General features: G+C 40.3%; 1 protein-coding gene and 1 long non-coding RNA gene across 7 annotated transcripts; one reads left to right on the plus strand and one right to left on the minus strand.

Annotated features, from left to right (window-relative positions):
• Positions 1-5,953: 5,953 nt before the first annotated feature.
• Positions 5,954-235,896, minus strand: thsd7ba (thrombospondin, type I, domain containing 7Ba). Of its 2 annotated transcripts, XM_054786288.1 has the most exons (29): positions 235,660-235,894; positions 186,087-186,421; positions 179,815-179,991; positions 134,039-134,879; positions 129,677-129,925; positions 127,604-127,773; positions 119,349-119,507; positions 111,461-111,661; positions 104,058-104,249; positions 102,730-102,961; positions 93,421-93,536; positions 88,760-88,892; positions 88,283-88,386; positions 73,210-73,401; positions 68,764-69,030; positions 66,048-66,226; positions 41,963-42,096; positions 40,288-40,441; positions 34,567-34,711; positions 33,317-33,432; positions 31,186-31,303; positions 29,612-29,757; positions 28,171-28,339; positions 24,867-25,040; positions 21,101-21,196; positions 16,991-17,073; positions 14,183-14,372; positions 12,242-12,329; positions 5,954-11,916 (listed from the first exon to the last, which is right to left on the minus strand). In XM_054786288.1, exons 3-29 carry the CDS (start codon positions 179,972-179,974, stop codon positions 11,835-11,837), a joined length of 4,890 nt encoding a protein of 1,629 aa, XP_054642263.1. In that variant the 5' UTR covers positions 179,975-179,991; positions 186,087-186,421; positions 235,660-235,894; the 3' UTR covers positions 5,954-11,834. The 2 variants fall into 2 exon arrangements, 1 of the variants encoding a protein (XP_054642263.1); XR_008572372.1 differs by lacking the exons at positions 5,954-11,916; positions 12,242-12,329; positions 14,183-14,372; ... (1 more) ...; positions 21,101-21,196; positions 29,612-29,757 and having other exon boundaries at positions 24,893-25,040; positions 235,660-235,896.
• On the plus strand, positions 122,089-136,385 carry LOC129187261 (uncharacterized). Of its 5 annotated transcripts, none has more exons than XR_008572376.1 (6): positions 122,089-122,374; positions 127,127-127,229; positions 127,306-127,446; positions 127,563-127,804; positions 134,075-134,947; positions 135,033-136,385. It is a non-coding gene; the product is annotated as an uncharacterized LOC129187261 (long non-coding RNA). The 5 variants fall into 5 exon arrangements; XR_008572377.1 differs by having other exon boundaries at positions 134,075-134,709; positions 134,777-136,385; XR_008572373.1 differs by having other exon boundaries at positions 134,075-136,385.
• Positions 235,897-288,358: the final 52,462 nt, after the last annotated feature.

The raw sequence follows: 288,358 nt of genomic DNA on the forward strand, positions 1-288,358 counted from the left end.
AGAGAGCAAACGAGAGCAGGAAACAGGCGTACATGAGAAGACAATCTGGCAACAGGTAGCTAGCAAGGCAGGTTCTAAATAGTCCACGAGGTAATTGCAACCAGGTGTGCATGAGCTCCTCCCACGGGTCGGCGGGTGTGCTGCAACAAATGAACGTTAGAAGGCAGCAGAGCAGCACCATACAGTAGCTCATGAAGTCCAGGTCTTCAAATTTAAAACGAGATAAAAGCAGGCTGGCTTCTAAAAACTTAATAAATATAAAAACCAGGCAGTTTTTTGAACGGCTCTTTGAAAGGAATGGCTCGTCAAAATCCAGCTCCCTTCAAAGAGCCATAAATTTCATCTCGAACTCTCACAGCGACAGGAAAGACCCACACGGCAGCCATGCTTCTTTTGGCTGTCCATCCATCCATCCATTTTCTATGCCGCTTCTCCTCATTAGGGTCACGGGAGTATGCTGGAGCCTATCCCAGCTGACTTTGGGCGACAGGCGGGGTACACCCTGGACTGGTCGCCAGTTCTTTTGGCTGTCTGAAGGGAAAATGGGCGGGAGACGGTCGCTATAGGCTGGATGCTGCATTGGGAGGTGGAGCTGATGGGCGTTGTAAAGCAAGTACCGGCATATGCCGATACCATGCTTTTTCACGGAAATCGGCCCATACTGATCGGAGCCCGATCGATCGGAGCACCCCGATTTATAACCTTTATTTAATTTATTAAAACATCCTATTTAAGATCATTTTTAAAACAAGTAAGCTTGGAGATTAACTGGCTAAAAATACAAAATCCCATGTTTAATATTTCCATCCGCTCTTATCAAATAGACACAGTAGGAGTGTGTGAGACTGAAACATCAGTAGGTGATTACTAAAGCGAACCTTGACGAGAAGAAAAGGAGGCGCCCCTGTTAGGATATGCATAGCTCCCACAATTCCCGCTTGCTATCCTCTAATGCCAGGCAGGAATTAGGCCAAGAGCCCCAAAATAGATTGTAATTAGGTCACCAAGTCCATCTGATAGGAATTTCCTTCGTAGTATGAATTCTGCAAGGAAGGTTACATCTGATCCACAAGGACTGACCCCATTTGACTTTGGCTAAAGACTGCAGTCGCTGTAGGAAGTCAGACTGTGTCAAATGTCCGATTAATGACCACGGCCAACGTCCCTCGATGTCTAACATCCTGCTTTTTGCCTCTTTTTCCACATTGCAGAACGATGAAACCTTAAACTATGACAAGAAAACAGAACCACATTGCATCACTTTTCTTCACTTTATTTGTTCCAACTTCAGCCCAGTCTGAATTTCAAAGTCCTTTTTATTAATTACGGGCGCTTGCGCCATCTTGTCTGTCATTCCTCATTATTGCCTAAAAGTTTGCTACCATTTGCTGATTAGCAGAACTAACTAATACAAGTTCATAGAGGACAGGACCATGATTTACTGACGCACCCTTCTCAAACGTCAAAAAAACATAATCTCGTTATCTATATATTTAAATATATATTGGTTTATTAGGCAATACAGTCATCCCTCACTTATCGTGGTTAATTAGTTCTGGACAAGACCGAGATTTGTAAATTACCGTGAAGTAGGATTTCTTATTTATAAATGGAATAATTTCATAGCTAGAGCAAACCTATTTATGACCTTCTAAATTAGTTTTTTTTAAAACATCATTAGAGCCCTCTAGACATGAAATAACACCCCTATCATCACCTTACACTCGTATTACCCAATATAGTGGACATAATAAGAGAAAATAAGACATTTAGGACATAAATAAGACTTGTGCTGGTGTGTGTTGCTGTAAATGTCTTCCCGTACGACGGGAACTGAGTGGGTGGGTGGACAGGAAGTGACGTCGGGGGCTGAGAGTTGGCGTGGGTTACGGCCGCAACGATAGCCTTGTTAACAATAGTGCCTGTTGTGAGATCATTCAAATCTACAATAAAATAAATCTGTTCCGGCAATCAAGTCTGGTGCTTGTGTGTCTCACCAAACATTACAGTAACATTAGTGACACCTAGTGACCAGTTTACAATACTACATATCATCATTCGGTCTTCGAATGCGTCTTCTGAACACCTTATATTTGTATTTTAGTTCATTTAGCAATTTTTATTCTTGAAAATGCTTAATTTAGGAAAAAAAAAGATGCAAAATATGCATATTTTGGGTTCAGCCACAAAACAGCATGATTTATTCATGAATATACTTATTTTCGAAAAGCAGCGATAGAATCAAGCCGCATCAAAACATCAAAACTAGTTATTGCGACTATCAAAATGGAAACTCTCACATTGATTCAAATGGAAAGCAATGCTAAATTACTACAAATTATAGTATCAAATAAGCCTGTCTTTCATATAGTTGTATATAGGTATTTTATAAAGCTTTTAGTTATTTTATTTCGTTTTTTTGGATGTAATTATTGGTTGGTGTAAATGCAGCTTAAGGAGTTATTGTGTGCAAACTGTGTGATTATTTAAATTGTTTGCGTTTCGACTTCATTATACAGTAATTCATTGGCTTATTTACAGTATTTATATCGTATTTCAGATTTTTTATTTTTTTGTATTTATTTGTAAATTGTACATTTGAGCGAGGGAGGACCGCTGGCATGCCGGCATGCAGCGTGTGAATGCGCAAGTTAACACTGATTATTCTAAAAAGTACACCCTACTGGTGTTTTCATTTATCGACGCTCAGCATTGCACAACGTCGACGTATTAACACTTCATTTAAAAAAGAAATACATTGGAGCAACAACTTTCCCTTTTGAAGTTGTAAATTGATGAAATATTTTAATCTGCCGTATCTCCTTGTGACCACTAGATGGCAGTGTGTGACGTGTTTTGTGGCCTTTTTAATTTTTTTTCCCGTTTAATAATAAAACAAGTGTTTTAATGCAGTTGACTGATGCCTCCGAGTGTGTATTCCTCAAATATTGTTATACAAGAAGACTAAGAGGGTCAGCACTCACACAAGGACTCCTATGACATTTACATCTGCTAACATTAATTATGAATATTACGTGTTGCCTTTTATTCCTCGCGATCGCGTGAGCATATCTGGCGTATTCCCTCAGCTGAAAATCTATCTCAGCTCTCAGAATACTCGCTTCGCAGAATACCCCCGTTATCTTGGAAATAAATTCAGTTCAATTGATGGGGTGCCATATCAAATCTTGCCATGTACCACAGTGAGCAGGGCCGGCTCTGGTCCATTTACATACATACATGCATATTATGTGTACAACCTTCCTGTAATTTTAAGTGTCAGCCTCTGGCTCTTTTTATCTTTTCGTTTCTCGCTAATCCCTCAGCCCTTTATTCTCCTCATTTGTTACTAAAATGTAATCTGTCTCGTCACCTTCGCACGGCCCCGTCATGGGATGGGATTCTGGGTTGCTGGAGAGTTTGAACAGTGCTTGCTGAAATGACACCTTTTGATAATTGGTCGCACCATTCAATGGCTACAACACGACATGGGAAAAAAAAAATGATGCTGGCTGGTATAGAAGCGGGTAATCCAGTCTTTTTTTAAGTTCAATATAAAGGAGCTCAAATAGACAGCCTATCAGGGACACGGGCGAAATTGAGAGGAATACCATTATATTCAGTTTTTGACCACAACAGAGATGGCCAAGAGGAACAGTGTGACGACAACCTTGGAACCAGAAATGAAACTCGCAACGTGAGAAAGCATCTGGCTGCTCGGTATTATGTGAGCCGTACTAATGATAAATATCAGCTAGAAACATTTCCACAGACATTTTGAATGGGCCTGCCTGTTGTTGCTTATCTCTGGCCTGGCGTTGTCGTATCCTTGTCAGGTTGCTAGCATGTAATATGCGCGCTGTGACCTGAAGGGGTGGCTTCCTAATACAGTGGCCTTTTTCAAGTTATTATACAGTAATTAACCACTTAAAGGAAAACTGTGCTTTTTTTGGAATTTTGCTCACAATCCTTACATGAAACATGAACACATTTGTTTCAGTGTGAGTCAGTGAGTCAGTGTCAGCCAGCTAGCAATGCACATCATGGAAGGTACCTATTTTGACTTACAAAAAACCCACAAAAAACCGCCAACAGTGTTCCATTTCCGTAACTGACCTGTATATTAACCAAGCTACAGCGATATTGTTATTGTCGCAGCTAACACGAAAAACTATATTTATCTGGAGGAGTAAGACAACGCCTCGCTAGCCATTAGCCTCAGCGTCCCTCACAAGGCCTCAAGCCACTGCAATGGGACAGATGGAAGACTGGATACTGCTGGTTCCCAATTTCGCTACGGAGACTCAACAAGATGCTCGTTTGCTGTCAGCATTTGTTACCTGAGGACTGGGGCACAAGTCTTGTGCTGGAAGACACAGGCATCCGGACGAGGGCGGACATTGTAAGTGTCATCGCTGTTTCTATGCTGCTGTTGTCACGTTAGCTCCTTTGGGCTATGTCATATCAATGCGCCTAGGGAAGACGTTTCGGTAATGTTTTAAATCATCAAAACACAGCAAATATTACATGTTATCATCAATGTACTTGTTAATGCATGATCACTGCATGTATATAAAATGACAAAACGTTGTTAGACGTTTTTTGAGAGGGCTCCATAGTCAAAATAGTTACCTCCCATGACGTGTAATGTTAGCTTTGCAGTTTTCCTTTAAAGGCCGTGTCACACCTTGACGATTTAGCCAGCGCATGCCCGACGTGATCATTTTGATGGCATACGTTGCACTGTCGACATTTTTTTCCATTTTGGGCGTATTCATAACGAGTTCGACATATACATGACGTATTAGTAACTTATATAGAACGTTTCTATAACTTATAGACAACTTATACCAACGAATGCGTAGCGTGTTGTTGGCGTTCACAACTTACGCCCAACGCCAGTCTAACTTATGCAAACCGCACGGCAGCGTATGGCCGACGATCACGTACCGTAGCCTATAAAAAGGCTGCCACTTGATGACTCAAATCATAACCTCACTAGACATCGCAGTGTCAACAGAACCATCATGCCGAAGAAAATTTCGAAGACCGCTGCCAAGAAGTATCAGGGCAGTGACGGAGGGATCCATCACCACCCACAGCCTCCCCCTCCCACTCTCACTCTGATGGAGATGACGCAGGTTCTAATGCCTCTCAGGCATCGTCAATGGTATCAGAAGATGCTTCCCCAGTGGCCTCCATCTCCTCTCAGCCAACCCTTGTCAAGAAGAGAGCCAAGAAGACACAGTTTTCTCTCAAGGTATGTTGACGTATTACGACTTGTGCGTAACTTACAAATAACGTGTGTGAACGGGCGTCAACGATTGCATAACTTATTGCCCGCGTATGCGGGACGTATGAATCATACGTTGACATACGTCGAAAACTTTGTGCATGCACAAAATTTTTGGACGTCTTGGACGTACTACGACGTATGCCGGCATGCTTCAGCGTGCTCTTAACTTATCCAAAACTTACCCATAACTTATTCGACGTACGCCAGCGTATTGGCCAAATTTTTCATATGTTTGCGCACGCTGGCTAAATCGTCAAGGTGTGACAGGGCCTTAAGTAACTATTAAATGGGAGACTTTAATGGCTACTGTAAATGTGAAACTGTACATATTTTACATTACTTAGTATGACATTTTGTCTAATAAGAACATTTGAGTGGAAAATATTACATGCCTATAGATTAGCTGTTGCAGACTAAAAACAAAAAAAAAGAAATCAAAAACCAACATATGATTTTCACCTGTGCAAAGCCTTTTGCCAATAAAATCTTGTCTTTATACTTGTACGGCGGCAAAGTACTGTTTCATGACGGCAAGAGTTTGAGTTTGGAACCAATTAATGCGTTTTATCACGGGCCTGCCAGCAAAGTGAAGGCCATCCTATTATTGAGTTTCTTTTGGAGATGAATGAAGTATCCATCTATGCCTCATACTTATTTTTTTTCTAACATGTTATTCTGCTGCAACTAATGCAGGACAAATCGTGTGAAGAACCCCCACACGTTATATCACTAGATGGGTCTCAATAGGGGGTAGAGCCCTACTTATGTTTGGTGACATTCTGTGTAACCGTGGCGACGTAACTGATGACCAAACGGCCACTTTTTTCGGGTCAGAGATAAGCAACAGGCAAGCCCATTAAAAACTTCAGAAGTCACAGATCAGATAGGGTTTCACCAGAAAAATAAAGTCACTAACGACTATAATGTTCATTTTCCAGCACTTACAGGGTGTTTATTGTTTTGTCACATCCTAAATCTTGGTCAAATGATCCAGCTGGTTTAATAAATGAATCCTGATTAGAATGAGATACCGCCATTGTCAAACGGTTCACGTATCATCACCAAGACCAGCAAATATGCCCGGAGAGCTTCTGAAATGAAATTAATTGAACTTGACAAGATCAGCCTACAGCTTCGCCTCATATCAGATGGCCATGACATAAGCATTTGAATTAAACCTTTGCTTAAACAAAAGCGACAGTCTGAAATAAATCAATTAGAACAGACCAAAGATAGACTTCCCCTCACATCCGGCAAGATCCTGTGACAATTGTGGGAAAATATTCCGCATTTCTAATTTATTCCCCACACGCTCTCAAAAACAATGAATGAGCTTCTTTTGTTTCACAGGATTCCACAATTTATTTGCATCATTGTCCAGCTGTCCAATTACACACAATAGTAACACAAGTAACATGGTACTGTAAACAATGCGGGACTACTAAGTTTTCTGGGACACAAGGCAATCTATTATATCTAATCTTTTCAACAAAGAAAAAAAATTCTAAATGGAATGTTAACACAAACGTGATACAGGTGGTCCTCGGGTTCCGTACGAGTTACGTTCCCAGACTGTGACTTGCGGCGTTACCGTCGCTTTCATAGGATCGGCGAGCTGGCAGTTACGGGTACTGTAGTGTAAAAGACTTTTGTGATTTTCGACTGTTTGTGAATGTGGCATGTCCTGACTGTGTGTGTGGCTGCGTGCAGACAAGATTGTTAATCAACCACCTCCTTGTCATCCTTACAATGTACGGGTAGACGTTAAATTCCCATCTGCATCTTTAATCATTGTCGCGACCGTCAAACAAAGTGTTTACGGGCCAAAATGAAGTTTTTATTAATTTATGGGCGTACGTAGCCACGAAACGCCGTAAACCCGATGACCACCTGTACGTTGTTCATTGGTTTGGTCATGTTCCTTAGAAATGATCCATGTTTCACAGTTTGATATCATTTATGACTGCATCTTTTGAAGTGGTTCCACAACTAGTAAAACAGAGCATTTTCAAGGCCACTTTGAGCACTTTTGTCCAAAAAAGATCAAGCTTACCTGCACACAATCAGCTGCTGAAAATACAATTACTACAAGTAACAACCATTCGTAGGTGATAGTTATCGGAAATACATTCAAAAGGAGGTCAGATAACACCAGAGCAAATATTCAGACTGTGGAGGCAGTGGGGGGGCGAAAAAATGATAGCGTACGCTGTTGTCAGCTGCCTACTCTTACTGAATACTCCACTCTGTCAAATGAATAATGCACTAAGGGTTGCATGTTGAAATGTACGAGTTGATTCTTCTATTCCGGGGTACACTGATACGATGATGCGGTATCAACATTTCTTGCATAAGCAAAGTGCGCGGATATTAGAATAAAAGGGGTTGTGCAGAAAATAAATCACTAAATATGTGCTTTCAGATATTTGGCTTTTATCGTTGTTCATGTTGACCAGTAAGAAAAATCAATGACATCGCCTTGGGTCGGCGCTCTGTCCTCGTGTGTGTGCGTGATGCAGTCGAATGTGCAGAAGATGTATGTCGAGTTTGGTCCAGAAGTATTTGCACAATGATGCCTTTGCCTTTATACTACTGCCATACTGCATTTGAAATCAGTCAGTCAAGATGTTAATGACTGTAGACTGTAGACCTTCAAGAACAGAACGAGGGATGAGACATTGGACCAATGAAACCAAGGTCAACTTGTATCATGATGTGAAGCATGCCTGTCAAAATTTGCATTTGAAAAGAAGGAAAATGTTCCAGAAAAATAAAGGAAATTGAGGTCTTCTACCACAATTTCCAACAATCATGAAAGCAAGGGGTAAAAAAAACACCAAAACCAAAACATCCATCCATCCATCCATCCATCCATCCGTCCATCCGTCCATCCGTCTTCACGGCCTAGTGAAGCTCAAACTTTCCTCTCCCTGGGTGCTTTGTCCAGCTCCTGCAGGCGGATCCTGAGGCGTTCCCAGGCCAGTTAAGAGACATCGTCTCTCCAACGTGTCCTGGGTCTACCCCGAGGCCTCCTACTGGTTGGACTTGCCCTGAACACCTCCCCAGGGAGGCATCCTGGAGGCATCCTGACCAGATGCCCTCATCTGGATTCTCTCATGTGGAGGAAGAGCAGCGGCTCTACTTCGAGTTTCTCCCGGATGAAAGAGTTTCTCACCCCGTCTCTTAGGGTGAGCCCAGTCACCCTACGAAGGAAACCAATTTCGGCCGCAATCTTGTCTTTTCGGTCACTACCCTAAAGCTCATAACCATAGGTGAGGGTAGGGACGTAGATTGGCCGGTAAACTGAGCATTTCGGTCAGCTCCTTCCTTACCACTATGAACTGATGCAGAGTCCGCATCATTATAGACGCCACACCAATACGCCTCGCCTTTCATTCTTCCCTCAGTCATGAACAAGACCACGAGGTACTTAAAACATCCAAATGTCAAATTAAATATCAATTTTCTGCAGACGTTGCAGCTTGCTTCTGTGTCTTGCAGTCTCTGTGATTACCATAATGACCGGAAAAATCACCAGAAAGCATAGAGTCTTTCGCTTCAGAAAACCATTGTTATAATTTCAATAGTTCAGGAGTTCCGGTAATATGAAAATAGAATTGCAAATCCCATTGCTGGCTACAGCTTCCATGTTAGAGGTTTAAAAAAAAAAAAATTGGAAACGTCAGCGGGCTGGATTAATAGGCTTAATGAGCTGCATATGATCTGTGGGTCATACTTTGCGCAGGTCTGGGTCCGAGAGGATGTGTTATGCCGACGTTGCACGAGTGTTGATGAGCAGAACCGGTGAGGATTTTTTTTTGTCATGAAAGTTAAAATGCAGTAAACTATTCAAACAGAAGGTCGCTGCGGAATAAGGGCAAAATACAGTAAAAACGGGAGGATTGACAGGTATGATGTAAAGACAAAAGTAAGGGGAACGAAAGAAAACCACATGATTCATACCACGTTTGTCAAACAAAGTGAAGGTGGTTTTATGACATGTATGGCTGCTACTGGAACAGGCTGAGGGCTGTTTGTGACTGCTGATGGAAGCAATAGGATGAATTGTGAGGTGGAAAGGCCAACACTCACTCAACGATCACATGCAGCCAAATGCGACTAAACGGAGGGGACGTCATGTCACAGTACGGATAGATAAGGACACTAAACATAGTATTAAAGCACTGAATTGAAAATGTACATACTTGAATTTCTAAATGACAAATATCCTAATTTTGCGAAACCTCTTAATTTAACCTGAAGGTCTACATTTCAATTACATCTTGATTGTTTTATTTAATGTATTTATTTCATGGTGTATAACGGCAAATTGGTAAAAACTGTCCAAATACTCCTGGGGCTAGTTGTATTTATGAGGTGTGATCTTTATGGTTGCGGTGTTTATGTTGCATTGAAAGTATGTGTATGTTGCAGTGGCGGGCGGTCTCTGCTGGCCTAAACACTATCAGAATCACTGACCTACATTTCCTTACTTAAACTCCAGTATTTGTTCCATGAAACTGTATGAATTTATTCCCAACAGTCTATTATTTTCATTTCGTAGCATCGTTTGGCTACCGCGCTTCCAGTACGTGAATGTGTAGGTTACAATTCTCTGGTCTCTGATATGTGTTGCCATGTCAATCTAATCTGCCCAGGGCCTTCAGAGTTAGGAGTGCTGGCTCATGTCACTTAAAGACATTAACCAATCCGATTTCCGATTCATTTCACGGGGGCCAGCTAGCAGGCGTACAGTAACGTCAGGTTTTTTCTTCCTCTGATTGGTTGATGTCTAAAAGCCTAACACTCAAGAGTTACACAGTGCACTTGTACACCTCATCACATGAACAGTACAATGCTTAATTGATCCTGTTCCAACACAACGAAAGGTGACAGAAACGGCATTTTTCATTGTTCTGAGTACGTTATACGAACAATTACTGAGTTTATATGTATTTGATATATAAGTCAGCTTGGCAAACGTGTGGGTGGTGAGTGTAATGTATTTTATTTGTTAGCTTTTAAATGTTTCTTTCATGTTATTAGATAAATATTACTTCCGAAGTACTGCAGATGATTTGTCATGTAGAAGTTTGGAGTTGTTTCGAGACACTTAACTGGGTTTCACCCTTTACTAATACAGTAATCCCTCGCCCCTTTTGCACTTCAAATTCTGCGTATTCATCGTTTTTCTAACATACATGAATGAATACATAATTAACTGTTTCGTGGTCAAATTTGGCTTATTATTATTTTAAAAAATATATGCCTATTTAAGAAAATTTCAATCAATCATTTTGATGCACAAAAATGGCTAAATAAACTAAAATACAAATACAAGACATTCAGAAGATGCATTCAAAAACACTGTGATATGTATTCAACACTGTTATATTGATGAGACAATAACCACTGCAGGAAGTACTGTCCGGAACAGGAAGTAAAAGAACAACAAAAAACTGAATCTGTATTATGTCTTATATGTCTTATTTTTTTTTTTTATCATTTCTCCTATATTGGGTAATACATGTGTAAAGGTAACTATAGGGGTGTTATTTTATGTCTAGAGAGCTCTAATAATGTTAAAAACCATATATAAAATGTTGTAAACAGGTTTTCTATGCTCTAACTACAAAAATATTAGATTTATAAATAAGGAGTCCTACTTTGCAGAAATTCACATATCACAGGGACCAATTAACTGCAATAAACGTGGGATTACTGTAATCGTATTAATCCCCAATTCTGTAATGCCACGCGTTGTTATAATGCGTTTTTGTATATTACTGATGGTTTGTGGAACTGTGACGTGACAGTGGTGCTATCAATAGGTGGATTGGGTCCCTTAAGTCCCCACTGAAGGCCCAGGTGCGAAATGCAACGCCCACCACTGGTATGTTTTTTTATTGTACTGCATGTTCTTTTGTCACCCAACCTAACATCATATTTTGACGTGAAATCTGAATGTGGACGACTGCATCGCTGTGTTTACTAAAGAAAGGCAAACCTGCATTCTGTTTCCACATCGACACAACATATGGCATCATCAACAAAATAGAGTCGGACAACTTGCATAACATTTCAAACACTATAAAAGTCATTTCAAAGGAAAAAGAATCGTTTAATCAGCACTAATGTAGTGCATAGAGCTTTTTGTTCATTCTCAGAAACAAAGGCTGTTTGCACAAAAAAGTTGTGACTTTTTTTTTTTTTTTTTTTTTTTTTTACAAATATCCGACGATAATGGGAAAGAAGTGTTCAATGTCCAGCCTTTGTATGTCGTGAATGTCTTCCAACACTAAAATGAGGCAACCGCAGGCCGTTTGGTCCTTTTCATTTTCAACACGCACAAAAATAAAAAAAAAACAAAAAAACTGCTAACTTCTTCGGCATTTGGGCGCACTGCTTTTGTTGCAAACAGGTTCTTGAGAAAACATCTTCCTGGCCTCCTGTGTCCTTCCACAGCAAATGCGTTTATACCGCTGGAAGAGTCAGCCCAAGAGGCAGAGAGCATCCCGACGGAAGAAAACCATCGCGCTTACATGTCGATGTCACCGTCGTACGCCAGGGTCAAAGGCTTCTGTGGCGGAGGAGACGTCTTTGCGGGTTGGGCTGGTTTACTGAAAAAAAAAAAAAAAAAAAGGAACAAGACAGAGAAGAGAAGAAAGCTGACAGCACCGTATGATTTGTTGCCACAAGGCAGCCCGACGTGATATCAGTCTTTACGGAGAATTCCATTATGTGATAGCAGCGGCACACTACAGGAGGGATGTTTTCAGGTATATAAGTCATAATGTGACAGGGCTCCGCTCATTGAAAACAGATGGCTAGGAATTGTCTTGCTTTTTCAGCGTTCGACCTGTTTGCATCTACTATGTAAAGCTTCCTATTCTGCGAGAGTTCTTGGAAGAAATGAATCTCTTGAGCAAGTAATATGGTACATACCACACCAGGAAGGAGAATGCAATAATGAAGAGTATTAAGATGAATCCGACGGCAGTCACAGCGTAAACCCACAGCTTTACTCTCCCATCTGTGCAATGAAAGTCAATCTTCAGATATATTTGTGTTCATCTTTTAGGAGGAAATATTCAAACTTTTCTTCTCATAATAAAGAATTAGGGTGAGCCTTCATTAAAGGGACTGTATGCAATGGGTTCCACGGCTGCCTCGAGGGTAAAGCACATGTGCTTGAATGTTTGCTGTCAGCTAATGATAGCAGTGGCAAGGCTGTCATTGAACGTATGGCCTACCGCAACAACAACAGGAATGCTTTGTGATGCAATGAAAATGCCACGTCCGCTCTGCTGCATGTGACGTAAGCCCTGAGAGGCTGCCGAAAAGACGCAAAAAGCCAAAGAAAAAGCAAACCTTACGTGCAAAGTCAATGCAGAAGCTTGCCAAGATGAAGTCTCGTAATTTTGGGGACGTCCGGCACAACAGTTAAAATTCAAGGGCGCATTTTGCCGGAAAATATTGGTTACATTCCAAAACGTAACAAGCATTTGGTCTCAGGTTGCTGTTTTGTTCTGTTTTTGGTTTTACGTTTTGAACGTTCTCACTTTGGAATTTGTGTCTTTGGTTACAGAGAGTTTTTTGTGATAACACAATTTTATTTCCATGCAGATGAGGCATACTTTAAACGTATTCAAATTATGAGGCATTTTAGAGGAAACTGAGTACAATTTGAGTACAATAATCCCTCGCTGCTTCCAATTCGGCAGCTTCACAGTTTTCACAAATAGATTTATTAATTTTGTGGTTGAATACGGACTATTATTAATTTTAAAAATATGATCCCAACCCCATTAATAAGGCAATGACTTCCACTAATTCCACTAAAAAACTAATTCTCCAACAGATCCTCCAGTTCCGCTCCCACAGTGAATGCTACAGGACTTCATTCATTCCACACGCCATCCAGCTGTACAATACCTCACCTGTCTGTAAAAGGTAATTCACAACATGCGCTGTACTGTCCTGTCCTCCCTTTTATATCGTGTAAATTTGCTTTGTTTTTACTTATATTTTTACTCACTATCTATAAATACGCAAATCTTATATTCTTCCTATTTTATGATATTTTATTCGTATTGCATTGCATTTTATTTCAGAGTGTTTTTATTTTTCTTCTGCAATTGAGCTACTGCAACCAAGCAATTTCCCTGGTGGATCAAAAAAAGTGTGTCTAAGTCCAAATGAAATAAAATAAAGGTTGTAATGATATGTAGTATTATTCACTTGCCACTCGGCGTCAGTAATGTCACACTGATGAAACAACAGCCGCTGCATGAAGTACAGTACAGAACAAGTAAAAAAAGAACAAGGAACTCTACCAATGCTAAGGTTGTGTCTATATTATGCCTTATTTATGTCTAAAATGTCTTATTATGGCTACTATTTTGAGTAATACGAGAGTAAAAGTGACTATAGGGGTGTTAATTCATGTCTAGAGGGCTCTAATAATGTTAAAAACTATATTTAGAAGGTCATAAACAGGTTTTCCATGCTCCATGCTCCATTTATTACTAAGGAATCCTACTTTGAGGAAATTCACTCATCTTGGTCAGGTCTACAAACAATTAACCGCGATAAACGAGGGATAACTCATTTGGGTTGACCGAAAATGTGAACTATACAGTGTGTATATATATATATATATATATATATATATAAAATGTAATATTTTTTTGGTTGAAAAAAATATCTTGAGTTGCATACAGTCCCTTTAAGACTTTTTGATAGCACCTAATGATGAGCCCGGTGAAAACGTGAGTGAATTCCACCGCCCCCGGCTAATTGATTCAAGCTCTATAAAGCCAGTATTCAAAAGTAATGATCTCAGGCACACGGGTCAAGCAGTACACATCATTTCCATATCAGTACCTGGGCCAACGGGTCGTAAGGTCCACTCTGTGTGCCGGTCCCGGGCCCGAGATGGTTTTAATCTTCCAGAGTTGGTTTTCACGTCAGCTTTCTTGTTGGCGTCAACTCCCGGAGTTCTCGTGCAGTAGTCCAAGAAGCCGTGTGTGGTCATTACTTCGGTGTAACCCTTCTCACACCCACACACTCCACTCTGCATGGGGAGGGGAGTACATGATTTACATTGCTTATTTAGTGAGCGCAAGAGAGCTTGTTATTTCTCTGGACTTCTCTAAAACTTTTGTATTTTAGTGCAGTGCAGGTAATATGAGTCTGTTCACACTGACAAAGGTTACGAGATACTATATACAGTATACTGTGTATATATTTACTGTATATATATATATATATATATATATATATATGTATGAAGGGTGAAACAATACATGTACGTATCTGTATTGGTTCAGTACACAGTATGAAACCCAAGTCACAAACATCACCCTGTAGATGTCACATGACATCAGTCAGCTGACATCAAAGCCCCCTCCTGATTCACTGTTGCGTCTACGTGCCAAAGATGAAATCTTTGATGAAGCAATCAGCGGCTCCTGTTGTGGCTGGCGCCATACGGCATCTCATGCAGCATGCTAAACTGCATTTTTCATCGTTATTTCCCAAATTCCTGACAAAATAACTGGGCGGTAAGATGCATATACATACAATAACAGTCACTGTCCTCACTTGTAGCGGAGAGTTCCAGGCAAAACCTGTAACAAGTCAATTGCACCGTGCGTGCCCTGAACTCCATGATGGAACTGGGTTTTTCTGCACGTACTTGTTATTGTTGTTATTTTATGATGACTTGACAAAATCTTCTTATGGCTTCATTTTTTGATGTGTTGCCTTGACTTCAGCTTCAGCGTTGTAATTTCAATAATTGTTTTGGTTTATTTTATAACTGCGGAAAAAATGAACGCTACATAGACTGATTGAAATACTATTATATAACACGACCATTGATGAATTATGTGTAATTATATTTATTGCTATGTTGTATTGAATTGTGAATAATTTACTTTTTATTTACTATTTATGTTAATATTTTTACAAGGCGCTGTTTTTGTTCTCTATGGTATGCACAGCAGAAGACGAGGCAGGTAAAGCTGCACCACATATTTTGAATTTCATTTAAAAACTCTACTTTTGAGTTGAAACAAATATTTAAAATGGGTTGAAATTTTCTCTTTTTTGTATGGAAAAAATTGAACCATGACAGTAAAGCAGGGGTGTCCAAAGTGCGGGGACATTTGCGCCCCGCGGCAGTTATTTTCTTTTTTATTGGCCTGTAGCACATTGTAAAAATAACAACAACAGAAAAAAATGGAAAAATCAGCAGTAATTTCACAAGACTAGAGTCAAAATTTGAGGAGAAAAAATGTGGAATCTAACAAGAAAAAGTTGTAATTTTACAAAAATTATGAGGGAAAATAACATCATATTAATAGCATAAAGTTGAAATATCAAAGAAAAAAAGTTATTTTTTAAACGTCGTAATATTATTAGAAACAAACAAAACAACGAATAAAGTGGTAATTTTTTTGAAAATTAGGTTGGGAAAAAAGTTATAATGTTACAACAATAAAATAAAAAAATATTACGGGAATAAAGCCATAATTACACAAAGAACATTTACAAGAACAATGTCTTAATGGTTGGAAAATTTAAAAAAACAAACAAAAAAAACCAGCAGAAATGGAAAAAAACAGCTGTAATTTTTCAAGACTGAAGTCAAAATATTGAGAGAAAAAAGTTGTATTCTAACAATGAAAGTAGAGAATAAACTATTATGCGAAAAATTAACATCATTTCAGTAGCATAGAGTTGAAATATAAAGAAAAAATACTTTTTTTTTAAAGTCGTAATGTTATGAGAAACAACAAAACAGTTGTAATTTTTAAAAAATTAGGTTGGAGAGAAAGTTATAAAAAAAAAATACTGTGGTCAAAATATTGTGTGAATAAAGCCATAAGTATGAGAAGAAAGTTTCAATAGTTGGGGAAAAAACAGCGGAAATGGAAAAACCCCCCAGCTTTATTCTTGTATAATTTTACAAGAATAAAGTCTAATAAATATTAGAGGAAAAAGGTATAATATTATGGGAATAAAGTCATAATATTACGACAAGAACATTTACAAAGACTCAGAAGAAAGTTGAAATATTTGGAAAAATATTATTGGGGCAAAAAAGAGCCAAGACTGAAGTTCATACGATATGACAAAGTTCAGATGCAGTCTTTTGCAGAAATATATGTGACTTCTCAGCTTATGTACATGTGTTGCTCTACAAAATATTTCATTTGTAACCACGTGGCCCTCGGTGGAAAAAGTTTGGACACCCCTGTATCTGTATTGTTGCACCCCTATGATATACATATGATATATAAGATTTATATTTGATCATTTTCTGGCCCTTGAACAAATACATAAATATCATCCACGTGTTTGATTGTGTTGTAGTTGCATGTAGGCTCCTGTGAGGGGCAGTAAAACTACAAACTTGTCTGCATGTCTCATGCGACCACCTCTCCTTGATTGCTGTTACATTTGGATGCAATTCCTCACCTTTTCAAGGTGTAGTCGCGTCCCGGCGCTGAGCCTGCATTTATTTGGTATATGATACATAAAGTACATGATTATACCTTATAGGCTTTTCCTACAAATTCAAGATGTCATCTATCAAAGGCCTTTTGAAAAATGGAAAAATGGCTACAGAAACTACACGAGCGTCGTCGCAGTTGCTGTCATATGGTGCTGGTCGCGCCAACCTACCGACGTGCAGTGAGAGAAGGGTTTGGTGCACCGAGGATGGCAGTGCCGGATCATGCTGGGTCTTTTCCGCGGGAAACACCCCCCTGAAGGGAAAAAAAGGAAAAAAAAAACACTTTTCACTTCAGTGCCTTGAGTCATCGATCACTAAATGAATGTAGTGTCACCACTGATTAATGGGCTTAGCTGCCTATCAAGGACCATGATCAATCTGTGAACATTTTAATTCCAACATGGAAAATTGCATGTCAAAATATCAAAGTGTGTTGGGCTTCGTCTGGAGAGGGAGGTTATTCCTTGTGGGCTCATATTTGCCAGAAACACTTCCTCTAAAGCGATAAGATCACATTCAGCTTCTATTTACAGCACACGGAGCTCACCCTCGGCTTTCATTCCCACAGCACGGCTACCTTTGTTCCATGTCTCCACGCCTGCTTTTCTTCCCACACATACAAACGTGTGATTATATTTATATGGATTGAAAGCCTCCCAGCTCAGCCTCTGGCTTATTGATTACTTATGCTAAGAGGGAGAGGAGAAATCAATGAAGGCCGCACTGAGAATAGGCGCATCAGATAAGGTGGTAAATTCAACTACAGCGCTGTACTAAAATTCACGCGTGAGATTTGGAAGACGTGTCATGAGCAATTTTGAAAAGGATGTATGGGATTTTGCTGGAGAAGATTAAATATTGCGTCGTGGGGTGATGCCCCGCATATGTTGGAACACAATTCTGGAATGATAACAACAGCGCATCTGTTCCACTTATTCCCGCCCCTCGCTCCCCAAAAGCTTGATTATGCATATTGATGCACTTGTAGCTCAGTGCACAATGCGACAAGGACTCAGTTGTGCTTTGCATTAACGCTAGGGCTGTTTGATATGACATAAAAATGACATATCTGTTCATATCAGTATCGTTTTTTTTAATCATTTGTGATTTCTGAAGAAGACAGCAAGTGAGCAGTCAAAACTGTCAGGTATGAAAAACTAGCTAACTCCGGTGTGTGAAAAAAGAACTGTTTAGAATGTGTTAATGATGGACCAAGTGGACCTCATTGGATTATGTGTTTGCGATATCGGCACATCGCCCCTTCACTTGTCTTGGATTACGGCCACAACAGTCGCCCGTGCTTTTATTAGGGATTATTGTGCTGCTTGTGAGATCATTCAACCCTGCAATAAGGCAAGGCAGGTTTATTTATGGAGCACAATTTATACACAAGGTCATTCAAAGCGCTTTACAGAAAAAAAGGGTAAAATCACTTCATAAAATCATTCCATAAAATTCCGTAAATCATTCCATAAAACAAAAAAAATAAAAAAAATGAAGAGTCCAGATAAAATACTTTCAGTTGTCATATGCACAGTTGAATAGAAGTGTGCAAAGGCAGCGCTCGGAACTTCAAGTGAGACTTTGCCTGCATCTGTGTTTAGACGGATACCATTTGTCACCTTGATCAGAGCTGTCTCAGCGCTGTGGTTCGGCCTAAATCCTGATTGGAAAGTATCAAACACATTGTTGGAGAGGAGAAAGTCACTAAGCTGTCGGTATGCAACCTTTTCTAAGACCTTCCCCAAGATTGGCAGGTTTGATATGGGCTGATAGTTGTTCAGTACTGTGGCATCAAGACTGCTCTTCTTCAGAAGAGGCTTAATGATGGCAGTTTTTAGGGCCTTTGGAAATGTTCCAGTCTGAAGCGAGATGTTAACTAGATTAGTGAGTTGTGGTAACGAACTCCTCAGCACAGACTCTAGTGGGTAACTCATCAAGGCAGCACGCTGATGGACCCAGACAGCAGAGGACTGTTTTGTCAATGGCAGGTGTGTCATGTGACAGCTCCAGGTGTCTAGCTGGCTGCAGAATAGTGATTTGTGCTGTGTTTTATACTTTGAACGTTGTCATGAAAGAATGTTGCAAACTCATTGCACCTAGATGTAGAAATGAGTGGTAAGGGCAGTGAAAGTGGAGGGTTTGTTCATCTGTTAACTGTAGCAAACAGTACACGAGAGCTGTTACTACACTAGGTGATGATTTCAGAGAAATAACTCTCCCTTGTTCTACGCAAGGTTTGGTTGAAAACACATAGCTTTTCTTTGGAAACCTCATATGTTTGTCAGTGCTGCCAGGTCTCACAAGAGCAAGAAGCGACCAACTCTCTTGGGAACTTCGGAATTTGCAAGTGACTTTGCAAAAACAAACAAGCCCAAAGTTGCTTATAATAAGCAGACCTGGCAACACTGATGTGTGTATGCGTGTGTGTAAGTCTACAGTATATTACAGTTTATTCCGTCACTTGTTTGTGACTTTGACTTTTGACCAACAGGTTTTAGTAGTTAGCAAGTCAAACAGCTAGCATGACACACCTATTTTGACTATAAAGCCCTCTAAAAAAACCTCCAAAAACACCAACAATGTTCTTTTTCCATAACGTGACCTGCATATTAACCAAGCTACAGCTTTTCTGGTGTAGTGACACAGCGCTTCGTTCACAGCACCTCACTCACAACATATACAAAGGTTGGTGACCACTGGCTTAGTCTTTCACTATAGCTGGATCTGCCTGGGGCAGTGGTTCTCAACTATTATTATTATTGTCATGCCCCCCACTGGAGGACAGAAATGTTTTCGCGCCCCCCTGATTTGAAATACTATTGAGAAACTGATGTCTGTTTATCTGACTGAACTGGAAACTGACACCAGCGAAATGCAACAAAATGGAGAGCAGTGAAGCATACAAGCGTATCCAAGAGTCAAATTGCATACGAGTACGACAAATTCATACATGTTGGCAGCTTTGCACTAATATTGAAAGTCCTCTCTGCTTCTCACCCCACCAACTGTTTGAGTAGCACTGGCCTGGAGCTTTGAGTAAAAAATAGTCGTCGTTGTCAGCTCTCACAAAGTCTGATTAGTGATATATAGTGATAGTCCATGATTAGTGATACCAAAACACCCTCTCTATGTTGCTGCTGTTGACAGAAGTAGCGTTCATTACTATGGGCTCTGTGAAATCAATGCGCCCGGGAAGGAAGCTCTGCTAATGCTTAAAATGACCAAAATATGGCAGTGTTATTAGATGTTATTACATATTAGCATGAATGTATCTGTTACTACATGTTGACAACATGTATAAAAAAAATGATAAAACATTGTAGGAGGTTTTCGGAGGTGTTTTAATAGAGGGCTGTGTAGGTAGACTCGGTGAATCCCATTACCTGAGTTGTTAGCTGCCTCGTGGTAGCAATTTTTCACTATTTATAATGCACACAAAAGAGAAAGACGTGCGTTCATGTCTCACATAAGGATTGTGGATGATGGGCAAAATTCCAAAAAAGTGCAGTTTTCCTTTAAGTTTAAGAAATATGAGCCTGTAAGTAATTACACAAATGCTGTTTCCTGCCAAGTCTCTTTTGGTAAAATCTCTGTAACAGTTTAAAAACATCGTACACACTATTTGCAGTAGTCTGTCTATGGGTTTTCCCATTATATGTAAAATCGCCTACTTTGTTCTGCATACTGCAGTTGCATTGCTTTTTTTTCCTTTCCCAATATTATACCATGCTATACTGTTAATTGAACATACTTCATGTGTACCTAAATGCTCTTTGACTTTGTGTGCTTCACTTTTACAGGAACTTAATTTGGGCAATCAATAAACAACCTCAACTTGCAAACTTGTCTCTCCAGTGATCGACTGGAGTGAAACTCAACATCAACTTTCACGGAGGGTAGAATATTATGTTTTATTTATGTCTTATATGTCTTATTTTCTCTTACTATGTCTACTATATGGGTTAATAGGAGTGTAAAGGTGACTATAGACGTGTTATATCATGTCTAGAGGGTTCAAATCATTTTAAAAACCGTATTTAGAAGGTTGTAAACAGGTTTTCTATGCTCTAACTATGAAAATATTCCATTACTAACTAAGGAATCCTACTTAATTTATCACAGACGAGTGTGGAACTGATTAACCGTGATAAACAAGGGACGGCTATATATCAGTTATCGGTAAAACGCCGGTATTGAGCATATCCAGTTTATGGGTATCCACATGTACGTGCACATCCGCACTTTCTAGGACAACACGGGTCAGCTGACATGTTCACCTGTGACGATGACGCCATCTGAGCGCTGACACCACACCGCTCTCTCATTATTGCTCCATCCACCTGTCCTCCACTGGTAACTGTGGCATTGGCCTCCTGCAGCACAAGCAGAGAGGCAGATGATGCTCATTAGCAGCTCGTATCGACCATCCAGCCCAATTGTTAGGCTCCAAAGGCTATTTACCAGCCCCGTACTACACATTATAGGCTAAGACATAATATGGTTGTACAAAAGGGGTACGATTTAACACTCTATGAGGATTACAGGAAAGTGGATGGCTGGAATTGTTTGGAACTGTAGGAGAGACTAATTTTTGGAGGACCTTTATGCTGGGGCTGGGCTGAGTTTGCAGTACAAGACTTGAGCACACTAAAACACTGTGATAACTATCATCATCAAGCAAACAACAGAACTAAGATCACATTAAAATGCCAAATTTAGCAAGACTAGAGTGTGGCATTAAATTAAATGCCAAGTACTTGACAAATGGCATTTTGCATGCACGTTTTAAGAGTGGCTAATTAATGAGGAAATAAGAAGCCTGTGGTTTGTTATTCAGAGTATCAAGGTGTGACAAGAGGAAAAGGGCAAGATCATTTGATGAAACAAAGAAACACAAGACTTAGACCTGCATAACCAAAATCAAAAACCATACAGGATGCACGGTTTGTGACGTGTGGGGACTCATCCTCAGTGTTTCATTGACGTGTGATGAAATGGTAATGACCTTTCCACTATTAGAATAGTGACCTTTTAAATAATGACCCGTGACACTGTTTCGATTTGAAATTAATAAAGCAAAACCATTTTTAAAGCTATGAACAACATTGTATATCAGCATTTAACCTTTCACCTCGGTTTAGTGAAAGCCACATAATTACATGAAGCTGCGATCTGTGGCATGTGTGTGGTATGGAGTGTTCAGATGCTCTCTACGTGCTCATCGTCAATTGCAAAGTGTTCACTGACACCCAAATGTGGAAAGCTATTACAATAAGGGATGTCCGATACTGGCTTTTTTATATGCCGATATTGTCCAACTCTCAATTTCCGATTCCGATATCAACCGATACCGATATGTGTATCAATTAATAAATAAAATAAAGTTGCTGTGAAGTAACAATGCTTAAATGAGTACAGTTGTTTTGTTGGCTACTCCCCCCATCTCTGAGCAGATCATTCATGTATTATACATTTTATAGAAGAATACATTTGTGTTTCTTGTGCCTTGATTTATGTTATTTTTGGAAAGATTTAATTTATTTTTAGTTAAAGGGGTATTGCTTAAAATACGTGAATTTGCTCGTTATTATTTTGATTGATAACATTCATGTTCTTATTTTATTGCATTAAAACTACTATATATACATACTGTGGATGGTTTTTCGGCACTACTTTGTGCTCTATAGCTGATGTAATGTGAATTACTACTATATTGGATCAATTAAGTTCTTATCTTAGCCATCTGAGAAGATCAAATACATTGTTTGTGCTGCCTAACTGTTTCCCAAGTATATTAGTGTGTGTGTGAATGTATAAACAAGAGGCATTAACTTAAATTTCTTTGTAGAAAGGCGCTTTATGAAGTACATTTCCTTGTATTCGCTTACAGCGCAGCCTTGCCACATCCAATACGGCGGCGACGCTATGTATGTGGTTTTGACAGCAGAGCTTCCTGTTTCCCAGCGTGCTTTGCTGTGCTGTTGTTGTGAATAGCTGCTAAGTTACATGTTTACAGCTCACATAGTTGTTGGTTATTCTGCATTATTCATTGGTAGTGTCTTGTCTGTTGTTATCTACCTATTACTTTGCTGTGTGCTATTTTTTTAGCTCTTTCTTTAAAAAACACAGTGAGTAAGACTAGTGTGTGGAATGGTAACACACACACCCCGCCCCAATTTCGAAGGGAAGGCGCTGGCAAGTTTATTGTGAGCGTTGTTGTTAGTTTGCATGTTTAAATATATTTACATTATTCTCACAGACTTGTTAGCAGCACAGTATTAACTTAATGATGCAGCAAGTTCAGCAGTGTTGCAAATTTGCGACCTTGGCGTTGAAATCTCTGTATTGGCTTTTATTGTAGGGAAAAAAAAAACGATACCGATGTTGGCCGATATCACGTTTTTACGCCAGTATTGGACATCCCTAATTACAATACTCAGTATAGTGTGCCTTCACATAGTGGCTGTGGGCATTTGTTTACTCCATTGCAGAAAGTATGAGGAGGTTGGTTATAAGGGCTTTCTTTGTACAATTGCGTTTTTCAGGATACAGCGGAACCTTGCTTTTCATACGCCCTGGTTTTTGTACGATTTGGTTTTTGAGAAAAATTTTACCCAAACAAAGCATCCTCACATTGGTGACTCAGTCTCTGAAGGATGGATAGCGGTTCTTTTCGAATCAGGACACTATAGACAAGGGGTTGGCAACCTTTACAATCAAAAGAACCATTTGGGCCCATTCCCACCAAATAAAACCCACTTGCAGCCACAAAATGGCTAATGACTACACAGAAGCATAAACCAGCTGGAGCCACAGCGGGTTGCGACCTCTGCTATAGACAGACTCCGGCCAGGGAACACTTTAATCATCTTTGTGGGCAGTTTATTTTGTTCATAGAACGCCCACAGAACAATGACTAACACTGTACAGGTATCTGTCTCCTTCCTTCCTCCTTTCAAGCACTACACCGTGCGCTGATGAGGCGTTCAAGCGCACTGTGTATTTCTGAGTGTGAGAGGAATCTGTGAAGTGCCAGAACTTTGACAAATAAAGAAGGCAGCATCTGTTACAAACGGACTGTTATGTTAGCATAGGTTGCAGGAGGAGCGGTTTAAGGGAGACCGAAAGTGAGCCAGGCCAGTCTGTGCAATGATGATTGTACCTGCTGCTCCAGTTTACCATAAAGTTAAAGTGAGAAAGTATACATCTCTAACCATCCATCTTTTCAAGTTAAAGCCTGACGTTCTCCGATTTTGGATCAACATTTGCAATAAAAGTGACTGTCGTAATTATTACATTTGATTCATCTCATCATTAGATTCATCTTTCTTCAATTGCCATTGCTCACTTGCGCCAAAGGAAGCTAACGAGTTAAATGCGTAAAAGCACAATCCAGGTTTCAGCCCTGATTGTGCCTCACATACTTTTTGAAGACATTCTAAAGTATAAAATGCATAGCTAAACACGACTAATGAATGATAATGAAAGGTGATCATAGATGAATCTGAGTAGTGGTCGTCATCTAGCCTTGAGTCTCGTCGCTGAAACTTTACATTTCTTCAGCTTGGGAAGGTTTAGTGCCAAAACTGACTGTGATTTGAAACTTTTGACAAGTCCGTCTATCTTGATTTAAGTACTTTTTCTTTTCCAGTTGAATTGGACAAGCTATTATATTATTATTACACAGGTCACATTACGATTTTTGACAGATCTATTCAGATCATAAGCCTGGAATTCGTATGCAACATTCCGTAGCCACGGTATGAGCACTAAAATCTGGTCATAATGCTCAATGCTGCCACTAATGCTGCTCTAGCAGATCAGTGGTAATCAGTGATTTTATGCAAAACTGGGGGTGGTCAATCATAATTTACTGCTGATTGTAAACGCTTTCAACAGCATTGCTCAACTCAATCAAAGAACATAACATGCTGATGTATGTTAGCATACTTGCATGCTTATGTTAGAGTTTGATGTTTCTTGGTTTCATTTAAACTAAAAAACAAAACAAAACAGCATTTTCCAACATTTTCAAATCCGTACCTTTACAAGGTTGCGTTTCAAAGACTTGTTGTGGGCAGGTGTCCTGGTTCTCCACGACTTGAACGATCACAGCTCTGGAGCGAGATTGACGTCCTGTGGTTTCAAAGCTCCGTCCCTCCACACAAGTCAATTGGCATGCGCTCCAAGATGACCACTCAGTCAAATGGCAGTCTCCTGAAGGCAAAAAAAGAGACAGAAACTACATTATTGGAAAGCACACCTTAGTCAATATCACCATCGGATCATTTTCACAACGTACACACACAGTGACTGGCTCAGAGAATATTTTATTGGCCTTTCTCCTGATACATTTAATAGCGAAAACTACTTCAGTATCCATCTGTGGCTGATACGAAAAGCACAAATTACTCACCACCCTGTGAGTATTCAAAGCTAACAGACAAACCGCAGTTATATATTACATTAACTTTTAACTCGCTAGCCAGGATTGGTATGTGTCTCACAAGGGAGCGCCAAATTAATTTGATTTGGGAAACATTTTTATTGCAGAAAGCTGGCTGATACATTTTGTCATGCTACAAAATATTCTGTAACACATGAGCACTTTGCTTCCTGAAGGTCGAGCAAGAAAAAGCCTTGTAATACTTGATGGGGTCATTATGCTGATAAAAAACACAAACGCACGGCTCCTTGCGAGCTTGACTTTCTGATTCTCAGTCCAGTGACTGTCTACGGTTTGAGGTGGGCAATGCTACGAGTTTTGGTACTGACCCAATGCAAATACTTAAAGAACAAAAGTCGCAATTTTATGAGAATAAAGTCGTAATATTGTGAGGAAGAATAACGTCATTTTAGTAGCCTACAGTTGAAATATCACGGAATTTTTAGAATTTTAAGTTGTAATATTGCGAGAAAAAATAATGTTGTATTTCATGGAAATTAGGCTGAGGGAAAAAGTTATAATATTATGGGAATAAAGTAAAAATATTATGGGTTGAAAGTCAGAACAGAACAGAACAGAACCTAATCTAACCTAATCTAATCTAATCTATTCTATTGTAATCTAATGTAATGTAATGTAATATAATTTAAAAAGAAAGAAATATATGGATATAAAAAAATAGCAACAATGGGAAAAAGAGCAATGTTGGAAGTGTTGGAATGGAAGTAGACACTAATAAGCTTTTTCACCTATATCACAAAGCTGAGATGCAGTTTTCTTCTTGAAATACAGTATATAGAACTTCTTAGAATATTGCTTTACAAAATATCAAAGTGGCCCTTGCATCTTTTCATTTTCCACTATGTGGCCCTGGGTGGAAAGCAGCCCTAAATGAAAGAGTAAATGTACAGATGCATGTTTTTTTGTTTTTTTTTAACTTGACTATTAATCAATATTCTGGTAAAGTTAAAAAAGTCAGGTTACTTTTAATGGTTTTCCCACACAGTTGGGCATAGACCGTGTAAATTCATTATTTTGGAGTGGGCAAACTGAAATGTGGGTGTCACTTGTGGAGGAGCGATTGTATTTCACAGAGACGATGCTCTCGCTTTCGGTTAAAGCTGAGCTTGAAGACAATTCCTGCCCTATAATGACTAACGTATAAAGTAAAACAGTGTGGAGACTATGAGTGAAAAGCCCAAGGTTGGATTCCATAGACCAGCTTGGGCATATAAATGAGCAGAGTGAGTAAACAGCATCGGCTTTCATCTTATTTATAGGATACAGTACATACACGCTGCATGAGGAGTTTCCTCATACTGATTTGGTTGCAGGAATGTGCTGTGGGAATATCTGCAGCGTACAGGAGTGCCAGCAGTGACACACTTGCTGCACATACATTTTAACCGCCTTTCCTCTGGCTGCGGCAATTCTAACCAACACACACCGTCACACGAGCACATCAAAAGCTCCCGATCCTGAGCCAAAGCTGGCGGCACCAGTGTGCAGAGTGAGGAATTAAGGCAAACATCAGAGGATTGCTGCAAGATGGTGTGTCTTCATAGCAAACAAGAGGCTCTGGCTCAGCAGCCATCAGTCATAAGATCACCTCGGGATGTTTGTCTATGGCAAAGGGGTCCATAGTAGATACAGTAGATCCCTGCTATGGTGAAAAATCACAAGTAATTGAGGCGGCCATAAAAATGTCTCTAACACAAAGCAACAGGAGCTCATCAAAACAAGCGCCTCCCTCACTCACGGTGCAACCAAAAACAACAGAAGTGTGGAACATGTGGAACACAGAATGTAACTGCGCCACGCTGACTACACAGGTATAGAAATAAACGCTTAAATGCTAATACACATGCAAAACAATACTATTTATACTAATTCAATAAACCGCAAGGTATGCTGGGTAACTTCCGGTTGCGCATATGTTGTTTCTCTCATATTAGAATGAACGATTAAAATTCAAATTCCAATGAAAGTGACAGTGATAACTAAGTAGCTTTGTGGTCTGACTATTGAGATAAAAGCTTGCTAGTGCTGTGGCTTTTATATTTTATTACTTTATTACTGTTTCATTTAATTCTTGGATTTAGTGTTTTATCACTCTATTTTATGTCCTTCATGTGTCCTGTGTTAAGTGTGCGTGACTTTTGGAGTTAATTTAGGCCAGGGTGACCACAATTTGATGACCGAAAACCAGGACAGGTTTAAAGATGCCTTAGAATCTCAACACATTTAAAGTATGTGTCCTCTGTATGGATAGAAAATAAATACAAAATGAAGCAGATAGTTAAAAAAAAACAACATTTTATTTAATTTAATTACATTTATTTTATTAGTTATAAATTGTAAATGAACTGAATTAATATAAATATTAAAATATTAATACAATATAATAAAAAAATATGAGAAGAACCAAAGACAAAAAAAAAGAAATAATATCAGCTAATTTAAAGGCCCAATGAAAAACAATGAAACCAGGACATCCTAATCATTTTGTGAGGGAAAAAAACAGGCGGGCTAAGGTCATGTCCTTGGAAAACAGAACATTTGGTCGCCCTAACTTAGGTATGAGATCGGACTTACACTAGGAAAGGAACCGGTACGTAACCCGAGAACCACCTGTGCATCTATAAGGGTAATTAGTTATTGTATTAGTTAATTGACTGGGTAATAGATGATGTAATGTCAGGGGAGTAATGGGACGTGCTAGATAGATAGAAAATGAATAATGCATTCGAAAACACACATATTGATTATGTGGCATGTGAGACATTCATACAATCTATTAGTAGAACTCACATTTTTGTATAGACTGCAAAAATAAGCTATGGACTATGCTGTTTTATTTGAAGAGCGATACCGATATATATTCTAAAGAAAGGGCTTTACCTTGACAGGGAACGAAGCAGGGCTGCTCCGTCTCCTGCTGGATCACCTTCCTTAGTTTGTCGCCACAAAATTCCTCTGCCACCGGCACAGGAGGGGAATCTGCTCCGTCACCCTTGTGAGTGACACATGATAGGTTTCTTCTCCGAAGGCCCTCGCCACACTCTGCATCCTGCAGAAGCACACACACAGGAATAATGCCATAGTCGACCATCTTAAATGTTTAATATTTTTTTAATTGAGACAAACTTTTCTGGAAAAAAAATTGCCTCAAAAGTCACACGAAAACGTAGATCCAATCATGCGTGTCTGTTTATCTTGTGTGACTTTAAAGCAGGGGTCGGCAACCCCCGGCGGAGCCGCATGCGGCCCTTCAGCCTCTTTGTTGCGGCTCCCTTGGCAATGCTCAAATATGTTTTTAAGACCGGAGTGAGGAAAATGCGCATCTTTGTAATGAGTTCTGACTGGTGATTGGATGAGCGCGAGGAAGGGAGGGGAAGCTGGTGTTGCGGGATACGATGTTGCTTCGAGTCCATTCATTTTCAATGAAAGCCGCGCGACAGGGCGATTATTGCGACTCTCTGTCCAGCCATGTGACATGCGAAATCCGTGCGTGTAAAATGTTATGTTTGTGAACGTCACCGTGGACACGCTGGCTTGCGACGCGATCCCAGAAAGTTGAAAAATTGCTAGGGCGGCATTATGAAATACTGTAAATGAATCTTCGGTTCATGGAGGACTACGAGGAGGAGTAAAACACGACAACAGGAGCAATATGTCTTAACAAGGATACAAAAACGCTACAGCCAAACGGTGCTGGGACGAGGCACGTCAGAGGAGAGAATACAAAATTTGAACATTGAGAGTGTTTAAACAAGAGAGAAATGTGATCAAATGTTCATGCCTGTCTGAGAAAAATGCATAAAGTGTATTGTGAGGGGTTCTACAGCCTTAAAACATACATAATAATGGCAAACAAAGTTGGCTACTTCAAGGGTTTCACTTATTGCGGGCGATTTTGGGAAAACTATCCCCTGCGATAAACGAGGGAATACTGTACTTAAGTTTCTGCTTGGCACCTAGACTTCTGATTTCAATGTACGTTTGTTGGTAAAACAACACAGACAAAATAAACATAATAATCAAATGTATATCTATCATGAGGTGATGTTACATTGGTTTGGTTTCAGAGTTACAGGCGGCCTTCTGAGGGTAAACATAACTGCAATGTGGCCCACAGTGAAAACAAGTCTGATGCCCCCGTGCTAGTAGTATAAAAATAGCTGTAATTGGTCAGTTAGGTCCTAGAGATGTGGTGACCACAGCCGCCCAGGGGCAGCCATGCATGGGAGCCAAGTGCGTGTGCACCCAATTCTATGTCAATCTATGTTGTATATGTGAGCAGTAATAGAAAAGATATTCATTTAAGTAAAGATAGTCATACCTCTATGGTGCAAGGGGACCATTCGCTGAGCAGCCACATGTAGCAAGGCCTGATGGGACACGACCTTGTCTGGATGAGCTGGTTGGGACAAGGCCGTCCTTCCTCGTGCGCCTCCTGCAAGATTCTCCGAGTACGCACAGACTGCCCTGCAGAACACCATGCCGATGTATCCATATATAAATGTTCAAGCAAAATAATAATAATAATAATAAATATGACTAAAATAGGGCACAGCCAGGAGATCGGGAAGATCTGGGTTCGAATCTCCATTGGGCATTTCTGTGTGGAGTTTGCATGTTCTCCCCGTGCGTGCGTGGGTTTTCTCCGGGTACTCCGGTTTCCTCCCACATTCTAAAATCATGCATGTTAGGTTAAATGGCGACTCTAAATTGTCCATAGGTATGAATGTGAGTGTGAATGGTTGTTTGTCTATAAGTGCCCTGCGATTGGCTGGCGACCAGTCCAGGGTGTACCCCGCCTCTCGCCCAAAGTCAGCTGGGATAGGCTCCAGCATACCCGAGTGAGGATACGCAGCATAGACGATGGATAGATGAATAAAATAAATCATAAAATAATATATTTTTTGTCTGGATCTGTTAACAGGACAAGGTAATAATGAGCTAAATAGTCAGATTCATACACTGAAATGAACAATGTTACATATTCAGAAGAAAGAAAGCAGCTGCGCCTACGCTTTTCCCTGCACGAGATATTTTGCTCGAGACAAAGAGGAATTAGTGCAACAGCACTTTTCATCTGTTTCATCATTCATGCTCATGTCTAACACAAGTGCTTTGCGCAAGTGACTCATGAATAATTTGTGTGTGCAAAAGTTTGTCTGAAACGACCGAAGTAGCCACAGTGAGGTTTTGCTCGTTAGAGAAGAGGTCGGTATTTGGGCATGGCCTTCATCAGTGGTCCCATCGAGAAATATTTGCGATTGCTAACTCTTTTCCAAAACCACAAAAGTAACACAAACTCTCCCCTGGTACCCCGCGAGGACAAGATCCTGGCATTGTTTGAAACACGACACAAGTCCCTCATCAGAGACAGGCGTGTTCCGCGCAGCTGTGACTGTGTCCCGGCAACGGCGACAGAGGAGTGGGAGTGAGTTTACAACCTCTCCTAACGGCAATAGAGGCAGCCAATGTCAAATTAAAATTAATGAACTTAGGAAGATACTAGTGAGTCTTTTCAATTAAAAGAATGACAAGCTCTCTCCTGCAGATTGGCTTTAGAAGGCCCTGGCAAATGATGCATGCATCCAGGTTCAAATCATTACCTTTTGTATAATGCATGAGGTTATAACACATATTTTTCAAAACAAGCCACAGGTAGGGGATCACTAATTGCATTTTTAAACCCCCTGCAAGCGTAGGATTATTTTTATTTAATCAACTCTATTAGTTAGGATATTCAGAAAGGTGAGCTGTGTAAAACCGGCATTAAAGTAACGTGCTGTTTTTAAAAAAAAAAAAGTGACTTATGCTATAAAAACAGATGGCATAATGAAGCCTTGCAAATGTGTCTGCCCATTAGGTTTCCATTCGTATTTGTTTGTTCCTTATGTTTACCTTGGCTCCCGCAGGTGTGCGAGCACTGTCCCCATGGCGACCAATCAGAGAGCACGCAGCTGACTGGACAATCCATCACGCAGCTCTCCACCAACTTCCACTCTTTCAGCAAACCAAACTGAACAAAACACGAGCAGAGCAGCCATAGTAATAAGAGTGTGGCCTTTACCCCCCCACCAATTAAACATTGAACCACACTGTAATATGCTATTGTGAAATATAACATTTCTGTGAGGGGGGTATTTAACAAAAACGACCCCTGGCACTGTGACTATCTACAATCTGTTGCTGAATGTATGCGACACGAACGGCACATTTGGGAGCAGGAATCTTTTACAGTTATTTTAAACGCACCATTGAGAAAAGCAGCGGATGCTGCAGCTAATTAGCTTGAAACCAACATACACTGCACTTTACAGTATATGTATTATTGAAAGCCCAAATGCCCTCTTTGTTTGAGACAAAGGGAACAGAGGTACGAGTTTGAGTATGTACCACTGTGGACCACATTTATCTTTGTCCACATAAAAGGAATGCTACTACAGTAATCCCGCGTTTGTGACGGTTAATTGGTTCCGCAATTTTTTAAACATTTTACCTCACCTTTATTTGACCATGTAAGATCAATTGAGAACAGCTTCTCATTTACAATAATGGCCTGGAATGTAGGATTCCTTATTTATAAATGGAATATTTTTGTAGTTAGAGAATAGAAAACCTGCTTACGACCTTCTAAATACGGTTATTGACATTATTAGAGCCCTCGAGATATGAAATAACACCTGTCACCTTTACACTCAACCACACACCCAATATGTAAACCTAATAAGAGAAAATAGGACATAAATAAGACATGATATAGACTTACACATGCTAGCATTGGGAGAGTTCATTGTTATTGTTGTTTCACTTCCTGTTTTGTACAGTACTTCCTGCAGTGGCTTTTGTCTCATCAATGTAACATTACTGGCACCGAGTGACCAGTGTAGAATACTACATATAATCACAATGTCTTTGAATGCATCTTTTGTATGCCTTTTAATTCTATTTTAGTCCATTTAGCCATTTTTATGCTTGAAAATGCTTAATTTAGGCAGAAAACATTTGCTTAAATATTTATTTATTACTTATATTATATATTTTTATTATAATATTTATTATTTGCAAAGTTTGCTTAAATATGCATATATATTTTTAATAATAAGCCCGATTGAACTACGAAACGGCATGTTTTATCAATTAAAAAAAGCGTGGTACAGTGAACCTGTTAAATTGAAAGCGCAAAGTGCTGAGGGATTACGATGCATTCTAGAGTCCCTTTTGTTTATACAGTTTATACAGTTATATAGTAAACATATGCAAACATATGCTACATGCTACAATATAGCACCATAACGTCATCCCTCTCCACTTTGCGCTTTTGAATTTTGCGGTTTTGAATATGGCTTATTATTGGTAAAGATATTAAGTATTTTTTATTTTTTGCCTAAATTACGCATTTTCAAGCATAAAAATGGCTAAATTAACTGAAGCACAAATATAAGGCATTCAAAAGACGCATTCAAAGATGCTGTGAATTGTATGAATGGTATGGTATGTAATATTCCACACTGGTCACTACATGTCAGTAATGTTACGGTAATGTTGGCTGAGACACACAAGCATCAGACAGACACCAGACACATAAATCTTTAATAAAAACACAAGCTACTGTTGCGGCCGTAACCCATGCCAAAACTAAACACTAAAACTCAACTCTGAACTCCCAATGTACTTCCTCTCCGCTCGCTACTCTGCTCTCCTAGCACTGGAACACATTTATGAGTCTTATTTATGTCTTAAATTCCTGTTATGTCTACAAATTTGGGTAATATGTGTGTAAGGTGACTATGGGTGTGTTATTTCATGTCTAGAGGGCTCTAATAATGTTATAAACCGTATTTTGAAAGTCGGAAAACAGATTTTCTATGCTCTAACTATGAAAATATATATAAATAAGGACTCTTGGCTTTGCGGAAATTCACTTACCACAATCAGGTCTGGAACCAATTAACAATGATAAACAAGGGATTACTGTATAGATTTCATTTCTTTCATTAACAAGTCACTGAATTATGACGATATATTATACCTGCTCACACGTTTGCAATGCCACAACCTTGCCATCACTGCGGACACAGTCAAGAAGTCGTTGCCTGGAACCCTGACCGCAGACGGCATTTTCACTCAACTGACACGTACTCCATTCTGCAATAGAAACACACACTTGCAGCAAAAACGCGTACATGAAAGCATTAAGCCCCGGTCACAACCCAACGTGCATGTTTTTTTTAGTCCGTGCGGCAGGGAAGAAGTACGTCAACGCCCGTCAGTTGCACACGTGTAAGTACTTGGCTCGCATGCCACGTCTGGCCATGAGCGGTTGCGTGCAGCGATCGGTGCGCACGTGGTAAGTGAGTTGTACGTGCTTACAACGTGCTTGCAACGTACGATCTCCGTGTGACTGCCACGTTATCGTACGGAAGCTGTACTTATGTGTGCTGCTCACGTACGGTGTCTTCACTCACTCGCACGTTCTAAGTGCGTGCAAGTGTGATGAACGTGAGTTTTTCCGCCCTGATGTCAGGTGAGGGGGTATACATAGGACGACCTTCCGAGGTTCTCCAGAAGTCCCTGCTGCTGCTGCCTCAAGATGCCGCCCATTCCACCGAAGACACTCCGGGTTCTGATGCTGCAAGAGCAGCTTCAAGTGGCTCCTCCTGATCAGACTCTATGGCGCCACCGTCTGACTCTTCTTCGCTCCTCCTGTCCTCTTCCTCTCTGGCCCTCTCATCTTCCACGGCTCGCTTCTGTTGGGCCTCTCTGGCTGATCCGCTGCCTTTCTTCTGTGTCTACGGCATCTTGGAGACGAAAGGTTGGCACTCGCTTGGCTTTACTGCAGGGATCAGTGCGTTGTAAGCGGCGCATGTGCTTACTCGGTACGGCCCACTTGAGTTCCCCATGCTCATTGGACAGTCGAACTAGGGAAGTGCTGAGTGAGCACTGACGGCGCACTTATCACGTGCATGCTCACGGAGTCAGTGCGTTGTGCGCTCATTGGCGCGCACGTCACCTGTACTGGGGGTGAATCCGTAGCCCGAATGCAGCGAAAGTTCGTCCTGCACTAAAAGTGCGTGTCTGCGTGCTTCCAAATCCATACTGAGGCGGTACTCACCACGTACGGATCCCCAAATTTTCCCCATGCTTTTGCTTTTGCAAGTTGGGACCGGGGCTTTACCGCTGCATTAGCGCAATAACCGAACCTCAATTGTGTAGCCTAACAATGCATGCTGGCTTGACAGCAAAATGACCTTTCTTTCTGTGCAAAGGAAACCTTCTTACCTGAGACTTTGTACTGGTAAGTGAAGCAGGTGCTGTTAATGATGCAGCTTTCTGACTGGAACATTTCTGGACAGGTTATGCTTTCCACAGCAGGGAGGCGAAGTATATGTCTGCTCCTGTTTCGCTCTGAGCCTTGGTCGCATTGCTGGTTGTGCACAGATAAGACACACACGGGCAAACAAAAAGAAACATGCCATTGCTAAGACACTTGCCACAAATGTTGTGCTACTTTATTATTTCCACTTTTCAACATCTCAGATGGAAATGTATTTTTTATTTGACTTTTTCTTTTTTTTAAATGTTTTTTGCACGCATCCCACCACTATTAAATAAATGTGCATAAAATATGCCCTCACTAATGCATTATAAATGCAGAAAATGTGTAAATATTAAAAAAATAGCATAATAAAATACAATAATAAATAAATAACTCTTGCTTTCTGTGTGCCATAAAAGTCAGCTTGAACATACACCATCTTTCATGAGCTGAACTTAAAGATTGTAAACTTATTTTAATGTACACAAAAACACACAAAATGCCTTTTTCTCTCAAATCACAAATCAGTCTAAATCTGCGTTATTGAGCTGAGATAATCCATCCACCTCACAGGTGTGGCATATTAAGATGCTGATGAGTCAGCATGATTATTGCACAACTGTGCCTTAAGGCTGGCTACAATAAAAGGCCACTTCAAAATGTGCAGTTTAATCACCTAGCCCGATGCCAGTGTTCAGTTTATATTTGTGTTGAGTGTATACTGGCTTGAAGATGGAAATGTGCCCTCGAGCGAGGCCTGAGTACAGACATTTGTGTACCGCTAATAACGTTGTCTTCGTAAATGTCAATTGAATCATTGGCAAATTCAATAAAACGGTGTAAAAATTGAAGAATTGTTGGTCTTGGAATCTTGGAATCGTCTTCCCAGAGAGAACGCAGTGAGCGAGCATTTCAAAGTAACAGTACAAATCCATCAACCCTACATGAAGTGAGAGCGAAAATGCTGAACATGCCTAACAGCTGAGGTAGGCATGAAGAGAAAAGGGCCTTTGCATAAAGCTCCCTTCGTCCCCTTGGTCCTGATTCATCAGAACGTGCACTTCAATCACTGTCACCTCCTAATGAGGCTCATCACAGGGAGGCTCATTAATCAACAGCACGTTTCACACCAACTGTCACAGAAACGCACAAATCCATTTGTACATGACAACACCGGGTCCTGCAATCTGTCTTTTTTTTCCTTGACAGATTAAGCGCTTTCATAGAATTTCCGTGCTCGTGTAATTTGTATATAATGTTGACTGATTGGTGGAGTGTCATAATGCATAAACAATAGCTTGTTAAAGAATGAAAAGCATTCACTTTCCTCTTGACATTATTTGGTATTTATCAGAACTTTCATGCCGAGACTGTGCTCAAATAAAATAAATGACATTTTGTGTGCATTATGTAAACAATGCCAATTACATTAAAGCAGGGCCGCCCCTGGGCAAACTTCTATTTTAATTCAAATAAAATAAATACATAAATTAAAATAATGTTATCTATACATTTTTTAAATAACAAAATGTCATATTAAGGGGGTTAGGGTTACCCTAACCCTATTAACAAAATTTAACAAATAATTATATAAATAATACAAAATGCAAATGAACAAATTAACAGAATTACAGGGCAGCTGAACTGTTAGCAGTTCCTTAGGGAGTATAGTAATAACAGATTACTCTCCAGCCTCTGGCTGTTTTGGTGCGTTATGCCTGACGACAACAATGTGTTTCCTTTGTGCATTTGCCGAGAATGCGCCCCCTTGTGCAAAACGGGGCCCTACATAGATTGTGGGGCCCTATGCAGAGCGCATGGGCGGCCCTGCATTAAAACTGTCAGCAACACTGCGTCTAAAATACCAAAGCGGTATGTCTCCCGCTGAAAAATAATTCATTCTGCCTTTCACATAACTGAAGTTAGCTTAGCAGTGTTTATAAATGCTTTTCTTGATTTTTCTCAAGCTGTTGCACCTCCCTTCAAGTGTTGTGGCACATCCCAGGGGAGGCCCGTCTCCCGGTTTGTTGATCCCACTGTTTTTGATGAGTTAATGTCTGCAACCTAATACAAACAACAGTGTAGGCGGTACCATGACACTGTACACATGCATTGCTGCACAAACACAAAAAGCAACATTCATGCTTAAAGCCAGACACACTGCATTCATCCACATAGCTTGACGACTAGGTATTACACAATAGATGGCACACAAGTTTGGCTGAAAAGCTTGCACATGATTTGTGGTGACTGAACTGCAACAACCAAAAGTGCACATCTTGCGTTCAGCAATTTACCCTTTGAAATAAATGAATGAAAAGGCAATCTTTCATGTTCCTCCATCTAAGCCAGGCTGTATTTGTATGCAGAGCTGCACATTGCCTACCACGGGATACTTTGTTCCTTTTGCGCCTTTAAATCTAAGATGTCTGCTTATTACGCCATAAGTAGATGCTATCACCAAATAAAGCTTATGTGCAGTGCTAAACATACACCAGGGTCACCAGCGTCTTCGCCTGCCTTCAGGCTGTCCCTTCTTCTCACTTGCATTAAAGCTCTGAGATCTGTGAGTCGTTTGTTTTTTTACTCTGGGGATGCCTAAATTAAAAGAAAAAATATTAAAAAGAAGCTCCATAACCCCCCTTATCTGGCTCTAATGTCTCACAGCAATAGAACAACAATTTCAGCAGAGCAGGTCTGACAAGCAGATGTAGTGACACGCATTCTAACACGGTTATATAACGTGCTGTTGTTGCTCATCAAGAGGAAAGTGTGAAAGACATCTACAGAACGCTCACAGGCATGTCTTTTCATCATTGGCTGTACAGTTGTGGTTTTGGAAGAGCGAAGAGCAGCGACAGGTGGAACCGTGTGCTTATTAATGGCTTCACAAGAACAACAACAACAAAATAACTTATCAGATAACTTTTCATATATTTTTTGGGAAAAAACAAGAAGGGCACTCGTGGCAGGCTTTCACAAGAAGCGGCAATTAAGCAGTACGAACTACAATAAAGTAATCCCTCGTTTAGCATGGTTAATTGGTTCCAGACCTGACTGTGATAAGTGAATTTCCGCAAAGTAGGGTTCTTTATTTATAAATAGAATATATTTGTTCTTAGAGCATAGAAAACCTGTTTACGACCTTCTAAATACTGGTTTTAACATTATTAGAGCCCTCTAGATATGAAATAAGACCCTCATGGTCATCTTGACCATTATATATATACATATATATATTCTCTATGTACGAATATCAAAGAATATCAAATTAAATATCAATATCAAATATCAGAAAAACATTTCACTACACTTTATTTTGAAAAAGGTGCACCGGAATTGCCTGTCTGCCCTGTTGCAAGATGAGTAGAGGATGAAAAGACGAGAAAAAGGTATTTAAAGGTAATTAATGCATTTCTTGTTCAAGCCTGTGATGTTGACAGCATTATTACTGACAGTAAATTTAAATATATATGCAGCCCATCACCACAGCTTCAACAAATCTTAGAGTAAAACCTGTTCGGCATGCCAGTATTTTTCGGCCATGATTGTACATCTGGAAATAGAACACCACTTCGTCAAAATGAACCATAACCAAATACAACGGCAAACACACTTAAGAGTTACAGCTTAATCTTAATTAAGCTTAATTACAGTTTAAAGACATATTTCAAAGTACATAGTGATGTAATATCCTCCACCAGCAAATGTAATGTGTATATTTGCTGGGCAAACCTTAAGTGGAGAATGAAGGCGCATTAGCCCACAATTTAATGTGCGATATCTTCCCCAGATTTAATTTCAGACCACACACCGAATGTCTGAATGATCTAATTCTATAACAAATCACTGCTAACACATGCTTGATGTCTAATTACAAGGTACAGTAGATGTGTTACGATTAAAATCTAAATGCTGTTTGATTAAACATGAGTATGCCATCACCCAAAAAAGATCTGTCGTCTTGTGTAACAAAATCCTGCCCAGGTAGTTGTTTGAACTACATTTACACAACACGGGTCATGTGACAGATGATGTGGAGGCAAACCAGACAGATTTACAGAACGATGGCCTGAACTAAGTATCTAAGGATCCACGTAAGCTAGGATATCCTCAGATCTCAAATGAAAACTTGATCATATGATCAACACAAGGCTGATGTAATCAAAATAAGCTGATGGATGGCGCACACATTTGTATAATCAAACAACACACCCACTCCAAATGACTGCCAACAGACTGCAGTATTCTGGCAAGTAGTCTGATACTTTTCTAGTCTTTCTGGTTTTCCTATTAGATTACATAAAAATGTTTAACTTGTAATACACTTAATTAATTTATTGCATTGGAGTACCCATTGGGGTACCCCGACCACAGTTTGAGAACCCCTACGTTAGCGATACAATGAAGGTGGCATCACAGTCCCTTTTCCACTGTGCCTGGTTCGGTGCTTTTGTTGAGCTGGTTCTCAGAGCTGCTTTTCCATTGCGATGGTTCTGGGCTGGGCCGAATGGGTGAATCGTTTGCATAATGAGGTGGGCGGAGTTATCTTTAAAAAAAGTCTGCAAAGGACCTCCATCTTTATTATATTGTATTTCAAACTTTAACAATCTAACAACACCGTCTCCTGTCCATTTGGACGACTGAAGAAGTGCAGAAGAAATTTGAAACGGCGCCAAGAACCCGGCCAGTAGGTTACTTGAATGCACCACAGGCGAGATGGCCGCTGCGGGTTTTATTCGGTGTTTCAAATAAATAAATCACAAACTTCAGAAATGAAAGAAAGACTACAGAGACCGAAGGAAAGACCTCGACAGGAGTGGCAGTGGTCGGAGGAGAGTAAGGCCTTATTTTGAGGAGCTCGACAAAGTTTTGGGCCACACAGGCGTGCCAGGTTGCTGGTGGGTTAAATAAATGCCACCGAAACCCTGGAGGCCATCACAAAAGAAGACCCAGGCACAAGTCAGACCTGCATGGACTCCTGCACGTTGTACTGTACAGTTTTGGGTGTAAATACTAGCCTGCTGCTAACGCTAGCATGCTAGCTTGCTACTGCCGAATGAATGAAAGCCTCGTCACCCTAATAGTTTCATTGTAAACCTATAGTCATGTAAGTAGTAACATTTATTGTTCAACTGTGTTCTGGTTTAATATCTTTTTCTTTCTTTTAGAAAACAATGGTGAAGAGATGGATCATCCTCCCTTTGCTACGAGCTCCCCACAAACCCGAAGCCTGCACACTTTGTTAAAATGTTTTGCATTTTGCACCTTCATTTTTTTTTACATTTTTGTACCTTTCTATGTATATTTTTACCTGTAAATAGTGTGCAGTATCAAGGACTATAACGACTTGTGTGTTTTGATTAAAAAATGGCCAACACTTGCAATTTCCTGTTATTTCCTGATCGGGGGCGTAACCCCTGTGACGCAATGACACGGCACCCCAGGTCAATGCAAAATGGTTCCACCCTGGCCTCACAGTTAATCCACCACCAACACTATCAAGTTTGCTACAGTGTAAAGGGGATATTTCAGACATCAACTCTTGCCAACATACTCGACAATAAACCCTCACCAAGCTAATGAGCTGTTGCCTTCGAAAAAACCATACTCACACATATCACACGACATAAAAATCTGTTAAATAACTAAAATATATAGTGTAGATATAATTTCTTACTTACCAAGGGGCAGCTGCTCCAAGGTCCCCAGGGCGATACAACACAGTCGTTGTGGCAGGCCAGAAAGCAGACCTGAGCTCTGGGTGGTGTTTCGTCTTGATCACATAGACTGTCCTCCACCGTGCTGACCTCCCCACTCGTTCCTGTCTTCACACACCTGGTGGAACAGCAGATGCAGCTGTATAAATAGTCTCCAGGGTACTCCTAACTAGGTCTTTCTGCAGTTTCAGAATATATCTACAAACTCCTGTCCTTAATATACCGTAGATCCAACTTGGTCCATGTTTATAAGATTCAAAGATTTGCGAGCATTGCTCTACTTTTATTTATGTAAGAAAAAGACTTCAGAAACATAAACAGACTGATGTTGTGTTTACAGACTGTCACTTCATTCTTCCATCCATTTTCTTCCTCTTATCCGGGTCCGGGTCGCGGGGGCAGCAGCCTGAGTAGAGAAGCCCAGAAGCCCTGGGGGAACTCTTCCAGTTCCACCAGGGGGGACATCGAGGCGTTCCAAGAGACATAATCCCTCCAGCGTGTCCTAGGCCTGCCCCAGGGCCTCTCCCTGGCTGGGTGTGGCCGGAACACGTCACCAGGGAGGCGTCCAGGAAGACTGGATGCCCGAGTCACCTCAACTGGCTCCTCTCGATGTGAAGGAGCAGTGGCTCTACTATGAGCTCTTCGTGTCCAACCTCCTCAACCTACCTCCTAGGGCGAGTCCAGCCACTCATTTCAGCCACGTGTATCTGAAATCTTGTTCTTTCTGTCACAAACCAAAGCCCATGACCGCAGGTGAGAGTAGGAACGTACGGAGCCTCCCAGCTCAGCTCTCTCTTCACCACGACAATCCGGTACGGTGACCAAATTACTGCAGACGGTGCATCAATTCACCTGTCGATCTCATCCACCAGCCGTTCCCTCACTCGTGAACAGGATCCTGCGATACTTGAACTCCTCCACCTTGGGCGATACTTGAACTCCTCCACCTCGGGCAAGACCTCACTCCTAACCCGAAGGATGCATTTCACCCTTTTCCAGTTGACAACCATGTTCTCATATTTGAACGTGTTGAGTCCCATCCCAGAAGCATCGTACTCAGCTGCGAACCGCCCCGGTAAACGTTGATGGTCACAGCCTGCTGAGGCCATCAGGACCACATAATCTGCAAATAGCTGAGATGAAATCCTAAAGCCCCTGAAAGTGGACACCGTCAATGTCTTGGGAGCACCTACAAGTACTATCCAGAAAGATTATGAACCGGTAACTGAAGCATGAATGTGCAAAATAATAACCTAAAACAATAGAATCAGCACTTGCGACAGAAGCTGTCGATTTAGTTTCAGGCCCTGTCCACTTGGAAACTTTTCTGGTAAATCCGCAATAGTTTTTTACTGTTTCAGCCTTGCGCCCACACAGAGCTGGCCTTATAGGAGGCAGAATCATTTTGCCTGACTTGTTTTAAATCTATCTTTGCTAATTGTGCATAGTCCAAGAAAAGCATCTGAGCAGATTGTCAGACTGGATTCACACTTCATTGCTTTGGCCATTTTAAGAGCCACTCTTCAGAAAGCAGTAGTTTGGAATGTTTTCTCCTGGCATTGCAAGTATCGGCACCAGGGCCAGGTCAAACCCCCCATGGCGTGTGTTGCCGTGCTTACAGTCTGCCAAGTTCACTGACCTGATCTTGCGGCTCTGGACACCCTCGCCACAGGATGGCGAGTTGCCCACCGTGTTGATGGTGCAAATGGACCAGGGCTCGATTCTCCACTTGTACTGGCTGCATTCACTGTGGCATGGCACTGCTTCATTTACCTGCAAACGCACACAGGGACAAAGACGCATTATACAGTGAATGCCGCAGTGTGGGTGTATGAAAAGATGGACAGGCATATAAAACAGGTGATATAGTCTGAAAAATCGACAGTTCTGGTCAGAAGTTTACATATACTCATCGTAGCACTGAATGCCAATGTCATCAATCTTGGGCCCTTAATGACTTATTCTTTAAGAAGCTTTGTGATTTTTAAGCCTGCCCTCTTGGAACACCAAATTGCATCCAACTTTCAGTTATCTTGCTGCTGATTTGAGGTGAAGCTGAAAAACCTGGTCCTCCTTTTTATTATCCCATCCACTTTTTCCACCACGAGCAGCAAAGCAGTTTCAGAGCATGATGGTGACCACCACCACCACCACCACCACCGTGGCTACAAAAGTAACCTTAAATGTTCACTTATCCCTTTCATTCCTCATTCATATGTATTTATATGCATTTTGAATTATTTTCTGCATATAAAATTGAAGTGTACGACTATAAAAATGTGTTTTTGGCTTTCTGAATGGAATGATTCGATTTACATTATTTCTTGAATTGGTTAGAATATGTTTCGGTCCTTCTGGATGCTAACCAAGGTTTCACTGTGTTGAAATAAATCATTAAAGGCCCAACATGAATAAGATCTTTAAGCAGAAGTATGTCAACTTTTGACCGGAACTGTATGTACACACTCCCACTATACAAAAAGTGTACAAAAAAACAACAAAACAAACATTTTGTTGGCATGAAATCTTGTTTATTCCATCTATTTTAATAGAGAGAATGTGGATGAATGTGTAATGGTACGTGAGCAAACTGTTTCTCCACATCTTACAAGTGTAAGCTTGCTTTGCTCACACGGGAGTAAATTTAGTGCATGGTATGAGAGCTACATGGTGTGTTCAATGGATGATCATGGTATAAGGACCTGCGGGTGAGGGTGAAACTGTCTCAGTGTTACATTTATTCACTTTCAGCACACTGGAACAGCTACTGTGGCATGTTGACGTAACAAACTGAACCACCAGCGCCATGCTCCTGTAAACACGTTTACTCTCTAACCATGTAATAGTCAGCCGCAGTGGAAAGGTAGACTCCAGAGAACAATTTGTGGAAAAGGCTACAACAAGCTGTTGTGTATGTGTGTGTGTGTGTGCAATGTAGAGAGGGATGACTGTTGAGCATTGCCTCCCCTCCAGGCCGCACAGATGCCCATTATACACCCTCATCATCTCCCATCTGTCCCTACAGATGCCCCTGCTGGGTAAACTGGAAAATAGGCTTCTCCTGCTTGCTCCGACACTTTTGTGGCAGCACACAGTGTCAACATGAAAATAAACTACTTCCTGCAATGTGCACACTATGTATCAGGAAGTATTACAGTTTATTCCGTGTAAAATCACGTGACCATCACAGACAGTCTCACAGACATAGGAGAATAATGTAGAATTGGTTGCAGAGCTATAACAATGAAATTATTAATGAAATCATGAATCAATTATCCGAGTAATCAACAACTATTTTGGCATTCCATTAATCGTTTTTTGTTTTAAAAACAAAAAAAATATGTTTTTATTTCCTCAGCCATCCATGAAAGCAGTGCTATTCCATGAAAGCAGTGATCAACATTTTTGCCTCTTTTCTGATGTGTTGCTGTCTGTGTTTGTGTTTGGTTCATATTGATTTGGTCGGTCTAGGGCAGGGGTGCCCAGACTTTTTCCACCAAGGGCCCCATACTGAAAAATCAAAGAATGCAGGGACTGCTGCGATATTTTACATCAGCCTCCACATGAAGCTCTGTGCTATAGGTGACAAGGTGTATTATTATTATTATATGAACATTTTCTCCTTACAGTTTTTTTTTTTTACAAATATTTCAACTATATTCCTGTGAATCTTTTTTGTCATAATATTATGACTTTATCCCAAAATATTTTGATTTCAGTCTTGTAATGTACACATTTTCCAACCTAATATTCCAAAGGGGGCCGTACGGTGGTCTAGTGGTTAGCACGTTGGCCAACACAGAAACAGCTTGGAGATCGGGAAGACATGGGTTCGATTCTCCCCTGGGCATTTCTGTGTGGAGTTTGCATGTTCTCCTCGTGCGTGCGTGGGTTTTCTCCGGGTACTCCGGCTTCCTCCCACATTCCAAAAACATGCAGGTGAGGTTAATTGGCGACTCTAAATTGTCCATAGGTATGAATGTGAGTGTGAATGGTTGTTTGTCTATATGTGCCCTGCGATTGGCTGGCGACCAGTCCGGGGTGTACCCCGCCTGTCGCCCGAAGTCAGCTGGGATAGGCTCCAGCATGCCCCCGCGACCCTAATGAGGAAGAAGCGGTATAGAAAATGGATGGATGGATATTCCAAAGGTTGCATCTTTATTTTATGTTTTGTTTACTCATGGTATTACAAAAACATTTTTTCTTTAACCTTTCACATTTATGCCTCTAAAATCTATATTTTATCTATCTTTGTTGTAAAACTATGACTTTTTCTTGAAAGATTACCACTTGTTTTATGAATGTTATAACTTTATTCTCCTAATAGTTTGACTATTCTCGTAAAATTACTGCTCTTTTCTTCCATTTTTGCTGTTGTTTTTTTTACTTTCCCCGTTTAAATGGTTAGAATGTGCCCGAGGGCCATTAAAAAAACAAATGGCCCCCTGGCCGCACTTTGGGCATCACTGGTCTAAGGCCTAACCAATTATTCAATTAATCAACTAAGAAAATGATTGTTAGTTGCAGCCCCGACAGGCAGGGAGTTGACACAATAAAAAAGATTTGGCACTGCAGAGGGAAAAGAAATAGTCCATCTTCTTGGTTTCATGAAATAAGGACAGTCTCAGTGTACATTTTTTGCTTTACCTTCCTCTGAAATGAAGCATTGGTTTCAGATAAGACATACAAGGATGATATAAAGCGCCTAAGTCACTTGAAGCTCAGGCCAAATCTTTATTGAGTATTCACCACATATCAAAGCTACTAGTATTCCTTAGAAATGTCAGACTGACTCCCTCCAGCAGGAAAGCAGGCAGAGTATAACCCAAATGGACTCCACATAAATCCTTTCTACCCGAGTAGCTGCGCTCTCTGATGAAACTATTGTTCTTTCTCTGAAGCAAAGAGAGCGCAGGGGGCACAGGAGCAAGTGCGAGTTGGACAGATCTCACATGCATTTTGTCTTCATTAGCTAAAGCAGAGCTTAAGTACAGAGTGAGTGGAACTGACCTGAGCCTGCGTGGATGTCCATATTAGCAGTGCATGACAAGCCAGAGGTTGGAAAGGGAAGAAAAGAACAATGATATGACCGTTAGTTTACTTTGCCTGAAGGGACAGAAATGTAGAATTTTGCCTCAAGTCTTCATGGTTAAAATAAAAATATATAGCAGCATAATTTATATGTTTACATACAGTGGAACCTCGGTTTTCATCATTAAGCCGTTCCAAAAGGGCCAGCGAAACCCGAAACGTACGTAAATCCAAATAATTTGTTCCAGACATCCAAAAATATTAACACAAAACATATTTTGCAGAATATAGTTAATACTTTTGCATGCAGAAAATTATGCAAATTAATTATAAATAACAAATGAAATAGATAAATCAACATTTAACTTGGCTTTTACGTTTATTCAAAACTAGCAAACGCGGAGATAAGAGGAGGGGACGGAAGAGCCAGGCAGACGGTGTTTCATTCGAGTCCGTTACGAATCATTACGCACACTGGCTTGGCTCACTTTCTGTTATGTGTCTCCCTGAAACCGTTCCCCCTGCAACCTGTGTTAAAAGTTCCTACCTTTGCATTACAATTCTTTTGTAACAGATGCTACCTTTGTACTTTGCTACACTCATTTTTTTTAAATTCAGTAGTGCCTCCATCAAAGTTCTGCAACTTTTTTGCAGCTGTATTTATTTTTTGTAAAAAAACAACAAAAAAAAAAGGGCAGATCCGTCAGTCACTCAGAAACACGCAGTGCGCTTGAACACCTCATCAGGGCACTGCTTGAAAGGAGGACAAAAGGAGACAGATACACAGTTGTTCATCGTTCTGTGTACGCTCAAATAAACATCCCACACATGCATAACAAAGATGATAAAAGATTCCCTGGCCGAAATCTGTCTCGTGACCCAACTCTAACAGAACCACGATCCATTCTTCACAGAGACTGAGTCACTAATGCTTCGTTTGGGCAGTCAACTTGTTTGTTAGGTTTGTTTGGCCGTATATGATAACTCAAACATACATTTCGCCGTAATATTTTTGAAAGCAGCGTACAAAAACAGAGGTTCCGCTATATTAATATTACATATATATTTTATTTTGCAATGCTAAACTGAGGAAAAAAGTTGTGTGGTCAAGACGAATTCATGTTTATTTTGTTCTCAACTGGCTGTGTTGGAAGACAAAGTAAACCAACTGCTGAACTGCAAGTTTGTGCACTCAGTGAGACCTCTCAGAGCTACAGTAATTGGAAAGTGCTGTAAGTGTGCAGATAAGTGAAGAGAAGAACATGGGGATTTTTGGACATGCACGTACTGCTCATTACGTTGAGTACGTATACTAACTAATGAAATCAAATACAAGTGCCATGATGTTACATAGAAGAGATACTAATGCTTATTGGTGCAATGCAAACTGTAACTAAACTGATCAACATGAAAACACATATTCATCAGAGTGATGCATGAGATCCTTCATGTCATCCTCGTTTTAATATGGATGAAATCAACCAGAAGCACATTCCATATACACCAGCATCATTGGTAAGTGGACATGTTTAAAATAGCAATACATTTTATTGACCTCATCAGACTTTTAGCTAATGCAGTTGCTTTGTCCTTCATTCAAATTTCTTCGCATCTATAACATTGAAAAGGGAAAAAAAAAAAAAAAGCAGATACAGGACCACAGGTCTAAAAATGACCTTGAACAATAGAGCCAATAGAATAATACAGAAATACAACAATGTGAGGGTTCTTCACAGGAACAGAAAAAACACCATGTGTTCATCCAGCAATGCTTTTGAAGACAATGACGCATCAGCAACTAAAGAATCTGAAGTGAAACACTGGTATGTTCAATATGATGCCACTAGGCAGCTAATGAGCCTGCAAACTGTCATTAACAATTCACTTTCCCTCACTCAATATTAGTTTGGTGGCTCTTTGAACAGCTATGTGACAACACATGCTGTGTGTTGATGTCAGTTGCATAAAAAGGAGACAGTGAGTAACAACACTCCAGAATGTAAACTAAACTGCAGTGACTTCTCATCAGGGGTTTTAAACTGTTGGCCCGCATGCCTCAACCTTATTTTGTGGTCCTCTACGTGACATCAAATTCTATGTTTTAATAAAGTTGAGTCCCCCAAGAGACAAACCTAACCCTGACCCAACCGTCAAAGGCACTTTCACTGGGCAAGGCATTGCCAACACTGAACTCACAGTGAGCTTGTCATGAAGTGAAATGAACGTTGCAGTTAGACAGAACACGAACAACAATCACAATGCCAACACAAAAATGACAGCACAGCATGTAGTGGATAAGTAAACACACATAGGACTATGGAGAATAATAAAGTACTATGTTAAGTCAAGACACGCAACTTCAACAACTTTTTACAAAACAAGTATGCTGGGAAGCTGGAAGCACTCCCAGCAAAACTGTGTAAGAGGAAGCACTGCCAGGTCTGCAGAAGAATACTTTAAGAATACTTGATTGAGAGTCTACCTCCCCTCCAGCGGCCCCCAGGTAAGCTGAGTTTGAGACCGGTGTTTTTCAGAGTATATAGAGTATAACGTCGTATTTAATATTTACATTTAAATTTAACATTTATAGATGTAACATTTGTATTTTGAGTCATTTTTAACATTTAGATTTAGATTTCATATTTGCACTTATGCTTAACATTTACATTTATATTTATCATTTAAGATTTAGATTAAGCATTTAGATTTACCATTTAATTTCTACCAAAGAGAAAATTTGTTAAATGTGAAAAAAGCGAGCTAAATATTCAAAATATATCAGCTAAAAAAAGTGTGATTGAAATTTTACATTCGGCACCCCGTAGTATTTGTGTGTGTTTTTACCGAGGATGATGGATAATTACTGGCCAAGTCATGTACTAGGATTCAAGCACTCTTGGCTAATTTGCAAAACAGAAAGAGTCATTCATTGACTTTTAAACTGCTGCAGTTGGTTGCAACAGCTATGAAATGGCCAAGCCTAATGCCAAACTGAGAAATTAATTTGTGTGAAGATGGTGAGGCGAGCCAGAATGCATGAGCATATGTTCCGTGAGTGACTGCGTGCCGTGTATATAAACAAGGTCATTAAAATGAAACTCATTCTGTTGTTACATTGTGTTGGCGACGCTGTTATTAGTTTTAGCCTTATGTTAATGTTCCAATCATGATACATTTGCGATTATGGATGTTCTTTTCTTAAGTCAAAGAATGTTTGGTTGAAGCAAATATCATTCTGAAAGTTAGCCTGCAGCAAGAACCTTCAGTCCGAAAAATCCTCTCATGCAATGCTACCTTTTTCTAGTTAATATTTAATTCATGGCTATACAGTTGAGATATATTGCAAGCTGGTGTTCAGGGATACATAATTCTATATCATTGTTTTAATTATACATTAAGGTGGTTCCAGATATTACAAGTCGAGTGGGCAAAAACTACTATTCAGTACTTCAAACTTTGGTCAAAACTATCAACATGGGACAATTATGTTTACTGTAATTGGAAATAAAAATCCACTTCACAGTACAGTCAAAGGACATGACACTCAACGCTATGACCCACTGCGCCGTTTAACAAAGGTGTATGTTTTTTAGACTTTATTTTTGTTTTTCAGCTGGTTTTTGGATGTATCTAGATGTTGACAGACTTTGAACATTTCCGATCACCAGCTTTGCCTAGCGGTTGCCGGTTCTCATAAGTTACTCCAGTGGAAACTTACCGGTTTGTAGACTTTCATGGCTTAATCCATTCCAGAAGGTCAGACTCTAACCAAAACGTACTCTAACCAAACCAATTTTTCCCATCAGAAATAATGTAAATCCAATTAATCCACTCCAGAAACCCAAAACTGTTAACACAAAACACATGTTTTCTAGTTTTATAATTATAGTTCTACAGTACATACAGAAAACAGGGGTTCAAAATGCATATAAATGACAAGTGAAAGGAATAGATGAACATTTAAGGTTACGTTTACCTTCAGCAAAGACGTGATTGTTGCCAAAAACACAATGTGGCAGTGACATCAACACGGACACCACCTTTGTGTTTTGCCATGAATTGAGTTATTGCTTGAATTCATTAGTGTTCCTCACCTCAAGTGTCTGTTTTTCTGCAAAATAACCCAATATGAAACAAAAAGGAGAAAAAGACTACTGATCTCGCTGCCACATTGTGTCTTTGTCAACAATCACATCTTCAATGAAGGTAAAAGTAACCTTAAATGTTAATTTATCTTTTTTTTCCTCGTTTATATGCATTTCAAATTATTTTCTTCATCTAAAATTCTAATTGTAAAACTATAAGGCACTAAAAAACAAAATTTAGGAAGATTATTTTAGAGGATAGGTGAAATATTTGGAAAAAAATCGCAAAGAGCAAAGTTCGTACTAATAATATATATATATATATATATATATATATATATATATATATATATATATATATATATATATATATATATATATATATATATATATATATATATTTTTTTTTTTACCTATATCACAAAACTGAGACACAGTGTTTTCTTGGAATATATGTATTTTTAATATCTCTACTTGATTGACAAAATATCAAAGTGGTGGCAAAAGTTTGGACACGCCTGGTTTAGAAATTTTTTTTTTCTTTTTAAATATATGTGTACCTGTATACTGTATATGTGTGTAAGTATGTGTTTTTACACACACACACACACACACATATATATATATATATATATGTGTGTGTGTTTATGTGTATGTACAATACGTGTATGTGTATATACAGAATATGTATGTTTGTCTGTATGTACTGTATAACTACTGTATGTATGTACTAGCAATTGATATGACACAAAGAGGGGGTAAGATTAAATAAGATCTGCTTCTTCCTCCTCCTTTTCAGACATGTGGAACTGTGACTTGCAACATGAAGCATTCAATGTATACTGCATGCACGTTCGAAATGAATTAAACCATAACCATACTGTGGGGTTCTGTCTACAGTAGATGCACACCCTGGCAAGAATGGTTTCACCCTTTTGCAGTGCAAAACAACGTTAACGTTAAAACAACCACAATAATTTGAATTACTTATGGTACCACTGTAGTGAATCTGTCTGTCTTTGATCCATTGTTGCTGTTTTTTTTCCTTCTCCATAAAAAACAAAGACATTTACATGTTTGATTCAAATATCACATGCATCCGACCATAACCAAATAATGTCAACATTAGTGTTTATGCAATCACCCTGCTGTTGCCAAAACATTTTAAATCCCCTCATGAATTTATGACTACACACATGAGCGGGATTACACGCTTTGGAATGAAGGGGGTTCTGAAGAGGAATTAGTTAGAGATTACCAAAGACAAAATGCCAGGTATATTAGAAAATGATTGGCACAGTGAAATTGTCTTGCAAAAAACACGGAAGAGAAATCGCTTTCGGGAGCAGTAATGGTAATGACTTCCGTCCTGTATGGATTTAAATTACATGCACAAAGGCAGGCCTGCACGGATATCCATATATATGTACATACACAGTACATAAACACACATCAGCTGAGTCTCCTGACACATTTTATTGTGAGCAGAGAGAACATGGAAGTGAAGGCATTATGCAGGCCCTGTATGTCTCTGTGCCCGTCACCATGTTACTGCACCTAAAGATAGAATGTGCTGTTACTAAGTAATGGCTCCTCTGATTCACCTACTTGGACCTATCCTTATGTGATGCTGACTGATCGCACATACTTAGAAGATGAAAACTTGTTATGCAAACACACAGTATGATCATTCACAGTGAGTGCCAGTCTGAGACAGACTTGGTACAAGCACTGTTTTAAGTAACATTTTAATATTAACTCTCTTACAAGTTAACAGAGACATTAACTGCTGTTAATAGTAAGCCATCAAAACAATGCAACAGCTTGAACCAAATTCAAGCTATTCACACAAATACACACACGAGCATGGAAAATACTTAGCTAATCAACTAAAAATCAATATCTATCTCTATCTCCTCCATTAGAAACTCAGGAGGTCATATCACTCACCTCCCGGAAGAAATTCATTCCGTCTTTAGGAGCTTTTATAAAAATCTATATACACCTCAGATTAAACCATCTCTCCCAGATATCGAAACATTTCTCAACACCATAGAATTACCAAAATTAAATGACGAACAGGTGACAAAACTTAGATGTACCCATTTCATTAATAGAACTCCATAACGCTCTACACCGAGGCTTTAAGTAGAGCTACAATATGCAAAAACAAGAAGGGGGAGTGAGCATTTTAAAAAAGTCATTTATTGACAACAACAATTAAACTGAAACAGGCTGTTTATCAGCTGATCAAAAGTTTAAGACCATCGCTCAAAAAATAACAAAAAACTCTCAAAATTAGAACGAAAAATGTTCTCAGTAGGACTCAGTAATGAGTAGCTCCACCGTTCTTGTTAATCACTTCAAAAATTGGGTTGGGCATAGTGGTCACCCCACTATTTGAGGGGCACTGCCGTAAAGCAAGGGCCATCTGTATTGCTTGTGCTTTGGATGTGAGTTGCTTCACTTTGTGTGCATATAAACTGTTGGAGAATTTGTTGGTGGACTTTATCGTGATATCTCTCTGCAAAGTACTTCAAACTACTTACAAACCCTCATGTGCCCAGTAGAGTTTATACACCTGCCACTTTTCCAAAGAGCACTACACCTCAGACGGTCAACATTTTCTCACTCATATCGGTGACGCAAACATACTGCAGTTAGGTTATCCGGACATTGGTAAGACTGACAAGTGCTCAAATGAGCTGCTGAATTTTTGAGCAGAAATTCTGCGTTCATGAAAACCAATTGTTTCATCACGTCTGCACTTCTCTCAGGTGAAGACAGGCAGTTGTGAAATGGTGTTAGACAATGCTGAATTCGCTCAACTGTGTTCCACAAAAAAAAAAAAAAAATCTTCATGTGGCCTGAGTGCAATTCATGACGTCACACATAGGGATGCGTACCAAAACTCTTTATCATAATGACACAAGTGCCGACATAAATGGTACACAAGTGCCGACGTAAATGGTAGTAACCAGACCAATCGGTACCTAATTTTGGTGCTAAATTAATGCAGCCTTAGCCACCTGCAACAAGTGCTTGAAGGTGATATTGCGCAAGTAACATCCTTAGTAATCCAGCATGCTGAAAGAGGCACACAGAGTCTGAGCGCTCTTTTTAAACTTTATTGCCGACCTTAACACACCAAGAGCAGTGATCAGTTCCAACACTGCACACACATTTTCTCCATTGCCGTAACGCCCCTGTCACCATTCAGACCAACACACAGCACTTCCTTATGATTCACCAATCACGGTCACAGTGATGTGCATTCACAAACAACAGAATTCTGAACATCAACATACGGGGGGGACTGGGACAAACATTTGGCCTTGGACTTTTTGGTCCAGACCGCCCCACTCCATTCCGTGTGCATATGCTGTGCAATTTGGCATCCTTTTGATTAAAGTATCACTTGAGTGCTTCATACAATCAAATCATCAATGAATCAGTATAGCATGCTTATTGCTTTCCAATACTTTAGATAAGTACAGTTCGTTATAACACCACCCCATGCCATGTCGGCAGTAAGATGCAGCAAATAAACAAATAGGCTTGTCATCACCAAATGTCCCCCCAATTGGATGGATTCATTCATTTATTTTCAATGCCACTTTATCCTCACTAGGGTCGGAGGGGTATGCTGAAGCCTATCCCAGCTGACTTTGGGCATTCTTGATGAACATGCAAGATCCCGTTATATGTCTTTGCTCATTGCCTCACAGTTGGATGTCACGTCCAAGACCCGCAGCAATGAAAAGCCCTTGTTGTACAACAACCAACAACATTCTTTGACCATCAATATTTGGCTCTAGTGCGGTAACAGCATAGATTATTTGACCATCAAGTTCAATTTTCGCCTCTGAGATCATCACCGTTTCTCATTTGCTTTGCAACTCATTATTAAGACACAGTTCAACAAGACGGGATTGCATTACCGCGACATTTCACAAGTATTTAACTCCTGCACTAGCTTCCAGTGGTAGCGAGGGGCAGGCAATCTTTTCCACGTCGTTAGAAGTTTGCAATTAGTTTTCTTGTCACAGCGGAGCTGATTCAGTTTCATAGTTGGAATGAATGATTTCTAATTTGATTACTAATCTCTGATTAACACTGCAAAGACAGATTAAAGTCACAGCAGGCACAGGGACACCTGCAAACACTCCTCCAAGCACTTTAATTGTCTTTCTTTTAACTGGTACCATCTGTATAAAGCTCAAACAACAGGAGACAAAATTAAAATTGAAACATGAATGGAAGAAGAACCGTGTGTGTAATTGTGAGCACATTCATTTGTTTGGATCTGATTATGATAAGAAGTGCTCTTACTCTTATGCAACTCCGGCACAATTTCTATGTAAATTACGATACAATAATTATGCATTTTAGTGTGTGTACGAGTCTGCAATTTTGCAGCCCTAAATTAAACATTTAAACAATAAAACATCTGTTGAATTTGACCAGCTCATTTAATTACTCCACATGCAACAGTTCAAGACTGAACATTTACCCGCGATGACTCTCAAACTGGGAAAATTAAGTAACAAAAAAGCTCTGCTGAGTTGGAAATTACCGTAACTTCCGGTGTATAAGACACTACTTTTTTCACAAACTTATACAAACTTAAACGGCTTATACATCGGTGTGGCTAATATGTGGCTAAAAACTACATTTCCCATGATGCTTGGTGTGGTCATGTTCTAATATCGTGACATCTCCTAACTACTACTAATCGTTTAAATATGTATTTCGTAAAACACTTTTAAAACACTATTACTAAGATAGTCCATCACAAGGGCACTGAGTGGAGCCGGTTATGCATGCACACACTTCATTTTATTAATCAAATGTAAACATTGTTGGATTTGGATTATTCAACAAACACCATAAACATACCGCCAACATTGCAAAGCCTGTTATATTGAATGAACACTTATCGGACTTTGTGCAGTGATCGTGTTGACACATACCTGCGTTTGCCGGGGGATCCACGCACTATGATGACTCATAGACTGTACTGTGGTTCTTATCAAGCCTAGAGGATAACTCCAGCAGAAATAATGTGTAATATCCAGCAATTTCATATGTGACCCTACGTAAATCTTACACAATGTACGTAGCACTACAGGCGTCATATCCGCTGACGTATACTATACAACAATAAGTAGAAATACAAATACAATGAGGCATATAAAACAAAACGTCAAATGCTGTGTTGTTCTCTTGCAGCTGAATCTATCCACATAACTCTGACTACCGAAAATAAACGACCGGATGTAGACGTTGCTCTTCTTCTTGTTTACGGCGGGTCGCAATCAATGTTTAGGTCTACTCTAGCGGAATGTAGACATGCTGTGCACATTCGCAGTGACAACCTGGTAGTGACAAGTTTCCATCATAGAACATACACAAAGAACTCATCCGTTCACGGCTATTGTTATCTACTGTAGGTTACATGCACTATTCGCCACTGTTTTTAACTAGCTGTGTACTGTTCTGCACAGTTAATTAGCAGTGTTGCACCACTGTCTGGAACACAGTGTTTGGGATTTTTTTTTTTTTTTTATTAAAAGTTTAAAGACAAATCTTTGTGTAACGTTGTGTAACGTCTTTCTTTGTACTCTTTGTACTGTACTTTGTACTAAATATCCCAGGACCGCCGGATAAAGCACGGCGCAACGCTTGACGAAAAAACAACATGGGGGGGGGGGGGTAAACAGTGGTACATGTATGCTGTACATTGTACCTGTATTATCACAAATTATCTCTTACTGACTTAGGGTGGATGAGATGTGTTTTCTGCCTATTTTCAGAGGAAAAAAAATATAATTTTTTGAAAAAAAGTGCAAATTTGAGGGGTTTGCATGGTGAATTGCAAATGTGTTTTGGATCCACTGTACTTCATAAACCTCAAGTTGTGTAAAGACTACATCTGCATTCTTCTCCTCTTGGCTGAAACGCTTGTATTCCGCCCCAACTTCACCGCCACTGCTCAGAGCTGCACAGAGACACACCCCTCTAAACCGGTTACGTTCTAATGGTTACCAGCAAAGAGTAAAGAAGAATTGGATATTGAATATAATTAGATAACTATTGAAGAATACAGCGTCATTAGGGTGAATGAGATGTATTTAGATGCATAGATGCAAAAAAAATCGCCTATTTTGGGGAAAAACAAATACAAATATTTTTGGGACCAAAAAAACGCAAATGTGAGAGCAGTGGCGGAGCTACATGAATTGTAGCCACGGACACCACTGGTCACTCTCCGGCCGCCTCACTGGCCATCTAGACATTTCAGGTATCAACTTATTGCCACCCCTATGTGAGTAATGGCCACCCCAATGAAAAATTTCTGGCTCTGCCGCTGTTTGGAAGGCTGCGCATGCTGAATCCCAAATGCGCTTGAATCCACTGTATTCCATAAATCTGAAGTTGTGTACAGGGTAAATCAGCATTCTTCTCCTCTTGGCCGAAACGCTTGTATTCCCCTGCAGGCCTCCCCCACCCCCATCTTCCGCCACTGCTCAGAGCTGCATAGACACATGCTTCACTCAACCGCTTGTGTTCTAATGGTTCGAAGCAAACAGTAAAAAAGAATTGGATTTTGGAGATAACTGGATGGATATTGGAGAATGCGTCATTATTAGGGTGAATGAGAAAAAATTTCTAAGAAAAAAACAAAAAAAATGTGTCCGTGCATGATAAATCACAAATGTGAGGAAATCCATTGTACTACATTAATGTCATATACATTGTATATATATTGGGGATGAGGGAGTAGGCCACTATCTGTATCTGTATCTGTTTACCCATCTAAATGATCTGTATCCGTATCTGTACTTGGAGTGGGACATAAACCGGAAGTAGGCATGGTTTAACCAGAAATGGGTGTGACTTAAATTGGCACCATATTTTAAGTCTGAAATTGACATGGATTGATCAGAAGTTGCTATATTTATTGTTTATTATTCAGCTATATGCGTACTGTGTATGTGTGTCATCGGTTAAGACTTTATTATTTAATTTTTTTTAATGATCTGTGTCAAGTTGGTGATTTCTGCAAACATCCAGTGATGGCAAACAGGGAAATAATTTGTCAGCCTTGTTCACTGTATTTTTCTTAAAGGCACCGTGTTCAGTACTACGAGCAAAGTTTACAACTGGCTTTATATTGCCAGCCAAATTAGAAGCAAGCAGACGGAAAAAAAAACAAAAAAACACAAGCCTTTTATTGCTCTGTTTTGTCAAATGCACTGCGTACGTAACAAAACAAATTTCCCAAGTAACTTTATATACGAGCTGAGCTGAGGAAAACCTCTGGAAAAAAATGTCCGGAATGGAGGCAGTGACCAACGTGACATGAGCCGTTTTCAACTCTGTCTTGTCAAATGCCCCACGTACGTAACGAAACAAGTCTACCAACTGTGCTAATGTGCAAATCTGCAAATTTGAGGGGCAGTGAATGCTGAATTGTGAATGTGCTGGGATTCAATGTACACCATAAATCTCCTCTTGGCCGAAATGCTCGGATAGGATGCCGCTCCAGGGCTGCATAGAGACAGGCCCCCTTCAACCGGTTACATGCTAATGGTTATCAACAAACAGTAAAGACTATTGGATATAATTACATGAATACTGGAGAATCTGGCATCGATCGAACTGTGGTTTGTTTAAAAGACAGCTCTCCGTGAAATGACGAGAGCAAAGGAGCAGTGACCGTGAGGTACTGTAGGTCTTTAGCTCCCCCGGAAAACAAAAAAAATCTTTCTATTGCTGCCTCACTCTGGCTTGGATACACAATTCTTACATCAGAAAAAACACTTTCTGTAACGAGTACTAAGCAAACGGTACTGAGCAGCAGTATGTATACATGGACTTCCTAAAGTTGTGACGTTAGTAATTCAAAACAACCCGTGGCAATCTAATGAACTTCTCATACCCGACCGTTCACAAGATTTACGAGTGGCATAAAAATGAAACCTGGGATGACTTAAAAACACACCAACTTTGTGATATAGCCTTTCCAAATCATGTAGAACAAGAGCACAACATACAGTATACGTACTGTAAGTTTAAAAAGAATAAAAGAATACTGCGGTTCTGCGATGCTTTATATATATATATATATATATATATACTGTATATATATATATATATATATTTTGTCCTGTCCAGCCATTAGGCCAGATGGTATTGTTGATCTAAATGGCCTTACGTGCTCAACAGATTTGCTCTGCCAGGGAAAAGTGTGAGATACACTTCCCCTTTTATATAGAATTTATTTAACTTTCATGTTTTGTTGTTATGCAAATTTGGAGCGGCCAGACCGGAGCAGGCGGGGGTAGAGAAGAAGAGGGAAGAAAACAGAGGAGGGAGTGCAGGGACAAGAGGGGGACAATAAAGAGAGAGACAAGGACGACAGCAACAACAATTGCGACAACAATAACAAAACAACAGAAGCAAACAGGATTACATCAGCATATGACTGTGACGGGTATAAAGACCATGACCGAGGGGACAAAATAATATCAACAACTACAATGATAAAACTGCATTGAAACAGTCATACGTATTAGTAGTTAGCAATGTATTAGTAATAGTAGTAATGAAATTATTAAACCAACGACATAATAACACCCTGGTTAAGTGAGTTATGTGGGGAAGTACGTATGTACTGTGAGTGTGTATACAGTATGTATGTGTGTACAGGTATCTCTGTATGCGTGCATGTCTTCATGTATATACAGGTGTGCGAATGTGCAAGCTCTGCCCCACACAGCCAGGCCGAGCCCCCACCACCAGAAAGCCACCGGGCCCACAGGAGCGGGCAGCACCAAGACCAGCCCCCCAAGAGCCAGCCCACAGAGCCCTCCCCCCAGGAAGACCAGCAAGGGGCCGCAGAGAGGCAATCCCAACGACAAACAGGTCCCCAGCAGGCCGGAGGACAGCCAACCCCCGAGACAAGGGCAGACGGGAACCAGCAGGCCCAGAGACACCCTCGCGAACGGAAAGGAACCCGCCGACGGCGGACGCGCCAGCCCCCCACGCCACGCCTTGCCTACAGGGAGCGGAGCATGGCCCGCCCCATGCCCGACCCCCGACACAGGACCACCCCGCCCAGGGACGAAGGAGGCATCACCTCCACCCCACCCGACGGAGGCCCGGGAGGCAGAGATGTAACACCCAGCACCAGCCCCCACGAAGCAAACCCCTGTGTATCCTCATCCCCATCGGTGCTTTAATATTACATTATGGTCAGACTGCTGCTGTGCGTTCTCTAGCTACACACTGCAATAGATAAGCTTACTGAGAACAGAAGTGTGATTTCAATGTAGTTATTAAAAAAAATGTTGCTATTCCATCAGGATATATATTTTGCCAAAAAAAACCCAACTACCTAAACAACAGTCGATTCCATTTTCATATGTTCAGCAGCTAAATTGTGTTTCAGACAACTGCATCAAATTTATTTTAAATGGCCAAGTGTGACCAAAGCAAACTCTCCCATGTGGATGGCGGCATGCACACAATAACCACCATTATTTGACATGTGCCGTGTCGAAAACCTCGTTTACAACATGTTGAATTATCGATTTCCAGCAAAAATAAGACACAACCACTTCAACAACTTCGAATTACTAGCACAAGTGACGACTTAATGTTGATCCCTGCAGTGAATGCCTCATTCATGATGTATGAGCTGTCAAGAACTCAATAGAGAATTGTCAAACAGCTTTGATTTAACGCTGCAAAACAAGGGCTATGATGTGATTGTAAGACAATTTGCAAGCAAAAACATGCTGGCGATTGGTTACTCGCCCATACATTGGATCACAAAAGATGTCACTGTTTATACAGAATTACATCTGCAGGTGAAACAATAAGATGCATGTAATAATTATCTGCACCTGACTGATGTTAATGTTAATGTATATTTTCTCATCATCATTAGCATCCTCATTAGGCTGACATTTGTCAAGGGTCATACATGCATATCGTCACGATGCAGAAATAAATGTGGAAGTGTAGAGTATGTGAATATGTTGGGTAACGCCTACACAAACAATAAATCATGCAAAAAAAAAAAATAGAAGGCAACATTTTTCTGACGTATACTTTATTTTCTTCCTTGCTTAATGAGTGAATTCCGGCATATGCAGGAGGTGAGTGTCAATGAAGGTGTAAAATCTGGTGCTGATCCAAATTAGTGTGCAGCCTTGGTGGAGGTTATTGCTCTACAGAATCTGTTTTTCAAACATCTATTCCGGCAATATTGGTTGTTCAGAACTATGGGAAATATTGAGGAGTTTGACAACAGATTCAACACGCGAAATGCGTACTGCATTTTTAATTCATTGATGTCATGACATGAATTCCCATGTACCTCTGGCAGTGGCTATGTCACCCACCTGGTTCAGCCAGCTCTGCCTTCTGCACTGGGCTTGAACCAATGCCAAAAATGGCACGGTCAAATAATCATATGTCCGGTTGTGACACTGGCTTTCAAGGAAAACTGCAAGTTTTGGGGAATTTTGCCCATCATCCACAATCCAATCCTTCACTTTTCTGTACTTTCTAAAGAGAGAGAAAGAGCTAGCACTTCCAGTAATGCTTAAAATGACAGAAATACAGCAAAGTACTGTAAGTATTACATGTTATCATGAATGTACGTACCTGTTACTACATGGTCACAGCATGTATGTAAAACGATAAAACGTTGTTGGAGGTTTTTGGAGGTGTTTTCATAGAGGTCTCTCTTGGCGGACTAGGTGAATCCCGTTACTTGCATTGTTAGCTGCCTCGTGCAAGCAGTTTTTCTCTATTTAGAGCGCACAGAAAAGAGAGACGTGTGCTCATGTCTCACATAAGGATTGTGAATGATGGTTAAAATAAAAAAAAAAAAAAGTGCAGTTTTCCTTTAAGGTTTGAGGGAGTGAGGTTTATATACTCACAGCTACACTGGCTGGCACCCGTGACACTAACATATAGGTAGGGTAAAGAAACACCTCTCAGCTGACATGCATTTGTTAACACGAATGTTTAAAGAGCCACATACATGTATAGATCTGCTTATCTCATTCACAAGTTCCACTAATAGCTTGGCCATATGTTAACCTTGCCAGGCACATGTTCTGTTGCTGTGTATATAAGTTGTCCCACAAACCAAAATCTCTGTCATTTTGTTGCTGTCAGCTGAACTGACAAAGTGTTTGGTTCTGTCCAATCATTGTGTCCTGTGTCCATATTGGTACATTATCAATTCATGTTCTTTTTTTAAATTTCAAGTTCTGTGTTATGAGCCATGTTATTGACATTGATTGTTCATGCCAGCTGTGAGCATTTTCAAGTTTCTACATGAAGCCATCGAGGTGGTTATGAAGCAGCTAAAACAGCTTTACTTGGACACACGTACAACAAATGCCAAGTTAAGCTGTATGTGAGCTGTCTTCTTCCCTCCCATTGTGGGGCTCATGAATATGAAAATGATGCTCATTCCAAAAGTTCAACAGCTGGACAAACTTTTTCTACTTCTCGGAAAAGTTCATTGTCATTGCTTATGGACTGGAGGCTTTGTGTGCCCACTATGCTCACGCCACGACTGACTCTTAAACTACTCATAATTCTTACTACAGTGTCTCAAGCTTACGTTCTAGGTGAGTACATTAACCATCTAAAGTCAAAATACAGCCGTCCTTGCAATATTGCTGTTTGATAATCGCTCCCTCGCTATATTGTGCTTTTTCAGAAATTAATTAATCAATAAATGATCCCTTTTTCATGGTAGACTATGGTCTATTATTAGTCAAAACATATTGAAATACAAGTGATATGTAGTATCACTTGTAGTGATCTACTTATATGTAGATCACTACGCAGCTGTAATGACACAAAACATTGATGAGACATTACCTTACATTACATTACCGTAACAATGCATGAAGTCAGCATGTCAAACATGATAGAGTAAAAAAAGTCCTCCTCCCATTACGTGTGGAAGTGGTACATTTTTGGCTTCTTAAAAGTTTAGGAAAAATAAATTCAAGGCTAACTGGTTATCTTGCTACTTAGCAGCCGTCTCGAGTGCCTGCTGCCTAGTAGCAGCATAGTTGTGCAATGTGATGTAAACAACGAATAATGGGAGTGTAAAGGTGACTATAGGCGTGTTATTTCATGTCGACAGGGCTCTAATAATGTTAAAAAACGTATTTAGAAAGTCACAAACAGGTTTTCTATGCTCTAACTACAACAATATTCCGTTTATTAACATTGAATCCTATATCGCGGAAATTCATTTAACGCGGTCGGGTCTGGAAGCAATTAAAGGCTATGAACAAGGGCCGACTGTGCATTGTAAAAACTGGACATACCATTTTTGATATACACACCTGGAAAATGACATAAGCTTAATCATTAATAACTGTTTTCTCAGGTATTTATTAAAATGTTGGAAAATCATGAATAAACAGTCATAAAGTCTGACAAGTGTTGGTTCACTATCAAAACAAATTCGAAAAGAGAGAAAGAGTTGTCAGTTTACTCACCCTTAAACTAAAACGTGTTCATCAGCTGATCAAAACTTTAAGACCATATACTTGCGGTATAAATGTCCAAATCTGCACTCAAGGCCTCTTGCATTGTGTGAATGCTGTCAAGATTAGATGCAGTAAGTTTATTTAATTTATTAAACAATACTGAGAGTTATGGGTGAAAAAAGTCAAGTGGTAGACCCCAAAAAAAGATTGACTGACCTGGCGTCCACAGATCCCAACTAAATGAGAGTTGTGTGTTGAGTCGCGCAAGCAAAAGAGCTAAAAGCTGTTGTCAGGGAGTGAAATTTACCAACATCCTGTCGCACAGCCACACCAGCTGACATCTGTTCCAGAAACACCGTATGTTTGTACTGTTTCTTAAACTGGCTGATATTAGTACAATATTTGAGTTCTTTACTCAGTCCATTCCACATTTTAATCACACGTTCTGATCAGTCCTGGTATTGTAAAGCGATACCGACATTCTAAACTCTCAATCAGCCAACAGTATTATTTCCTCCCTGACCTGCACTCGCAACAAACACATCATGACAGTAAATGCAGCCATTGAGGTAACACTTTCTGTCTCTCCCCATTTTTGCTCGGTCAAGCATGAGATAACAGAATGAAATTCTGTGTCTTTCAACTCTGTCCAGCCAGTCACCTCTGGTCTTGATGGATAGAAAATATCTGCTTGTTGGAATTTAGCCACATTCAGGCTAGAGTTAGTTGACATGGTTGGCGGAAAGGAGAGTAGTCATGTACAATTTAAATATACTGTAACTACAGCTACAATAACGAATTGATGATTAATCGATTATCCAATTAATCTACAACTATTTTGGTATTGGATTAATCTTTTGTTATTTAGAATGTAAATATCCTCTGATTTCAGCCTCTCAAATGTGATTTTTTAAATCCCCTTAGCCGTCCATGAAAGCAGACCTATTATCTTTGTCTTTTTATTTATAGAATTTATACCAGATTCCCGTACAAAAAAAAGAGAAACTTCACCTGCACTGTCCAGTATCCAGGTATTTATTACACAGTCAAACTGGCTGAATTTTTGGCAAAAAAGTTACTGAATTGATTTGCAGTTATCATTTCGGATCAGATCGTTCTAAATTAACCAATATCATCCTTGAATCGTACCGGCAACCACCAATCGTGATACGAATCGAATCGTTATTAAAATGAATCGTTACACACCTACTATTTGGTAATACCAAAATGCGCAAACATAAATTGACGGCATGGACATTGACAGGTTAAAAGAAAATACATTTCTGTGCGTCATAATAGATGATAATATCAGCTGGAAATCTCACATAAAAAATATACAACATAGAGTGGCAAATACCTCAATAGTGAATAAAGCAAAATTTGTTCTGGCCCAAAAATCAATCCATATGGTCTACTCTACTCTTCAGTGGAAATATCGGGAAAAATCAGAATGATTCAAATTTGCTGATCTGGTAAACTGAAGAAATATCTTAAGTTAATCATGCATGAACACACAGTGTACCTATGTCATATAATTCATGCATGCCATCCAATCACTAGTTAACAATAACCAAAACCACCACCCTGCAAAATAGAAATGAACAAAATGACTCAAAATAAACCTAAAATCAGGAATGTTGCCATATACACTGTACATATATAGTGGTGTGAAAAAGTGTTTTCCCCCTTCCTGATTTCTTTTCGTTTTTAATGTCTGTCACACTTGTTTCAGATCATCAAACAAATGTAAATATTAGTCAATGACAACACAACTGAAAACAAAAAGGTTTTCAATGAAACGTTTTATTATTAAGGGAAAACCCTCCAATGTGGCTGAACTACAACAATTCTGCAAAGATGAGTGGGCCAAAATTCCTCCACAGCACTGGATTGATTGATTGATTGATTAAAGTTTAACGACACTATCAACACAAAGTGTCATGTAAGTGTCTGGACCTTAATATGTGAAGTTATTAATGACAAAACCTGTTTCTCAGGAGTGTAATCTATCAATTTAATTCGGAAGTAGAGCTTGTAAGATAGAAAATGTGATCTACTTTTCCGGGAAAAATTCCCTACTCTTTTTTTGAACAGAGTAGTAGTTTTTTTTAAAGTGCAAATGGTGTGGCTTCTCTTTATACGGGACAACGGTTTAATGTCTCCTCTGTAAGACTAGATACTGACCCACAGCACTGGAAGTGACTCATTGCAAATGCTTGATTGCAGTTGCTGCTGCTGAGGGTGGCTCAACCAGTTATTAGGTTTTCACACAAGGTAGGTTTGGATTTTTTCTCCCTTAATAATAAAAAGTTTCATTCAATAACTGCATTTTGTGTTCAGTTATGTTGTCATTGACTAGGATTTCAATTTGTTTGATCATCTAAAACAATTAAGTGTGACATGCAAAAAAAATAAATAAGGAAGGGGGCAAACACTTTTTCACACCACTGTACATTCAAACTTAATGTTTTCCAAGAAATATAAAGTCTAAAGTGGAAAAAACATTGCCTCATATACCGTATACACCAATCCAGAGCATCCCAAACATGCTGAATGGGTGGATGTCAGTGAGTGTACTGGTATGCTTTCATCTTCCAAGAGAAGTGTACAGATCATTATGACACGGGGCCGTGCATTATCATGCTGCAACATGAGTTGATGGTCGTGGATGAATGGCACAACAAATAGCCTCAGGATCTCGGCACGCTATCTCTGTGAATTTGAAATGCAATCAATAAAATGCACCTGTGTTCACCATGGGCCACTCAATCCACAACACACGACAGCATACCGTTGAACGTGTTTGTTATGCTCTGGATTGGCGTATACGCTCTTTGAGGCAAATGGTGGTCACATCAGATGCTGACTGTTTTTGGACACCCTATTGCGTTTATATTTTTGTTAAGTGTATTTTCCTTGACACCTGTTGGTTGGTCTACAAATTGTTCTTGTATCAATCCCAGACAGATTCAGCACCATTGCTGTTTTTCTAGTTAATTTAATTACATTTGGCAAAAATAAGCAATGCAAAGGAATCTCACAGATTTACTGAGCCAGAGTTGAGCTTATATTAGCTTTTTAGCCACAACTCTGACAGATGTAGCACACTTTATGAGGACAATTTGGTAACATTAACAGCAAGCCCTGCTCTAACCCTGGGATAAATCTGCAAGGGCCTTGGCAACAACAGGCACCGGTTTAAGTAGCCAGGGTTATTTCATCTCAATACAACCGGGGCCATAAAGACCTTGTTAGTGGGTACTTAACCATCTGTACACAAATCTCGTCTTGTGAGCCATGCCTCATCTCCATACTGACCTCCACAAAATACAGTGTCCTTTCAAACTCGCTGAAGCACAATGATTGCATTCATAAAACACATATATTTTTTAAACCAGGAGCCTTTAAGACACCGACGGTGCTCAGAGCCACTTATGAAATCTGCTTATAGAATGTCGAAAGTGCCACTTTCTTCACTGCTCTGCGTTCCTTTTACTGTTATGTTTACTTCACAACATTCCTGTTTTCATGTTAAGGAGAGACCAGGTTTTTACCAAAAAAAAAAAAGTCACCCGAGTCTCATTTCGCACTGAAACCTTGCAGGTGAAAAGTAAGAAGCATGCATCAACTGCACTTTGTGTTTATGTGACATAATCATGTTAACAACGCCACTAGAGTGAGAGGGAAAAAATACATTCCTAAGGCATCCAGGAGCTGTGTACGGCCTTTATCCTAAATGAGAACATTGTTTACCTCCACATAACATGGTGTTCTGTTGCCGCCATTAGTACAATTTGACATCCAGTTGAGCCTTTCGAATTACATGTGTAATGGTGGTGAACATGAGTGGACTTTTGGTGCAGCTTGAGAGTGAAAAACATTAAGGATGGGTGATGGGTTAACTATTCTTGTTCCATCTCCATAAAAATGTTAATGCATTATCCAACTGTCTGTCTTGTATGTGCTGAACAAGATGATGCAAAATGGTTGGAAATAACACGAGCAGTTATGGAAGCTCATGCTCCATGTGTTACTGATTGTGGCTCACAATGAGTTGTGTTCCTCTTACCTGGTTCTTCAGGTCAAGTTTTGGGCACGGCCGCCCCCCATTAAAAGCCTTCTCCCTCAGCCACTTGGACCTGACCTTCAGCCCACTGCCACAGGATGCGCTGCAGGTGGACCATGCAGACCAGTCACTGAGTTTACAGTCCAGGGGACAAGGGATGTGGCACATCTCCACCATGTAGCCTAAAAAAGAATGTTGGCAGACAGGAGAGGGAGGTCTGACTTGCACTTGGGTGACAGTTTCATTATGGGTCACATGAATAATTTCACACATTGGCCTGTGCTCTGCCACACTTGCTCGCTGTGACCAAAAAGTAATTATCGGACTAATGAGTGTCTTTCTGCCCAAGTGTGCCAGCACAACATCGAGAAACTTCCTCTGGGTTGTGAAACTATACAATGCATTGCTTATTGCTCTGCCACAATCTATATTTTATGTACATTTTGGCCTTTTGTCCACACATGAACACACAATGTTTTAGGTCATTAGAAACTGACACTGTGGAGTACTCTGGACCAGGGGAAATAAATTCGAAAAGTAATTTCAGAAAACTGGCAAACATATACTGTATATTTGTCTCTATATTTGTAATAAAGTGTGATATTTAGTCAGAAATGCAGCTCTCTATCATTTTTTCAGCTGAGCATGTGATGTAGCCGTATTTGTTATGGAATACTTTCTAATATCCCTTGAAGACGATGTGTTTGTGAGTAATGTGCAACTATACTGATATGATACGCTGTGATACCGATGTGCTGTCTTTTAGACAGCAGTGTTGTTTAATTGGGACACTAATTATGTCTAGTTTGGAAATTGTAGCTGCTGTGTCAGTCAGTGACTAACTAAATACACACGTCTGATTTTCAGTCTATTTTAATTCCTTTGTGAATAAAAAAATGAAGTTTGGGTGTTAAAGCACATGTTGCGTACAGGCGTCATGTCTTCTTCGAGAACATCCTGATATTTATTGAACAGGTATGTTCAACATACTTAAAAAATGTGACTTATTTGTAGCTGTAGCTTTAGTTTGTCTCCTTGTTGGTGTAAACATTTCCTCCTCCGTCTGGCTTCATCTTCTTCTCTTGTGAATTTAATGTTGTTAGGAATGGTACCATGACACAAAAAAAAGCTTACTCTGACGATAGCTTGATCATAAGCACCGGTAAATGCGACTTATATGTGTTTTTCCTCTTCCCGATGCATTTTCTGACTGATGTGACTTTTACTCCTAAAAATATGGTGATGTGTTCTGGGCCACTGGTCAGCTTCAAACTGTTGCCATTATACAAGTAATGAACTGCACATACTATGTTTGAAGTAAAAACGAATAAATGGCACAAAATTCTTTTTTTTTTTGCTTTAATACAGTGGAACCTTTGGTTTGGTTTAGTTTTATTTGAACATGCATGAAGGTTACAATGGAATACATCTCATGTTTCCAACCATAAAATAGTGAGAGTAGTCTGCTTTCTTAATACTGTTCCTTATAATACTATTTAAGATACCCCAAGTTGCTCTAATGTTATTTTTATTCTCATCTAGTAAATTACTAAAATATTCCCTTGGCTTTTGTCATTAATTCGTGGGAAAAAAGGTCAGACAAAAACCGAAAAGTACGCAAACCAAGGGAGTGTTTCCCATAAATCCAATTAATTAGTTCCAGACACACAGGAATGTCAACAAAAACTAAGTTTTATATCAAACTACTGGCACTCCCAACTTTATTTGCCCCCATTGCAGGTTATTTAGCAGTTGCACTCAATAGGCGTGAGAGGAAGGGGGGGACTAAACTTATAAAATTTCTTCAAGGTTGACAGGTTTGTTAGTGTCTTTATTCATCCTTGAACAATACTGGTGCCAGCAAAGCATACAGTGGTTTGTACAAATAAATAAATAAACATATAAGGTTCGTAATAGTCAACTAATCTCAATAGTATTTCATATTGAGGGGTGCATGAAAAAATGTCTGTCCCCTAAGGCAGTGGTTCACAACCTTTTTGGCCCGGCTCGTGTTCCCACAAATCTCCGCGGACCGGGGTGGTGGTGGTGGGGGTCGTACAGCGATGTAATTTATCTCATTTAGTATGTATTGTGTAAAGCTAAGACAGGAACAACATCAAATTAAAAGCACAAAGTGAATACAGACCCACCATCCACCACTATAGCTTGGAGTTTGTTTTTCAGAGAGAAGATTATAGCGCCGCTGCTTGATGTGTGTGGTAACAGGCAGTGTGTTAGCGTGAAATAACTTGAAGCTCTGAACAAATATGCAAATTAGCACTCAATAACGTCATCAAACTTTACCTTTATGCATTCCCACAGAGTATCAGCATTTGGGAGCCAATATGAAGCGAAAAAAAAGGTAAAAATACAGTATAGTTGACAAAAAACAACATCAACATGCAAAAACTTCAAACTATATTATTTTTTTAATAAAATAATGGCCTGTATTTCCAAAAATTGCTATGCATTACTTACAACTTTATTTAGTTATTTACAAATGTATTTTTTTTGTGTGTATTTTTTTTATCATTGCGCCTGAAAGGTTTCCTCGGCCCAGTCTGGTGCTGGGGCCCGGCCCGGTGGTTGGGAACCCCTGCCCTACGGGTTGCATGACTTAAGAGCATTTGAATTTAAAGGTTCGACATTTTTTGTAAAACATTAAAATGTTGCTTTCATTTTTGGATGTCATCTGCCATAAATGTGGTTGAAACCTTACCTGTGTCTGTGCACAGTGTGGGCTCCACAAGACGTCCCTGTTGGTCAACACAGGCCACAGCTCTGTAGCTCAGGCCTTGGCCACACTCCTTCACCTCCTGGTAACTCGTCCAACTCTGCAGGGACTCCAGAGTGGAAGGTTCGTGGAGGATGCAATCAGACCAGTTCCCAAAGGGCTGGGACAAATACTCCTCACAGGGACAAGCCTCTTTCTCCTCCAGGGGGTATAATGCCTCATTCAGGCATCGTTCCTTCTTTTTACTACGACCTGAAGGGATGATACACAAATAATTTTTGTCATGAGTAAAAGACAAAAAGTAACTACAACGGCTTGGTGCTAGGTTCCTCATAATCTGGGCAGTAGTTTCAAGTCTTTTGGATACATCCGTTCATCATTTAGCTGACAAGTAGCATTATGGCTCGGGCTAGGCCCCTTAGGAACACACTCTGAAGTCTTACGAGAAAAGTGTCAGATCCTAATTTGTTCTACTTCATTTTAATCCAGATGACGTTGCTGGGAAAACACTACAGGTGTACGTTAAATTTCCACTGTTTCATGCATGCTATTCATGCTTGCTTGATTTAATTTTCTTTACAAATATTAGAACATCAGTTAGTAGGTGTCCTATTATCAATGTCAAGGGATATATTTTTCTTCATAATGCATCCTTTGCAGACATACATGTAATTCAGAAAGAATCCACTTTGAATTAGAATCCTCCGAAGTGAATGGTGGAAACTTTCAACTAAAAGACATCATAAAACATAAAAAAAAACATAAACATAAAACATCATAAAAGTGGGTGGACCTCGCTGACTATTAAAATAGAATATTTAAAGTAACTTCTACGACTGGTGCACTGCACAAAGTGGATGAAGATGGACGACCTCCAAATTCTTCAAATTCATGTAAATCAACAGCTAGAACAGGACAGCGATCACAAACACGCATTAAAACGTTTGGAATGGGCAACATTAAGCCTCTGGAATGGCCTTCCCAAATACCCATACTCATCCCTATAGAACAGTTGTGGACCATGCTTAAAAGCCGAAACCAACAAATTCACCTGTAAATTAACCCGAGGAATCCTGCCAAGAAGAGTGGTCAAATATGCTGCCAGAATTATGCCAGAAGATTGTTAATGGGTACAAAAAGTGTTATATTTGTATTTTAGCTTATTTAGCTATTTCTATGCTTGAAAATGCTTAATTTAGGAAAAAAAAAAATAAAACTTGCTTAAATGTTATTATTTTTTTACTAATAATAGGCCGTATTCAACCAAGGAACCGCATTATTGATTAATATATATATTTTTTTAAATCACGGTAGATTGAAGCCGTAAAATTCAAAGCGCGAAGTGGCGAGAGGTTAGTGTATATCTTACTTTGCAGCAACCAATGCGGGACAAACCATGCAAACAACCCTTCTTGATCAGGTCTTGACCAGAGCTAGTGCGCTAGTTACACTATGTAACATTCTGTGTAACCATGGCAAAGTAATTGGCAAACAAAGTTGAAAATGGACCACTTGATTAGGAACACTCCCTCCAGCCCACACTGTGCGAAGAAGCCGAACACGTTACATCACTGGATAGGTCTCAGTGGGGGGATATTTGGGAACATTCTGTGTAATCATGTCGACGTAATTGACGACCAAAGCTAAAAACAGCCATTTTATTCAGGCCCCACCCTTCTGGCCATACCGTGCATATAACGCCAGGCCGGAGGTGCCATTCTATGTTTAATTCATGGGTTTACAACTTTATTCAAATAACAATGGTCATTATGCCTTACAACTCGCACTGAAAAAATATAAATGTTGCTTTCCAACAGAGCAAGTCTGTCTGCTATAGAATATGATCTAACATACTTAATACAACACAGTGTGTAGTAGTAAAAACAAAAATCTACTCTGAAAGGTAGTAGTAAAAAAAAAAAAATCTACTCTAAAATAGGTGCCTAATCAATTCCATTCTCTCTCCACACTCACACAGTCCCTTATGCAAATGAATTGCATAAAATAGCCTTAACCGAAGCAAAAAAGAAAAACAGCCATGAAATTAGAGCAAATGCATTAAATTCCATGCATAGCAAAATATGATTGATCAGTGTAATGTTATAGAAATGCAATGCTACAGCAAAGCCCCAACAAACACTATCATTTTAAAAGCATTTCCACAATCTCAAATGATTGACTGACATGCAAGGCCTCTTAATGTTGAGGATCAACATTACCTTCCATGCAAGTGGTTTGGGTTTTTTCCACTAAAATAGAAAAACTGATAATGAGTGACAACATAATTACAGGAAGCAACAGGAAGCAGCATCAGTGTAAAGAGAGGCCCTCATTTTCTGCTTTACTAATGTGCGGAAGAGGCTAGCATAATGGTAATTATGGTGTGCCTTAATTGTAGGCATGTCATCATGTATGACTGCGAAGCAATTTAGCGCCAAAAAATATATATTTGGCACTTTTCTTAAGCAAATTTAAAGTAATGGGACATTTGTATGCCACAGATTTATAACTTGCAGGAGATTTTTCAACACGGTGAGTTGTGCATCTTGCCATCAACCATTGGCAGAATGACAGGACAATGGGCCTGAGTGTCTCTTTAAGATATTTCTATGTTCATTTATTCACTTGTCCTCATTCGGGTCATGGGTGAGCCGGAGCCCTGGGCTGGTTGCCAGTCAACTGCAGAGCACACAAACTGTTTACACTCATATTCACACATATATTGACATTTACAGGAATGATTCTCAACTGGTGGGTCGTGACCCAAAATTTTCGGTGAGCAGCTGGTTTTTGCCAGGTAATGTAATGACCCAATCTCTGTAAATGCAGAAAACCTACGCACTCACAGGGAGAAATTGCAAACTCCACACAGAGCTGCTGGAACGGAGATTCAAACTCTCGATCTCCTGACTATGATGCCAACTTGCTAACTGCTAGGCACCATGCAATCCTTCGAGTATTCAGACTTACAGACAGACATACAGATTAAATAGCCACGCTATCTACTGTCGCTACTGTCACAAACTGTAGTTTGATGACTTACTGTCAAGTGTGGCTTCATAAAGCCATAATAATGCACTTCTGACTTATTGATCACTTAGAGTTATTTAGAATGCAAGGAATCAACTCTGCATTCATCATGTTTTAAAGCAATTGAGGCAAAACAGAGGGCAAAATTGGGCTGCAACCAGCAGTGGTGTTATTGATTCAATAATATAAATTTTGTGGCCTGCAGTCTGAAAGCCTAAAGATGAAGTCAGCTATAAGAATTTCAGCTACATCCACACAAGCCTTTCCTGTGGCACAATTCCTCTGGGTACCATTCATTGAAAACAGGAGTTCAGAACATTTATTGCGACACACTAACTGAAAAGAATGGGTTTATCCTGGCATGCAGGTAGCAAAGTCAGTAACACTGCATTCTTTCAACTATGTTTACATTTGCTGGTCTGACTGTGTTTATGTTGACATAGCTGTATTTCTCTTCCAGAACCAGGCTGTCCTGTGTCGGACAGCCAGTCTGATCCTCCTGGCTTTCTTGTGTCTTCGCTTGACTTTTTTGTACCATAACCCTCAGCAGCTTTGAAGAAGTTTAAAATGACTATCTTACTGCATCCGACCTCAACAGCAACAACGTGCTGCAAGAGGCCTTGCTTATGTAGCTCAACAATTCGACCACGTTCAAAGACAGAAAGCTTTTTTTGCCTTTGCCATCAAGAGATCATGACAGTGTGAATACCTGACAGAAAATGACATTTAATCCACATTATTTGCCAAGATTTGGGATTTTAAAGGCTGCAGTCTTAAACTTTTGATCAGCTGATGAACAGCCTACTTCACTTTAATGCTTGTTTGCAAGAAATCACTACTCAATTTTTTTCTGTCTCACTCCCATTTCTTCTTTTTGCATTTTCAAGCTCTGCTTAGAACCTCCTTAAGGTCCAACAGTGCAAAAATGCTAATTACTGAAATTTTTTAACTGGTCTTAAAGTTTTGATCAGGAGTGCATGCCAACTCCTATAATGACCTTTACGCCTCACAATTATAGAATACAGAAATAAGATCAGGCATTTAAGTATATATAATACATCTAAACTGTGGCACATGTACGCATCCCTCAGGGACAACCTACTATCGGCCAGGCTCATTTTATGCGTTGGATTCAAATAGCATTATAGAAAGAGACAGGATGTGTTTACTACAGCCCCCGTGGCACTGGATCAAATATTCATGAAGACAAATAGTACCCAGCCTGCTCTGCAAACACAGCATGCAATTCAGATTTGGCCATCTGTGTTAAAATCAGCAATTACATGCTATGTGAGAGCCAATTTAGACCTGAGATAACAACGGCGACAATAGAAAGTGGAAATCGGCTATGAGGACAGAAGAGTGGTGAGCTGCCAAATCTGTTAGGAGAATTGCTCTTACCTATGAGCGAACGTTTGCGACTTTGGAAGCTGCCACATCCTGCACACTCAGAGAACTTGGACCATGGAGTCAGAGTGCAGTCATCCCTGCAAGCCACTCGGCACTCACTGATCTGAGCGGGCAATGGACCAGCCCAGCGCAGGCACTCTGTCAGGTTGGCCGCCTCATCATTCTCCTCGACACAACTGACTCCTGCGAACAGTGCGGAGGAAAGGAACATACTACCATTATATTTGACACAAGCAAGTTTACTCTCAGTTATGAAAGCCCCCTGAGATATTTCGAATAATGTGCCCCCATTAATAATGGATAATGGAGAATGACTTTTCACCGCCATGCTGGCATTTTTAACATCACACGTACACGATAACGCTTTGTTTTGCAGAACAGCCTCCCACAGTCATGCCAGAGTTCAGGTCAAAGACTACGTTTAGATGGAGTGAACTAATCGGGTAGTAATCATGCAAAACTCTGAAAATCCTGGTGAGGATGCCAGAGAGATAATTCATATTTAATACTTAAGCAAGGCCATTGGATGATTATGGTAAGGCAGAAATAAAGTTACACATTCAAAATATCATATCTCTAGCTAATTTTATTCTGTACAAGTAGAATTTTACTTTGCATGCTATCTTTTGTCAAAATACATCATACCAAAACATGTCATAGATTAGAGTGACTGTATTTTGATTACCGAAAACCAGGACAAGCGGCCCAGCAATGAAATACTCAAATGATTTTTAAGTATGCCTCCTATGTATGGACAGAAAATTGTTATATTACAAAATACTATTGATCATCGAAGACTCAAACTCCAATAGAAGAATGTTCAAAAGCTGGCACAAAAATTCCAAAACCACGACAAGGTCCTATGTTTGCATGTAAGAACCTGATGTCCTCATTGGCACTCAGTTGGAGGTGTTTGTGACAGAAAGAGACAGGAGGACACTGGACAAACTGCTCTCCATCATGAACAACCCCACCCAGCCACTCCATCGGCCAATAGAGGGGCAGTGGAGATCATTCTCCAACAGACTCCTCCAGTTCCGCTCCCACAGTGAACGCTACAGGATTTATCGTAAATTCCCGTGTATAAGCTGCTACTGTTTTTTTAAACTTTGAACCCTGTGGCCTATACAGCGATTTGGCTAATCTATGGCGAAATTCTAATCTCCTTTACTTCCGAAGTACTAATAATTGTTCAAATACTGTGCTGCTCACGAGTCAGTGGGGAGTGAGGAAACAGTAGCTCTTTCTTTCGCAGGAGCCAATCACAAGTTATCAGTAGATTCTAAACAATACAGTGCAGGGCAAATGGACTAGTTTTTTAACATATTTTCCGGACTATAAGTCTATGTTGCATCAAAAAATGCACCATGAAGAAGAAAACAACATAAGTATAAGTCAACAGTATATAAGTCGCACTGGACTATAAGTCACATTTATTTAGACATTTCGCCAAGTAAGATTCAATATTAATAAACAGAATATTTTCATAGTTAGAGCATAGAAAGCCTGTTTATGACTTTCTAAATATGATTTTTACCATTATTAGAGCCTGCAAGACATGAAATAACACACCCTATAGTCACCGTTACACTCATATTACTCAATATAGTAGATATAATTACAGAAAATAAGCCATAAGACATGAATTAGACATAAATAATACTCATGCTCGTGTGTGTTTCAATAAATGTCTTCCGCACATGTGGACAGGAAGTGATGTTGGGGATTCCGAGCTGAGTTTTAGCTGGAGTACGGCCTCAAGCAGTAGCTTGTGTTATTATGATGATGATGATGACTATTATTATGTTTTTGTTTTTTGTTTTTTATCTGCTTGCTTATAATTTGACTTGTGATCTAAAGTTGGAAAACTTTGCTTGTACTACTAAACACTGTGTTGTTGAGAAATATACAGTGAACAGATTACTTCCCTCTTTGCCGTCAGTGGATGTTTGCATGAATCACCAACTTCACACAAAATATAAAAAAATAAAGCATCACAGAACACATACACACATACACAGTACACATATAGCTGAATAATAAACAATAAATATAGCAACTTCTGATCAATCAATTTCAGACTTAAAATAATGTACCAATTTAAGCCTGGATTTAATTTCCGGTTAAGCCACACCCATTTCCTGTTTATGCCCCGCCCACTCCGAGTACAGATACGGATAAGGATAATTTAGATGGGTGAACAGATACAGATACAGATAGTGGTGTACTCGCTCATCCCTAATTATTATTGTGCCTGTTGTGAGATAAATAATTATAAAATAAAAGTCTGTCATTGGCGATCAAGTCTGGTGCGTGCTGCCAGTGACACCTAGTGGCCAGTAGACTACAGTTCATCAATATCTTGTATTGCTTTAGTTCATTTATAACATTTTATGCTTGAAAATGCTTAACTTAAGCCAGGAATACTAACATTTGCTTAAATATGCATTTTTTGATGAATAATAGGCCGTAGTCAACTATGAAAATATTTCTTAATTATAAAAAAAAAAAAAAAATTGTGTAAGATTGAGGGCGTGATGTTCACAGGTGAGGGACGACTGTATTGTACAGAAACCAAGGCAAACATTTTGGGGAAAAGTTTAAATAAAAAACTAATCATGCAAAAACTGGGACGTACAAAAACCGAGGTTTAAGTGTTTATTAGAAACCTAAAAGTTTTAGATGATATACATGCATATTCTGATTAATAAGACAAAAACAGCCCCGCATACAAATGAGCTTTAGGTCAACAGTGGATCAAAAAGCAAATATTCAAAACGCCACACGAGTCCTAAGAGCATACACATAAGGATATTAGAGAAATGACCTCATTAGTATGCAAATATATGCAGCAAGGTGCTCTGCAGTCTAATCATCTATGTAAAGAAAGCCTTCTAATTTCTTACCACATGGTTTGACTGGAGAACAGTTGTCGACGTGACAAGACACACTTCCCAACATCTGGTTGGCGCAGTGAAGGCATCATTTTACACTTCCAATATACATACTTTGTTTAAAATAAAACATTAGCTAACAATGTAACTACAGAAATACTCCTATATATATATATAATATACTGGATAGTGTTCAATTCTTCCCTCAAGCACAGACGAAACAAGATGATGCATTAGCGGAATAGCACGTTTTATGATACAGTGAACATGCAGGAATATATTTACACAAGAGAGATTCTTCTTTCCCTCCCCCAGACATTGTAGGTCTTTGTGGATTCACTGATCTACAAACACGCCCTTCATCCATTTCATTGATTTCTCTTTGACTTTTAAATGTTGCCCTCTGACAAAAAGTGTTTGGTCTCTATTTGTCTGCGGACCAAATGTGGTGTAGTGTATCGCAAGGGAGAAGACTTTTTTTTTTTTTTATATTCATGCAATGTGACCAGACGAATCAGAGAAAGTAATGGCATAATGGAAATGTTCTCAATCCAAGCACTTTCTGAAAACTGCTTCTTTGTGGAAATGCAATTTTCTGGTATGTGTAAACCAGGTTCTGGTTTTGGTGATTTATTATTTTTTTTTATTTGGCAATTGTCTAGGGATGCTTCGATTGATCGATCAACCACCGATCAATATCGGCTAATTTCCGTGAAAAAGCACGTGATCGGCATATGTCGATAAATGCCTTTCAACGCCGATCACCTCTGGTTTGTATTATTGGAGCCTGTAGCGAGCATTCCCTGCCCACTTTCCTTCACACTGCGCAGGCGTGCCAAACTGAAAACAAACATGTCTGCCGTGTGGAACTTACCTGCCGTTTGTGTGACTGATATCAATTTTGCAACCTGCAAAACATGCCACGTAAAATAGCTCATCGGGAGTTGCAGGTTAAAAGGCTTTAATTTAATTCAAGTTTGCCGACTGCTCTCGCTTGGAGCCACGCTGCATGATACCTGGAAGTCCTGGCGTGATGAAGTGATATAAAAGTTCTCTTGAAAAAGTCAAATATGTTTTTGGTTAATTGACGGTGATTTTATGCTTTTTTCATATCATATAGCCAGTAGCAGGGGTGCAACCAGGAATTCTGGATCCCATGAAAAAACAAACATGTTAATAATTACCTATTTTTGGGGCCCCCTGGGGATCTACGAATTGTCCTAACATTTCCCCCTTATACAGCATCACGGGCCAATAGCACTCATCATAAATAAATGTACAAATTTACACTTAATCAATGTGATCGGTATCGTGTTAGCCGATTTCACTGATGGAATCGGCAGCATAAAACCCCGATTGGAGCACCCCAACAATTCTCAGTCGTGAATCTGTTTGTTTACATGCACTCAAATATCATTCCAATTATCATTACTGTGGGACCTTTTGTCGCTGATTCATTTTCAGTGGGTCACAGATCTTTCTTGCTCCTGTATCGCCTCTACTCCATTTTCAATGGAACCTGCGCGATAAGGCGATTATCGCGAGTCACCGTCCAGCCAAGCGACACGCGAAATTCGTGCGTGTGAAAGTTTGTGCTCGTGCATGTCATCATGCACTCGCTGGCTTGCGATGCAATCACAGGAAGTTGAAAAATGTTCAACTTTTCATTGCTGTTGCACAGAAAAGCAGGGGGTTTCACTGATCGACCAATGAGCGCTGCTGCTGTCATAGAAGAAGACCAACCATGTTTGATAGTATGGCAGAATGACTCAGTATTGATTAATAGTGTCTTGCAAACAAGAATGTGCTGTTGATTGGTGAAATGGTACTACTGGGGCTGACAATCAATTAAAATATTTATTCGTGATTAATTGCATTTTGTCTGTAGTTAACTCATAATTAATCGAAGATAGAAAGATGTTTTTATTTAAAATAAGGTAGGATTTAAATCTCTTTGTGGTAAACGCTACCATTAAAAACCGATATATTTTAAACACAACAATTTGATACAGTGGACAAACGATGATAATTGATTTGATATGATTCAACGATTACATTTGTCCATGTAGACGTTAATTTATAAAATAAAGACGACAATTCAATAAAAGTGCCATTCTTACTGTATTTTCAAATGTGTAAAAGAGCACATCATATCCCCAAGGCAGGGGTCCCCAACCGCCGGGCCGCGGGAAACATTCAGGTGCAATGATTAAAACAAAAAAGCATAAAATTTAAGCAGTAGCTACAAATAACTACACCCATTTTTTTCTAAAGAGATATACATTTTGTTTTTGCTTAATTCAAAAAAATAATACATACAGTCATAAGAAAAAATTATTAGACCACCACTGTTTTAATGCCTGATACAACTAATGGTACCTTTGTTTGGACAAATATAACAATGACAACAAAAATAGCTCATAATTTTATTACTGTACAATGCTATAACTATTCATGTAAGAACTTAAGTGATTTTGGTTCTTATCAAGAAAACCATGGAAGTTGCTAGATATCAGCTCTTAAATTCAACTCTTATGAGCTATATTTGTTATCATCATTATATTTGTCCAAACAAATGTACCTTTAGCTGTACCAGGCATTACAATGGATCAATAAACTAAAGAAACAAGGGTGGTCTAATCATTTTTTCCCTGACTAGTTAGAAATCCCACAATTTTTGCATGTTTAATGCGGGCGGCGACTTGTTCCACTTCGTTCGACGGTCGTTGAATGCACCATTTAACTTTGCAATGCATCTTCTCCCACAATGCACAGATAAAACTATACTGTATTTTTCTGGTTTTTATATCACCTCATGTTTGGTCCCGAATGTTGATACTATGTGGGAATGCATGAAGGTAAGTTCTGATGACCTTATTGAGTGCTAATGTGCATATTTGTTGGTGCACCTCTCTGAAAAACCAAGTCCAGGCTCATACTGTCCGATAGTGGTATTCAATTAGTGCTTTTAATTTGACATTCCTCAAAATACATAATAAATAAGATAAATTAGATCACTATAATGTACGGTGTGTTGAAAATATTTCCCGATGACCAGCTAGCGCACTGATAACGCTAGTGAAAACTAAGGCTATTTATTAATTGACACAAGCCCCCAAATAGCGGTCCTTGGCTGTGCCTGCTAGTAACTAGTAACTCCTAGCCCAAATTTTAGCGAGCTGTTCAAGGCAAAAATCTGCTGAGAGATGGCTCGCATCTTAAAAGAGAACACTCGTTAGTTGGGGTACTCGTATGCCACGGTACCACTGTATAAATGACAATTTAAAAAATATCTGCAGTGCACCAGTAACTTTGCTCTTCTTCGCGGTGACGTACTTCTTGAAAACTCGACTCACATCGACACAAGTAACTTTGGTCTTGTTGAGAGAAGCATCTGCCAGGACTGTGAATCTAAACTTACCATTCAAAATGCCCTTTTCTTTGCCCATTTCTGCTCAATGTTCCCGGCGCTGCGTTTCCTCAAACAATGGTGAGGGCCGAGGGTCAAACAGGACGTGTGCACGTTAATCGTGTGTCAAAATAATTAGTGCCGTTAAAGGAAACTTCCGCTTTGACAGCCCTAGGTATGACATATCATTGTTGTCTGTGCTGAACTGAATGTACTGTTGGGAAGATATCTGATGATCCATGTCATTGTTATGTGGTCGGAGCTTTTTAGAAATGACTGTACAATAAACTCCTCTTCTCTCTCACTGTCAAGATGTATCAGAGTACAGTTATTTAATATTCCAAAATAGCTGTCTGTCATTAAGCTGTTGAATGTGTCACTTCTGGCTCTTGTTGAGACTTGGAAAGTGCTTAACTGTAAGTATTTTGGCTCAGCTTTCTCGTCCCCTGACTCCCTTGCCCCTCGACGGGCCGATACAGAGGTTGCATCACTGTAGACGCTGCACCCATCCGCATGTCTGACTTGCGATCTATCTTTCCCTCACTCGTGAACAAGACCTCAAAGTACTTGAACTCCTCCACTTGGGGCAGGATCGCATCCCCGACTCTGTGTTCGAAATCGGCATGTAAAATCCCTAATGCTAATCACTAGCATGTGCATGGGATTATCATAGAGCTAGGGTATTTGTTTAAAAGTATTTTGTTTATGTTGAATAACAGAGAAATAATTTTGTATCTTATGTAAATCATGATTGACATGCTTTATTTCTGTAATAACAGTTTTACGGTGCTTCAAAGTTAAGCCTCAGAAATGAGAACTTATCTGTCTGCTTTTGGTCTCTACTAGCAAGTAGAGACCAAAAGCTAACAGGAGCAAAATAAACTAATTTTGTTAAAATTATTTTGAGTTTGTGTCACGGCTTAGTCATTAAGGTGATTGTGGGTCCTGCAGCCAAACCTGTTTTACAGTATTGTCGTTTGGCTTTATCAATTTACCTCCAGTTTTCTCGGTGCTGAACCCAAGCACCACATGTACAAAACCTCATTCTGTCATCACCAGTGTCCTTTTGCTGTCAGACTCCAGGACTGACATTTTCAACTCTATTTTTAACAGAATTCTTTCAGCTTCTGGATGCCAGCGTCTGTGTGTGGTATTTCACACCATCTCACCCACAGGCAGGGATCACCTTTAATTATACACTTACTTAGAAAGGTGAGCATTTTGGAGGAGCTGCTGAAAGGACACACTCTCAAAAAGCTTGTCACACTCCAAGTTTTTCTCATGTTTCAGCAATTGGGGTAGAGGAACATCCTTATTGAATGACTGCATATTAAATCAAAGTTCTTTCTATTGATAGCTTTTATCAGCCCAACCCAGAACCGGTTACATTTTTCAAAATGGGTTTTCCTTCTACATTAAGTCCCATCACATCAAATTGGATCTGAATGCTAATTCAACCATGCCACATTGTGATATGATGAAACTGTGTAATGTAATAAAAGATCATCAGTGTGATTAATATCCTGTTGAAAAGTGTTAGTTCAGCAGACAATTTCAGTTCTATTCATGTATAATCTATTTGGGCGGCGCAAGACACATTCCAACACTGTTATGTCGGTGCGTCTACATACTGTACACTACAGTATGTATGACAAATCATGGCAGGTCAGTCCAAGCTTATATCACACATCACTAGAGATGAGTACAATTTTTATTTTATTTGATACTGGTGCCACATCGGTAATTTTGAATCAGTTCCAGTGCACGACATTTTGGCCAAAAACATTGGCTTTTTGCAGAATTTTCTGACATGCAAGTTGAGCAGAATAGTAATTTAAATACTTCATATTATAAATAAAAAGTATAACCATTATTAAATAACATGTACAAAAAAAATGATCACAGCAAAGCCAGCAGCAATACAGATCACACAGGGAATGTGCAAAAAATGTAATGTGGCTGTTCGTGAATGCACCATGATCGCAGTGCGTGGATAATGAGGAAATGTTGCTGTTGTGTACAGCAATGCTGAAATGTGTGTGTGGTGTTGGAATTGAGCAGTACTGATGCTTTTAAGGTCGGTAATAAAGTTTAAAAAGAGCATCAGGCTCTGCGTGCCTCTGTCAAGACTTACAAGATGGTACATGCACAAAAAGCCAAACAATAGAAAAGATAAACAGCGTGACGACATGTTAAATGGAGGACCTGAGGAAGGCAAAGCGCTGTCTGTCACATACTGTATGTAAATGCTGGGAACATAGAAATAAATACCTAGATTATGTATCTATCCATGCGGCACGGTGGCCCAGTGGTTCGCATGTCAGCCTACCAGTCTGCAGATCCAGGTGTAGTTTGCATGTTCTCGTAGGGTGCGTAGGGTGGAAGGTGTGGGAAGATGTAGTTGTCAGTGCAAAAACATGCATGTTAGGCTCATTGGTGAAGTTAAATTTGCCATAGGTGTGTACTGTATATGTGGGTGAATGTTTTTTGTCTGTATGTAGGCTACTCAGTGACAGACTGGCAACCAGACCAAAGTGTACCACCTCACCTTTTTCCCAAAGTCAGCTGGGATAGGCTCCAGCTAACCTGTGACCCTAATGAAGACAAGCAGTATAAAAATGAATGGATGGATTAAATCAGTACACTAAGTCCCCAACTTACGAACATCCGACATGCGAACATTCGGAGATACGAACGCAAGCTGACTGGTCTATATTTTCATGTATTTTGCCTTTTGGAACTCCATATTTATACTGCTACATGCTTGACCAGTAGAGGGCACTGTGACACTGCTAATGGGACCAACAGGTAGATGAAGAAGAGAAAGAGGAGAGAGGAAGACTAAGTTGTAGTTGTATGATACAACCCGGACAAAGCGTGTGATTAAAGTTTATGAAGAGTTAATAGACCTGCTTAATTCTACACCACCCACAGAACACTACCTCTTTTAGAAGAGTCTAACGATGACGACCATTTGTCCTTTTTTCAATAACTCCTCCTCCTCCACCACAACCAACGACGTATGCTCGACCACTCCTCTTCAAAGGTAAATAACATTTATCATTACGTATTATTATATCATTTTTATTATTGTTTTTTTCATTAATTATCCTCGTTTAATATTACTACTGCATCCAAACTCATATTTACATACAGTACATACACATATACTGTATATGTGTACACGTACATGTAGTACCTATATCATTGGTAATATTACCTTTTGTTGGACTTACAAACAAATCGACTTGCGAACGATCGTCTGGAACCAATCGTGTTCGTTGGTTGGGGACTTAGTGTATAAAGAAGTATAGTGTACATAATTCAACTTATTTTAAAATAAATAATTCATTCATTATATTTTTATTATTTATTCATGAATTTCCCTGCGACCCTAATGAGGATAGGAGGCATAGAAAATGGATGGATGGATGTTCATTAATTTCTTTTTTTTTGTCACTAATGGCATTATATAATTCATCTGGAACAGTCTTCCAATTGGGAAAATTTGGTGAAATAGTTTCCTGAAGTCTTTCTCTAATGTTTGTGTCTCAACCATTTTTTGGAAATGTCACAGGTATTTAACACAGACACTTGTAATCATATTCAAAAGGTGAAGCTCTAAAGGTCAAGGAGGATTGCATCACACCTGGAGACACTACATTTGACTATGCTACCCGTACTAAAAAGTCACAGGGATTCGCTGAGAAATGTCGATCAATTACGAGGCTAAGTGGGAGAGAGCAGAAATGCTGCGTTCCCAATTGCCTCAGCGACCGCAAACATCATCACAGTACTTGAGCAAGCTAGTTTCTAGGATCATTTGTGCTCATCTTCGTGGGAAGTTACATTATAATGATGATGATGAGTGGCTGTCATTTTCCCAACCTCAGCCAGAGGAATGCTATTCTCATTTGTCTTACCAATGCCACTTTGCCATTGTGCCTGGTTATATGAAAGAGAGTGCATGTTTTGCATATCACACAGACACGCACACGCACGCACACACGCTCACACGTGAAGGTCACAATTAGTTCTGCGCAATCAATTCATAATTTGTGAGGCAGCAAATGTGTTTGCAATGAAAGCATCACTTATTTTAGGGGTATATTAACTACGTTTTTATACTTATATCATTTCATCCTTAGTGGTTAAAGTAATTGAGTGCAGCAGCAAATCCTAAGCGTGTTATATATCGACTGGCCACAACATGACCACCTGCATCTAATGAGATCCGGTGCAAGTTGTAGTAAACACACACCCTATACAGAGATATCAATGCTCAGCTGAGACTGATGCTGTCAGAGAGGCGTTCATTTGGTGAATTATTTATTATTGTGGTTGTACAGTAGTTTGTGGTGGTCGATGCATTACGGTTACTTAATTCGGCTGCATGAAAGAGTCATAACGTCAAACACAACCCTCATTATAATGCGGTGCAGATCTACACTGCAAACTACAATGAGTACAAATAATACACCTGCTGTAGCGTTGATTCCTTTGTAGAGTTGATACAGTTCTTATTGTTTTGCCCTCAGAGCTGCTTTTTGTATTTTTAAATAAGTATTACACTGATTATAAGCCGTTAAAGGTAAATTCAATTTAAACTCTGCTTTGTATACAGGGGTATCTTGTTTTTTGTTATTCATTTGTTCCCAAAGTTTTGACACAAAACAAAACGTCCAAAAAGCAAGGCAATTTTCCCCATATGAAATAATGCAAATCAAATTAATGGAACCTATTGATGCAGGTTTTTTGTATCCTGGCACGATTGAATTCAATAGTGTTTATCACCTTTATCAAAGAGCTTGCTCTCGCAACTTTCTTTGGTCCCATGGTGGGTTTAATAGTCACACTCAATAAGATATGCACTGACAGTGAGTCAGCAACGTATAAGGTGCTTTGTTTGGGTACTTGATTTCGCGGAATGATACAGTTCAGGTCAAAAGGACTTGGACAAAAGGACAAAAAGCAAGGCAAATTGTTGGCGAAAATTTGTGACGAAAACTGAATCACGAAAACTGGAGCGTACAAAAATCAAGCTTTGACTGTTTTGCGTTACAGACCACACAGTACTAGACCACACTTGCAGGCATGAAAGGTGAGATGGTTAGAGTGAGGGGCTGCACAAACAGTGATTTAGCCACTGAGACAGGGAGGGTTTGGTGGCTTGGTCAAGGTAGTCAAAAAGCAGACCGGGACCCTCCAGGTACAAAGCCCAAGTCCTTACGGACTGACCTACTGCTGCCCCTGAAATGTATAAGAGATCAACAAGCTTTTGAGTATACAGCATGGTTCATAGCAAATATATTTGTCCTTTTGTCCCTAAACTGCATTTTCAGCCTACAAATTTCTTGGGTGATCGTGTCAAATAGTCCATAATGTTTGTTGGACTTTAAATAAAAAATATATACAATGTGTAAATACATATTCAAAAGAAAAGGTCAATTTCTGCAAAGTTGCGAGTCATGGCAGCAGGCTGAAGAAACTGACTAGTGCACAGCAGATATCTAGAATGCAACTGTGTCTTGCAATCAGCCATGCAGTTTATGGCTACAATTTCCCACCATTAGGGTTTGTAAACAAAGAAAATGTTAAGCTGCACTGCTTTGCCTTAAATTGTATGTAATTGTCTCGAGTGTCTTGATGTTTGTGTGAGAAAATGCAAAGTCAGGGGTGCCTATTATGTCGATTGAAGATAGTGTGGGTAGATCTCCTGGCATTACAAAAAATAGACGCATTTGTCACTTGATTGACATACAGCGCCAGCCAGTCTGACGTCTTATCTTTTCTGACAAATGGTTAACCACGCACAACCTCACCAGGGGCAGCAAAACTCCAGCAAACTACCGAGATAGCCCCCAATTTATTTCTTCAAAAAAAGGTAATAAAAATGGAGTGGGGGAGCTGGACAAAGCCAAAAATACCATAGCTGTTCCGATGAAGGGAAATGGGGAGCGGCCTTTTCGGACTGTTCATAACAACTACACCACTGTCTTCCCTTCAAAACGCAAGCTGAGAAAGAGAAAGGTGAAGGAACTAAAACTCCAGTTGTTGATTGTAATTTTTTTTTCCCCAGTCAGTAGGCATAAAAAATAAATGTAAAGAGGGAAAAAGCAACAGTAAACAAAATCTCTTGATTTGGCTTTGTCTCCTGTGTCCCCCTGAAATATGCGTGACCTTTGGGTCGTAACATCCAGACAGAAGTCCTTTTTCTCACAGCTAGCTATAAAAGCGAAAGGCAGCCACAAGAAGTCCTTCCAACACAGACAGACGGTAAAAGAGGCAACACTCGTTCTGAGACATTAAAAACAAACCAGAAATATCATCTTCAATTAAAGCCCTCCAGCTATCAAGAACTATAGTTACACGGGGCAGTGAAGCCATGGCTAAGGATTTGACCCAGCGACTTTCCAGGAAGGATATCGAGTGTTTCTCACTGCAACTGGATGAGTCTACGGACGTGAGTGACACAGCACAGTGGTGCATTTTTATTCGGATGGTGTTTACCAACATGACTGCAAAAGAGGAGCTGTTAAATGGTCATTTTCCAGTTTTTCAAAAACTTTACAGGGAAAACAAAGTGTGTTTGTGTGCTCCCAGTGTATACATTGGTGTCCATCACCATGGACGGAACAATGCTTTCTTGGACTTCCTAAATTAATGGCATAATACACCAACCAATGTTGATGCGCAAAAATGTACAACATGAAAGAGATAATGGAGGTGACAATGAGGATAGTCTGTTTTATTGACGCCAGACCTCTTCAAAAACAGATTTCTTCTCTTCCGTGCACATCGGAACAAGGCTGCAAGCGATCACTCTGTGCTGTTGCTACACATGAAACATGAAATGGCTTAGACCAGGGAAACATGAAATGAATTAGACCAGGGAAACATGAAATGGATTAGACCAGGGAAATTCCTGCAAAAATATCAAGAGCTCTGTCCAGAGATGGAGCTTTTCTGTGTCGCTCAACCTGCGGAATACCATCAACTAAATGCCGATCAGTGGCTGCTAGATTCAGCATTTGCATGTTGAATGACTGTAATGAAAAGACAAAAACAGTGTTCAATTTGATCAGCTCAGTTCATGCTCTCAAATGAAAAATTAAACATCTGTCCTCAAAGCTGAAGTGCCATGATTTGGCAAACTTTCAGAATCTTGCGTCAGAGCTGGAGACGCAAGGGAAGACGTGTGCCCAACTTGACGCTGCATGCTACACAGAACACACTGAGAACTGTCTGTCAGACTTTGACAAAGACCTTCAAGACTCGGCTTTACTGGAGCTAGTTACAGTATATTCATGTGCTACCCTTTTCGGGAAGGTGTTGAGGTTTATTCACTCACGTCAAAAATTGCAATGCCGTTTCACCTGAATTCATCTGGAGTGGAGGATGAGATTTTGACACTACAAGCTGACACTCAGCTTAAGTCCAGGACTCCTGGACAGTTCTGGAACTTACTCATCGAAAAAAAGTACCCCACCATGAGAAAATGTGCTACCTCCTGGACTGCAATATTCGACTCCATTTATTTATGTGATTGAGCCTTTTCTCACATGAAGATTATTCGGCCCTAATACTGTTCCACCATGACTAATGATCATTTGGTTGCGTGCTTGAGGCTGGCTATGAGCAGCTACTGTCCGGACTATGCATTCCTGGCTGATTTCATTTAGTGCAAAACATCACAGTTCATCACATCACGTTGTGCCTGTAAATATTCTCATTCATCCAGGTCATTGAATTCTGAGGGCATTGAATCCATCGTAACTGGACTGTTAGAAGACTGTTAGAAGATGGTTTGCCTCTCATTCGAGCAGGCTTCATCAGTTCATGGTCAACGACTAGGTGGGACAGCTCTAGTATGAGGGGTTGGTGCAGGATCCAAAGTTTTCGTCCTCTAAAAGGTCAAGGCATGCCCAGACAAGAGTGGTTTCGCTCTCTTGTGGTTGAAAATGTGGTTGATAGCTGTGTCTTGTGTATTTCTTATACACTGAATGATTGAATCTTTTAGGAAGGGATGAAAGGACAGCATTGTATCCGGGGGACAGGTGGTGTCGTAGACCTCCCCCTCTGTTCAGAGATGGATTCTCAACTTTGACATAGATGGTTTCCCTCACTCCTCTCTCAAACCATCCGACCATGTATTGTGCAATATGGATTCATGCAGCCATGCATATACTATATACCAACATGTGCTATATAAATATATAAAAGCAACACTTTTGTTATTACCGTTTGTATAGAAGAATCTGTGTTAGTGAGCACAGATCACAGGTGTGGCATATCAACATGCTGATTAGACAGCATGATTATTGCACAGGTGTGCCTTAGGCCTGGGCGCATTATTAAATGGGCAGTATAACTCAATGTATTTACTGTATGAATAAATCTATGTTTTCCAGTATTATAGTAGGAGATAGATTATTTTGATTTTGTAATTTTGTAAGTAGCGTGTATGCTGAGGCCAAGGTATCTTTCATTCTGTTATGTGCCTGTGGCCACCCAGCTCGCTCCATTAATGAGGAACCAGTGGTGTGATGAGATCGTCAAGACAACAGACAGACAGATTCATCTTATTACACTCTCAGGACAAATTGCCTTGTGTTTTATGGGTACATCAATTGTTTGTTAAAGGAGCCGTTATGAAAGGACCGTTAGGAGTCATTAAATAAAGATTGTTAACCAGACGGAAGCTTAAAATGGGCACACAAATACAGAGCGAAAAATACTTGTGGCATAAAGAAAGACTTGCCTCTTGTTTCTAAACCATTCCCACAGGTTTCTGCCGTCCGAGATGAGCTGCGTTGTACAGAATCGGGAACCAAAGTGCAGGTGTGCCACTTGTGTATCCTCCACCTTCAAATCATAACAGAAGGAAAAACATGAGAATCGGTGTGCACTCAGCCCTATTCACATCACAAGCACCGCAGCTTTTGTTGCACTTTGTTTATGAATGAACACTGTTAGAGTGAAACAATGTTGCTGTGCTCAAATGACTTGTTAATTATTGTTGTACGTTGATAAATAATTCCAATTAATCACAAATGAAGAAACAAAGGTAACCTAAAAATGTTATGTCAAAAATCATTACATCACATTTGGGAGCATTTTTGCTTAACATGGCAAAAAATATTCATATTGGTATTTATATTCAGCATAAGGTCTTATACAAAACTCTATGCTTCTTCTGTTGTTCAGAGATAGGAAGTAACAAACCAAATGTTTTTACCTGTATATTGGACACGCTTGGAGTGATTCACACACTCTCTCTTCATAAAGCGTGTCGGGGCACTCTTGACCTCCGTTTGCAGACTTTTGAATGATAGCCCGGTAGCGAGACTGTGTGCTAGAGGTGGTATTTTCTGTGGGAAATAAAATCAAAAAGTCTTCATCCAGAGGCTGTGTAAAAGTGAAAGACTGTTAACGGGCTTACGCCAACACAAATCAACAGTTGCAAAAGTTTTGGGTTTGCTGAAAAACTTATTGTGTTCAAAGAAAGCTAGAACATTATCAAATTAACAAACATTCAACCATTTTTGAATGTTGTATGTCTACTGTATGTATCAGTATGACTGAACAGGGGTGCCCATTACGTCGATCGCGAGCTATCGGTAGATCGCCAAGATAGTTTGGGTCGATCGCGTAAACGTCAGCTTGTAGATGTCACATGACATCAGTCAGCTGACTCCAATTTCCACCAATTGGTTTCTTTTTAGCACCATTGATACGCGACTATTCTTCCCTTTTACAAACACTGAAGTAACCTGTACCTTGATACTTCGCCATGCTGATGGAATGAGTGCTCCTCCAGATTCAAATACATTGGCACCATGGTTAGCATACACCCCATTTAGTGTGTTTTTTGGTTAACGTTGAAAATGTAAGCCAAAATTTTGCTTGGCATACATTTCTGGTTAGCGTACAATATATAATATAATATTTTTGTCATGTTAGTAGCACACTGCGTGAGTCCAACTGTGTTCTTAATGTATTTTTATGACAAAATGTCTTTGTAAGCATCCTGTTAGCTTGCTAATACTGTACATGAAAACAGGAACCGGAAGTTGATGTCATCAGCGGTTGACTCTGTAGTTCTTTAACACGGTTAATTAGCACGGCTACGCCACAAGTCTGCTTTTATTACCGATCACAGCTGCACAGTAACCCAAAATGGAGCCAAATAAAGTTGCAAGTGTCAGAATTCTGATGAAAGTGAGAAACACTATTAAAGTCAAGAAATAACTCACAGCAAAACACTAAAGTTGTATCTTTGTGGCTCTCGCTTCCACATCGCCGTCTTTGTCAACAAGCACATCTTCAGTTAAGAAAAAAGTGACCTTAAATGTTCATTTCATTATTCATCATTTATATGCATTTACTCTATATGCATTTTGATTGTTTTCTGCATGTAAAACTATAATTGTAAGTCTGTAAAAACCTGTTAGGTGTTCAATAAAGTATTCCCCACATCTGTTTCAGTGTGAGTTCTGATGTCCATCTTACGTTTTCTCTTCATGGGGCACTCTCTATACTAACTTTTCCTTACCACTTAACCTTTGAAGAACAGCGTACCGGAATAGCTTTATTTGTATTTATTTAACACGGTTATTGGTTGAATACCTTTTTTTTTTTTTATTATGATAGATGTGTGAACTGCGGTCTCCTACTTGTACTGTTTTGGTCATTATTACTATACAGAACAAGCGATGACCTGCTAGAAAGTACCTGCATTATAAACACAAGATTTCACTGTATTGCAATTGATTTTATACAAAGACAAAAAAATTAATTTTTATTTGCAAACTTTCTAAATTAATTTTCAATAAACCAACAGCCAAAAAAAACCCATATCAACACATCTAATTTTAAAAAGGGTGACTATTTTTTTTTTATTTTCCATTTATTAAAATAAGAAATAATGACATTGTGAGTGCAACTGTAAGTGGTGACAGTGTGGCCACATACAACATTGTAATGACCCCACACTAATCACCTCACATTAAAAATGGTGAAATTCAATGCGCCTGCATCATCGGTGGATCAATGAGCCGTGTAATAGTTACACAGATAAGTTGCTGACACAATTGCTTTGAGTATTTATTTGCATTAATAATCAGTTTCTGTGATGTGTCAGCCAAATATTAATAAATATTTTGTGATATCTACATTAGTGAATACATACAAATTCACAGAGATGTAGGGATATAGGGATGAGCATGATTGTTGATTGATTGTTAAGAAAGGTGTCATTGAGTAGAACCGATTATTGATAATCGTGTGTTGAATCAATAGAGGCAGCACTGCTGATTCAGTCTCAACTAGTTTGCAGTTTCCAATTCAGGCGAGGCTTGACCGTCCTGGGATGTTCTTGAACATTCTAATTTCCCTTAATCGGGGGGTGCCAAAGTAGTGAATAGTACTAATGTACAACAGTTTCAACTGATGAACTTTGAATCTGCAGTTGCATTGAAATGCTTTCAAAAGATTTTCCGCATTTCTGTAAATCTAGAATTCTCCTTTTTACTTTAACATTCTTCTGACTATTGGTTGATGTCAAATGAGTGCTGTCAAACGTTAAAGACATACTGGAACCTTCAACACCACTTGTGCGTCTAAGATCGCAGAGGATTGCTGTATTTTGCTTATCACAGAGATCCCACCCTTCAGTCGACTGAAGCCACACCCTCATGTTGGAGGAGCCAAAATGTCCAAGGTAAATCAAAAAAAAGCTGCTGGACCAGTACTACAGGTACAGAGGACCAGCACGAATCAGCTGGATCTTCAATCAGTCACTGTCACTGTCTATCGTCCCACCCTGCCTGAAGTCCTCTGTTATTGTCCCCCTTCCCAAAAGGTCAGTCATCACCAGTCTCAGTGACTACCATCCTGTGATGCTAACACAGATCCCCATGAAGTGCTTGAAGACACTGGTTCGAAGTAAAATCGTTTCACATGTGCTCCCTGCTTTATACTCACACCAGTCCTAGGATGCGATTGCCACAGCTCTGCACACTGTTTTGAACCACCTAGAGCAGAACGCGTGTTATGCAAAACCTTTATTTTAGCTCTGCTTTCAAGACCATCCTCACATCCAGACTGGTGTCTAAAATGACAGAGCTGGGTCTATCCCCCTCAATCTGCAGCTGGATACTGAACTTCCTGAGAGATTGCGCCAAGCGGGTGAAAGTAGGCCCCCACATTTCTTCAACTATCAGCCTCAGAAACGGCACCCCACAAGGCTGTGTACTGAGTCCCCCTCAACTATACACCCACCCATTCCAGCAACACTGTGATCAAGTTTGCAGGCGACACCACAGTGGTGGGACTTATCTCTGGGGGAGATGAGATTGCGTGCAAGGACGAGGTGGTTCGACTGAGCAGGTGATGTAAGGTCAGCACCCGGGTACTGAACACTGCCAAGGCAAAGGAGCTGACCAGCGATTACAGAAGGTTAAAGACAGACATTCAGCTGCTCCTGATCGATGGGGACTGTGTAGAGAGGGTGTCCAACTTCAGATCCGTTCAGATCAAGGAAACTCTTACCTGAAGCATGCACACTTTAGCAACAGTTAGAAGACACAGTAGAGACTTTACTTCCCTAGACTCCTCAAGAAGAACCATCTACCTCAAAAGCTGCTGCTGTCTTTTTACCACTGCTGCATAGAGAATGTGCTGATATACTTCATGTGTGTGTGGCATGCCAGCTGCTCAGCAGCCGAGAAGAGGCTGCTCCAGAGGGTCTTCACCATCACCCAGAAAATTGTCAGCTGCCCTCTCCAGTCCCTGGACAAACGGTTGAAATCACGGTACTTCACTAAAGCACAGAGCATTCTCAGGGACCCCTCACACCCAGGACATGACATCTTTAAACTTCTGCCTCCAGGCAGAAGACACAGGCAACTGAAAATCAAAACATACTGAAACATAGTTTCTATCCTCAGGCCAATACTGCACATACATAAAACAAAGTTGAGTTTGAAACCAAATGTGCAGTAAGTCTTGTGATTGATGTTTTTGTTGTAATAACCTGGTTCAAAAAGACATGCTGCTACATTTTTATAATGTTTTAAGCTGTTTTGTTTTGTTTTATTAATGTTCTTCATTTTTTTTATTTGTACATCAGCGTCAAGTTACGTCATTAATTTTCATGACAGTGACAAAGCTGATTCTGACACTTGTAAAATTTAGGTGGCTCTATGTACATATTTAAACATGTATGTATAATTCATACATAAAATTAAAAATAAATTCAAAATTAGGTACCCAATTCATGTTTTTAAAAATCATAGAAATTACGTCATCATTCCATCCTGGAGAAAGAACCATTCAAATGCATCATTAATGGACCCAAATCATAGTAATATGACATTCAAGACTATGAGGCTATTTAAAGGTCTGACCAGAATGGTACATACACAGAATAAATGAAAAGATTGCACCTTCTATTGAATATTCAATAAATATATAAATTTAAAAAAACAACTGAGACTGAAGGATTTTTCAAGTGTTCTTTTTTTTGTTTTGTTTCTTAAAATTCTGATTGCACTGCACAAGTCAAGAAAATGGCATGTAATAGAAAGTCAAAGGTATTCATTCGCTCACACTGCACTGGCCAACTGACAGCATGCAATTACTCATCACCACCCATTTGCTCTGGAAAACTGGAGCCCTCCCTAGTAAACTGCTCAGTGGCTGTGTTAGTAACATGAGTGCAACACGCACTCTGCATGATTTTGTGTCAACTCTGGAAGTTGATACAATTGCTCAAGATTCATTCATGTCACTTTGGCTCTGCAACCTACAATTTGGAAACCTCTGCTCATGATTTTTGACGCTGTGATGGAAATAGAGTTTCTAAAAGAAGGTACAGTAATGCATGTTGAAGACTACCTGGAATGCAGGTTGATGGGCAGGCGGTCCATTCGCTAAAGGGTGTCACAATGCAGTCCTTCTTGCAGGGAAGAACACAGGGCCGGATCGTTTCTGGACGTGTAGAACCGGGGCATCTACACACACACACACACACAAACAGGCAAACAGTGGTCTTAAATTCTACTCATCCCTCAGGCGATGAGTGATAAATGTGCTGAGTCTTGCTGGTAACAGGACAGAGTCGTGAAACAAGTGCCCTGTCCTTGACATCACACATCTCCTCACAGGAAACATGATTGATTATTTGTCCTGCTGCTTGTACGAGCTCAGGCAAAATGTAGACAGATTTTTAAAAATGACACTTGTCTCAGACATTGCAGTTGTGTTAAACAAGTATTCGGGCTGCACGGGAAAAAAACAAAATCGTAGCATTACAAGTATAAAGTCAGTCAGAAATGAAATAAGAAAATATATATTATCTATAATATATGTGGATCATTTTTGAGCAAAAGTTGTAACATGACAGTGTAATTTAAATAAATAACAAAATAAGTAATTAACCAAATAAATAAATAAGGAGCACAAAAGGGGAACAATTCTTTCTGAGACACAATATTTTGTTCATAACAATCAATAGGTTTTCAAATACAGTCAAACCTGCCTATAGCTGCCACTGAAAAATCCACCGCAGAAATTTTGTTAATCGCTTTATTAACAGCGGTTTATTAACCTAGTAGTGCTTTACAACTTTTATCCGCAGTCCCACAGTGCCCTCTACTGGTCAGCATGTAACAGTATAATTATATGTATCTGCAAACACAACAAGCTCCTAATCACAGACATGTTAATATGTGCACGCACAAATTCAAAATGGTTGCCAGCCTGTCTATAACGGCCACCTGCCTATAGCGGCCACTTTTGCCGTTTCCCTTTAGTGACCGCTATAGACAGGTTTGACTGTACTTCGTTCCAGCGTCAAAAGTGTTATCAGCATCATAAAATGTATACTAATTGCACAGAATGTGAGAATGTTTCATGTAACATTTCTTCTTACGCTGAAAACACACCCAGCCTAAAGCCACCTTGACACTTGCACGAATGTTGTCCCCGCAGTGGTACGCAATGTTGCATGCCAATGAGTACATTTGCTATAAACAGGTGTGAAGCATGTGTAAGGATGCGCGTGCCAGTGGGCAAAGAAAATGTTGAAATGTTCAAAATTTCTGGCATGCATGTCACTCGTGTGAAGTAGTCGTGAACGCAAAGCAACCTATACGCAAACAATGCGAGCGGTGCATATCACAGCGTGTCACATTCTCATTCATGGGGTGAACTTTTCCACCACCTATTGGGGGAATTCTCAAGTAATTTCTGTAGCCTCTTCCTTGTTAATAACTGATTGTTAATAACTGATCATAATGCCCAAAGAGATTACTTCTGGCCTTGCAAATACAGGAATTAATGAAGCTAAGAGAGATGTCTGCTACAGCGTGGCGCAGGTAAAATGCACAGCATCTATGTACCAAGCCCACAGTTTTTACATGTTTATGTCTTTGTGATTCACTGATAATGTTTTCTCATCAAGTGTTGATATTTTGCAGTTTGTTTGGTAGTCTTTGAAAGCACCACAGTTGCTGTGGGATGCAAAAGTGAAACTTATATATAACAATGTGGCCTCAGAACTTGCACCAAGGTTAACACAAGTTATTATATGAATATCAATCGTTACTGGAATTACAATAGGTAAGTAGCGTGGATTATGTAGACCCGTGGATTATGTAAACACCTTTTTTGATAGCTAGCCCGGATGACCAAGTGTGTGAGGTGGAGGAGGTCCCACAACAGACGTAAGGGTGGTTTTCGTGCTGACTTGTGACTGTGATTCATCTGTTCTATATCATCGTCGTTCAATAGTAGTGGGTGTGGGCACATTTTATACTTTAAAAAGCATTTAATAAGCGTGTGAGAGGGAAAAAATGCAGTATGTGACAAGTTAAAGATGTTACTGATATGAGTTAGCAGCGAGCTAAACAAAAGCAACCCTTGGAGACAACACAACTGCTTGCTAACCATCACGACAATGACATCCTAACGAGGTGATAGAATGTCAATGCTGTGTCACTGCCGTGATCGTATGCATCCCCAGGGCAGGTTTTAGAAGTCATGAATATGTCCTATTGATGAATTACAGTACTTCAATATAGTGTACTTCACAGCGATGATGGTTGTACTTCCAGTATGATTGAGAAACAATAGTTCCCTGATCTGACTGTGTCTTTTAATTTAAGAAAAAAATCATATTAACCACTGATGTGAATCTGTATTTCCCTGTTTGAAAGCATAGCATCAGTAGTCCACTATTACCACCAAGCAGACCCAGGAGACTCGCACAGCAAAAATCAATTAAAGTCCGCAACATGCCTGCTAATTAAACCTGACAAAAGTAAGGATGCGCAAACTGTTTACCAATGAATTATTTACCTCCAAGGACACATTGCCATAATTTTAAATAGCACATCACTGAGGTTGAACCCATTTACCTGCTTTAATGGAAAATTAGAGTGTTTTTTTCCCCTTTATTTTGACTGCCACACATTTTGTGTCACATGCTTGTGTTTTGTCAATGCTGCAACTGCAACTTTGGGGTATTTGATATTCATGTGACCATGTACAGTAAGTCTTCTTTCCCCAGAGGCTACTCTGTAATACCCTCCACACAAACACACACACACACATACACCCAAACATTCTTTTTTTTTTTTTTTTTTTTTTATCCAAGTGACTTTCGTCGACCTCGCAACCGAGATCCAGGTCTCACTTGAGAACCAGCATGGTGCCCCACATTCCACCAGCAGCGGAAAGTCAGCGTGCACGGGAAGATGATCAAAGTCGACGAAAGCACAGGGAGCATGAGACATAAAACCTTTCCTTCCTCAGGCTCATCCTCCTTATTCTCTTTCTCTCTTTGCAGAGATGCCTGCCAAAGGGCACAGTAATGCAGTTGGGAAGCTTGGGAATATTGTCAGCTATTCCCAGAATACGGTAATGAGAAATACTGTAGCTATGTAAAAAGTATGCTCTCAAACACCAAGTGTCTCTCACACATACTGAATCTGTGAAAACTATACAACGATGGAAAGATTATTGCATGACTTGATATCTATTAATGTCACAGTCCCTGCCATATCAAGATGCTGGGAAGATCCTTCAAACTTCAGAGAGGTAGCATGAGAATTGCACAGGCCTTAGGCTGGCCACAATCAAAGGACACTCCAAAATATGCAGTTTTACTGTATTGGAATCACTCCATCCACAACGTTGGCATCAGCAAACCGCTCACCCACATGGCATGATTCACTCAACAAAAATATAAACACTTTTGTTTTTGCTCCCATTTTTTATGAGATGAACTCAAAGATGTAAAACTTTTTCCACATATACAATATCACCATTTCTCTCAAATATTGTTCACAAATCTGTCTAAATCTGTTATAGTGAGTACTCCTTTGCTGAGATAATTCATACCACCTCACAGGTGTGCCATATCAGGATGCTGATTAGGCACCATGATTAGTGCACAGGTATGCCTTAGACTGCCCACAATAAAAGGCCACTGTGAAGACCGATACAGATACAGATGGGGGTGTACTCACTCAAGGGACGACTGCACTGTCATATTCTCTGCCTTTAGAGACGGTTTATGCTTGTGAAATGAACATTGTGGTGGTGGACATTCCTGCAGTCATTATTGTATTGTATTGTATTGTACTTTATTTATCCCACTACAGGGAAATTCACTTGTTACAGCAGCAAGCAAGATACGCAAGTAAAGAATACATAGTGACACATGGTTCAAGTGGTGCAGGTGTTGTAGAGCCTGACAGCGGTCGGTATGAAGGACCTGCGAAATCTCTCCTTCTTACACCGTGGGTGTAACAGTCTGCTGCTGAAGGAGCTGCTAAGGGAACCCACAGTGTCATCATGTAGGGGGTGAGAGGTGTTGTCCATGATGGACGTCAGCTTAGCCAACATCCTTCTCTCCCCCAATTCCTCCACTGAGTCCAGAGGACCGTCCAGGCCAGAGCTCGCTCTCCTGATCAGGCTATTGATCCTGCTCCTGTCCCTGTCCGTGCTGCCCCCTCTCCAGCAGCCCACAGCATAGAAGATGGCTGAGGCCACCACAGAATCATAAAAGGTCCGTAAAAGAGTCCTACACACACCAAAGGACCTCTGTCTCCTCAGCAGGTGGAGGCGACTCTGGCCCTTCTTGTAGAGGGCGTGGGTGTTGACGGACCAGTCCAGTTTGTTGTTAAGGTGAACACCCAGGAATTTGTAGCTGTCTACCAACTCAGTGTCCACATTATGCCTATTGCACGCTCCCTCAACACTTTTGCGACATTTGTGCCATTCTGCCTTGTGATAAAACTGCACATTTTTGAGTAGCCTTTTATTGTGGCCAGCCTAAAGCACACCTGTGTATTATCTCAACAGAGGAGAAGGCTTACTAAAACAGATTTAGATATATATATATTAGATTAGATATTATTGTTAGATATATATATATATATATATACACTGCTCAAAAAAATTAGAGGAACACTTCGAAAACACATCAGAAAAATGATCTTGAATATCTTTCCTGATAATAAGTGGGTGATGTATTAGTAACAAAATGATGCCACATAATTTGATAGAAATGAAAATGATCACCCTATAGAGGGGCGAAATCAAAGACACCCCAAAAATGAAAATGAAAAAATGATGCAGCACACTGGTCCATTTTGCTAAAATGTCATCGTAGCAACTCAAAATGATTCTCAGTAGTTTGTGTGGCCCCCACGTGCTTGTACGCATGCCTGACAATGTCGGGGCATGCTCCTAATGAGACTACCGATTCCAGGAGACAGGTAGTTACTCCAGGAGAGCTGGACAGGGCCGTAGAAGGTCCTTCAATCCTCAGCAGGATCGGTATCGGCTCCTTTGTGTAAGGAGGAACAGGATGAGCACTGCCAGAGCCCTACAAAATGACCTCCAGCAGGCCACTGGTGTGAATGTTTCTAACCAAACAATCAGAAACAGGCTCCATGAGGGTGGCCTGAGGGCCCGACGTCCTGTAGTGGGCCCTGTGCTCACTGCCCAGCACCGTAGAGCTCGATTGGCATTTGCCATAGACCACCAGAATTGGCAACTACACCACTGGTGCCCTGTGCTCTTCACTGATGAGAGCAAGTTCAACCTGAGCACATGTGACAGACGTGAAAGGGTCTGGAGATGCCGTGGAGAACGTTATGCTGCCTGCAACATCATTCAGCATGACCGGTTTGGTGGTGGGTCAGTGATGGTCTGGGGAGGCATATCCCTGGAAGGACGCACAGACCTCTACAGGTTAGATAATGGCACCCTGACTGCTATTAGGTATCGGGATGAAATCCTTGGACACATTGTCAGAACCTACGCTGGTGCAGTGGGACCTGGGTTCCTCCTGGTCCACGACAATGCCCAACCTCATGTGGCTAGTGTATGCAGGTAGTTCCTGGAGGATGAAGGAATTGATACCATTGACTGGCCCCCACGTTCACCTGACCTAAACCCAATAGAACACCTCTGGGACATTATGTTTAGGTCCATCCGGCACCGCCAGGTTGCTCCTCAGACTGTCCAGGAGCTCAGTGATGCCTTGGTCCAGATCTGGGAGGAGATCCCCAGGACACCATCCGTAGTCTCATTAGGAGCATGCCCCGACGTTGTCAGGCATGCGTACAAGCATGTGGGGGCCACACAAACTACTGAGAATCATTTAGAGTTGCTACAATGACATTTTGGCAAAATGGACCAGTCTGTTGCATATTTTTTTCACTTTCATTTTTGGGGTGTCTTTGATTTTCCCCCCTATATAGGGTGATCATTTCTATCAAATTATGTGGCATCATTTTGTTACTAATACATCACCCACTTATTATCAGGAAAGATATTCAAGATCATTTTCCCCCCAGTTTAGATCTGATGTGTTTTTGAAGTGTTCCTCTCATTTTTTTGAGCAGTATATGTATTTTTGACTAAACAGGGCTTTAGTGTACATATAAAAAGTTTAGATCTTTGAGTTCATTGTATAAAAATTGGGAGCAAAAACAAAAGCATAGCGCTGATGTTTTTGTCCAGATTATAACAGCTGACAGTCTTCTGGTAAGATTTTAGACATATTTCCAACATTCAGAAGAGTGTCTGTGGGGATTACTCTGTTTGATAAATGGCCCTGCTGGCTCTCAATCCCTGTTCTAGTTCATTCTAAATGTGTATGGGGAGTCCAAGCCTGCCTTTACTTACTGCATCAGTTAGAGTTAAAAAACTTGTTGCCAGCGGAAACATAATCACCCATGCACTAATTATTCAATGGGAGGGTCTTACCTATTTGCTTAATTAAACACAGGTGGTGACCTTCTTTAATCACATAATCGGTGAAATCTAGGAATTTTGTGTCTGGAATGGATTAATTGGATTTTCATTATTTCTTATGGGAAAAATGTATTTGGTTTCCGTATGTTTTGGTTTTTGTCTGACCTTTAGCAACATATGAATGAAGAAAACCTAGGTTCCACTGTACATGTGGTGTTGTCAGTATCTTGAAGCTCTGGCTGATATGCCGGTCGGGAAAAAAACTGTCCCATAGCATTAGTTCGCCAACGTTGTTCCTCAGTAGATTAAGTCTACTGTATACAGATATAGAGGCAAAATCCAATAAATGTTTCTCTTCGGCGTCTTGAGAATATCCACTAACCTATTATTGACTTTACGACGGAACATTGCGAAGCACGGAACTTTAGATGTTTGCTGACAGAAGTGATATGCCTAAAAGACTCATGTAATAATATATTAATGGGAGGCTACAGCTTCTTAGGTGAAAACAATTCACATCCAGTCCACAAATTCAACCTTTGCGGATTACCAAGACCTGGATGACTGAGACTCTACACAGACAATTCACATTCCCAGTCACAAGTTACAATCAATAGATAGATGGATACTTTTGCAGGATCAGCAAAGGACATACACATTGCATACGCTAGTGATAAGCAGCTAATTGAGATTGAAATGGACACAGAAAGACAGTATTCAGCATTTTCCAGTCAGGGAAACATCTGATCAGACTTGACTCCTTCTCTTCAGTTTCCCTCAAGTTTCCATCCATCTATGCCGCTTATTTTCACGAGAGTCATGGGGGTACACCTATTCCAGCTGACTTTGGGCAAGAGGCGGGGTACACCCTGGACTGGTAGCCAGGCAGTCGCAGGGCACGCATAGACACACAACCATTCCCCCTCACATTCAAACCTATGGACAATTTATAGCCGCTCAACCCATCATGCATGTTGGAATGTGGGAGGAAACTGGAGTACCTGGAGAAAACCCACACATGCAAACTCCACACAGAGATGCCCAATGGAGATTCAAACCCGGATCTTCCAGATCTCCTGACTGTGTGGCCAACATGCTAACGATTAGGCCACCGTGCGGCCCCTCTCTCAAGTTTGAGCAGATTAATTAATGGTATAGTTGTCTAATTTCTAAGGGTGAAGGGTGTTATACATACATGTTGCCACATTGTGAACTTTCATTACAACCTATGGGCTTGTGTGGGACATAGGACATTGGTAAGGGATGAAAATCCCTTCTATAATTCATTCATAGCACTGTCAATAATATATGGGGCTAAGGGAGGATAAATGTTCTGAATTATTTATGTGTCTTTTGTCCTTGTGTTGGTATGAAGTTTTTGGTTTTTTTTTAAACAAAAAAACATTGTTTGAAATTGTACTGTTTGAGCTGATCTCAAGGAGCAAACAGGCTAATTGTACAAAAGTTAAGAAATACATTTTACAATGCATTATGTCCTCTAGCAAAGGATTACATTATCAGGGAAAAAATATATCCAATCAAAACAGTCCTGCAGAGCTTTCTTTTTTCAAAGAAAATATACAATTATACAATCTGAACATTCAAAGAAGGACCTACTGATGGAAGACAATTAATCAGGAAGATGATGCAGCTGTCTAATATAGTACGGCTCCCAAGGTTTTTCCAAATTGGATGGTTATCTGTGTTTTGGAATTAAAAGGAACACATTTCATATCAAAGGCTACAGCCCTGTATTTTAGTGAATGCAAAAGTGTAAATCAAAACTATGGATAATATACACAAATATTAAATGTAACACAATATATATTGACATCCTGTAGACCAGGGGTCACCAACGTTTTTCCTTGTGAGAGCAACTTTTACAAAATGAAAATGACCAAGAGCTACTCATTTTTGTAGCATTTATTTTCAGAGCTTATTTTAAACCCAAACAAAGCGAATATGCTTGTTTTACCAGAACATTAACAAAATGCTGGTGTCCACAACTCACATTTTGTATTTCAGAATGCATTTCTTTCTACTGTTCTTTCATTATTAACTGAAAACCTGAATGAAAAGCAGGCTTGCGGGCACCTCATGTGGACGTAGGGGGCTACTTGGTGTCCGCGAGCACCACGTTGGTGACCCCTGCTGTATACACAGTAAAACATGGGGGCCCAGATGTAAAAATTCAGTCACACTTGTCTAGTGGATGTATTTATAATATTTAGCTCACTATTCTCACATTTAGCTCATCCATCCATTTTCTATGCCGCTTCTAACTCGTTAGGGTCGCGGGGGTATGCTGGAGCCTATCCCAGCTGACTTCAGGCGACAGGTGGGGTACACCCTGGACTGGTTGCCAGCCAATGGCAGGGCACATATAGACAAACAACCATTCACACTTACATTCATACCTATGGACAATTTAGAGTCGCCAATTAACCTAACATGAATGTTTTTGGAATGTGGGAGGAAACCGGAGTATCCGCAGAAAACCCCCACACACACGGAGAGAACATGCAAACTCCACACAGAAATGCCCAACGGAGATTCAAACACAGGTCTTCCCGATCTCCAGGTAAAAACAGGTAAAGATGTGTCTTGTTGTCTACTGTGGAAATGACGGAGAATAGTGTTCATATTTAGAGTGAACATTATATTTAACATTTTGATTTAGATTTCACATTTACATTGAACATTTACATTTAGATATGACATTTATATGTAGATTTAGTATTTAGGTTTAGACTGAGCATTGAGATTTACCAATTGAATTCACCATTAAATTTCTGCCTGAAATGTCAAGTAAATGAGCTAAAAGTGAGAAAAGTGAGCTAAATATTCAAAATATATCAGCTAGAGAACTGTGACTGATTTTTTGGACATTCGGCACCACATAGTAGAAATGATATAACAAGTTTCAGAACGTACCTTTTGGTCACAACAGGCCCACCATGCATTTTCACACAGGTGACTTTACGAATTTGGACACCCATAGCACAGGTAGCCGTCTCATTCCAGGAGCTTGTTCGATTGAAATCCAAAGAGGTTTCCTCAATGCACGGCCCCCATGCTGAGGACTCCCAGTAAAACACCAGGCAAGGATGGTCGTTGCATACTCTCCACTCTTCTAAAGCCGGAGGTCCGGGACACTCCTTCCCATCTGAGCCAAAAACACCATTTAAAGCACATTGGAAATTTTTCTGCACATTAAGCAATTTGATAAAGACAGTGAGAAATTGAATTTGATCTTGCCAGGATGTACGGGAAGTCCGCTTCAACAGTTCCAGCCATTCGTCATTTATTATTATTTCACCATGTTTTCTGCACGTAAAACTATAATTATTCTCTATAAAATGTATTTTTCAGTGTCAGAAATTAATTAATTGGATTTACATTATTTCCTTGGTGAAAAAAAATTGCCTCGGTTTTCGTACGTTTCATTTTTCGTCTGACGTTTTGGAATGAATGAATAATCGAGGTTCCACTGTATTATTTCCTGTTCATACTTACTCTCCGCTGTAGTGCAGTTCCAGCTAGACTTCTGTTAAAGTGTACTTGTATTGTTTCGCTACCTTATATACAGTACAAGCTAGCTTAGCGGTGAGCATAACTTCTTCTGTCTTAGCTTAAGTTACTCCTCGTCCTCTTTTAGTGATAATGAAACTTGCAACGACTATTTGCAGCTTGTCATTGTCATTTTTGCAGGCTAGGTTACGCTGAGATAAATTGAAATTTCTATCAGAGGCCAAATTTGTTTGTATCATTTTTATCGTCCATTCCGAGTAACCTTACTGCAGAAATGTAACAGGTCCATCCATCCTTCCATCCATCCATCTTCTAAACTGCATGTCCTCACTTGGGTCGTGGGGGTATGCTGGTGCCTATCGCAGATGACTTGGGTAAGGGACGGGGTACACCCTGGACTGGTCACCAGCCAATCGCAGGGCACAAATAGACCAACAACCATTCACACTTACATTCATACCTATGGACAATTTAGAGTCACCAATTAACCTAACATGCATGTTTTTTTGGGGGAATGTGGGAGGAAACCGGAATACCCAAAGAAAACCTGCGCACGCATGAGGAGAACATGCAAACTCCACACAGAGATGCCCAAACGGAGAGTCAAACCCAGATCTTCCAGATCTCCTGACTGTGTCGCCAACATGCTAACCAAATATGCATGTGAATACTTTGGTTTACTTTGCTTATGTCTGACCCTTAAAGTGAGGGTGCGTATCGCATTGCATTACCTTTTCCTGGAAGCGCCAATACAGTGCGTGTGCGGCTCTGTCGGCCTTCTGCAGTTTTTGAGGCACAACTGTGTGTGCAGGGCGACCAAGGGGACCAGACACTAACAACGCAGTCTGCATGACAGGCCACCTCGCAAGGCGCTTGGGTCGGGGGAGGGTCTTCTCCACAGTAACTCACGGGCACAACCTCACCTGGGCAAACAGAAAAGGTAAACGACATGAGAATAAAACACCATGTTTTCATAGACTCAATCAATCAAACAACCTCACCTAGGCAAACAGAAAAGGTAAACGACATGAGAATTAAACACTAAATGTTTTTATAGACTCATAATCAATCAAACAACCTTACCTAGGCAAACAGAAAAGGTAAACAACATGAGAATAAAACACAAAATGTTTTTATAGACTCATAATCAATCAAATTGCCAACCCCCTAACTATTTATTGACATAATAATTCCTACAATACAAATAAAAGTCCTTACAAACTAACTAAACTAAAAAAAAATCTTGATTTCAAGGCTTACAGTAGACCCATCTTCCTATATACATTATCACTTAAAGGTGTAACGGTAATTACATCAGTTTTAAGGTCACAGTTTGACTCATTTTCAGCATAGTAAGGGAATAAAATGCAAAACTTATAACTACTCAGCTTTTGTGTGAACAGTTTTATTGATTTTTAACAGGTAATTCTTCAATAAATACAATTCTCAAATAAAAAAATAAAAATAGAGATGCTAGAGATGCTGAACTCGTGTGCGGCGTGGCCTACCGATACCTGTCAGCTGCTTCAGGAGTCCCATGAGCCATCCATGCTCAGTAAGACTCCTTCTTCAGCTTGCCCCAGGGTTGAGGAGTTCAAGTATGTTGACAGACTGTACCGAATCGTTGTGGTGAAGAGAGAGCTGAGCCGGAAGGCAAAGCTGTCAGTTTCGTGGTCGATCAATGTTCCCACCCTCACCTATGGTTATGAGCTTTGGGTCGTGACCGAAAGAACAAGTTTGCGGATACAAGCGGCTGAAATGGACTCACCCTAAGAGATAGAGTGAGGATCTCGGTCATCCGGCAGTAGCTCAGAGTAGAGCCATGCTCCTGCTCCTTCACATCGAGAGGAGTCAGTTGCGGTGGCTCAGGCATTTAGTCCGGATGCCTAAAGGACGCATACTGGTGAGGTGCTCTGGGTATTCCCAGTCGGGTGGAGGCCCCCGGGGGAGACCTTGGACACACTGGAGGGATTATGTGTCACAGCTGGCTTGGAATGCCTCAACGTCCCCCAGGTAGAACTGGAAAAGGTGGCCAGAGACCGAGAAATCTGGACTTCCTTACTGAGACTGCTGTCCACACGACCCGGACCCGGATAGGCGGAAGAAAATGAATGGTTATTGTTGATAGACCACCTCCTTGTCCTCCTAACGTCTGGGTAGACGTTACATACAATACGATCTTTATCCTTGGTTGCAAGAGTCACGCAATTGAGACAAGTGCGGCCAACATTGTTCTTAAGCGAGGTTTACGGATCAAAATTACGTTTTTATTTAGTTTATGGTAGTACGTACGCCTGGGTACATTCCCCAGGCTTTTTAGAGGTGCAAAGCCTTGAGATCCAAGTCCACACCAAATGTACACTTCCCATCCCGCACATTTCATGAGTACCGCGTAGGAAATCGGTATGCCTCTGCACCGAACTGAAGATTCCATCCCAAAAATGACAAATACTTAAACAGGTGTGCACCTCGGTAGCACTGCTCCCAGTTAATTCTTAGTCATGTTATTTGTGGTTAACTTCTACAATACAAATTCTCCCGCACAAATTTGAGTGGTTAACAAAATTCTTAATTTAAGAGTGGTCATACTGCTCACACAGTAGTATCATTAACTTCCTTGAACTCCGTTAAAAAAAACATCATGGAACATGCTTTTACAATAACACTATGTGTGTGTGTGTGTGTGTGTGTGTGAGAGAGAGAGTTTGTGCGTGTGTGCGTGCGTGTGTGTGTGTGTGTCTGAAAGACAAAGGGACTACATGGTGGGGGGGACTCTGCAAATAGATGGCTGCCCCAAGGGTCCTATTGCATTATTAATACGGGGAATGGTAGTTGTGGATCTTACTGAGATAATACCGCTGCTACCTGCATGCCTATTGAAAATGATTTCTATTCTGCTCGCCCACCAACCAATAGATCTTTTCCACTGTTATTTCTAAGGCAGTTATGAATAAAATGCACGCTCTCACCTTTGCCTAAATGCAAATAATCGCTTTCACTCCCCACAAGCGGCTTTTTAGACAAAGCTTGTCGGACAAAATAATAAGGCACTTTGAAAAGAACTGTGGTTACAATCAAAAAGCGGTCTCGGAGATACTATCAAGGGTCACACATTGACTTTTTCTGATCTATAGACCTGTGCCCTCAGCATAGTCAATCCTCATATTGTTCCTGGCACAGTCAAATGTAGAAGAGCTCACTTTGCAGGCTGATGATGTGATGTGTTGGCTCAGAAAGATGATAAAATCGTTCAGCTGATTGATCGTTTTTGGACACAAAAGAAACAAATTCAGATGAAAATGTTTCAATGTGTGCCAAATCATAACAACACTTTTCACAGGGTGGAGGCTTTGGACAACATTCCCAGCAAGCAAGCACTGAGTGACAGTGGAAAGAAAACATTCTTATTTGGAGAACAACTTTATAATTACAGTGGAACCTTGGTTAGCGTCATTAATCAGCTCCCGAAGTTCAGAGTCTAACCAACTCAACAAAGAAAATGTGAATCCAGTTGATCAGTTCCAGAAAACCAATCATGTGAACACAAACTACATTTTTAGAGTTATTTTTAACCTTACCTTACCATATTATACACTAACCTGGAAATGTACGCAAGATAAAATTTTGAGCGTTAACTGAAAAACATGCTAACCGGGTCGTATGCTAACCAAGGTACCACAGTATTAAGGTCGGCGCTTCTTGAGGTATTTCTGTAACAATAGAACTTAAACTTGGCCAAAATAATACATCAGTTGGTACACATTGGTGAAGCTTTTTTTCTAGGTAGAGTCAAGGGGATGTGCCATGTGTCTGTTCTTTGGAAAACAAACTTAAATGTTACCTGTTCACTCTTCTTAACATACTGTGGAACCAACCCAGTTTTTCAGGAATAATGTGCCTTTAAAATCCTGCAAAACTTCAGAGTTGGACATCCTTGATGACAGCATATTGGACTTTAGTGGCGCTTATGAGGCCGCTTTTCAGTGAGCATGGATAAAAATCAGTTTTCTTCGGCTTTTTGTTGCTTGTTTGCAACTGTTATTCCAAAAGAAGAACAGATGTACTCACGCTAGGTAATTTGTACCGTGCAATCTCTCCTCCCTCTCCTGTTTGCTTGTCCCATCTTCTGAATTAGTGCAATTTCCTTGAATTTATGGATTATTCTGAGGCTTTGCTTTGTGCAAGGTGGCGGCTATCATTAATTACAGTATTAACCCTTAAAAAGTATTATTTAATTAAGGTATTATTTATTGTATATTCTGTATTTATTTTGTTCATTACACGTGGAAACTCGGTTTCCGTTGTCCGTTCCAAAATGTCACTGGCCTGGCTCGCTTTCTGTAATGTGTCTCCCTTAAACCTGTGTTAACTAGGAACCTTTACATTAGAACCTTTACATTACAGATGCTACCGTCGTATTTTGTTATTACTTCTTTCTTGAATTCAGTAGTGGTTCTCACCTTCTTTATCCAAGTTCTGGCACTTGCAACTTTTGTTTGATGTCATAGTGGGTTATTGTGCATCCATAACAAAACAAAAGCATATAGAATACTCTGAAATACGAAGTGCGCTGGAACTCCTTATCAGCACAGGGTGCGCAGTTCGGAGGAAGACAGGAGACAGTAACAGTTGTTCATCATTCTGTGTGTGTATTATGAATAAATAAACCACCCACCCACCCACATACACACACACACACACACACACACACAGTAAAGTTAATTTAATGATTCACTGGGCAGAATCTGTCTATAGTGTCCCAAACCCTAAAAGAACCATTATTTATTCTTTACACAGACTGTGATGCAAGGTTTGGGTACTTGATTCAGAATGATACACGAGCAAACGGTCTAGTTTGTTTGACACGGCATTTAACTAAGAGTGTACAAAAACCAAAACATATATTTGGCAATAATTGTGTCAAAAACTGAATCCTATGAAAACTGGGGCATATAAAAACCGAGGCTCCACTGTATTTCACAACAAATGACGTTCAACCATAGCAATTCAAAAAACAATAAAAGAGTGCCTTGCTAATATGAGAGACCAATAAAAATAGTTAATCCAGGGTGAGATTGCAATAATGCTCCAGAGAATATTTCTGACCAAGGGGAGGATGGAGGTGCTGAATGGAGCATAATGGTGATGCTGCACACGTCAATGGTCGCGACGAAGGAGCTGATCTAACCCTCACTTATGGTCAACGTTTTGCAAGGAATTAAGATCATCCTGTTTCTGCAGGGTGAGGAAGTCGAGTCGGGCCACTGCTCTCTTCACACGGAGGTGTCAGCTGAGGTGATTCAGGGAACTAATTAGAATGCCTTGCCGGTGCTTTACCTTGTCTCTTTTCTATTACTACACTGACTTGGCTTTAGGTGGCCCTGACAATGTGTGGAAGCAGCCCATTGAACTTGGAGAATGTTATGGGCCAATCACAAGTGCAATGGTGAGCAACCCATCAACATGCTTCAACATGAAATCCTGTGGAGAGAATGTCATTGTTTTTCCCCATATCCACCAGAACTTTCTGGCTGTCAGCCTGTCAAAGCTCATTATATTTTCTTTGTGGGTGATGTAGGACAATTAGCTAGGGGATGAGCAATTAATGAAGAGAAGAAGGAAGGTGGTAGGGTATACTGGAAGTATGGAGAGAAGGAATTAGGGATTCTGACTGCTCTCAACCACAATGGTCTTTATGAATAGTGGTTATAATAATGGTTTTGGGATTGTGTCGTTTCATGGTTACATGCAGCGTTGTGCGCAGCAGAAGAATACACTTATGTGCTCAATATTGGCTGCACTTATTTCAATCGGACTCACGGAACCAGAAGCAGAACCTCAATAAGGATAAAGACTGTATTGTAACATCTAATCGGTCATTGTAAGCATGACAAGGAGGTGGTTGATCAACAATCTCTTAATTGCATAAACAAAACAGCCGAACCACGGCCCTCTGCACGAAGCCGTCCTCCTCCAGCACACACACACACACACACACACACACACACACACACAGAGTCATGACTAATGTCACATTCACAGTCGTAAATCCCAGAACTCAGTAACACTGCAGGACACATAACTGCCAGCTTGCTGATCCTGTGAAGCAACAGTAACAAGTAGTGTATTGGTTTTATGACTGACTTGCACTTTGGTTTTTAGCTTTATTTTTTTATTTCCGTTTCATTTAATTCTTCTATTTAGTGTTTTACTACTGTATTTTATGTCCTTCGTGTGTTCTGCGTACAGTGTGAGTGACTTTGGATTTAATAATTTAATATTTAATTTGGATTTAATAACATTTTCCACCAATTATTCTTCTTTTTATTCCGTCTCGTTTTTCATCCGCTTCGACAGGCCACATTTTTTCAACTTGTTCCAAATATTTCAACACAAAAATGTTCCACTCATTAACACAACGTGTGCTCTGTTTTCGCCATGTTTCTACAATTTCTACACTTCCCAAATTTCTAAAATGTCCACAAAATGTTCCCACTGAAAATGAATGGGCCATTGTTCAAACATCCACAGTTCCTACATTTTTTTTACGAATTCAAAACATTCCAATTATGAAAACGCTCCACTAACTAAGCACTTCAAAATTCACTATTTTAGACATTCAAAAAATTCCCACTTTTTCCAAATTTTCCAATTTTCTGGAACGCAAATTTTTCTTATTCTAGGAAAGGTTTCACAGTCCACATTTGTCAACCAATTCAAGCCATTCCGACATCAAACTGTTCAACACGTTGAGGACATTAATTCTATCTATTTTTTTTTTTTAATTTAGCAAAATTCTCATTTTTCGTAACACCAATTAGCTTTATGAAGATGCTACTATTTCCACATTTCTCATCCAATTCACCTCATTCCACCATCAAACCATTCAACAAAGTCAGGACAATCATGCTATGAGCGACAGTACAAAAAATTCCCAAATTTTTCAAAATTTAAAATTGTTCCTCTTGCTGCTTTGTTTCAATGTGCTTCTTCCAAAGGGCGGCCGATTCAGTTTCTCCACCGAATAAACACTTAGCATTATCATACTAGGTCTTTGCATGCTAACGTTAGCATACTAGCAGTTTTTGCTATTTTCATGTGTAGAAACTTACATAAACACTTAGCACTGTCATGTTAGGTGCTAGCATGCTAATGTTAGCATGTTAGCATGCTAATGTTAGAATACTAACATTTGTTGCTATTTTCATGGTCCGACACATATATCAACACTTAGCAGTATTATGCTAGGTGTTACCATTTTAATGTTAGCGTGTTAGCATTGCTAGTGTAACCCGCCCTGCTTCACACTGCCCGCACCGGGGCTTGAAACAGGACCTTCGCAATGGGAGACGAGAGCGCTGACCACACGGCCAAAAGCCCGGACTGTCGACTGCGTGTTCAGCACAGCTCTGAAGGCAGAGGGAGTGAGGTTTACCAACGTACACTTGCACAGCCTCACAGGCTGGCATCCGTTACACTCACTCCCTCAAACCTCACTCCCATCCAGGTCACGCCACCAATGTAACCCGCCCTGCTTCGCACTGCCCCCACCGGGGGCTCGAAACAGGACCTACGCAATGGGAGACGAGAGCGCTGACCACACGGCCAAAAGCCCGGACTGTCGACCGCGTGTTCAGCGCAGTTCTCAAGGCAGAGGGAGTGAGGTTTACCAATGTACACTTGCACAGCCTCACAGGCTGGCATCCGTTACACTAGCATTCATTCAAACTCTTCCTCTGTTCATTTTACAATTCACCACAATTCCGCATAGACTAAACATTTTTACATTCATTCTACATTGTACTACCGTTCTTCCGTTTTCCAATTCTTTCTACTCTTCCACTCATTTCTACCTTCATTCAACAAATTTAGACATCCATGCTCCATTTGAACATTCATACATTTCAACACCATTTCAGTTCGGCTTCAGCTCATCTTCTAAAATATTTGCCAACTCATTATAGATTTCAACATTCATACATTTGGACAGCATTTCCAAAATATTCCTACAGTCATTCTACATTACAAAATTCAACCATTCTACAACATTTCAGTTAAGCTTCGGCATTTGCAGAGTCAAAATTGCATTCTCTAGTTTACTAATAAAACTCTACAGTGTTACTTCTTTTTTTACCTTCAGCACTGACACACTTCACGCTTTGGACCACAGTCCCAGGACCACAGGTGCTTTTGGCAGGCATACATTTAGCCTCTTGCTGAACCTGCCACAGGTAGCAGTTAGGGTCTTCGCAGGGGATGGACTCCGCCAGATGAGGACAAACGTCCAGTGGACTGCTGGATGCCCACAACACCTCTCTCCTCCTCTGTATGAAACCTGACAGAGCAGACCAAAGAAGAGAAAGAACAGGTGTTGTTGCAATGCATTGACAAGCAGTAAACATATCAAACACCAATGTACTCTCACATCCAAAGTTTCCTTAAAGAAGGCGTCTCCTCCTCTGTTTCACGAGTGATGTATGTTCTCTTGAAAAGGTAAGTAAAATATGATTTTGTGGTTCCTTTTTTCATATCATAAAGCCAGTAGCAGGGGTGCAGGAATTCTGAGTCCCATAAAATAATCACGTGCCCCCCCCCCATTAATTAATTACTGGTTTTATTAGTAATTACCTGTTTTTGGGGCCCCCTGGCAGTTATGGGACCTTGAAATTGTCCTGGCTTTTACCCTTTCGTTTTTTCTACCCGCGATCTGTGTTTTGTTTCTACCACTTTTGGCATTGGAGTTTTTTGTAATAAAATACATTTTTGTTTGACCAAAGCCTTCGCCTCTGCCCATGTTTCTGGGGTTCTGCCTTCACACAACCGTAACACTGCTTATTGTTCATTCCAAGGGTTTTCGAAGTCTAACACTGTGAGCTTCCCCGCAGGGATCCAAACAGCTACCGCCCCCCCGGTTTATTCAAATGGTTTATTCAAACGTAAGTAAATAATTCATCTCTAACCAACTAAATATCTAATAGCTTGGTTGGGTTCTGTGTGAAACAACTGATAAATTCAGGATCTGTGAAAGAGACTATTGGGAATTTTCAATTCCCTGATGGCTAAGAAAAATGATGGCGATTAAATAATGTAAACTTGCCTCTGACCCCATTCCTTGGATATTTCCACTCCGCCGGAGCTGCAGCCGCATTCATCTTCAGCGATACTCATTTTAACAAAGACCCTGGCATTTGACACAAAGGTCTTACGTTATTTCCCTCCACAGGTGGAACGTCCAATCTCGAGGAGGCTCAGAGTCCACACAATACACCCCCCACTGTCTACTCCTCTACTATGAGACACTAGTTGTAGAGGTTAATCTGAGCTCTCTTGCTTTAGACAGGGTAAATCGGTTACAGTGCAGTATGCAGTATTCTACGCTGGTCACTAGGTGTCAGTAATGTTACACTGATGAGACAATTGCCACCACAGGTACTTTACAGAAGAGGAAGTAAAAAAAAACAACAACAAGAAACTCTCCCAATACTAATAATAACGCATGAGTCTTATTTTCACGTAATATGTCTACTATATCGGGTAATACCGGTGTAAAGCTAAGTATATGGGTGTTATTTCATGTCTAGAGGGTTCAAATAATGTTAAAAACATATTTAGAAGGTCATAAACAGGATTTCTTTGCTCTACGAAAATATTCTATTTCTAAATAGAAATCCTACTTCGGGGAAACTCGCTTACCATGGTCTGGAACTGCAATAAAAGAGGGATTACGGTACAACAATACTCGGTGCGTGCACTTACTGCTGCTGAAAATCACACCACAACATTGGTTTGGGAATGAGCATAACAAAAAGACGGTAATAATTGATATACTACTTGGTCACGCTGGCTTTATTTCAGGCAGGTGTGCTGCAGCACAGTGAAGAAACAGCACCCCGTGACCTCAAATAAACCAATTACAAAAGTTCTATTCAATAACCCTCCTGGTTAAATTCATTTTCCCACATTGCAGTCAAATCTCATGAAAGCAAATCTCAGTGATAGTGTGGAAAAACATGAAAAGCATGTACTGCTGGGCAAATTCATTGTGTATTTAAAGAGCATGCAGCTGACACTGCATTTGCGTCTTTGATAACTTAAGTCAGCCTCTAACTGTATGCTGGGATCGCCAAGTTTGGAATGGAGTTCACATTAAAAAAAACCAAAAAAACATTTATGCATGTGGTAAAGCAACACTTGACTCTTGGGGTAGTGTACACACAAAGAGATATCCTGTGATGTGAGTTGTGTTGGGAGTGATTTTGTATTTATTTATGTATTGAATATCACACATGAAGATAAAAGGTAAAGAAAAAATAACAAAACAGTAAGTTAAGGTCATAATAGTGCATGCAGGACAGTGGTGTATAGTCAGGGCCAGCAAAGCCTTCTCTGCTGGCCTAAACAGCATAAAATTTTGTGTCATAGAATTGTATTAATTTATTCCAATCAGTCTGTCACGTTCATTTTATAACATGTCCCTTCGCTGTCACTGCTTCCAGTACATGTACGTGTATGTTAGATTTATTTCTCCAATCAGATTTCAGCTTCTATGTGTTGCCATGTCAATTTAATCTGATTTTAATCTAATCTGATTTTGTCATGTTTTTAGATAACATGTTTTTAGTTTTTAGGCGGTGAATAGATTTCAACACATTTTGAGGATATTTCAACATTTATTCGACATTTCAGTTTAATTTCAGCATTCACACACAATTTCACATATGCGTTCAATTTCACGCACTCACACATAAGATTTTCATCAGCATTTCAATATTTTCATTTTTCACCACTTTTCATCTATTACAGGCTGATTGCTCAAGCCAATAGAGCAAGCTAGCATGCTAACGTTAGCATTATTAATATGCTAAAATTAGCATCTCAGCATTTAAGTCATTTTTATCAATATAAACTTACATAATTACTGAGTGCTATCATGCTATCCATTATCATGCTAACAGCTAGCATGCAATAATAATTGCTAGCATAATAAAATTTGCATGTTAGGTTTTTTGCTATTTTCAAAAGGTATAAACTTACATAGACAGTGTTTTCATGTTAGGTGTTAGCATGCTAACCATTGCATAGCATGTTACCATTGTGAGTATGCTAACGTAGCATGTTTGCATTGCTAAAGGCCCTGTCACACCTTGACGATTTAGCCAGCGCATGTCCGACGTGATCATTTTGATGGCATACGTTTTTCGCCGTTTTTTTCAATTTTAGGCGTATACATAGCATATTCATAACGTATACATGATGTATTAGTAACTTATATAGAACGTTTCTATAACTTCTAAACAACTTATACCAACGAATGCGTAGCGTGTTGCCGCCGTTCACAACTTACGCCCAACGTCAGTCTAACTTATGCAAACCCCTTGCAGCGTATGGCCGACAATCACGTGCCGTAGCCTATAAAAAGGCTGCCACTTGATGACGCAAATCATAACATCACTAGACATCGCAGTGTCAATAGAACCATCATGCTGAAGAAAATTTCGAAGACCGCTGCCAAGAAGTATCAGGGCAGTGACGGAGGGATCCATCACCACCCACAGCCTCCCACTATCACTCTGATGGAGATGACGCAGGTTCTAACGCCTCTCAGGTATCGTCAACGGTATCGGAAGCTGCTTCCCCAGCAGTCTCCATCTCCTCTCAGCCAATCCTTGCCAAGAAGACACAGTTTTGTCTCAAGGTACGTTGACGTATTACGACTTGTGCGTAACTTACAAATAACGTGTGTGAACGGGCGTCAACGGTCGCATAACTTATTGCCCGCGTACGTGAGACGTATGAATCATACTTTGACATACGTCGAAAAGTTTTGTGCATGCACAAACTTTTTGGACGACTTGGACGTACTACGACGTATGCCGGTGTGCTCTTAACTTATACAAAACTTACCCATAACTTATTCAACGTACGCCAGCGTAAGGCGTAAGCTGGCTAAATTGTCAAGGTGTGACAGGGCCTTAACATTGGCATGCTAGCATTTTAGCCATTTTCTCAGGTATTGCCATATATAGACACAAGTGCTATCATGCTAGGTGTTAGCATGCAAACAGTTGGCATGCTAGCTACAGCATTTCAGTTCGGCGTCAGCATCGCCAGCATTCACACGCTTCATTCACACACCAGCATAATTTTTGATAGCTTTGCCAGCAGGGTTCACTGCTGTTCAGGCAGTATTGGCTTCCTTCATGGGCTCTGGGTCTCTTGAAGCCAACTACAATGTGTCACCATAGTAGAATGTGGAAAACAGCAGATGCTGCGTCTTCTACTCCTTGAAATATATTAATGACAATGTCTGGAAGATGAGCTGCCGTGGTCCCACGGAGACCGGCGTGGGCACTGACCTGAACAATTCACACTTCAGTCGCTCCCTGGGGAGCTTTCATGCACATTTACTCACGACAGGGAGGAGGTCGTGCTGCCCTTTTAGCAGAGCACTAACACACCAACAGCTGTGGCATACAAACACATACTGTACATGAGGTGTAACTCACACTGAATGCCAAGTCTGTCTAAATGTGATGACACACCTGTTCACCTGCACTAAAAATGCACCATCCCACTGAAGATTTAAGCATGTACAGGCAGACACACACACACACACACACACACACACACACACACACACACACATTCAGGAAGCTCTTATCTGTCTCTTTCAACCTCCTGGGGACGGAGAGCAGAGCCACAGGCGTGCTCTTTCTGGTTTTCATCAACTGTCGTTTGTTCGTGTATTGCTGTCTTTCATAGCACACTTCCTCTCAGGCAGTCACTTACCGACCAAAAAATATATAACTCCCAACTCTCTGCCCTTCCTTTCCCAATTTCTATCTCTTTGGTTAGCTGGATTACCTCAACAGTTCTTGTTCACACATTGAAAACATGGTGTGGCACTCAAATTAAATCATCTGTATGCGGAATAGTTCACAAGGTTGTGTAAATCTTGTTGAGTACATTGGAAGTACTCAGCTCAGTTGCTGCGAGCAGCAGCTGGTTGTAAATTTATAAATTGGCAATCTCTCCTGAAACTCAGCAGTAAACACATATTTTTACACGGCGTCCTAATTTGCACATCTTGCCCATCTGTACAATTATCTGTATCCATTTTAAATCATACGAGCTACTTATTAGCTATCTGAGTTTCTTTTTGGATAGTTTGCGTCCATCTCTCAGCCCATCCATCTGCCAGACAGTTGTTGGGACGCGGCATCTTGGTTAATTTTATGGCAATTTAATACTAGCGCATACTCATCCATCAATATAGGATGGATTCATTTGATGACATCACCTGCTTTCTAATGTGTGCACTTTGCCTCAAGGTATAAAAAAAACTGTGTAAAAAGTTACAATGGATTAATAAAAGTCTTTTGAACTGATTTTAACAAAAAAATGTGTATTTTAAACCCTATACAGTCAAACCTTGAATTTGGAATGTCTCATTTGTGTATGATTCGGGTTTCGACAAACATTCCAGGCAATATTTTGCACTGCTTCCCGCACACTGTCTCCGTTATAGTACAATATGGTGTGAAACAAACTAGTCTGTTTGTTAGATATTATTATTATCACTATTACACTTTTAGATTCAGTCTATTAGCTCTCATGGAAGGCCTTCTTGACAAACACGTTCACGTACCACAACTAGAGTTGCACAATACACACAGATAACCCATAGAAAAATACTGGGAGACACACAATAGATGCATTGTTTTCAGTCACACACGCTTAACTTTCACTTCTACACAAGCTTAACGTTCACTTTCACTTCGTTGAGGGGCACAGCGACTGCTATATGTACTCTGTGTTCTTTCATTCTGGGCTCCTCATCCATCTTCCTTGTCAATGTGGTGTCCAGCGCTGTAACAAAGTATATTGCTCTTGCTTTTTAATACAATTTGAAAACCTTTTAAATTGTGTGATCGTTGACTAATTCTCCGATAGCAATGTGGTCCAAAGAACCAGGAAGAAAAACAAAAGGGATGAAATAGCCATTACAACTAGTACATATTGGTGACTCCCAGTGCATGCATTTAGTGTGTCACTGCTAAATAACCCATCATAGGGCTAAAGAAAGTTGCAAGTACCAGCAGTTTGATTAAAAAAAAGGTGACAAACACTATTGAATTAAAAAAAATAACTCATTGCAGAGTACGAAGTAGCGTGCTCAGCCTTCCCTCCTCCCTCTCCGCTCCTCACCATATTCGCAAACAAGAGTCTTAGGTAAAAATTGTATGTTACGTATCCATTTCATTCGTCATTTACTGTAGAATTATTTTGCAGTGTTTTCTGCATGATGTAAAGATAGAATTACTCTCTATAGAATGTATTTTTGTACATATTTTTGTGTGGCAGGGATTTGTTGGATTTACGTAATTTTTTTTTTAATGGGAAAAATTGTTTCATTTCAGTTTTCATCTGACTTTTTGGAACAAATTAATAACAAAAACCGAGGCTAGCTGTAAATCCGAATAGTCTCAAAGGGATAGTTTGGATTTTTTGACATGAAGTTGTATAACGTCCCCATCAGCATTGTAGTCCAATAACAGCGACTTACCCCCCACTTGGCCTCCTAAGTCCAGTTCTGGTCAGATTTCTGTGATGAAGAAAGTAGTTCCAAGTAGTTGCTGGGTTTGGCTTCTCAAAGCAATATGCGTTCAAAAGATTAAAACACATGCATCACAAAAATGTCTTCTCAAAAACTCAAACCTCACAAAACACTCGGCGTTATATCTGTCTCCCGCCGTATCCCTGCACACTGTCGCCTGTGCGTTCATGTGAATGTGACGAAGACACTCGCATCTTCTTCCACTGTGGAACACATACAGTACGTAAACAAGATGACTGCAGTGCTCCGTCGCGGAAGTAGATGCGAGCGTCTTCGTCACATACACATGAACGCACAGGCGACAGTGTTCAGGAATATCCAGCGGGAGACAAATATATAACGCCAAGCATTTTCTGAGGTCTGATTTTTTTCAGAAGTCATTTTTGTGATGCAAATGTATTAATCTTTTGAACGCATATTGTTTCGAGAAGCCAAAGTCTTTACTTAATTGCAACTAAGTGGAACTACGTTCTTCATCACGGAAATCTGACCAGAACTGGACTTAGGAGACCAAGTGGGGGGTAAGTCTCTGTTACTGGACTACAATGCTGGTGGGAATGTCATTCAACTTCATGTGAAAAAATCTGAACTATCCGTTTACGTTGCAGTGGAAAAGTATCTCCCTCCTATCCTGTAGGTGGCACTATTGCACAAGGTTGGTTGAAATATGCCCAACAACTGAAGAAGAAGAAGCTATTTGCCGCTAGTCTTTTGCACAATTATAAATAATTAAATTCCTAGACGTCATTATTGCTTCACCCCTCCACAAAGTGGAAAATTGTAAAGTAGTGTTTGAGATATGCTGGTAACAAACAAACACACTTACATGCAAATGTTAACAAAAGTACAACACCTTGCCTTGAGCGATGGTGCTTGACAAGAATAATCAGTAGATCCTCAGTGAAAGGATACAGCACTTTGTGCACTTTCACACAGAATGCATACAATACTTGTCAAAGGACAATTGTGTTCAACTCAACAGGGCGGGAGAGGTGAGTCTCAGGTGTTATATTTCATACCCAGGTCCTGCTGTTCCGCTCTACCCTTACACACAGCCACTGTCCCGTCTTTTGCGGCTCTGATATTAAAATCCCAAACCTCATTCCCTGATTCTGTGTTTGTGCTGTTTACTGAGAATGGTGACATGAAGAAAAGTGCAAAAAAAAGGCAGCTTTTATTAGTTGTGTGAAAGGAGCTACGATGTAATCCCTCAAACACACACGTTTTTGGAATTTTTAATTACGAGATCATAGGTTGAGGAAACAAGGCCTCTTCATCAATTGGTTTCTCCAAAACTTGCAGATCGGGAACAATTGGTGAGGATTTCAAACGATCCACGCTGGCATTTTTATATACTGTAAATACTTTTATCAACATAATTTGTAATTACATTTCCCAACAGTACCTTTCTTCCCATGTGGATCTTTGCAGCTGTCATGTACGCAGGCGCCCCAGGGCGACCAGTGGGATAGCAGGCAGTGGTGCTGGCAGGGGATGGAGCAGTTCTTGACAGCCAGGGGAGGTTCCTGACCAGCACACAGACTGGCAGTCACGGGCCTGTACACTGTCCAAACAGAAGGGAGACAGCAGGTTTAAGTCAAGCTTCAGTCAGGGGCGAACTTACCATTAGGCAAATACAGGCAATAGTCTGGGGCCCTGAGATTTCCAGGGGCCCTCTCATAAAAACTGATTATTGATTTTTTTTCTTTGATTTAAAGTACATATTACTGTTTTAATCTTAATTCACATGCTTAAAGCTACATCAAAATGTGTCATCTATCATGATTGTTAAGTCTGCTCCCTCCCTTCTCATGCAATGGACTATTCCACGTTAATGCGCATGTGCAGATTGATTCCAGAAAACGGGAGCAAAACAAAGTTGTTGGTGCCATTTGGAGAAAACCGATGCGGCATTACCCCAGTGGAGCGGAGAAGAGAAGAAGGCGAGAGGAACACAAACAGATTTTATCAAAACTACTGAAGGTAGACAGCCAGGAGAATGCATTAATTTACGGATGAAACTGAGACTGGCGCTTTTCATCAAAGATGTGAGTATTAAAGCGGTAAAATATATTAAATGTTGCTTGATGTTCTTATCAATTACAGTAAAAGTGTTGACATGATTCATTTGTTAGGTAATAATAAGCCCCCAGGAGGATTTTAACGACTTTATCTAGCTCAGGAATTAGGAGAATTTTCTCATATTCACACTTGTTAGTAGATGATAAACAATAACATGTTTTTGTAACTAGCAACTTAAGATGACACATAACAAATTTCAAAAGCAGGGAAAAAAATGACCTTTCACCTTTTGTAAAAATTTAAATTAAAATGAATTTAAAAAAACTTTTATCGGTGTAGTACAAGGATGCGAAGGTCCCCAATGACTGGGTTTGCCTTGGGTCCCCAAATGGCTAAATGTGTCCCTGACTCCAGTATACGTGGGAAGCAGTGGAACCTGTAAGTGCTTGTATTGTATTTTACCCCTTCCAGTTGCTGGGAGCCAAGAAGAAGTTGATGCTACATTAATGTGATTTTTAATTAAAGTTATCTGCCAGTTTTTGAGGAAAAGTTATTTAGTGTCATCAAATCTACTGTTGCTTCCAGCGGTTTGTCTGTCTCCTTGGAGACTTACTGGTTTTCATCATACTTGGTGGAAGGCTGGAGCGTGGGTAGGGATGGAAATCGCTTTATTTTTAGCCGATACTGGTGCCAAATCGGTACTTTTGAAATGGTGCCTAAATCTGTGCTTTTGAAAAAGGAAACCTTGTCGACAACATTTTATTTTGTGACCAGTACACTTACGTTTTTCTCAAATGTGACTCAGGCCTCATTCATGTACATAAAAACCCAATATGTATCTGAACTACTGCAGTCTGAACGGTCAGATCGCATTTATCTGACCTACAGTACATGTCATCCAAAGACATGTTTGGTTGTGCAAGACTTCAATAAAGGTACTCAGAGATGTAGGCAAACGTTCTTCTTGTTATCCAAAAAGTATTTTATTTATGTAGACTCCTCTTTGAAATTGCCACGAACGCACCAAGGAGAGCACAAACTGGGGCCATGTTTACTTCCGTAAACACACGGCAATGTGTGCGACTTCATGCGCATGCGTGTCATTTCCCGGACGCATCACGTTCACATTTACAAGTCACATTTTCTGGTAATCTGAGAGACCACATAAAAGATTGGATTTTAACACAAAATCTGAATTGGTCATCCCACTTAACAGTACGAACATAGCCTATATTGCTAGCACTGAAGCCTACAATAGGCTATGTTCACACTGCCAATCAATTCAGATTTTTTTGCTGTCCTGTATTCCTGTTTTTTCAAATGCAACCCTGGTCGCTTTTGTATGTAGACATTAGGGATGAGTCAGATACTCCTAAGTATCCGTTACGAATAATGCATTTCTGCAGAGTACGAGCCTGAAACCAGTACAGTTGTCATTATCCATACTCGTGATGACGGAAAATCCTCATTATGTATTCACTCTTCATGCTCTGTGGTTGGCTAGACACACACAGCGACCGCCCTCCTTAGACATATACACAAATGCACAGCAACACAACACCTCAGCTATCAGCAATGCACTAAACACATTGAAATAGAATGCTAACAACATAATGAATTGGTGGCAATGCTGACGAGGCTAACTTAGCTCAGCAGTTAGTGATCAGCTTGGCGGCTGAATGCTCAAGGCACACAACACATGCAATATCACGGTGCAAACAGCGTCTAGCATTGAATGAATGAGAAATAACCAGGTTACTCACGTTTATAGACGCACACTGTTAGTTGAACATCAAAAACAAGGTCCGTGTTACACCAGCAACTCTCAAAGCTCCCCGGCTGCCCTGGTGCATTCATGTACCCACCTCGCGTCGTAATTGATAGCTACTTTTAATCATATGTTAACTTAAAGGAATGAAAGAGAATGGGCACTACTAAGACAGTCTTTTGTACAATTTTTAAAGTGTTCTTTTAAATATATGGACTCCTAAGGACTTCTTTGGTCCTTAGGGGTCACCTGATGTCCACGGGCACTGTATTGGTGACCCGATTTAGACCAGACATACACGCATAATAAGAACGTTGTTGTGATGTTCGGAGTCTCCTTGAATGCATCTCGATGTCTGTCTAGTGACAACCAGGAAGTGTCGTTGCAATGACGAATGGACTAGAGACGTCTTTTTAGTTTCGAGTCACTGATCTGTATAATATATCTGGATAGCTCATTGGCGATGACTTGTGAAGGCAAACGGCCGCCATATTGCTACTCGCAAGAAACACTTTTCGGGCAAGTTTTGCATTCGTGGTGAACTTATTTTATTAATTCGGATTCGCCACAAATTTCGACTTAAGATGCCTGCATGTGCAGCTATTAACTCCACAAATGGACCGTGGACGAACATTTCACGTGTAAGTATGATTGAAATGTAGATTTATGATTGATAATTTAAGGGTTTTGCACTGTCGATCTCTCAGGTATTTTCGATCGTGTAAAATTCTTCTGATTAAATGTATGTCCACAATTGATAGGTTTAAAGCTCTATAATAGCGAAGAGAAAATTTATGTACTTTTTTGTTATATCATGATATATGTATTTTATTAGGGACGAAGGTTGCGTTACTTGAAGGAATGGGAGAATCTCAGTGCTTCCATGATGCTTACCAGGCAGTTAGCAAGCCAGTTTGCATACAGTTGACCCGGCATGACCCTTCATTTGGATAAACTTTTTTTTTTTTTTTTTGCTGCTGAATGACTGACATAAAAGGATTCATTCTGGAAAATAATATTACTGAACATGCATACCGGTATGTTTGAGATTGCAAACAACGTATTGTCTTACCCAAAGCATATGGTTTTGTTTCAGTGTTGTTGTTTTTTTCTCTGTGTGTGTATGTGTTTATGGTTATTACACATGATGGTTATCACATATTATTCCTGTGTTTTTTGTTAAAATATATTTCTATATCAGAAAAGAGGTTATTTCTATTTCATAACACAAACAAAAAAAAATCAGCAAAATGTTAAATGATTTTAAAACTTGTCCAAAGTCACTCTCTTTTATGATTCATATTTTGTACAGACGGGAGCATAGTGAATTGTATGAAAGTAAGAAAAAAAAAAGGATCATGACCATGGATTTTAGTGGAAAAAAGGGATGGGATATGCAGTTAAAATTAAAATCTCTTTCTAGAGGAGTAAAACTATGCATTGCTATAGGGGAGTGCTGAGCCAGGGTGCAGAGTAGTATTTTGTCCCAAAGGCAATGAGAATTGGAAGGGGGAAAAGTACATTTAATATAGCCAAAAGATAGAGAATAACGTATCAAATCCTTTTTAAGGGACGAAGGTTGCGTTACTTGAAGGAATAGCTTCAGCGGCTTGCACTCCGGCGTGCGACGTATGAGCTATCCAGACTTATTAGTACAGATCAGTGTTTTGAGTTGGAAATACATATATGGTGTTTGAATTGCACTGCTGTTGATGTTTTCAGTTCAGAATAAAGTTATAAAAGAACATCAGGCTCTCGTGGGGAGCTACACATCCACCCACACGCTCCTTGGAACAGACATGGCAGAAAGTTCCCCACAAACTGCCATAGCCAAAATTCTTGCCATTTCTTTCTTAATCTCTCAAATAATTTGGTTAAGAAAATCTTGACTCCGGTTGCACAAAATCCTTGAAATTGCCAACAATTGTGCCAGGCCTTCAATATCCACACTCACACGCGCCTGACATTGTGTTTTGTGTGCATGCATGTCATTTCCGAAAGCACTGCGTTCACATTACACACAGATACAGGTTATGTTTACAGGTCATGTGAACAAATGCATAAAAAGATTGGAAACTGCATTATTTTTGGAATTTTGCCCATCATACACAATGAACACACATCTTTTCCTTTTCTGTGTATTCTTAAGAGAGAAAAACAGCTAGCACGAGGCAGCTAACGATGCACATACAGTCGTCCCTCGTTTCAGACTCACCCGCGATAATTTAATTTCCTGCAAAGTAGGACTCATATAAACAGAATAGTTCAAAGTTAGAGCATAGGAAATCTGTTTATTACTTTGTAAATACGGGTTTTAACATTATTAGAGCCCTGTAGACATGGAATAACACCCCATGGTCACTTTTACACTCCTATGATTCTTATTTTACATCACATTGCGCAGGCTACCGGATCTCTGCAGGGACATAACCGCCGCTGGCATATCAAGCTACAAGCTAACGAGTTAGCCTCTCCAGTTTGCTTATTCTAAATTTAAGAAAGTTTTTTGAACGGAGTGGGGAAGAAGGGCAAAGAAGCCAAAACTTACCACTTCCACACGGAATGAGAGAATAACTTTTTTTTTTTTATTGGACCTCAGCCATGGCATGTCAGGTCGACTCTGCTTGCTCAGTGGCCGGTCTCCATGCAGTGTCGTGTCTCATTACATAAATGATGCCTAGTGACCCGAATACTACATATAACTTGTACTTCAATATTTTTTGACTAATAATATGCCATAGTCAACCACGAAACAGTGATCATTAATTAATTATTTTTTTGAAAAAACACAACATAGTGAGGGAGCAATATTCGAACCATGATATAGCGAGAGACGACAGTGTGGTTATTACTATTAATGTTGGCACATGTGCCAGTATGGAAGTGAGTTTTGGTATCCATCCCTACGCGTGGGTACAGAGGAATAACCAATCCAAATTGGGAGCAGATCTGTTGATGATAGCAGCATTTTTCCATCAGGATAGGGTGACCAGAAGACTCAGGGTATGTTCTCTACTACTATAACAGCATCCACCGGAATCTGGAATTCCATTATCTCTGTTGGCGTGCATTCTTACATTGTGATGTGACTTTTGTCACTGAATGTACAAACTGTATTATTTTAGTTTTTGGCTATAAAAATAGTTGTTAGATTAAGTTAACCAAAGTACAATGGAATCCTATCATTGAAATGTAAAAAAAGTTATCTTTTGCACATACAGTATATCTGTATACTCCAGTTTCAAAGGCATTCTTGTCGGAGAATTTGTATAAAATTGCATCTCTGGCTGAGGTGAACACTGAAGTACAATGTCACTTGAGGGATGATGCGACTATTTCAAATAGCTGACATTATTTGTAGACTAGAAAACCCACAAACCCATGGGGGTATTTTTCCCTGCCCACAATACAGTTTGTATTTAATCTAATATTCCAGTTTGATGCACTTCCACACATCAATGAATATCAAATTTCCATTTAAATGAGAGCCCCAAAGAGAGATTCGGCAAATGTCCTTCCTGCATAATGTCTTCTTACTCCGAATCATTTTACACGGTGTTTGATCTCCTGTGTAAAAATGACATGCATGCTTAAGCACATGGATAAAGTGCATATAACACATTTATCGCCTTTGTTCCTTAAACTGTGGGTGACAATTGTAGCGCTATAGGCGCCCAACAGCAGCAAATTGTTTTTCAAATTAGTCGAGCAGGAGTGCATTGAAGGCAGCCACAATGGTTTACATCAACTAGAGCTGCGCCGGTGTTGTAAACATCGCAGCTTACGTATTGATCTTTGTCCCATACATTAGACCACAGCGCTCCATTGGTGTACTACGCACTGAAAAGAATCACCTTTAACCTCCAAGTACTTTAGTTTAGATAGGAAACCATACACTGTGAAAATTGATGGAGGCTGGTAGAATGTAATTTTATGTTATAGTCGGACATTTTTTTTTTTTAACTGTGACTATTGTATTATTCTGTAAATTTTTAGTTATACAGTTAAACATTGGTTTTCGTACGATTTTTTTTTTATGAAAAATCTCAGCAAACTGTTTCCTCGTTTTTTGTACACCATCTCGGTTGTCGTACAACATTGTGCATAAAAAAATAGTGGAAACTTGGTTAATCTGTTCCAGAAGGTCTGACTCTAACCGAAACGTACACTAACCAAGTCAATTTTACCCATAAGAAACAATGTAAATCCAATTAATCTGTTCCAAAAAGCCAAAAATGTAAACACAAAACACGTGTTTATAGTTTTATATGCAGAAAACAATTCTAAATGCATATAAATGACGAATGAAAGGGATAAAGGGACATTTAACATCACTTTTACCTAGATTGATAGTTGTTGGCAAAGACGGCAATGTGGCAGCGAGATCCACTGAGACACCACCTTCGTGTTTTTCTGTGTTATTTCTTGAATTGAAAAAGTGTTTCTCACCTTCTTTATCAAAATGTTGGCACTTTCAACATTCTTTAGGTTCATATTGGGCTATTTTACAGCCATGATAAAAGAAAATATGTGAGGCGTAACTGTGTTAGTTAGCAGAGAACTAAGGAGTCAACCGCTGATGACCTCATAGATGAGTGATGGTGCTGACTTCCACTTTTTGTTTCCATGTATCTGCAAGTTAAGTAAGTTAAGTAAAGTTTTTTTTACAAAAAACAAGTTAACTGGGGCGTATGCTAACCATGGTTCCATTGGAATTTGCCCTGTACTGTATCATTCCGTGAAATTGGGTGCCCAAACAAAGGACCCTACATGTTACTGACTCGCCGCACTGTCAGCGCATTTTTAATTTATTATTTCTAAAAAAATGCATTCAGATTTTGTACTGTTTGGTTTTGGAAAAACCCTTTGGAAAGGAAGCAATGGAGTTTGGGGACAATGACTTCCTGTTACAGTTCCCATTTTGTTAGCATGCTAATAGGCTGCTAACAGGAACAATATGTGATAAAAATACGTTATGAACACAGTTGGACTCATGCAGTGTATTAACATGTCAAGAGGCCCGCCATTGTATGCTAAATGGCAACATTTCTGCGTACATTTCGGACAAAGACTGAAAAATACGCTAACCGAGGCATACACTAACTGAGGTTGCACTGTGGTAATCTGGTTAGTTCAGCTGTGCTTTCCAACAATATTTCAAAATCTTAAATGGCCTTGTTTTAAGGTTCTTTTCTTCTTGTGTTGCGATGATATTAAACGTTATTGCTTCATATTCAAACATGTGTCACCACACCTTTGCTCATGTGAATCATTTGCTTGAGTGTCCTGCTAAATTGTTTTCTGAGCTTTATTGTCTCGCTGGGCCGCTAGCATGGCCTCCGATGTTTTATTCTTCTCACAAACATGCCCCTGAAGAGGTTCTGTTTTTACAGCAGCTTATCCAGTGACGACGGAGAAAGACTTTAAACTGCTTTGGAAGCAGAGTTTGTACAAGATTTGTCATGCTTTCTTCATCCCCATCATGAACAAATGACGGTATGCTTACATGAAACACTTTTTTTCAAATTGATGACAACTACTTAGTGTTGTGCTTTTGCTTTTGTGCTTACAGTGTCAGCTCTGTTGGTCTTACTGTATGGAGTAAACAACAGTATGAAGATTTAAAACTACCATTTATCTATTCTCATGCCACGCAGGGGTTGGCTGTCTCTCACTGCGGATTAAGTTTTAAATGAAACTGCTTCGCCAACGAGTAAGTAGCTCCCAGGAGGGTCTACTGTAGCTGAGGATAAGCTTTGATATACTTTGAACATGCTTTAAGCTTCACCATCACTTCTTCTTCTTTATTCTTCATGTCTGCATGGACAGGATGTCTTTGTTCGTCTGTTATGACAGTTGGTTTGTCTTACCCTCTTTCCTGTGATTTGGAGCTGAGTCATCAGCAACTTGAACACAGTAGGTCTTCCTGGTCTGAATCCCTCCTCCGCAGAGACGACTAACGTTTGCCAGACGCCGGTCCAGCTTGCTCAGTAAGGGTGCAACGAGACATTCATCCCAGTCAGTGGTCCTCCACTCGTAGCTGAAAAGCCAAACATATACACACACATACGGTATGTATGTTTTTATTATCATTATCACCTTTGCAAGCTCAATTAGAATGAACGGACTTTAGGCAGGAGGCGGCATACAGGCTGGGTTGGCCGCCAGTCAGTCACAGGACACACGTATAGCAGACCTTCCAGGATTTTGCGATGATACGATGGCACCAAAACATGCAAATTCAACCATTTCCCGCAAACTATGCGCGACCTTGCAACTTTGTCCAATCACCACAACTTCCCTGCATGTCAGCTGTCTAAAACAATTAAATGTGTCCCTGCATGGCCCACCCAAGTCCTCACTTCCCTGTTTACATTGACAGAGATGTGGAAGTCTGATGGAAATCTCATCATCTTTCATTTGGTAACAGAAATCACTGCTATAGACCGCACACTCAACCTTTTCTCAATGTTTTCCACAAAAACACAAATGTTGGAACACAAATGAAAGCTTACGATTGACACACTTAGAAACACAGTACTGTAATGATAAGGTGGACAACAGGTACTGCTTTCTCAACTTTGGCAATGTTCAGGCTGAAAACTACTTTATTCAACTTTGCATTTGACAACTGAAAGGATTTTATCTGCACTCTTCTTTTTACATCATTTGGTTTTATGTAATGATTTTAGAATAATTTTATGTTTCATTGAATGATTTTATGAGGTGATTTTACCCTTCTTTTCTGAAAAGCACGTTGAGTTACGTTGTGTACGAACCTTGTGCTCCATGAATAATCTTGCCTTGCCTTCTTCTCTCGCTTCTGTCTTGTGTCACAGCGCAAAGAACACGTAAAACACTGATAACAAATTCGTAAAATCAGAAGCTGATGCAATGCTATTGAAAAAAAGCGTCAAAACATTGCCACAAAATCCTGAAGGGTTGGTTATTGAAAAACATAAGCCTCTAAAAATTGCAACTTTTGTGCAATTTCTTGAGAAAAATGACACGAAATCTGCCATTCTAGATCACAAAAATACTAATTTAAAAAAGTTCTTTTTTGAAGGGTTTGGTTTTTGAAGGGTTTTAACTTTTTGACAAACCGTTCACAAAATCTGGCATTTTAGGTCACAATAATCATTCTAAAAAGCCCACAAAACCTCGGAGGGTCTGGTTATTGGAAAAAAAAAAAAAAAAGCCTCAAAACATTGCAACTTTTGTGCAACTTTTTTGTGCAAAACCCTGGAGAGACTGCTACAAACATCCACACCTTCCTTACATGCCAACATACCAGAGAAACCCCTACGCAAGCATGGTGACAACATGCAAACATCATTCTGAACCAGAACCATCTGGCTGTTAGGCAGACGTGCTAACCGCACTTCCACTGTGCTGCCTACCGCTGTTTAAAAAAAAATATATAAAAAAAAAAATAAAAATGCAAATCACGGAGGAAGGTTTCAGTAACTTTAAACAAATGTTCCCACTTTGCCATGGCAAGTGCGGCGCAGCAAAAAGCAATAATATTTGTGGAGTTTTCCAGAACAACGACCCTAGTAATCTATCAAATGCTTATTTTCTGTAATGAGTTTTCCCCTAATCATGTAAATCCTTTGCTCTGAGGCGTTCCATGTAGATTTAGTCAATAAAACAAGATCTTCTAGCAGAGAAAAAATACTTTTCTACTGCGTGTAATATTACCTAAGGCTTAACTTAACCCAAACATGCCTGCAACAATGGCATCCATACAGTTCACGCCTCTTGGGTCACAATTACTGCATGCATTCATATTAGATTTCTAAATCTTAATTACAACTAATTAATTTTACTCTGAAACCAGAAACTCCTAGGCATTAGCATCAGAAAAATATCCATTCTTTTGTTTCTGGGGACGACAGCGAGCCAAATGGTGATCACAAACATAAACATCAATAAAGAAGTACCTAGGACAGTGTGGAAGTAAATCCCCCATGATGTTGCAAGCTTCTTTTTCCTCAAGGACAGGACATTGTTTCCCCCCACCCACTGGGATCTGTGTCATGACTCGTGACCGCAGACGATAACCAGGTGACAGGTCAGTGGATCGGCAGGTCTTGGAGCAGGAATTCCATAATGACCATTCAGAAGTCTGACAGTCTTTGGGCATCACGCATGCCTGGAAGGTCACAGGGGAGCTGTACTTGGTACAGAGGCTGCAGGTTGAAAAGAAATTAAATCCATAAAACAGATTCTAATAATTAGGATTATTATTTGTTAAAGACAAATAAATTGTCACTGGACATAAACAAGCAAGAGACCACTGCAACTGCAACTTTCTGACCTGCTTTACATTCTAGAGGCTGACATAAAATTACTTTTGTACAGTGAAATAGACAGAGCAAAATCGCTGACTTGATGAATACAAAACATGCAGATTAGTGATGTAATTACAACTTCTATTGTTCAATTCAGACTGCTAAATTAGCATGGTTAGTAAAATGGGGCTACAATGCTGATTTAATTTGTGCATTAGGCGATAATTGGAAAAACAGAATGAAACAGAGCTCAGATGGGAAATCTTTATTTTACAAAACTCCAATCCTGATTTAACCAAACCCAGATATGAACACACACACACACACATACACACACACACACACACAGAAAAACACTTAATCCAGAGAATTTGGACGGTGTATTGATGTAAGAAATTTAAAAAAAAGAGATTCAAGAGAGTTTTATTGTCATGTGCATGGTAAAACAGCAGTTATACCATGCAATGAAAAAGAAAAAGTATGTAAGTGTTAGGCCAGGTAGATAAAAGACTGGTGTTTAGTCAATATTCTGTTTGAATCCCAAGGCTGAAAGGAAAAGTAAATGTGCTTTTTTATCGCTGTTCATGTGTGTATTCTCTTATCAAAAATCCAAATACCGCAGTTCACTGAAACAGCATGCAAAGGAAAGGAGCGGCACTTGACATTTAACACAAAAGTGCTTTGCCACCATGTTAATACGGTCAAACACCCCCTTTAACAGGGCATTTAATTGAGAAACACCAACCGATAATAGAATCACTAAATTCAAGCATGCATAATAGACATGCTGGGTAGCGGATGACCACTGACCGAGTAGCCCCTCTTTTGATAGAACCATGAAAAGAATGAACTCTTCGCGAAAGCTAATGCAGATAAATGGAAAATAGGAAATCCATGTCAAACTGCTACCAACAAATGATTCATTTCTACAAGCTGCATTTTTTTTTTTAACAAAAAAACACTAAACTCTTACACAATATTCAAGAACATCACAATTGGTGAAATATATTTCATCATCTCAAACATTTTATTAAATCTATAAATATCTTTTTGCACATTTCAGTGATAGGTAGTAATTCATTTACAGCCACGTTCCGTTCTACATAAATAAGAGCAATGCGGTGATCCCTCGGTTTTTGTAATACATTCCAAATGGTACACACGTATAAAAATCAAGGCAATTTTTCCCCATAGGAAATAATGTAAATCCAGTTAATCCATTCCAGACACCCAAAAATATTAAAGAGAGAGTTCAATTTTTTGACATGAAGTTGTATGACACTCCCATCAACAGTGGACAATATCAACAGTGACTTACCCCCCCGTTTGGTCCCGTGAGTCCAGTTCTGGTCGGAGGAACGTAGTTCTACTTAGTTGCTGAGGCCATTTGAGTAAAGAGTTTGGCTTTTCAAAACAATATGCGTTCAAAAATGTAATACATTTGCATCAGAAAAATGCCTCCTCCTCAAAAAAAAAAAATCAGACCTCACAAATCGCTCTGCGTTATATTTGTCTCCCGCCATTTCCCTGCGCACTGTCGCCTCTCCATTCGTGTGTATGTGATGAAAATGCTCACATCTTCACCCGCGAAGGAGGAGGAGGAGGCATTTTTATGATGCAAATGTATTACTCTTATGAACGCATATTGTTTTGTTCAAAGTCTTTACTTAAATGACCCAGCAATTAAGCGGAACTACGTTCCTCGTCACAGGTAAGTCACTGTTGAGATAGTCCACTGCAGATGGTGATGCCATACAAGTTCACGTCTAAAAATCCGACCTATCCCTTTAACAAAAAAATGCATCTAGAGGACGGTGTGCCCATTACGTAGACCACAAGCTACCAGTCAATTGTGAAAGTAGTTTGGGTCGCTCGCATAAATGTCACTTTGTAGATGTCATATGACATCAGTCATCTGACATTAAGCTCCCCTCCTGATACGCTACTTCTACCCCATGGGAAAGATAAAGTGGTAAATAGATGTCTCAAGCTACACACAGAGATGCAACTTTCATCTTTATTATTGTGATTACGGCTGAACTATCTCAGTGGTAACCTGCCTTTATCTATAACAGAAGCTATCCTTCCACTTGTAGCGGCTGATGTAGAAAAAAAAAGTGAATTGTTTGATGGTTTTGCTTTGCGTTCTGAACTCCACTACAGAAATGTGTGTCTTCTATACTTCTGTTTCTTAAACTATTACTTCATAATTATTTGGAAAATGTGCCCATTGCTGAAACCTTTTTAATATGTTGCCTTGACTAAGGCTGCATTGTCTTGTGCGGAATCATTTTCAGTTGTTGTATATCAGTAATGTTTGATAGCAAATGATAACTGGGCAAATACATGAAGTGTGTGTCTAATGAATGCTACGTAGCTGTTTTGATTGACGTATTCCCGGTACTCAGATTATGTACTATTGAGGAATTACGTGTAATTATTTTTTATTGCCATACTGAATAGAATTATTGAATGATATAAACTACTTTGATTCCATGTAAACTTTGAAACTGTGAATGTGAAATACTAACCATTACTATTAATATCGTAGTTTCAGTTTACCAGTTAGATTTTATATACCGTATATGTTACATGCTTAAAGTAAGAGAGAGATCATGTGGACTAGTAACTTGCATTGCATGCACCCCTGATATACATGTACAACATACATAAACGCTCATATTTATAAATGTTTATAATAGTAAATATAGTGTATATAGTAAATATATATATTTTCCATATATTTATTTTTCTATATTTATAGTAGAAGGTAGAGCTTTGGGACTTACTCATTTTTAAAGTGGCTCAAAGCTGAAAAAGCGTGAGAACCCCTGATATGGAGAATAATTCTAGTTTTATAGCAGAGAAGAATACCAAATAATTCTGAATGACGGATTGCACTACTTCTCTTACATCCTGGCAAGATGAAATTCAATATGGTTTCTCACCTCCTTTATCACATTGCTGGCACTCTCAACTTTCTTTGGCCGCATGGCGTGTTACTAAGCTGTCGTGCTCAATAAGAAAGAAACACTTAGCATGCTTTGTTTAGGCACTCGGTTTCTCGTGGGACGATACAGTAAAGAGCAAACAGACTAGTTTGATACGTGCAATATTGGACGAAAACCGAGGCAAAATACGTTCCGCTTAATCCGTTCCATAACTTGATTCCACATACATCACCTTTTTTGTAGCACGGTTAGCAAGTGAAGTGTACTTTTATAGTTATTTCCCCATATCTCCACACAATAAGTTAGATATGGTAATACCAGAGAACAATAGAGAGTATGGACTGATTTTTGGTTCATAACAAATTTTGCTTTATTGAGTATTGAGGTATTTCTTGACACTTTATATTGTGTGTTTGTAGTGTGAGATTTGCAACCCATGTTCTGTTATAAACCCCACAAATGTATTTCCGTTCACCTTGCAGATGTCCATGCGGTCAATTTGTATTTACATAAGTATCCTTTCCATGTCCGCTACAGATCATGTCGTACTTGTCCCGCATTATGTCCAGTGTGTGCCAAAATTTGCGCAATCAATAGATTCTTGAAGCCGTTATATATTGAGAACTCCACTTGGGTAAATGGCTGAGATGCTGCTTCGCCATCCTGCTTCTTGGGTGGCCCCATGGCTGTTAGCAGCCCCATGGTGGTTGTTTTTAGTGGGTGTGGCTTACATACCGCTGCACTCTATAGTCCGGAAAATACAGTATACTCAACAAAAATATAAACGCAATCCATTTTTCATGAGCTGAACTACACAATACCATTAAATTGCACATTTTGGAGTGGCCTTTTATTGTGGCCAACCTATGGCACCCCATGCAATAATAATGCTGTTTAATGAGCATCCTGTGACATGGATGAATTAGGAATTCTCCCTAACAGATTTAGACAGATTTGTGAACAATATTTCAGAAAGATGGGCATATCGTACACATACAAAAAGTTTTACATCTTTGACTTTAGTGCACTTCAGGTTCATGTTTGTTTTTGATTGGCTTACCTCAGCATTGCATTCTTCCCATCACTCCGTGTGCAGCGGACTTGCCGTGTCTGGTATCCCACCTCCAGCTCCCATGACATGGGTTGCTTGCGATGGCTATGATGGTGATGTTCGTGGAAATGGGACGCCTCCTTGTGCAACATGACTGTATTGTTCTCCTTGTTACTTCTGAAATCCACAGTAGTCCGGCCACTCAACAGGTCGTCCTTGTGATGGGGGAGCCGACACCGGCTCCAGGCTCCTACTTTAAGGCTATACTGGTACTCATCCTCCCCAGCAGGGCAGTCAACAGGGCCAGAACAAGTCCTGGTCTCCGTCAGATTGGGGCAGCTTGCGCCTCCGTACATGGATGTTGTCAGAACATGTCGAGTCCGATGCTGCAAGCCAACGCCACATGTCTTACTGCAGCCTGACCAGGAGTTGAAGTCTGATACAACACAGTCCTGAGGACAGGGAATGAGACAAGCCTGCTCCACAGGTGGTTTCTGGGAAAAGAACTCACATATCCTTGAAGTGACTGTAGTGCGGTTTGAAGTGCGCACACACTGAGCCTTTCGTCTCTGGATGCCATGCTGTGCTGTAATGCACTCTGTGGTCCTCAGCTTGAGCTCATTGGAAAAGAAAGGGACAAGAACACAGCCCTCCCAGGCAGACAGCTCCCACTCAAAGAGGTCCTGGTGCCAGTCGCACACCTTAAAGCAGTGTCGCAGATTCTGAGGTTTGTCCATGTGGTTACAGTGCGAGTGGTGGGTGGTCCACCCCTCTGTATGGACACACCAAACTGTCCTGGTCTGAACGCCACCGGAACCACACTCTTCGCCCATACAATGACCCCACTGGCCTGAAGCAGAGAAAGCACACCAAAGAAGGATCATTTCATTAAAATGGAAGCTTTAAAAAAAAAAAAAGGTGATTGCCGTTATCTGCCAACTTGCAATCAAATACAATTCAAAGCCATTCGCTTAACCTCTGTGATTGCTTTATTCATGAACAGAGGGCAGACGCAACAAAAGGAACCAAAGGCAATCAAGCCAGTGGTGAATATCAATATATAGAAATAAAGGACCACTTTGTCAGCCGTAAAGGATGAGATTTACTTAGTTTCTTAATTCCAAACAGGTCAGTGCCCGATGCCATGTGAGCCACAGCCCACAGGTCCGATATCCTTCAACCACGCTATTAAATGACATCCTTGTGTTAACAAAATAACTTTGAATAAAGACTTTATTTTTGGGACAGTAACCAACCCTTGAATCTGTTGATTTATGCGTCAGGGGGAAAAAGTTTTAAATTGGTGAATTGTGTCATAGTTCATTGGTGCATCTAATTGACTTTGTTTGTCCTGACTTTGTAATCGTGATATCCAGTGTTATGAATATTTGTGTTTCTGCTATCTTTTCATCTTACGCCTCCACTTTTTTTGTTACAAATATGAATGCCCCATCTTTAAAGGTTTGAGTGTATAAAAACATGAGGAAACTTGATTGCGTACGCAAAGTTTATCTACTAACAGGATGTAATGAGGATTACATCTGTCATATGAGCGAAATAGCTTTGGCAATCCATTTTGAGTGTTTGCCTTCATGAATATGCAGACTGTATACAGATTATCAGAACGCACAAACTACCAGGAAGTGGATATACAAATATAAATAATTTAGCACATGCAATGTGATTTATTAAAACTGAAACATGTTTGCGGTCTGTGTTCATGCCGCGTTTTTAGCATGTTTAGAAGGCAGGTTCAAACTCGCTGGTCATTCTAGCAAGGAGCAGGCACGCAATGACAAAGGACTGTTAGAAAGAAAACCAGTAAGAGACATACCGACATGCAGCGCTGCAATTCATGAGCGACTGGTATTGCTGATTCGGAGCCAGTCCCAAAAAAAGAGCCATGCCACACATCTCCATGGAAAAACTCCTTGAAACACTGCATTTTCTTGCGTCTGCCGGTGTAATAATGACCAGTGCGCACCTGTCATGTCCTTTGGTGCAATAGTGTGAATTTTAGTGTGGATTTCACCAGCTACAGTATATAATACCCCTTTTCCATTGTCGCGAACTTTGATGTTGGTGCTGGATTAAGTTCGAGGTCGAGGTGGCTCGACACCAGTTTAATTTTCCGTTGACCCGGGGAGCCATGTCATTACGTCACAGGGGTTACGCCTCCCATCAGGAAATAACAGGAAATTTCAAGTGTTGACCATTTTTTAATCTAAACACACAACTCACTATAGTCTTGACACTGCACACTATTTACAGGTAAAGGTATAAATGTAACGGTGCAAAAATGTAAAAATTGCAAAACATTTTAACATAAAGATTGCACGTTGCAGGGTTCGGGTTGGTGGGGAGCTTGTAGCGAGGGGAGGATGATCCATCTCATCAATATTGTTTTCTGCCAAAAACATTAAACCAGAACACAGCTACACAATAAATGTTACTTCTTACATGACTATAGGTTTACAATGAAACTAGATTGCTGCCGTACGCATAAATGAGAAGGGGAGGGTGGCGAGATTCATTCGACAATAGCAAGCAAGCATGCTAACATCAACAGCAGGCTAGTGTTTACACCAAAAACTGTGCTGTGAAGATTAAATTAAACAAATACAATTTACAGGAGTCCAAGTAGGTCTGACTTGTGCCTGGGTCTTCTTTTGTGATGGCCTCCTGGGTTTCGGTGGAGTTACTTGCCAGCAAGTCTGTGGCCCAAAACTTTGCTCCTCAAAATAAGTCATTACTCTCCTCCGACCACTACCACTCCTGCCGAGGTCTTTCTTAGGTCTCTGTAGTCCTTCTTTAATTTCTTAAGCTTGGTATTTATTTGCTCTGTAGACCAAACAAAACCCGCAGCAGCCATCTCGCCTCTGATGAGTTCCTGTCTTGTCTCAAGAATATCACAATTGGTGAAATATATGTGTTCCGGTTCTTGTCTCCGTTTCAAATTTCTTCTGCACTTCTTCAGATGTCCAAATGGACAAGAGACATCAGTTTTCCTCTGGTGTCCATGTTTTCGGGCCGTTTTCCATTGGAGAGTGCAATGCAATGCAATAAAGATGGGTGTAATTTGCGGCTTTTTTTTTTTAGGTAGCCTCGCCCACCTTATTATGCAAACGGTTTGCCCACTTGGCCCAGCAAGCTTTTGGAGCCAGAGTTGAACCAAAAAGACCAGTTGTGGAACCATAACACTGGAAAAGCAAACCTCTGAGAACCAGTCACAGTGGAAAAGGGATATAAGTAATGTGTAAGTAGATTGTAAGTGTAGTACATTTTCCACATGCCCATTATGTAGTATATATATATATAAGCCTGATATATCATAAATTTAATTGTTTAACAGGTTTTAGTGTAAAACATGTATATTTCATGGTATGTTGTGTAAAACATGTATATGAAATGACAAGATAGACTAATACAGCAATCATTCGCCACTCCATGCTTAGAAATTCCGCAGCTTCACTCTATCATAGTTTTTCAAAAATATATTAATTAACAAATCATTCTGTTTTGTGGTTGAATATGGACTATTATTCGTCAAAAAATATGCATAAAATGTTATGTGTTTTTTTGCCACAATTGATGCCTCCTCAGGCATAAAAACGGCCGAATGCACTAAGATAGAAATATACAGTAAGGGATTCAAAAATCACATTCAAAGACGCTGCGATATGTAGTATTTTACATTGGTCAGTACGTGGCTTATTGCAGGTTTGAATTATCAGGAATTATCCGTAACAAAAACACGGGCTACTGTTGCAACCATAACCCATGCCAAACTGAAACTCGACCCGACGTCACTTCCTGTCCACCCTCCACTCAGCTCCGCTAGGGAACACATTTACATCAACACACACAAGCACAAGTTTTAATTTATGTCTTAAATTGCTTATTTACTTGTTATGCCCACTATTGTATATTCTACTTATTATCGCTATTCTGTTGTTATATCTATTATGTTGTTTCATGTCTAGAGGGCTCTAATAATATTTAAAAAAACATATTTAGAAGGTTGTAAACATGTTTTCTATGCTGTAACTAGAAAAATATTAAATATATAAATTAGGAATCCTACTTTGTGGAAATTCCTTTACCACGGTCAGGCCTGGGACCGTTTAACTGCGATAAACGAGGGATTACTGTACCACTCTTTCTTGACTCTGAGGTTTTTTGCCTCTCTGTCTATTTCTATTATGCAATGTGGCAGTTATCATTAATAATTGGTGTGAGGAACAATTGCACTAATTAAAACATTAAGCACCTTTGTTGGCACGCATGAGCAAGTGTTAGTTTAGGTGTCCGGTGGGGCCAATCACCGCACAGAGGGTTCAGTGCATCCATAAGAACCTTTATTTATATTCACACCTGCTCTTGTGGTCATTAGTGGCATTCTTTTGTCAGACCTGTGCTTTTTTATCAACTGTGCTGTTCCACTGTGTGGATGTGTGCATGTGATTTATGGAAGTGTGATTAGGAGTGAGTCTGCTGCCAGGGGATCCTGCAAACACAAGCATTAGCTCTCTCCTAAGCTCTGAATAATCTGTCAGCATCAGCATGTGTCAGCCTCTCAGGACGAAGGAGTCGGCCTCAGTTCCTTTGTTTTTATTGCACTTAGTCACCTTGCTTACACTTGATGCCTTTCTCAGCATGAAGCTAAGGGCTTACTGAGGGCCGCTAATATGTTTACTATTCCCCTTATGTCCTGATATACAATAGAAAGAAATTGGTAAAAGGCTGAGCCAATTACACCCCAATCCTGGAAAAGACAGAAATTAAATAGGCACTCTTTCAGCAATGATCACTTGAGGTGGGCCTAACGATAGTCGCAATAACAAGATACACAAAAGCAATCAACGATGCCCCGGAACCTCACAGATGGGTCCAAATGGGGAGCAAACAACAGAGCAATAAACTGTCTCGTCAAAAGCAGCAAGCAACGCTTTATAAAAAAAAAAAAAAGACCTCAGCACAGTTGAATGTCTTAATCTCTTTCCTCTCTGGTCCCTTTAATTACATTTGGTAAAAGCCGCATTGGGTAAGTTCTGTAAGAATTTATTGGACATCTGGGTGCACAAGTCCTCACCTCATGTTGCAGTTTAGAAGTGCCCTAATGTTTGGCCATGATTGAAAGTGATCATAGCAACAAACACGTGTTCATGATGCCATTTTTGCAGTGAAAAATAACATTCAAAGGGATATTTCCTGTGTGCTCGAATGTTGACAGGCTTCCGCTTGAACACTCAAGCAAACAGAGTTAAGTTCACATTTCCAAATGATGCCACATCAGATTTACCGGTATTATGTTTGGCACATTTTGAGGACAGTTGTTTTAGAAAAGTCCCTCAGGTAATGGCAAGTTTGGGACTGAATGTGTTTACCAGAGGGTGCTACTGTTAGGAATGGAATATTTTCCACTCTGTTCTGTATAGGTACTGCAACATGTATGTGCGTGAGTCACCCTCCTGTCTCCTGGCTTGAAAGCTCGGCCATTTGACCTGAATTGGTTGAACCCAGATCAGACCAATACACCAACAAACAGTTATGATGAAGTTTCCTGATCATTTGAACTGCCTCCACAGAAAGCTTGACGACGGAAACCTCAGTTTCACTTTACAAACCGCTTTAGTGAGTGTTCCCTCCAGCGGTGGCATTACAATAGTTTGTATCTACTCCTTTAGAGAATTATTTCACAGCTGTTAGAATAAAGGAACCTGGGTTGACTGTGCCCTGGAAAAAGGGCTGGTCCGAACACTTCTGCCATCTGTCTGGACTATCTGTCTAAGACCCACACCAGGATTTGTGAGTGAAAACCAACGCAGATGGAAAGAAAACAAAAGTCAAAATCCCAGAAGACGTTCAACCTTGGAAAAGCGTGCCAAGGTGGCAGTAGGTAAATCCACATTATTTCCACTAGATATATTCTATGAATCTTAAAATAATAATATGGGTTTTCATGCCAAATTCAAAGGCTACACAAACAACAAGGATTGCTGCTCACTCAATCTCAGTGTCAATCGCTGCCAGACAAACAATATACCTACTGTGGCCGGGTTTTTTTCATGTGTATTATAATCATACTCATCACAACACCGTATCAGTGAACGTTATTATGGTGTTATTGGTGTGAACAGTTCTCTTTCTTCACTTTGTTGTACGTCCATGGCAGTGTTTTGATGAGTCTGGTTGCCGTACGTCTCCTCGGAGTGACGTCGCAGCCGGCGGTTCATAAAACTCACTGGTGGAGGAGTGGGTAGCGCCCACACCATTCTCTTAAACATATGCATGTTTAAGCGAACCACAGCTTCATTTCACTCGTATTTTATAGCTGTTTACTTGCGGATGACAGCAGTATGACAAAAACGTTTTATTGAATGAATACTTTTTATTGCTTTTCCAAACATTTTTTGGTGTCATGAGCACTTTAGACACAATACAAAAAGATGTCATATTATTTATTGGAATGTTAAAGTGATGACATCAAAACAGTCGAATCAAAATAGTATATGATAAATAATTATAAGAAATCAATATATACAAAAACATAAGAAATATACACTATTTAACATAAATCACTTGCTTTGGTTTTCCATTTTCGCACATTCAAAGATATTTGCTGCAAACCTTAAGGATATTTATATATGTAAGATATACTACTTGATTTCTTAAACTGTTGTTTTTAATCATGTAACTCTGTGCTTCTCACGTAGTGGAGCGGGCCCCGCGGGATGGGTAGGGCATCATGAGTAACCTTAACTTGGAAATTGTTTTAAGTTGTTGCAGATGCAGTTTAAGTTTGAGATGTTATCTCAAGATTTGCAAAACTACAACAGAATCGATCTTTGTTTTCTTATATCATATCCATGGTGCAAGTGGATAATTTATAAGCCTTCTTTTCCTGGTTCCATATTATGTTTTTTTTTGCTCCTGAAAAAATACAGACGAAAGCATTTGCCAGGAAGATATGTTTGGATGGATGGTATTACTCCGTTTTAGAAAAAAAAAAAAAAACCTCTAGCTGAATCCTCTACATTAATCCATCATCGCACTCTTGGTTGTTTACAATCAAATACAAGTACATTTTATGTGTTTTATTCTGTTTATTTAAAGTTTGTTTTACTTAATTTGGATTTTTTGACATGAAGTTGTATGACATCCCCATCAGCAGTGCACTATATCAACAGTGACTTACTGTACACCCCCCCCCCATTTGGTCCCGCGAGTCCAGTTGTGGTCAGATGTCCGTGATGAGGAACGTAGTTCTGCTTAGTTGCTGGGTCATTTAAGTAAAGAGTTTGGCTTTTCAAAACAATATGCATTCAAAAGACTAATACATTTGCATCATAAAAATGCCTCCTGAAAAAAAAATCACACCACGCAAATCGCTCGCTGTTATATTTGTCTCCCGCCATGTCACTGCACACTGTCGCCTCTCCATTCGTGTATATGTGATGAAGACGCTCGCATCTTCTTCCGCTGTGGAACACACGCAAACAAGATGGCCACGGCGCTCCGGATGAAGATGTGAGCATCTTCAGGTGGGGTCAATTACTGCACTTCTGTGTAGGCGTTTATAGAAGGCTAACATGAAAACAGTTGGACTCACGCAGTGTATTAATAACACGACACACAATTCAAGTAAACACACATTTGATCACTCGTGCCGGACGACGTGACTGCCACTCACACATAATAATTTTGCAGCTCACATTAATCAGTTTTGCAAGGTGTTTTTCTTGGGCAGACATACAGTAATGTTCATCCCCGCAAGATTCAGCAGGTGATTAACTACAGTGAAATGACAAAGGGTGCTCTGAATTAATAATGTAAACCAGACATTATGGCGTGCATGCACCCTCCAGCGTGCTGCCTTCTTCCCTGACAGCTCTTGCACCATCCATCTTCTACTTCTCAGCCTGAGTTTGACTGTTTATACGTATGTGTCGCTCCACTTTTTAATTAAATGATACCTGTGCCACCGAGTCACATTATGCATAGGTGTCCCCTGTGCCACACTGCCATCAACTGCAATTTATGACTAGTGCAACACATCTTCAATTACTACATTTAAATATGCAGAAGATCATCAGATTGCAGGTTATCACCAGAAGGCCCATATTAAGAATGAGGGGCTGAAGCAAAGTTATGAAATGTGATTTTAAAAAAAAGAAAAAAAAGTCAATAGCATTGCTGGGGTAAATGAAGTGACAACCTTCGTGTGATAGTAAATGTTTGACCTTTTCTTTAAATTGTTTAGCATATTTTAGCTTTGTACTGCACCTTGAACTGTCTCAGGTCAAGTGGATCCAGGAGGCCTTTACATTCATGCGTACACTTACAGCTTTTAAATGAATACCAAACAATAAGTCAAAATAAGTTGGAGGAAAATGTTGCTGACTAACACAATCACCAACCACACTGCTTTAAGTTAAACTCTACTACAGTGGAACCTCGGTTTGCGTACAATATGGCGCGCGTCTTGGCCTGTTATTAATGTGTTTTGTGAGTCCAACTGTGTTCTTAATGTATTTTCATCACAAAACATCCTTGTGAACAGCCCATTAGCTTGCTAATACATGGAAATGGCAGACGGAAGTCAACAATCAATGGCGTCGTCAGAATTTGACTCTGTGGTTCTTTGCTAACTAACACAGTTACACCACAAATCTCAAAAATGTTAACAAGGGATAAATGAACATTGAAGGTTACTTTTAACTTCATTGAAGATGTGATTGTTGCCAAAGACAGTGGCAACGAGGTCAACACTGACACCACCTTCGTGTTTTGCCGTTATAAGTAATTTCTTGAATTCAACAGTGTTTCTCACCTTCGTTATCAAAATACTGGCACTTGCAACTTACTTTGGCTCCATTTTGGGTTATTTTTCAGCCGTGATCAAAAGAAAAGCAGAGACTTGAGGTGAGAAACACGACTGAATTCAAGAAATAACTCATGGCAAAACATGAAGGTGGTGTCTGTGTTGATCTCACTGCCAATAGAAATTGTTATGAAGGAACAATGTTTATATTTCCACCACTTGCTTTCAAGAGGTGTTTTTCACTTCAGTCCCAGTAACAACAACATATTGTCAGGCTTGAAGATCAGTGCAGAAATACAGTAAGTGTTGGATTACTGCTTTGCTGTCAGTGACAAGCACAGCACTTGAGTGCAAACACACAGGTAGCAAAATAACAAATCATCCAGCAAGTGTGTATTGTTATTTATTTATTTATTTATTTATTTTTAAATGTGTTCATGCGCAAGGCTGTATTATGATGCCATGTTTGCAATACATTGTATTGCGTATGGACTGGTTTTTGTCTGGGTTAAAAAAAATGGGCCATATGCCGATACCGATCCAATGGATTAATTATACATTTTTCACTTTATTTATGACATGTGCTGTTGGCCAAATGATATGAAAAAGGGAACCATAATATCACCTTAATTTAGCCAAAAAACATATTTGACTTATTTACTTACTTTGGCTGCGTTACTTTCCGTTTGACTGATGATCACAACTCACCATACATACCATACACATTACATGTTTGTCCTTCAGATGCCGTATTACATTAAAGCTTTTTAACGTGCTACCCCTGCAAGAGAGTTTTTGTGGTATGTGTTGGTAGTTAAGACATGATGTTTTTGTTTTGGCACGCTTGCACACGATGAAGGAAAGTGGGAGGAGCATGATGCCCAAGAGGTTCGCTAGGGCAAGACACCACACTGCGTGCATCAATCGCTGCGGACCGCAATGGTACTGCTGCAGGTGATCGGCGTTTGTGATCGCCGTTGAAAGGCATTTATCAGCCTTTTTTCACAGAAACACGGAGCATCCCAAATATACTGTATATACAGTATAAATATAAATATATAAATATCAATCAAAATGCATGGCATGTTCTCAGAACCTCCTGACTAAAAACGTGACCATGGACTCAAAATTTTACGTTGCCTTCCACTCAATCGCCGCCACATCATAAAAAAAACATGTAAAATAAATAACTGCATTGTTAAGATCAATGAATAGTGGCAAATAAAACCTGGAACTTGCCGGTACATGGCAGTGATAACAATGGTGATGATTCGGAAACCAGATGATTTTTATATATCAAAACATAAATAATTGAATGCCATTTTAGTCACATGGACTAATTTGGCCCCACAACTATGGCCTAGCTTCTTGCTTTACAGCTGGTGTGTGTTAGAAGCAAAACAGTACGCGTGTGATGGTGGCGGACACAAAAGGTAACGATTGAGACTGGATTTCCAAAGTTCCTGTACTTTGTTAATATTATCTATGTAGCGGAGATAGCTCATCAATAATGACTTTCACTGCTAATAAAATTAAAGTTCATATCAGGGCAACTCAATAAAACCACAATATTGCTGTCAGGTTTTTGTGTCCTTTTCTTCTCCAATATTAAGGATAAAAAAATGTCCCTTTTTTTTCCAAAGATAGTCCTTTTAAACTAGAAAAACATCATGCGTATCCTGCTTACATATAATGAATTTTCCCATGCATTTCAATATGCAATAGTGGATAAAAGAACAATTTCAAAGTAGCACAATGTCATAAGAAGAGACAACAATATATGCTGCATGTTCCAAATAAAACACACAAAACAGCTACAAATCCAGTGCATCGTGGTATTATGAATACACCAACTGTTCCACCTTGTCTGTAATATAATTTCAGTTGCTAAAACAGAAAAGCAATTGGCAATTTCATGAGAAATTGCGTGAGAATCCTGTAATGTAGAATGAATGTTGAAATATCCCAGAAATGTGTTGAAATCTATTCACCGACTGAGGATCGAACCAGCTACCCTCAGGTTGGGAGACCTGAGCCATACCACCGTGTGCAGAACAAGCAGAATGTGGCATGTAATGTTGAATGTAAAATGAATTTGTCATTGAAATCGTCCTTCCATTTTCAATGGGGAAAAATGTTACAGAAGATATTCAATTATGGAAAATGTGGGCATTTTTAGAAAAGTCCTGATGGTAGCACACATATCCTGAATGAGATGACTAACAATGCTGGAATGTGAAATGTTGGAAATTAGAAACCTATTCCTAATGTTGAAATGTATAAGTTGAATGATTACAGTGAGATGGAGGATCGAACCAGCAACCATCGGGTATGTCAGTAGAATAAGCAGAATGTTACGGGAATGCAAAATGAAAAAAAAAAAAAAATGTTTGTCAGCATTCACGCAATAACAGACAATGCACTGATACTTCTTACTTGTAATGTTAATCATGATACCATCCACTCTTTAACTGTGCAAATGGTTAAAATCAATGCCTGTTACAATAACTGGTTGGTGGAGGCCTGTGGAGTTCATCTAAAAAGCAGACGTTATATTTCCCTGAAGGTCTCCTTTCCACACATAGATCCTACTTTGATTTTAAGCTGCAAAAAAAAAAACCCTGCAGGGTTTCCCTGAGAATCAATGTGTTTATGCTTGAGTCTGTATCACTTTAAGACGTGGTGGCTTCAGTGGCGGGAAGCAGCTACGGGAGCGCGATAGCTATGTGGTGATCTGAATCTATTTCTGTGTAATTGCTTGTCTTATACGGCTCCTCAAGTCCCCGCAGCAGCCTGTGCCGAGGTGACAAGTAATTGGATAGGATGTCATTCTTCTCTTTCTGGCCGTCGTCCGCTGACCTGGGATTTCTTGCCTGTACGCGCAGGACCAGAACTAATGGCCATATCTCCTAACCTGTGCAAAGGCCCAGGTGTTTGGATGATTCAGGTCACCATCCCACAGTGGAATAAAGTGACCACTGTGAGATATATTTGCTTTACTCTGAGAAAACAATCTACTTCCCAAACATCTAACTGTGAATCTGAAAGAAATCAAAGTGATATCTGTTCAACACTGGCTAAATCATTTTCAATGACATGATTGAAGGATGCAGGTGCATTTGCAGATGCAGCAAAAGACCCTTGGGGGAAAAATGGGTTTGATAAGGACCTGACTCAAACTCTCCATACATGTTTTCCTTGACAGTCTTTAACGGTTGCTCTCGTTTGTTCTACACCCCAGAGATTTTTCCTGGGCTCCTCTCAGCTTTAAGATACAGTAGTGTGAGATTACTTCTAGCTCTGTCATGTTTACGTCCAGGGATGTCTCCGAAGTGTGGCCTCGGGGCCACGAGAATAAAGCCAAATCATTAAATCATTGAAAAAGTAAAAAAAACAAAAAACAGCAGAAATGGAACAAACAGCTGTAATTTTACGAGAATAAATTACATATATTAATAGAAAAAGTCATATGCTAACGAGAAAAAAGTCACAATTTTACGAGAATAAACTCATTATGAGGTAAAATACTGTAATTTTAATGGCATAGAATCGGGTATGAACCAAATAAAAATAAAGTTGGAATTTGGGGAAAATTAAGTTGACAATGTGTGATATTCATATCCGTATCAGTTTTACAGCCGATAATGATATCGGTGCACGAGTGAAGATGTGCTCCATGCAGCAACAAGCTTGCTAGCTCAGTGTGTTCGCAGTGTGGAACTATTTCCAAGTTTGCAATGAAAGCGCTGGTTATGCAGGTTTCCTTTATGCTGTGTTCAGCTTATCATTTCACTGATTGTATTAGTTCAGAATTTTATATTTTGCAATTTGTTCTCCTACGGATGTTTGTGCCAAATGGAAATGTGCAACTTTCAAAATTGAATAGTTGCCAGTTTTTAGACTAACCTGTCTTAATTGTTGCTCGTAGGAGAACATGTTATAATAGTTGACTATTGGCATGATTTTGTTGATGAGTTTTGTTCAGACAAAATGTTAAAAATAATTATAGCACTTTTTCTATAATATGCATATTGCAGTATTTGTCTTATTTCGCACAAACATTGTTTATTTGTGAAATGCATCTAGTAGCGTCACAGTAATAGAAGCATAATGTGTTGATTACACCACATTAGTTTGGGGGAACAGCTACTGCCTACATAGACATTGGTTGATATCGGTATTGAAAATGATGTGCTGCACAATATCGGTATATCGTATATCAGTAAGAAGGCTAATATTTATCATGTCTACTATCGAGAGTCACGTGACTTGGACTTGAGTCGGACTCGGGTCACAATTTTAATGACTTTGGACGCGGCTTGAAAATATCCCCAAAGACTTGCAGGTTGACTTGGACTTTGACATCAATGGCTTGGGACTTGACTCTGACTTTAGTCTGATGACTTGAAAATACCTGAGATTTCCTGCGAGTGTGTCGAGTAAAATGTGTCCCCATTCAAAGTATTCAGCTAACGTGACCACTGTTATGTCATTTCCAGCAAAACAACACATTTTCCCACAGAATCTGCTACATTGAATGCATCAATTTATGCCCAATCAGGTTTAAGAACAAACAAGGGTGTTGCTTACATTTCTGTGAGAGCCAGACTGCTGGAGAGTGATAGAAAATTATTCACATGCACTTTTGCACACACACAATGTTATCCATCCATCCATTTTCTATGCCGCTTGTGATAAAATGAATATATCTTGAAGGTCTTCGGAGGTTCACTTGTTGTTGTACTGGTTTGTATCGACTAAATCCTGACTGCTAAGGCAGCACACTGTGACTAAGTCTTGTTGAAAAGAAAATAAAACAATTCAAACTGCATTCATTGTATTTGTCAAATGTAATAGATTGTTACATTGTTAAAATGGCATTTTATTTGGTCAACACTAAACATTGCATACGACTTGTAGACTCAAAAAAGCCTATGACATGAAACTTGACTCGACCTGACTTGGACTTCCACGTTTTGACTTGAGAATTGGGATTAAACACATCAGACTTGCAAAACACGCTCTCCCATCTTTGCTATCAAGCAGTCTTTCCACATATGCGCTCTACTGAGTGTCTTTCTGGTTTTGCAGATTTTAAGCAATATTGAAGAAATTCTACTGGAAAATATTTGTTAAAAAAAAGGGAGCTCGAGAAATATGCTTCAATTATTTCTTTATGTAAATATGCTAACAATATTTCACAAAACAATTATGAATCTTTACTTTTATGTATTTCTTTTTCATGCCTCTTTATTGACTGTGTGTTGATTGTATGCAGCCTTCTATGTGTTTAAACTTCCAATCCTTGTAGTGGCCATATTGTTGGTACTGTTGCTGGATACTAGGAGTATCGCAACTGTTTATTCCCTTGCTTCATTGTGTTTTTATGTTTTGTGCATTTGTTGTTTGTTTGTTTTGGCATCTCTCTTTCAGATTTGCTTTACCTCACTGCCAGAAACATGCTGTTCATCTTGTATTCATTACTAGACCCTTGCTTTGCCAATAAGCTATATAAAATATTGATCAGTCTGCCAAAATATACAGTATACCCATAATCACCAACGTAATTTGTAAACAATAATTTATTAAGGGTTAGTCAATAGTCAGATTACATGCTTGTGTTGACTTTGTGGGAGATGGATATACAATTGTCTGCTAATATGTAATGGTCCACTAGAAGATCATGTCAAAAGTGATGTGCATTCTCAGAGATCAAGTCAAGTCAAAGACCATAGTTCAAGCCTCCTCAAGAACTTTACAGAGTTTTATGGAGTTTTATATCAATTGCAGTATGTGTTTGAGTGATCATCGAATGGGACCTTCCAAAGTTCCAGATCTAGTCCCTGTCTGAGGCCTTGTATTACCACATCAGTGAGTCTGAGAGCATGATCCCAGATCAAGGAAAGCCTCCCCAGGCACCCCTGGAGCAAAAACCACCAGCACCCTTTTCCCATCGTTGTCTGTTTATTATTACACGAGTGCTCTCTTCACTAGTTATCTTAATGAAATGCAGCCACATCAATGCCTCCTGGAAATGTGAACTTTGCTCTTCTCAAGTTCAACATTTGCAACATCAGAATCCAGAAATCCAATAATAACATTCCAACAGAATTCAGGCCTTGAAGGCTTGGCATACATAGCTCAGATGTGAGGCTACCATGTGAGGTGGTGTCTTTCTGCCAATTTTGTAGAGAAATCAAACATGGAGTAGATATTCAGTAGTCCCAAGTAGTTAAATTAAAGCACAGCAAGGGTTATATATATGTATAGGTTTTTTTCTATTTTCCTCTTGAGCGTCCCAACAGTGCCCTTGCTCACGGACAAGTCAACAGTGCTTAGGAAGTTAACTGGCCTAACACTGCATCAACAGTGCTACGGCCTCAAACCAATGACCATCCGGTCCATTGCCTTACACTGTCCTGCTCTCACCAGGGGTGTCAAACTCGTACCCTGGAGGGCCGAGACACTGTAGGTTTTCTTTCCAGCCAGTCACTAAAGCAGGTGATTTTAATCATCAACACCTTCAGTTTGAGGGAAGGAGCTCATCAATTAAATCACCTGCTGAAGAAACTGGTTGGAGAGAAAACCTGCAGCGTCTCGGCCCTCCAGGGCACGAGTTTGACACATGTGCCTTACACTGTCCTGCTCTCACCACAGGCGGAGCTATTGATTTCCATAAATACTAGGGGCTCCTCCCCAGTGACTGTCCAGGCAATATGCAGTCCGACCGACTCATAATTGACTCATCCAGGTGTGGGCACTCTTGGTCGTGACCACCTGTCAGGTGCCCAAGCAGAAAATAGCCTGTGAGTGGGATTTTTTTCAGGAGGGCATGGCACATGGTTGTATGAGATCATGTATGATGTTCATGTATGATACAAGAGACATGTCCGATTTGGGTCTCATTGAGAAGGTGATTATTTGACTCACTAGTATTTTTCTACGGGATTTTAAGACCAAAGGAGTCCAGTCATTGTCTACGACCACTGGTTAAATGTGCAGATCTCATAAGACTAGGCAAGTCGCTCTAAACAAGCACTCTAAAGATCAGCACCTTGGTTTTTAGGTATAGATATCTGAAATGCCAAGGGTAACAAGTGCCAGCCAGTGTGGCTGTGCAGCTGTACGTTGGTAAACCTCACTCCTAGACACCTTAAGAGTCATGCATGATGTCAAGTTTACAGTCCGGACTTTAGCACTCTCAATTCTCATTCTGCGGACCTTGGTACGAGCCCAAGGCGGAATGCTGGACTGGCTGAGCCAGGCAGGTTACATTGTCGCCGTGACTCGGGTAAGAGTGAGGTTTAGGAAGTTGGGAGGCTGTGGCTGTACAGATGTACATTGGTAAACCTCACTATCTGACACCTTAAAAGTCGCTTTGGATGTCGAGTCGACAGTGTTCTCAACTCTCAGCACTACTTCTCCCCTTTTTTTCATGCTGTTCAAGGAATGCACATCTTTATCCAATACACTCCCTTTCTTAAGAAAAAGCAAGCAAGTACATCAATTTGTAACCTGCTTGGTTCAGCCAGCCCCGCGTTCCACCCTGGTCTCAAACCAAGGTCCGTTGAATGAGGGTCGAGGGCAGACTGTCAACTCGATGTCCAGAGTGACTCTTAAAGCGTCAGGGAGTCAGGTTTACCAACAGACATCCACACAGCTGCACCAGCTCGCAACTTATACACTCATTCCCCAAAACCTCACTCTCATTCGAGTCACGGCACCGATGTAACACGCCTGGTCCAGCCAGCCCTGCGCTCCGCAATGGGCTCAAGGTCCTCTGAATGAGAGTCTAAGTAATAAGCCTGACTGACAACTTGACGTCCAGCGCAACTCTTAATGTGTCAATAAGTGAGGTTTACTAATGTACATCCGCACAGCTGTTCAAGCTTGCATTCGTTACACACTCACTCCACAAATATCACAATACCGTCTGTAAATCTCTCTTCACTGATAGATGCACCTACTTCAGTCACGACCCAACGCCCAGGAGAGGTGTTGAACATGACAGACCCCTGAACTAGTCAGTGGTGAGACAGTTTTCAGCTTCACTTGTGTTTGTGTGGCATACAGCTATCGTCTCACTGGTCGCGCTTGAAGAGACTGTACACATCAAGTTTGTTTAAATTCATTTTGCAAGTTAATGCTCCATGCCAAGGATATGTGCTTCACCTGTAAACTCATGACACAGGGTGTGTACAGCAATTATGATTCTGTGGGCAATTACCCAAACGCAGAAAACTAGGAAGACATTTATTTTCTCTGTGGATCTTGTAGCTATATGTGCCCTGTGATTGGCTGGCGACCGGTTCAGGGTGTACCCCGCCTCTCGCCCGAAGTCAGCTGGGATAGGCTACAGCATACCCGTGACCCCAGTGAGGATAAGCGGCAAGGAAAATGGATGGATGGATGGATGGATCTTGCAGACAGAATTTGAGTCTTACCAGTGCTTTATTTTAAAACCACAGCAGCCAGTTTATCACACGTGCCAGATGAGCTGCTCATGCCGGTTTTACTCCGAGTTGTCTTTGTCTAAATAAGACCTGCTTGTTAGAGCTAAATCCAGATCCTGAAATCATAATAAGCAGTGAAAACTGCATATACCTGTTAGCATTTGCGGTGCTTTATAATGCTTAATACGTTCATCGCTTACCTAGCTCGGCGCTACATTTTCTGTTTGATAAGTGACACAGGTGATAATTCCAAATGTAAATACGTCCTTGGCAAGCACTTAACGCTGGCAGGATAATTCCGCCACTCGCCATCTCTCCTCTGTGTTCAGCCTTCCTCTTGGATATCCTCTTTTCTGACTTGACTGTTTGAGCGCAGCAGACGATCAAAGGATAGCATAAAACAAGCACCCCGGATCAGCAACGCCGAGCATCCTGAAAATGACTCATATGGGAGTGTGCGAATAAAATCAATTTTGCTTCACCACACAGTCACTCTTGTGTGTTTCCCACTGGGTCAAATACACAGTAAACAGAGCAGGCTATTTTAACGGGTCTCCATAGATGCTCCTGTTCAAACACTCTGAACATCATTAGCATTCCTTTCCCCTCACAGTGGGTATGACTCAGTAAAGACATCTAGCAGAATTCTGAAGGAATCTTGAAAGTGACACAACCACCCTAGGATAAATATCATGCTATTAATTATCAAACACGGGAGGAAAGAGTGATAGAAATAACCCACTCAATGTCATGAGACATATTACCAGTTGCTAACCTATTTACTTCCATTTCCGCCCGGCAGTGGGGGGTTTAAGCGCGTGTGCTGACAAAGACAGAGCACTCCAGTATGGCGAGCAGCTTCCAAACGAAACCACTCCATTAAGGGAAATGAACATGAAAGGTTTGAACATTTTTACATCTTGAATTTTAGATCTCATGGTGGGCACCCCACCAAGTCTCAGGCTGGCTCAGACTTCATGCTTTGGAAGGAAAAGTTTGTGTCATTAAAACGACAACTCAGAACTCGCCTTACGCAAAGCACAGCCAACAGGCTTTGACAGGAAATGAAATGTTTCCTCTGTGTTTATGGGGGGGGTTTGGAAGCACTCTGACAAGTATGGAAAGAATCGGAGTAAAAATGTTATTCAAGCTTAATTGATTCGGTGGTTTTGCCCCAAAGAATAGCTATGCCTTTTCCCATTAATTTCAGGCAGCCATGAATTCATTTTACTGCATTTTTATGTGGCTGACCTTCACGCAGACATACATAACACACAAGTACACGAACACTCCCATGTCCCAAATCCTTGAAAAGACATTATGGTTCCCGTTGCCGTCTGTCAGTGACAAAATACTGAAATTATTGCACCTCCTGTCAGCAAATTTATCGTTTTTTATTTTTGGGTCAGGTGTTTCATATGTGACATCACACCATACCAATACGGCGAGTAATAACCCATTCAATAAACCAAGATGAACAGGATAAAAAAAAAATCTGACAAGGGAGTTCATATTTTAAGTTGAAGTGCTCTCAAAACGTCCTTATTTTTGCATTGTTCACATCATAAAAACATGTACAAAGATAACTGTACAATGTTAACTTCATGAAAAATAGTGGCAAATAAAACCTTGCACTCACAAAAAATATGAGTCATAACAATCATGATGATTGGACACCATGCGATTTTTAGATATCAGTACAATATACACTTAAGATAATTAACAGCATTTTATTCACGTAGAGTAATTTCCATATCTATAGCCTAGCATCTTGCAGCTGGTGTGTGTTAGAAGCAAACAAACACGTAAGGTAACAAATGTTACTGGATATTCAGAGCTCCTGTACTTGGTAAATATGATATGTTGAGCGGTAATTGTGTGTGTATTTTGCAAACAGCACATCAATAAGACTTCCAAGGTTATCCAAGATTCTATACTATACTGTACCGTAGTCCCTCATTTATTGTGGTTAATTGGTTCCAGAAGGGAATTCCCCCGAAGTGTAATTCCTTATTTATAAATCGAATATTTTAGTAGTTAGAGCATAGAAAACCTGTTTACGACCTTCTAAATACGTTTTTTAACATCATTAGAGCTTCCTAGACATGAAGTAACACCCCTACAGTTGCCTTTACACTCGTATTACCCAATATAGTAGACATAATAAGAGAAAATAAGACATAAAACATAACTAATTATAGACTCACACATGTTAGCACTGGGAGAATTCCTTGTTGTTCCTTTTTTACTTTTTAAATGTGTCTTATGAATGCCTTATATTTGTATTTTAGTTCATGTGGGCATTGTTATGCTTAAAAATGCTTAATTTAGGCCAAAAATATGTAAAATTAGCTTAAATATGCATATTTTTTTACTAATAACAGGCCGTATTCAACCATGTGATGATTTATTAATGAATATATTTTTGAAAAACCGTGATACAGTAAAGTCGCAAAATTTGAAGCGCAGAGTGGAGAAGGATTACTGGAAAGGATTCCCTGGCTGGAATCTAAAAGAACCACTGCCCATTCTTCACAGAGACTAAATCACCAACGTGTGGATGCTTTGTTTGGGCGCTTCATTAATTTGTTAGGCGCATTGCTTGGTAGGATGATAACCGAGACCATCTGTGGCAATCATTTTCATCCTAAACAGAATCCAATGAAATGCGAGTCGTACGAAACCCAAGGTTCCACTCCATAGTAAAATTACAAGCCTTACAAGCCTTAAAAATGTGCGCACGTATAGTGGGAACCAGGGAGACTACATTGATGGATATATTAAACAGCTGCCGGTGTGTGTTTTTATATGTTACACACTTACCACATTTACACGTAAATGTTGAAAGCAGCTTTGGAAAGTCTCCACCCTGTTAAGAGTTTCGCAAAAGGTTTGCTTTCAAGGACATGAAACGACAAAATCAAAACCGTGTCAAATAACCCATGGCCGTAGAGCATGAAACTTGCCACTCAATTTAACTCATTTCTTTGTTTCAGCTGTAATTTTCATGTCAAGTAACCACGCTTTACTGCGATATTTTGAGACATTTTGCTTGAAATCTTGACAGAATAACAGCAGGATAGAGAGCAGCCATGAAGGTTACAACCCCCACTCCCATCAGGTTCCCTCTCTTTATGTTCAATTTGTGGGGTCAAAGGCAAAATGATAGCTTCCACCTACACAGCCAGCCTTCACCCCTCTGCACTGCAGCTTCCCTGTGTATGTGGAGATTAATTAAAGTGTTTAATGCCCCCAAAATTAGCAAGCTTGACGTCTAGCTCATCACTCAGTCGGTTCTTGGAATGTGACACCCGCCAAAGACGAGGTGAACACCTTAGCGGGTTGAGGTCAGCAAGGCAATCTATGCATCATTTCAAATTTCTAAGTTAGTGACACATGTTAGTTAAAATATCAACGCAACTGAATTGTTAATGTCAATGACAAAGCTGGCAAAACGCCAACCTCTCTCTCACCTCCCCCGATGATGAAGTGTGGCACACTGCAAAGGCCAAGGTCAATAGTGAAGACGCTATTTCTTCTGGCTCACTGTGAAGTAAATAGCTCAATAAAAAGGTTTTTAAATTAGCCTCAAAGAAGAAGGTCAGCAAAAAAAAAAAAATGGTGAGTATAAAAAAAAATACTCCACAGTCACTGATACACCATAATACCTGTTGTAAAAAATATATATTTTACATTTTACTCCTGAGCAAATACACTGGGCAGACTAGACAAATTAAAAATTCTAAACTAAACTAAAATAAATAAAATAAATGCTACAAATAAAAATGGATTGTAAATGAAAAATTACAGATGCTCAATATTGGATTTCTTACCGATATCCGATTGTCCAGCACTTCATTACCGATATCCATACAGGCGGCAGCTCTTCCCTCAAACCAATGTTGTGTAATAAACACACTCCAGTAGGCTTCTTTTATTGTGACGCCACTGGATGCGTTTCACAAATAAACATTGTCTGTGCAAAATAAGACAAATACTGCAATACGCAATACAAGTTAGAGAAAAAGTGTCATATTTATTTTAAACATTTTGTTTCAATAATATAGTCACTCAAAGTCACTCTGGACTAAAAAAAAACTAAAAAAACACCCCTATAGTCATGTTTACACTCATATTACCCAATATAGTAGACATAATAACAGAAAATAAGCGATTTAAGACATAAATAAAAACCGTGCTGGTATGTGTCGCTGTAAAGGGGGAGAATTAGAAGTGACGCCGGGGGTTCAGAGTTGAGTTTTGGCTCGGCGTAGGTTACGACTGCAACAGTAGCCCATGTTAGGGATTATTGTGCCTCTTCTGAGATCATTCAAAGCCTGTTGTTCTGGCGATCAAGTCTGGTGCTTGTGTGTCTCACCAAACATTACAGTAACATTACTGGCACCTAATGACCAGTGTAGAATACTAGATATCATGTCTGAATGGGGCCGCACGGTGGTCTAGTGGTTAGCCAACACATTAACAGTCTGGAGATCGGGAAGACCTGGGTTCGATTCTCCCTTCGCCATTTCTGTGTGGAGTTTGCATGTCCCGTGTGTGCGTGGGTTTTCTCCGAGTACTCCGGTTTCCTCCCACATTCCAAAAACATGCATGTTAGGTTAATTGCATGTTAGTCCATAGGTATGAATGTGAGTGTGAATGGTTGTTTGTCTATATGTGCCCTGCCATTGGCTGGCGACCAGTCCAGGGTGTACCCCGCATGTCGCCCGAAGTCAGCTGGGATAGGCTCCAGCATGCCCACGACCCTAAGTGGTATAGAAGATGGATGTCTTTGAATGTGTCTTCTGAATGCCTTATATTTGTATTTTAGCTCATTTAGCCATTTTTATGCTTGAAATGCTTAATTTAAGCAAAAAAAACGACATCAAATTTGCTTAAATATGCATATTTTTTTTATTAATAATGGGCCGTATTCAAACACAATTATTTATTCATGATTTTTTTTTAAAAACCTTGGCGATTCTATTCAAATTTGGTCTTTCGTAGCATATAACTACTGAAGGCAATTTGTAAAACAAACTGTCCTCCACAAAACACTAACATGCACCTTGCAGCCGTACGGCCCTCCCACAACCTGGCCCGTAGTTTTCCTGCCGCATTCTTGGGGCGTTCCTTACCAAGCCTTTTATAAATTACTGTCAGCTGGCCCAACCTTTTGCATCCGTGCGGGGCATCAAATTTAAGTGCTGCTAAGTAAGAACTGACAGAGGGCTGTTTTGATGTTTTGTTGCGCATGAAGGGTATAAGCTTTTAGGTGTTGTGTTGTCTTCTGCTGTTGAATCATTTCAAAAGGTTTAATCCAAGTTGGGGAAACCATTTTAGACCCCCTTCCTTACTGTAAACAGATATCTGATGCACAGTAGTGGGGTTGCTTTGAACAAGCAAAGGATTTCAGCGTAAAGATAAAGAATGATTCCTGCTCTTTTCAACTGGGTCATGTTGGTGAGTGGAGAGCTCAGCTAAAACAATGCTAACTGAATTTTTTACAACAAAGTCGTGCATCCTTTTTAGTTTGGCTCCATGTCTACAGTTCTTGCAGCTTTTAGAGATTAAATTTGCAAACAGCCTCCGTAGCCGTGGTTAGATCCTGCAGTCGTTTGTATAAATATCATTTTTCTTCTCCACGCCTTACACCTCAGAAACCGCACCAAATGTTATTGTGAAACAAAAGAAAAATGTAAGAGCTTTTATTTAATCTGACTATGCAAAACCCCGCTGTGCAAATTGACATTAAAGCGCCGTAAAAGGGGAAGGAAAGTGAATGTCTTGCTTACAACATAAATTAATTCCTTTTTTAGTTTCTTTACCAAGTGGGAGTCATTCAGCCATAAAATGACCTTTTATCTTCACTTCTCATCAGCAACATCCATAAAAGGTACTTCTCCCTGCATATTTTCATTTTCAACTCAGCTATTATGTCTCCCTTGGTTACAACCTGCCCATGGCCTCGTGTCCATCCCTATTACTCTCCAAAAACTCAAGCCTACAAGGATAAAGTGTCAACCTGGGGAGATGCTTCTGATTGTTGAAAGTTGAGGGGGAAAAAAGTACTTCAGAGACCAGTGCTTTGAAAACTGCTCTCCGAGAATCACTTTTTTGGAATGAAGCAAGGAATTTAATGCTTTGTGAATGTGATGTCCGAAACCGCTTTCCATATGAACCGCCGGTTTCCTGACAGAGGGAAGGACGTAAGTTCAACCCGCGCACTGAAAAGCTTTTGGGGAAGCCCGTCGTTAATAGCTCAGATACAGCTTTTACTCTTACAACCGCCAATGCTGATCACTGTAAGTGGCTTTTTTGTGAACAGTGCACTATTCAAAAAAGATCACTCAGCCAAGGCTTCAACATCTGTCCCTTAAAAAGCCTACAACTAGCGCAATTTACTTTTATCGTATGTACCCAGAAGAAGGTGTCTCTGGATTTTTTTTTTTTTTTTTACCTCATTACAAGTCAACTTGAGCAGAGCAAATAAAAATTCTGACCTGATTTTTCCCAGTTGGATTCAAGCAGAATCAGAGCCAGATGAACCACAGCTTCTGATTCTGTGTACGCATAGCATATATGATTTTTTTTTAGACTTTTCCCATTAGAGGATACAGACTTTTTAAAATTACCGTATTATTGATGTCATCCACAGGCACGTTCCCAGCTAATTTTATCACAAACTTTCTAGGAAAAATACCAGGGCATCTAGGAATTAAATGGCAAAACGTTTACCGATAAACTGTGATAGATGGTTAGTATCACATCAAAAATATAAATGGAACACATCTGTTTTTGCCACCATCTTTCATGAGCTGAAATCAAAGAGCTAAAACTTTTTCTGTGCGCACAAAAGTGTCCTTTCAATATTGTTGACAAATCTGTCGAAATCTGTGTTCGTGAGCTTTCTTAATTCTTCTCCCTCACATATCAAGATGCTGATTAGACAGCGTCGCTATTGCACAGGCGTGTGTGTGGCTGGCCACAATAAAAGGCACGCACCTGTGCAATAATGATGCTGTCCAATAAGTATCTTGATATGCCATACGTGTGAGGCGGATGGATTCTCTTGGCAAAGGAGAAGCGCTCCCTAACACAGATTTAGACAGATTTGTCAACAATATTTGTGAGAAATAGGCCATTTGTGTACGTGCATTTATATTTTTGTTGAGTGTGTTACTGTTTATTGTATCACAATTATCGTTACTGCCAATGTTCCCCCGTCATTTTTCAAGTGTCTGAGCATACACACAAATGACCGGAGCATTCCTTGGACCTCTGTGAGCACCATCGGACGAGCACACTTGTAGTATCGCACCTGTCCAAAACCTGAGAACTCGAGGTAGTCCAAATTCCATTCTGTGGTATTTTGTATATGAGTGGGTTGAAAAGGTCAGCAAATCATATTTCACAATGGAGCGTTCTTTTATGTCCACCTCAGACCGAACAAGCCGTGGAACAAATTAATGATGTGAAACTTGTAGGAAACACCGATGTGTATCATTTCATTTTCCATTTCTTTTCTTGTTGACCATTTATTGTGTTAATTATGGATACTTTTATTCCCTTATTTCATTTGAGTGAAAACATGGCAGAAGGCAAATCAAGTGACTGCAATTGCCTGTAAATATTTTCATTCGTCCAGGTCTTTGTATTCTCAGGGCATTTAATCGATCGCAACTGGACTGTTTAGGCTGTCTTAGAAGACGTTTCGCCTCTCATCCGAGCAGGCTTCATCAGTTCATGCTCAAAGACTCGGTGGAACACACACCAGTCAGACTAGATAGGACAGCACTAGTCTAGTTCATGCTCTTTAGTGGTGTCAAATGACGATCGTTGGGATACAATGGAGTGGGGCCTCTGCTCGCCAATGATGGTCATTTGGGTGGTATCACCTTTGTTAGCATCCCATTCATATGTAATGATGATCAGGGACCCATCTGAAACCAAGGCGGCTACGCCTTGTTTATTTCTTACTGTAGAGGCTAAATGCTTTAGGAAGGGATGAAAGGACAGCATTGTATGTGGGAGAAAGGTGGTGTTGTAGACCCCCCGTTCAGAGATGGTTTCACTACCTTAATGTAGATGGCTTCTGTGGGAGAAAAAATAATAATTTACTGAGTGGGTAAATAATTATTACAAGTAGATTTTAGAATAACTGTTTGCATGGATGTCTATTGATTGAATTATTGTTGAGTGCCTGAAAATAACGTTATCTTTGGAGAGATTGGCGCCAAGACTGGTCTGAGCAAAACAAGTATAAAAATGACAGGTGGGACAATCGATCAAGACTCTCTTTCATTCGGCCGGAAGATGGGAACAGGTGAATGAAACGGGGTCCTGGGGCTCTGTAAGACTGCGAAAAGATATCCTGTCTGACTTATTTTTCAATTATTATGTCTTACTTCTTCTTCAATACATTTCGTAAATCTAATTTGGTGTGAGTCTTTTTTTCCTTCTCATAACTGGAGATTAAAGAGCACGCAAGGGGGAGGTGAAATTGGCTTAATTAATTTTCCAAAGTCGTCCTTTGACCTTTAGGAGGTTGTGGAGAATTTAATCTCCAACACTTCCCTCACTCCTCTTTCCAACCATCCATCTTCTCTGTCCAGAATGTGTCCATTTTTGTCCTCAAATGAGTGCTCTTTCTCTATGAGATTCTTTACCGTCTGTGTTGTGCCATGCGCCTGCTCAGTGGCTGCTTGGTTTCCCCCATACAAGTAAGTAATAAAGTCTTACAGATCACTTACACAGTACACATATAGCTGAATAATATAGAATACAAATAGCAACTTCTGATCAATCCATGTCAATTTCAGGCTTAAAATAATGTACCAATTTAAGACCCACCCATTTCTGATTTGGTTTATGCCCCCCCCCGGCCGAGTACAGCTACTGATAGGATAATTTAGATGCGTGAATAGATACAGATACAGATAGTGGCGTACTTGCTCATCCCTAATGTTGTTTTTGTTAAAAATCCTTCTGAGTTTCTCAGATAGGCCTGAGACGTAGGGGATGACAATCTTATTGCGTCTGCTCCTCTTTTCTTCCTCATCCACCTTGTTTGTGTTCCCTGAGGGAACGAGATGCACTTTTCACAAACGACCAGCTGGGGTAACCACAGGTTTTGAGCGCATCCCTCAGGTGCTTATGCTCGTTCTCTTTGGCCTGTGGGCTGGTGGGAACATTATCAGCTCTGTGTTGTAGGGTTCTGATAATGCCCAGTTTGTGTTCCAGTGGGTGGTGTGAATGAAAAAGTAGGTATTGGTCAGTGTGGGTTTCTTGTAAACAGAAACACGGAGGTCCCTGTCGTCTGCAATGTGAACGTCACAGCCCAAAAAAGCCAACTTATTCTCTTTGACATCCTCACGTGTGAACTTGATGTTTTTGTTAATGTGCTTGGTGAAGGCTATATTTATCTCAGGCTATATTTTCCATTGACATGGAAGACTAGGGCCCAAGTTTCGGTTTATGTGGGCGTTGATTTAATTATTATCCAGGATAATTACCCTGTCTGCAGAATATGTGTAACCCGCCTGTTTCAGCCAGCACTCACCCCCCTAAACCTCACTCTCATCCTCGAACCCAGGTCCACATGATGATAGTTGAGAGCCCTTGGCTAAAAGCCTAGACTGTCAACTCCAGCACGACTCTTAAGATGTCAGGGAGTGAGGTTTACCAACATGCATCCGCACAGCTACACTGGCTGGCACCCGTTATATGCACACATTTCTTTTATACTGTATAACAGCTGTGTAGAGCGGGAAAAAAACAGTGACATTTCTCTTTTTAAGTGAAATCACACAACATTAGAAACACCATGTGGAAATAAATCATTAATAGTCCTTAATTATGTGACCCTAATGTTGGTCATGCTTTGCTCATCTCACAGGGGGATTTCGTTATTTGAAAGTGAGGATACTCGATCATGACAACAGTCTAATAAAAATGTTGCCATTTAGTAACAACCACTGCCATGGACCTGCACAAATGACTGAACATTCTGTATTATGCATGACAGGTTACCAGTTGCACATGGCACTTAAAGAAACACTCCATGTGCTCATCAACTGCTTGTCTGTCCTTGGATGTCTGTTGTTGCCATATTTGTGGTGTGTGAATGTAGACTACATCCACACGTTTAAATGTTTGTTTTGAGGCTCAAAAAATGTTTTGCGAAACAAACACCGTTTTTAATCAGTTCCCAATCAAAAGTAGTGTTGTGTAATCCGGTATATTGAAAGGAATCTGTTGCATTATGATGCACAATTCAACATTTTTTATTCCAGTGGAACAAGAGAAAAAGCTTGACAGAAAGCAGAGGGGGAAAAAAAAAACATTTGCATAAGGTTTTGTGTCACAACAAACAGTTAAGACAAGGATGAATAAATCCTTTTCAAACATCATGTGCTTTTGAAACAACTTGCTGCAATTCTGAATAAAATTAAGTTCAAGTGGCACGTATGCTGTGTAACAAGGAGCACATTAAGCAGTTGCTCTTGAATAAAACTATTGTAAGCAAGGCTCAACAATAGAAATTCAACAATGGAATAAGATGTATTTATGCATGCTGTTTGATTCTGATTTTCTTGGATTTTGTTGTACTTTTCTGCTGTGGCTGTCTGACTATTTAAAACTCAACAACTTCAGTTCCAACACAGTGATTAAATGTATTGAAAAAATGACACAGAATCTGTCAACCTAGAAGATGTTTTCCTCCCTCCCACAAGGGTAGGCAAAGGTATAGAGGTATTGCATAGTGCGTTCAAGTTAAAGAACACAGCTCGTCTTCTACTTGGTGGGTTTATTAAGATGTGGCAGCATCAGAGAAAGCTATATATACATTTCACATTTGCATTTCGGCACGCAACTATGGTGCGTTCAAGTTGAACAAAGGACGACATCTCATCACTTGACAAAACAAATTATCAGTGAAGCATTAAGACATAAACGTGTAAAAAAAAAAAAAAAAAAAAAAAAACCTGGACTTTCCAACACTTGCAGGGTTCATTGAGGGGTGCACCGGTACAGGTAACCCACTGTACGATCCGTACCTAGGTATTTGGGCTACGGTTTTCTTCCCTAATTCTCTCTTTATTTTATTATTATTATTATTATTATTATTATTAAGTATTATTAAGTATTATTAGTTAAGTAGTAGATCTACTGTCAGGTAATTATCCAATAAAAAATAATAATTCTCTATTAAAAAATACAAATATTGATATAGCATACAGATAAATTGAAGCATGTGGGGACTTTGATGTGTACATTAAAGATCTAACCCAATGTAGGTCGGTATATTGTATGATAAGAGATACAGTTAATAAAAACAAAACAAATTTGGGTAATATCTAATAATAGTTCTTATTAGAAAGAATAAAGTACAAGCTGCAGGCCCAAAATGGACCCTGGCCCGCACTTCATACGACCTTGATTTACAGTGTTTCTTTTTGGGAAGTTGCAACAGTAAGAGTTTGAACAAGGGTGATGATTATGTAATTTTTAGTAAAGTTCCTTTCTTAAAGTGCAGAGATAAAAGTTGCAGTGCACAGAACCGTTTTTATCGTGAACAACGGCAGCACGCTGCTTTCATCTTATGCGCTCATCTTTGTCTGTTTACAGAGGTGAAGCGTTCAAAAACAGAGGCACCTTGACATCGGGGCCACGAGGCAGAGGGCCCGACGGGTCTATACTGTTCGATATATTCTCTGTCCTAAACTCTGAATGCCTCGTCTTTTCGTCCGCTTTTAGGCAGACTGTCCTCCACTTGAAATACAGTATATACAGTGTGGGAAATTGGACATTACTTTGCGGTGAAGGCTTTTGGCCAGACTGAACAGGCACGGCCGCATACACTCACACCAAAATTGACATAGAAAAACTGCGGTCCATAAGAACAGATTGTCCCGTGCAGAGCGGGCCGGTAAAGCTGTGGACCGTGTGCAATCCCGTATGTTATCACATATTTATAAATTATTATTGACTTAAGGTGAATTAGACATGTTTTCACTGGGAAAAAAAACGATGCAAAAAAAACCCGAATAAAAAAGCATTTTTTAAACTAAAAATCTCATTTGCGGGGCTGTAAACGTAACTGTGCGGGATCTACTGAACATGACCTCATCATTTCCTACACACGCAACACTTTATTCAATGTAAGAAGATAGAAGTGTCCAATCTCACCTGACCCAATCCAATGTTGTATCGAACATTCCAGTTTTACAAGAGAGAGCACAGACCTTCCTATAGATCGCTTATTTGATTGGAAAACCATAAGCCATACTGTTTGGTTATGGCAGGTCCATTCACTGGACTTGGTGAGTCACTGCCCCATTTGGCCCTATTTGATGTAGACTACTGTACAACTAACTGACTAAAGTAATCAAAAGATTAATAAGCTCTTCAAGCTTTCTGGCAGTAATGACTCCCAGTTTTGATTAGCACAGTCAGAGAGACATGGAGGAGATTATGTTTACATTTGTGTGGGTTTGACTGTTGCACCATTTAAAATGTATTGAACGGAAAAAATAAATTATGTTTCGAAGAGTCTGACGCTGAAATGTCAATACATGTTTCAATTGCAAAGTTTGTGAAGGTCTACCAAATGTTATGGCCTGTAAAAGAAGATGGCTTTTATCAGTAGATATGTGTTTGCACGCCATAAACGTGTACGCATGCGACACCGGAGTTCATCTTCCCAGGTGGGAAGGTGCCACTAGATTAAAAATCCAGGTGATTTGAAGGACGAAGTGGCTAAATCTGTCAACGGTAGCAAATGTTTTACAGCTGAGTTGAGTTTGTAAGGCATTTTAGAGTTTAAATGTGTGCGATACAGCCATCATCGTAAAAATTTCCATTTGGATATTTTTATTGCACGCAGCTTAAAATGTCAAAACACAGATATCAGTGTGGCAAAACAAAGAATAAATAATACAGGAGCCACTTATCAGCCACACATTTACTTGGATGGAATTATGCTGCATGTTATCAATCTCACTGAGCAGTGACTCCCATGCCCATCCCTTTATCATGTTATTTTATGCATGTGTACCACATAGATTTTTTATAACCCGACACATTTATAAACAATGATATCCACGGTCTTCCTAGGAGACAAAAGTTGACCCAGTGAAGGGTACTTCAAACTCCCTGCAGTTAGTAAAGGTTATACGGTAGCAATATTTTGTCTCCTGTAATTAATTGTTGCTTGTCATGGATGGTGTAAAAGTGTATGAATTGAGCATTAATTTTAATTGTTTTGCTTGAGAGGAAGGGTAAAGTCTGACAGGTTCCCGTCTAACATGTCACTCGTGATTGGTGGGAAGTTTGAGACTTTATGCCTGGCAGGAGTTTTCCGACCTGTGGCAATCAATTCCAAGTTCACTACTTAAAAGTTTAATCAGAAGCCCTCAAGTGACCAAGCACCATCCAATAATGCGGTAGCCTCAAAATTCATCGATGAGTTTGAGAACGCTTTACCTGGCAGAGTGAAGGTACTTTCTGCTCTCACCTAAAGGTTAGTGGGTATTTGCCACCATGCTCAGTCAGGCTCGAGTTGAACTGCAGGTCAAGTGCCCAATTCCGATTAGTATATTTTAATATTATATATAACTATCCAATATGACTACTGCATTTCCATTAACTGAACACCTTAAACAACCTGCATACACGCACTACCAAATTCCAAAACACAAGTGTCAACATCAGGACACGATAACACTGAAGTAAACAATACATGTATAAGATCAACATGAAACATTACACGCTATTTACTGTAGCTGGCCTGGTAGGACTTGACCAGTTATATATTCAAATGAAAGTAACCTCAGCGTTATTCCACTGGTCGTTTTACATTATGGTCAATGTATGTTTAACGGGCTATACCAGAGGTGTCCAAAGTGTGGCCTGGGGGCCATTTGCGGCCCACAGCTCTTTTTTTGTGCAGGGAGGTTGGCTGGAAAGCCATTACCTGCCCTGTTGAGGTGGGGTGTAGAGGCTTTTTGGGAGCCTCAACTGCTCGCCTACTCCATGATGTGGGATGCAAAGGAGTTGCGCATCGGAGGGCCATCAAAGAACTGGCTGAGAAGGCAGAGAAAGGCAGCTTCTGGCTGTGGCTAAGGAGGAAGCACAGGAGTTGGGGGTCAGACAACATCTAGGGTATCAGCAGGGGGTGGTAGAGAGAGATCTCTGCCATCGCTTCGCCACCAGGAGATGTACTGGGGTTAAAGGAGCGAAACACTGATGACTAGTGGTCCCCAGCTGATGACCTGCTTAGGCCCATAGGTGTCACACCTGACTAAAAGGCACTGGTGGACGTGCGTCAGGCAGAAATGCCCAGCAGGCAGACCATCAGCCTGTACAATTAATGCCGTATGATAACCGAGACTGTACAAAAACCAAGACATGTTTCTAGCAATGAAACCAAATCCTACGAAAATCAAGGCGTTCCCATTTCTTCTAAATCGATTTATTACGCTTCGTAGGAACAAAACCTGTTTGTAAACCAAGGACCTCCGGTCTCATTCCCAGTTAGAAACATGCTTTACAGCCATCTCCAGGACTTAAGCAGACCAGCACCAATCTGCACATGCAAAGTGAGCAGTCAAGCTGTGATTCACAATCTGTCTTTGCAGTGTGAGCACTTTCATCATTTGCTTTGACTTTGACAATGCTTCTAAAATTGGATTTTCTTCCTCCATTTATTCACTCACAATATGAGCAGTTTAAATGAGGACAAGACATCACATGATCTATTGTCTCTGTTTTTGTAAAGAACATACACACTTGCCTGAGCGTGAGCCCAAGTCCCAACCAGATTCCATACATGAGGTCTTAGAAATATTCTGAGAGGGTAACAATAATCCGTTATGATTGATGCAGTCGATGTACAGAAGTGTAATTTAACAATTTGTTGTTGTGGTTGTAGTTTGCGTAATACTGGGAGGGGTTTCTCTATTATGGTAATTTCCTCACACTTGTTGCAAGCCACTTTACTAGACAAATAACTATAATTATGTGCCAAAAGAGAGCATTAATTAAACACCCCTTGATTGTCCCTCCATCTTTTTTTGAAACAATTCTATCATGAAAAACACGACTCGCTATAAAATTACAATCATTTATGAGCTCTTGTCACAGCTTATATAGTGATGCAAACCTTTTCAAATGGAACTATTCTATTGTGTGGCTCCTTCCTACACAAAAAATGTTTTTTTTAAAGTCTGTAAAGCAGCCACCACATTGGCATGGCAGTCTCTAAGCTCCTCTGAGCTTATTGTACTGCAGTACTTACGCGTCATTTCAGCTTTGCGGGCACAGCACTATGCACTCAGACGCTGACATGCAATGTAAATATTGTCAGACTGTTCAAATTGCTCAAATTAGTTCATCTTTCACTCCAAACCTGAGCCCAGGAATAGACTGGATGCGAAGGCTTTGGCCCCCTGAGTAATCTCGCAGGAGCTGAGATTCTTCTCATTAAGAAAATCTTTTATTGATTTCTCAATCTTTTGAAAATGATTGCTCCTTTGTTCAGTGTTACAAGCAAAAGTTGCCACATAACTTAGAGTAAAAGGAGAGCTGTTTAACTGGATTAAGTTTAAATCATTTTTTTATTCTGATGCCAGGGGTTCTCAACTGGTTTGGACCCACCGTGACCCCCTAATGTCAAGCAGTGACCCAAGTTGTGAACACTTTTCAGCTCAAATATCTTCTATTTAATAAAAACGACAGCTTCAAACAAGTTAAATGAACATTTTGCACATTTTTATCCACAAATTATTTGAACAAAAAGAGTCTGAAAAGGTTTCCTACTCTGCTCCCGCTAACGTTTGGGCTCGACTTGCTAGCTCAGCAGACAGATAACAGGTTCTCAACAAAGTTCTATTATAAAGCCTTTACTTTGAATCACTGTAAAACTTAACATTTAGAAATAAAGCATGTCAATTATAACTTTCATAAGACAAAATAATTTCTCTGTAAGAGTGAGTGGTTTGCACGTAGATTATCAGAAAAGGACTCACCTCTCATGGTGACATCAGCTGATGTACGCAGGGTTCTGAACAAAACAAACCCATGAAAAGCAGCAGGCCCAGACAACATCTCAGGTCGTGCACTTCGGGTTTGCTCATCAGAGCTAGCTGATGTGCTTGCTGACATATTTAACCTGTCGCTTGCACAAGCATCTGTACCGACCTGCTTTAAGTCCACCACCAAAGTGCCCATACCCAAGAAGAGCAACGCTTGAATGACTATCGTCCTATAGCACTCACTCCTATTATAATGAATTGCTTTGAAAGAATAGTCATGACCCACATCAAAAAGAGCATCCCAGCCCCTGTGGACCCTCTACAGTTTGCAAACCGCCAGAACCGGTCCACGGATGATGCAGTCAACACTGCCATCCACACAGCCCTTTCTCACCTACAGGGCCAGGACACATATGTCAGAATGCTATTTATAGACTATAGCTCTGCTTTTAATACAGTCAGCCCCCACAAACTCACAAATAAGCTCCTCACACTTGGCCTATCACCCCTTCTCTGTAACTGGGTGTTTAACTTTCTAACAGGCAGGCCCCAGTCAGTCAGAGTCCACAACCGCACATCCAGCTCAAGAATTGTGAGCACTGGGACCCCACAGGGGTGTGTGCTGAGTCCGCTCCTCTACACGCTCTTCACCTACGATTGCGTGGCCTCCCAGAACAACACCAGCATCATTTAATTTGCGGATGACGCGACAGTCATCGGACTGATCACTGGTGGTGTTGAAACGTCATACAGAAGAGAGGTGGCGGACTGTCTCTTCTGTTCTTGTTGCTTAATTTTTTGGTATTAATGTTTATTTTGTTCTTATTCATTTTCTTGTGTTTTCTTTCTTTTTTTGGGAGAATGAACAGAACAAGAATTTCATTGCATAGTATAACTACCTGTTTTACTGTGCATATGACTCTTAAATCTTGAAAAGAGGTAAAAATGTCAAGCACTGTTTTCCAAAGTCAAAGCTGATGTGTGTGAATATTTTGTTTGGCTAAAACACAAAGATAATTGGTCTGCTTTCATGGATGACTAAGGAAAAAATAATCACATCTGAGAGGTTAAAATCAGAAGATACTGTACAGTTGCCCCTCATTTATCGCGGTTAATTGGTTCCAGACCCAATTGCGATAAGTGAATTTTCATGAAGTAGTTAATAAATATTTAAATAATATTTCCATAGTTATGGCATAGAAAACTGGTTTTATTTTTTTTTAATTTAATTTTATTTATTTATTTTATTTTATTTTATTATACCGATTTATGTGTGTGGTGTATGTGTGACAGGTGGGAGCTGCTTGTTGTCCTCCGGCACCTGTGGCTGTCCCCCGGGTGACTGGGGTCGCGGAGGTGGGGGGCGCTGATGTGCGGTTTGGGCTCGGGGTGGGGGGTGCGTGGTGCTGGGGTGGGGGGATCCCTTGCTTTCTCCCTTCAGGGACGGGGCCGCTGTGGCTTGGTGGGCGGGGGGTGTGGGGGCCGTGGGCGGGTGAGCGGGTGGGTGCGCGTGGGGGCAGGCGGCGTGGTGTTCTTCTGCGTGGCGCTGGCCGGGATCGGCGGGGGGATGCTTGCTCCAGGGTGGGGCGGTCGGGGGGTGGCTTTGGCCGGGGGCTTGGGGGTGGGGCTGGCGGGGGGCTGGTGGGCGGTCCCTGCTACCTGCTGGTGTCTGGCTGGTCTCTGCTTCCTGGCCGGCGGTTATCTCTCTCCCTCTGGGGTTTCTCCCTTGGTGTGTTGGTGGATGGGCGGGGGGTGGAGTGGTGGCCGGTCTGCGGCGTGGCGGGGGGCGGGGCGGGCGGGGGCATCTGCTTGGGCGCCGGGCGGGGGGCCGCTCCTTTCGTGGGCCCTGTCGTGCAGTGCTTGCTTCTCTGTCCCTCCCTGGCGCCTCTGGCTTGCTTGCTTCGTGGGTGTGGCCGTGCTCCGCTCTATGTGGGGTCCGGTGCTCTTGTGGTCGTCGTGGTGTTGCTCCCTTGCCGGCCGTGGTGGTATGCGGAAGACGCGTGGGCGCGGTTCCCGCTGTCCTGGTGGCGGTCGGATCTGCCTTGGGGCGTGTGGCTGGTCCGTGGTGTTTGGCGGTTTGGGGGTGGCGCTGTGGACGCTACCTCCGGTGTTGGGGGGCGCTGGGGGTACCGCCTCTGGGGGTTTGGGTGGGCCGGACTGGGCATCCTGGCGGGCCGGGTAGGGCCTGTGGTGTGTCCTGCGGCCTGTGGCTCGCCCAAGCCTGGGCTGTGGTGGGTGGCCGGTCGGTCATGTGTTCTTGGTCCCCCCCCTGCCCGGTTTGGGCGGCGTTGGGGTGTGGGGCCCCCGTCCTTCCTGTGCCACTGCACCACCTCACATATATATAGGACTTTGGGGGGTGGCCTACGGTCGGGTGTGGTTGGGGAGGGGAACTTCCTTGCGGGGCTCCTTTGCTCCTGCCGTGCCACTGACCTGTTGCCCCCCAATTTTAATCGCAGAGTAGACACTTAGGGTTTGGGGGGGCTGGTCAGGTGAGGGACCCTCCGAGTGGCAGCTGTCCCCCGATTTTAATTGCATCATTAGCTATCATCCACATACACCCCATATACATGCACACAGATACACCCCTCGGTGAGGGACCCTCCGAGTGGCAGCTGTCCCCCGATTTTAATTGCATCATTAGCTATCATCCACATACACCCCATATACATGCACACAGATACACCCCTCAGGGACACAGAGACCAGCTTTTCGTAGCTGTCCTCTTTTATTTTATTTTATTTATTTATTTTTTTTAATCGCATTATAGACACAATCACACCTTATCACATACACGGGTGGGGCGGGCTGGATTGGGGTGCCTCGTGCACCGCGGCGCCTGCCCGCCAGGGTCGGCGGTGTGGCCGGGGGCCTGGCCGTCGCGGTGGCTCGCCCGGGGTGGCCTGGCCTGTGGGATGCCTATGTCTGGTTCGCCTGCCCTTCCCTGGGGTGGCCCTCTGGGGCCTGTTGATGCCGGGGCTTGCACCGGGGGGGGCGGCTTGCGGTGCTTCCCCTGGACTGACACGTGCTGCGGGCGCCTCTGTGCACTTGGGGCGGGTTCGGCGGTCTCCGGGGGGCGGTGCCGGTGCTGCGGGTGGCCCGTGTACCGCCGCGGGGGCTGGTGGTTGCTGCGCTGTGGCGGCTGCTGGGGTGCCGGGCCGGCTGGTGGGTGGGGGCTTGGTCATGGTTGCGGGCACTGTGGGCCTGGGTGGCGGGGTGGGGGTGGGGGGGCGGGTGCGCTGGGGTAAACTGGGGGGGGGGTTGTGCTCTGCCGGGCGCTTGGGCGTTTGTCGCTGTTGCGCTTTGTGCTCTACTGGGCCGCTGTCTGTGTCCTTGCCTCCCCCGGTCTTTCTGCGGGCTTGTCTGGGGTGGGGCTCCGGTGCGCGGGTGGTGCGCTGTCGGCTCTGGTGGCATGTGGCTGGTCTGGCTTCTGGTGGTTTGTGGGGTCCGTCGGCTGGTCTGCTGCTGGTCTCGCCTTCTCGGCTCGGGTGCCTGGCCTCCCTGCGGCTTGGGGTGCGGTGCTCCCGCTCCCTCTTCGTTGTTTGCTGGCCCGCGGGTGTGGTGGTTCGCTTGGCTGCTCGCCCGTTTTCCCACCCGCCTGCTCAGTTTCCCGCTTTCCTCCTCGCTGGCTCCCCTGTCTGCCTTGCTGGCGGCGTCCTACTGTTGGGAGGGTGTGGCCTGGTGTCTTCCTGCTCCCCGGCGGTCCGCGCTCTCCGCACCTGGTTTCAGGATTGTATGTCTGGGACCCCGGGGTCCCCGGCTCCGCTGCTCCTTGGGTTACCAACCGGGGATAGGGTGAGGCTTCCGGGTGTCGGGCAGTCGACCACTGTGTGTGTGCGTGCGTCTGTGTGCGCGCGCGCGTGTGTGCGTGCGTGTGCGCGCTTCAGGGCGTTGGAGTGTGTATGTGCGTGCTTCAGGGCGTTGGAGTGTGTATGTGCGTGTGCGTGGGGGCGTAGGGGTGTGTATGTGCGTGCGTGCGTGTGGGTGGGTGGGTGGGTGCGTAGGAGTGTGTATGTGCGTGCGTGCGTGTACTTTTATTTATTTATTTATTCATTTTAGTTTTTTTTTTTTTTTGGGGGGGGGGGGGGGGCATACAGGGGTTTGCTCCGTGGGGTCGAGTGCTGGGTGATACATCTCTGCCGCCCGTGCCTCCGCCGGGTGGGTGGAGGGTGTGCCTCCTGCATCCCTGGGCGGGGCGGCCCTGTGTTGGGGGTCGGGCGGGGGTTGGCCCGGGGCGGGCCGTACTCCGCTCCCTGGGGGTGGGGGTGGCGGGGGGCGGGGATTGGCGCTTCCGGCGTGGGCGGGCTTCTTTCCAGTTGTTGGGGCGTCTCTGGGCCTGCCGGTTTGTGGCCCCCGGTACTCGTCTGCCTTTGTGGGGTGTGATCTCTCGCTGGTCTCGGGGGTTGGCAGTCCTCCGGCCCGCCGGCGCCCTGTCCTTGGCTGGGATTACCTCTCTTCGGCCCCTTGCTGGTCTTCCCGGGGGGGAGGGCTCTCTGGGCTGGCTCTTGGGGCACTGATCTTTGTGCTGTTTGCCCCTGTCGGCCTTGTGGCCTTCTGACGGCGGGGGCTCGGCCTGGCTATTTGGGGCGGGGCTCTCTGGGAGGTGGAAGGCGGCCCCTTTCCTTTCATGCATTCTCAGTGACAATTACACGCCCACACATTCTTGCACCTTTATATATATGAAGACTTCCCCACATACAGAGATACCTGTACATATGCACATTCACAGTACATGCGTACTTCCCCACATTACTCACTGAGTTAACCAGGGTGTTATTATGTTGTTGGTTTTATTACAACGACGGTGATATCACCAGTATGACTATAGTTTTTTTTTACAATGATGTGAATTACAGTAATTATCATTCTGTTCACTATCATGGATAATCATTTCATTACTACAATTATGTGTGACTGTTTCAATGCGGTATTGTCATTGTGATCACTATCATAGTTCATCATTTCATGACTACTATTATGTGTGATTGTCATTGACAGTGTTGTCATTGTGGTTGTTGATATTGTTTTGTCCTTTGTCCTTATGTTCTTGTTCGTCTTTATAGTTGTCACAGACATTGCTGATGTCATTCTGTATGTTTCTGTTCTTGTTGTCACAATTGTTGTTGTTGCTGCTGTTGTCCTTGTCTCTTGTCTGTCTCTTGTTTGTCCCCCTCTAATCCCCCCCCCCCCCGTTTCCTTTTGTCTTCTTCTCTGTCCCCTCCTGCTCCGGTCCGGTCGCTCCAAATTTGCTTTATAACAAGAATCAAAGTCAATTAAATTTTGTATAACAGGGGAAGTGTATATCACACTTCTCCCTGGCAGAGTAAATCTGTTGAGCACTTGACGGCATTTAGATCTACAATTCTATCTACTTTAAAGGCTGTGGACAGGACAGGGGTAAAAAAAAACCAAAAAAACTGGTTTACGAGCTTCTGAATAGCTGTATATTCTGTATGTATAATCGCTGTATAATTCTAGCTGTATAATTCTAAATAGCTAAATAGCTAATATTATTAGAGCCCTCAAAACAGGAAATAACACTCCTATAGCCGCCTTTAGATTTGTATTACCCAATATAGTATAAATAATCAAAGAAAGTGAGGCATATTAGACATAAAGAACATAACAAACTGACACGTTAGTTGTTTCTTGTTGTTTTTTTTGTTTTTTTTCTGGACAGCGCACTTCCACCGTACTTCCTTGCGGCTTTAAATGGCTTTACACTGATATTACCCAATATAGTGGACAGAATAAGAGTAAGTAAGCCATGTAACACGTAAATTAAATGCCTGCTCGAGCAGTGTCACAGTAAATGTGTTGCCTGGGGAACCTTAGTGACGAGTCTAGCGCCTGTCTCACCAATACCTAGTGGCCAATGTAGAATAGAGACTCACAAGACAAGACAAGACAAGACTCACAACAAGACTCACAATTATGCTTCTTCTGCCTTGTATTTGTATTTTAGTTCATTTAGTTAGTTAATGTAGCCATTGTTATGCTTGAAAATGCTGAATTTAGGCTAAGAATAAGCACAATTTTCTAAAATATGCATTTTTTTTTACTATTAATAGGCCATATCCAAACCACAAAACAGTGATAATTTTTTAATTAATTTTGAAAAAAAAAATCACGATAGCGAGGGGGCGATAACCGAACTGTGATATTGTGAAGGACGACTGTAATTATATGTTTTAATCAAAAAGCGATTCATCGAATACCAAGGTAGTTGATAAATTGGATAATCGATTCATCGCAGATTCCTCGATTAATTGTTGCAGCTCTAATTTACACTGAAAATCCCCCATACACGCTAGCGATTAGCATTACCAGTTTTACATGACGATTTCAAACACCAAAAGAGTCCGCTTTGAAACCTCTGGCTTAATTTATGGCTAAAAGAAATACAGTTCCCATGATGCTTAGAGTGCAGATTCAGGAAGTAGTGAAGTGGAAGCTAATATCATGTTTTCAAGTCTTACGCAGCGATCGTGTTTTGATCTGACAAATCTTAAGTAAGTTTGATAAAGTTTAGAATTACTACAGTTTCTGCTTGGACTGCTTGAACCACCGCAGCTGTTGGAAAAAAAAGTGTCTCATGTCTCAGTTAGCGAGTGATGCTCGCAACACAGACTGGTGGAAGGATTGCAAGGTTTATAGTGTGTCTTTCCGTCTAAATATCCCATGTTTAAACATGCTTATAGCTTGCAGCTTATAGACAAGCGTGGCCTGTATACGTACAAACTTTTTTTTCTCTTTAAATTTGGTGGCTGCGGTTTATATTCTGGAATTTATGGTAAATAAATAAGATGTACATTCCAGTTCAAAAAACTGATACATAACAAGCACAAAATACTTACAAACACTTTCTAAGGCTCAACAAGAGACAGAACTGACACAATTAACATCTTAATGTTACATGAGTAGACTGCTAACAAACGTTGTTGGTCTTCTTTTATGACAGCAGGTTTCAAATAGCACTACCGAGCATTGTCGTCACCTTTAGGAGTATTAATAGATAACACCTCGCATCCTCTTCAGAATAAAACGTATGATGACACATTTTTACATCGATGCCCAAGTCAAAATACACAAAATCTAAAAAAAAAAAAAAAAAAAGACCAAAGCCACACTAAAGCTTTAACTGCAATGAGGTCTTACTAAATGTATTGCAATTGATGTAAAACGGATGTGGGCTAGGATTAAATAAACTCTGCTTCTTCCTACTCTTTTCTGACATGTGGAACTGTGAATTGTAATATGTGATGTATTCCAATGTAATTTGCATGCATGTTCAAAGAAATTAAACAATTACCATTACCATAAAAGTTCCTTTTCCCTGTCAATTGAACCAACAGTTCAGACAACTACTTTGAGATCCCTCGATATAAAATACCTTCTTGTGTATTCATTTAAAAATGTCAAGTTGGAAAACTGCAGAAGATTGAGTGATTCATTGCAATAGAATACAGCTGACATTTTAGCATAACATAAACACACATTTGCAGATATTACCATTACTTATTATTAGCATACGATATTACCATTAGTTATTTAATCGTTTCACAAACTAAAATAAATTTTAACTTTATTTCTTTAGCTGCAGTAGAGTTTGCTCACACTAGATTTGGTTGCATAAACCGCCACACTGGAAAAGAGCCATAAAGCATACTATTAGTCAGTATACTCGTATGCCAGGAGCCCACGCAGCACCTTTAAGTATATGCACATTTAATTTGGACGTTCGGGTCAATATACCACATACAATCAAATGTTGTGTGTGTGTATAACAAGAAAGAGGGGTCTACATCATGAATAGGTCAGAGCATCCTTCAACAAAGCTTTACATCTTGATGAAGCCGGCTGTTATTATACATGGACGTTTCCACCATCTTTAAATGTGTTAGTGACCGTGACAATATACGGCTGAATGAGCTGCAATGCAGTATTCAATAGCATCATTGCAACTTCACTCTGTTCAGCATTCACCCATTCAACACAACATTTGCAGCAGGAGACTGTCTGTCAATTCCCATTTGCAGTTACGAGTGAGTCGTGACTTTGTGAATATGGAACGGAAAATTGTTGTTTGCCAAGTTGTTCCAGTCGTTTTCACACAGGGGGAACAAAAATCCAAATGAGAATTAATGCACTGTATAATGCAGTGATGGGCGGTGTACTTGGTACCTGGGCCTTCAGTGGGCCGGACAGAATTTTTTTTCACCAGGAAATGTGAAATACTATAGTTATAGTTATAGTTATACTATAGTTTGTTAGAAATGTGGGCCAGTGCTTCTGGTATTGGTTTGGACACTAACCTCAGCAACTTAACACTCAAAAGGTATACCTGAGAAATATACAAACATGTATCAATACACGTTTAAAATGAAAAAAGCAGCTCTTTTAAAGTTTTCCCATGATTCATTGTATCTGACCAATGTATTCATTGGGATCCTGCAATGACATCAGCCTCCATCTGGTCTCCTCTGGTTCCCTCTGGTGGACAGGCAGCATTGCAGCGCCATCCATCCATTTTCTATGCTGCTTGTCCGCCAATGAAATGCTTTGCTCAAACAAAATGCATTATGGGAAAACTTGGGGGAAAAAAAAATCATTTTTCATTCACTCATATTGGCACATGTTTGCATATTTATTAGGTATACCTTTTGAGTGTTAAGTTGTTGTGTGATGAGTTTATTGTTCTTTGTAAGATGAAACATTGAGTCAGACTGTTATATTGAGTAATGACTTCCTGCAATTTCCAATGGGTTGACAAGCACGTGGTGAGTATTTTCAAAGCTCATGATTGGCTGCTGTCAAATAAAGAGCTGCCTGGTCCTCACGGACTTGTGCGTGCCACAATATGCCATTTTATGACATGGACACATGTGGCTTATACACCCTTGCGGCTTATATATGTACAAATCAGTTTTTTTCTCTAAATTTAGTGGGTGCGGCTTATACACTTGTGTAGCGATGTAGCGAGGGACTGTATATATATAAAAATATACATACAGTATAATGACTTTTCCCTACATATGTTCATGTGTGCCTTTATATAAATAACTGGAAAATGACCTCGAATGTGTGGGCTTTTGACTGTAAGGAGATTTTCTATGCACAATTGGTTAGATTTAAATAATTGTCCCATTAGCCAAGTGTTTCAGAGCTTTATTCCGCTCTCCATGGCGCTGATGAAGGTCAAGCTTAAATGGCTCCAGCTCTCCGTTTGACTCCCAACTTAGCTGCAGCACTGCCAACAGACTCACAAAAGTTCCACCCCACAATGCTTCTGGCCTAGATAGACCCACAAAAGGGACAATAGAGGAGTGTTTCTGAATAATTTATGACAGATCTTTCCAAAATTTAAAGCGAAATTTCAAATCACTTTTAGAAGCCCAATTACAGTTTTATTATATGTCCTCAAATCCAAATTTTGAGGTTTTTATGGATATTATACACAGATACAAAAATGTATGTCTCTGTAAATGACGTAATAATTTTGAGTCAGTCGGTTACCTAATATGGAAGCGTTTGGACTGTGGGTAGGTGCCTGCAAAAATTGTATAATTGTAAAAACATGCCAATTTATTTTGCATCGTTGGAATATTGATTGAATGTCATTAATGGTCTTGTGCAAGGATATTCCACAAAATTTTAGTTCCAGTTCCAATCTACAGAAAATGTCCTCAAGCAAAGACCCCCAAGTCCCCAAGAATTCCAATAAAGCACAATAAAAAAAAACAACCTGCGGGGCAATAGAAAAAATGAGCTGCAGGCAAAGAATGGCTCCCGACCCGTACTTTATACAATCCTGGGTTTGGGATTTGGGGGTGCTTGGCTGATAAAGGCCAAGAACCACTAACCTACAGGATCGAGGTTGGGGGGGATTGTTCCTACTGAGCTCTGAGACTGCTTATTTTTTGTGACCTCAGTTCAGACTTGAGTGGGTGTGTTTGGTCAAAGACTGTGCTTTGTCTCATAGTGTTTCACACTGACCATTTTTAGGAGTGCCACAGTCTCTGAGCGCATAAGACAAGATGGTTTTGTGCTCCCAGCGGGAAGAATGAACGTGAATGAATATTCTGAGTTGAACGGTTTATTTTTGCTTTACCTTTTTCTCTTCTTAGAGATCGCCATGTGTATGTATTTTTCTGTTGTCTCCAACTTATTCGTCTGGCTTTCCTCTTTCTCCGTACCTCTCACACCGTATTTCTTATTTCCCAAAAGTCACTTGTCTCTTTGTCCTCTCTCACTCTGTATCACTCTAATTTCTCTGTAAGTCACTAGTCTCGCTTTGTGTCACTCGTTTCGCTTCTCTCTTCTTTCGTCGCAATGTTTAGCACCTGAAATGCACAGACTGGATTGGCCGAGTCGTACCATCTGGGATGGCATGAAATGAGTCTAGGAGTCTCAAGGATAGTTTACAATTTCATTCAAACAGGACTAAATACAAACAATTGCAAAGCCAGCACTGGATAGAGCAATTAGCTGCCAGCAAAGGTTTAGCACGGTTTTTCTCTTCTGTCAGAGAGGTGGTGCAATGGGTGTTAACTTCCCTTTTTTCGTCGTTGGGGGTATTAGTTGTTGGGGTACCAGTTTAAACTGGCCTCAGCCAGGCTAGGGTGAACTATGTGTGTGTGTGCGCGCAGGCAAAAACAAAGGTTGCTTTTGCTCCAAGTGAAAGGTCTTGTGATGTGTTGTGTCTCTGTGGTAGATGAGCACAAACATGTTGCCGTACTTGTCTAAAACAAGGTGGAAAATTCTTAATGAGCCAGTACCATATATTCTATGAAAGCTGTGCCGGTCTTTGATCATTTCTTGACGATATATCCAGATCTGTAGAGGACGACGTCTAGGTCCAGACTTGGACCCCTGTCTGCCATTTAGTGACCTTCAGTTGCAGGCAGCAGGGCTTCAGTCTCTACTCAGTGATGGTGTAAATGTGAGTGTGAATGGTATTTTGTCTACAGTATACTGTATGTGCCCGATGATTGACTGGCGACCAGCCAAGAATATAGTCTGAGTGTAGATGGAGGCTCCATCATCCCGTGACCCTGAATAGGGTTATACAATGTGAACCCCAACCCACCATGTTCTATAAATCATACCACCACCACCAAGTAACAATTAATGTTTGTTTTGTAGACCTTCCCAACTAGGTATTTTGAACTTTTTAGTCTTTTTGTTTCAAATGCGCCATATTCTGCGTGTTGTTTGAGGAACAACACGCAGAATATATTGTATGCCCATACCTATTTGCCTATATTAGGTTATTACAGGCTCAATCACACATTGCCTAAGGTTGTTTATTTCATATTACTTAATTTGGTTGGGCAAATTTCTAATTTGCCAATACGAAATTGATCAAAATACATGGCGCACAATGGCCAGGGCTGTTGTGACTGCCAACTCCAATATAGCCTTGTAACACTTAAAGCAACTAGCTTCATCAATGAACTGCTCCTTTTTTAATCATGTTTATTATTTAATAATGTGACTTCACTTCCCCCGTCGAAGGCAAGGCATCACAATGGTGGGATTCTCAAACGACACACAAGCCGTGAGCGCCTCACAAACATATCAAAACCACACACTGGGTGTTTTCTGATTCCATGCCTTTTGAACATGCGTTCTTTCAAGTGAAATTAATCAGCCTCTTTATCACTCAGGCAGTGTCATTACCCAAGCACAGAGTGAGAAGTGAGAGCACTAATCGCCCAGCAAGGGGGCCTTTTGTGCTGCTTTGCAACAGCAATTTCAATTGAATTTGTGATGCAAGCGAATGATGATCTGTGAGATTAGTTGAAATTCCTTTTTTGAAGTAAAGGAGATGGACATCAGCATTCTGTATGCCACTGCAGCACAGATTCAATCCAAAATAGCGTAAAAGCAACAAAAGCAGACAATGACTCAGTCTAGACTGTCAGTTAAAGCTTCAAAAGCAACATTTTCAGAAAAAAACATATTTAAAAAAAAATGCCTGCAAGTCAACGGGTGCATTAATCAATTTTGGATTTAGTTGACTGTGTGAGATTTAATTGATGATTAATCTTGATTTTAAATTGAAGGAAATTTGAGTGCAAATAATCACCCAAATAAGGTAAACCATTCAGTCTAATGAGACGAGTGCTCTTTCACCGTGAGGCGTACGCAACATAATGAAGCAGCAGTAGAAGAAGGCAGCTCCATATTTAAACAAATATACATTATCGACTCTAGAAAAAAAAGAAAAGAAACGCAGACTATGAAAAAAAACTTTGAACAGCAACTCGACTGCAAAATATGCATTTACCAAAAAAGCAGTGGCAAAGCCGATGTGTTTACATTATAAAGGAATTAAACACTATTTTTATTTTAACTTATATACAACTCATTGATTGTTAATTCTCCCCACAGTCAATCAAGGACAATGAGCACACTGGTTCAAAGGGTGATTGATTGACATGTAGAATAACATGAAAACATGTTTTTTACCTGTTTTCCATGAGAACTGGTGATCCATATGAAACACAACATCTGATTGGACAGGAATGGAAAAGAGAGTCAAAAGGACGAAGAAACTGAGGTAGATCCCAGATCGCCGTGCCCAGGCAATGACCCCAAAGTCATCCTTTAAAGTCATAGTCCAGCTCATTGCTTCCTCTCTTACTCCTGGGGGAAAGAGAGAAAAGCCATCAGTCATAATCTTTTGAATATAAACACAGTAGTATGAGGTGCACATCGTGAGGCTTCTTAAAATGACATCTTATAACTTTGTTTTATATTGTATTTGGGAATGAAAGTGAGCTGGGATAGGCTCCAGCACAGCCCCGCAACCCTTAGAGGATAAGCGGCACAGAAAATGGATGGATGGATGGATGGATGGATTTTTGAATGCAGGGGTGGCCGTGACTGCAAAATTTGCTATTGATCCAATACCAAGTAAACACAGGGCCAGTATTATGGCGTCAATAGACAGCCCCTCAACCGCCACTCCTTTCTGATTGGTCCCTTTAAACGCCTACTGTCTCCAGGTCAGAGCCAATCCGAGGCAGTGTCAGGTGGGTCATCAAGGCCTCCTTTCCATAAGCGGTTATTCAGAGTGGTGAGGCCTGATTATGATTTTTATGCACATTGATATTGACACAGTATTGGCGCGATCCAGTATTGCCAATACTGATATGGATGCTTTTTAATGAAAATTGTTTTAAAAAATGCCTTTAATTTGCTTATCATTATTATAATCAAAATAAAACACAGGACAGAGACTTTTAGGCAAATAAAATAATAACTTTATTTAAAAAATGATTTAAATTTATTACATATATGTTTAATTGAATTTACATTTAAACAGGTAATTTATTTAAATTTATTTCAACTTATTTGTGAACAATTTAACAATTATGTAAATACCATAAAAACAATGCAACAATATAAAAAAAAATAATACAATTATTTCCCTATTAGTCCATGTAAAGTGCTATGTAAACAAAGGAAACTACAATTGGCTCTCATTAAAAATGTTTGGCTTTTTGTCCCCAAAGCCCTCCATGGACTCTGTGTCCACGCCTCCATGGACATATTAAACAATACATAAATATGACAATGTAGCAATGCAATAACAACAAAACATGGTTATTCATGTAAACATAAAAGAAAACTGAAAAATAGAAATGTCATCACGCCAGTATTGATCCGATACTGATACTGATACCTGATACCCCTTCTCCATACTTGATGTCTTGCCTACTTTGCATATCATTGAATCACTACATGCTGGTGTGATGTTTTGCCTACCTTTCAACTATAAATAATTAGTCAAAGCCTTTCAATGTACAGTGAAAGTGGAAAGGTGTTGATGTCAAGAGGAGACTTAAATCATGGTGTAATGGGGGGGATGTGTGCCTTTTTACTGCAGCTTATTTATTACTCTCTGCTACTACATGGATTTCTGCCCTAATAGTGTTAGGGATTAGTCCTGGATTCACTGGCCTTCAATTGTGTTCCACTGACAGTAAAATTAATGACAACAGAATTGAATCCGCATGACACTAAATGAACGGAAAAAACGTTACAGCGTTTTAAAATTGATTGATTTGCTGACGCTTGTTAATTATGACTTGTAGGCGCTGTCCACACGGGAAAGTTCTTTTGATTTTATTATTTTTTTGGTTAGTTGAAAACAAGTCGCGTCCACACTGTGCCGGATTACTAAATAGTTGCATCCAGGCGGGAAAGGATAACTGACTAAAAACGATGTAATACACAAGACACATGACACGCCAAAACATACAAGAAGAAAGAACGCATGTGCATAATTTCGTCCGCTTTCCAAGGCTCCTCTCGGCTTATGACAAAGTGGAATTAAGTGCATCGTTTGGGGAGTATAAGGGGAGTATAAGGCAAGAAAATACCAGGAGGATGTCGTCTGGGGTGAGTCATGACACTTGAAATATTCAGATATTATGTTGAGTTGTCATCAAAGCTCACTTCTGTTCACGTGACGGCGACGGGTCACTGACGTCATTGTTTTTAAAAAGTAGCGGATTGCTAGTCCATACGGAAACGACAAGGCGGCTTTTTCAAAGTTTCAGGGCACCCAGAATGCCGTTTCCATGTGGATGAGAGGCTGAAATTATGAAATACTATGCCGTTTTGACCTGAAAACGTTTGTGTGGATAGCCCCTAAGGCATAGTAATGGTGTTTCACAGCAAACATTTGTTTAGGAAATTTAGGCAATTCATTTAGCTGAAATGCGTGAAACAGTGAAAATGAAAAGTGAAGTGACATTTGATATGGTAAAATGATCATAAAGTGGAGAAATGCTGACCAACATTGGCGGCATTCTCGATCCAAGACGCTCAAATGCAGTCACCATCATCAAGGATAAAGATGGTGTTCTTAAACATGTGAAAGGCTCTGTTCCTATAAAATCCAACCATCCATTTTCTATTATCCTCACAAGGGTCGCGGACATGCTGGGGCCTATCCCAGCTGACTTCGGGTGAGAGGCGGGGTACACCGTGGACTGGTCGCCAGTCAATCGCAGAGCACATATAGACAAACAACCGTTCACACTCACATTCATACCATCCCTAGCGACAATTTAGACTCGCCAATTAACCTATCATGCATGTTTTTTGGAATGTGGGAGGCAAACTGGAGTACCTGGAGAAAACCTACGCATGCATTCAAACCCAGATCTTCCCGATCTCATGACTGTGTGGCCAACATGCTAACCACTCGGCCATCGTACTCGCAGTTATTCACTAACTATGTATGCAATAGGGATTCACCTATTCCGCCAATAAAGCCCTTTAAAAAAATGCAGACTGCAAAATAGATAAGCGATAAACCAAAGTACTTGTTTTCAAGGACATCAAGGAACTGGACAAATATTGAAGATGACCTCATCTCCACTACAGGGAAATGAAAGACACCATATTAAGAAATACATTGAATTTATTGATTATCATCAATACATTATTGCTCAATTTATATCCAGAAATAAAACATTTGGTCGAGTCATGTCTGAGGAAACCATACCAGACTGGTTTACAGCAGTCTACTAGCCAGTGTTATTCCACTGTTCATTGAACAGCTGCACTTTTCAGTGACTTATCAGAAAACATGTCCCCGTACAAAAACCTGCCAAAGAAAATTTTGACATGAAAGGCATATCCGTATATTTCAAAAGAGACAAACATTAGAGATAACTGATGTGACAAAGTTTATTGGATGACTGAAAATGTTGCTTTTCTTAAAGCGTCACAGTTTGGAGTGTTTATGCAGTTCAAACTTGGGCTGCAGCTGTCTGCCTGCCTGTCAGTATCCAGGCGGAGTATAGGCTATCATAAAAACCTCTGAAAAGAAAAGCTCTTAAACTGCTAAATATCTGGGTCAATGGAATCATGCCAAGCTCTCAGTGGCTCCAGAAAACCTGGCAGCGTGGCTCAGATGCTGCAGTGCCTCCTATTAGACACCCCATGATCTGATGGAATGCAATCTGCTTCTCTGTCTCCTGCGGTTCTTGTTTGTGGCTCACTTGCTGGATTTGGCAACCACATCTTGGATTTTTCATAAGGGGACAGATGAGCAATGCTCCACAGAATTTCCCCTTACAGGTGGTCTCACTAATGGATGTTTGATTCCATGTATTCAAATAAATGGGGGAAGGCAAATTTGATAAGCTGGGAGTTTGACCAAGCACCATTTGCTGCTCCCCCCCAAATTATCCAAAGGGCTAGTTCCCTTTGATGTGACAATGAATCTTTTTGATCGCCATCTGTTTGGCAAATATATCGTCCTCTGCTAGTGATTTATCCACCATCATCAGCTCATTTGGGCCATTTACATTTGGTAGGAATGATCATGACAGCCTTATTGAGGGTTGAGGGTTTTTGTCCCGATTAACGGAGACCAAGATGTGCCGCTGTCTTGGTGACAGCAACTTTTATCGCTTACAAAAAAGTCAGACAACACAAGAAAGACAGAAACAAGCGACGATGGCTCAAAAGAAAGAAACGAGGCCAGAGAATGACCTCGGGGAAGTGTGTAACTCGCTGAACTTCATTTCAGTGGGGCTAACTACAGTAACCAAATCACTAACAAAGCTAACTGGACTTGTAGATGAAATAAGACAACTAAAAGACTTCCATCCATCTATTTTCTATGCCGCTTATCCTCATTAGGGTAGCGGGGGTATGCTGGAGCCTATCTCCCTATCTCAGCTGACTTTGGGTGAGAGGCGGGGTACACCCTGGACTGGTCGCCAGGTCACCTAATAACCTAATACCCAATTAACCTAATACATGTTTTTTGAATGTGGGACGAAATCAGAGTACCTGGAGAAAACCCACGCACGGGGGCCAACATGCTAACCACTAAAAGACTTCATAATGTTAAATGTTATTACACTTATAGATTCGGTCTAAGAGCTGAACAGTGCAGTGCAATGAAGTGAATTTTCAGTCTAATAACTTCTCTTAGAAGGCCTTTTTGACACATTCACTCACATAGCACAATTAGAGTTGCCTAACACTCACATATAACCAATGGGAAAATACTGGGAGACACACAATAGATGCATTGGTCTCACTCACACAAGCGTAACTCTCACTTACACAAATTTAACTTTCATTTTCTAGAGGGGTGTGACAACTGCTATACAGACTGTGTACATTCATTCTGGGCTCTTCCTCGATCTTCTTCACTGATGATGAGAGTCCAGTGCTGTAACCAAATATACTGCTCTTAATATATGATACAAATTGAAAACCTTTTGAACTGTGTGATCATTGACTACTTATCCAATAACAACACGGTCCAAACCACCAAAGAGAAGAAATAGCATTTATGGTAACAGCAAAGGCCAAAGTCATTCAACAACTTGAGAAACGGATCAACAGCGTTGAACAAAATACGCGGATAGAGGATATCATTGTCTCTGGATTAAATGTTAAACCTCGCTCATATGCCAAAGCCATACAGGAAGGCAGAAATGTCCGTGAGGGCCGAAAGGACCGAAGATCTGAAAATGCTAGAGAGACAGGTGCTGCTGTTTTTTGCAGGTAAAAGAGATTAATCAAGACAAATAACATTTCAATGTGTCACACCCTTCATCAGGAGGACCAGTCAAAACCTGCTGTCATACTACGTTTTGTGAACCGCAGGTTTAAAATAGGACTATTGAAGCAAGGGAAGAAATTAAAGGAATCTGATATCATGGACAACATGGACAAGAAACTGCTAAGTCATAATCCAGCTGAATGGATCTACTTTAGTACACACTCTTGTCTCTGAAATACTATACATTGACGTTCTTTGTTTCAAGGACAACGTGAGGTGTCAGGCTAAGCTACTTGTAGCGTTGGAAGCTATGATCTTTCCATGAAAACTATCCTCATCTGTTTTCTTTGCTAGTATCACACATGTTAAAAGCACAACTGAGCATTAAGGAATGAACTGACCTCATAAAAGGTATGATTAAAAAAAAAGAAAAACAAATAAGCAAATTTTGATTTTCATAATTTTTAACATTTCAATGCTAAACCTTCAAAATGTATAAACAAAATGTGGCTGAAGGACAAATCGCAATTCGGATATGTGTCATAGCAATGTATGCAAAAGAAGGTAAAACAACTGCAAGTGTGGAATTGATTATCCTAAAATCTGAAAAAGGCATCGATCACATCATGATCATAGATTTAAACAAAAAAACAACTTTCTGCCAGTGTATACACACACACACACACGTCTACCCAAACCACACACTAAATTTTACCCCAATCCAGTTAATCTGCATATCTTGGAGTAGCCTTTTATTGTAGCCAAGCTATACACACATACAGTATGCACACCAACACACCCACCCACCCTGACCCATAGCTTCGAGAAATCAAAAAAGTCCTGCGTGGTCCAGATTATATGTCCCTTCCAATAATGTCCCATCTGGGAGAAAATGAACAGTCAAGTCCCAATAAGCCATAGGTACAGTATGTATAAAAAAGTTACAATTGAAAACTATAAAACTGCACATTATGGAGTGGTCTTGTATTGTGGCCAGCCTGTACAGTAAGCATGCTGTCAAATCAGCATCTTTGATGGATGATTAAGGAATGCTCACTTACACAGATTTAGACAGATTTGTGAACAATATTTGAGAAAGATAGGCATTTTGTGTGCATAGAAGAGTTTCAGATCTTCAGCTCATGCAAAACAGGAGCAAAACCATTTCACACTTTGACATTTACAATGGGCACTGTACCTGATCAAGACGATTGCCAGTCATTCCTTTGGTCACTGTTGTTGGATTAGTAGGCAGATAGCTTCACCAGCCCTTATGTAGCTGTACAAGCAAGGCAGAAGAGGCCTCCAAAGACATTAAGTCTGACAGGCACGGTAAATCAGTTGCATCAGGCCCTCCGCTTCAAGCACCATGCAGTGGCTTAATCCTGTGTGAATCAATGTGTCGAGGGCTGGGACAGTGTCACACCTCCAGCAGCACTGAGTACCATTAAGTGCCTGGCACTGGTTCTCTTAAATTCCCACCCACCGATGTTCCTGCAGGGTTTGGCACCGGAGTCAGCGCAGAGACAGGGTCTGAAGGACAAGAAGACACAAACCACATACATGAAATAATCTGACGTAACAAGCTCAGAGAAAGTAACAATGTTTCTATGATATTATGAATTGTTGATATCTATCAGGCAGACGTGCAAAAGCTACAAAAACCAACAAGGAATGAATGATTTTGGCTAGCTGCAGAGCATACAAAAAAATGGACACAACATTAAGTTATTTCAGTCATTTCATTTATGCACAATAGACCATAAGCACATAGTGATCCAAGGGAATGCATTTGCTGTGACAGGAGCCATTCATCTGTTCTGTTTTACTTTTTACTGTTCACCTTGAAAGAAAGATCTCACTGCGAGTTGTGTGATACAAAATGCAATTTTGGATGCACTTATTTAAAGCAGAAGGGAAAAAAATGACAACAGTAAAAGTGTATTTATCAAGACACAGCTTGAAGTTTAGGAAGACCAAAGACCACTAACAGAAACTCATTGGCGGATTCTTTGGGGTAATCCGTAACAGCCCGATTAGCAAAAAAGAAAACATGGCAATAAAACCATTAGCAGAGCAAAGAAACACAAACATTTCAATAGTGGGAATTTTAAAAAACAGCACCAACTACTGGATTTAGTAGGGAACTGCGCTTAAAGCAAAATTGCAACTGAAAGGTCACAACTATGAACAGAAATATTAACACCTTCACCTGTTTTGCAGCTGCAATCAATATAAAAATCAGACTTGTGGCGTAACTGCGTTAGTAAGCAAACTACTACTATTAGATACAGTATTATACAATCTACTCAGTGCATTGTCAGTCTAATAAGGTCTCATAGTGGCCGACAGGACACACACACACACACACCCTCCATGATACACACAATCAGAGTTGTGCAACACTTAGATATGACTTATGGAAAATTACTGGGAGACACACAATAGATGCATTGTTCTCACTCACAACAGCTTAATCAGCGTTTCACTTTCCAGGGACACAAGCTTACGTTTCACTTTCTCCAGGGGTGCAGCTTTGTGTACTTTCATTCTGGGCTCTTCTTCGAACGTTTTCACTGATAAGAGTCCAGCACCGTAACCAAATATATTGCTCTCAGTTTTTTAATACAATTTAACCCTTTAAATTGTGTGCTCATTGACTACTTCTCCGATGGTAATAGGGACGTTTTATGACAAAAATACCTTATGAACACAGTTGGACTCACGCAATGTATCAATAACACAACAACACGTGCGTCGTATTGTACACTAAACGGAAAATGTGCGTGAACACAGACAAAGTTTGACGTGAACCGACAAATATCCTAAATGACTAATTTGGGGGGCGATGTTCTCGCTTATAAGATGGGGTACACAAAAATGTTTTGAGGTGGTTTTATGGTAAAAAAATTTTAAAAAAATGCATGTAGATGCTTTACAGTTACACAACAATCCAAAACACTTTCTTGTAAACTCTCCAATGATGACGTGTCACTTTCACAGCGATATCAGAAATGTACTGTAGGCTTTTTGTTCTTCTTCAATCTGTCGGCCCTCTTGGCCAGTCTGTTCTGAAAGCTCATCCACAGGAAACTCTGATTCTATTAACACTTGCTGCCCTTGTTTCCCATCTAGTCCCAGTAGTTTCCTTTGAGGCACAGCTCAAAATCTTCACTCTTTTATTGACCTTGCTGGCCACGTGTCAGAGAGCCCCCAGATCCCAATGACCTAGACTTTATTTCCCTCGGTGTTTGGATGCCTTGGCTTGTCATTCCTCTCAACCTTCAATAAGCATGGCTCTGTCTGCACACTTCTTTTCCGACAACAGCGTATATCACCAATGTCATATAGGTGCCTCTATTAATTACAAACATGCAATTTTGGAAGCGCTGTGATTGATTTTCCCTTTTTTTGACCTATGCACAAAAGGATTAGTGCTTATTATTTCATAACCGGTTAGGAATGGTGCCTCAGGTAAATAAGTCACTTTTATTGCAAATGTTGATCCAAAATCGGAGAATAAGGCAATAATGTAAATCAGCTAAGCAATCACAGCCTTTACAGCCCAATCCTTTGCAGCCGTAATGCGAAGTTAGTTTTTTTTCTTAGAGCTAATGAAAATAGAGATCATTAAGAGCTCTGAGACAGGAGAAACGCCCACAAATATTAGCTGAAATTATTTTGACCGGCGCAGCTTTTTAAGACTTTACGATACTGATTGATGAGATCCGGAAATGCGCTGACTAATTGGCATGCGAGTTCAGCCATCCACCGTGATGCTACTCAGCCAATCAACTCTAACGAATCTAAACATTGCGACTCTTAACTACAGAGACAGACAAAAGAGGAGAGAAGCGAAGTGAGTGACGTGCCAGAACGAGTGAGCACTGTTGGATCTTAATTCATTTAGGTGCAGATTTGACTTACATCAGAGTCACGGAATGGAACTCGTGTGTAACCAGAGGTCCACTTGTAATAGATCGGAGTTACACAAAGCTTATACATAAAGACTTACACCTACGATTTTTTATTTATCTCAGACCTTACTGTGCTTCAGTTAGTTCAGCGTTAATCCACTTCCACTTCTCTAAATCTTTTGACAAAGAATCCCCTTTACCGCTCATCTTGTCTTTATACTTACACGTGCACACTTTATTGCTGCCTGGTACTTAACTTGACTCACATTCCTAAACCTCTGTGATGGGCTTAGCGTCTGTTCAAGACCTCTGTGTTGGAATACCAGTTTATCCTCCTCTTGGACCGCAGAAAACACAGTTCAACTTCAGTTATTAAGCATCGCTATTCATGAAATGATATACAAATCATAATTGTTTTTTGGACTACGTCAGTGTTGTTTGGTTGTATCAGGCGGCGAGAGGTATCTCTGCTCCTCCAGCAAACAGCTGGACATTCCGGGGAACTACTCTTAAAGCAAGGGTTGCGAACTCAATCAGCCACATGTTTATCCTTGTGGCATGGAAGTACTATGGTTCTTTCTGATTGCCTCCACTTTCAGCAATGGGGCTAGACAGGCAAGCCGACGGGGTCACAGCATTGATAACAGCAGGATTTTATTTTACTTTGGCCCTGACCTCTCATAGACAGCAGCATATGACCAAATAACTCAACATGCATGGTATCACGACACATGTTCTGCACTTTTTTGAGGCTGTAACAGCTTGTCGTCGTTCTAAAGGTCAACAGGGAAAGATTACACTGATTGCAAAAAAGACTCATGAATGCTGGGAAATATCTGATAAACTGACTACAAAACGATTACAGTATTCTCTCGTTTATCAAGAATAATTGGTTTCAGACAAAACCGTTATAAGTGAATTTCCGCAAAATAGGAGTCCTTATTCATAAATACAATTTTTTCATAGTTAGAGCATAGAAAACCTGTTTACAACCTTCTAAATGTGTTCTAGACATGAAATAACATCCCTATAGTTACCTTTACACACGTAGTAATTTATATATTTTTGTATATACATTTTTGCTATTTTATATATATTTGTAAAAAAATTGGGATAGAGTGAAGCCGTGAAATTCGAAGCACAAAATAGCAAGGGGTTACTGTACATATTATTAAATAAACATTTCCCAATTTTATATTGCAGTTTCATATTTATATATTCATTTATTAAAACATCTTCCCAAGTTGCTATGGATATACGGCATACATATTACAATCTCCTGTTGTTTCTATTTATTTTTTGGTTTGCCATGGGCTACTATCTCATTTGGTGATTAGCTGGGAAGGGTGCACATCTTCTGAGGACTGCGGAATTGCATTGATTCATTACTTTGATCAGAGTGGGAGAATTTATGTTTGGACCAAGTAGAATATTAAAAATGCATGTGAGCTGCAGAAAATGTCTTAATTGAATTTGATAAATAAAATTAAATGAAAGGAATTAAAAACAACTTCACTACTTACTTCAGCGGTCCTGATTTGAGTCGCACTCTGCAAATTTGGAACTTTCTAAGACCCTCAAAGTTGCTTTGAAAATGAACCACTTCATTCCTTCCTTAGACGGATGACAAACACCATCCTGCGTAAAAGCTATTAATAAAAAAAATCATATTGTCAGATTTATCAAATATAATAGCTTGATAGTCATATTACACTCTTTCCTCCATTGAAGCAAATCAACAGCACAAAATAACAAAAAATATTAAGAATTATCCTCTGGACTGTGTTGTAAATGTATTTTATATATGTATTCCAATTGGTTTTAACATTTTCTTCGCTGAATTTGCACATTTCCTGATCAAATACAGGACAAAAAGCTGACATGAGGCTACGGCGAATCGCTCCTCTCAGCTTAAGTGCGCATATAATGCTGCAGAAACTGTCATGAAACAGGGAGCTGTCGAGTGCTTGACCCTCGGTATGCGGAGACAGGAGGCAGAAGTGTGCACATATAAATATTTTAACAACAAAACAAAAACCACTACTCAAAAACGGAACAAAATGTGACTGAGAAACAAGCTCTGTGACAACAAGCCACTGGGATGGTAACAGGGTCGTGAAATGTTCAGAGCAACAAGTCAATGAACAAACGCCGTACCTGCCACGACGCTGGGCTTTTAACCACCACTAACTGCGATGGTAAACAGTTGTGTACGAGTCCACTGGGGTAAAGCGACTGCAACTTCCCCTCAGCAGGAAGTGCAGCACTCCAAAATAAGAGCAACATGACAGAAACATTTATTATACACTGACTTCCCACAGGCCTTGTATTGCCTTTAACATGAGTGTGACATCATTATTCTTGCTCATCAAACAATAAATTACAGACAAATGTCATATGCGGAGGTGCCGCCATCTTTCCATTGAGCGAAAAAGCCAGCCTTTTTTCCGTTTCTATCACCAACTAGAGCTAGATGTAGCAGCAAGACAAATGCATTCAAGATATTTTAAGGATTATACGGTATATTCAAGATCACCAGACGGTGATCAGACTTTTACAACAAAGTATGAGGGCTTTTTCTGCAGAATGATAGGGTGCATGTACTTCATGTAAAAAGCTACGACCATAAATGTTTATAAAAAAAATAGATAAATGGCACCAAAAAGTATTTGATGACAAAATTCTAAAAGTGATTTTTTTTCTTTTCTTAATGAAATACCTCAATATTGAATAAAGCAAAATCTGTCCATGATCAAAAAATACTCCATACTCTACACAATAACTATGAAAGTATACTCCACTCGCTACACGTACTGCAAAAAAGATCAGTAAGGATAATCCTTAATGCCGCGTACAGAGAACATACAAACCCTCTGTTTCTAAATTTAAAATGATTAAAAATCACTGATCTAGTAAATTTTCAAACAGCTAAAATTATGCATAAAGCAAACACCTGCTACCCAAAATGTCATACAATGCTTTTCTACATGAGAGGAGAAATATGACCGCAGGGAAAAAGTAAACTTAAACATTTATACGAAGAACAACGCTAAAAACATTCAGCATTACAGTATGTGGAATCACATTATGGAAAGGATTGAGCAAGGAACTAAAACAATGCACAAAGATGAGCGATTTCAAGAAACAATACAAGCAGTTGACGTTTGCAAAATACAAGGAAGAAGAGTCCTGAACCACTTTGTACAAAATGCTGTGTCTAATCACTACAACACTCATTACTCTTCATTCTTGTGAGTTCATTGTTTGTACTCACCCATTATCCAACTATGTTCTGTTATGTCTATTTTATACTTATTATGAGGGGTGTCTCTGATACTGTATTATCGGCACAAAATTGGCATGAAAATATAATATTGGTCAATATCGGTATCAGGTTTTTTCCCAAAAATGAAAACCAATTAAAAATGCTGTATGGGCCTATGGGCTCCCGTATTTTCCGGTGCACAAATGATGATCTCATCAAACCGCGTCTGAAGCGTGTAGACAACCTTGGGTGGCTGGTAACAAGCTAGCTCCCTCCTGACTAATGTTATGTCTGTTGTGTCTCCTTCGGATATGAAACTTGCGATCTGCAATGACTGCAAAGCGTTGGAGGAAACCGAGACTTCTTCCTTAAATACTTGAAATTCCCAGGACGAAAACGGGAAATCATGGAGTGTATCGCACTGGATAACCAGCCCTTTTCCATCGTGCAAGATGCCAGATTCACCAAACTTGTAGAGTTCCTCGAGCCACGCTTTGCCGTGCCCAATCGCAAGCATTTCTCAGATGTTTGCTTGCAGTTGTACAATGTTGTTTACAGCCACGTTGAGAAGCTAATTGTTGATGCTGTATCCATTAGTGTTACAACAGATATATGTTACTTCAACGACAGGAGATCAGTATTAGATATCGGAAATTGTTGATATTGGAGTTGGACAATATCGGTATATCAGATATCGGCAAAAAAGCCAATGTCGGACATCCCGACTTATTATTATTTATTATGACTGTTATATGAATTATTTACGGCGAGAAGAACTTTGACTACTATTTCACCACATTGTTATATTACCTTATCATTTTCCTATGGATTTAAACTAGCAAAGAGGACATTCGGAATCCAGGAAGTGAACAAATGTATTTCAATGTGAAACGGATGTGGGGTACGATTAAACGAGCTTCGCTTCTTCCTAATCGTTTTGGACATGTGGAAATGTGAATTGTATGATGTGATGTATTCCAATATAACTTGTATGCATGCTCAGATAAATTAAACCATTACCGCTAGCATCAGTGAGCAACCTGTATTAACATAAATACCAGCCACGAACGTCACTGTTCGACCGAACATCACTGTTTCCAAGCCAAACTGCATTATTATGCTAACCTGAACCCTTTCTTGGGCACTTCTTTCACACAATAATTAGTTCATCAGACTTGAAAGGCTGTCTTTGAATGTGTCAAAATATCTCGTAGCCAGCACATAACAAAAAAGTGCAAAATGATCAGGTTCATTGGTGTGAACATGCATGATAAGAACAAGACCAGTCTCCCAGGAACAACGTGATTTCTGTTGAGGTTGCTTGAGGTGAAAGGACATCTCTCATCTACCTTGCTGCGAATGCTAATTGTTCAGTTTCAGGAAATAAACCACCTGAGAGGGGGGCACGTGAAGTTAACGTGGACCCTGTTGAGAAGTTGCGACAGAATGAGAGAACCGGAGCAAAGAGGATTTGAAGCACAAACAGACAAAAGGCAAATGTCTCTCAAAATGATTCCACAAAGAGTCGATTGAGGGAGATGGAGAGCCTGAAAGAGAAACAAACCATTATGGATAATCGGATTTGTTGTGTGTGGCTGTTCCACCTGGCCTCAGAAACCCCCACCTCCCTTCATTAAAAAAACCTATAATTAATGCAAAACTGGCTGTAATCCTGTAATTCTGTCCATTTTCAATTGAAAGCACCGTCTTGTGGGACTGGGATATGCAGGTGAGCGTGTCTGAGTCCTGACTATGGAGGACACAAAGGGGATTGTTGCACTGTGAGGGAGCCATCACTGTGAACGAGGGGGTGGTGTGACAGCGTCAGGATTAATTTTGAGGGAGTCTGGTTGCTGAGACAAGCTGATAACACGGGTCAGTAGCTGCACAGGCACCTGGACCCTGAGTGTCCCTCCAGAAAGCAACTTTAATGTACTGAGAGCCATGTGCATTTGTCTGAGTGTGTGGTCCCAGCTTTGCCTCATGTGGGTGACGTGTGTTTAAGTAAGATCAGCTAATTGGTGACAGCTGGTGCGGCAAAAGAAAAAAAAAAAAAAGACAGGTGAACAAAAGACAAATCTAAACACGAGAGGAATTATGGTCCTGGCTCTGACGATAAGCAATGAGCATGTGAAGTGTGTTCTAAAAAATGATCCTGTGTGTTGAATTTGCCCCAGGGTGTGAACGTGAATGGTAATGGTTGTTTGCCTCGATGTGTCAGCCCTGTGATTGACTGCTGATCATTCCAGGGTGAACCCACTGCCCGCCCAATGCCAGATGGGGTAGACTCCAGTCCTAAAAAATCCTTCACAGAAAAAGCCAAATCTCCAAAGGACTTGAAATGATGGAAATCCTGTAGCTATGTATGAATTAGAGCTGCAACAATTAATCGATTATCCAATTAATCGACTGCTATTTTGGTATTCAATTCAATCATTTTTTTAAATTTAAAAATGTAAATATTCTCTGATTTCAGTCTCTCAAATGTGAATTTTTAAAAATGTCCTTAGTCATCCATGAAAGCAGACCTATTACCGTTGTGTTTTAGAGATAACCTATTACTTGATTAAGCGAAACAAGCTCCAGATTAATTGACTAAGAAAATAATCATGGGTTGCAGCTCTTTTTTTTCCTCCCCCAAAAGTTCAGTTTTGCGCCAGGTCTACATTACTTTTTGTATTCTTGAAAAGTTATCTATACAGGGTGTCCTCGGGCACTTGTGTACCGACACCTTTTGGCCGTGAAAATGAACAATGTACCTTACAAATATAAAGCAGGCTGCAGCGGGTGGTAGTTGGCCAAGAGAACTGTGTTGATTCAAGCCACTCTACATGGAATTCTCCCACAGTCCAAAACATGTCCAGTATGTTTGTAATTGAATCATAAAATCTGCATGATTGCCTGTCGCTATGTGTCAGTCCTACACAGCTGGTGTAGTCCGTGGACATTTTTAAATTTGAAAACATTTGAGATTTTCAAAAACTACGTTTGATAACACGTTTCCAACGAAGTGTACATTTATCATCCCTCGTTTATCACGGTTAATTGGTTCCAGACCCAACCTTGATATGTGAATTTCCGCGAAGCAGGATTCCTCATTTATAAATGGAATATTTTCGTAGTAAAGGCATAGAAAACCTGTTTACGACCTTCTAAATACGTTTTTTACCACTATTAGAGCCCTGTAGACATGAAATAACACCCCTATAGTATTGACTTATATAGTAGACATGGTAAGCGATAATAAGACATAATAACTCACACGTTAGCATTGGGAAAGTTCCTTGTTGTTGTAGTATATCAAACACATTGGATCTTTGTATACCCCACATTGTGCAACTCTTATGGGCTTCACAGATAAGAGGCGACAAACGGCCACGATTGGCAAAACTGAATGCCAACGCATGGTAAACCCTGCACATGGAAGGCGACAAGCGGCTGTGGCCAGCTGCACTGGTGAGCAACGCGCTCGCATCGAGAGCGAATTGAGAGTCTCCCACGATTTTGATTGGCTGTCAGGTTTGGAAGGAATTCGGGAATATCAAAGAGAATATCAGAGAAGAAAAAGCAGCCGGTGTTGATCGTGTACTTGCTAGTACCGGATTTTGCTAGCAGTGAAGATAAACTTACTTAAATGTCAGTGCAAATTAATGTAAACCTACCTGATATGTTTACCAGCAAGTTCCTATGCCGCCGCTTTTTTCTTCATATCTCTATATTCTTTTTTAGAAATGTCAAATAGCTCTGGGAAATCTGACAGCAATTTTTTTTCCCTTTGTTTACCTGAGAGAGAGCACTGATAGCATCCTTCCCACGCATTGGTTGGTTAATGAACCTCCCCCTGTCTGGGCGATAGCAATGAAAAGTTGAACATTTTTCAGTTTTCTTGGATACGGATTTGTTTTTTGTAAGTTTCCAATTTCAATAGACCCTTTGGAATGGATTAACCCATTGACTGCCAGCCATGTTCAGAGCAGAGAGCTCCATACCGCCAGAGTTTTGGGGCATTTTTGTTGAACTTTCAAGACCCACAGAATATTGAGTTTTAGGTCTTCAGAAACATTGAAGCTATCTAAAGAAACTTTTGACTAAAAAGTTTATTTCTAGCCTTTTTGGATCTTTAGATATTGGCGGTAGAACATAGGGTAGTTTCAGCAAAAACACCTGATTTTGACCAAAAAACGGAGAAAACAAGCTCTTTCTGCAGAGAAGCAAATTCAAGCAGAGTGACGGTGGGGTCTGCTGGATGTTGGGATGAATCCCTGCTGCTGACCAATCCTAACGGCAGCCACTCGTCAGAAGAATCAGGGTCGACTTCTGAGTCACCCGACTGAACTGCTTCCGCTATCAGGCTCCGGTGTCGCGCCACATGGCTCAGCATCGCTAACTACTAGCTTGTTGCTTCGACTGCCATTGTCAACTGCATTTGTGTCTACGTCACCTACATCACCCATCTCACCTCTATCTTTCGCGATCACGTCACTACTAAAGGCAGATCCTCCGGCAGACAAGTTCTGTGACAGTGTTAGCTGCCTGTATTTTTTGTCTCTGCTCAATTTCTGCATGTGTTTCGCCATTTTCCTCTCTCAACCCACAATTTGTCTTCTTCATAGACAATCTGTTGCTGCCGGTTGGAGGAAAAGAGAACTGTTGCCCCCTACCGGGACAGAAATACATTGCCTACGAGTCAGAAATTCACACACACACACACACAGGACTTTGATCTGTAGCTTCCGCAAAAAAAAAGCAAAAGACGTCAATAGACGTCTTTGGCAGTCAACGTTACATTTTCAAAAGACGTCAATAGACGTCTTTGGCTTTGAAAGAGTACATAATGAAAAACAAGATACCACTGTATTATGTAATAGTATGCCACAAAACATTGTATATTGTCATAAAATCCAACCAGTTAGATGCCGATGACGATGATGGGTTTGCAGTGCAAAGGTTTTCATCTGAAATCTCAAATTGAGGGAAAACTGACTTGGCTTTGGAGAAAGGCTAGTAGAGATACAATATCTGCACAGTATTAATATTTCTGCTTCGATTCCACACTCCTTACAGGTGAAGTCTAGTGACGTACATTGTTTGCTAGAATATTATCCTTGCATCCATATACACAACACAGGGGAAAACCGTCCAAGTGAATGTCAGTATTTTTCAGAAACCAAAGGTGACCGATATTGGCACAATCATGACCGCAATTATGGAGTGGATCCAATTTTATCCAAAGAGCATGACATTCCATCACACTGTATTAAATGCGTGCACATACGCTGACAGAAAGTCAATATTAAAATGAATCAAGTCTGAAGTTTTTTGTTGTCCAAGTCACAACAAACATTTTCGAATTTGGAGTTATCGTAAACATAATGTTTATCTTTCCTATTCTCTCACTTCTCTCTCACTTCCAAATGTCAGAACATCGTGTGCACTTTGTTCATTGACCTTTCCAAATCATCAACACTGCCAGCAGCACTAATAACAGACGTTCTATCGCATACAGGCCTATCTGCACATGAGCCAAATTGCTATGCAATGTTGGACTTATTCATGGACTGAAATATAATGTGTGTGTGTGACAATATCAGTTTAGGAATGGTGGTTGGGTAAGTTGGGAGAGAGTGAGCTGAGGTCGCACGATCATCTTATTGGAGGTCTCATGCACAGACATTGCCATACAGTTCAGTTATCCTTTGCAGCATTTTCAGGCTGCTATGAAAATGTAACCACAAACACACCATGCTTGAACGCCATTGTCACATTTTGGAAAGTCAGGTGGAACAAGTTGCTTCTTTATGCTTTGCGGTAAACAAAAGAGCTCCTCAGTACAATGGAGAGAAGCTGCCAGAAAGATGCAGTGTTCAGCTTGTGGACATTTGGATTAACTGAGTGCAGCCATGGATGGGAAGCAGAGAGGAGATGACAAGCGGAGGCGTGGTCAGCTTTTGCCACTGGAAATTATGCTTGCATAATTAGGAAAGGCATTCAAACGGGTGACTTCCATTATGGATTGATCCAGGAGTGTTCCAGGTATTAAACCCTAAATTTCTATGGATCCAGTTCAGTTTGCAAGCATGGAAAACAAATAACCCTGGATTCAAGAAAGATGTAGACTGGGGGTCACCAACGCAGTGCCCGTGGGCACCAGGTAGCCCCCAGGTAGCCCCGCAAGCCTGCTTTTTGTTCAGGTTTTCAGTTAATAACGAGAACACTCGGAAAAAAATGGATTCTGAAATACAAAATGTGAGTTGTGGATACCAGCATTTTGTTAATGTTCTGGTAAAACAAACAGAGTCGTTTGTTTGGGTTGAAATAAGCTATGAAAATAAATGCTACAAAAATGAGTAGCTTTTGGCTGTTTTCATTTTGTAAAAGTAGCTCTCACAAGAAAAAAAACGTTGGCGACGACTGCTCTAGACTTTGTCCGACAGCTGTTTTAATACAGTGGTGCCTTGGCTTTCGTTATTAATTTGTTCCAAAATGTCGGATGAAAGCTGAAACATACAAAAAACCTTTTATTACCTATTATTATTACACTTTTAGATTCAATCTATGAGCTCAGTGCATTTTCAGTCTAATATCTTCTCACAGAAGGTCTTCTTGACACGCACACACGCTCAGACAGCACAGAGCTTCACACTCAGAGATAACCCGTGGAAAAGTAATGAGAGGAGAAAATACTACACAGTCACACTATCAGCAGTATCAACATCAGTCTCACGCACACAAAGTTAACTTTCACTTTCCAGGCACACAAGCTTAAGTTTCACTTTCTAGAGGGGCGCCGCAACTACTATATAGACTCTGTGTACTTTCCTTCCAGGCTCTTGCTCAATGTTCCTCGTTGATGATAACAGTCCAGTGTTGTCACCAAATATACTATTTTTAATACATTTTTAACACCTTTTAAATTGTTTGATCATTGACTACTTCTCCAAGAGCAATGCAGTCCCAAGATAACCTGTACTAGACACCCAGAAATATTAGCAAAAATACATTTTACAGAGAATAATAATAGCCGGTGCATAAAATAATGAAAATTTATAATAAAGCATGAATTAAATGGATACATCTAACATCACTTTTACCTGTTTATCTCTGTTTTGTTAACACTAACAACAATAGCTTCTTTGATTTCTACTTTTTCACCAAGATGGAACTTATTGTTGATGCGGCAAACGGACTAGTTTGTGTGATATTCTCATGAGTTTTCCAAATGAGTGAGCCTTACAGTATACCACAGTATTGTGTAAACTATGTGTGCCGAAAAATAGGCAAACAAGTTGCCAACCAAATTTAGATTCCTTTTGCATATGCGCAGAACGAATCGTGTTTCCGATACAGATTGAGTAGTGACAGTCCGTCCACATCTTTATTAATGTGACAGGATTCAACGTGCCAAAGAGTACAGTTACGCAGTACCCAGTTACGCGCAATATTGTACAATAATCAAAACAGAGGCAACATTTTGGCGAAAATTTTTGCAAAAAATGAATCATATGAAAACTTGGCCATTCGAAATCCAAGTTTTCACCGTATTTATTGTTTAATGGAAGCATTACCATGGTGACCATGGTATGCTTCATTGCGTGGTTCGGCCAGCCCCCTGGGCTCGAACCAAGGTCTGCAGAATGAGAGTCGAGAGCTAAAAACCTTCGCAATATGTCAGGGAGTGAGGTTTACCAACGCACATCTGCACAGCCACACTAGCTGACACATGTTACAGTAGCAAGCCTTGTTGAAATGAAAGGTAAAATCCCAGAACAGCCAAGGTGAAGCAATCGTGATGTCAACTATCCATCACATTAATAATTGTGGTATTTATAAATCATATCTGACACGGACCTGGCAGGGAGAGCCTTGTTCTGCAAACAAAAAGGAGCTTAACAGTAAGATAGCTGATGTCACTCACAAATGTGGGTGCTGATGAGCTAGAAATGAATATGATAAAATGCAATTTGTCAGTCACTTGCAGGGTGTTTATTTAAAGTGCTGTGTGACTGACACACGCAGAAAAAGTGCCTACTTCAGCGTGTTACAAACGGCAATATTTTGTCAGCTGTAATTTAAGACAACATGCAGCTTGTGTGCGGCTGTCTCTACTGCCAATGGTCATCCTTTAACGTAAATGCAATTATTTGGGAAGATGTTTCATTTAGACAACAAATGGGATATGTTAATGTAACGCGTATTAAAATGTATCTTTTTAGCCATCTTTCTGCAAGACATTCTTGTTGATTAGATGGAAATCAACCACGACTCCTCTTTACTGCTACAGTTATCGTCTGGTTTAAGCCACCTTTGCCAGGTTTAAGCCACCTTTGCTTGCCAAAGAACATCCAAATATCCCATGGAGACACCTACAGTATCTCCCTCATATTTCCAAATTTTGTCATTAAGATCCATACACAAAATGGGAAATTAATAAAAGTCAGTCCCCCCCCAGGTTTACAATAACAATAATTCTAAGATCTATTTGGATCCACACTAAAATGTTAGTTGTTTCCTTGGCCCATGCTCACCTTGCCACTTGAATACAATTTTATGTGACCTTGCACACAAACAACAATACAAGGATGTAATGGTGATGGTAAGATCATTCATTGTGACACATTTGATTTTTTAAAGCTCCATACCATACCATACTCATGGTTCATCCAAGAAGTATTTATATTGTATTATATGGACAATGGGAGTCTAAGGAAACATCCATCCATCTTCTATGCCGCTTATCCTCACTAGGGGCGCGGGTGTGCTGGAGCCTATCCCAGCTGACTTCAGGCGAGAGGGGTCCAGGGTTAGACCCTGGGCACATATGGACAAACAACCATTCACACTCACATTCATACCTATGGAAAAGTGTCCAGTTAACCTAACATGCATGTTTTTGGAGTGTGGGAGGAAGCCGGAGTACCCGGAGAAAACCCACGCATGCACGGGGAGAACATGCAAACTCCACACACAGATGTCCAACCAAGACTCGAACCCAGATTTTTTTTCAGATCTCCTGATGGTGTGGCCAACATGCTAGGTCACCGTGCCCCCTCTAAAGAAACATTTCTTTATCAATTTAAAAAACAGATACATTAAGTGTTGGGTTAAACCTCCGTTCCCCCTTGTTTTTGTGTGGGAACAGTTTTGAGAGGGCCCTTTTTCTGTTCCATATGCCAGTGAAGCCCTGCTTGCTTGCCAAGCCAAATGCCTTCTGGGCAGACGTTTTATGATCAACGTACTGTATGAACACATTTGAAGCTGTATGTATAATTTTGAAAATAAGTGAAATTACATTCAAACTTGTGCTCCCAGTTGTTGTTTTTAAAACACATTAACGGTGTAGAGCGTATAATCATTCCACCCTAGAGATCGGTTCAAATAAATCAAGAGAAAAGAGCCCAAAATTTATATGACATTGTTCCACATGATAAATGTAAGTAAACTTCTGACCACAACTTGCACAGCCTCCAATTTAAGTTCAGGTGATGAAGTTCCCTTCGAATATTGATGCCATCTGTCTTTCCAGCTCATCTGATCGCCGGACTGTACTCCCAGTCATCAAAGGAAACATCCCGTCTCGAGAGTTTAATTCAAGTTTCCAAAACAAATCACTCGGTTGTTAAAAAAAATCTCATGGCTTAGAACAGGGGTGTCCAAACTGCAGCCTGGGGGCCATTTGCGGCCCGCAGCTTGTTGTAATCACATTGTAGAAATTTTATTGAAATGTTTGTTTTTTTTAACTCTCAAAAAACAGCAACAACGGGAGATGAAATGCTGGCACTAATAATGAATAATAATAATATGCTTTGTCACATCTAACATTTTGTCTTTAAATGCTCCCGTTTTTTTTAGCCTTTTTACCTCCGCCAAGCGCAGCGCAAAGCACAGCGCGGACGTTATGTTTTTGCCGGCATTTATCTGTTTTTTGTTTGTGTTCAAACTGACTTGGAAGTTCTGAATGGATTTGGATGACATTTTCAGGAATTGTCGGAAATGAGATATGGAAGAAATGATTACATTTTGGGGGTGATCCAGATCACCGTCAGGCTCCAGGAATTTTTAAAAGGATTTCGTGATTGGCTGGCGACCAGTCCAGGGTGTACCCCGCCTGTCGCCCGAAGTCAGCTGGGATAGGCTCCAGCATGTCCCCCCGAGACCCGAATGAGGATGAAGCGGTATAGAAATTGGATGGATGGATTTTTTTTAACGTTGCAAGATAGGACCATTTTTGGCATTTAACTCCACAAAAAATGGCCAGAGCGCTTGGGGAAAAAAATACAGGAAAAGTTTCCAACAGGTTCTACAAAATATCAAAGACTCCAAAAAAGTAGTAGGATTATTACTTTGGTGTGAATCACATCAATATGGGGGGGAACTATGGCGTTTGGCGGAGGTCTGCGCTCTCCGAGTGCTTCTCTAGTTATGAAAATAAAAAATATCACAACGACCTCCACATCCTTTGACTTTTCCATATATGGCCCTCGCTGGAAAAAGTTTGGACACTCCTGAGTGAGAAACTTCCAATTACCCTTTAATGGGTGCAGATACACCAGCACCTCTAAATCTGTATGCGGGAGTCATGGATTCCATGGTAGATGATGGACTTCTAGTAGTAAACTGTTGCTCTGCAGCTGGCACCGACTAACACTTGTTATTATCGTGTGGGGAGAGTTCTGTGAATTTAGTCAAAATCTACCACCTTCCCGTTTTTTCCAGAGCACACAGAGTAAAAGTGAGCTGAGGATAAAGGCTCATCGATTCCCTATCACCTAAATCACACTTTAAAAGTCACTATTATTGACTGCAATGCTTTGAGGTTTTTGAGCTTCATCCTCTTTTTCTTTTTTTTTTCTCCTCATGGGTGTTGTAATTTTTGTACAACCTCACATACAAGTAATATACTCTCTAATAGTTGTTGTACAACTATTGTTATACAGTATATACTGTAAGTTGTTGTTTTGTGCATGTTTGTCGCACTTGTTTGTTTCAGATCATCAAATTGAAATATCAGTCAATAACACAACTGAACACAAAATACAATTTTAAAATGAAACTTTTTATTATTAAGGGAGAAAAAAAATCCAAATCTACATGGCCCTGTGTGAAAAAGTGATTGCCCCCTAAACCTAATAACTGGTTGGGCCCCCCTTAGTAGCAACAGCTGCAATCAAGCATTTGCGATAACTTGCAATGAGTCTCTTACAGAGCTGTGGAGGAATTTTGGCCCTCTCATCTTTGCAGAATTGTTGTAATTCAGCCAAATTGGAGGGTTTTCAAGAATGAACTGCCTTTTTAAGGTCATGCCACAGCATCTCAATAGGATTCAGGTCAGGACTTTGGCTAGGCCACTCCAAAGTCTTCATTTAGTTTTTCTTCAGCCATTCAGAGACTTTCTGGTGTGTTTTGGATCATTGTCCTGCTGCAGAACCCAAGTTGTTTTAGCGTGAGGTCACAAACAGATGGCAGGACATTCTCCTTCAGGATTTTTTGTTAGACAGCAGAATTCGTGGTTCCATTTATCACAGCAAGACTTCCAGGTTCGGAAGCAGCAAAACAGCCCCAGACCATCACACTACCACTACCATATTTTACTGTTGGGATGATGTTCTTTTTCTGAAATGTTGCATTACTTTTACACCAGATGTAATGGGACACACTCAACTTTTGTCTCTTCAGACCACAGAGTATTTTCTGAAAGGTCTTGGGGATCATCAAGATGTTTTTTTGGCTAAATTAAAATGAGCCTTAATGTTTTTTTTGTTCAGCAGTGGTTTCCGTCTTGGAACTCTGTCATGGAGGCCATTTTTGCCCAGCAAAGGTGTCATTTAAAAATGGTTGTGTTCAGTTGTTCTGTCATTGACTAATATTAAAATGTGTTTGATGATCTGAAACATTTAATTGCAACAAAGAAATCAGAAAGGGGGCAAACACTTTTTCACACAACTGTATATAATTTATATATTTATATTTGTGTGAGATTTTATTTTGATTGTCCATTGACTGATGCTACTTTAGGGACCTATATGAGGTTTGTGTCTCTTTTATTAAAAGTTCCTCATCATTTCTGCTGGTTACCCCTCAGTGCACAGAACAATCTCTTCCCCCTTTCCTCTTAAGCCTCGGTTTGAGACCAAATTAAATGGCTGAAGTTTATTCAGAAGTCATTAAGAGTCTTTCAGTTCTAAGAAAAAAAGACTGATAAGGAGCAGAAGAGTACAGCCTGCTGACCAATCACTATTTAATGGTAGCCTTTATGTTAATACTGATTGGAGTGTCTTGGGTTTTATTCACTGTATTTACATGGACAACAACCACCTGATCGATTTTTACAAATAAGACTATAATAATGGTGATTGCATTAGTGCCTGATTGTGTATAGTATTCTATTAATAATGCCATCTACATTACAGAACATATGCAGCAGAATGTTGCGAAGTTCTGAGGAAAACTGCATTGAAACACCACCAAGTAAGAGTCAGAGTTCCTCCTTGCAAACTCGGGGCAAGTTAGTGTACCCCAACTTCAATGAGACGAAGAAATCTGACATATCAAAAACGTGATGCTGGTCATGAAGGGAAAACTCTAGCTGACTTTAGTTGGATAATTTTTTGTACATTGCACTAATCTATGTTGGTTATACGTACAGTACTTGACTCCTCTCAACCTGCCATGTTAACTGGTGTTCAGTATCAGTGTCTTCATGCTTTTCCTGCATACATGGTGGTCGAAAGAATCCCTGTGTACCACTAGACTAGAGCAAATTGAGTCTCAGAATTAGAGTTCGACCGATATGGGTTTTTCAGGACCGATACCAAGACCGATTAGCTAAGGAGGCCAATAACCAATATTTGGAGCCGAGCGAACTAATGTTATGGTACGCTAACCAGCCAATATTGAATTACAGAAAATATGGGAATTTTTCCTGTTAGATTTTGATGTTGAAATGGTTTGAAGCGGTTGAGAAATGTGGGCTTCATTAGCAGACCAAAAAAACCTGTGGCATTTGAAATGTAAAAATGCAAAATGATGGTTGATATGTACAAGTATGTTAAATGATTACACGAGGACTGAGGATCAAACCCGCACCCATCAGACTGGGAGACGACCAATCTGCAACCTGAGCCATGCCACCCTGTAGAATATGTGAAATGTCGTAATAAGAGGATACAGTACTGATTTTTCTCTGGTAGCAGGTGCCATTTCACTTGTCTATTCGTTTTTAGCAGAATTTGAAATGTTGAGACAGTAAAAATGCAGTGTTGAAATCTGTAAATAAGTTAAATGATGATAGCGGGGTCGAGGATTGAACCAGCAACAATCGGGTTGGGAACCAACCACTCACGCCATGTCACCCTGTACAATAAGCATCGTGTTACAATAATGTAAAATCTCAAATTATTTTCCACCTTCAGACATAGTTGCAAATTGTGATTAATCATGATTAATTTGAAAATTGATTAATAATTGTAATCGATTTTTTTGTACCTTACAAGAAAAATAGATTAGAAATAATAAGCTTGCTAGGCTGATCAGGCAATAATAACATTTTTTGGGTGTTAACATTCATTGGCTTGCCTTTTCTAATTTCTGACCATATATTTAATGCTTCACAAATGCAATAGATCACACTTCATTACTGTCTGGTCGCCGGAGAGCAAGAAAGTCCATTCATTTGGTCCTTGCTGCTGCTGTTGTGAAAAGAGGTCAACATTGGTTTAATATGTTAATCCAACAGGGATTATATCCTGGCCAATGTGTTGATTTTGGCTTCAACAGATTCCAACATCTTAACCATAATAAAAAGGCATAATACATAACGAAGCCAAATTATTTTTAGACAAGATGTATTCATTTCCATAAAACTTTCAACAGTGTCTTCTTCAAAAGACACATTTTTCTGTGTGCCGTTTTATTGCACCGCCCCCCGGAGCAGGCAAGAGGATTTGTACCTCATTTGTATGAGATTTCTGCCATCAATCTGCTGCAGACTTGAATGCTGTTTTTTTATCCCAAGGACAAACGGAAAAGACATTTCAGACAGATGATTAAAGTGAAATGTATCATGTCTAATCTATTTATACCCATTATCCAAACTCTGATTGTCTCCAAACACAAAGAGGCGCACCATATGACTGGGCCAGGCCTGGGTGATGTCATATGAAGCCACCTCTTTGTAGAATAACATTCTCACATTGATAAATGTTAATTATATTTAAAAGGTCTTATTTAAAGACCAAGAAAAAAGGTGTTTATTTCTTTATTTGGGCAGTAACTTCATCATCAAGATCCATTTTGTTTTTCCTAGAGGAAAACAAAAGGTCAGTAGCACAAAAAAACAAGTGCACATGTTCATTGAGCGTGTCGTCAGAGTGGCACCCTAAGAAACAAAATACTCAACTACATCATACTTGGAAATGTCTGCTACAGCACAGCAAGAGATGGTCCTTGGATCATCACGTACGTCCACAATAAACAGCTCCTGTTTGACTCAGATTATCAACGCACACCTTGCAACATGAATCTTTCACAAGATGTGCTCTAAAAAGGTCAACACAGAATTCGATGACACTTTCACGAGAGCAGCCTTCGTTGTGTGCTACAAAATAATGCCCGCAAAAAAGCTACTAGGGCGGATTGATGATCTGATTCACCGACTCTTAAATCGGACCACTGATGATTAGTTTTTCGATACCTCGTGCAAAAGAAGAGTTATAGCTTTCATGTTTTGTCACTATGGGCATGCACTGTTCAAATCAAGCTAATTCTAAGCCTGATCAAGCCTTTATCAACCCACTTTTCAAGTACAGAGTACAGAGGGTAACGATCAATTTTTGTTATTAGATGCTATATATATATATATTAGGGTGACCATAATTCCATTACCAAAAGCCAGGATACCCGGCCTGGCAATGAGATGCTCAAATTATACTCAAAGTTTACTCAAACCAAAGACATGAATTCCAAAGGAAGAACATTCAAAAACAGGCACGAAAATGGTTCCAGAAACAGAACGACACAGAAACCTGAGGTCACATACTTGTTAAGTTTTGGAATGTAACAAATATTTTCAGGAAAACGTGTCCTCTCAAGGGAATTTGAACCGCCGCTGTGCATGGTGTCCCAACTTTTACAAGACTTCAACTCGGCAAGCGTCACAGGATTAACTGCATGCGTATTTGTTTTTTGCTTTTTCTCTGGCTTTTGGCAACACGCATTCAAAAAGTCACCGACACTGCAGCCTCTCAGGGATTACGTCACATGCACCACAGTGCCCTAATGTCACCCAGCATGTAAAAATAGGAAATACCCTGGGAAAACAGAACGTTTGATCACCCTGGTATATATTATTAATAGCCAATACATTATCATTGTAAAGACATCATTTTTAATTAATCTCTTGTATCACAGCTCAGTGAAGCAAGTGAACTCAAGTATCTCAATGCTCAGATGACATTCATCCAGCCATTCTTTTTCACCAGTCAATCACAAGATTAACACAAATAGTCAGACAACCATTCCAACCATTCACACTGATGGGAAATTTGGATTGTTTATTTAACCTTGCACTGTGGGAAGCACCTGAAAAGAATCAACACAAACACTCTGAGAATGGTCAAACTTCACAAAATGAGGTCTAAATTAGGTATGTAAGATTTTTTTGTTCAATCAAGATTTCATCTTCTATGTATTGCTATGTCAGTCTAATCTGGCCAGGGCCTTCAGGATAATTAGTGCTGGCCTATGTCACTTAATCTCTATTAGCAATGGGGCTGATAGAGTAGATTTCAGATTCCCCTTACAATATTTTTTTTTATCCTCTGATTTGTTGATCAGAGCAAAACAAAGCCATGATCTACAAGCTGAATGAAAAGGAAATTTGTACACAATAACGCCCACAATGGCTGACGGAGGAGGAGGAGAAATAGACGTGGTGTCGAACATTCTTAAAAATCAAATGTCAAGGACTTTTCCAGAAAAGCTCAACATGGAGATTTTGTCTAACCTCAAAGCTAACTAGCCTGTTTGCCACTTCCAGACCAGTGCTTACGAACGGTACAGCTGGCTTACAACCTCTAAAGGAGCATACTTTGGTGAGTTTTGATGTTTTTGTCACGTTATTAGATAAATATTGATTGTGACCTGCTCCAGATGACGTTGCAGTGTAGAGGTTTGTAGTTGACGATTGTTACATTTGGCTGAGCCCACATTTACAGGCATGGTGGAATGCTCGTAATGCTCAAAGTCACTAGCAGAAATGTAACTCAGGCGTATCGGTGATCTAGGTTTCGTGCTTTAGCAATAATGGTGTTCAACCCCAATACCCGAAATAACTCTGTAATGTCACACCTTGTAATATTGCATTTTTGTGTGAAATGAATCATCTGCCAAGGGTGTACAGTAATGATAGTGTGAAGAATATGACTAGCTAAAAGTATAAAACCTCTGCTACCACACTAGATTGTCAGTGGGTTGTGTTTAGCTTCTGACAGGGACTGTGCAACAGCAGAGAGCTGCATCTGACCTTCCCTACTGTTGAGCGCATTACACTTCAATTAACGACAATGGCCTGCTGAGAGCAGAAGTAACAGCTGCCGGGTCCACATGGTGGTAATTCAATGAACGTCTCAGACAGAGGGTTGGGTGGAGGGGCGATAACTTGATCCAGCAATTTAACGCACCTATGCATAAGAGGACACATAGCCAGTTCTATGTGTCATAATTTGGTTCAGTGTTACCCCATGCTGGGGAGATATCAACAGAGCGGCAAGGTACAAAGAAAGTCACAAAAAAAAGCGGTGTAGAAAATTTAAATAAGGTACGGAGGAAGAACAGCCGGAAGACAAAACAGCAAAAAACCAAAAAGGGGCTAGGGAGTGTGCTAACCCACAAGAGGACAAGAACACACAAGCCAGCATCTCCAAATTGCACATTGCCTCTGCATCCTTCCCACACCACTTCCTCATTCTCCAAAAATCACAGACAATGGAACTGGGAACGTCAACACAAAACACAAGCTTTGTAGTTATTTACAAAAACAAAACGCTTCCGGCCCGGTGGTTGGGGACCCCTGATTTAAGCCATTTTTATAGGTATAATCCTACAATAACAAACCACATTTTTGTAGGAAAGTAACTAGTAACGAATTATGTTTTTTAAAATAATTTGCCCAACACACGCTGGCGTTCAGCGGCATCGAGATAAATCAAGAGCAACCAGGAATACGTGCATGGATAACAAATGTAAGAAACACAAGGAAACAAGCTGTCGCTCAAACTGATTTAAATAGTGCCATAATTACTAATAGGAGGCAGGTGTGCCCAGCTGCTACACCTTAACGCCTCACAGGTACTGAAGGAAACAAAATAAAAGCAGAAAACAGGAAATATGTGAAAAATCAAAATAAATCACACTACAAACAAAACATGAGAGTGGGAGCCAAGATGTGGACACCACGGGGGTTTCACAGTGTGCCAGAGTGACTTGGCAAATATTGCTGAACTTCGACATATGGGTGATTCGATTTCATGTGCAACAAAATCCAATTTGAGACTCGTTTCCCGCTTAATTGATGTGCTTATTTTCAAATCACTTTAGGGACTTGTTTCAGTTTTAGTTGCACATTTTAAAAACGCAAATGCACCGCCTAAACATGTTATATATTTGTTTGCATTATTAATCCAGGGCAGCAGGGTGCCGTAATAGTCAGTTGGGACGGGAAATTGATCGATGGAAAACAATATTTGAAGCAAGTCAAAACCACAATAATACAGTAAAAACATGAGCTGGATGGCCACACGGTTAATTAGTAAAAATTGGGAAGAGGTGAAACGTACTATGAAGTTATTAGTATATATAAAAGAGATTATACAACCAGAAAATGTGCTAGGCCTAGCTATAAAGCACAAATACACCCAATGGAAAATCATTAAAAACAGCCCTAAAACAGATAATGTGAATTAAAAAATGTACCTTTATTATTTGAGATTTAAAAAAAAACAGCATATATTATACCAGCATATTTATTTGATATAATTCATAGTAAAATATTTGTTTCATCGTTTTCCTTTTCATTATTTTTGTTGGATTGTTTTCATTGTGCTGTTATTCTGTTATTGTCTGGGGGTTGTTGGTTCTATTCATTACATATTATTTATTTATGTGTTTTTATTTTTTTTTAATGTTGAAGGAAAATATGATGTGCAGTTCGTTGCACCAAAGTAAAGAGGAAAATTAATTAAATTCACCACTAAACATTTTTATGATGTAATCGTAGTCGATAGTTATAAAAAAAAATAAGGAAACACATTATTTTATTAAAAATGCCTGAATCACAACTATGGAAGTCTGTGTTCGAAATATAAAATGGTAGGCCTGTATTAACATATGTGTACACTATTTTTATAATATGTAGCACAGTGGAAAATGAACGATGAAAGCTGATAATTAAAAGCAAGGATGTATTTCCCACACAAATGACACCCATCTGTCACAGCAGGCTTTCCACACCATCCATATTGCACGAAAGAAAAAAAAAAAGTCACCTTGAAAGTTCACAAATGTCATGCAACCACCAACCCTGACAACGTAATTAACATGAAAAATGTGAAACAATATGTTTGTGCCAACAAGATTAAGGTCCTTAACAATGCCCAGACCTTATCTGTAAACTTTACCAGCAGGGTAATTACACAAGCATCCGCCAGCCTCCAACGGTGCTGCTGGCCTGATTGGATCTCACCTTGACATAACCTGCTTGACCCCAGTGAGTGAAACAACTCACGACAAGAAACCATGCGTTACTTAATGAACTGATAAAGTCCTGAGATAAAATGTCCTGATCCTATTAGACTTAGAAATAACTCTGTTTTATTGATACTGCTGCAAAGAATGCAGCTTCCTAGGGGACATGTTTATCATTTGCTGTGTAGCAAATTCCTTCCAACAACCCAGCAAAACTTGTTGAAAGGGCAGACAAGGGAATTGGGGGCACTGGACCGTTACTTTTTGACAAGTTGCGCTCAATTTTCATTGTTGCACAGACACGCTGTGCAGCCATGAACGTTGGTTATTTTATTCGGGTCGAATGAAAATTTCTGACAATTTTTATGTCGCTTAATTCATAATTGTGAAACATATAGACTTTTTTGTACAATCTGTTCTTTTAAACCTTTACTGGTAACATATGCTAACCTTTTTTCTATTTCACAATCAAACAATGTTCGCTATACGGTAATCCCTCGTTTATCGTGGTTAATTGGTTCCAGGCTCGACCATGATAAGTGCATTTTTGCAAAGTAGGATTCCTCACGTATAAATGGAATATTTTCATTGTTAGAACATAGAAAACCTGCATATGGCATTTTAAATACGTTTTTTCAAACATTATTAGAGCCCTCTAGACATGAACTAACACCCCTATAGTCACCTTTACACTCATATAACCCAATATGGCAGACACAATAACACAAAGTAAGACATATTAGACATCAATATGACAACATAGACTCAAATGCGCTCATCGATGTAACATTTTGACTGCGCCTTCTGAATGCCTTATGTTTGTATTTTCATTCATTTATCCATTTTATGCTTGAAAATGTTTAATTTAGGCCATAAATATGTACAATTTGACTAAATATGCAATACGCTGCAAAATTCAAACCGCAAAGTGGCAAGGGACGACTGTAATAATAATGTCATACCTCATCAGTTTCCCAGGAAAACAGGACTAAATAAGAGGGCCCATTTTGAATTATTCACATATTGTTATAGTGTATAAGTCGCACCTGACTATAAATCGCAGGACCAGCGACTATGAAAGTGCAGCTTACAGTATGGCCTATTCAGAAAATAAAACGCAAAAGCATCAGCTTGTGCTTATCTGTACAATCCTATCTGTGCCTCCATAGGAGAAAAACCATCCGGGTGAGTGAGATCTTGAGGATTGTGCAGGATCTGACTCATCTAAATGTAAACAATCAAAATAATTGGATTTTGAGTATCTATGCGACCCTTTCTCTATCGTAACATTTAAATAATCATATTTGAACGAGCAAACAGATCAGCGCCCACAAACCTATCGGACTGGCGTGCTGAATGTTAACATCCTAAAAAGCTTGTCCTGTGCACCAATGACGAGTAAGGTTGAGTCAAGAAAAGTCCAGTCTGCTGTGAAGCCACTGATCATTGATGGGATTTTTTTTTTTCGAAAACCTTCCAACTGACATGTTAACGGAATCTATGCTGTTTTTGTGGCCCAAGGCTATAATTCTAGGAACCAATTATCGGACCCCCGTGAGCTTTGTCTGGCCCAGTGTTACTCACTACCTGGAGCACTGGGTGGGTTACTTTTGACATCAGCACCCCAATGGCCTTCTTGAAGTTGCCTGGATAACTGCTCAGTGCTGTTCTCAAACTTTCCTTCGCACTTGATTGCCAATGTGCTTTTCTATTAGTAACAGTTTACAAACTTGGACTTACTGAACCAATTGGTATAATACTGCAGGCTAAAACAAAAACACACGCACACAAATAGTTAACACACTATTTAAAACCCACATCAGACGAGTGAATTCACCAAACCTTCTGGTTAACCAAAGAAGTGCAGGGAAGGTCGAGTCCAGCTTTAACCAGATGTGGGTTTTTTCCAACTGTTGTTGGCTAAAAAAGAAGAATGGGCTTGAGCATGGGTCAGCTGTCGACATGGGGGTGTTTCGTGATGTGGTCCGCCACTTCTGTTGCGTTCATATTCTCACACCAAAAGCCAATTAAAAGGTGCAATAAAAATGGGAAGAGTGGACTATCTGCATGAGTTGTGGTGATTACAAAATGTTGAAACCGAGACACACAGATGCATTTCACAGCAGTCATTGAAGTTTAATTAAAGAAGGGATTGTGGATTCTATGAGAGAACTGTTGGTTAGTACATGTGTTTTATTCTAAGTGATATTCATTCGATATTAAGTGTTTCAGTTTGTGACGCACCTTTTTTATAGAATCGGGATTTGGATGCCCTTGTCTCGGTTATCTCATTGACCGCTGTTACCCCAAGCTAAATTAAAAAACACGAAAACGGAAACTGAATCAACTCTCCTTTCTCCATACAGCTTGAACTGCATCACAGACTGGACAAAACAAACTATTCACTTGCCTAACCCACGAGTTTCAATAACTCACAGGTGCTCAAAGAAGACTCGAGTTTCATTGACTCACAGGTTGACCAAGATACGTGTTTCACTGACTTACGGGTGCTCGATGAAGACTCGAGTTTCACTGACTGAACTGGTTGTGGTTGTGCGAGTTTCTGCGCATGGGCTTTGTGATCAGTGACCCATAAGAACTCGAGTTTAAATCAAGTTTCCCCACTTATGGGTGCTCAACAAAGCCTCAAGTTTCACTGATTCACAGGTGCTTGATGAAGATTCACGTTTCACCATTCATGGGTTGATGAAGATTTGAGTTTCGCTTACCAGTTGACGAAGACTAGAGTTTAATTGACAATGGGTGCTCGTCGATGACTCGAGTTTCACTGAATCAAGAGTGCTCGAAGAATGCTCGAGTTTCACTTACTCATCGGTTGACGAAGACACGAGTTTCACCGACTGACTGACTGGTGCAACTTGGTGTTCATGTGCGAGTTTCTGCACACACGCTTTGCGACGAGTGAATCGAGTACCCGATTCACTTTAGTGAATGACTCATAAGAACTCGAATCGGCAAAAGTAATTGTGTTTCCCCAATTGAGGGTGCACGATGAAGACTACAGCTTCTCTGACTCACGGGTGCTCTACGAAGAGTCACTTTTCACTTGAAGATTCGAGTATCAGTGACTCAAGGGTGCTCGAAATAGACTCGAGTTTCACCGACTCACTGGTGCAGCTTGGTGTGTGGGTTTCTGGGCATGCGCTTTTGACAAGTGAATCCCATACCTGAATTACTTTAGTGAGTGACTCCTAAGAATTCGAATTGGTAAACGGACTCGTCTTTCCCCACCTGTGGGTGCACGACAAAGACTAGCATTTCACTCAAGGGTGCTCGATTCGAGTACCTGATTCACTTCAGTGAGTGAATGATGCCCTACCAGAGCTTCTATTGGTGCACATTAAACAACCTAGCAATTTAAAAAAAAACTCTCAAAAAGAGGTTTAGTATAAAACCCCTTTCTTGAACTTGGATAACGGTCCTGGTTGAATTGTGTTTGTTGTTTTTAGTGACATTATTTATTCATTCTTTCATTTTCTACTGCTTATCCTGTGCATTATTTATTCTGACTACATACTATGCTTGTCTTTGATGAAAATTCAGTTTACTCTCTTAATGGTACTTTAAATTAGTAAAATGTTCTTCTTCTTTCAAGCCTTTTTAGTGTATTTTCTTTTTTGTTTAGCTTTTCATAATCATGATCTATTTTACCCAATTTTCCAAATGTATTTGAAAAGAAACATTTCATTCACATGCATGGCATCATGCTGAAGGCCGACACTCAATTCTAATTACAACAGAGTGCATATTCATCCTTTTTTAAATATAAAGAGCTTTTACATCAACACAGCAATTGTTTGTGTCAGTAGAAAGGTTCTAAGAATGAAGATTCAACACGTTGCTCTAACATTCTCGCCTGCACTGAGGTTGACAGAGAGGAGCTGTTCTCCCCCACAACTCTTGGGGCATTATCAATTGATCGATGCACAATTAACACAGTCATGTACATTACCTATTGACCACAGTTCAATTAACCAGGACAAATAACATGCGTGCAACCTTCACAATAATAACCTTGGAAAATAGAGTTGGTTAGTGGAATTCAGTGGCTGCTTCTTAAATACAATAAAGATAATGTTTCTTTTAAAAAAATCGAACATTTCTACCAATAATAACAAATATATCTGAGCACAAAGTAATCCGTGTATTCTGAATGAGTAGAGAGTGTGATCACAGCCATTTAGCAGGCTGACAAACAATTCAATATTGTCTGCCAGCTTGTTGATCGTAAATGAAACTCATTTTGGTCATTATTAAGATCTACAACTCAAACAGTCCAGCCACGCAGCTACGTTCCTATAAATTAGAACTAAATAATAAATCAGGCAAATGCATAGCTTGTTCATCACATTAAATGCCAGCTGTTTCTCCTGCCAATATGGAGGACCTGACCCACAATCAATAGGCTTGCTAATCTACATCCTCATACCTCCTGCAGCTTCTACACGCCTGTCTGAATGTTTCCTGGCCCGAGTAAGACTGTGATTAAAATCAGCCAATACTTAACGGTAGCAACACAAAAAAATAACGATTTCCTGCTATACTTCTGTCGGACACATTGCAATTTGAAGATAAGCGCTGTAACTAAATATTGCACTGCCCTTGATTTTTTTTTAAATGACAACTTCATTTGTATGTCAGAAACAGAGAAGGTATTCAATCAGTCAAAGTTGGACAACACTTACATATGACTGATGGACAAATACTGGACACACAGTAGATGCATTATTCTCACTTACACAAGCTTAGCTTTCACTTCATGAAAATGGCTAAATGGACTAAAATACAAATATAAGGCATTCCGAAGATGCATTCAAAGACGTTGTAATGATATGTAGTATTCTACACTGGTCACTAAGTGTCAATAAGGTCACTGTAAAACAGACAAGCACCAGATTACATTGAATTTTATGTCACACTATGAAATATTGCTTTCCAGAGGTAGGAGCAAGTCAGTGTTTTGCAAGTCTCAAGTAAGTCTCATGTCTTTCATTTCAAACCTCAATCTAATGAATTTGACAAATACAATGACTGTATTTTGAATTGTTGGAATTTGGTAAATAAAATAAGACCAGTGTGACAAGACATAGTCACAGAAAAAGAGTGCTGCCATAGCATTCAGGATTTAGTCAGTGCCCAGATATGTAATTCACACATTCGTGGTTTGTTCTTAAACCTGATTTGATGGTTCATATTTTCATTACTACTATTACCACAAACATGTTTGACTGTTTCAATTCAGCATTATCACTGTGGCTGTTATTATTTTGTCTTCTCCAATACGCTCTTTACAGCCGTCATAGACATTTTGCTGATGTAGCGCTGTTTGTTTCTGTTGCTTTTGTTTTTGTTGTTGCAATTGTTGTTGCTGTTGTTATATCGCTCTCTGTATTATCCCCCTCTTGTCCCCGCACTCCCCCCTCTATTTTATTTTTTTCTTCTTTTCTATCCCCCCCTGCTCCGGTCCTGCTCCAAATTTACCTAACAACAAAACATCAAATGAAGTCAAATAAAAATATATGTAACAGGGGAAAAGTATCTTACACTTGTCCCTGGCTGAGCAAATCTGTTTAGCATGTAAGGGCATTTAGATCAACAATAGTATCTGCCCCATTGGCTGGACAGTACAAAAAAAAAACTGATTGGATGCATAGACGTATTCAGTGAGGCAGATTCAAAAGAAAAATATGTTGTCCCGCTGGAAAGACATAATGACAGTTGAATACTTTCAATGGGGACACATTTTACTCAACACATTCATTGAAAACCGTATGTATTGTAAAGTCAACAGACTAAAGTTCAAGTCAGTTCCAAGTTGTCAAGTCCCGAGTCATTAATGTCAAACTGAGTTGCAAGTCCTTGATGATATGGTCATTTCATCCAAATTTTGTCTCAAGTCCAAATCGCGAGACTCAAGTGCACACCTCTGTTACTTTCTCAAGTTCTCTAATGTACGGGGGTGACACAGAGAACCAATAAACACAATGACCTGCGACTCAAAAATGTGTTAGTGTATGGAGTGATTCCAATTCCAAGGGTCGGGCTTTCAGCCAGCTGCTACTACACAAGCAGCCAGCCTGTGCCAGCCATTATCCAATTGTCTGAAGGCAGACAGTCTGTCCTAATTGGATGCAAACAAGAACAGAAACTGTATATAATGGCAGTGGAAATGAGGATGGAGAAAGAAAGTCACCTACTGCTCCAGGTTAGAGTGTAATGAAATAATCGACTACCTTGGGATCCTCTCCTGTGGAGCGCGAGGCGCACAAGTCGCCTGCATTTTCAAGCTGGCAACATTTCCAGGAAGTGAGGAATAAATACTACAAAAGCTGGCATGCTGATTCTTGCCGCCCTGCTGTTAGGACAAACTAGTCTGGGAACATTTGACTTTACTGAGATTCCATGTGCCTTCACTGCTCATCACAACAGACAGGATAATGACTGATCTGGCATCCGTATCCAAACGTGCCAGAAGGTTTCACTGCACATAAAACATTCAAATATCCTCCATTTGAAAACTCTAAGTAGCTGTGTCTGTCAGTTGTTTTTGCAGTGAAAGCAGGTTGCCAGGACTTTGTTCAAATAGTCTGTTCTTTCAAGACAGTTTTGTGCTGCTGAATCTGACTCAAAGGGAAACCATCTTCCGCTCATTACTGCTGAATGGCTTCTCTCTGGGATCTTCACTGCCTGATTAAATATAACACTATTTTCAACTTAAAATGAAAAGTAATAAATGGAAAGTGTTATTAATGGAGGCAGTAAAGAACTAAACAAGCATCTTATGGCACTCTCGTGAGTGGGAAACAGACAAAAAAAGTCTTCAGAAAAGAGAGCAGGAGAGCACCACTTACGCACTTAGTGGTTTGAAAAAGTGTTTGCCCCCTTCCTGACTTTTTTTTTTTTTTTGCATGTTTATCACATTTAAATGTTTCAGATCATCAAACAAATTTAAATATTAGTCACTGACAACACAACTGCACACAAATTGCACTTTTTAAATAAAACTCCAAACCTGATTGCCCCCTAAACCTAATAAATGGTTGGGCCACCCTTAGCAGCAACATCTGCAATCAAGTGTTTGCGATAACTTGCAATGAACTGTGGAGGAATTTTGGCCCACTCATCTTTGCAGAATTGTTGTAATTCAGCCACATTGGAGGGTTTTCCAGCATGAAGCGCCCTTTTAAGGTCATGTCACAGCATCTCAATAGGATTCAGGTCAGGACTTTGACTAGGCCACTCTAAAGTCTTCATTTTGTTTTTCTTCAGCCTTTCAGAAGTAGACTTGCTGGTGTGTTTTGGATCATTGTCCTGTTGCAGAATCCAAGTTTGTTTCAGCTTCAGGTCAGAAACAGATGGTCGGACATTCTCCATCAGGATTTTTGGTAGACAACAGAATTCATGGTTCCATGCAAAACAGCCCCAAATGATCACACTACCACCGCCATATTTTGCTGTTTGAATGATATTGTTTTTCTGAAATGCGGTATTACTTTTACGCTAGATGCAATGGGACACACACCTTCCAAAAAGTTAAACTTTTGTATCATCCGACCACAGAGTATTTTCCCAAAGGTCTTGGGGATTGTCAAGATGTTTTCTGGCAAAATTGAGATTAAGTTCTTTTTGTTCAGCAGTGTTTTTTGTCTTGAAACTCGTTTTTGTCCAGTGTCTTTCTTATGGTCATGAACACTGACCTTAACTGAGGCAAGTGAGGCGTACAGTTCTTTGGATGTAGTTGTGTTGTCTTTTGTGACCTCTTGGATGAGTCGTCGCTACATTTTTGAGGTCATTTTGGTTGGCCAGCCACTCCTGGGAAGGTTCACCACTGTTCCTCCATGTTTTCACCATTTGTGGAAAATGGTTCTCACTGTGCTTTAGAAATGGCTTTATAACCTTTTCCAGACTGGTATATCTTAATTAATCTCAGTTAAATTATGTTTTGGGGGGGGCAACTTTTTCCACAAAGGACCATGTAGCTTTGGATTTTTTTCTCTCTTAATAAGAGCAGTTTTCATTTTAAAACTGCATTTTGTTTTCAGTTGTGTTGTCATTGACTAATATTTAAATTTGTTTGATCATCTGAAACATTTAAGTGTGTCAAACATGCAAAAAAAAAAAAAAAAAGAAATCAGGAAGGGGGCAAACTCTTTTTGACACCACTGTATGTATATGTTGATACGCTTAAGTCCACAATGACACACATTCCGAGAACAATTTGGCATAACTGAAGTGTAGCAAAGCAACTGGCATGCTGCTGCACCTGCTTGCTTCAAGATAATGGAGGAGTCAGAGAACCAGGACAGGAATGTGTTATCCTGTTAAATTTAAACACCGTTTCTCCAAAAAGAAGAAAAGGAGATTGTCGTAAAACTGTGCAATACAACCTCTGCTTAGCAGCAACGAAGTGGCTTTCTGTGTCAAGAGACTCCACCTTACGGTTAAAGATGTACAAAACATTTGCAAAATTTGCTGCAAATGTTGGCTGTTTGATATAAAAATTGAGGTTCCTAAAAAGTGCAGGCTTTTAAAATGTGTAAACTGCTTCAAAAGGTTTGGTTTTAAAATTTGAAATGAAAAACAGTGACAAAGCAAAACCAACTACAGTGGTACCTACGAAAACCAAAGCAATTTTCCCCATAGGAAAAAATGTAAATCCAATTAATCCGGTCCAGACAACCAAAATATCAGCAAAAAATACATTTAATAAAGAATAATTATAGTTTTATATGTAGAAAACAATGTGAAATAATTATAAATGATGAATGAAATGGATAAATGAACATTTACCTTTACCTTTACTGATGTGTTGGCAGACTGTGAGGAGCAGGAGGCAGGATGGATGGGAGGGGAGAGAGTGGAGAGGGATCCTTGCCAACAACAACTTCTCAACATCTTCCATCGTTTGTGATCTCGGCTTTTTTGTCACCTTTACCCCTTTCACAACATTAGCTTCCTTGAGTTCTTCTTGCTTCGCCAGGATGGAACTTATTGTCAGTGAGGCAATCGGACCAGTTTGTGTAACATTCAATATGCTGCTCTTTTAGCTGTTTTGATTAATCGAGTAATCGGTTAGGGGTTTGGTCCAGAGTATATCAGAAAAAAGGCAAAAATGTGTGGCGTGTGTGTGTGTATATATTGTTTTGCCGAGAAGATAATAGGTCTGCTTTCATGCATGAGGAAGTAAAAAAAATATTCACAGTTGAGAGGCTGAAATCAGAAGCTATTTACATTTTTAAATGTAAAAAAAAAAACAATCGGATGTGACTGATTAATTGTTGCGGTTCGAATATTGTATGATAACCGAGACACTGTACGAGAACCGAGGCAACATGTTGGTGAAAACTTTCTGTATTAACAAAAACAGTGGCGTTTGAAAACCGAGGTTTGACTGTACACCGTGATTCGTTGTGTGCTAACTTCTTGTGGTGGATGTTTAAAGTGCTCATGACACCAAAATACGTGTTAATCTTATGCCTTTCAATGTTATTTTTAAAGATAAAAAATAACATTGAAAGGCATATTTCTTTGTTAGAATGTTCAAATTTTACCTTTTACACTTTTCGTCTCCGAAACCAGTCTTCTGAGGACCCTCCCACTCGGAAGCACCCACGGACTATTGGATTCTGTATTACTCTGGTGCAGTTTTGGTTGAATTTAGGTTGTTATATATATGTTTTATGTTATACATGCTCATTGTGTGGAAGGCTTTTGCTGGAACACTCAAGGAGACCCAGGAAGCTTATTCACATTTCTAAAAGCCGCCATTCGCCACGTCAGATCCTTTTTTTTTTAGGACAATTGTTTGGATACTGAGCCTCAGATACAGGAAAGTATGAGACTGAATGTGTATTAGCAGAAAGTGTGCCTACCATCAGCTGTCCCGGCTATCTTTCCTTGGCCGACAAAACACAAGCACTGATGTGGACGGTGATCAACAGAAGTCAAAAACCCAGAAGAAGTTCAACCGACGAAAAGTGTGCCAAATCTACATTTTTTTCCGACTAACATTCTCTATTAATATTCTACAGATCTATATAATAATAATATAGTTTTTCTTGGTGTGTTCTGGAAGAGTCTGTTCAATCCGCTCACCTTACTGATTGACAGCGGTTGCTAAAGTAAGTCAGCAGTAACACGAACCCCTCGTTTTCTTCTGCTTCAGTGCACATGCAGGCATTTTGATAGTCGTGCCGAAGAGAGAAAACATTTATCAGCTCGTCGACAGTCGATTGTTATCCACAGCGGGTGTCACTACTAAAATGCACACCTTGTATAAAATGTTCTTCCTAATGTCCATGAATGTGAGAGTGGTTGACAGGCTTTCAGTGTGCATCTGTGTGTGTGTGTGTGAGTGAGTGTTTGCCTGTTTACATACAAAGACACAGTGGTACCTCAGTTTTCGGTCCAACAAAACCAGAAACATGAAAACCGAAGCAATTTCTCCCATAGTAAGTGATGTTAATCCAATGAATCTGTTACAAACCAAAAATTCATTTGTTTTGATAACACCTTCATCCCTTTCTCAGCATTACCTTCCTTGATTTCTTCTGTCTTCGCCAGGATGGAACTTATTGTTAATGCGGCAAACAGACTAGTTTGATTTTGCCAAATGGATGTGCCTTACAGGATGCCGTAGTATTGTGTAAACTAAGCAGTGCGAGATTTTGTGTTGGCCGTGGGATCCAAGATGGTTGATTAAACTAGCAATGCTGAGAGTATTGTTTGTCCACATCTTTATCAACGTACCAAAGGGTAAAACGTTTGTTACGGGCAATGTAACCGAGACAGTTTACGAGAACCGAGGAAACATTTTTGCAAAGATTTTCATTGAAAACAAAAACAAAAACCAGGCCATTTGAAAACAGAGGTTTGATTGTGTACTTCCAGAAAGGGGCATGAAAATTACGTTGAAATGAATACATTTTGAATAAATTCAATCCAAGAGCATGGAAAGTAGATTTCTCGCAAGTATCATTATCACTGGAGGAAGACGATCGAGGAATAGCTAAGCTAAGACAGAGAAGCCATGCTAACCACTAAGCTAGCTTGAATGTAACATAGAGAAAACAAAAGTGCTTAGCACACTTTAACAAAAGTCTAGCTGGAACCGTGTTACAGTGGTGAGTAACCAGCTATGAACAGGAAATTAGCAAAAATAATAAGAGTCAAGAGAGAGAATCATAGAATCATACAACAGATGGACTACACACGGATAATAACATCAGCAGCCTAAGGAGGAGCTTTTGTAACATATAACTTTTTTCAAATGCTTCAATTATCATTCATATGCCTAAGAATAGTACATAATTAGAAAACAAGACATTTGAGACATAATAAGACATAATATAGACTCATGCCTTAGCATTTTGAGAGTTCCCTGTTTTTTTTTTTTTTTTTTTCTGGACAGCGTACTTCCTGGTGCTAGTGTCTTATCAATGTAACATTACTGACACCTAGTGACCAGTATAGAATACTACATCTCACATCTTTGGAATTCCTTATGTTTGTACAAGTTTTTGTGTTCATTTAACCATTTTTATGCATGAAAATGTTTAATTTAGGACAATAATACATCAAATTTGCTTAAATATGCAAAAAAAAAAATGTTTAACTCAGCATTTATTTGCTTATTTTTGAAAATCCGTGGACGTGAACCCACAAAATTCAAAACCGCAAAGTGGGACAACTGCATTGCCCATCCCTAATCATGTCAAATGTGTGGAAATACAGGATTTCTTGTTGTTCTGACTTCCTTTTCTGAAGTTGTTGTTTGCTCTCTTTCTGATTTTGTATTTTTTTTGCATGTTTGGCATGTCTGGCATTTGTCAGGTTGTTACTGTGATAAATGTTCAAGCTGGGGATATATATATATTTTTTTATTTTTTTTTATTTAAGCAAGTATTGTAGCACTCGTGATCCAATTATGAATGCTGCCTTAATACCTGAGCTTCAAAGGTTTTTTTTGATCACCTACGAGATTTTGCAGGAGGGAGATAGTCACTTTGGTACCAAGTGGTCAGTATTTGAACAGACCTTTAAAAAGTCGAATCCCATGTGAAGCGCCTTATCACAGCAAGTCTGCAAAGGAGCAACAGTGGTGTTCAAAAGAAGACCTTTTCTTTTTCAAATCAACTCTGCGGGGATCTCACAGTAACGACTTGACGGACTCAGACTGCATTTTTATTTATTATTGTATTATTGTATTTTGTACATCCTCCATGCAGAGATTTGGGGAACGCCAAAAATCGCACTGCCAAAAAAATCCTACGGCCGGTTGTGACCTAGACTTAAGTGACCGCTTCTCTTTTGCTGAGATAATCCATCTACCTCACAGGTGGGCAGATTAGGTAGCATGATTATTGCACTGGTGTGCCTTAGGCTGGCCACAATAAAAGGACACTCCAAAACGTGCTGTTTCATCACTCAGCAACAGGTGTTGAGTGAGCATGCAGTAGGCATGCTGCAAAGCTGCACATGTTATGGCGGCCTTTTATTGTGGCCAGACTAGGGCTCACCTGTGCAATAAACATACTGTAATAAAAAAATAAACATGCTGTCTCATCAGCATCTTGATATGCCACACCTCTGCTGTGGATGGATTATCTCAACAAAGGCGAAGCGCTCACTAGGACAGATTTGTGAACAATATTTGAGAGAGATGAGCCTTTTGTGTACATAAAAGATGGGAGCGAAAACAAAAGTGTTGTTTTTATGCTTTTGTTGATTATGTATAGCACAAACTGGGCTGTTGAATACCCAAGTGGCACGCTAACCCCCACCCCCCCAACCCCGACTGCAGCTGCACATTTCCATTACAGGAAAAGCCAGAACAGCATGTTTTCAACCAGAGGTCATGTGTTGTCTTCAGGTGAGCAACGCCTTTCCTTTCTCATTAGATGTAATTACCGTTGACACCTAAAAGACAGCAGGAGAATAACAAGGAAAATGTCAACTGAAAAAGGGGATCCGGGGGAGTGAGGGGTGGGGTTGGAAGAGCCACCATCAGGGGAAAAGCGTAACACTAATTCTATTACTGGAGGGAAGATTTAGTGAATATAGCCAGTGATCCAGAGTTAATAGGGGTGATGGAAGCAGGAGATCTAAGCAAAAGGCCAGCGGGCTGACAATACTGTGCTAGGGATTTGTGACAGCCTCTTCAAGTGCCTCCCATCTGACTAACACCCAAAGAATAACCCATGTGGCCAGCTGGAAGGAGCTGCAGACAAATAAAGCAGCTACTTGACAAGGACCCCTGAGATAAGGCGTGCTGAAGCCATACTTTTGTATTCCGAGTGAGGCGGACTGGTTATTGTAATTGAAAAATGCTCGGCTGCTAGAGGTCAGCAAATTTGAAAGACTTAGAAAAATGTTTGTGTTCCAAAGAAGCGAAGCACCACCATTATTCTGAGTGGATAATCGCTCGAAAATATTGCCTTTTCTTAGACATGACGAGGAAGAAGGAAGCATGTTCAAGGTAACGCCTTGCTTCTCATCTGGTACGATTTGGTTTTTGGTTTTTTGTTTTCTCCGGGTACTCCGGTTTCCTCCCAAATTCCAAAAACATGCATGTTAGATGAATTGGTGACTCTAAATTGTCCATAGGTATGAATATGAGTGTGAATGGTTGTTGTATGTACCCTACGACTGGCTGGCGACCAGTCCAGGATGTACACCGCCTCTCGCCCGAAGTCAGCTGGGATAGGCTCCAGCATACCCCCGCGACCCTAATGAGGGTAAGCTGCATGGGAAATGGATGGATGGATAATATTTGGTTGTCTAGAACGGATTCATTGGATTTACATTATTTCCTATAGGGAAAAAATCACCGTTTCATAAGTTTCAGTTTTCTTCTGACCTTTTGGAATGAATAACAAAAACTGAGGTACGACTGTACATATTCTGAGCAAGATATATGTGTAATATAGACTGCTCTGCCAAAATGGAGCTACAGGACCTGTTTCAAATACTGTAGTTTGAACTGTGCAATGATGCTATTGCATGTGTACTGTACGATAATAAGTTTTGAGTACATATTGACTGCAATTTCAAAAGCTGTTTTTTTGTCAAATTCTGTGGTTCGTTTATCAATAATCCCAAAATTCATCATTCTCTTCCGAATTTTGAATTAAAGTGAATTCTATTTGGTTAATCTGATCTAAAAATGACGCCAGAACGGGCTCTAGTAGCACAAGTAGCATACCACCTGATTTTGAGTAGTTTAACAAAAGGTTAAAGAATACTTCCTTCAACTCCTCAACTCTCAATTCAGACCTTAGGACTCTATTTAATGACAAATTACTCCAAAATACCATAAAGACAATGACCACACTGTTAGAGTGCAGATCTGCTTTGTAAACAAAGTGCAATTTATGTTGCCAGTCATATAAATAAAACACAAACGGCTCACTTCTCCTTTCCTTTTTTGGCAATGTAGCTCTAAGAGTGATAAAAGTTGGAGACCACTGCACTGGGAAGTAACAAAACAAACCTTGGTTTTCGCCATTCATGCATTCGAAAATGTCTGAAACGGACGAAAGTCAACTCCAACAAGAGCCACTATCCATTCTTCACCAAAGTGTGGACGCTTGGTTTGGGCACTCCATTCCACGGGCTAGTTTGTTCGGGGCATTGTTTGACTATACAATGCCCAAGACAGTGTGTGAAAATGGAGGCATGTTTTTAGCAATCATTTTTGTCCAAAACCGCAGTGTACAAAAACCGTAATTACATTATTTTTTCAAATTGCTATTTTTATTTATTTATTTAGTTTACAATTTGATAAAAATGGGAATGTTTCCCTGCCATTGCTCAATGCAGGCATACAGTTAGATGTTACCAGAATTCTTTAGTATGGTGCAAAAGTCTCACACTTAAATTCCCTTCAAGGCCATTACACCTACACAAAGTAACAGGAAAGAGAATTTGGAATGGGTCCCTCCCTTTGCAGTTACTGTATGAAAGCGTCTACTCTTCTGGGAATACATTCTACAAGATCAGGGAGTGTGTCTGTGAGAGCTTTGGTCCATTCATCAGAAGAATATCTGGGAAATCCGAAGTCACTCATGTTGGACAAGGGGCCCTGGCTCACTTTGTGTTCTCATGCATTCCAAAGGCATTTGATGGGATGGAATGAGGGCTTTCAAGGTCCTCCACACCAAACTCATTCAGCTTTTTATGAACCTTGATTTGTTGGTTGGGAACCGAAAAAGACCTTGATTGTTTCCACAAAGCTGTCAGCATACAATTGTCCAAAATTCTTGGTAAGATGAATACTCATGATTCAGATGGTAACACAACCACTGGCTGATTCATTCATTATGAAGTGTTTATCAATTTTGTGTGTGAAATATTTGGGCACATAAAACTGGTTAAAGTTGAAAGTTGGACCTCACTCTTGCAAGTGTCTACATAAAAGGTCCACATTGAATGGTCTGACCTTCACCTGATCTTGATTTGGTGATTTAGTACCCAGACCTAAGAGGTAATGAGATCATTAAATCTGTGTGTGCTCCTGCCACAGTAAACCACTTGAAAAGCACGCAGGTGAAAAGAAATTGATCCCGGACTAAATCACACACAAAACCACAAACATAACATGCAGCGACATCTTCATATTGCAGGAAAATGAAAAGTCATAGCTTATAAAACAACTTTTTCAACTTGTTCAGGATTTATATTAGAACTAATCTTAATGTATATAGCTTGGGATACATGCTTGTCAAAAACACTGACATATTTTCCGCATGCACTATATTTACACGAGCTGGTTGCCAGCTTCTGTCAGAATATTTTCTCTGTGGAAATGATACCCACCCACACTTCTGCCACTGGGCAAGGAGGAATATGTTCTTTCACAATTAACCTTCCAAAAAGGTACCTGCTACCATATGGAAATATTTTACTGGATGCATTTGACTGTATGCCTGCTTGGAAATTGTAGTTGCTGCATCAGCCACTGACTAACTAAATACAGATGTATGATTTTCAGTCTATTTTAATCCATTTGTGAATGCAAAAATGAAGTTTTGCTGTTTAAATACGACTGTTTGATACGTTTCTAAACACACGGGGATACGTGTGTCTTCTTCAAGAACATTCTGACATTTTTTAAACGTGTAAGTTTTTATGGTATCTGTATACTTACTTATACAATAATGTGACTTATTTCAGCTTCTGTACCTTTAGTTTGTCTCTTTATTGGTGTAAACATTGACTTTGTCTTCTTCTCATATGAATTTCATGTTGTTAGGAGCGACGCCACAACACTCCTAAAAAAGATTTGTCTGATGATAGCTAAATACCGGTAAATTCGACTTCTAGTCCAGAACGACGTGTACGGAATTTCTGCAAAGTAGGATTCCTTATTTATTAATGGAATATTTCCGTAGTTAGAGCATAGAAAACCTGTTTACGACCTTCTAAATACAGTTTTTAACATTATTAGAGCCCTCTAGACATAAAATAACACACCTATAGCCACCTTTTACAGTCGTTTTACTGTAAAAGGTACACATAAGAAGCGTAAATAAGCCATATAAGACATTGCGCTTAATTTAGGCAAAAAAATATGTGATAGAGGGAAGAATTTGAAGCATGAAGTGATGAGGGATGACTGGATATGTTTTTTTTTTTCCCTCTTCATGATGCATTTTTTTGACTGATGCAATTTATACTCCAGAAAATACTGTAACTGCAATCCTCAAATAACTTAATGGCAGTTTCACCGCATGCACAAACATGAGAGACCATTTTGTGTTAAAAGAGAAGAAAAAGGCAGCAGTTGCAGGTGATTCACGCTCCTAAAGGGTTGGTTTTAAACCGCGTTTGTGTTTCAGTATTCTGGTCATGCTGGAGAGGAAAAAGATGTCACAACAAATCCATGCTGACACCTCCAAAAAAGAAAAAAAAACATTTTATGAAACCATCACAGAAAAGCTGTGGTGCAGTTTGTCTGTTCTCTTTATGCAGAGCATTTCACCTGTCAAATACATCTAAAAGGTTTGGAGTGTATGCAAAAGCTCACACTTTGCAGGTTCTCTTTCTGGACATGTGGATAGTGAATGAGGAAAATATTTAATGGTGGAAATGCCTGAGATAAAGGCACTTATTTTACAACACATAATAAATACAGGTTTTGGATTGCGGTGCGTGCACTTTGACATTAAGACTATGTCTGTTTAGAACCCCTAGTTAAAACATTTCAGTGTTAAAAGGCTAATATTCTGGAATTAATGTTACAGCACTATCACAGAAGAAGTACTGTAATGCTTCTGTAGAGAGCAGGTCTTTGTTTCTTTAGCACTGGGTGTGTTTTAATTCCCAAATATGAATATGAATTAGGAGCTCACATAACTACCACCTTAGGTGGGAAATGTAATTACCTGCACCACATGTGCACACACACACGTACTCAGAGTCACGCTGCCTCCCTGAGCTCCATGCACACTGCAAGCAAGTTGATATCAGTGGAGACCCCAGAAGGGAATAAGATATTAAATACCTTTTTCTCAGAAAATTTATTTTTTCCTTGCCGCTAGGTGATCATTTTTCACCTCACTTTTGTTGTTCGTGTGTTGTTCGTGTGTATAAATTCATCATATTTAATTGAACATTACCCACTCATAAACGATTACAACATCTAATAGACCTGGTCATCCAGCATCAGCTTAGCAGCAGTCAGAAGAATATCATGTATGGAATTGGATGAATAGATGTTTTCAAGAAATGTTGAAGCTATTAGGAAATGTTATTAAGTACAAATGAGTGAGGATGATTATCATAACTTTGTGTAGTTTTTTTTTCAATAATTACATGAAATTACCCAAGGATAAAATGACCTTGTCCAAAATGGCAGGGAATTGTGCGTGGGAGCAGGAGAGAAGACACAATAATGACATACAGTGGTGTGTAAAAGTGTTTGCCCCCTTTATGATTTCTTTTTTTGTTTTGTTTTTTACCCCCTGTCCTGTCCAGCCTTTAAAGCAGATAGAATTGTAGATCTAAATGCCCTCAAGTGCTCAACAGATTTACTCTGCCAGGGAGAAGTGTGATATACACTTCCCCTGTTATACAGAATTTATTTGACTCAGATGCTTGTTATTAAGCAAATTTGAAGCGACCGGACCGGAGCAGGAGGGGACAGAGAAGAAGAGAAAAGAAAACAGGGGGTGGGGTGCGGGGATGAGAGGGGGACAAAAAAAAAAGAGACAAGGGCAACAGCAGCAACAACAATTGTGACAACAACAACATAACAACAGAAACATACAGAACTACATCAGCAAATAAATGTCTGTGACGACTATAAAGACCCTGACGGAAATGATGAACTATGATAGTGATCACAATGACAATACTGCATTGAAACAGTCACACATAATAGTAGTAATTATTTCTTATATTTGTACATGTTTGCCACACTTAAATATTTCATCATACAAATTATATATTAGTCAATGACAACACAACTGAACCTAAAATGCTGTTCATAAATGAAGTTTTTTTTTAAAGTTTTTATTATTAAAGGGACAAAAAAAACAAAACAAGCCTACATGGCCCTGTGTGAAAAAGTGAGAAAAGCCCCCTAAACCTAATAACCTAATAACGGGTTGAGCCATCCTTAGCAGCAATCGAGCATTTGCACTCATCTTAGCAGAATTGTTGTCATTCAGCCACATTGGAGGGTTTTGCAGCATTCAGCGCCTTCTTCAGGTCATGCCACAGCATCTCAATAGTTTTCAGGTCAAGACTTTGACTTCTTCATTTTGTTTTTCTTCAGTGATTCAGAGGTGGACTTGCTGGTGTACACTGGATCATTGTCCTGCTGCAGAACCCAAGTTCGTTTCAGCTAGAGGATTTTTGATAGACAGCAGAAGTCATGGTTCTATTTATCACAGCAAGTCTTCCAGGTTCTGAAGCAGCATAACATCCCCAGACCATCACACTACCACCACCACATTTTACTATTGGTATGATATTCTTTTTCTGAAATGCGGCGTCACTTTTACAGCAGATGTAATGGGACACACACTTTCCAAAAACTTTTGTCTCGTCAGACCCAAAGTATTTTCCCAAAAGTCTTGGGGATCATCAAGATGTTTTCTGCCAAAATTAAGACAAGACCTAATGTTCTTTTTGTTCAGCAGTGGTTTTTGTCTTGAAAAGCTGCCATACATGTCGTTTTTGCCCAGTGTCTTTCTTATGGTGGAGTCATGAACACTAACTTCAACTGAGGCATGTAAGGCCTGCAGTTCTTTGAATGTTGTTGTGGGGTCTTTTGTGACCTCTTGGCTGAGTCATCGCTGCGCTCCTGGGGTAATTTTGGTTGGCCGGCCACTCCTGGGAAGTTTCACCACGTTCCATGTTTTCACCATTTCTGGATAATGGCTTTCACTGTGGTTTGCTAGAGTCCCAAAGCTTTAGCAATAGCTTTATAACCTTTTCCAGACTGATAGATCTCAATTAATCTCAGTTAAGTTAGGTTTTAAAAGGGGGGGGCAATCACTTTTTCACACAGGGCCATGTATGTTTGGATTTTTTTTTATCCCTTAATCATAAAAAGTTTCATTTAAAAACTGCATTTTGTGTTCAGTTGTGTTGTCATTGACTTATGTTTAAATTTGTTTGATGATCTGAAATATTTACGTCTGACAAACATGCAAAAAAATTTAAAATCAGAAAGTGGGCAGACGCTCGGTGTGAGCCGGCATTTATCACGGTCGGGTCTGGAACCAATTAAACACTATAAACGAGGGACAACTGGATAGAATTTTCAGCAGAAAAACGGTTCTTCTGTTCGTTCATATTCGATATTATAAGTGGTGGGCGTTTTAGAGACAGGGTCACCTCCCTAATAGAAATGGAGGGGAAATACTGCATGGTGTTTCTTCAGGTCTATACTGTATGTACCTGTGTCTCTCTCACTGTGGTTTCAGTACATACGGTATTATCAGAATTAGACTTTTTTTTTATGACTGGAACGTATATTGTCGTGTGACCATAGTCATAGCTTCCCAACCGTTCAGACGCTGTGACATTTCACAATTCGCCTGACTACCGTATGCGATTGACTAGTACAGAGAGAGTCTATTTCAACAATCCACAATTAGTGTTTATCCAGCATAAGTGGTTCAAGTCAGAAAAATGTGCAGATTTTTTTTTTCTCAGAAAATAGGCAGAATACACACCTCATACATATAAGTCGGTAATACTGTGTGATAATGCAAGTCAAATGTATAGCATACGTGTACCACGGTTAGAAAGCACACAATTTGTACATGATTATGTCTTTATGCTTCACTGATAATGTTTTTCGTCAAGCATTGATATTCCCCACTTTGTTCGGCGGTCCTCGAACGCACCATAGTTGTGTGCTGTGAAACGCCAGAGTTTGTTTGCCTACAAAAGCGCTAGCTATGACAGTCAATCCAAAACCTCAGTGAGATTAACACAAATTAAGTCGCTACTGCAGCGCTTCTTAAATTGTGGGGCGGGCCCCCCGGGTGAGTAAATTTCACTTGGAAATTGTTTTACAGTAAGTTGTTGCAGGTGTTATCTTAGCTCATTTTATTCATCTGTTTTAATCAGGTAATTGTATGCAGAATACTGGTGCCAGCAACGCATACAATGCTTTGTACAGATGAATAAATAAATATCAGTTTCTCAATAGCATTTCAGTTAGGGGGGGCTTGAAAACATTTTTGTCCCCTCGAGTGGGCATAAAAAATAATTGTGAACAGCGGTGTTACTGGGATTGCAAAAGAGACGCAAAGTTTCAGTGACCTGTGTTTGGACATTCTGTAAATAATCTCTCTGGCAGCACCAGACACACCAATGGACGTTGGATGATTATGAATGCAGTGTACACACCTTGCCGCCCCCCATGGGAGACAACTAACTCTGATGCTTTTGCTCCCTGCTAGGAAGCTGCAGTCCCCACACAGATCCTGTAAACACGCCTGACAATGATGTCGTTAATTCAACTCCTCGTCTGCAGTCGGAGTAACACACACATCCACAACCCTCATATTTCAATCAATAATCAGGGTGGGATGCAATTAGTAACGTTGAAGGGTTGTGAGATTCACGTCAGAGATCAATCGAGCAGCGAGGCGAGCTACTCATTGGAGTGATTCACAACCCAACAGTTTGTCCCCCACTGAGCCTGAATCTATGCCGTCTATCTTCTTTATATGAAGCATTCAAGGTTGGAAATATGCATCTGTCAAATGTCCCCCATTACCCTGGCTGCCTGTCACACCTGGGGCAGCTCACAACCAGCCAGAAAAAAAAAGACAGAGTGGAGCTGTCAGCAAGAGAACCCTCAGCGGACTGAAAAGGCACCAGCTTTCCTCGCCTCTCCAGCTCTAATTTCCTCAAAACTCTGATATTTTTCTGGGTCTCCGGCTGAGTGCTGGGTTAATGACAAGAGACTGTGTCAGGCAAGTAGCTGAGGCAGCTTCATTTTCCTCAAAGAGCAGATTGTTTTATTTATTGTTTTACAGTATTTACTGCAATGAGCCAGTTTTCCAATATGTCGCCAACACGTCTGAGGAAGGGTGGAATATTACAAGTGGAGCCACAGATTTCGTCATTTTGTCCAAAAATACTGAAATCGATGGAAAAAATATACTGAAACATGCAAAACTGACACATTTTTGTCCACAGGAAATAATGTCTGTTCCAGACAACCGAAAATACAAACACACATACCTTTATTGAAGACTCTTGAAGACAGATGTGTGGAGGGAGTAAGGGAAGGGACGGAAGACGGTTAAAGCTGTATACTTGCTCACTTGAACTTTATTGTAAACTTCAGTAGCAGGTACAATCATCATTACACACACTGGCCCGGCTCAGTCACTATATGCAATGTGTCTCCCTTAAACCGTTCCCCCCGCAGCGTGTATTAACGAGTTAACTTGAATGACAATCCTAATGCATTAGTCGCTACCCTCGTACTTCACTCCGAGTTCTTTCTTGAATTCAATAGTATTTTATCACCTTCTTCATCAAAGTTGTGGCACTTGCAACCTTGTCTGGCATCATGGGGGGTTATTTTGCAGCCGTAATTTAAAAAAGCACAAATATGCAGTGTGCATAACAACCCATCAGCACAGGATCCCCTGTCCGGAATCTGTCTATAGTGTCCCAACTCTAAAAGAACCCCTATCTATTCTTCACAGTGGAATATTTTCAACTTTTTTGAATGAGTACGGCGACATGTTTCTGCGTATCTAACACAGAGACATAACACTTTCACAAGACCTTTCACTTGGAACCAGAACAGGGACCCTTTGGTTTTTATGTGTACGCACACACATAGTTTGTAGATATGCCACCTTTTTAATCCCTGCCTGAGGTTTAATTAGCTGTCCAGCCTAGACTTGCTGCAACCTAATATCCCAACAACTAAAAAAGGGAAGTTTACACCCATTGCAGTCTGACTCGCTAACAGAAGTGGGAAGCGGAACAGAGTTCCTTGTCAGAGATCGACGCTAAATCTTCGTTGGCCGCTAATCGCTCTCTCCAGTGCTGGTACTGCAATTGTTTGAATCTACTCCTGTTTGAATTCAACTGTAAACTGTCCTTGAGACTCCTATACTTATTTCACAGCAGAATCCGGGAGGACTTTCGCTCTGTAAAAGGGCCGGTCTGGACAACACAGACTGAGTCACCGACACGTGGATGCTTGGTTTGGCCGGGGTTTAGCCGTACGATAACCCAGACAGTGTACGGAAACCGAGACATATTTGTGGCAATAGTTTTCTTCGAAAACCAAATCCTCCAAAAACTGGGGCGTACATAAACCAAGGTTCCACTGTATTCCCGGATTGTCGACAACCACTATGTACCCCATTATGTCCACACAATGTCGGATCAGTAAACAGTCACATCCACAGGGGAACATATTATAGGGTACAACAATGTAATACACGAGGCACACCTATATGTGACGCTGTAAACAGACACAGAGACAGAACCACATGACACACCAAAACTATGGAAGAAGAAAGAAGACATGCTCATAAGGTCTGTGGTCTTCCGCTTGTCCGTCTTAGATGTCTTGTCCTCTAGACTGACGACAAAGTAGAATTACTTCCGTGAGCCTCACTTTGGAGTATAAGACAAAAAAAGTAGTAGAATGTCGACTGGGAGTCATGCCAGTCTAAATATTTCGATTCATATTATGTTGGATCACTGGCCACTATGTTTTGCTAGTCCACACGGCAGCAATAAGGCAGATATGGATGAAATCTCTTTGTTGTTCTGCCTAGTGAGGAACATGGCAACTTAAAATTTGGTCTACAGATGTCTTGGTCTCGATCTCGGATTGGGATGTTATTGTGTTTAGTTCCTTAGTAAAACATTTTCAGTTCCATAATCTATAATAGCATTGTCAAAGTATCTGATCAGGACTTGAAATCAAAACTGAGGTTAAAAATGCTGATCGGGGCATCCCTAGTTTGGTCAAACTTTTTATCCTGAGAGAAACAATCCCAGTCCGTGCGATCCATCGTGTAATGTAACCTTTAACCTAGTGCAACGCCAATACATGACTTTTTCATGAAAACTCAGCCATGAAGTCTTTATGAGTTGTGTGTGCCTCATATCACCCTCCATGTGGGCTACAAACACTGCGGCCGCTAAGGTCGAATTGTGTTTCAGTGCCAAATATGCTTTAGCCACACATGTTTCCATTGCCGGCGTGTTCTCTCACCTCGACAACCAGTCTTTTCATATCACAAAGCTATTTCTCTCATTCCTCCCCACCGGACAAGAGAGCGCTGTAAAGTCTGGTCATGAATGAAATATAAGAACAGCGTTGTATTACTTATGAGACTTAATGTAAGTTTGCTCTCAGCTATTTTCAGGTTTCATTTTCAAGCATCCGTGTGATGACTCGTCTTTTATCGCAGCCAATGGAGCGTCGCAAAGTCTTCGTTAGTACAATACATGTTAATCATTATTGCAAAGAAAAACATTTTGCAGGGACCCTCATTACAACCAGCAGGCAAGCCCACCAAGACCACATGACTCAACGTTTTGAAATGTCCTGTTTTGATTTAAAACATTAAACTAATTCTTCTTAAGAAGAGGGACAAAAATGGAACGATGGAAGTGTTTTGGTGAACACAAATATCAATGAATACCAACGTCACCTCTGTGATGGCTTAACCTTTTCAGTGCACTTCTAATCATCTGATCATCCTCTTCCTCAGACAGGAAGTTCATGTTCCTTGCACACTGATTTACAATTGCTGTCACCGCGTCTGCACACGTGTGTCTACCTGCACGCTGCTATTCTTCTTACCTTTAAAAAAAAAAAAAAAAAAATCTCTCAAGTACTCCCCTGTGCAGTCCACAGTCAGGAAACGATCCATTCCAATGCACACGGACATGACTCCAGTCATCTTGCACTATACAAGCTTGGTAGGATTGTCAATGTAAAGTCATATTAAATTAAGCAGCTTTTTTAACACCTGCTGGTCAAGTGCACCAACACCTGAGCTGAACTCCCAGCTCAACCTAATTTCCAGCCTATTTCTGTCCCATTCCACCTTCCTTCCTTACTGTCCTTCTCTCATGATTTAAACAAGATAGCTGTGGTTGTCATTGTCACGCTTTATAAGCCATACTTGGACGCTTCACTAAAAGGCATAAAACAACTTACCTCACACTGTCCCTCAGAGCTCCAAATCAAATTCATCACAGCAAAACAGTGCGGGGCTACACAGAGAAATCAATTTGTGCACACCAGCCAGTGAGCAATGAGCTTTCTAGTGTTGCGGCACCTCAGTGCAAAGTGAATAAATCATAAAAGGTCTTACCTGGGATCTTGGTGATGCTGCTGCTGATGCTGCTGTTGTTTGTAACAGATCATATCTCTGCCAGTGGGACAGAGTCCGAGAAGAGGAGGAGGAGGATGGAGAGGATGCAACGGACGAGAGAGAGAGAGAGACGAGGGAGCAGGAGAAAGAAAGTGTCGGTGGGCAACAAAACAGAAAGCGCAAGAGAGAGGAGAGTAGTGACAGCAGTGCTCTCACACAGCGCTGCGTTACACTGAAGGGTATGTGCTGGCTCTGGGAGGTGCCACTACTCAGCCAAATGACATCTGCGTCTCTCTAAAAAACCATTGGCTAAGAGGAATGATTTCCTAATAAGCCATCCTGACTGTCTCCAAGTGAACACACCCCCTCTCGCTTTAATGCATACACAGTCTTTATGCAGCCGCCTCAAAGAATATCTTTGCTGCCCCTCCCTTTTGTACCCTCACCGCTGTTCTCTTAAACTCTTTAATCTCAAGTAGCCCCCGGTGCAATCCCCAGTCATTGACACAATTGTTGCAGCACGCATCTTTCTTGCCACTCAAAATGATTTCAGCTTCCAGTTGCACTTTATTCAAGAGTGCATTTCCTGCCTTTTCGAACTGGCAAACAGCGGTTAGCATTTTGCGCCCCATCCTGGGTAATGAATAGATCCAATTACTAAAAGACATACAAAGCATGACCATTTTCAGCTGTTACGTGAAAATTACGTGATTATGATGGAGAAGTGTTTTTTTTTGGAAACGAGGTACATTGTAGCGCAAAGACCCATGTTTGGGAACTTAAACTTGAGTTAAAAAAAAAAAAAGTTAAAAAAAGGTTTTAAAAAACAACTTGAGTTCATGACAAAGGCAGAAGAAGTGAAGAAAGCTCATGCAATAATGAAAGCACTCAAATGACATAAATAGGAAAATACAGTGCAAAGAACCTTGATTTTTGTATGCCCGGATTTTGCCACAAATATGTATACAGCCAAACAATACAAAAACAAAAATACATTCCACTTAAATGATGCATACTTTCAGGCAAATATGTTTGACGGCTCAACAAGAGACAAGACTGCCACGGGCATTATTTCCAGACTATAACAATAGACCGAGGACAAATTGAACGGGAATGCACACTTGCAAATGAGACTCATACAATATAAGCAATATTGTTGAAAATTTTGCACAAGAAAAAAAAAAGTTAAAAGTCATAAACTTTTTGGAAAAGAAATAAGCCGGTGAAGATGTCATGTGACTAATGTGGTGGTCCCCTAATAATTGAGAACCACTGTGCTAAGGCCTCTGTAAAGGCTATTGTTGCTTCTACATAGCCTTTCTTTGTGGTTCGTTGGACCGCTTAGCTATCGGAGAAGTAGTCAATGATCACACAATTGAAAAGGTTTTCAAATTGTCTTAACAATAAGACCAATATATTTGGACTTTACATCAGTGAGGAAGATTGAGGGAAGAGCCCAGAGTCTATATTGTAGTTGCTGCGCCCCTCTACAAAGTGAAACCTAAGCTTGTGTGCCTGGAAAGTGAACGTTAAGTTTGTGTGAAAGAGACTATCCCACACTGGTTCTAACTATGCTTACAGAGTGTGTCTTTGCTATCTTCTCCTCTCAGTACTTTCTCATGGGTTATCTGTGAGTGTCGTGCAACTATAGTTGTGCTCTGTGTGTGTGTGTGTGTGTGTCACCAAAGTCTTCTATGAGAAGCTATCAGACTGAAAATGCACTGAGCTCATAGACTGAATCTAAAGTTGTAATAATAACATCTAATACCATCTCCACACAAACACAGCTATTTTCAAAAACGCACATATACCCCACTACTGTGGTTAAAAGATTACCACATCTGTCCACATAAAAACACATTCACCGAAAGCCATGCACATTTTCTCCAATCTGATGCTTGAAAAAGCAGCCACTGCTAACTTGGTCACTCATTAGAACGCCTCTGTTCATTAATCTAGAGAGATATGTACAATGTACAATGCTGTGTATATTATCTTTAAACTCAGCGTTCATTTACCAGAAGCCCAGGAAACAACATGAATGTTTTATTTTAATCCCCAGTGCGTGTTATAACTTGCAGCACAAGATTAAAGCAACAATTACTATATGTTGTTCTGTTAAATAAGGTTTAAAATCACATTTCTCATGACATTAGTCAAAAAGCTCAGATTTACCGGGCCACATACAAATCTATCCACTCTGGCCGAAGTTTTCCAAAAGCTCAGTTCTTATGGACAACAATTTGTGTGTGGATGAGAGGCCAAAAACCTGTAGAAAAATATGCGTTTTTTTATATATTCGTGTTCAAGTGGACATGGTCTATTTTGACGATTGCCAGATCAGATCAAATCGACTCTCACCAATAAAGAAATTGATTTCAAAGTCAGTATGTTGTGTCTTACAAGTACTGACCTCCTGTATTCTGTTATTCTCGAAGTTTGTTTTGTTTTCTCTTCTATATATTGTACCCTCACCTTGTGTTTGACTTCATTTCCTGCCCTTGCGTGTTTTCCACCTCAGTGAGTCTTTGCTGTAACTACTGCAGGCTGACCTGTCAACACTACACATTACTGATCAGTCAGAGGCCATGGTCGAAATTGTTCTCGCTTGCTAGTACATCCCCCACCAGTGAGTGGGTGGGCATTTCTGCAGTAAAAAGGGTTTTGGAAGAGGGAAACCTCATACGCTTTTTTCCCCCCCATTCATTGCATTAGAGATTCATTGGATCTCATGGTGACCCAGAAAGGAATCTTAGTCGGCTTAGACATTTTTTTCTCATACAAAACATCACATACTCATGACGGATGTGGTCATTCAAGTTTCCACCAAAATGAGGAGCCATTATGGGGTTAGTACACTTGAATGCAGTTGTAGATGACAGAATGAGAAGAATGCTGGGAGTTTGTATTAGCAAAGTGCATGCATGCAATTACAACAGTCCGTTGTGGGGAAGAGGGAGCTGAGCTGAAAGGCAAAGCTCTCAATGTACCGGTCAATCTACGTTCCTACCCTGAAGTGGTCATGAGCTTTGGGTAATGACCAAAAGGACAAGATCGCGGGTACAAGCGGGCGAAATGGGTTTCCTCCATAAAAGGTGGCTGGGCTCTCCCTTAGAGACAAGGTGAGAAGCACCTGCTCGTCCACATTAAGAGGAGCCAGATGAGGTGGTTAGGGCATGTCCGACCGGTTGGAGGCTTTGGAGAAGACCTAGGACACGTTGGAGAGACTATGTCTCTCAACTGGCCTGGGAACGCCTCGGAGCTGGACGATGTAGTCGGGGAGAGGGAAGTCTGGACTGCTGCCCCCAATACCCGACCTCAGATATGCGGAAAAAGATGGTTGGATGGATGCATACAAGTACATGAGCTCAAAGCGACCAAACTTTATCTACAAATAGTCAACAGCACCACACTAAGGCTGTGTTTATGTTTGTAAAAAGAAATGTGTCAAGTAAGGACATGATTGGACAGCTTTTGGGAGTTATGTGCAAAAACTTTTCCAAACAAAAATGCTGTCTTGCTGCTATTTCAATTAGCTGAAATGTGACAAAAAGCTTCAAAGAGTGCTGTTGCGTGCCACACAGATGGAGACAAGCAGCAGAGACACAGCACTTCCAATGCATTTTCCCTCATTTATTCGTAATTTCACCATTTGCTGTGATTTTAATGCTGGTCGGTATATCTGGGCCATACGGGCATATATTGATTTCAGCTTAAATGAAGCGAACAGCAAGTGGACAGAAACCCACAACTCCAAGCGGCCTTGCTTGTTTGGTGTGCACTTAGTTCAGACGATAGCCTTTCCACTCGGCCCTACGTTACCAAAGTGGGGTACACGTACCCCGAGAGGTACGCCAAGTGTCGTGGGGGGTACGTGAATAAAAATTAAAAACAGCTTGACTACATTAGCGCTTAACTCTTGAGAGTTAAACAAATAAGAGCCAGCACATGTCCTGGTGTATATACTGTATGTACATTACTGGTAAAAATTGTACATATTTTCCAAAAATATCAATCTAGAATCATTTCCTAATAACTTAAAAATCTCAAACAACATTGTTTTATTGTGTGCTTATTGTGGTTTATGTTTTTTAAGTGTGCAGGATTAGGGGGTACATGACTTTGGGTCTAATGTCTGACTGTGAAAAGTTTGGGAGCCACTTCACGAGAGCAAATGAACACCCCCAGACCAAATGAGCAAACGCAGAGTTTGTTTTAACAGCTGCAAGTCTCTGCTTTAACTCCGCAACCATATTTTTGACAGTCTCTTTTCACTACATCCACTTATAGGTTTACTGTGCTTACGTTTACTGAACACCAGGTAAACAACTACACATCAGTACGTAGACAACAGCTGGTTCCCAGCTTGCATTCCTCATGACGAGAAGTGTTTGTCATTGCAGCATGTTCCAATCAAATGTGACCGAGCAATGAGTATAAACACTCAAGCTCATTACTTTTTCATTATTCAACAGTAATCAAGAGGAAAAAAAAATGCTGAAACTGTGACTACAAGCAGTGTTAAAAAAAAAGAAAATAAGCCATATGTCTTTGAAACAACACGCTGATTACAAAATTAATTTTTAGAGTAGAAAATTTAAGACTGTTTTGTCTGTTTTTAAAACAGTACTCGTGCTGCATCGTCATGTGCATGAACAGCTACGAGAGGAGTGGTGGCGTGAATTAATTGACTTTTCTTGTTACTTGTGTTGCGTGAAGAAATGTGTCGTGTTTTTTGAATTATTTAATTATTTTCTATTCATTTATCACCAGGTAAGTCTGCCAACAAAGTCCTCCATCAGTTGTACTTTTGGGAAATCCCATGAAGAACAGCAGACAGACCATTGGAAGTGTTGTGGAAAAAAATTCTCTCTCTCTCTCTCTCTCTCTCTCTCTCTCTGTATATATATATATATATATATATACACTGCTCAAAAAAATTAAAGGAACACTTGGAAAACACATCAGATCTAAACTGGGTGAAAAATGATCTTGAATATCTTTCCTGATAATAAGTGGGTGATGTATTAGTAACAAAATGATGCCACATAATTTGATAGAAATGAAAATGATCACCCTATAGAGGGGGGAAATCAAAGACACCCCAAAAATGAAAGTGAAAAAATGATGCAGCACTCTGGTCCATTTTGCTAAAATGTCATTGTAGCAACTCAAAATGATTCTCAGTAGTTTGTGTGGCCCCCACGTGCTTGTACGCATGCCTGACAACGTCGGGGCATGCTCCTAATGAGACTACAGATGGTGTCCTGGGGGATCTCCTCTCAGATCTGGACTAGGGCATCACTGCAGTACCTGGACGCATGGAGGAGATTCCAGGAGACAGGTAGTTACTCCAGGAGAGCTGGACAGGGCCGTAGAAGGTCCTTCAACCCTCAGCAGGATCGGTATCTGCTCCTTTGTGCAAGGAGGAACAGGATGAGCACTGCCAGAGCCCTACAAAATGACCTCCAGCAGGCCACTGGTGTGAATGTTTCTGACCAAACAATCAGAAACAGGCTCCATGAGGATGGCCCTGTGGGCCCTGTGCTCACTGCCCAGCACCGCAGAGCTCGATTGGCATTTGCCATAGACCACCAGAATTGGCAACTACACCACTGGTGCCCTGTGCTCTTCACTGATGAGAGCAAGTTCAACCTGAGCACATGTGACAGACGTGAAAGGGTCTGGAGATGCCGTGGAGAACGTTATGCTGCCTGCAACATCATTCAGCATGACCGGTTTGGTGGTGGGTCAGTGATGGTCTGGGGAGGCATATCCCTGGAAGGATGCACGGACCTCTACAGGTTAGATAATGGCACCCTGACTGCTATTAGGTATCGGAATGAAATCCTTGGACCCATTGTCAGAACCTACGCTGGTGCAGTGGGACCTGGGTTCCTCCTGGTCCACGACAATGCCCGACCTCATGTGGCTAGTGTATGCAGGTAGTTCCTGGAGGATGAAGGAATTGATACCATTGACTGGCCCCCACGTTCATCTGACCTAAACACATCTGGGACATTATGTTTAGGTCCATCCGGCGCCGCCAGGTTGCTCCTCAGTCTGTCCAGGAGCTCACTGATGCCCTGGTCCAGATCTGGGAGGAGATCCCCCAGGACACCATCCGTAGTCTCATTAGGAGCATGCCCCGACCTTGTCAGGCATGCGTACAAGCATGTGGGGGCCACACAAACTACTTAGAATCATTTTGAGTTGCTACAATGACATTTTAGCAAAATGGACCAGTCTGCTGCATCATTTTTTCACTTTCATTTTTGGGGTGTCTTTGATTTCCCCCCTCTATAGGGTGATAATTTTCATTTCTATCAAATTATGTGGCATCATTTTGTTACTAATACATCACCCGATTATTGTCAGGAAAGATATTCAACATCATTTTTCCCCCTGTTTAGATCTGATGTGTTTTCGAAGTGTTCCTTTAATTTTTTTGAGCAGTATATATACACACATATATATACAGCAGCTAAACTATGGAAAAAAGCGTGCCTTATTGTCTGGAAAATACAGTAATTACAATTTAGGTAGATAGAATTTTTCCACAACACTTCCAATGGTCTTTCTGCCAGTCTTCATGGGATTTCCCAAAAGTAAAACTGATGGAGGACTTTATTGGTGGGCTTACCAGACTTATATTTAGGGCCCACAATTTCAATAATTTCAAGTATTTCTTTATTTTCACAAAATTTGGGCTTTAAGCGCACATAATCCACAATAACAGGAATTCAAAAAAATTGAATTCTGTGAAGAAATCAGCCCAAATTTTGCAGGGTGTGAATGTTTTAAATTGAGTGTCACACACTAATCATCTACTAAATTCGAAGCACCCACGGTTTCCCCGGGTGTCATTAAATTGCTTCAGTTTGGTTCATTTGTCTCAGTTCAGTTCAACATGGGGAAGACTGCAGACTTGAGAAAGGGCCAGAAGACCATCATTGATGCCGTCCATAGAACGGGTAAGCCCCAAAAGTTCGTAGCTAAGGAGACTGGCTGTTCACAGAGTGCTGTGTCCAAGCATATCAATGGAAGGTCTTGCAGAAGGGCAAAATGTGGGAGGAGAAGATGCACCAGCAAAAGAGATGACCGTGGGCTTCAGCAGATTATCTAACAGAAGACTCAAGAAGGATCGGACTGTTTGCCAGTGGTCCAAGGTCTGATGAAAGCAAAGTGTGTCTTTCGTTCGGGAATCAAGGCCCGAGTGTTTGGAGGAAGATGGGTGAGGAACATAACCCAAGCTGCTTGAAGTCCAGTGTGAAATATAATAAATATAATAAATATAATATAATGTGCAACTATGTATAATTATATAACTGTGTGGACTAAGAAATGTCATATTGTAAACAGCAGTGTGTAATTAGAACACTAATTATGTCTAGTTTGGATTTTGTAGCTGCTAAATACACACGTATGATTTTCAGTCTATAATAGTTCACTCACGAATACAAAAATGAAGCTTTGGTGTTAAATTATGGCTGTTTGTTTACGTGTCTATGCAAAAGAAGGTACTTCCTCCTTCGCTTGGGTGCCAAGATGTGTTTTCAGGTATAAAATACCTATATGCTGTCCAACTACATGCTAAATTATGTACACAAATCTTGTTATCATTTCTAGTCATATTAATTGAGCATTGCTTTACATATGAATTATTGAAGGTGAATTTTGGTGCCCCCTGGAGGCCACAGCACCCTTAGTATCTGCCTATATTGCCTCATGGGCCAACCGGCTCTGGCTGGATCTTCTCAAAATACGCTGATTCATGATTTATCCACACGTGTCTCCCTAAAAAACATTGATGACAGCACAGGTGTGTAGTCATTAAATCTTGAAAATAAGCATGATGGCTTGAGTATAACATTTGTTGCCGCCCAATGTTGCTCATGCAATTCTCCATCAGAACTGGGCACTTCTGACCTTCAGTGTAAATGCCGACAAGCAACATCAAGAAGTTTTTCACTCACGCCATCCCAATTCAGGACTAGAAAAGATGGCAGCGCCCTGTCACTGATTATTTTCTCATGTTAACATTTTGCATCCCTATCTCTTTGAAACGTCCCCTCTTGCAGCTTCACTTCATGCGATGCGAAGCTTGCCGTCTCTGCGGTTTATTTATGCAGATTGGTTAGTGTTAAACAAATCCGATCCAATCCTTAAGAATTTGTAATCCAACATAGACATTTCTCGGAATGTATTTGAAAAAAATAAAAAATGAGGTAAATGTGGATGGTGAGTGGTTAGTCCCACTTGTATTAATAGTTGAAGCTCCATTTAAGAATTCATGTCAGCATGGTAGGTTCAATCATCACCATCGTCACATCCATGTTAAAATTGTCATATCTAAAAAAACCTTCCGTGGCAGAAGCTGTCCTCTATAATTGCATTTTTGATGGACTTCTTTTGTTTGATCCATTTTTTTTCTTTCCTATTGTAGTCTAATTGGCTGGACTTGTGATATCTTTTCGTCTCCCTCTTCTGACATCCCTCTGCCAAACCATACTGTGATCTTTTATTTTTAAGAGAAATATAACCAAGCACAATTTGCTTTTGTCTTCATGCCCAGTTACTGCAAACACTGCCTCCTGACTTTCAAATCGAAGTGGTTTTTTTTGTTTGTTTTTCTTTGTTTTTCTTCCAGTATTATTAATTTTCTTTAGCTTTTCTTCCTCTTTCTTTGGGCCGCATTGCTATCGGAGAAGTAGTTAATTACACACAATGTAAAATGTTTTAAAATTGCATTAAAAAAATAACAGCAATATATTTGTGTACAGAGCTGGACTCTTTTATCAATGAGGACTAGCAAGAAAAAGCCCACAATGAAAGTACACAGAGTCTATATAGCATGTTGCTATAATGATGCCATACCGATAAATCCGCTAACATTAAAAAATAGCTCAGATAACCGATTTTTAAAAAACTCCAATGAGTCGAAGTTGCCCATACTGTGCTGTAGGTGGGTTAGGGTGTGCAATTCAAGCGCTCCGTTTCTGTGAAGTGTTGCAAACAACGTCGTAACTTCAACACCTTAGCCACCGGAAACGGCAGCATCTATAAGTTTTGCCAGACATGACCCAAGGGTTACAGAGATTTCATCATGGAAATTGTGGCGATGGATGACCAGCCCTTTACCATTGCTGAAGATACTGGCTTTTGTCAGAGAGTAAACCATTTGGAGCCAAGGTTTGTACAATTTTTTTATGTTTTGCTAACAGTAGCGATGTCATGATATTTGTTAAGAATACATCTCCAGGCTGCGATTGACTGGCAACCAGTCCGGGCTGTACCCCGCCTCTCGCCCAAAGTCAGCTGGGATAGGCTCCAGCATACCCGCGACCCTAGTGAGGATAAGCAGCATAGAAAATGGATGGATGGATAAATCTACAGGTACAATTTGTCAAATCCAACTCTGTGTCAGTCGTTCTCACATCCAAGTGTGGACAAACTACATTTAAAAAATTAATAGATAGAAAAAGTTATTGATAAGTTCTGAGAAGCAGGAAGTTATCCGTAAAAAAAAGTGCATCCCTAATGTACTTGTGCAACTCTGATTGTGCTATGTGAGTGTGTGTATGTCAAGAAGGGCTTCTGTGAGCTATTAGACTGAATTACAGGTATAATAGTAATAATAGCTAACACTGACAAGGAGACAACTCACATTGTTTATCAGGGAGGAGTCAAACTGAAACACCACTGCCAGAATCGAAAAGTAGAGATGGCAACAAATCTAATAAATTCACCTGATAATGAGGCGGTTAATAGTTCACTCAGAGCAGCTCCGCCTGTGGATGCTCTTTAACATTCATCATTCAAGCATTCACTCGCCGCTTCCCGGCTGTTTGCTATCTGATTATGCGTTTTATTTGAAACTGTCCTTCCCCAGCCCAAATCAAGGCTTTCATCGGTTTGGCTTTTTATTTGCTTTTGAAGCAATTAACCTCGTCCATCAGTGTCGGCCAGACACAAGCCCTCAGTGGGATCGCTTTAAATGGATGCAGTCAAATCCTCACATTAACCTACCATGGAAAGCGATTTTTTTTAGCTAAAAAAAATAGCTATTTTCTAAACCACACTTGAGCTGTAGGTAGTTTATCATCTACTTCAATAATAAACTATACCAACTACCATCAGATGTTGACATGAGCAATCAAACTGGGCACCCTGGTACAGTAATTGTCATCTCCCCGATTTCACTTAATTATGTCTGGACTCAAACTAAATTAACATTTAATTATTTTCAGACTATGAAAACAGGCAAAACCCAAGGTGCTGCAGAAAAACTAGCAAGTAGTGGCACAACACGCTGCCGGAATAAGCCAAGCAGGGAAGGAGAATAATACTCACGACTATGCAGGGTGGACCAGAACGCGGGACACGGAAATACAAAGCAGCGTGGTGCGCATGCGAGGCGCAAGGAACAATCTGGCAACACCTGTTCCTCTCAGCCATGCTTAAGTGGACCAGGTGAGTAATTGGCAGCAGGTGTGTGCCGGTAGCTCCGCCCCAGCTGGGTCAGCAGCGTACTGCAAGAGATGGCAGACAGGCGGCAGCAGAGCAGCAACACTGCACATGACATCAATTGTGCATAACAATCGCAACACAGACAACAAAATAAAATATTTTAACATTTGTAATTCTGTAAAAGAAGCTGTGGTGCCATTGTAATTAGTGGAACATTAAATCATTACAGTACTTTGATGAGGAGCAATGATGCGGTATGAAGTAGAGAAGGGCTTGGATGCTTTGAAATAGTGTATTGTCATCTTATTACAACTCTAAGATTGCCAGTGCATATTTTTGTCTGTGGTTTGCCATTGTTGTTACCATTCTATAGTGCAGTGACGACCGTTGAGGTTTATGGCTGGTGAGGCACTGACTCCTGTTGGGGTTTTCTTTTATGTTATTACAGGTTGCTCATCAAGAGAACAAGAAAAGAGAATAATTCACTTTTTGTGAAAAAAAAGTTTTCAAATACTAATTAATCCCATTTATTATTTTTTTAGAAGCTGACAAACAATTGTGGTCTTACCTTTTATTTGTATATGAAGTACATGCGCCCTATCTCCTTCTCCAGGAAAGGTTCTGTTACTTTGTTGTAAAATCTGATCACCTTCCGTTGAGCTTGGATATATAATCCTCTATCTTGGCAGTCAAATTCACTCATTCACTAATTTGGCAGAGCATAAAAATATCTGAAATGCAGTTGACATGTTGCCAAGGCTACTGTTGGAGTATTTCAATAAAGTTTTTTTTTAAAAAGCAAGGCGCTGGCTTTTCCTCTCTATGGAAGGATAGCAGCGATAAGCACCTTCCAACTCAAGCACACGCTGTTGGTTGGTCTGTTGGTTGTTGGTCTTACTTAAAAACACACATATTTGGTTGTACTCAATGTTAAAAAATATGATATGGCTCTCAGGGAAATAAATTTTAAAATATTCCATAGTTCTTTTAGCCAAAAAGTTCCCCAATCCCTGATGTAGAGCATACGTTTATAGCACAGTTCAATTGACAAATATTAATATTGTATGCTCTGATTATTTGTTTTTTTATTTTTCATGATGACAGGTGAAGACAATGTTTTCTTAAAATACTGAGGCAGCAGAGTTGAGTTGAATTTTTGGCCATGACTGTATATGCGTAGATGCTCAACTTTCAAGCAATATTTTTCTCAGTTCTGAGTTATTTGACAGGCAAATTGTTCAATGTATCAGTGCTTGTTAAATTGTGTGACCTTAGCTATAAGCACTGCAAAGCATCTTTCATAATGTATCAAGCCAAGTGGGCACTTGGTGCAGCTATTAGTCTCTCCACTGTACATACTGTGGATACAAACCAATGATGACAAACCTCAAACTTATGCAACTGTAGAAATATGCCGGTTGTGTCACTAGCCATGACTTGACCTCAGCAATAAGAGTTTTATAGCCTGAGAGGAGCTTGCAATTCAAAAATTACTTCGTGAGAAGGAGGTGAAAGTCAGATGGTGCAAGGTCGAGCGATTAAGGGGGGTGAAGGAGAATTTCATATCCACAGGATCGCGCTTCCGTCTGCGCAGCGTGCCAGTTAAGAACCAGGGCGTTGTCTTGCAGGAGGCAGACCACTTTGGTCAGCATGCCATAATGTATCTGTCGGTTTTGATCACCTCCTGCAATTCATGCAGCAGTTAAGTGTTGTATGCCCCGGCAATTGTAGCACCCTTTGCTAGAAAATCGTTACTACACTGTGTTGGTCCCAAAAGACCAAGGTTCAAGGAATTGTATTCATTGAACAGGTGCCTGCCAGCAGTTTGCTTTTTTTGAATTTTTTTTATATAAAAAGCTAAGCACTTTTATGTTGTCCATTTTGTTCCTTATTGTACCAAAAATGGACTAAAGCGTGACCTTAAAACCAACGTGCCGAATCGTGATTATGGCATACTGTTACACCCATGAAAGAGAAGCAAATAATAGTTCAGAACTGCAAGTTAAATAGTACAGTACAGTAATCCCTCGTTTTTCGCTAATTGGTTTCAGACCCAACCGTGATAAGTGAATTTCCACGAAGTTGGATTCCTTATTTATAAATGGAATATTTCTGTAGTTGGGGCATAGGAAACCTGTTTAAATATGCTTTTTAACATCATTACAGCCCTCTAGACATGAAATAACACCCCATAGTCACCTTTACACTCGTATTAGCCAATATAGTAGACATAATGACAGGAAGTAAGACATATTAGACATAAGTAAGACATAACATAGACTCACACATTACCAATGGGAGGGTTTTCTGGACAGCATACTTTCCGCATTGGCTATTGTGTCATCAGTGTACCATTACTAACACGTAGTGACCGGTGTAGAATATTACATATTATACTTTTTGAATGTGTCTTCTGAATGCCTTATACTTGTATTTTAATTATTTAGCCATTTTTACGCTTGAAAATGTTCAATTTAGTCGAAGAATATCCAAGATATAAAAATAAATTTGCTGAAGTATGCATATTTTGACAAACGGGCCGTAGTCAACCGTTAAACAGTGATTAGTAATTTATTTTGAAAAAACGTAATAGAGTGAAGCCATGGAATTGAAACAGCCAAGTGGCAAAGTTAAACTATAATGTTTTGGAGTGGCCTTTTATTGTGGCCCGCCCAAGGCACACCTGTGAGAGGGATGGATTATCTCGGCTGAGTAACACTGATGTAGACAGATTTGTGAACAATATAAGAGAGATCGGCATTTTGTTTACATTGAAAAATGAAAAAAAATTCAGTAAAAGCAAAAGCGTTGCGTTTGTATTTTTTTGTTAATTATAAATATTATCATACCGTTCATGCACCACTTCAGTCTCCTACAATAAACGGAAGTGGGTCAGACAAAATATTAACGTTAAAGAGCAGAACTCTTGCGGTTATGTAAAGAAATTGTCAAGTTTGGGGTTAAAATGTACACATTTGCCAGAGCCATGGATGTGCCAATCACATCAAGTGCTGGCTATGGCTTCACAAGCCTATTGTTGTGAATTGCTTCACATCGCTTTCCCTTGTTTTTGCACACAAAAATGTCATCCATCACACCCAAAGCCCATCAATCATAATGTGCTCATCTCCCCAACATAGCAGCAATAATACAGCAGTTAAGAAAAATATCTTTAAAGAGGTTGGCTGTTCAAGTGGGTCATCATATCATCAACACAAATACCACACATTTCAATTCTCTCCCCATTTTTTTCCCCAGAGAGTGTGATGAAAATGTAGTTGCAGATAGACAGTGAGTAATTGCAGGCTTGGAAGTGTTATCCATTACAGCTGAGAGCTCTCGCAGGAGGGCACTCCCACCCAGGAAATCTGCTTCCTTTTTACATTTAAATAAGCACTTCCTTAATGTCAAAATCCCTTCACCTCACGCATTGGTTGAGAGTCTTTTAATCACTTGTTGATCAGCAAAGTCATGTGACTGATGGCCTTCATGACACAATGGCAGTGGTGTTTGGAAAAGTACTATATAACACATTAGTGCAGGCTTCTCACTAAGGAGGTCATATACGAACATCATTAAATGCAGCCTTGCAATCATACCGCTGTGTAAATGAATTCTATCCATCATTGTAAATAGCCTGTTTTGCATATTTTAAGAATAAGATTTGGAAAGGTCATTCATAATCATCAGCTGTAATCACATCAAAATGATAGCTTCCTGTACGAAAAAAGGCTTGCTTTATATGAAACATATGGGTGGAACTTGGAAAAGAATATTTCTTAAAGAATGTCATTAATTCAATGTTTACATTTTTGCTGATGCTTATTTAGAATCCAGTCAAACCTCGGTTTTCAAACGCCTGTTTTTTTTGGGTGATTCGGTTTTCGTCAAAAATGTTTGTACGTTCTCGTACTCTGTCACGGTTATTGACCGTAACAAACAAGTCCGTTTTCCCTGTACTGTATCATCATCGGAATCTGAGGGAAAAGGTGACGGGTTGGGAGTGAAGTCTTGCTGCCCCAGGTGGAGGAGTTTACTATAAGTGTCTCGGGGTCCTCTTCATGAGTGAGGGAAGGTTGGAGCGCGAGATCGACAGGCGGTCCAACGCAGGACCGTCGTGGCAAACAGAAAGCTAAGCCGGAATGCGAAGCTTGCAATTTACCGGTGGAGCTATGTTCCCACCTTCACCTATGGTCATGAGCTTTGGGTTGTGAGAGAAAGAACAAGATCGCAGATATAAGCAGCCAAAATGAGCTCAGAGTAGAGCCGCTGCTCCTTCACATCGAGAGGAGCCAGTAAAGATGGCTTGGACATCGAGTCCAGATGCTTCCTGGACGCCTCCCTGGTGAGTTGTTCTCGGCATGCCGAGCTGGGAGGAGGCTCGATGGCAGACCTAGGACACGCTGGAGGGAATATGTCTCACAGCCGGCCTGGGACTGCTTTGGTGTCCTCCCGGTTGAACTGGAAGGGGACCGGGAAGTCTGGACTTCCCGACTGAGACTGCTGCCCCTGTAGACGAAAATGGATGTATGGATGGATGGAATATGATGGAGAGAAAAGAACATTCCTTAAAGAATGTATCATTACTTCAGTGTTTACTTTTTTGTTCATGTTTATTTAGAATCCAGTCAAACCTCAGTTTTCAAACACCCCGGTTTTTTGTATGATGTGGTTTTCGAGGAATTATTATTATTATAATATTATTTGCCATTCGCCGTCCGTGTTTCTTTAAATTGAGTGCACCAGCCAAATAACCTACCATTAGGCCAAAGAAAGCTGTGAGTGCCAGCAATTTGATAAAGAACGTACGAAACACTACTGAATTCAAGAAAGAACTCATCCACCTCGGCGTCGTCACCAACAAGTCTTCAGTAAAGGTAAAAATTTTGTGAAACGTTCATTTGTCCATTTCATTCGGCATTTCTGATTTTTCATTGTTTTCTGCATGTAAAACTATAATTATTCTCTCTGAAGATTATTTTTTGTTAATGTTTCATATGAATTGAATTTACATAATTTCCTATGGGAATGATTGCTTCGGTTTTCGTACATTTCATTTTTTTTTTCTTGTGGAGCGAGTTAATAACAAAAACCGAGGTAGTACGGTATAATAAAATACAGTAAAAATAAAAAAAGGCACAAATCATAACACTGAAGGCCAACATGATAGAAGTCATAGCAACAGAAGTAAATGTTTTTCCAGCTCCAAAAGCTTTTTTGTAATAGTTTGATGACTAACCTTGATGGAGTCGGGCTCCTGACCAAAGCATAACTGCTGCGTGTTTGTTCCTAACTTGAACCCACTGTATATACGACTCAATACAACACCCCTGAATAGAAACGAAAAAAAACCCACATAATACACAATTGTACTCACCGGGACTCATCCGCCAAGATTGATTTAAGGCAACAGGAATCTTCTTGTTTGTTGAATATGTTTCACCTTTTGTCCGAAAGGCTTCTTCAGTTCTAAGATTTTAAGTGTGGAGTTCCCCTATTTATGTCCCTGGTGTCAGTCTTCCCCGGGGGTGGTCACAATAGTGTTTGGTTTATCCCTTTTACCAGGGAGAGCACCAACTAGGTTCTTCTTCTATCAGTGTGAAATAACTATCTGAGTCTAATAGTAAGTTTTACATTTCATTCTGTTTGGAGTAAAAACATTCAATTGCAATGCCAGCGCTGGAGAGAGCAACCAGCCACCAACCAAAGTCTGAGCGATCTCTGAAGAGGAACTCTGTTGTCGAGGCGGTCACAATGATTAGGAAACTTCCCATTAACTGTCTGTTGGTGTATTGGTCTGATCTGGTTTCAACCAGTCTTGGCTAGGTGGCTGAGCATCTCAAGCAGGAAACAGGAAGGTGACTCATAATGAAGCTGTGTGTGTCTATGCGAGATAACTACGAGAGCAGGGTGTGACTGTTCCTGCCAAAAATGCCCTTGTGTTCTGTGTCATAGCCTCAGACACATCTCAGCACTCATTTACAACAAAGGGAAAATATTCCATTCCTAACAAGAGGCTGTAAGTGTATGTGGTGGGAATCTTAACATTATGTAATGTTGAGAGTGATGAATAAGAGGAAGACATGAAGACAAAGTTTTATTGAAAATGTTTGGCTATCTAATTTTCACTCTGCGCGGTGCCTGTCAAGTCTCCATCAATATTTATACCCCACTGAGAATGCAGAATGAGGACGTATGCAGACTACTTCAAAGTCGAGATGAATTCACAGACTTTCCTTTTGATAATGGCTGAGGATCATCGGCTGCCCTGTTCAGGCTGAAAATATCAGATGTCTTCTTCCAAATCATCTAAAAACACAAAGCGTGGTCATCCTGTTTATGAGGTTGTTACCTCCACTGTCTTATTGGTTCTGAAAAGACAAAACAACTCAATCTATCTCTTCACCTCAGAGAGTTTCTTGGTGACCGTTTGGTGCATTATTTAATCCCTGATACCCTGTTTCAAGTCACGTTGCTATACAGCAGGAGTGTTAAACTCATTTTTATCCATGGCCACATCAGCACTTTGTCTAGATGCCCTTAGAGGAAACGACACAGTCTTCTCATCATATTACATAATTGCCACAGCATTTAATTAGTATTGATGATAGAGAGTAATTATTGAACAACCAACGAAGAGAAAGGAGACGTTAAATAACAGCAAGCATGATTTAGGTATGCCACTATTCAAGACAAAACTGCCTCACGACGACTCACAATTCACTCGTTCTTGTTATTTAACACCCCCTGCCGCCTCTGTTTGGTTTTGTCCACTTTATGTGAGCAATATGGAAGGACCCACCATCGCCTCTCAATGACAAGTGCCAAGACCTAAGGCCTCACATTTCTTATGTAGTATATTTTCAATGAAAAAACACTAAAGTGCAGTTGGAATTAGTAGTGCAAAATATGTGCCAGGACAAAACAAGTTTAATGAACAATTTGTAAACTCTATCTATCCACAAACTCTAAAACGTGCCCGTAACGGTTTTCAGTACACGGTACATCTGGGGAGTTGAATCAGAGCTTCTGATTACCTCAGTAAGTAAGTTTAATAACAACAGGAGGGCCATTTCTTCTGTTGACCATCTCCCAGCCTGGGACAATAGTACAAATTAGGCATGAAACACCTCCCAGTCTGCTTTACTTCCATACCTGAGAGTCCTCATTGTGGAAAGCAAAGCTTCAGCTGCAGCAGTAAGACTCTGTCTCTATCTTCTCTCGCAGATATCTGCAGCAGTGTGTTGTGCGGACGTCACCTTACGTCCCTGCTCGATGTCTTTCCCCTCCTGCACAAGCTTGACAAAGTCACCCAGGAACACACGGCCACGCAGCTTGTGGCAGCGTCCTCAGCGAATAGCACAGATAAGAAGAACACAAGGTGCATTCGCGGACATCGAATTGTTACAATATTTTCCGAGATCCACTGAAAACGCATCTGCGACCCAGTTTGGAATCGCAACCCAGCAGTTGAGAATCACTGTCCTACAGAATGCCCATGTGACATTTTAGTGGAGAACTGCATGTGAAGCGCTCTCAGCCAGCAAGAGACCTATAAGTGAATCAAGACGCCGTCAGCAGAACCAGCGTACTGACATCACTCTAGCATAAGTCAATCTTTATTTGTACCTACTGTTTGTCTACTGTACATCAGTGATCACAAACCTTTTTGGACCCACGAGGGACTTGAGAGGGGGGGTACATTATAGCAATGTAATTTATCTTATGACAGGTGGGTCGGGACCCCTGGTCTACGTCACACTTTGATACGTACCGCCCAAATTGTTTGTGAATAGCTGACGCAATGTTAACAACTAATTTACGCAAGGGGCACGAAGATTATCCATGCAGCTGTGCACAGTTTACACATGCTTCACACCGGTTTACAACAAATTCACTCATCGGCAGGCACCACTCACACCACTCACACCACAAGTGTCAAGTCGACTTACAAAATAGTTATGGTTGAGTATTGACAGAGTTGTTCAAAACCTGTGAGTTTTTTACTGAACAGGGAGTCGCGGGTATTCGTCTCTGTTAACTCGTTCAATCCCCTGCTGATGCTAGCTAAGTCAAAAGGGAAACCAGGTAACTTGGCATTAATTGTGTAACTGTTACTGTAACTGCATTTCTATAAATGTATTAACCCTGTGGAAAAAGCAACACATCTGCTCTTTGCCTCAAAACAACTCTCCTTTCCACTTCCTGTTCCTGTCTGAGCTGCTTGCTCGCTGACGCCGAGTCGAGCACTCAGACCCGGGAACTCGCGGACCTAGACTCACTAAACTCACTCGCTAATGCCGCATGAGGGTGCCAATAAGTGAATGGATCTTTAACCTGACATGGGCTCAGAGGTTTAGTGAGTCGTGCTGGGCTCACGAGTTTATTGAGTCCGGTAGGTGGACTAGTTGCGCGTGTGGGAGTTTCTCAGGTGACGTAGACTCCGCATAGAGCGCTGAATCTCACGTCGACGTCACCGCCATATTGAATGTGGCGAGAGAGGGCGGGGAAGATGCCAAATTCATGTTCTGCATGGAATTGTACCAAGTGGTTTACAGTCCAAACACGATCTGACCATATTACTTTTCACAGATAAGGCTGAAAAAATACTTTTGACTGTATTTGGCCATTACATTTGTTGACTTTGGGGTATAATACGGTGCATTCCCACGGTGAAACCAGACTCCAGAGCCTCCAAGAACGCATTCAGGCGCTTTATTAAGTTTGGTCTATTTTCTTGCATTTGTTTAAGGGGCAGATCAGCCAAATCCAAACGTATCGCTACAACAGACCAACCATCTCAATAAGGTGTTTGCATGTATATCTATGGGAGTCCACGTGTGAGGGTTTTTTTTTGCGCTTGCGCGCTGTGACACCTGACTCAAGTGAATCGAGTACTCGATTCAGTGAGTGGCTCATAAAAACTAAAGTCAGTAAAAGGAATTGAGCTTCTCATCACTATTATAAAACTTGAATTTTGACATTTTGGGACAAATTCAATTTTTTTTTAATGAAGAAATGGTGATGACTGATATCGACAAAAGTACTTGAGATACATTGTTGCTCTCTGAATTTATACTCACTGCATACTAAAAGCATCTTTTCGCTTTCAGAAAATGGTGACTATTCTGATTTGCCTTCAGGCTGCGTTAGACTTCCAGTGTGCTCTCCAGAGTTTCCCATTCACCCTCACAATTTCACCTTTCCTTGCACCGGCAATGTTGGGACAGGTGCACCAATGGCATCAATATGTAGGAGACAGAAAGTGACAGGTGAAGGAGAAAATAACCTGATGTCACAAGGTGCAATAATATGCCTGGAAAAACACACAGCAGATTAATGTCACGATTGACATCTAACTCACACAGACACCCTAATGGAATGAATGGAATAGAGTCGTAGCTGTCCAGAAAGCTGTATAATTATGTGAAGGACAGATGAAATACCGCAGATTAATATTTTTATGGCCTGTCATTCCAGGAGGCAAGCCGACATACGGAAACACGCGCACGTGCATTGTACCACTTAGCCTACTGTACATTCTCTTTGCCATCCATCACGCTCGATCTCTTTCTCAAGCCACGTTGACAGTTTATCACACCTTGTGCGGGACACTTTCCACCGTGTGTAATTCACCATTAGCATTAACAGATGAACAAACGAAAGAGCCCGCAGTTAAGTCAAGGCAACGCACTCCTGGAAAACAAATGTGGCATTCCGTGACTTAAATTCATGAAATGCCCTCCTTGTGCTTCTTCATTCCGCAGAGGCAATTTCCTGAGGAAACGGATGGTAGTAAATATAGTTAATGTGCTGAGGCAGCATTAATACAGCCACATGCTGTTAAAAAACGACATGAGATACTGGAGTGATTCTTCCCACAATTGAGGTGAGACTTCCGGAGCTATAAAGTAGTCTTGGACTGGACTCACAAATAATACATCAAATATTCAAAGTGAGGAAAGACTGAAGTTATGCACAATTGGTATTGCACAAAAAAACAGTGACTTCCATTTAAAAAATATTCAAATTTAATTTCCATCTAAACTCTAAAAATGTTTGTTAAAAGTGACCAGAGAGAGGAACCAGATCAAATATTGTGTGCTTGTTTCTGTAGAAAGAAGGCTGCAAACTTTTTGGGTCATGTTCCGTGACGTGTGGTGAGGTTCATGGCTGGTGAGGCACTCTTTAGAAGCGTTTTTTTGTTAATACCAGCGGCGGGCAGTGCTGGCAGACACTGGCAGACACTGTGAGGGTCAGTATTGATTAAAAAATACATAATAATAATAATAATATATATTGCCGTAAGTTTAGCCAGACTAGTCTATGGTCCAAACCCCAGTCCATTATTTCAAGATGATTCACACAACTCCAAACCAGCAGTTCACAAGAAATATTTAACATCAAACTTTTAAATAAAACAGATCTACTCACCAGGGATGTCATTTTCTCCTCTTCACTCCGCCATTGGGGGCATAACTTGGCTTGTGAAACAGTTTTGCTCTGAACATATAATCAGAAGACGGAAAAATGTTGTCATTGTAGGCTAGCTGACCCTGTGAGGCAAATCTGAAATCTGATTAGTTAAAGAAACAGCCCCGTCGCTTAATAGTGTGCATGTGACATGGGCCAGCACTCCTGATTCTGAAGGTCCTGGGCACATTACTGGAAGCAGTGCAGCCAAGAGACACGCTAGGCAATAAAGATAATAGACTGCTGGGAATAAATGAATACAATTTCATACAACCACTACTACAAGTTAAGTGGTAAATGTAGGTCAGTGCTTCTGATAGAGTTTAGGCCAGCAGAGAAGGATTTGCTGGCCCTGACTGCACACCACTGGTTAAAACAGGTTGCTCAAGAAGAGAATAATGCATTCTTTGGTTGAAAAAATGTTTTTAAATACTTCTTAGTGCCATTTATTTATTTTTTTTATTAACTGAAAAACATTTGTTGTCTGACCTTTTATTTGTATAGAAAGTACAGGGGACCTATCCTTCTCCAGGAAAAGTTCTGATACTTTGTTGTAAAAGTCTGATCACTCTCTGGTGAGCCGGGCTATGTCATCCTCCATCTTGACAGGTAGGCTTGCCGCACCATATCGAGACGAGACGCTCGAAGTTTCTGCCCTGCATTTGATCAGGAAATGTGCACATTCAGAGAGTTTTACTGAAGAATATTTTAACTATTGTCACTGCATACACAATATATACAATCAAGCACCTAGACATTCTGAGTGCTTCAACAAACATTTGCGAAAGAAAGGTCGCTCTTAGGATCTCAATGAATTCCAGTGTGGTACTGCATAGGATGCCACCTGTGCAGCAATCGCTACTAAATATTCCACAGTCAACAGTCAGCGGTATTAAACAAAGAGGAAGCGTTCGGGAGTGACAGCAACTCAGCCACAAAGTGGTAGGCCACGTGAAATGATAGACCGGGATCAGCGGATGCTGAGGTGAAAACAAGACATGTTTGCCAAAAAATTTGCATTGAGCCTCACTGAAATTGTTTTTTGTTGTTGTTTTTGTTTTGGTGGTTGTAAGGTCAGTATAATCATTCACCCACTCTGCCAACATTTCTCTCAGACAATAATAAGCCGCAGGCAGTAGCGGTTCTGGTTCTGACTTTCAAATTCAACAATAGTAACGGTGTTTCTTGTGTTATCATGGTGAACCTGGATCCCCTTTATTGTGTCACATGCTTTTAGGACTCAATCTGACAATGCTGACAGAAAATACATAATAGTGACTACTTAAGGTAGTGTTCCACAAGCACGTTCATGGATTTTGCTTATTTCGCTACTGACATTTTGTCACATGTATTTTTTAAAGTTAGTAGTTTGAAGTTATCAGTGACTAATGCAACCTCTAAAGCAGGGGCCCTCAAATGATCTCAACCTGCGACCCACAACAGTCATGAAGTTGTGACCCACTTTTAAGTAATTTTTTTATTATTATTTTTTTTTACACTTTTATTTAAAAAAAATATATATATATTTTTTATTTTCATTGATTTAATTTCATCATTTTTATCCATCCATCCATCTTCTATGCCGCTTATCCTAAGTAGGGTCGCGGGTATACTGGAGACTGTCCCAGCTGACTTCGGGCGACAGGCGGGGTACACCCTGGACTGGTCGCCAGCCAATGGCAGGGCACATATAGACAAACAACCATTCACACTCACATTCATACCTATGGACAATTTACAGTCGAAACCGGAGTACCGGAAAAAAACCCACGCACGGCTAGACTCCACACAGAGATGCCCAACAGAGATTTGAACCCAGATCTTTCCGATCTCTTGACTGAGTGGCCAACATGCTAACCACTAGCCTCATAATTTTTATATCTTTATAATTTTATTTGTCATTGTCATGTTTTTATTCCTACATTATTATATAGACTTTTATTTAAGTCAAACCAAGCAAATGTATGTTTGTTTTTAATTGCTTGTCATCTTTTGAATGATTAGTAAACATGTCCAAACATGTTAAAGGAATTCATAAGGCATTTTGTCATGGAAATGTGGAATAAAATGATAGCTGCATGCTTACAAATAATACATAAATGAAAATTTAATTAAAAAATTGAACTAAAAAAGACCACCAAATGAGATATTTAACTTATTACCTATGAAATGGACAAATACCAAGGAGGAATATGACTAAATATTGCTACATTTACTTCAAAATAACCCGTGACCCACTCAGAATGGATCCACGACCCACTTTTGGGTGCTGACCCAACAGCTGAGAACCACTGCTCTAAAGTGCATCCTTAAGGTTGATTCAGAATTGGACTAAAAGCTCAAAATGTACACAACTTCAAACCATTTCCATGCATGATACCGTACGGCAGCATATTTATCTACACCAAACCAGCTCAGTTCAGCAGTGAATGATTAACTTTGCTTTTTATTTGCCTTTCTTCAACATGCATTGCTAAAGAAGGACCGGCATCTGCTCCTACGAAAGCGACAGAAACAACTAAACAGCACAGTTGTCTGATTGTTTATTTGTTTTCCTGCCTCTTCTATTTACTCCACCCAATGAGCAACAGAGTATTTTTTTTTTTGTTGTTGTTACTGTTACAGTTTATTTTGTTTCGGTTTCAGACAGACACAATTTGCATTAATAACAAAACTTGAGGTACCACTGTTGCTAGAAGCATATTATTTCACATTTACGTGCTTCTGCCTCAAAGAAGACTCTCCAGGATGATGGTGAGGAAGAACAATGCACGCTGTGACACCGTCTCCTCCTCTGCGCCTGGTTGGGCGAGCTGACGTAAACAGTGTACTTTGCATCTCCTTGACAGGAGACAGATGGTATTTGGCAGAGGTCACCAATGCTACACAATAATGACTCTTCTCATGCTGTGGAAGTTCTCAACCTGTCCACCTATTCATAACTAAAATAGCCACTGGAAAATATAAAATTGCCATGCATTGTTAGCAACGGAAGCTTAAAAACGATTTAGTTTGAAGACAATGCATTAAAAGCTCGTCAACCCATTGAAGCTGCAGGATGGCATTGCTGATGTGAAGTCAGAGTGCCGTTAAGTCTGGGCATTTCACACTGTTTCATTTCAGTTTGTTTTTAAACAGTTGATCTCAAACCGGTGTTTTCTGACACAGCTCTCGTGTTAGATCTCGTTAGATAGATTCGATAAACTGTGGAACCTCAAAAATGGATGCCAAAATGTTGCCTCTGTTTGCCAACATTTTCCGTACAATACGGTGTCTGTCTTGTCGCGTTATTAATACGCTGCATGAGTACAACTGTGTTCTTAATGTATTTTTATCAGAGGACATCCTTGTTGGCAGCTTAGCAAATCGTATACAATTTTTCGGCAACATTTTTCACTGGTTTTCTTACACTTTGTCTGTTTTTGTACGATATTACGCGTAACAAACTAGTCTACTGTATCATTCTGCTAAATCGAGTGCCCAAACAAAGCACCCTGCAAATTGGTGACTCACTGTCCATGATTTTTTTTTTTTTTTTATTGAGTATGCCTGTAATTTGAGAAGGAACGTGAGAAACACTAATGAATTAAAAAAAGAACTCATCTTCCTCCAAGTCTTCAATAGTAAAGTAAAAGTAAAATGATGTTAAATAGTCATCTACCCAATTCATTTGTCATTTATAGTCATTTCACATTATTTTATGCATGTAAATCTATAAATATTCTCTATAAAAAAAATGTTAATTGGTAATTGGTAAAAGGAATCATTGGATTTACATTATTTCCAGTGGGAAAAATAACTTTTTGTACGTTTTGGTTTTTATCTGACCTTTTGGAATGAATGAATAGGAAAAACCAAAGTACCGCTGAGCCTCATGTCACAGACAGTGAGTGCGCATTGAGTAGCAGAAGTTGAACGTAAACAATGTAATGGAACGTGACAGACACGATGCAGTATCCATTTGCTCCCACCTGCAACTGCATCGGTCTGCACAATATTCTTTCAGTGTCACAAATATTTATGATTAAACATCGAGAAGCCTCAGATCCTGTGAGTGATGATCACATTATGCCTGTCTAACCATTTAACTGGAGTACGTTGGGAACTTCCTCTCCCAGTTGCTGACCAAGACGCTAGCGTGATATATTTGTGACAGCATCTCTCAATCATCAGTCAAGACATACAGTAACCCATCCTTTGTCCAATTTTATTTATTTATTTACAAATGACGTGGGACCGATGCGTTTACCCGTGATTTGCTCAGAGCACCTTCTGATTGGGAATCATAAAGACCTTAAACACTTGCTTTGCTCATGTTTTTTTTTTTTTTTTTACAATCATGAGGAAAGACAGCAGCTGACTCTGGATCTGATAACGGCCTCTGCAGCTGCTAAAGGGAATAAATTAGAGAATGGGACATACCAGCTTAAAACTACTCCAAGACATTTAAGAGTTGGGCCGAGATAGAAGGGGACGGAGACAAAGGCAGACCTTTTGTCCCGACCGTCAGCGTGGCAAGGGCGGCTCCATTCTCTCCCAGTCTAAGGCTTTTTCAATCCATCCCACTGAGAGATGAAGGAAGAAACCGATTAGAAAGCAATCTGATGCACAGTAACCCCTGGCAGGTCCCCAGTACAGAAAGAGACAGACCCTCTCACATCAGGAACAATGTCCACTACTACAATAAGAGAACAGGATGTGCTCATCCAAGCAGGCATGTAAGGGTTAAATATTTAATTATTTTTACACAAGTATGTAAATCTGTCACTTTGTCAGTAGAGGGAATAATAAGAACGAATGCATGCTGATGAGCTCTGTGTTCTGTGCTCTCCCGTGCAGTTTTGTTTTCACTTTTAGATTCTGGAGGATTGGATCCCCCCCCCATCAAAAAGAATGTTTGTTTCTGCACATTCAGACGTCAGCCCAGCTCCACCACCTATTTTTACTTCATTTAACTGTCCTTTAGGCTGCTCGCTTACATGACAACAGCAATTCTGGATAGGGATGAGCCAGATACTCGTTTTAGACGAGTATACGTCACGAATAATGCATTTTTGCCGAGTACAATCATGAAACGAGTACAGCTCGTCATTATCCGTAATCGTGATGAAGAAAAATCCCCATTGGGTAACTACTTACAGTACGTATTCACTCTTCACGCTCTGTGATTGGCCGGTCACACACAGCGACAGACTCGCTACAGCCAGAGAGAGGAACCATTCCTGTCAGCTGTCACTCTTTCACACACAGACACAATACAGACACTGACTCTGTGCTTGCTTGGCTCGACTCCAGCTCACGTTCTCTTCTACTACGCTTTATTTCGGTTTTTATGGTATTTAAAGTTAGTTGGTAGACTTGTTCCGTTACGTACGAGGTGCATTTGACAAACCAGAGCTGTAAACGGCTCGTGTTGCGTCGGCCACTGCCGGCCTTTTTTGTTGTTTTTTTTTACTTCTGCTTGCGTCTAATTTGGCTGTTGATATAAAGTCAGTTGGAAAACTTTGCTCGTCGTGGTGCTTTGATGATGATGGTTATTTCCCGGTTTGCTGTCAATGGATGTTTGCATGAATCACCAACTTCACACAGCTCATTAAAACATAATTAATAAAGTCTTACAGATGACTTACCCACATACACAGTACACATATAGCTGAATAATAAACGATAAATATCGCAACTTCTGATCAATCCATGACAATTTCAGACTTAAAATAAAGTACAGATTTAAGCCCCACCCACTCCGAGTACCGATACAGATACAGATCATTTAGATGGGTGAACAGATACCGATGCAGATACAGATAGTGGTGTACTCTCTCATCTCATGTGGAGCCCAAATTACAATATTTAGAAAAGGGTCTCATAGAGCAAGCTTCAGAGAGTGACACTTTTTTTTTTGTCCAAACACTGCAGTAGTCAATTAAAACATGCGTAAATGTTAAGTATTCATTCAGTACCGGGGTAAGGACATCACAACTAGGGATGATACAGTTTACCAGTAAAGAATGTCCGTAGTGAGGACTCCTTTGGAGGTTTTCTTTTTTTACGTCAAAAAATCTGATACTTTGTTGTAAAAGTCTGATCACCTTTTAGTGAGCTTTGCTATGTAATCCTCCATCTTGAATCATTACATTCATTCATTCAGCAGCTGGAGCTGCGGCTATTAGAAAAGAAAATGCTGGCTTTTCCTCTCTCAGAAAAGGACGATAATGACAAGTACCATCCAGCTTCCACTTCAGGATGAGGCGAGTACTGCAGCATCTCCACGTATGACATTTCTTTGTATTTTATCATCCAATAAACCAGAATAATGATGTCACACTTAGATTAAAGGCGTTATACACGCTGTAGAAAGTCATGGTGTATAATAAATGTCTCTGCAACATTATATTGTTGACAACAGAGCAAAAAAAGAGACACTCGCGGCAGCTTCGTCTTAAGTTTGTGCCCTGTATTTGATCGGAAAATGTGCAAACTCAGCGATTTCTACTTCAGAAAATGTTAAAAATGATTGAAATCATACAGATAATACATTTATAGTTCAGTTCAATGGCCAAATATTATTATTTTTTTTTGTTATCGTTATTTTTTCATCATGACAGTGAGGCTCTGTCTCTCCTTCGAACAATTTTATGTAGAGCAATGCGAGTTCTATGCTATTAGGTGCCATGATGAACTCCCAGTGACCCGTAAGAGAGGGTGTCAGCGCGATAACACCAAATTGAACACACCTGGCCCACATTTACAGCTGAGACCTTTTAGCACGGACACTGGACATAATTTAAACATTTTCACTGTACGTGTGTTGCCAGCGGTTTAGACTTTAATGGCAATATGTTGACTTATGTTGACCGGTCAGTAAATTTACACTGTTATCCAAGATGTACGCTACTAAAATCTACTTGTATTATGTCACTCAGTTCATAAATTAATCAATAAAACAGTTTTTAGCCTACAGTATCAAAGTATTATTTTTTTTCACTGTTGTCCAATTAAAAGCTATCATAAAACATTTACAGAAATGTGAGGGGAGTACTCACTGTGGCCAAACATTTAGCTTAAATCCTTCCATGTCTGCATAGAATATTTTATGGGTGTGGGCACCTTGACTTGTTTGGTGATAAATTTGATTGATTGGACAAGATTTGCAAAGGCATACAGGTGTCTGTATAAGGCCTCCTAGCTGACAAAGTATATCATAGCGAAAACCAAGCCATGAGTCAAAGAAACTGCCCATAGGGCTCAGAGACAGGTTTGTGGCAAGGCACAAATCTGGGCAAGGCTACTGAAAATGTGTTACACTTCCTGTTCCCAAGAGCACAGGAGCCTTTATCATTCTTAAATGGCAGACTAAAAATTGGTTCATCATCAATTCCTTTCGGGTACAGGCATGCATCTGGCTGTTGCTTTGAAACAACATCTGAAAGTCATATTTGATGTTTTTAATGACGCTGGAAGCATGCATATTCGTATAGGTGGGGTTGATGAGAAACATTCTTTACTGACTCTTAAGAAAGTTGAATAATTATCACATGATAAAAATGTAGCTATTTTATTTGGCCTTTTTTGGAACAAGAGTGAACCCCACACCACCCTTTAAAAAATAATTGGAAAATGTCATTACCATACACTATTTTTAACCACACTGGCTTTCACCGGTTTGTACCTGACATTTGATTTTTGCGGCATGACAGAAACAGGGGAAGCTGGGACGCCACTCATGTTAATTTTAACACAGTTTAACCAATAACCAGCAGACACCCATCTTACAAAGATTGAAGCCTGGCTATTTATTTTGGGCGGCATTGTGAGCGCGTAACCTGAAAAACTTCTCAAAAGAAAATTAACAGAGGTTAGCATCCACTTAACATTCAAGAGACAAAGCCCTGACAAAGCAACTAATGTAGTTCTGAAAGGACCAAGCAAGAAAAACAGCACAGCGTTTTTATTGTGAAGTGTGCTGATTTGTCTTTGGGCTCTAGACGACTGTGTGGTGTGATGGTGAGATGAAGCTGCATGCTAATAAAAAGTGCCTCCCGAGCTTCATGGCTGCCGTCCTTTCATCACATCGACTTTGAGCGAACCCTTGGTTACATATAAAGTAAAGTCCCTCGTTTATCACAGTTAATTGGTTGCAGGTCCAACTGAATAGAGTCAATGACGAGAGCTCCTATAGAATCTATAGTTCTGTGTTGTGAGGCAATTACTTCTGCATTTCCCACTTTCATGGGCGTTTTCGAGTTCCAACTATATTTTAACTTTTGGTTTTCGGATAAATTTGGCCCGTTGTTGTCAGTCAAACTCAAACGACTTCATTCTCGGCTCCACTTGACGAGACGGACAGCTTCAGCAGCCACCTTTCTCTGCGTACCTTGATTGCTTCTCAAACTTGTTTTCCTTTTTCATAAACTCTTAGTCATAGCGTTTTCCAAAATCTCTATTTCAACGATTTCCACATGTGAGAACAGAGCATGTAAGTGGCATACGAATGCGCTCAAGTGTTTACTGAAACCACTAGGACAATATAGATTGTTTTGTTTTTTTTAATTGTAACCTCTTTGTATATGTACGGACAATGAAAGTATAAAAGTAAAAGTATTGATTGTTCCCTGTGTTTTTCTGTTTAGAAAAACATCAATAAATGAGCACAATGCTGAGGGCTACTGGGTGTTTTATGTTTATCTCAGCTCCGCACACTCAATTTCACTTGGTAGAGAAGGTCAGTTTTATTCATCAGTTGAGTAAAACTGTCGTTTGTTGGTTCAAACAGTAGCAACAAAAAGCAAAATTGTCCTCATCCTCAGAGACGCAACCTTAAACGAGAAGCATAAATGAACGCAATTATTACAGTGTCTGTTGTATTTTTAATTTTACATGCTGTGGTTCAGAGAGAACTAGAGATTCACATTTTTTTTTTCCAGTTTGAACAAAGGGACCTTGTTTCCCAATTGCTAAAAATGCAACAAATACTTACTGTATAGGATGTGTTCTCCGCAGCCCACACAAGTCTAACCCAGACACCAGACAGGGATCTTCTGGAGGTCTGGTTGGCGAGAGTAAACCTCCAGTCAGTGCATGAATAATGTATTAAGGATCTAGGGACATCACTTAGAGATGCTGCCAATATCTGCTGGGGGGGCCCTGCCCACCCCCAGGCTGCTGATCTTTAGCACGACCTTTGAATTTCAGACTCCCTTAATACATTGCTTTCCAAAACAGTCAGACGATAATATATAAATCACATAGGGGTGGGGCTCTGCACTTCTATATCACAACAACAAATGACTTCTATTAATATGGTTATAATACGATGATCTGCTGGATTCCTGTTGATTCCCTGCCTCTCCTTTCTTCCAGTGATATCACAGAAAACATGTGGTGCTGAACGTGAAAATTCAATCCCATTTTTATCATCCCATAATTTGAATATTTTGCTTGCTTTTCACACATTTAACTCATTTTCATCACATTTGAGGTAGAAATTTTTGGTAAATCTAAATGTTAACTCTAAGCATAAAGGCTGAAATGGAATAAATAATAATAATCTAAATAAATATAATAATAATACAAATGTTATATCTAAATGTAAATGTTAGATTTAGCTTTTAGATTTACATTAAACATTTAGCTTTAGTGTTTACCATTTAATTTCTACCTCAAATGTGAAGAAAACAAGTTAAATGTGGAAAAAAACAGCTAAATGTGACAAAAGCAATCCATCCTTCCTTTTTCTACGCCGCTTATCTTACCCTATTCCAGCTGACTTCGGGCGAGAGGCGGGGTACACCCTGGACTGGTCGCCAGCCAATTGCAAGGCACATATAGACAAACAACCACACTCACATTCATACCTATGGACAATTTATTGTATTGTATTTGTACTTTATTTATCCCACAGCGGGGAAATTCACTTGTTACAGCAGCAAGCAAGATACGCAAGTAAAGAATACAGTGTAAAGAATGCATATTGACTACAACATGGTTCAGGTGGTGCAGGTGTTGTAGAGCCTGACAGCGGTCGGTATGAAGGACCTGCGGAACCTCTCCTTCTTACACCGTGGGTGTAACAGTCTGCTGCTGAAGGAGCTGCTAAGGGAACCCACAGTGTCATCATGTAGGGGGTGAGAGGTGTTGTCCATGATGGACGTCAGCTTAGCCAACATCCTTCTCTCCCCCACTTCCTCCACGGAGTCCAGAGGACCGTCCAGGACAGAGCTCGCTCTCCTGATCAGTCTATTGATCCTGCTCCTGTCCCTGTCCGTGCTGCCCCCTCTCCAGCAGCCCACAGAGTCGCCAATTAACCTAACATGCATGTTTTTGGAATGTGGGAGGAAACCGGAGTACCCGGAGAAAACCCACGCACATACGGGGAGAACATGCAAACGCCACACAGAAACGCCCAAGCAGAGATTCAAACCCAGCTCTTCCCGGTCTCCTGGCCAAGATGCTAACCACTCAGCCAGTGATCTAAATAATCAAAATATATCAGATATATATCAGAAAAAATGTGACTGAATTTTAATATTAAAAGATGTAATATTAAATAGTTAAAAGATGCATCCATTTTCTGGACCGTATATGCTAAGAGATGCTAGGCAAAAGATGTGCAGTCGTGGCAACCAGTTAGGAATGAGATACTGACTGGGAATCGAGCCTGTGACAACTGCATGAAAGTCACCTATTTGAACCACTACACCACCAATGGCCCCAGGCCGAGCTCTTAAAAAAAAAAAATAATATATATATATATATATATATATATATATATATATATATATATATATATATATATATATATATATATATTAATTATTTGACACTGTTTTAATATGTTGTTGTTCTGTTTTAGTTGACTTTCTATTAATTTCATTGTATCTGTTTTTATTTGAATCTATTATCTTGGCTGTTATTTTTATACACATTTTTATGTCTTCATTTTATTCTAGATGTTTTAGCTATACCTGGTTGCCTTTTGTGGGTTTCTGTGCTTTTATTTATTATGTCTTTTATGTATGATCCTGTACAGAACTGTGGTTGTTTTGAAGTGCTTTACAAATTGGATTGGATTAGACTGGATTTCTGAGTGCTCTTGTTCCTCTTGTGGCTCAGATGAGAGGATGCGAACAAACTACAGGTAACACAACAGGCACACAAATAAATATTATAAAAAAGTAGACCAAGAAGCAGCTGCGCCCTTTGGAAAATTGTTACAACTCGAGCTGTCAATCGATCTTTTTTAATTTTTCATAGCTGACTCACCGGTGTATGTTTCAAACAAATATAACAATTAGGGATGTCCCGATAGTTTATAGTCTTGCCGATCCGATCCAATACTGATCCTTTTTTAATTTTTTTTAAATAATAAGCTTTTGTTACAAACATGGATTTGCGGAATTGGATATGGTTAAGAAAATAGCTCTTCAAAGCATTAAAAATAATGCAACCAAAGTATTACGGATATACTTTGTAAACAAAGCATTACTTTTTTATTACATAGCATGACTAACAATATTGTTTGGCTTTTGTAACAAACCTCTCTGAGTCAGGTCCCTAATCCTATTCAAGTCCATCCAATAAAAGATAAAATTGGAAAAAATAGGCATGAAAAATACTTTTAGGGTAGAACTAATCATTTGACATGGTTATGGATACATTTTTGGTGTGATTTAGAATATGTGAGCTCCCCTCACAATGACACAGCAGTCCGGACGCAGTTAGGGGGAACTACCGCTGTAGCTACGGGGCCGAGTATACAACATCCAACGTGAAACTAACTTCACCACGGTACACCACGGTACACCACGGTACACCGCGGACACATCTGCATGTTGGTGTTGCGTTTTCTTCTTCTTGCGGGTGGTGGGAGTCGAGTGGCAACCAGCTTTGAGGCGCATTACCGCACCTAGCATGTTGGAGCGTGGCCCAGAGTTACGAATGTTACACGGCAACCGAATCAGCCGGATCTTATCCGATCTTCAAAATACAGCGGCTCGGCAGCCGATCCCAATCCTGAAGATTGAATCGGGACATCCCTAATAACAATATTGAGACCTCTGCACTGTGTTACATTTAAGCACAGTTTTTTTATGTGTGATCAATATTTTTTGCAGGAAGCAGCTGTTTGGCCCTGCTCTCTGGAGCATATAAATGTGTGGAGGTTTGCTTTCCTCTCTGTTACCTGCTCTGCTCATGCTGCCTTCTCTACAGGCTCGTCTCCACTTCCTCGTCATGTTCCTGGGCCACTCAGCTGCTTCTCGCTGGCTGCTAGTGTGACGTTGAGCAGCAGCCAGGGTTTTTCTTCTATTAGTTTTTAGTTTCTTGTTTGTCCAGGGGCCTGTTGCACAAAGGTAGTATTCAGATATCCAGGATAAATGTCTGGGCTCAGATCAATGAACACAAAAAAAGAGCGTCTGGTCTTAACTGGTTGCACAAAGCCCAAGCCAGGATGAGTAGATTATTCAAACCAGGTGAAACCAATCCCGGATCAGTGCACATACTCGGCTTACTTAAATAGACCCTGCTATCGATCACAGTGTCACCGAATCACCATGGCAATGAAAGAGGCGTATTTTCTCCCAATGGAAGCAGAAATCCCTATATACCCCTTTTCCACTGTGCCTGGTTCAGAGCTTTTTTGGAGCTGGTTCTTAGAGCTTTGCTTTTCCATTGCCATGGTTCCACAATTGGTTCGAACTAAAGCTTTTTTTTTTTGTTCAACTCTGGCTCCAAAAGCTTGCTGGGCCAAGTGGATGAACCGTTTGCATGAGGTGGGTGGGGTTACCTAACAAAAAGTCCACAAATTACCTCAATCAAACAATGTAAAACGCTCCAAAAACATGGACACCAGAAAAAAAAAACGCTGTCTCTTGTCCATTTGGACATCAGAAGAAGTGCAGAAGAAATTTGAAAAGGCGACAAGAACCCGGCCAATAGGTTATTGGACTGCACAGTGGGCGAGATGGCTGCTACGGGTTTTATTCGGTCTTTCAAACAAATAAATAACAAATTTAGGAAATTAAAGAAGGACTACAGAGACTGAAAGAAAGACCTCGGCAGGAGTGGCAGTGGTCGGAGGAGAGTAATGCCTTATTTTGAGCAGCTAAACAAAGTTTTGGGCCACACAGGTGTGCCAGCTTGCACTTTTGTGCAACTGGATCACGGATAAATTGAGCCAGGATAACCAACATATTCTGTCTTAATCCCTTATCCTAGTTTTGTGCAACTGGCCCCTGGTATGACCAGCTGTCCTGTTTTCGGTTTTGGTTTTGTTTAGGGTGTTATTGTGTGTTTTCTTGTTTAAGGGTAGCGGTGAGGTGACAAGACGATTTTGTCACATTGGGACCGGGGTTTAACAGGTTTATTTATCAATAAACTTGGTTGACTTGATTTTCTCGCCTCCTGGTTCCTCACTAAATCTGTTTTGGTCCCATGGGTTGTAACATGCTGTTTAATTATCACTGTCGCTTTCATAGGAACCGATGCTTTAACATGCTGAAGGATACGATCTTTATCCTGAACGATGGTCCTGATACTTGAACGTTTAGCAGCAAAAGTGCTCCCAATTTTGGTAGGTGTTTCTCCTCTCTCAGAGCTATGATGTTCCATTTTCACTTCCGTAGTGAAGGGAATGCGTACGTAACCACGAAACGCCAAAACTCAGAAAGCCGTAACTCGAGGACCGTCTGGAATGAATCGTCTATTCCAGTGTCAGCGTATTCCAGTGTACAAAATGGTTGCCAGCCACAAAACAAAGGCAAATGTGCCCGGTTTATGAAAATAGCCTACATGAATGTGTGAAAAACAACAACTACATCAACAACAAAAAACTGCTGAACCAACACCTGTGGATTCCCTCCGAAATGTAATGAATCCAGGATCCAAGAAACATCGCAATACATCACATCAAGAATTTGTCTATCCTTTATTTTTGTCTTTAAAATTTGTAGTAAATGGAGGCGTTTTTCTGGTGTATAAATACATGTATGGATTCTATTGTCCATGATGTAAATACAGTATGAAAATGTTAAAAGGTTTGGCCTTGATTGTACCATTGGTCAATTCATTCAAAGTGAAACTGTACTCAGCATGGTCTGAATATGGTTCGTTGCATTGTCTCTCATTGTTCTCGTTGTTTGAAACATGCTGCAATGTTAAAATATTCATTATGTATTCAGCTCGTCAGCCCTATCTAGGATTTTGCTCTTTTTCTATGCTGTGAAGCAACAGAAAATTACTGATTCCGGATGATGTTTAATAATGTCCTGGAGAATAATCATCATTTAGTTCACTAACAGATATGAAATGCTAATGCCGCCATGAAGGTCATGTGTCCTGAAGGGAAGAGACTCTTTTCTCCTCCGCGTGTTTGTGTAATATACATTTATTTTACAGTGGTGACTGATAGAAGCAAAAAATATACTGTATATTCTTGGGAAGGGATACATCCTGTCGCGTCATAGACTTCCTCATTCTCCAAACAACAGATATAGTCCTACATTTGGTGTGTTTTACCTTGATATTCGCTTTTCCTGGATTGTCCGTCAATACCACTTAACATCCAAGTGTTATGCTTGAATATATTGTGCAAGGCTTGCCATTTTTAATTAAATGTTACATATTTTTGCCTAAATTAAGGATTTTCAAGCATGAAAATGGCTAAATCAACTGAAACGCAAATATAAGACGCATCCAAAGATGTTTTGGTGATATGTAGTATTCTTCACTGGTCACTAGGTGTCAGTAATGTTACAATGATGAGACAATGGCCAACGCAGGAAGTGCTGTACAGAACAGAAGTAAAAAAAGAGCAGCCACAAGGAACTCACCCAATGATAACATGTGTGAGTCTATATTATGTCTTATATGTCTTATTGTCTCTTATTGTGTCGATGATATTGAATAATAAAGGTATAATAAGTATAAAGGTGACTATAGTGATGTTATTTCATGTTTAGAGGGTTCTAATAATGTTAAAACTGTATTTAACAGGTCGTAAACAGGTTTTCTATGCCATAATTACAAAAATATTAAAATTATAAATAAGGAATCTTACTTCGCGTAGAACTTTTTCTAATTCTGTTTACAGTCTGGTTGGGTCTGGAACCAATTAACCATGATAAACGAAAGATTATTGTAGTTTATTCCTTTAGTCCCAACAGTATTCAAAGACATTTAAAAACTACTGATATAATTCCTTGTCAATGAAGGAGTCTTCTCAGGAGACAAAGAGGAGGAAAACATGCTCTTAAAATATCAAGAAAAATCTTCACAAGGTATTAAAATCAGCCCGGGGCTGAATACAGTAACACTGGAGTTTCTTGCAGAGCTAAAAAAGCACAAGCGCCTCAACTCTCCTTGATGAGTGCATGCTTGTTTTCTCGAAGACAGAAAAATGAGTGCCACTCTGCACTTCACTCAGAATTACTGAGCCAGATTGCCTCATTACTGGTGAACTGATAATGCTGATTTGCTTGTCAACAACTCAGTGAAAAGGCTAGGCTTCTTTTTGGGGGGGTAGTTAAGTGCTTTCTTCACCAGGCACCAACACCAAGTGTCTTGTACGGCATCGTTTGTCTTGCATTTCTTTGTCATTTATAAATTCTTCCGTAAAGCCAGCTGGTACAATAGGCAAAAAAGGCAGATGCTAAGGGTGCCGTAGCGTCCATGAAGTCCAAAAAATTAGGAAACCTGGCTGACCTGGCTGTTTTCACACCCTGGCTGTTTTTACACCCCAGGTCTGACCTAGCTGTTGTGCAGTTTTCCTTGAAATGTTCATTTATCCCTTTCATTCATCATTTATATGTACTCTATTTATATACTGTACATTGCAAATTGTTTTCTGCATGTACAAATCTAATTGTAAAATATGCTTTGTGTTAACATTTTTGGCTTTCTGGAGTGGATTAATTGGATTTTCATGATTTTATTAGGGAAAAATTGATTCAGTTAGAGCCGCACCTTCTGGAACCAATTAATGACGCTAAGGTGTTGTGTTACATGGCAGCCACACTGAAAGTCAACTGTGAAAAACTCTTACGTTGTGTACAATTAACGATGATACAAAACAAAAACATACCTGTCGAAAAACATTATATAATCAACTTAATAAAGCTGGGGCCCCTGGGTCGACACATTTTTGCACCATGAGACCAACCGGCTTCACATCTGACAAGTCATTTTGACAAGTCTGATGTCAGAACGCGTCAAAGTAACACGATGATCTAAAAGAGTCGCCTGTGCAGATGTAACTGTAACAAGAGATCACAATTCAGCAGATTTGAATGAAGAAGTCCATACAGGCTTACTGAGATGGAGATTGAATAAAAAAAAAACATCACAAGTAATGGATTTATCTGCCAGGTCTGCAAAAATGGTCCTCATGAAAGGATTAAGGCACATAATTTTCCTGATGGCAAAGGGTGTGAACGTAATATAGTCATCTCTCTTTGCTCATCGGTAGTGGGCTGCTCACAGGAAATTGTCCAACCTGAAATGGCACTGTTTTATTTTAAAATGTGCCTGAAAAAGAGTATAATATATAAGAGTATATATATATATATATATACAGTATATATATATATATAAGAGTATAATATAAACCTGAAAAGAAAAGCTTCTTGGGTTATAATAGAGGATGATTATATCGCACTTGGAAGCTTTCAGTGTTACATCCAACACAGACCCATCAACTCAAGTTCAGGACGTGCACGGCGCAATTGGTAAATGGTAAATGGTCGTTCACTCGGATTGCGCTTTTCCACCTCCAAGTCACTCACAGCACTTTGACACTGCTAGCACATTTGCCTACTGATCAGGAGCAACTGAGGTTTCAGTATCTTGCTCAAGGACAGTTTGAAACAATCACGGGAGGACGGAGGATGGGATCCGCAACCTTCAGGTTGGGAGACGACCACGCTACCACCTGAGCCATGCCACCCCCGACATTTTTTTTCAAGGTTTTGCAAGGAACTAGCCCCTACGAATGCGATGAAGATTCTAACTGTATGTATGTGCATCTTACTGCTGTGTTATTCTGTTTCGGAATTTGGATAATAAAGGTGAAAGATGAAGTTTTGCATGCCGCTTGAGACGGCGTTTGCCGCCAGTCACAAAAGGAGCCGTTGATTTCTTCCTCCTGAGGGGACTTTGATATCAGCTGACCGATGTCATTAGATTTTTGTGACTTGGGTTACAGTATTGTTCGATTCATTGTGAGATCGCATCAACACCACTGTATCGAACAGTTCGATACAGATACATGTAGTGTCGCACCCCTAGTAATACAGTAATTTGTTTCGAATGTCTCGCCTTCACTCTACCACACTCTTGCCACATTTTTTCAAATATATGTTAATTAATAAATGTGTTGTGTTTGAAAATGTTTTGTGGTTGAATACGGCCTATTATGAGTCAAAAATATTCATATTTACGCAAATTTTACATATTTTTGCCTAAATTTTCAAAAATAAAAATGGCTAAATGAACAAATACAAATTTAAGGCATTCTGAAGACGCATTCAAAGACGTGATGATATTTAGTATTCTACAGTGGTCACTCGACACACAAGTACCAGACTTGATCGCGGGCACAACAGGCACAACAATCCCTAACAGGAACAGCAACACACTTATTAGCTTTATGTCTTAAATGGCTTATTTTCTGTTATTATTTCTACTATATTGGGTAATATGACTGTAAAGGTGACTATTACAATGTCACTATTATTTCTAGAGGGCTCTAATAATGTTAAAAACTGTATTTAGAAGGTCATAAAAAGGTTTTCTATGCTCCAACTACGAAAATATTCAGTTTATAGATAAGAAATCCTATTTTGCGGAAATTCGCTTATCACGATCGATTCTGGGACCAACTAAAGGAGCGATAAACGAGGGTTTACTGTAATGTAATAAAAGTTATGAAGCAACATTTATCTCAACCAGGCTTTAGAGAGTGTTTCTTGGAACAGAAAGTCCAAGGAAAGCTCAGGCACATTGGTCCAGATGGGTTTTTTTTGGTTTTTTTTATGTGCATGGTGTGATAAATCTGATCGCGATAGAGTGATACAGAATCTATAAATAGACTGGATGGATTAAATTGGGGTTTATATTGGATTGCTGCACCTCATGTGGATATACAGTATGCTCATCATGCCTTCACTCTATGGCAGCCTCGCTTCCACTGTGGACTCATAATGAGAAAAACTGTGCCATCTAGTGGTTGGCTGCAAAGCAACACTTCACCTTTCTTTGCCACCAAGTAAAGGACCCGTGGCACCCATGACTTACACATATGCTGATTTTCAAACTATGAAAACAAAACAAGTAGGAAATGTACAATAGCAAAAAAAAATCCTAAGAGCAAACAGTCTCCTTCTGACCTTTCCTCTCTACGCACATCTGTCAGAAAACTACAGACATATTTGCAGGCCCAAAAAATACATTGTGAATCCAGTCGTCCAATTAGCAACTCATGCAAAGCCTCAGCCGCGGGCAAATGGAAATATAGATAAGATCCTACGGACAAATTGGAGGTACAATATAGTAAGGACTGACTGATAGAGAACAGGAGATGGTATCAAATAGACATGCTGACTCGCCTGGCTTCTGCTGACCAAGCGTTAACCGCATTCTTCATCCACAAAGCACAAAGACACCGAGGTAATATTTCAACACAGAATACAGGAAAATATATATAATAAATGACACTCGCATCAGTTCTCAGACTTGGTAGATTGGGCTTGATATGGTTTCCAATTTGGTGTCTTCAAATAAAAAACCCTGTCAGTGGGGAATCTATTCATATTTTTCCTTCACAGAAGAATGATCAGAGAGGGTGCAGTCTCAGGGAGTCAGCTCTTTCCCATTAAAATGAATTCAAGCCACTTTGCCGTTCAAGTGCAGAGCAAACTTTGCGCCTCTTGTCTCGGGGAGGCATGCATTTTTCATGTTAATGCCTTTCTAACTGCATCAATAAGCAGTGAATGGAGAGCTGCAGGTGGCTTGTTGTAGCAACTGTGACTCCAAAGCAGGAGTTAAAAAGCAGTGTAGACAATCACAGAGCAACATCCTGAAAAGGGCTCGGCATGACCCTGCATGCCGCCAGAGGTGATTTGTCGTTACAGAATGAGAGAATATTAATAAGGGAGCACAGATATAAGCTGCAGCAATCTAAATGATTGTCCCCAGCCTCAATAAGATCTCTCCCTGCTCTGTGTACATTGCTTCAAGCATCCTCAGCCTCATCACTCCCCCCCTCCACCTGTCACTGTCAACCTCAGACTTGGATGTTTGAAAATCCGCCCTCTCCCAATGGTCCCATCTCTCCGTAGACCCAATCTTCAATCAGGCTACCTACAGAATACAGTCCATAACTTATCCAAAATACTCTGGGGTGTCGGGCTTGCAGAAGGAGTTGAACTGCTTTGATACATACGAGTGCGTATTACATAATCACCAGCCTCCCCGCATATAATTACACAACATCACAGAGAGCTCACAGCCAAAGAGAAAAATATCTAGCAGCTTTTCATTTAGCCATGTCTGAGCTGCATTCAAATCTTCTCAAAGACTCTTTGTTGCCAAGCAACACGAACCTGAGATACTTCATAGCCCTCCAGTTATGGCGTTTTCCCCTCAGGCGTTTGACAATTTACATCCGAGACGTACACTGGAATTCCTTTCCTTGGACAGCAACAAAGTGTCATTCCCAAATTAAAATCCGCTGTGTGATGTGGCAGAGTATTCCGATAATCCTCATGGGAAAGGAATAGTTTGACTTTCTCTTTAATTGTGTGATATCTTGTAGAAAAAAGAAGTAAGTACGCACATACACATGCACGCGCAAACAGGCACAGACTCAAGTATTACTGTAAATGAAACTTGTGATATTAAAATCCGTGTAGCTGACGTGACCCAGGCAAAACAAACTCCCAACATGTTCAAACTTGCAGTGGAACATATATACAAATATACAAATTTAGTCATATTCTTTTTCCATTTTGTCATCGTTTTTCCTGTTTTGTCTTTGTCTTTTCCATTTGCTTTTGTCATTGCATTTACTTGACGGCTCAATATGGCCAATAAGGACAAAGGCAAAACAATGACGATCCCTGCTTAAAGTGCTCATGACACAAAAAAAAGTTTGCAAAAACAATAACAAAATGAAAGTACTTACTTAATAAAACACTTTTATCATACTTCTGTCATGGATAAATAAACAACTATGAAATAGGAGTGAAATGAAGTGGTTATTTTGACACAATTTGGAGTTGCTGAACCGCCGCCATCTTGGCTATCACGTTGATCCCGGAAACCCTTTCGGCTGGCGTCACTCCATGGAGCAACAACAAAGCGTGAAAAGAGAGCTATTTTGTGACATTTCAGACTGTTCTTCGGTAATGAAAAACTTTTTTTGAAGTAGAAGAAAATGTAGGAGTGTTTGAGGGTGCGTTGGGCATCAGTCCATACAGACTTGAGCCATATCTTGACGAGTTAAGGCGTTGTGAACGTGTCTACACCAGCAGAGAGTAGAAGACTACAAAATAAAGAACGGTCGGTCTTTGTAGGTCATTGTACCTTACATAAGTGTATATAAGGTATATACTATATGCTTTATATAGTATAAAGTATTTCCTTTATACTACATCAGCTCATACTTGCTTTGAAATTGTCCAACAATAGCAATAATATTAAGACTATGACAGCTAATGCAAAATTTTCATAGTTCATAGGTGGTTATGTGGGCGATATTAGCCAATGAGCTCTGTGGAAAAGAGTGTGAAGAAAGAACAGTCCAAAGTGATGGTGAAGACAGAGGAGCAACCCAACATGAGCTGCATAACCAAACACACTGGATCTGAACCGGTGTCTCGACACCGACGTTTAGGCGTAGGTTGCGGTACGTTCGTAGTGCGTTCACGACTCCTTCACGGAAATTATGCGTGCCACAAATGTTGAATATTTCAAAATTTCTCTGCACATTGGAATGCAGCTGTGCACAGTTCACACACCTGTTTACCACAAATTTATTCACTGGCACGCAAAACTGCCTACCACTGCGGGGAAAATATGATTGCAAGTGTAAATGAGGCTTAACAGTCAATACGTTTCCATGCACTAAATTAGTCGGATTATACAATCATAATAATAATAATAATAATAATAATAATTAGGTTTCTCAATTTTTTACACCCCAGCATGATGTCCCTGTTTATAAGCACTATCTCCACTGCGATTGGCCATACACTGTGTGCCTCCCAAAATGCTAGATGGCACTTATACTCTGTTCAGCGTGGATAAAAGTTTGTCTTTTCCAGTTGATCTATTACTTCACATACAAACAAAGCATCTCGGCCAGCATTGCCAGATTAAACCTATTTACAAGTGACATGTTTTTTTTTTTAAGTCACTTGCAAATTCCCAAATTCCTTGTTGTTTTGGGTTTGTTTTCAGAGAGCTTGTTGCTTGTTTCTCTCGCGAGACCTGGCAACCGTGTCTTGGTGGCAAATGTGCATGAGAAGGAATTTTACGAGCTATATTGTGCTATCCATTCACGTGATTACCATGCACATGACAATAAAACTCTCTTGAATCTTGAAGTGATTATGCAAAACAATTACCTGCCAGACACAACTGATGCCCTCTATTCAATTTATGATGAGGATCTTGACTTGGATGGCTAGCAATTTGCACAGAAAAGGCTACAGGTCGCAGTAATGAGATGGCTACTTTTTTACATCACATAGTCAGACTGATCAGCTTCTTCCATTCATATGTACTGTACTTTGTTTTTAATAGCCATAAAAGTAGACGGGTGTGTTTTTCTCCACATTCATGAGCTACCCTGCAACAAATTAGATCGAAGTTACACCCACCCGAACATGGACACATGTTAGCTTAAACAGCTACAAGCAACAACCAATGAACATTGACACATACTAACTTGAATATCTACGAGTAATTTGCATGCATGATGCGGGGGTTGCGTTTTTACATTTTGTAAAAAAAACAAAAAAAAAACTTTATGATTAAAGAAAAAGCTTTGTGTTATTAATGCAGTCAAATCTAATTTTTTTTAGATGTTTGCCAATTTTTTAACACCGTCTTGGTTTTCCTACAGTATGGCACGTAACAAACTAATCTGTTTGCCCTTTACTGTATCGTTTCGCGAAACTGACTGTCCAAACAACGCACTCTACGGGTTCGGGCCGTGCATTTTTTATTGAGTGTGGCTGCTAAATAACCCTCCATGGTGCCAAAGAAAGTTGTGAATGCTAGCAATTTGATAAAGACGGTGAGAAACACAATTGAATTCCATCTCGCCAGGATGTACAAGAAGTCTGCAGCAACAATGAGTTCTATTCATTCATTATTTATGACTATTTTGCATTGTTTTCTGCATGTGTAATTATTTTCATGTATTTTTGTTCATATTTTTGGGTGTCTGGAATGGATGAATTGGATTTACATTATCTCTTATGGGAAAAACTGATTTGGTTAGCCTAATATTTTCCTAAAATATTTTGATTGAATACCAGATTTTATGATGTCATTTGACTTTAGAATTTCTACAGTATTTATCTTTAAAGTCATTGTTAAAGCTGTCCCAGCGTTTGCTAGGTTATGGAATCTTAGCGTGAACATCCATTCTCGCACTCCTGAAATGAGAAATGAACACTTAAATCGTTGGATGCGGTCCAGTTTAATTAGGGGAAATCTGAGAATACAGAGCGCTGACATGAGAAAATCTATCTTGGGATCTTCAGAGGCCACAGGGAGACAGTTGATATCATTTTGCAGCCAACCTGAATGTGTAAACAACATTGATCGATATGGCATAGCGTTTACAAATGGTTATTGTATGGAAAAATGACAGGTCATTAAAAATAAAAGCACACGGCCAGAGCAGTTGCTAATATAGATAATGGCTTGAGGATAAACTGCATCATTGATTTCTGTTGCAGCTTTTAGATAAGCAACCGCAATAGAGAAAATCTTGTTGGAAAGGAGTAGATGACACAGTGGATGAAAACATAACAAGTGGGATAAAGGCATTGTGATTAAAACAAAACTGCACCACTACTTGGGTTTCTCTGTACAAGCACAGTGCCAACATCACAGCCCACCGTGCCTTTGCAACATTCGCCTCTCCGCATATCAACGCCTTCATCTTTGAACGAGGCATTGTTACACTGCACTAACTCCTAACGCCGTCTGCAAAGCTACAAAGTCTGATATCTTTGCTGTCTATTCTCTGCTTGAGAGTGATCATTTGCTGAAGAAGCATAGTTTTTTTCCCTTAAACTTTGATTCCACACTTAAATACCACAATAGACAACATATATGGGATAGAATCAAATAAATCAGAATGTAATAGAGCCTTTTTCAGCCTTCCGCTGAACTAAAATGCTTGAGAAGTAGGGCAAGGCAGTTTCCCTTTCATGCCGCCAAACGAACAGTAAATGCCTGGGGAGCTGGAGCTCAGACTCAAGGGTACAGAAAGGAAAGCAAAGCTCATTGAAAGCAGTGATCAGCCATGACGACTGGCAGGTCAATGGCAACATTCAAAAGCACACAATGCATGCACAAAAGAGTCTCATTGCTCAATGGGAACATCGCCAAAGGATCACCAGTGACAAATCATGTAACCATGGAGGAGTAACTAAGCAACGGATACACAATTTATTGAAATTCGAAGGAAAAATTATGATATTTAATATTTTGTTGTTGTGGATAATAATAGGATAATTGGATAATGTTTGGTCTTGTCTCGATTTATGATTTCAATCCATTCATCTTCTGCTTATCTGAGGTTGAGTCGCTGGGGCGGCAGCCTAAGCAGGGAAGCCCAGATTTCCCTCTCCCCGGCTACTTCGTCCAGCTCCTCCTGACGGATCCTGAGACGCTTCCGGGCCAGTTGAGCGACATTGTCTCTCCAAGGTGTCCTGGAACTTCCCCCGAGGCCTTCTACTGCTCGTATGTGCCCTGAACACCTCTCCAGGGAGGCGTCCTGGAGACATGCTGACCAGATGCCTGAGCCCCCTCATCTGGCTTCTCTCAATGCAGAGGAGCAGCGGTTCTACTCTGAGTTTCTCCCGAATGGCAGTGCTGGCTTACCTTATCTCTAAGGGAGAGTCCAGCCACCCTACAGAGGAAAGTCATTTGGGCCTCTTGTACCCACAATCTTGTCCTTTCAGTCGCTACCTAAAGCTCATGACCATAGGTGAGGGTAGGAAGGTAGATTGGCCGGTAAATTAAGAGCTTCGCCTTTTGACTCAGCTCCCTGGCCGCAGAATCTGCATCACTACAGACGCTGTATCAGCTTGTCTGTTGATCTCACGTTCCATCCTTCCCTCACTTGTGAACAAGTCCCCAGGGTACTTAAACTCCTCCACTTGGGGTAGGATCTCATCCCCGACTTGGAGATGGCACCCCTTTTCTGGGCAAGGACCATGGACTCGCACTTGGAGGTGCAGATTCTCATCACAGCCACTTCACAATTGGCTGCGAATGGATCCAGTGACAGCTGAAGATCACAACCCAATGAAGCCAGCAGGACCACATCAACAGCAAAAAGCAGAGACCCAATCCTGCAGCCACCAAACCGGTTCCCCTCAACGCTCTGGCTGCGCCTAGAAATTCTGCAATGAACAGAGTCAGTGACAAAGGGCAGCCAGTCCAACCCTCACTGGAAACGAATCTGACTTATTCCTGGCAATGTAGACCAAGCTATGACACAGGTCATATAGGGAGAGAACCGCCTGAATTAGGTGGTCTGTTACACCATACTCCTGGACTACTTCTCACACTACTCCTTCTCCAAGTCTACAAAACACATGTTGACTGGTTGGGCATACTCGCCTGCACCCTCAAGGACCCGGTAGAGAGTGTAAAGTTGGTCCACAGTTCCACGACCAGGAACCAAAACCACACTGCTCCTTCTGAATCCGAAATTCAACTATTTGCTAGAACCCCTGAATAGACCTTTCCAGATAGGCTGAGGAGTGCCCCTTTTCTCCAGATATTCAGGATTGATGATTTCATTTTGGATATTCGGGAAAAGGGGACACAAAAAGCTGACAGAAATATCATGGCTTTATAAGGTGGCTCTGATATCAACTGTATTTGCACCCTGTAACTTGATTTACAGTAGAAGTCATTATTGATGTGCTGTGTGCAAAATACACACACAACGTCTGCTACACAGATAATATTGACGAAGTTCAGGGCCAAATTACTGTTATTAATTATGTATTGATATCTGAAATCACGGAGTGTCTAGTCATCACGATTATCACAGACATGAATGATTTGTGAGTGCACTGCTATTCATGAGCTTTACATTGCACAGGTATCTTTTCATGTGTTTTTTTTTGTCGCAGTAATTGAACACTACAAAAAATACGATTTAAGTGCACCTCAACTTCAAGGTTTTTAGTCAGCAGGTTTGGAGAACGTGTCATATACTGAAATTTGTGGACTGTTGATTTTTTTGGTGTCTCGTTTTTCATGTCAATAGCAGGATGTTCACATGTACGACATATTGGGAAAATATTCCCTTTTCAAAACTTCTCAAGGGGGACTAGGGGATTATCCAGCAAAATAGCATCTTAATTTGTGTTTTAGTATTTATCTTACTAAACTCACTACCTCCAGGTCTACATTACCTACCCCCCTCCCCCACCCACCTTCCACACAAGAAATAAGCAAGAGCAGAAGAGAGAGAGTCCTATTTTTTTCCAAGATTGTATATCCCCAATCTACTGTAGCTTCACTTTCACTTCATTTATTTACCAGACTGTATTACATTTTTTTATTGTTCTCATTTCTCAGATATCCATAATGCCCACATGATATTGAGAAATGCGACTATGCAATTCCAACCATTTGTTCGTATTTGTCTGTTATAGGGTTGGAAGGGCGGAAATGAATCTGCATCACAAGTAAACACCTCATTAGTTAGCTTGGGTTTCTCCTCTTCACACACTATCATGTGTCTTAGCAACTTTTTTCAATTGTGGTTTATAATATAAAGACATTTGCAATTGTGGGTTGGATATTTCCCCCCACGTGCAAGTCAAACCTGCTTTAAAATGGAATGATAAGGGAAATTCGTAAATAAATATGCAATAATTTTCCAGCCAGTGAATGTGCTCATACTTTGATTACCTGTTTTGGATGCACTAAAACATACATCTGTTTCACTTTGTGATGAGATGCACATGCAATGCAGAATGTTGACAATTTCAAGTAATTGTTTCCCATTAAAGGGACTGTTTGCAACGATCACGCAGCTGCCATTAATAGAAAATGTAAGTTATTATTGCTTCTCTAATGGGCGCCACACACGGGAGGCGACATCGCCTCGACTCCATTCATTTTCAATGGAACCTGCGTGATAGGGCGATTATCGCGTGTCACCGTCCAGCCAAGCGACACGTGAAATTCGTGCGTGTGAAAGTTTGTGCTCGTGAGTGTCATGCGACACGTGTCTTGCGATGCGATCCCAGAAGGTTGAAAAATCTTCAACTTTTCACCGCCGTCGCCCAGACGTGGACCAATCAATGGGATTTTCATTGATCGACCAATGAGCAGACAGGATGCTAATCAGTACGCTATACTTGCCGTGTCAGATTTCCCGGAGCTATTTGACATTTCTAAAAAAAGAATTTAGAGATATAAAGAAAAAAAAGCAGCGGTTTGGGAACTCCTTGGCGCCAGAGTAAACATATCTAGTAAGTTTACATTAATTTACACGGACATTTATGTAAGTTTATCTTCAATACTAGCAAGATCGGGGACTAGCAAGAGTCCTCGATCAACACCGGCCGCTTTTCCTCCCCTGAACTACTTTGACACCTCGAAATTCCCTCTACATCTGACAACCAATCAAACCGTGGGAGACTCGTACAATCTGCTCTGGGTGTGAATGCGTCGCTCACCTCTGTAGCTGCTCACAATCCCTTGTCGCCTCCCGAGTGCATGGTTTCGTATGCGATGGCGATGAATTTCGCCAATCGCCGGCTTTTGTCGCCTCCCGTGTGTGCCGCCCATAAGACTGCTTGTGCGTGCCTGCGTGCAATACAGGCATGTGTGCTTAACGACAATTTCTATTCAGAAATTAAAATAGAGACATCTTTTAAACCACTAATGGTAGCATATTCTAGCCGGTGTTCTTGTCATATTTTTTGTTTGTTTTAAAAATGTAATTTTGTGCCAATTGCAAACAGTCCTTTAATTTTCCATAATACAGTTATACGGTTAATACAGTGTATACACATCATTGGCTTGAATATTCTTCAATGACAAAATGATTTTTTACATTTCCTAATTAGTATAGACCAGGGGGTCGCCAACCTGACGATCGAGATTGACGAGTAGATCTTTGGAACTGTGCCGGTCGATCACGAAATTTGACAAAATCAATATTTTACGTAGTTAATTTGGGAGGGAAAGGCTTCTTGAGACGTCATCTGTACTTCTGTGAAGAAGGTGTCGGACGTTTCGCTCCTCATCCGAAGAGCTTCGTCAGCGAACTAATAAGTGCTGGTAGCCTAGGCCTTAAGTACAGTAAGAGTGGGCGGAATTGGTGTGCTAACACCCTCCTTCTATTGGTTCCTTACACTAAGCCTGGGCGGAGTTGTGGTCTAATCCTCTCCTGCTATTAGCACCTCTGATAAAAGGGAAGTGTCGCTCCCTGAGTTGGGTATCACACCCAACTCAGAGAGCGAAGTGTCCCAGTAGCGAAGTGCTACCAGCACTTATTAGTTCGCTGACGAAGCGCTTCGGATGAGGAGCAAAACGTCCGACACCTTCTTCACAGAAGTACAGATGACGTCTCAAGAAGCCTTTCCCTCGATGGACAACTCCTGTACGACTGAGAGCCTACACAGACGTTAATTTGGGAGCTTAAAAACAAGTAAAAAAAAACATTTAAAACCATTAAAATACACAAGTGGCGGACAAACAACCTGAAAATCAGATACTGTCATTAAAAGAATGTTAAAAAGTTTAAAAACTATTAATTTGAATCATTTAACAATAATGGATATTTGAAACCTTAGTAAGTTATACTTACCGTATGCCGAGTTTGGCATGAAGAAGTTAAGGTGTTACATTTTGAGATTAGGTTTTGGGGAGAGGATAAATAGAGGGACAGCGCAGACTCCCTAATTTCTTTTTTAGCCTTTCATCAACACATTTCACTTGAAAGCTGAGTTAGCCAGTGAGTGGTTGTTTGTTTTCTTTATTGCTCGCCTGATGAAGACCTCGCCAAGTCGAAACGTCGCGACAGCACACACAAATGCGCAATTTAGTGGAACCCAACCTCAGCACAATTTAAGTTGATTAATTTCAAGGTAACCTGAACAAGCACTCATTAAGTTTGTTTTGTTTGGTTTTATAATTAAAAGAATAATTAAAGATATGCCGTATTTTTCCAGACTATAATTTGTACTTTTTTTCAGGGTTTGGCTGGTCCTGCGACTTATACTCACACTGACAGCCGCGAGAGGACGCTCTAGGCTTGCGTGCTGGTTTCTGCTACTCCTATCACTCCTGTACCACTGAAAAATTACAATGTAAACATCAGCTTATAAAGACAACTGACAAAGACAGAACACAAATGCTCCCAAAAAGAAAATCATATTCCGCAGATTACAAGTTGCAAGTAAATTAGCTGTGTTACGTTATTTAGGCTATCGTTATCTGAATAACTGTTAATATGTTACGCCAACATACCACCTATTCACGTTATGCTAACAGACGCCTATTTAGCCTGTTGTTCTCCATTTTTTTATTTGATTCATGACTATAACTTGCCTTTCAAGATGAAATGGCTGTTCTTGGTCTCTGATTTTGTAAAATAAATTTGCCCCCAAAAATGCGACTCATAGTCCAGTGTGACTTACGGTGGTGTGAAAAAGTGTTTGCCCCCTTACTGAGTTCTTATTCTCATATTATTCTCATATTCTCTTCTTATAGTCATGCAAGTCAAAATATTCAGATATTAAGTTGGCTTTTTGGCAGCGGTACACAACGGGTCACTTCTGGTCATCATTGCTTTCAGAAAGTCGTTTTTTGCTTATCCACACGGCAACGACGGTCTCCCACTCTGGAAGTAGGTTTCAAAAACTCACCCAGAATGCCACGGCCGTGTGGATGAAAGGCTGAAACAATAAAATACAGGGCATTTTAGAAGCATTTATCTTAAAAATTACTAAGTCTAACTCAATTAAATTGAACACTTGAGGTGTTGAGCATCATAAGTTTATTTCGCGACCTATTTCAATATGTATCAATGTGTGTTCAATATGTGCACGCCCTGTGACACGGCTGCACAGTCTTGGGTGACTTGCGTGCAAGCATATTCCAAGACGCAAAAGGACTTCTCTCTGGGAGTGAACAGCATCGCTCAACCTGAAAACAGGACAAAAATAAAACATTAAATCTTGATCTGTTTTTATACATTCTGTGAAAATTTGAGGTTATTTCAACAAGAATTGCCAAAATTATTGGCCTGTGAAATGATGTCAAATTTTTGGGACACCCTGTAGTGTAGCGTTTCACCCTGAAAACGTTCCTGTGTGGACAATGCCTAATAATGTCAAACCAAAACATTTGACAAAAATCAAGCCAGTAGTTCTCTTACATTCCGTCACCCAAGCCCAAAATGTCCGTGGCTGTATATTTGCAGTCATTCGCATATCTCTGTGGGCAAAAAATGTGCAATTCCTCCCCAGTGTGCCTCACCATAGTTCAAGATGTCCTCTGGAATAGTTTCTGCCAAACCCTCCCAAACATTCTCATCTTCTCGAAAATAAATTGGCTGCCAGGCAGCTGGTCTGGATCACTTGGGGGATAAATGAAGAGTGAGCCAGAGAAGACGGCCTTGACAATTTGTTCCCAATATCCATGCAACGAGGGCTTCCCACCTGTCCACTTCAAGCCTCGGATAGGAACATCTGAATCCCAGCAGGAAGACATCAAGACTTTGCGCTTTGGTTGTTAGTATGTGAAAGTTAATTCACTGATGTTTTGTGTAAAATGTCGTCATTTATAGGAAGTAATATGGTTGACTTTGGCTTTGCTCTGTTCGGAGATTTTCCATCTATTTCTGATGAATGTTCCTACACGTCCTCCAGCAGCCTGTCTTCATCACTTTGGCCTCACTCTTCCGACACTTTATAGCAGTTTAGCGAATGGAGGTAGCAAATAGACAGACAGGGTTTAGGGCAGGAGAAATGAGTGTCGTTTCACCGACAGTAACAGAAAAACTGGCAGTGTAATTTTAAAGCCTGTATTAACCTTAACAAAACAGTTCAGTAAGGCAACCCACCCCCTAAATTGCTTTGCCGACACATGGAAAACTACCTGCATTTGCCTTAATTTGTGTAAGCTCATTTTCCAGTCGCCGAGGGAGATTGATGAGTTAATCTAAACCATTCTCTTGTACTTTCTGGAGAGTAAATAGTGGCAAATGCGGTGTCATTATTTACATTAAGTTATTCTATGTGCAGCAGAAATGTGTGTGTTTATCTCACTAATGGCTGATAAACGTAAAAGTGTGCATAAACAAGGAAAAGTATTGAATTGAACTTGAAGGACTAGTGTATCAATGCTCCACTTACAGTAAAAGAACGGCATATTGTTGTACCTTAATGCACTGTTATAGGTTCTCCTCTGTCTTTCTGTCTCAACAACCTACTTTGCTATACATACTGTATGTGAGCCAAAAGACATCTTCCTCTGTTCTACGAATGCTGCAAAATAATAACCATAATGAGCTGCTTAAAGCACTTCCATTTAAAAAATTCAGCATTATCATCCTTATCCAGACATTGTGTCCTAGTTATTACGCAGGATGATTCAGAACCTGCAGTCTGAAATTTCAATAGAAGCATTTTTTTCCATTACAGACTGTGAAGCCAGTGAAATACAGCACAATGATTGGTATGGTATGGTATGTAGGGTGACCATATTTTGATGATCGAAAATAAGGACACTCGGCCCGGCAATGGGATGCTTAAATGATACTCGAAGTTTACTCAAAGGTGCCTTATAATTTCAATACATTTAAAATACATGGAAAGTTATATTACATATATTAAATTATGGGCCGCACGGTGGATGAGTGGTTAGCATGTTGGCCACACAGTCAGGAGATCGGGAAGATCTGGGTTCGAATCTCCGTTGGGCATCTCTGTGTGGAGTTTGCATGTTCTCCCCGTGCGAGAGCAGGATCTCGGGTTCTCTGGGTACTCCGGATTCCGCCCACATTCCAAAAACATGCATGTTAGGTTAAATTGGCGACCCTAAAATGTATGAATGTGAGCGTGAATTATTGTTTGTCTATATGTGCCCTGCGATTGGCTGGCAACCAGTCCAGGGTGTAACCCACCTCTCGCCCGAAGTCAGCTGGTATAGGCTCCAGCATACGCGACCCTAGTGAGGATAAGCGGCATAGAAAATGGATGGATATAAAAATATATTACATGATACAAGTAAGCCCTCATTTACCGTGGATTTCTGGTTCCTGTTTCCATGTGTCAGCAAGCTAATAGGCTGCCAGCAAGGACGTTTTGTGATAACACTACATTAAGAGCACAGTTTGACTCACAAAGTGTATTAATAACACGACAAGACAAGCACCATATTGTACGCTAACCGGAAAATGTATGTAAACCGAGGCAAAACACGCTAACAGGGGCGTATGCTAACCGAGGTTCCACTGCACTTACTCACTGGTATAAATGAG

The sequence above is a fragment of the Dunckerocampus dactyliophorus genome, chromosome 9, assembly GCF_027744805.1.
Source record: "Dunckerocampus dactyliophorus isolate RoL2022-P2 chromosome 9, RoL_Ddac_1.1, whole genome shotgun sequence".
Taxonomy (NCBI): Eukaryota; Metazoa; Chordata; class Actinopteri; order Syngnathiformes; family Syngnathidae; genus Dunckerocampus; species Dunckerocampus dactyliophorus.

Excerpts from the sequence above, each read along its gene's own strand:
- thsd7ba (XM_054786288.1), bottom strand. The coding sequence starts at position 179,974 with ATGAGCTGGACTATGACTTTAAAGGATGACTTTGGGGTCATTGCCTGG. Across the intron at positions 88,387-88,759 it reads CAAGCGTGTCCAATATACAG|GTGGAGGATACACAAGTGGC; the intron begins GTAAAAACATTT and ends TATGATTTGAAG. Across the intron at positions 25,041-28,170 it reads CTGCTTCGTTCCCTGTCAAG|GAGACTGCCATTTGACTGAG; the intron begins GTAAAGCCCTTT and ends TTTTGCCTTCAG.